The sequence below is a fragment of the Mobula hypostoma genome, chromosome 19 (assembly GCF_963921235.1).
Source record: "Mobula hypostoma chromosome 19, sMobHyp1.1, whole genome shotgun sequence".
Taxonomy (NCBI): domain Eukaryota; kingdom Metazoa; phylum Chordata; class Chondrichthyes; order Myliobatiformes; family Myliobatidae; genus Mobula; species Mobula hypostoma.
The window spans coordinates 35,655,454-35,943,811 of record NC_086115.1 but is presented as its reverse complement, the minus strand read 5'-3'; the positions used below and the strand labels follow the sequence as shown (position 1 = coordinate 35,943,811).

The 288,358-nt window shown below is 41.3% G+C and overlaps 1 protein-coding gene across 3 annotated transcripts; it reads right to left on the bottom strand.

Moving 5' to 3' along the window:
• Positions 1–90,288: 90,288 nt before the first annotated feature.
• Positions 90,289–226,428, bottom strand: hectd2 (HECT domain containing 2). 3 transcript variants are annotated; one of them, XM_063071179.1, is made up of 21 exons: positions 226,251–226,428; positions 214,177–214,300; positions 200,744–200,882; positions 182,314–182,416; positions 174,122–174,211; positions 172,257–172,321; positions 158,267–158,312; positions 157,296–157,405; positions 153,688–153,836; positions 150,416–150,539; positions 139,630–139,726; positions 136,810–136,917; positions 129,263–129,395; positions 121,664–121,752; positions 118,811–118,969; positions 116,293–116,367; positions 114,495–114,582; positions 113,984–114,090; positions 96,112–96,227; positions 92,982–93,125; positions 90,289–92,219 (listed from the first exon to the last, which is right to left on the bottom strand). In XM_063071179.1, exons 1-21 carry the CDS (start codon positions 226,368–226,370, stop codon positions 92,099–92,101), a joined length of 2,307 nt encoding a protein of 768 aa, XP_062927249.1. In that variant the 5' UTR covers positions 226,371–226,428; the 3' UTR covers positions 90,289–92,098. The 3 variants fall into 3 exon arrangements, with proteins under 3 accessions (XP_062927249.1, XP_062927250.1, XP_062927251.1); XM_063071180.1 differs by lacking the exon at positions 214,177–214,300 and having other exon boundaries at positions 226,251–226,351; XM_063071181.1 differs by lacking the exons at positions 200,744–200,882; positions 214,177–214,300; positions 226,251–226,428 and adding an exon at positions 184,308–184,640.
• Between the last annotated feature and the right edge of the window lie 61,930 nt (positions 226,429–288,358).

The following is a 288,358-nucleotide window of genomic DNA, read 5'->3' as shown; positions in this document are numbered from 1 at the left end:
GATTTTTTGATGCCCTTTATCATAAGGACCAAGGTGAGAGTGTTTGCTAGTGACTGCATCATGTTCATTCCCATTTGTGACTCCCTGGTAAATGAAGCAGCCAATCCCTGCTTGCAGATATTCTGAGACCAGACTGAGAGGCATGGGATGACAAGTGGTAGGCAATATTTGTACCAACGGTCTGCTGGGTAATAATTAACTTCAGTGAGAAAGAGTCTAACTAGCTATGCCATTCATTCCTACATTTTTTTGCTTTTATTTCAGATTTCCAGAAACTCTACTTTCTGTGTTCTCAATTTGACCATATTCTCCTGACAATCAGTGGCCAGTGATGACTATCTTCACCATCAATATTTTGGGGAGGGAGGTCATTACTGACCAGAGACTCAATCAGTCTCATTAATATTGTGGCAACAAGATCAGGTGAGCAGCTAGGTATCCTGAAGTGAGTGTTTAACCTTCTGGCACCCTTTTTTTTCCGTGACGTGCAAAAATGTACGATTACATGAGTTAGGAATACACTGGAAAACTCTTGGTTCTGCAGGTGAGCACTATACAAATAAAACCTTGAGGGCAGATGCCACCCTGAAAAGCAAGTCACCTAAATGGCTGTGTATCTACCACCTTAAACAGTTATTCCTTCCACCATGAGGACAACACATGTGCCATTTTGCAGAACACACTGGATTTACTTGCCCAGGATACTCTGATGTCTTTGTAGCTTTATGTCAGGGGAGCAGCATCAGTGCTAGTGATGCAAAAAAAGACTAAATAAACTCATCAGAAAGGCTGGATCTGTCCTTGGCTACAACCTGGACTCTTGAGTTAGTGGTGGAGAGGAGGTCACTAAACAAACTGTTGTCCATTATGGGCAATCTGGCACATCCTCTCTATGACAACCAGAACACCCTTTTGAACAGTCATTCAGCTCTGCTGTCACAGGGATTGTTACAGCAAATATTTCCTGCCAAATGCAATAAGCATATACAACAGTTCATCTCTGTGTGACAGCAGAATGACATATCGTAGTACAATAGTCTCTGTTTTAATATTTCACACATTATTATTGCACATCGGTAAATCATTGTATATTATTATTCTGTACTTTATTATTCGTCAAGTCTACACACTGCTAATGTTGCTGCTGTAATTGCAGAATTTCCCACTCAGGATCAATAAAGTATTATTATTATTAAATCCACAGCTATCTATAGCAAGAAAGACTAAGGCAACAAGTGGTGGGAAACATTCCTGCCCTGGCTTGAAAATATGGTTCTTTACTGTCATTTGGTTTAAACCCTGGAACACCATCCCAACAAAATTGTGAGAATGCTTTCAAAAGAGGGACTGACGCAGTTCAAGAAGGTTGAAAACCAATGCTAAAAAGTGGGCTAAAATGCTTGTTTTGCTAGGAACATTCATATCCTTAAAACATATCATATTATTCACTGCACCTAAGTGGTTCTGTGATTTAGTGCACTGGTGAGGTAGTTGGGAATATGTACTGGGGCTGGTTGAAAGTTCTCCAGCTAAAGTAGAGCATGATTTATTTAATATGCCTCTTGCACACTATGAAAGTGGATCTAAATCTATGAAAATACTGGCGTGGAAACTGGAAAAAAAAAAGATAGCAGAAAATACAATTCATAGAATTAGGGATCCAAGAACAAAAGTGATAAAAAAATAAGCTAAGTGAAATTCAAGAAGCTTTTGAAATGTTTTACAAAACTCTATATTCCAAAGTTCTGGGGGAAGCATAACCTAAGCTGACACCTTCCTGAATTCTTCAGAGTTACCGACTTTAAGTAAAGAACAAAATAGAAAGATGACTGCTGACATAACTGAAGCTGAACTATAAACTGCAATTAGTAGGTTTAAATTAAGCAAGTCACCAGGATCAGATGGATATATGGCAGAGTGGTATAAAGAGTTTAGAAGTGAGTTAATTCCTGTTTTACTCCCCACACTGAACTGGGCCCTAAGAAGGGTGCAAATGCCATCCAGCTGGAAGGAGGTGATAATCTCAGCTATACTGAAAGAAGGCAAGGATAAAATGGAATGTGGGTCATTTAGACCAATATCTGTTCTGAATGTGGATTATAGAATATTTACCTCCATCATGGCCAAATGATTAGAAAAGTTTCTACCCATACTGATACATAATGATCAGACAGGTTTTGTACAACAACGCCAAACACAAGACAATATACGAAGGACACTTCACATTATGGATCATATACAAAATGAAATTGAAGCGATAGTGATAAGTGTGGACATTGAAAAGGCATTTGATTTGGTTAATTGGGATTTGCTTTATAGAGTTTTACATAGATTTGGTCTACATGACACAATTATTAAAACTATACAGGCACTATACGACAATCCTACTGCCAGGATTAAAATCAATGGATATTTATCTAATAGTTTTACTCTAGAAAGGGGCACGAGACAGGGTTGTGCATGGTCACCGCTACTCTTCACATTATATCTGGAACCATTAGCTCAATACATCAGACAAAATGAAGATATCAGGGAAATTACTATTAAAGGGACAGAGCATAAATTGGCCTGTTACGCAGATGACATTTTGATCTATCTAGGGCAACCAACATACTCTTTACCTAAATTGATGCAATCCTTTGAACAATATGTCCAATTGTCAGGATACAAGATCAACATAGATAAAACCCAACTACTTTCATATAACTATAGCCCACCAAGAGAAATTGAAAGTAGATATCCTTGGGCATGGCAAACAGAGCCTGTCAAATATTTGGGTATCATTATGCCAAAAGATTTGGCAAAATTATCAGAACGCAATTATCAGCCTATATATAAAATGATTAAGGAAGATATAACAAGATGGATCCTAATTCCTTTTCATCGTCTCAATTCAAGGATTGAATCTATTAAAATGAATATACTGCCCAGACTACTGTACCTCTTTCAGACCCTATCAGTAGAGATTAACCAAAATCAATTCAATGAATGGAACAAGATGCTATCAAGATATATACGGCAAGGTAAAAGGCCTAGGATTCTCTCAAAACTTTGCAATTAGCCAAGGAAAAGGGGGGATAGGGCCCACCTTCTCTTAGAGATTATTATTTTGCAGCACAGTTGAGAGCCGTGATATGCTGGTGCAACCCATATAGGGCTCAATGGAAAAACATTGAGGAGAGGATACTTTCCATCCCCATACAGGCAATTTTGGCTGATAATAACCTATAAAGTTACATAAATAATATTGACAACCCGTGGGTGAAATGGACTCTTAAAATATGGAAAACTATTATAAAAGAATATAAACTAAAGAGAGACATTGCAATACTTAAATGGTGTGCAAATGACTCAGATTTTATGCTGAATAAACTGGATGCTAGATTTAAGCACCTAAAGGAATAACAGCTATTCGCAATATAATGAAAGAAGGAACATTGTTCAGTTTTGAAGTGCTCAAAGCGAAACACTTATTAGAAAAACAAGACTTTTACCGGTATTTACAGATGCGACAGTATGTTAATAGGATGGTTAAAAATGTAACCAAGGCAAATACATGTCTGATAGAGCTATTTAGAAAAGCATATAATTCAGACGACGGTAGTAGAATAATTTGAAGCGCGTATAAGGGTTTGTCAAATCTTAAAACACATTCGACTTCATACATTCAAACAAAATGGGAGAAGGAAGGAGGGATAATAATATCTGAGGAAGACTGGACAATAATATGGAGGTATCAGTGGAAGTGTACCAGTTCACAGAAATGGAGGGAGTTTGGGTGGAAAAACTTGATAAGATATTTTATTACACCCTCTCAGAAATCCCATTATGATAGTAACCCTCCTGTTTGCTGGAGAAATTGTGGAAATCAAAATGCAAACCATTATCATATTTTCTGGGAATGTCCCGTTATCAAAGACTATTGGTGTGGGATATATAATGCCCTACAAGACATCTTTAAATGTGAAATACCCTTTGAGAGTAAGACCATATATTTTGGGTATATACCTCAAGAATGGTTGAAAAGAGATAAATATTTAATGAATATACTGCTGGTGGCTGGTAAAAAGACCCTTACCAGGAAATGATTATCACAGGAGAGCCCAACTTTGAATGTATGGATGGAAATTACAATGGACATTTACAAAATGAAGAAGATAACAGCATCTGCTAATCATAAGTTGGAACAATTTTATTCATATGGGAAAAATGGTTTAACTACATGACACCTCATAGGCCTGATTTTATTCTCACAAGTCAATGAATATGTTGTAAAAAAAAATCACTCTCTACTCTGTACATAGTTTTCTTCTTTCGATTGTTCTTTCTTTCCTCTCCTTTCTGTAAGTGTATACCTCAGATAAATATTATGTGGAAATTTGTGACAAATGATTATATGATATATATGTTCAGTATCTGAAATACTTGTTATGGAAATGTTTGTTTGATGATGAAATTCAATAAAAAATAAATTACAAAAAAAAGCCTCTTACTTCGCAAACCCTACAGAGTTTGATGCATCCTTAATGATTTTAAATCAGCTAATCCATAAATCAATGAAGCAGTGTGGAATTTTGTATATGCAATTATTTTGATGATTTTTCTCTGGTGGATGCATGAAAATATTATGAAAGAGCTTGGATACATTTCCATTGTTATTTCCGTGTTTAGCAGTGAGTCCCACACACCTAATGCGCCAATGTAAACATACTCATTCCTCATTTTGTGGTGATAAGGACTGTACTTTGAAATTAAATTCTTTTTCTCTGGAGATATGAGAAAAGTTAATGCTGTAACCTATCCAAGACTCTCTTCAGATGAGAAAGGTTGCGGTTGGAGTTCTTCCAACATAAGCTCAACTATAGAGTTTCAGAACAAACTAATGAAATTCAATAAAGATCTCATGTAGTTACAGAGATAACGATGCTGCCTAGTTGTTACATTGGCAAATGCATAGACCCATAATGATTGTCTTCTTCCGTTCGCCTTTTGCCATCGTGGTATTGAGATTCATTTATTGAATAAGATGCATTCTTTCATAACAATGAACTCTTTTTACACACATCTTTTAACACACAATCTAGGTCACAGAAACATTATTGCTGTGTGTGGCCAAACAAGACAGAATTTTCTTTCAGTCCTAAATTAGCACATGTCTGCTTAAAGGGAAGGAAAGTTAAGGCCAAGGGCAAAAATGATATCGTGAGCATTACTGGATTTTTGTCCAAGAATGTTTTCATCTATTCAATGGTGTGAAATAGAGATCCAGAGGAAAGATTAACGTACTGTAGATTAAACATGATTCAGCACTTTAACTAGACTGTGTCTGACTAAATGCCGTACAGATATTCCAAATAAGCGCATGATCAAATGAGCACAGAAGTTCTGTATCCTGCCATGTGCAAGCTCTGCTGTGGACTAGTCTTTAATTTTGATCAGTGCACATAGTTCTGTGATTACAGGGATTGAGCATAACACATGCCCTTTGGAGTAATCAATCTCCTAAGAGGCTTGTCAAAACACATTTGTTTAGCATTTAACCAAAACCAATAATAATTTAAGACACAAATGGAAGGTCAGTGGCTGTAACACAGCACGCATTGCACAATACCCTTATGTCAGAGACTGCATTTGGTAAATTAAAACATTCTCGTGCTCTAATATTATGGTTCCCTATTGTCACTCAGCAAGATTACAAGGTCCATCTACTAAAATAGAAATCAATTATGTGCTGATATTCATAAATTGCATGGAGTCCATCAAGCACCCCAATAAACAAAGCTCACATTTTGTCTTATACCCTTGTAGTTTTCTTTAATACACACACAAAGTCAGCATTATTACCCATTCCTAGCTGCCTTTGAAGATGATGGTGATGTGTCGTTGCAGTCCTGCTATCATGGTCTGGTCCATGAAGTCTGCATTCTGGTTCACGGTCCGGTCTGTGGACTCAGGACTCCGGGTCTTCCAGCTGTCCCTTGTTTGGTTGAGTTAATCATAGGCACCTGATTCCCATCTTGGGGCTTGGAATATAAGTAGCCTTGGGCTTGAGTGTGAGCTGCTGGTTTGTCTTGTCAAGATTCCCTGGGAGCAACCTGCTGGTGGAAGGCTAGAGCAGCCACTTGTCATCTTTAGGATGTGTTGGTGATCCTTCCCCTCATGGAGCCTTGCTGTTGGTAGTTGGAGCTGCCTTTGCGGTATGGATTTGGCCATTTCCCGGGCCAGCTGAGTGGCCATCAGCCACTCCGAGCTAGGTAGGGATCCAGCTGTTTCTGTAGCCAGCCGAGGTTGCTGACCGTAACTGTGACTCGGAGCAACCCCGATGCAGAGATGGAACTGTCTGTCATTCTTCGGTGTTTGTCTCTTTCTTGTCCTTGGCTCCGTGGGGTAAGTCAGGCCATTCTGCTGTTACCCGACGGATGGACCTATCCTACCTTGGTGTGGAGATAAAGTTGAGTCCCGGCTTGTCTAAGGATAAGTCCTGGGTCTATGTCTATGTACTGCCCAGTCTCCTGTTAGTGTCGTGTTAAAGATGAGTCCTGGCTTTTCGAAGGATAAGTCCTGGCTCTATGTTGATGTACAGTTTCCAGTCTGTCTCTGAGCTCCAGCCTCCGCATCTCAAGACCCAAGACCCCAGCCTGTCTTCCAGCTCAAGCCTCAAGACCCCGGCCTGCCTCCAAGCACAAGAGCCAAGACCCCAGCCACGTCCTGTCTTGTAGTCATGTCATGTCCTTGCCTGGTTCTGGGGCCCGAGCCCGAGGCAGGACCCAGGTTCTGGGTCCTTGTCCAGTCTCTGGCTCGGATCCCAAGCCCAGGCTCCTAGTGCATAGTTCCTTGACTGGGTTCCCTGTCCTGTCCATATCCTAGCCCAAGTCTGCCTTCTTGTCCCTGCTCCTTGTCTGTATTCTGCCACTTCCCTACTCTGATCAAGTCCTGTTCCTTGTACTTCAGTGTCTGTGTCTTGCATTTGGGTCCGCCATCAACACCCCCCCATTGTTTCACCTGCCGGTGAGGCTACTCTTGATGTGTGTCTGGGTAGGGAGTTGCACAATTTCGATTGAGTATTGATGAAGGATCAGTAACATATTTCCCTTTGAAATGATGTGTGCCATGGAAGTATGCTTGAAGGTGGTGTCATTCTGATGCGCCTCCAGACTCTTGTCCTTTTTAGTAGCCGAGCTCACAAACTTGGAAAGTTTTGCTTGAGTGCACACTGCAGATGCTGTGCAGCGTTGTTAGGGAGAATGAATGGTTAGGTTACAGCGTTGTCTAGCAATGCAAGCAATATATGATTATAAATGGAAGTAGCGATCACCAGTTTGGCCCCTCAAGCGAGGATGCCTGTCCTGGGGCTGGAGGCCTGTATGTGTGAGTGAGAGCGAGCTGGGTGAGAGGATGGGGAAGGGGGCTTGTTTTACTGTTGTGTGTTGTTTTGGTTTTTTGTTGTTGCTGCTTGTATTGTCTTGCTGAACATTGTGGACATACTATGTTGACACCGAAACATGTGCCAACTCTTGCAGGCTGCCCCCAGCACATCCTCGGCTGTGTTGATTGTTAACACAAATGGTTTTTTCACCCTCTGTTTTGATGTATAAGTGATAAATCTAAACCTGAAGCCTGCTCTATTCTTCAGTGAGCGCTTGGCTGATCGGATTGTAGAAGTGCCTTCTGGAAATCCAGGTATAGATTGGTTTCCCACATGTTTTGTTTCTTCGAAGAAGTGTGATAAATTGGTTAAACCTTGATTTCCCTTTCATTAAACCATGTGTCTTCCTTGACTTAGTCTGGTGAGGAGGGTGTCAGGACACCCAGCAGGAATAAAAAAAACAAGACCTGACAAAGGGTGGATGAGCTCTTTGTGAGCCAACGGCCATCTTCCGTGGAAGAGATTAAAGCCTCACCACGTATCTACGAATCGTATGCTATGCGAGTTAGAAGAGACATGATGAACTTGGGCACTGCACCGTGTGCCTGGACCTGCCCAAGGCCTCCGCCTAAGGAAGGGCTGAGCTCGAAGAAACGGCTGTGGCTGGATGTGAAAGTCTGCAGATGCTGGATATCCGAAGCAACACATACAAAATACTGGAAGAACTCAGTAGGTCAGGTAGCATCCATGGAAAAGAGTAAACTGTCAATGTTTTGGCCGAGACACTTCGTCAGGACTGGAAAAGAAAGATGAGAAGTCAAGGTAAGGTGGGGGAGGGAAGGAAGAAGTACATGGTGGTAGGTGATAGGTGAAACCGGGAGAGGGGGATGTGGTAAAGTAGAGCTAGAAAGTTGATTGGTGAAAGAGATAAAGGGCTGGAGAAGGGGGAATCTGAATCAAGAGGATAGAAGACAAGGAAGGAGGAGAGCATGAGAGGGAGGTGATGGGCAGGGAAGGAGATGAGGTGAGAGACCTTGTTCTGTTTTATTGGGATCATCATTGACTGGAACTTGTGTGACTGTTATTAGTCCTTTTTGGTTTCTATCCAGGTCCAGGAATGAACTGTTGTTAGTGGAGCTGAATATTCAAATATGAGGGAGCATCTCAACTTCTTGTATCTCTTTGTACAAGGTGTAACTCAAACCTCTGAAATATATTTTCCATGATTCTCATTGTTTTAGTTTTGCCAGGGCTCCTTGGTGACACTCTCAGTCAAAAGCTGTTTTACTGTCACAGGCAGACACTCCCATCACCACGCTGTGCTCTTTGGTCCATGTTTTGACAAGGCTATAAAGAGGTCTGGAGTTAATGACGAGGTGCTGGTGGAATCTAAGTTGAACAATGGCAACCAGATTTCTAACACAAAGCACTGCTTGACTGAATGTCAGCGATACCCACCATCACGTTGTTGATGATTGAGAATTGACTATTCTGTCATATTCTTTAGTGGGTGGCAAATAACATTACACCACAGTACAGGTCCTTCACCCTGTGATGTTATGCTGACCTTTTAACTTACATCTTGATAAGTCAAACCTTTGCCTCCTACATTCCCTTCTGGATGATAATGTGGTTAACTGGATCAGTAAACTTGCGGATGACACCGAGAATAGGGCATAGTAGATGGTGAGGAAGGCTATCGTGGCTTGCAGTGGAATCTGGACCAGCCACAAAAATGGGCTGAAAAACAGTAGTTGGAATTTAATGCAGACAAGTGCAATGTGTTGCACTTTGGTAGGAACAACCCAGGGTAATTCTTACCCAGTGAACAGTAGGGCACTGAAGAGCGCAGTAGAACAATGTGATCTGGGAATACAGGTCCATAATTCATTGAGAGTAGCTTCACAAGTAGGTAGGGTTGTAAAGAAAGCTTTTGGCATATTGGCCTTCATAAATTAAAGTACTGAGTACAGGAGATGTGTTATAAGACATTGGTGAGGCCTAGTTTGGAGTATAGTGTACAGTTTTGGTCACCTACCTACAGGAAAGGTGTAAATAAGGTTGAAAGAGTACAGAGAAAGTTTACAAAGATGAATCTGGGACTAGAGGACCTGAGTTGTAAGGATAGATTAAATGGGTTAGGATTTTATTCTTTGGGACATAGATGATTGAGAGGAGATTTGATAGAGGAATGCAAAATTATAAGTGGTATAGATAGGGTAAATGCAAGCAGGCTTTTACCACTGAGATTGGGTGGGACTACAGCTAGAGGTTATTGATTATGGGTGAAAGGTGAAAAGTTTAAGGGGAACATGAGGGGATACTTCACTCAAAGGGTCATGAGAATGTGGAATGAGTTGCCAGTGCAAGTGGTGCATGCAAGCTCGATTTCAACTTATAAAAGAAGTTTGGATAGGTGCATGGATGGTAGGGGTATGGAGGCTATAGTTCTGGTGCAGGTCAATGGGAGAAGGCAGTTTAAACGATTCAGCATAGACTAGATGGGCCAAAGGCCTTTTTCTGTGCTGTACTTTTCTATGATTCTATAACTCTCCATTTTTTCTATCATCCTTCTGCCTATCTAAGTTTTTGGCAGGTCAATCCTTGCACCCACCATTATCTGTGTAAAGAACTCATCTTTGACATACTTTCCTCCAATCAGCTTACAATTATGCTCCCTTATATTAGCCTTTCCTGCCAAATTACCTGGGCAGGTTTCTTCTGAGTGTGTGCTTGCAATGCACTGAAATATCATGACTAGAGAGGCTAGAAGTTCTGGAGCACTGTTACCATTGCCAGTTTGTTGTCTACTCCCAACCCTATGTCATTTTATCTCATGAAGTAAATTAAATGCCTGAAAGCTAGCTTCTGTGAAAGGGGGATACTTTGTTAGTAATTTGACATGATTCATCTGTTGGATACTTCTGGTTGAAAACAGTGCTGAATGCCTTTGGCACTCCTAAATGAGATTCCTCATCTTTTGTGGTGTAACTTGGTGCATTAGTTCCCTAAAATTTGTACATGATAAGTTATGAAAGTACATAAAATATAAGGAGCAGGAATACTTGGCTTCTCAATCCTGCCCCACTATGGTCATAACTGATCTATCCAGGAATAACATGCACAAAATGCTGGAAAAACTCAGCAGGTCAGGCAGCATCAATGGAGTGAAATAAAGAGCCACCATTTTGAGCTGAGACCCCCAAATTAGTCTCCACAATTCTACAGAGATTCACCCCACTCTGTGCAAGAGATGCTCCTGTGCAGCTCACCTTTAAGACCACCTTCTACTCCTGTAACTGCGTGAAAATTCTCCGACACAGTCCTGGGTTTTCAATACAAAGTTTCTTTGCACAATTTAATGCTCTGGAGTGAACAACTCTTTATGTTCAAATTAATTTATCCCTTATCTGTAATGTTTCTTTCTCCTCAGCAAAAAGGGTGTTTCAACAATTGAGAGAAATGTTTAAGATATTGAATTGTTAAGAGTATGTTACAAAACTGCAAACAACCCCATGCTGTATAATTGTAAAGACAACTGGAAAAACAAGTCTTTCTGTTATCTTTTTCATTTGATTAGACCACTAATACCTTGTAAGCGAGTAGGAAACCTGGATATTACTTGAAGTGACCTTGAATGATGACTGAAACTTGATACATATGAAAAGTTCTATTGCAGGCATCGTAAAGCTGGCTGCAATTTCAAGGAGATTATTTTGGTAAAATATTTCACTTTGTAGAGCCAACAAAAATGAATGTGATGGTTTTTGTGACAGTCAAATTGATATGCTGCTAAGAAACTAATCTAATTATAACTTTGGCTTTCTACTGGTAGGATTCTTTCCTATGTTGGGACCTGACCTCAGTGTGGGCAGAAAGTAAATGCAGTCCTGCTAGAATAGTTATGCATCAAGGACAACTAACAAAAACAGCTTTTTAGCTTAATATTTGTTTCTATAATTGCAGTTCATTTTTCATTTTGAGGTCTCTGATGTCAATCAGTAAATATTCACAGCAATACAAATCATTTAGTCTTTAAAAGCATTAGCTCACACATGGTAGCATCCAAACAAAATTTGATAGACATAAGCTATGTTAACAAATCAGGTTTCCCACACAGAACATGATCCATTTCATTCCTAACACAGTAATACATGTTGTAATACTATGCTGACAAATTCTGAAAAACCAGATCTTTAAGAAGCAACTTCAAGATTATGCGGAATAGTCAAAACCTTGGCGTTAAAAGCCTCTCATGAGAATGATGTTTAAAGGTGTCACAGATCTTTTCCAATAATTTTATTCGATGTTGAGGTTATTGTCATACACACAGGTACATCTATGCACAAATATAATGAAAAGCTTACTTGCAACAGTAGCAGAAGCATATAGTGACAGATACACAACGTTCACAAGAAAAGCACAAGTTATACACAATTTTTATAAGAAAGCACACAATTAAGGCAAAGTCATAGTGTGCTATACTTAAGCAATGAGTAGTATCATGTAGGTTATTTCAAGAACTGAATGATTGAAGGAAAGTAGCTATTCTTCAACCCAGTGGTGTGGGACTGCAGGCTTCTGTACCTCCTGCCCGATGGTGGCTGTGGGACAATTGCATAGTCAGGATCTTTAATAACAGACATTGCCTTTATGAGGCAGCACTTCTTGTAGATACTGCCAATAGTAGGCAGGGAACACACATGAGATACTGTCTGTGCAGACTGCACTACTCTCTACAACTACTTTTGTTCCTGTACATTCAAATTGCTGTACCTGGCTACGATGCAACCAGCCAGTATACCAACTATTGAACTCATGGTTTTGTTGAACCAATCACTCCAAATACCTAGGTGGCTTCCATGTGAAATTGAGAGAGGCATGAACACAAGCAGTATGCCTGATGTTGCAGTGTGTGAAGGAAGAGAAGTGGGTACAATTACTGTGACAAAAGAGAAGGTGCTCAAAAAGCAGAAAGACCTAAAGGTACATAAATAACCCAGACCAGATGAACTGCACCCTAGGGTTCTGAAAGAGGTAGTGTTAGAGATTGCAGTGGCATTAGAAAAGATCTTTCAAAAATCATTGGACTCTGGCATGGTGCCAGAAGACTGAAAAGTTGCAAATGTCACTCCAATCTTTAAGAAAGGAGGAAGGCAGCAGGGAGGAAATTATAGACCAGTTAGCCTGACCTCAGTGGTTGGGAAGACGTTGGAGTCAATTGTTAAGGATGAGGTGATGGACACCTTTAAACATCATACTTGGTGACACAGGACAAGATAGTACAAAGTCAACATGGTTTCCTTCAGGGAAAATCGTTCCTGACGAACCTGTTGGAATTCTTTGAGGAGATTACAAGTAGGATAGATAAAGGGGATGCAGTGGATGCTGTATACTTGGACTTTCAGAAGGCCTTTGACAAGGTGCCATGCATGAAGCTGCTTACCAAGTTAAGAGCCCAAGGTATTACAGGAAAGTTAGAACATTGGCTGATTGGTAGGAGGCAGCGAGTGGGAATAAAAGGATCCTTTTCTGTTTGGCTGCCAGTGACTAGTGATGTTCCACAGGGGTCGATGTTGGGACTACTTCTTTTTATGCTGTATATAAATGATTCAGATGATGGAATAGATGGCTTTGTTACCAAGTTTGCAGATGATATGAAGATTGGTGGAGGGGCAGGTAGTGTTGAAGAAACGGATAGGATGCAAAAGGACTTGGATTAGGAGAATAGGCAAGAGAGTGGCAAATGAAATACAATGTTGGAAAATGCATGGTCATGCACTTTGGTAGCAGAAATAAATGTGTGGATTATTTTCTAAATGGGGAGAAAATCCAAAAATCTGAGATGCGAGGGGACTTGGGAGTCCTTGTGCAGAACACCTTAAAGGTAAACTTGCAGGTCAAGTCAGTGGTGAGGAAGACATATGCCATGTTAGAATTCATTTCAAGAGGTCCAGAATACAAGAGCAGGGATGTGATGCTGAGGCTTTATAGGGCACTGGTGAGGCCTCACCTTGAACAGTTTTGGGCCCCTCATCTTAGAAGAGATGTGCTGGCATTGGAGCGGGTCCAGAGGAGGTTCACAAGAATGATTCCAGGAATGAAAGGGTTATCATACAAGGAATGTTTCATGGCTCTGGGACTGTACTCGCTGGAATTCAGAAAGATGAAGAGGGACCTCTTTTGAATGTTGAAAGGCCTAGACAGAGTAGATGTGGAAAGTATATTTTCCATGGTGGGCGAGTCCAGGACAAGAGGGCGCAACCTCACGATAGAGGGTGCCTTTTTAAAACAGAGGTGTGGAGACATTTCTTTAGACAAAGGGTAGTGAATTTGTGGCAGAGATTGATAGGTTCTTAATCGAACATTGTATCAAAGGTTACGAGGAGAAGGCCGGGGACTGCATTGAGGAGAAGGAAAAAAAAAGATCAGTCATGATTGAATGGCGGAGTAGATTCGATGGGCCAAATGGCCTAATTCTGCTCCTATGTCTTATGATCTTATGGTCTTAAGTACAGTATTTTAGTAAAAAATATAAAGGACCCTCTCCTGAAAGGGCCAGAGCTTTATGAGAGTATTTATTCAGGGGAAAGTCTTGTATATCTCTATCTGAACTCTCATTACCAGACAAAATCTGCACAGAACCAATCTGGTAATGAGATAAAAAGCTATTTTTCAATAGGTGTGCTTGATGTGTACCTGCTCTGGTAGGACTGCATTTGTTGCCTACCTCATTGGGGTACCATTCCAACATGGGAAGAAAGCTGACTAAGGGAAAACTAAGGTTATAATTAGTTTTACTTCTTTGAAGCAGACTGTCACAAAGATCATCACATTGACTTGTAGGAATTTCTAACACGTTGGATTTTAGTCATTTTCTTGGTAATGCTTTTTCATGGAGCATTACCCTGATGCTGTATGTGGCATAAATGCTGACTGCCCATTCACGGCGCAGGTACAGTTGTCTAGATATATCCTCATGATTGTAGGTTTTCAGGTTGTACTCCTGACAAAAAATCTTTATCTTTAATTTCATCGGAGACCTCTGCGGCAGCAGGGAAAGAGCCCTTGTGCATTCCTTCCATCCTGTCCTAGACGGAGTCCATGTGGGCCAGATTCTAAGGATTGCACAGTTTTTGTATCTGAGCTGGTGGCAGTAAGTGTGGACTCAAATAGCAATGCCCTCGTCTTTATCATTTTTTCTGTTTTTTTGCCTTTCCTTCACCAATGGCCTCGGCCCAGTTCCAAGTTACCTTATGGGAAAAGAAAGTAGAAGGTGGTTTTTAAGGGAATTGCAGGACACTGGAGCTATTTCAGGGGAGTGACATTACCGTAAAAGATTGACTGTGATCTTAGTGAATAGCAGAGCAGCCATCAAGAGCAGAATGGACTCCTCCTGTTTCTATTTCTTGTTTATTTATTTAGAAATACAGCACAGTAACAGGCCCAAGGAGCCCACAACACCCCATTAGACCCATATGAGCAACTAGCCTACTACCCTACAGGTCTTTGGAATGTGGGAGGAAACCAGAGCTCCCAGAGGAAATCCATGTGGCCACAAGGAGAACATACAGACTCCTTACCGACAGCAGCAAGAATTGAACCTGCAATAGCGTCAAACCAACTGCTGTTCTACCATGCATAATGGTTCGTGTAATACCATTGTGTTTAGATGGAGAAGGTTGTGTGAAGCAGGATCTTCCACTATGGACACCCTCTGCCACTGGTGGTTTCAAACCACCTTGTTTTGCAACGTGAACAGAAGCTTGTTAGTGCAATCAAGCGCTCTGTTTGGTGATGGTCATGTTAGTGTGCATACCTCCCACACCGTCTAAGCTGTAAGATCTGTATAAGAGGCCTGCGACAGTCCACAATGCATGAAACAGAGGAATGTTAAGAGTGAGTGTTGGCTGATGCTGATTCTTTGTGGGGAGTGACAGACGTGTGTAGTACTGATGAAGCTCAGCTGGGATTTAATAGATCAGGGCACTTGCTGATGACTTCACTGACTTTGATGACTGCTATGAAGTCACTGGACTAACTATTATATAAGTTTATCAGGGTTATGCTGCTTCAGGTCTTCTGCTCATACTAACAACTGGGCACCCTGACCCCATGTGGAAACGGGACATCCCTTCTACTTCCCATCTCTCTGTCAACAGCCAGTGCAGTATTCATATCCTCAATACCTACTCCCTCACCAGTGCTGAGCTTTAATTCCAACAATAAGATTTATCCTTGGTTAAATATATATAGAAAAGAGTAAACACAGCATAACCCTCTTTATGTTCTCAGTGTCATTTGGTCAATGCATTCCGTAGAGTTAGCACATTTTTGTTTGTAACACCACTGTCATTTCATCTCATTATTTGATTCTGTCGCGTAAATGTTCAATTGTGGAAGAACCCTAGACTGTGGTCCTTCGCCACAGAGCACCAACCTTCAATGTGTCCCTAGGCATGTACTGCTGAGGCCTAAATATGTTAGACTTAAGCATTCCCTTGCAGGGTTTCCCAACCTTTTTTATACCATGGACCCTTAGAGGGGTCCATGGAGATACCTCACTCTGCTGCAAGACTCACAAGATTCAGGCATCTTTCACCGTGTTGATAATCTTCCAACAGCACTTGAAGTCTGCCTCTGTGCTTTTCCTGGGAATGAATCATAGACTAGAATTTCCTCTTCTGTGCAGCTGCTTGGGATGAACCTTAACAAGGACCCTTGTATCATACTCCCACACCAGTATTGCACCTTGTTGCTGGTTACTTGGCCAGGTTTGCTTGACCTGGTGGCATCTGCTCCAGTCAAATCGCACCTCCCCTTTAAGAAATGCAGAATAACATTAGCCAATGTAAGCTATTTTTAGTTGGTCCCAGCCACTTCTGTAGTCGTTCTCCACTGCTGCTTCTTGCAACTTCCATCACGGCTTGTGTTGGCTGTATACTGGCATTGCTATAATGAGCAAGAGACAAAAAGTTGGCAGGCTATCTGCACGTGATCAACAATGTGGGTTAACTGGACTTGCATACCCCATATCCATTTTTGTACACTTTCCAATTTAGTCCCTTTGAATTTTCAATCTGTTCCCTTCTTGGTCTTTCCTGCATTAGTTTAACATAACAGCATCCCACCATGTCCTGATGAAGGTTCTTGGGCCAAAACTTTGATTGTTTATTCCTTTCTATGGGTGTTGCCTGACGAGAGTTCCTTCAGCGTTTCGCTCAGGATTTCCAGCGTCTGCAGAATCTCTTGTGTTTATGATGTTTGGTTGCCTGCAGAGTTGGACAAAAACTAATGAGGCTCAAGACTTAAAATATCTCAGGATGCCTGTTCCAAGAATCTGTTCACTTCCCCACAAGTATATCATCACTTATGATACTGTGCAAAAAGCCTTTGGCACATGTGAAAAACAAACATGAGAAAGTCTGCAGATGATGGAAGTCCAAAGCAACACAGAAAATGCTGGAGGAACTCAGCAGGTCAGGCAGCATCTATGGAAATGAATAAACAGTCGACATTTCTTCAGCACTGGAAAGGAAGGGGGAAGACGTCAGAGTAAAAAGGTGATCGGAGAGGAGCAAGGGGAGGTGATAGACAGGCTTGAAGAAGTAAGAGGCCAGAATAGAAGAATTTTTTACCAGAAGGAGAAAGTGATATTCATGCCACCAGGTTGGAGGCTACCCAGAAGAAATATAAAGTATTGTAAAAAAAAAAAAAATTCTGTAAAATGAAGATGCTTTCAAAAATAATGAAACAATGTTTTATAGAATTTTTTTACATGTGCCCAAGACTTTTTACGCATACATTATCCCAGCTGGTTCTGACTCCTGTTCCTTCCTCCACCCTCCACCCTTTACCCCCCCCCCCCACCAACTGGAGTTCAAATCATGGCTCTAAATTGCTAGGGCAAAGCTCTTGAGAGTAGTGAAATAATTGTTCTGCTCAAATTGTCTCATGATCCTCAAGTAACGGCGACAACAAACTTATCATATCTGAGTTGAAAAAGTTAAAAAAATTCTTTAATATTCATCTTGAATGATGAATCTTTACTAACTATCTGTCAAGAAGGACTGTTTTTCTCTTTCACTGCTCTGCTCTTTATTCAGAGTACCTGACCTTCTATATGGTAGTGCCTTTCAAAAATGGAATGTTTTCAAGGGTGTTTGAACTACATTGGCTTCAAGCAAGTCTGTAGAACTGTGGCAATGCAACTAGATACAAATGAGCTGTGAGAGCAGCAGAAGTTCCCTTTTAATTTTCTTCTCTAATATGTAGAATGCATATGTAAAATATGTAAAAATAAAATGATTGAAAATTGAAGTTCACTTCAGATATACAGGCACTCATAATATCGGCTCTTACAGAGCACTTACTGAAGGCTCTGAAAATGTTTCAACACACCACTTTGACTCCATGGACTAAAGAAGTATATTTTTATTACTATTTTCGGCGGCAATCGGTTTCTGTTATTTTTCTTAAAGTGGGCTGTTCTTACACATCTAAATAGGTGAAAAAAACTCAAATGGTGAATGGAGAGACATTACCTGAGGTGAAACCAATGCATTTTCAAATGTTTAAGCTGCATGTTTACAGTATGTTCTGTATGTAATGGGGCACAGCATATGAAATGGATCAAATATTCTTCTGCACAGTTTAGCCAGGCATAGATTTGCCAGATGTTTCACTTTCCCCATTTTCTGCATCTTAAACTTTGTTAATCTTTAATTTTCCCATATCTGATGACAGGTGATTGATTTGAAGTGTTAATTCTACTTCTTGCCCCACAGATGCAGCCTGATTTACGGGGTATTTCCAGCAATTTTTGCTTACTTTGTTTCATGTCAATATATGTGAGCACGACTAAATAATAAGTCACAAACACGAGAAGATCTGCAGATGCTGGAAATCCAGAATGCTGGAGGAACCCAGCAGCATCTATGGAAAAGAGTAAACAGCCGACACTCTGGTCTGAGATCCTTCATCAGGACTGGAAAGGACGGGGAGAAGTCAGTTTATGAAGGTTGGGGGGAAGAGGAGAAAGAGGTATAAGGTGGCAGGTGGTGGGTGAAACCGGGAGGGGGAGAGGTTGAAGTAAATGAGAAGTTGATTGATGAAAGAGATAAAGGACTAGAGAAGGGGGAATCTGTTAGAAGAGGACAGAAGACCATGGAAGAAAGGGAAGGGAGAGGAGAACCAGATTGGAAGGTTAGAAGAGAAGGTGTGAGAGGTAAACAAGAATGGGGAATGGTGAAGGGGAGGAGGATGGCAATTATTGGAGGATTGAGAAATTGATGTTCATACCGTCAGGCTACCCAGAAGCTCCTCCAGCCTAGGAGTAGAGGAGGCCATGGGTTGACATCTCAGATTGGGAATGGGAGGTAGGATTGAAATGGGTGGCTATCAGGAAATTCTGTTTTTTGTGGTGGATGGAGCAATAGGTACTTGGTGAAGTGGTCTCCCTATCTATGTCGGGCATCACCACTATACAGGAGGCTTCACCGAGAACACCTGTTACAGTAGATGACCCCAAAAGACTCGCAGGTGAAGTGTTGCCGCACTTGGAAGATGTTCTGAAGGATAATTTTTTTTTTCAATGCTGGCTCGAAAGTAGTATATGTGTCTCTTGCACTGGTGATTAAGTACAGAGCATCTCAAATGGTAGTCTTGCATATCAGAATACATTGGATGTTCCTGGATCACGAGTTGAGCTGTTAATGTTTCCAAAAGTTTGCTTTGAAGTCAGTATAACATTACCCAGTCTTCTAGTGCTGTCTTGTTTGCTTTTCTGTACCAAGTGGCAGCCAGTAAATAGATAAAACATTTGGAGACTAATAGATCAATTTTATCAAGGATCAAGGATTTTATACAGTATTGCAATCTTGCAAAATCATCTGATTTTACGAGGACTTAAATCCAAGGACTTGAAATCAATGCCGATTTCAAAGCAAATATGCTTATATAGGGATGAAACAGAATGTTATCCAGCAGAAGCTCTCAGTGGCAATAAATCAGGTGGTGGATGTCTGTTTCTAGGACTCTGACTCAGCTAGTTATCTGGTTGTGCTGGACTGCACTATGTGCTCACCGTCAATCAACTAAAATTGACAGCATACTGTATTACCTTTGGGAAGAGTACAAAATTATCAACACAAACGATGCATTGACTTTCCTTCTCTGGGAGTCTGTTATTTACGGCACTTAAAATGTGTTTCTGTTTTTTCTCGACAAGACCAAGGATGATGTAGTCTGAAAGGGAGCTTTTCTTCTTTCCAGTGAGTGTGTTATTGATGTTGAAGTGCTGCCAATGTTTCTCAATAAAGCTGTAGTCTATGCTTGTGAACATTGTTTTGTAATAAATATGACAAGTTGCTGCCTTCACACATTGGGCAGCCTCCCAAACCAACACCTTTGAGTTGTATCCACAGCAAAATGGGCAGGTCTTCTAAACAGCTGATTGAACACAAATGTGTGCTCTTATACTTCCTTCTCCATAACCTGCTCGTTAACTATAATGCATAGCATTGGAAACTATGCAGCGTGTTCCGGAACCCCAAATAATTAAGTATCACACCATTTCCTCAATGCACACAATTTAATCATTTACACAGGAGGATATACTGAAGAAAAATTGAACTCCTAGATAAAATCAACATACTAAGTGTGTGCAATATTTGTTTCAAAATGCGGAAATAGACAGTGAGAAGCCATTGTAGTTCCTTTCCACAGTTTATGATGAAGAGTTTGTGCAGCGTCAAAATCAGAATCAGGTTTAATATCACTAGTATATGTTGTGAAATTTGTTAACTTTGTGGCAGCAGTACGATGTAATCCATGATAAATATAGGAAAAAGCTAAATGAAAGTAATTATATATGTATATTAAATAGTTAAGTTAAAATAGCTAGTGAAAAAAACAGAAATAAATATTAAAAAAGAAGAAGTGAGGTAGTATTCATGAGTTTGGTGTCTATTTAGAAATCAGATGTGTCTTCTCTATTAGTACTGTACTTCTGAGTGACTGAAGGAGCATGAGGGAAGGAACCATGTCTATTCATTTATGATATGACTATCTTTGCATAGATGGTAAAGAATATTTTTTTCTGTTCAATAATTTCAGACACTGAAGGGATGAATTCCATCTAACATATCAGAGCTTTTGAGGCCACCTGAAATTTTCACAGCTCAGAAATACTGAGATCAAGTTGATTGATTGTTAAATCTCTGGTGGTTTGTCCAGTTGCCGCAGCCAGAGGAGCAGATGGGAGGAACCAAGCAACACACATCGCAGTTGCTGGTGAACACAGCAGGCCAGGCAGCATCTCTAGGAAGAGGTACAGTCGATGTTTCAGGCCGGGACCCTTCGTCAGGACTAACTGAAGGAAGAGTTAGTAAGAGACTTGAAAGTGGGAGGGGGAGGGGGAGATCCAAAATGATAGGAGAAGACAGGAGGGGGAGGGATGGAGCCAAGAGCTGGACAGGTGATTGGCATAGGGGATACGAGAGGATCATGGGACAGGAGGCCCAGGGAGAAAGAAAAGGGAGGGGGGGGGAACCCAGAGGATGGGCAAGGGGTATAGTCAGAGGGACAGAGGGAGAAAAAGGAGAGAGAGAAAAAGAATGTGTGTATATAAATAAATAAATAATGGATGGGGTACGAGGGGGAGGTGGGGCATTAGCAGAAGTTAGAGAAGTCAATGTTCATGCCATCAGGTTGGAGGCTACCCAGACGGAATATAAGGTGTTGTTCCTCCAACCTGAGTGTGGCTTCATCTTTACAGTAGAGGAGGCCGTGGATAGACATGTCAAAATGGGAATGGGACATGGAATTAAAATTTGTACTTTCAGTTAGTCCTGACGAAGGGTCTCGGCCTGAAACGTCGACTGTACTGCCTCCTAGAGATGCTGCCTGGCCTGCTGCGTTCACCAGCAACTTTGATGTCTGTTGCTTGAATTTCCAGCATCTGCAGAATTCCTCGTGAGATGGGAGGAACCAGCAGCTTTTTGAAAGTTGTTTTTCAGCGAAGAGCTTCTTTGTTTTTTTTCAGCATGTATAAAAAGGGAAGCAGGGTCTGATGGAGTGATAATTTTTGGGAGTGGCTGTGTTTGAGGTGCAAGTGCTATGGTTGAATGTAAGTGCTGAGGCATTGGTTCAGGAAGGTTTCGTGAAAGGAGGCTAGGCACATTGGTATTTTAGAACATTGTTCCTATTAGAGCAGGCTGGGTGCAAGTTAGGGCAGTGGTATGCTCCTCTTGCAGGAATCAGAATCAGAATTAGGTTTATTGTCATTGACATATGTCGAAATATGTGTTGTTTTGTGGCAGTAGTACAAAGCAATATATAAAATGTACTATAAATTACAATAAGAAATATATATAAGACTTAAATAAGTACTGTAAAAAGAGAGCTAAAGTAGTGAGGTAGTGTTCATGGGTTCATTGTCCATTCAGAAATCTGATGGTAGATGGGAAGAAGCTGATCCTAAAACACTGACTACAAGTTTTCAGGCTCCTGCACCTTCTCTCTGATGGTAGTAATGAGAAGAGGGTATGTTCTGGGTGGACAGGGTCCTTAACGGTGAACGCTGCCTTTTAGAGGCATGGCCTTTGGAAGATGCCCTTGATGGTGGGGAGGCTCATGCACAATAGGTGGCTGGCTGAGTTTACAACCTTTCACTTTTTTTTCTGCTCCTGTTGAGTGGCCCCTCCATGCCAGCCAGTGATGTGGGAGGTCAGGGAGACGGCCACTGTCTCTGATGATTTCACCCGTGGGGAATGCACCAAGCTGCAGTTCCTGACTGATTTGTATAAAGGAACTGGAGCTGGACTTGGATGTCCCTAGGATTATCTGGGATGTTGAGATCACCATAGACAAGAGTTTTAGTGAGGTGGTTTGCACTTAAGGTAGGGGATGCTGATAGTTAGGTGACCACCAGAAGATGTAAGGAGAAGAAATCTAAAAGTGTAGGATTCCCCTGTAGCCATTCCTCTCAGAAAACCTGTTATGTTTGGTAACTCCAGAAACTAATCAGAAAGGAAAAACACGAGAGCCATGAAAACCTGTCTACTTAGTTTCACTTTTTCTTTTCTTCAGTAAAGTGTTCTCATATGATGTGGTGGTGTAATGGTGTATGCCATACAGGTGGCACTTACATATAACCCATAAAGGATGAAGTAAACAAAGACTGCATAATCAAACAAAATATTTACAATATTACTCAAATATTACAGAAATATCAATTACACTCCTCCCTGCTTAGGTATAAAGTCCAACTCAACATAGAATACATCTCAGCTCAAATATGTAACATATTGCTCTCTAGTGATCTATATACAGTATATATACACACAGTATACTATATAATAGAACTACTATATAGACGTCCTCAGCATGGTAAATTTTAAATGTTTCCATTCAGGTATAAAGATTTAATCACTATGCAGGATTTCTTACTCTTGTGGGATAACATCTTTCCTGATGGTGGAGGGGAATCACTCTGCTTGGCAGGTGAGACGTCACTGTGAAACCATCTCAGCTTCTAGGGCCTCCTTTGAGGTGGTTGTAGGAATTGACTCTGTGACTGCAGGAAGTGGTTCTGACAGCTCTGGACACCTTTCTTCTCAAATAATTGACTCTGCTGTCCTCAACTGATCAGTGTGCCTTCTCCAGATGATATCAGGTGCAATTTCCAATGTAATTTCCAGTTTCTGGCTTAAGTTGGCAATAGCAAAGATGTGTGACAGCTTACTGGTATATCACAAGGCAAGAGATTTGACTAAATACATTACATTTAACATCTTTCCTGAAGTAAGTTGTGGTGAACTATTGCTGCAGACAGTGAGGAGTTGGGCAGAGGCGAGGCTGTTTGGGGGGGGTGGGGTGGGGGATGAGCTGTGCTAGAGCATTGCGAGGTGCAAAGTGTTCGAGCCAGGGTAGCAGACACAGTTCATATCGCTGGCGGAGATGGGGTGACCGCTTTGCTGAGGAGTCGATGAGGAAGAGTTTAGATGCCCATGTACCCATGTACCTAACCTAGCTGAGCCAATTGGTGAGATCAAGTCAAGGCACTTTTTATTGTCATTTTGACCATAACTGCTGGTACAGTACACAGTAAAAACGAGACATTTTTCAGGACCATGGTGCTACATGAAACAATACAAAAACTACACTGAACTACGTAAAACAGCACAAAAACTACACTAGACTACAGACCTACCCGGGACTGCATAAAATATACAGAACAGTGCAGGCATTACAATAAATAATAAACAAGACAATAGGCACAGCGGAGGTCAGTAGGTTGGTAGTCCGATGGCTTGGGGGGAAAGCTGTTACATAAATAAACAGCTGAATGGAGGCGTCCGGGATCACGTCCGTTTCTGTACTCCCGCCAGGTATTTCGTTGGAGTCGGATGCAGTTCAATTTAACGTCCATTGGAGAGCAGAATAGATGGGAGAACCGGCCGACTGGGATCGAGAACGGCGTCAGGCTAGATGGCCCAAGCGTATCAGGGCGCTGGGATAGAGGTCCTAGAATGTGGCACTACCCAGTGCTAGGACAATTTAAATGTTGGCCGATAGACTGGAAGCTCGAATATTGGGCAGATTTCACTTGCTTTCTCATGAATGTTTATTCCTTTCTGTGCAGCTTTGAGGTTGTGACTGATCCAATTGCCATGCCTTAATACCCCACTGGTGTGATGAACTGGGGACCGAGGCATGGGCCTACTCTGGATCTGGGACTCAGTCTGGTTCAGGATACCATTGACTTGCCTCTTTTGTTTGCATGATGTGTGTGCGTGTGTGTGTTTTCTCTCTCTTTTTCTCCGCGCAGTGGTTTTTGTTTTTTTAATTGTGTTATTCAGGTTTCTTGCTTTGTGGCTGCCTGTAAGCAGACAAATTTCAAAGTGTATGATTTATACATTCTTTTATAATAAATGTGCTTTGAATCTTTGAATTTTTGATGCGTAGGAGAGTCGTCCAGTTCTGTCCTTAAACTTCCCAAGTACCCACTTATGGTCAGTGATTCTGATTGCATTGCATATTTATGGTGCTGCAGAACTAAGCGAACTGCTGCAATAGTGAAGGCCACAGATTCACACAACTGTCTGGCATGCAGGCAACCATTTGGCTCAACACTATCCTTGTGCTGGCTTTACTGAAAGAGCTATTCACCTAGTGCTATTCCATGTCTTTTCTGCAGGAGACATTTTGTTTTTCCTTTCAAATATTTATTCAAGTCATTTTTATGTGTTATTATGGAAAAAACTATTTTACACTATTGTGACATTCTAACAAACCTCCATAAATCCATTTTTTCAATTTCTTTTCTTGCATCAGTTGTGAATATTGCACTAAATTTTCGTTGATTACAATTCAGCCCTAGTAACTTTCCTCAAAATCACTGATAATTATGAAATTTTCTAAAAGATCAATTCTGAAACTTCCTTCTTCCGATGCAAAAGCCCAGTTTATGAGCCATAACAAAAGCATCTCATCCCTGATTTCAATTTTTCTGGAGGATGTTTGCTTTCTTGGTTTTAACATGTTTTCCAGAGTGAGTCATCCAAATCCCAACACAATAATCTCTCTAGTGTATCACTTTGGTGCTTTCTAAATGACATTTCTTTCCCTGGTTATAAAAGAAAGGATCCTTTTTAATTTTTTTAGAGATCTGTCACCTGAACACTTGATCTCCTAATCTATCTGATTGAGGCTCCCACATTTTACTTGTTGACCTGTACTGTACTTTTTCTGCAACTGCAACATTATATTATGATTTATTTTGACTACCTCAATATAATTATGTATGGCATCATTCCATTAAGACAATGAGATTGCAGTGCTACTCCAGTCCATGTAAATATCTGTTTTGCACAGACTGGAGTAGCACACAATCTCGTTGTCTTGAGCAATGACAGTAAATTTCTATTCTATTCTATTCTATGGATTAACCTGTCTGGATGGCATGCAAAACAAAACCTTTTCACTGTATCTTAATATTTAAACCAGTACCAACATCGCCATGCTTTATTATGGAAGAGAAAAGAAAACTTAAACAGTAGGACAGTTATTAAGATACTTGATTGATATGTGGAACTTGTCTATGCTGTTATTTAATTATTTAATAAATAAATTGTGACAATTTTGCCAATTGGAACCACTTACTGCTTTGTTTTTTACATGAATACCCCTGGAAATGTGCTCTGGCATCAAATGGAAATGATTTTCATGATGAGATATTTTACTGTTTTTTTTTAAAATTTCGGACATGTGTTCAAGTCTAGGCCAGCTTTTAACAAATATTTATTTCACTGCTGTAGGGAGCCAATAATGAATGAGTGTCATCCCATTCAGCTCAGTTCCCTTTCCTTCAGCTCACAGTGCAAAGGTGCCGTTTATTGACTTGAGAGTCTGAATCAAGAAATTCTTGACTGGATGAAGTTTCTCAAAATATGATAAATGAGGGAAGTAGAAAAAACTGACTGAATTTATGATTTGCCAATGTACAGAGGAAACCTTTTCTAGGGAGACTGACTTGGGAGAACGAAATATCACACAGGAACATTGATTACAATGCTGTGTTTGGAGGTTAGATCTTGGATTTGGCATCATATGTTTATTTCTGATGCCCAGTTGCTCCTCTCCATAGGGGTGATTGTACTCCATGAAGGTTACTGTGTTCTGTCGTTATTGTTATTGTTGTATTAACAGATTGAAAGAAAACAGACAGATCAATAAAAATATGAAGACCACGTTGAACCAATGGAAGAGAAGGAAAGATTTTAGGTGAACAACTTCTTCCAAGTTATTGTTGATTGTGAATATAACTATCAAAAACTAAACATCCCAAGGAGAAAGAAAACTTGATTCTGTACAAAGCCTCAATCTTCGTGCAGTTTGGCATCTTATATACCATAAAAGTAATGAGAAATCTAAAGAAACCAAGATGTGTTGGTTAAAGTTATGACTTGAAATCATTCATAATTGATGTTTTTTCACCAAGTTGTGAAACTCAGCAAAGTACCTGATAAATATTGGAATGGTTATAAGACAATATTTTATAATACAATATTTTATAATACCTTTTCAGGGAATGACAGGAATGAAACGAGAATTTCATTGGGTGTTTTTATGATTGACTTCATGATTTGCTGTAAAGGGTGCTTTGGGTGCTCTTGATCTTACCTGAACAGGTTACTCCAATATACCAATCTCATACTGCTTACATTCTATGATTGTCATACATGGTTCGCTGTCTTCTTAAGTGATCGTGTAGGTTGTAAGATGTAACAGTCTGCATGTTGCTTCAGCAACTGGTAGTTCAAACTGGTACACCTTGATTGCACCTGTGCTCCATTTGCCACAAAAGGCGGGCTTTCCTGGTGGCCACCTATTTTAACTCTACTTCCTCTTCCCATTCTGACATGTCAGTCCGTGGTCTTCTCTACTACTTTGATGAGGCTACTCTCACGTTGGAGGAGTAACACCTCACATTCTGTCTGAGTAGCCTCAATCTGATGGTTTTGAACATCAATTTCTCTAACTTGAGGTACTTTTTCCTCTCTCCCGTCACTCTTTATCCATCCCCCATGCTGCTTCCCCTCTTAGCCCTTCTGTTCTACTCACCTGCTCATCGCCTTCCTCTGGTGCTGACCCTCCTTCCCTTTCTCCCATGGCCCACTGTTCTCTCCTATCAGATTCCTTCTTCTTCAGCCCTTTACCTCTTCCACCTATCACCTCCCAGCTTCTCAGTTCATAGCCCTCCCCCACCCACCCACTTTCCCCTAACCTGGTTTCACTTATGACTTGCCAGCTTGTTCCTCTTGGTCTCCCCCTATCTTCTTATTCTGGCTTTGGCCTCCTTCCTTTCCAGTCCTGATGAAGAGTTCTGGTATGAAACAAAACTGTTTATTCCTTTCCATAAATGTTGCCTGACCTGCTGAGTACCTCCAGTATTTTGTGTTTGTTTCCCCTTTTTAATTTCTATGTTCTATGCATATGGCCATGTTAAATGTTTTCCCCCAGGATAGTCTCTCTAAGTATTACATAATACTCACCCTAATCAATATAGCAACTCTCCCTCCTCTCTTCCCTCCACCTCTGTCAAACCAGAAGCATTAGTAGCTGGGCAAGCTGAGCTGCCAGTTGTTTCTATCCTCCGTCCATGCTTCAGTAAAAGCTATAACATTACAATCGTTACCTGTAGTTTAGCCGTACCATATTCCCTGTTCTGCCCCTGCCTGCCCTGCCTATTGAACTTTATTGTTTTAATCTTTATATCTGCTTCAGCATTTTATCTGGTACATTCCTTTATGACCCTGTTGCTGGACTAGTTTAAACCCTTCTGAGTAGCACAGGCAAACCTGCCTGCTCAAGAGTATTCCAGTACGGCCACAACCCATCCCTTTTGTCCTGGTTAACTCTGTCTAGAAGAGTTTTGTGGTCCAAATAGCTGAAATCCTTCCACCTCCACCTACACCAACACTACAACCGCGCACCAGTTTGCCTTATCCTCCATTTCCTACCCTCAATAGCACACAACACAACACAGTGAGAAATGCTGAGATTATATGCCCTACATTTGAACCTTGTGCCCATGTTCACTTTCAATGATAAGCAAAAACTGTTGCTGAAATATTTGGTGCAGTGGTATGGAAGTGATGACTGCACAGATATGCATGTGGAAAACCTAATACATCATGGTAGTATGGTGGTTAGCACAACGCTTTACAGTTCCCGCGATCTGGGTTCATTTCCTACTGCTATCCGCAAGTAATGATGTTCTTTCTTCCCGTGACCGCATGGGTTTCCTCCGGGTGCTCCGATTTCCTCCTACATTCTAAAGACATACCAGTTGGTGAGTTAATTGTTCATTGTAAAGTGTCCTGTGATTAGGCTTGGATTAAATTTGGAGTTGCTGGTCAGCCCAGCTTGAAGGACTGTAAGGGTCTATTCTGCGCTATATCACAATGAATAAATAAATATTTTTTGTAGCCTCCTGAATGTGTTCTGCTGCCATATTGAATATGTGCTGCCTGCCAACTTATTTGTCAGCCTATACAGTTAAATGTTTCTGAAGAATGCTCCCAAAATGCTAGGGGAGCTCAGTAGGCCATACAGCATCTATGGAAAGGAATAAAGAGTTGATGTTTTGGGCTGAGACCCTTCTTCAGCACTGGAAAGGAAGAGTGAAGAAGCCAGAATAAAAAGGTGGGAGGAGGGGAAGGAATGCAAACTAGAAGGTGATAGATGAAGCTGGGAGGGGGGGTAGGGGAGGTAGGTGGTTGGGGGGTGGGGAGGGTGGGATGATGTGAGAAGCCAGGAGGTAGTAGGTGGAAAAGCTGAAAGTCTTAGGAGAAGGAAACTAATAGGAGAGGAGAGTGGACAATGAGAGAAAGGGAAGAATGAAGTCACCAGAAGAAGGTGATAGGCAGGTGAGGAGGAGAGAAGAGGTAAGAGGAGAGCTGGAATGCAAAAAGAAGGGGGGGGGTTTGTAAATTTCTGTAATTGTTTTATTAGTAAAGCAGTTTCATACTGTGTACCATTCCATGCCAGACAACTAACGCATCTGCCATGAAATTAATACAAACAGATGTTCTTTTTGCTCTCCATTCTCCCGGTATGTATTAGAGCTTGAACTGTTCTGCACTCATAATTTTATGTAAGTATGTGGAGTCTGCAGATTAAAGATGTACATTCAGATGGGTACATAAAGATTTGCCAGTAAATCTTAAGCTAACTTCTGTGTGGCGTGGTGGTGCAGCATCTGGCTCTGTTGCCTCAGCACCAAGAGCCCAGGTTCGAAACTGGTCTCTGGGCAATCTCTGTGGAATTGACACGTTCCAAAGTACTAATAGGTTAGTTGGCTACTGTAAATTAGCCCCTAGTGTAGGCATGAGGCATAGAAAGCAAAAGGGAGTTGATATGCCCATGAGAGAAAGTCAGGTAGAGTGTGGCAGGGGAAAAGGGAATGGGCCTGGGCCTGAGGGGGCCAGCAGTGATTTGATGGACAGAATGGGCTGCTTCTCTGTTGCAATAAGGAAGCAAATACTCACAACTGTTTGATAGAATCCAAAAAAAAAATCCCTTGGCACTTGTTTGAAGGTTTAGTTTTCTCTGGATATTGTTTACTGCTTAACTCGATTACAACTAATAAACATAATTTAATTCATTATATATCTGTATTTTGATCTTTCTTTGGAAAGTTGAATGACTACCTAAAATTGACTTTCTTCCTGTGTCAAATTAAGTCTTGATTGCACTCAATTGTCACTTTTTTTAAGTACAGGAGGGGTCTAATAAAGTGACCACTGATTGTATTTCTGTAAGTTTGTGGTCTTCTGCTGCCTATCCACTTCAAGGTTCGATGTGATACACATTCAGAGATGCTCTTCTGACCACCACTGTTATAATGTGTGGTTAGGAGTTACTGTCATCTTTCTGTTAGCTTCAACCAGTATGGCCATTCTTCCCTGACCTCTCTCATTAAAAAGGTGTTTTTTTTGCCCACAGACTGCCACTCACTGGATGTTTATTTTGGACCATTCTCTGTAAACTCTAGAGACAGCTGTGTGTGAAAATCCCCTGAGATCAGCAAACCACCCCAACTGACACTAGCAATCACTCAACTGTCAAAGTCAGTTAGATCGCACTTCTTCCCTATCACAATGTTTGGTCTGAACAGCAACTGAACCTCATGACCACATCTGCATGCTTTTATTCATGGAGTTTCTGCCACATGATTGGCTGATTAGATACTTACATTAACGAGCAGGTGTACAGGGGTACCTAATGAAGTGGCCACAGTGTACATTTAGGGTCTCATCTTGGTAAATAACTGTCAAGAAATGGTTGAAAGTCATTGCCCTGAAATACTAACTCTATGTATCTTGCCACATATGTCACTACATTGATGGGATTTTCCAGGTTTTTCTTATTTTACTTCAAATTTCCAATCTCATCTGTGCTTGTATTTTTCTGATAGTATTTTGGTGTTTTGCTGAATTTGTCAGAAATAATTTAACAAATCCTCCACCCAATCTCCCCTCTTTGACAAATCAAATTATGATTTTAATCAAAACATTTCATAATTAATGAGTATTTTAAAATGCAAGAGAAAATAAGAAGCAGCCTTCTCAACATTGATTTTTAATATACTGAAACAGTTAGCTGTGTACATAACTGTAAGCTTACATTTCCAATAGTAACCAAGGACCTTTTTTTAGCTCATCACAGCCCTGCCAGTTGCTACTCTGAGAGACGTGCGCTCTTCACTCTGAGTTATGGAAGATCAGTTTCTAATTGCAAGAGTCATGGGAAACAAATAAGGTGTCTCAGCTCTCTAGCTCTGCTAGATTCTGAGTTGAGGAAATGGGCAGAATGTTTTATACTTTAGATAATCCTGAACAATGTTCAGGCGATGTTTGGCAACAGTGAAAAACATAAGTGGCAAATGACCCTAATATTTGTTGTTAATTGTGGTGAGAGAAATGTACATTTGAATTCTTGGGGAAAAGCTTGCATAATTCTCTCTTATTTTATCATTGCCAGTTGAGGTTCACATCTGCAATTCTCTCTGAATGAAACAAAATCAGGATCTGAACTGAGAGGTTTAATTGGGTTCAAACTGCCCGTTGCTTATTAACTGATGTGCACACAAGAACATGTAAATAATTTATGATCTGTAAATTGTGAAGTTTCAGTCTGTGAACTTTCCCAATGTCACTGAAGCTGAATGTTACATTAAATGATATCGGCTCTAAGACAGCATTCTTCTTGCAGTAAAATAACTTTTCTGAAGTTTAGTAAACTTACATTCAGTATACCATACCCTAGAAAACCCTGAGTGGCTGCCACCTTCTGCCCCTTCAAAGTTTATAATTCAAGTGATAAAGGCTGCAACACAGGCATGTATTGTGGAATGTATCTAAAGTTACAAGAGCAAGGAATAGCCGATGCTAAAAATCAGGAATTAAAAAAAAAAGAAAATGCTGGAAATACTTAGCAAGTTTTGCGTTTTTGAAAAAAAAAACAAGTTGTGCTACAGGTGAATGTTCGTTGATTGGTGCTGATGATATTTGCATTTCACTGAGAGAGGAACAAAATAGTCATAGAAAAATACAGCGCAGAAATGGACCCTTTGGCCCATCTAGTCCATACTGATCCATTCATATTGCCTGCGACCATTGACTTGCACCAGGGCCATAACCCTCTGTAACCCTACCATCTATGTGCCTATCCAAACTTCTCTTAAAAGTTGAAATCGAGCTTGCACCACTTGTGCTGGCAGCTCATCCCACACCCTCACATCCCTCTGAGTGAAGAGGTTTTCCCTCATGTTCTGTTTAAACTTTTCACCTTTCACCCTTAACCCATAACCTCTAGGTGTAGTGCCATCCAACCTAAGAGATAAATGCAAGGAGGCTTTTTCCACTCTATATCTCTCATAATTTTGCATACCCTCTGTCAAATCTCCTTTCAATCTTTTATGTTCCAAGGAGTAAAGTCCTAACCTATTCAATCTTTCCATATAACTCAGGTCCTCCAGACCTGGCAACATCCTTGTAAATTTTCTCTGTACCATTTCAACATTATTTACATCTGTAGGTAGATGACCAAAACTGGACACAATACTCCAAATTAGGTCTCACCAATGGCTTATACCCCTTCAACAGAACATAAAAATACTGCAGATACTGGAAATCTGGAGCTGATGAAAGGTCTCAAACTGGAAAGCTATTAATTTCTCTCCATAGATGCTGCCCGATTCACTAAGTTCCTCCAGCTCCTTTGTGTGGTATTAGTTAGCTACTGATTTGGAAAGAGGAAGAGAGAAAGAAAAAGCAAAAGAAAAATATTATTGAGGGTAGAAGGCAAGAGATGCAAGTGACATAAGCCTAATCATAAGATGAGGTGCTGTTTGTTAATTTTACGTTGAGCTCCAATGCAACAATGTAGGAGTCTGAAGGTAGAAATGTCTGAGTCAAATTGAGAATTTATGGAGAACCATTGGTGTTGCACTTATGGAACGAACTGTGTTACTTTGCAAAGCATTTAGGGTCACTCCATATAAAATATGCCAATCATTAACAATGAATCAGGCTACCTCTTCCGACTCCATGCACACATTTCCACTATCACACCTGATTGTTCCTACTCTCACACGGTTCATCCTCTTGCTCTTCACATACTTGTAGAATGCCTTGGGGTTTTCCTCAATCCTGCTCACCAAGGCCTTCTCATGACTCCTTCTGGCTCTCCTAACTCCATTCTTAAGCTCCTTCCTAGCAACCTTGTAGTTTTCTAGAGCTCTAACAGTACACGGTTTCTTGAATCTTTCGTAAGCTTTTCTTTTGTTCTTAACTAGATTATCCACATCCTTTGTACACCATGGTTCTCTTACCCTACCATTCTTTCCTTGCCTCAATGGAACATGCCCATGCAGAACTCCATGCAAGTCCCCTGAACATTTGCCACATTTCTGCCGCGCATTTCCCTGAGAACATTAGCTCCCAAGTTCCTGCCTAATATTTTCCCCTTCCCCAATTAAATGTTTTCCCAAATTGTCTGCTCCTATCCCTCTCCAGCACTATGGTGAAGCAGACAGAGTTGTAGTCACTACCTTCAAAAATCTCTCCCACTGAGAGATCTGACACCTGTCCGGGTGACTTGGATAGGTTGGGTGAGTGGGCAAATTCATGGCAGATGCAATTTAATGTGGATAAATGTGAAGTTATCCACTTTGGTGGCAAAAATAGGAAAACAGATTATTATCTGAATGGTGGCCGATTAGGAAAAGGGGAGGTGCAACGAGACCTGGGTGTCATTATACACCAGTCATTGAAAGTGGGCATGCAGGTACAGCAGGCGGTGAAAAAGGTGAATGGTATGCTGGCATTTAAAGCAAGAGGATTCGAGTACAGGAGCAGGGAGGTACTACTGCAGTTGTACAAGGCCTTGGTGAGATCACACCTGGAGTATTGCGTGCAGTTTTGGTCCCCTAATCTGAGGAAAGACATCCTTGCCATAGAGGGAGTACAAAGAAGGTTCACCAGATTGATTCCTGGGATGGCAGGACTTTCATATGAAGAAAGACTAGATGAACTGGGCTTGTACTCGTTGGAATTTAGAAGATTGAGGGGGGATCTGATTGAAACGTATAAAATCCTAAAGGGATTGGACAGGCTAGATGCAGGAAGATTGTTCCCGATGTTGGGGAAGTCCAGAACGAGGGGTCACGGTTTGAGGATAAAGGCGAAGCCTTTTAGGACCGAGATTAGGAAAAACTTCTTCACAGAGAGAGTGGTGAATCTGTGGAATTCTCTGCCACAGGAAACAGTTGAGGCCAGTTCATTGGCTATATTTAGGAGGGAGTTAGATATGGCCCTTGTGGCTAGGGAGATCAGAGGGTATGGAGGGAAGGCTGGTGCAGGGTTCTGAGTTGGATGATCAGCCATGATCATAATAAATGGTGGTGCAGGCTCGAAGGGCCGAATGGCCTACTCCTGCACCTATTTTCTATGTTTCTATGTTCATTTCCCAAGACCAGATCAAGTACAGCCTATCCTCTAGTTGGCTTATCTACATATTATGTCAGGAAACCTTCCTGAACACACCTAACGAACTTCACCCCATCTAAACCTCTTGTGCGAAGGAGATGCCAATCAATATTAGGAAAGTTAAAATCTCCCATCACAACAACCCTATTATTGCTCCATTCCAGAATCTGCCTCGCTATCTGCTCCTTGATATCCCTGTTACTAATGGGGGATCTGTAAAAAAACACTCAGTAGAGTTGTTGCCCCTTTCCTGTTCCTGATTTTAACCCACACTGACTCAGTAGACCATCCCTCCATGACCTTCCCCCTTGTCTGCAGCTATAATACTATCCCTAATTAGCAATGTCACACCCCCACTTCTTTTGCATCCCTCTCTGTTCTTTCTGAAACATCTAAAGCCTAGCACATTCAGCAACCATTCCTGCTCCTGAGACATCCAAGTCTCTGTAATGGCCACAACGTCATAGTTCCACGTAGTGATCCACGCACTTAAGTTTATCCGCCTTGTTTATGATGCTTTTTGAATTAAAATAGACACATCTCAGACTATCAGGTTTCTCTGTTTAATAGAATTCCCCAGCACTCTGTCATTTACCATGCAATGCCTGCATCGATTTAACTTCCTAAGATGCATCACTTCGCACTTGTCTGAGTAACCAGACACCTACCATTATTTTGCCCACTTTCCTAGTTAATATCATCCAAATCATTATTATAGACAGTGGACCTAGCACTGATTCCCTGAGCACACACTTCTGGTCACAGAGCTCGAATCTGGAAAAATAACTCTCTATTACCACCACCTGACTGCTTCCATCACACCAATCTGGCTAGCTCGCCCTTGTTCCCATTTGATTTAACCTTCCAGAATCTATCTACCATGCAAGATCTTTCAAAAACTTTGCTAAGGTCCATAAAGACAATGTCTACCGCCTTGACCTTGTTTGTCTTTTTGGTCATTTTTTCAAAAGAAATTGAACTAAATCTGAGGCATAATTTTCCATACACAAAGTCATGCAGACTATTCCTAATCATAACTGCCTTTCCAAATACAGATATATCCTGTCTGTAAGAACTTCCTTCAGTAACTTACCCACCACTGATGTTAAATTCACCAATCTGTAGTTCCCTGGCTTATCCCTACAGCCCTTAAATAAAAGCACAACATTAACCACCTTCCAGTCTTCTGGTACTCACTTGTGACTAAGGAATAATCTTTGCCAGGGCCCCAATAACTTCTTCCCTTGCATCCCACAACATTCTCTGACAAATGGTCACATCTGTAGATTTATCCATCTCTATGCATCTCAAGATTATTAGAACCTTCTCTTTAAAAAAAATATGTTTCATGACCTGTTTTAACCCCTGAGTTCTTTAGGTTTTGGAGGTTTTTTTTCCTGTGGTAAATTACAGACAAAAATTATTTACTTAAGATCTTTCCCATCTTGCAAATCCCCATAAATGGATGATCACACTGATCCTTCAAGTGACATATTCTTTTCTTAGAGGCTTAGAGGATCACATGGGACTGCAGTTGCTGGAATCTGGACCAATAAACAATCTGCTGGAAGAACTTAGTAGGTCCAGCAGTGGCTGTGGGAAGAAATGTCAATGTTTCAGATTCAAGACCTGCATCAGTTTAAGAAGTGGCTGATGCAATACAATGGAGGGAATTGTGGGGAATGCATTTTGGTAAGAAGGAAAAACGTGTTGGGTATTTTCTAAATGGGAAGAAAAATTGAATATTCTTTCCCCAGTTATATGTTTGCTCTTAATATACTTTTAGAACTTGAGTATATTATGAGCAAAAAGGTAAACTATAACAAAAATAATGATCATGCTTGACATAGTTAGGATTTTTAAACAATAATTGAGAAATAGACTTTTGGGTGATAAAAGTAATATTGTAGCAATGGATAAATGAGTAAAATTCCAAAATAAATTATTTGGAAACTCAGTTTTGATTCTTTAAAAAAAAATTCTAAATAGTGGTGATTGTGTGGATCTCCGCATACGTGAAATACGGCTGCTGGCACAGCTTCATCCCGTGACGCTACTGGACAAATTCTTAGCCTCATTCAGCCTAAATAAGAAAACACTTATCAACTCAATTGTGAAAGATACCACACCAATGCAACTCTTTTGCAGAAAAATTGGCCTAATATTTATGGAAGAATGGGGAGGCTGGATGACTAAGGAAATATGAGACCAATGACACTGGAAAATTTAAGCAAAACATCAAGCAGTTTCTGAAATTTACAGTTGCTGAGGTGAAGGCCAACTGCGTCTTCTTTTGGAATGGAGAGAAAAGATTAGATCTTTTACATATCCCTTCGCTAAATTTTTCAACTATAAGATTAATTTCCTTTGTGAAACAGAAGAATGCATTTTTGGACCTATTATATTCTGGCTTCACACATAGATTGCGTTTGTTGTTCCTAATGGACACCACTGTTTCCTTGGTTATATTTTTATTCTAACAGACTTAGACAATGCCTTCAAATTAATTTTAGTGCTGTCTGGTAGTGATATTTTGGAACTATGCTTTGCCTTCCTAATTTCCTTTTTGAGCATATTGTTTCACTTTTTATACTTATTACAGGCCTCCCTTCATCATTAGCTCCTTACACCTATCATATACTTCATTAATAGATAGATAGATAGATATAGTTTATTGATCCCGAGGGAAATTGGGTTTCGTTACAGCCGCACCAACCAAGAATAGAGCGTAAATATAGCAATACAAAAACCACAAACAATCAAACAACAAAAAGCAAACTATGCCAGATGGAAAATAAGTCCAGGACCAGTCTATTGGCTCAGGGTGTCTGACCCTCCACGGGAGGAGCTGCGAGTTCGATGGCCACAGGCAGGAACGACCTCCCGTGCCGCCCAGTTTTGTATCTCAGTGGAATGTGACTGAGGTCCAACAGTAAAAAGTTCAATATCCGGTCTACAAACACGTTCCTCGATCGTAATATGACCCAGATTGCACCATCTGTTGTTAGCCAGAACAGTAAGCACTCAACTCCTTTACGCTTACCGCTCTGTGCACTTCCAGTCAGCTGGAATGGTCTGGAAGCCGTCCATGGAGAAGTTTTGATTGGATATGTCCTCGTGCAGCCCCGTTCCAGTGAAATACATAACACTGCACTCCCGAAATGTTCTCTGACACCTGGCTAGTGCCGTGAACTCGTCCATTTTATTACCCACTGAACTCCTCTTCTCCATAATTCTCTTCATATAACCTTAGATTTGTGATCCCTGGCTTTTACCATTACAGGAACATGCTGGCCCTGAACTCTTGCTGTTTCTCCTTTGATTGCTTCCCGCTGGACAGAGTAGACTTGCCAACAAGTAAATGTTCCCAATCTCTTTTCCAGGTACTCTCCTATATTGATGAAATAGGCCAGGCTCCCAACTTAATGGCTTACTTACTTAAGCCGCTCAGGCAGCACCTCACAACCAGGAACCTCTAGCCCCAAGAAGAACAAGGGCAACAGGTATGCAGAAACAACGGCTGCATATACCCTACCAGTTCCTACATCACATCCTTACTTGATTCTTCAACATTGCTGGGTCAGCTTCCAGAAACTCTGTACTCTACAGCATGTCTTAGAGAATGAGCATTAAATGCAAAGAGTTAAACCCCAGGAAAGAAGACAGGATCAGCACATCTGGGCAACAGAAGCACAAGACCTGAAACCAGATCGAAGGAAAGCCCTGTTGGAGCCAAGGATGACGATACGTGTCTGGATTGGACTTCTGAGCATGCAGCAAGCTGAACCATTGGGATAATAGGTTCAAGTCAAAAGGAAAACTTATGGAGAAATGTAGGATGATCTAGCCTCCACAAGTCTCTGCAGCAGAGATTTCCACGGGTTCTGTGCAAACAACATCTTATATACCTCAGTGTTAAATGTTTTCCCTGCTACACTTGTAACTGTGTCCCCTCAGATTCTCCCATGAGAACAAACATCTGCTGATTACCATACCATTCTTACAAAAGATTTTACATATCGCGATAACATGACCTGTCATTCTTATAAACTCCAGAAAGTATAGATCTGATATCAATGATTTCAAGGACTCTATATGCATGTTTATTTAATTAATCATTTGCTCAGTTTATCTTCTTTTGCCCATTGGTTTGTATAGTTTTTTTTATGAATTCTGTTGTACTTATTTTCTGTAAATGCTTACATGGAAATTAATCTTAAGATTGTATAGTGACATTCACATACTTTGATAATAAATTACTTTGACTTTGCCTTTTGTGTGGAACCAAGAGGGGAAAGAACACACATGAATTCTTTAACTCTTCACCAGTCAGAACACGGGGAGTTGTGTAGATCAGTCATAAAGTTGCTGGATTTGTAGCCAGAGTCCTGGACCATTGATCCATGGACCTATCATTTTAGGCAAAGGAGTTAGCTCAAGTAATTAATTAAATTGAAATTTAGAGATAATCTTTGTAAGGATAACTTTCAAGCTGTTGATTGTCAAAACACTGCCTGGAGAACAGAGTTATGCAAGGAAAGGAAGAGGTACGTTCTAGGCCATGGTATATCTTGGCAGTTGAATTGTCCATACTTGGACGAGAATGTTTGAGAATAACTGAGAATAGTTGCCCCAGTTGTATAAATCCCATTAATTTAACAGAGGATTACTGAGTATTTGTTCACCTAATTCACCTCTGACGAATTCAGGGAGTTTGCATAGCAATACAATCTTATCCCTACTTTCTGAGAAGATACAGTTCAGAGAAACATATTTACCTGGTTGAAACTGTCAATAAATCCTTATCAAGTGCAGAGAGACAAAGAAAGAATGAACCCTAGTTGTAATCTCCTACGGCTGAATGGTGTACAAAATATATACTACATTTCCCACTCAAGACCAGGAAGAACTGAGGCAGCCATCGTATGATGTATAAGTAAAAGGAATTCAACTCTATAAATATTATTAACACCACTACAAACACTTAGCATGCTGGTACTGGTGAACTATAGTGACATGTTGCAGGCTGCTTATAAAACTTCCAGATATAATTCTTCTGAATTACTCTCACTGCAATCTGCAGCCTGTAATTCCTCCTTAAGCAACATACTTTTGAACAATCTTAATAAGTGATTTCACTATCTTCTGAAGGACTCAATGGGCTTAACGCTCAAGTGTATAGGTATGGCACCTTTAAGCGGGTGAAGGTACATCGCCATGGCCAGAAGAGAGGGAGGAGGGAGAAGGGGAGGATTCTGAGCCAGATTGAAACACTGAGGAATGAAACTCCCTCTACCCAGCATCTTGTTAGCAGTTGTACAGTCGTTGAAGAATAAGATTGAGGACCCGAGGGCAAGATGGCTGTATTGGAGGGAAATGAGGAATTGGTGCATTCTGTGTTTCATGGAGACGTGGCTCACTCAGGACATGCGGCATATATTGGTAAGACCTGAGTGCTTCTTGATATGCTGGACCGGACTGCTGATTTGCAGAGGGCAAAGGGTGGGGGTCTGTGCTTCATGATATGCTTTTTGTGGTTTTTGGATGCAACTGTCTTGTTGCGCTATTGATGATTAAGTGTCAACCACTCTATTTACCAAGAAAGTTCTCCTCTATGATCTTGATCGCAATTTACATACCACCAAATGCAGACATTGAAAGAACACTTGATGTATTGTATACCACGATCAGCAAATTAGATTAGATTAGATTCAATTTTATTGTCATTGTGCCAAGTACAGATACAAAGCCAATGGATTTGAAATGCATTTAGCATCTGACCAGAAATGCAAAGAATAGTGTTATTTATAAAATAATTGCGTATAAAAAAAAGTGCTACAGCACACAAATATAAAAGTACTGAGACAGTACAATATGGATGCAATACTGCTTAGCGCTGTGATGAGAGGTTCAGCAGGGTCACAGCCTCAGGGAAGAAGCTCTTCCTGTGCCTGCTGGTGTGGGAGCAGAGGCTCCTGTAGTGCCTACCAGATGGGAGGAGAGTAAAAAGTCCATGGTTAGGGTGAGATGCATCCTTGATAATGCTTTTCACCCTGCCCAGGCAGCATTTATGGTAGACGTTCTCAATGGTGGGCAATTGGGTACAGCCTACCCTGATGCCTTTCAAATCATTGTCAGGGACTTCAGTCAGGTTTGTTTGAAGAAAACTCCACCAGCCCAGTTATTATCAACATATCAACTGCAGTACCAGGGGTTGAAAAACACTCAGCTACTGTTATACCACGATTAGGAATGCCTATCGTTCCGTGCCTGGACTGCATTTCAGGAAATCTGGTCACTTGGCTGTCATACTATTAACTGCAAACAGGCAGATGCTAAAGACCAAGGCTCCAGAGATATGGTCAGCAAAGAGGTGGTCATGGAAGGCTGAGGAGTTGGGATGGAATTGCTTCAAGTCGATAGATTGGGCTGTACTCAAGGACGCATCAGAGATTCTGAACAAATACAGCACGGCTGTCACTGACTTTATAAAAGCAGTTCTAGATGAGTATGTCCCCACAAGATCATTCACCATCTTCCCTAACCAGAAGCCCTGGAGGAACCATGAGATCTGCAATCTGCTAAGGGCCAGATCAGTGACAAAAGGTCCATTTATGATCTCTGGACAGCCATCTCTTGTGCAAAGTGACAATTCCAGACCAAACTTGAATAACTTGATTGATGGCTGTAGCAGCCCTTGAATGCTATTACCTCCTACAAAGTAAAGATCAATGACATACTGTAGGTGACAACAAGGCTTCACTCACTGATGGGCTCAATGCCTTTTATGCTCACTTTGACTATTAAAACATGGAGACACCCTCATGAACTCTCACAGCTCCTGAGGACCCTGCAATTTTGGTCTCTGAGGCTGACATGAAAGCATTCTTCAAGAGGGTGAACCCATGGAAACATCAGGCCCAGGTGGGATACCTGGCCAGGTACTGAAGTCCTGTGCTGGAGTACTAAAACTGGCTGAAGTGTACACCGATATCTTTAACCTCTCGCTCAGCAGTCTGAAGTACCCAGCTGCTTCAAGTGGGCTTCAATTGTACTAGTGCTTAAGAAGATTGTGATAAGCTGCCTCAATGATTATCATTAAATAACACTTACATCCGCTGTGATGAAGTGCTTTGAGAGGCTGGTGTTGAAGCATATTAACTACTGCCTGAGAAGTGACTTGGATCCAATTTGTTTACCAGCACGACAGGTCAACAGCAGGTGCCAATTCCTTGGCTCTTCACTCAACCTGGAACATCTGGGCAATGAAGATGCACACATCAGGGTGCTCTTCCTTGACTACAGCACAGCATTAAATATTATCATTTCCTCAAAACTAATCAGTAAGATTCAAGTCCTAGGTCTCAATACCAACTTATGCAACTGGATCTTCGATTTCCTCCCTTGCACATCCCAGTTGGTTAGGGTTGGAAACAACATCTCCTCCAAAATCTCCCTCAGCACAGCTGCACCACAAGGCTGTGTGCTTAGCCCCCCCGTTCTATTCACTTCATACTTATGGCTGTGTGGCGAAGGACAGCTTCAATGCCATATTCAAGTTTGTTGTAGGCAAAATCAAAAATGGTGATGAATCGGGCGGGAGATTGAAAATCTAGCTGAGTGATGCCTCAACAAGACCTCTTACTCAATGTCAGTAAGACCAAGGAGATGATTGTTGATTTCAGGAGGAGGAAATTGGAGGTGCAGGAGCCAGTCCTCATCAGGGGATCAGAGATGGGGAGGGTCAGCAACTTAAAATTCCTTAGTGTGAAATCCCCTGGTTTCCTCGGTTGCGTAAGTCTAGGGAAGAGACTCTTCGGTCCCACCAAACTCATGAGGTTGAGACGGTTTATCCCACCACAAACCCCAGTTTGTGTGAATGCTGTGTAATTTGCTACCCTCTTACAAATTAGTGCCAGAGAATAACAGACAGTACACTGCATATGATTCGAGGAATTATATTTATAAATTTTAACTTAAGTGTTAGTAAAGAAAACAAAAAAAGTAAAGGAAGCAACACACACAAAGTTGCTGGTGAACGCAGCAGGCCAGGCAGCATCTATAGGAAGAGGTACAGTCGACGTTTTGGGCCGAGACCCTTCGTCAGGACTAACTGAAAGCAGAGATAGTAAGAGATTTGAAAGTGGGAGGGGGAGGGGGAGATCCGAAATGATAGGAGAGGACAGGACAGGAGCTGGAAAGTTGATTGGCAAAAGGGTTACAGAGCTGGAGGAAGGGGAGGATCATAGGACGGGAGGCCTAGGGAGAAAAAAAGGGGGAGGGGAGCACCAGAGGAAGATGGAGAGCAGGCAAGGAGTGATTGTGAGAGGGACAGAGAGTAAAAGGGGGGAAGGGAGAATGCATGAATGAATGAATGAATAAATAAATAAATAAATAGAAGGGATGGGGTAAGAAGGAGAGGAGGGGCATTAACAGAAGTTAGAGAAATCAATGTTCGTGCCATCAGGTTGGAGGCTACCCAGGTGGAATATAAGACATTGTTCCTCCAACCTGGGTGTGGCTTCATCTTGACAGTAGAGGAGGTCATGGATTGACATATCAGAATGGGAGTGGGTCCCAGTGGCCACACATTTTAATTCCACATCCCATTCCCATTCAGCTAGTCCTGACAAAGGCTCTCGGCTCGAAATGTCGACTGTACTTCTTCCTATAGATGCTGCCTGGCCTGCTGCGTTCACCAGCATTTTGTGTGTGTTGCTTCCTTTTCTTTTTTTGTTTTCTTTACTAACACTTAAGTTAAAATTTATAAATATAATTCCTTGAATTTCCAGCATCTGCAGATTTTCTCGTGTTTGTGTTTTTTTTTAAAAAGGCCCATTTTAGTTACACAGTCAAATGTGCACAAATTGGAGCTCATCTTGAACTTCTTGTTCACTCACTCACTGGGCCCTCAGTTTGCATGAAAGCTCACGCCACCTTCCAAATGTCACTCGCAATCCATCTCGAACAAATGGGTCTCCCATTGGGTCGTAGCCTACGACCTGTTCTCCCCAACATCTTCTCTCTTCATCTCCCACCTAAAAAAATCCCCAAGACCAACCTCAGTGTCACTCACCAAAATAAACCTCCCCCCAGTTCTGGCATCCTAATGAGATGGCCCACATTCCTCATCATCCCTTATCTTCAACAGTAACCCAGGTTAAAAGAAAACAGATTGCTCTTACAGAACCACTAAATGAAGTATCCACAGCATACCCGTAAAGATGTGAGCCAGTGCATCCCAAGTGTTATCATTTCAGAGGACCTGTCCATGGTCCTGCACGTATGTGTCATTACAAAGAAAGCATGGCAAAGAGGTTTGTAAAGATTCAGCATGTCATCTAAAACGTTGACAAACTTCTACAGGTGTATAATGGGGAATGCATTGACTAGTTACATCATGGTCTGATATGGAAACACCACTGCTCTTGTATGGAAAATCCTACCATGGTTGGTCCTCCCAAAGTGCAACACCTCACACTTGCTTGCATTAAATTCCATCTGCCATTTTCTGCCCATTTTTCCATTTGGTCCTCACCCCGCCGCAAGCAATGAAAGTCTTCCTCATTGTCCACTACACCCTTAAACTTGATGTCATCTGCAAATTTGTTGATCCATTTAATCACATTCTAATCCAGATCATTGATATAGATGACAAATAACACCGATCCCTGCGGCACTCCACTAGTCACAGGCCTCCAGTCAGAGAGGCAACCACTTCAGGCTTCTCCCTCAAAGCCTGTGTCTCATCCAATTAACTACCTCACCCTGAATGCCAAGTGACTGAACCTTCCTGACCAACCTTTCATGCGGGACTGTGTCAAGTGCTTGCATAAATCTATGTAGACATTATCCACTGCCTTGCCTTCATCAACTTTCCTGGTAACTTCCTCGAAAAACTCGTATAATATTGGTTAGACATGACCTACCACGCATGAAACCATGCTAACTATCCCTAATCAGTCCATATCTATCCAAATGCCTATATATCCAGTCAGTTAGAATGACTTCCAATAACTTTCCCACTACTGATGTCAGGCTCACCGGCCTATAATTTCCTGCAAACACGAGGAAATCTACAGATGCTGGAAATTCAAGCAACACACACAAAAAAATGCTGGTGGAATGCAGCAGGCCAGGCAGCATCTATAGGAAGAGGTACAGTCGACATTTTGGGCTGAGACCCTTTGTCAGGACTAACTGAAAGAAGAGATAGTAAGAGATTTGAAAGTGGAAGGGGGAGGGGGAGATCCAAAATGATAGGAGAATACAGGAGGGGGAGGGATGGAGCCAAGAGCTGGACAGGTGATTGGCAAAAGGGATACCAGGCTGGAGAAGGGAGAGGATCAAGGGATGGGAGGCCTGGGGAGAAAGAAAGGGGGAGGGAAGCCCAGAGGATGGGCAAGGAGTATAGTGAGAGGGACAAAAAAAAGAGAGAAAAAAATTAATATAATTAATAAATAAGTAAGTAAGTAAGTAAGTAAGTAAGTAAGTAAGTAAGGGATGGGGTACGAAGGGGAGGTGGGGCATTAACAGAAGTTAGAGAAGTCAACGTTCATGCCATCAGACAGAATATGAGGTGTTGTTCCTCCAACCTGAGTGTTTTCATCTTGACAGTAGAGGAGGCCGTGGATAGACATATCAGAATGGGAATGGGACATAGAATTAAAATGTGTGGCCACTGGGAGATCTTGCTTTCCCTGGCGGACAGAGTGTAGGTGTTCAGCAAAACGGTCCCCCAGCCTGCGTGGGGTCTCGCCAATATATAGAAAGCCGCAATATATAAAGTTGATGGTGGAGGAAGGGAAGCTCCTTTCTTTAAAAAAGGAGGACATCTCCTTCATCCTGGAATGAAAAGCCTCATCCTGAGAGCAGATGTGGCGCAGACAGAGGAATTGCGAGAAGGGGATGGCATTTTTGCAAGAGACAGGGTGAGAAGAGGAATAGTCCAGATAGCTGTGAGAGTCAGTGGGCTTATAGTAGACATCAGTAGATAAGCTGTCTCCAGAGACAGAGACAGAAAGATCAAGAAAGGGGAGGGAGGTGTTGGAAATGGACCAGGTAAACTTGAGGGCAAGGTAAAAGTTGGAGGCAAAGTTAATGAAGTCAATGAGCTCAGCATGCGTGCAGGAAGCAGCGCCAATACAGTCGTCGATGTAGCGAAGGAAAAGAGGGGGACAGATACCGGTATAGGCTTGGAACATGGATTGTTCCACAAAGCCAATGAAAAGGCAGGCATAGCTGGGACCCATGTGGGTGCCCATGGCTACATCTTTAGTTTGGAGGAAGTGGGAGGAGCCAAAGGAGAAATTATTAAGAGTAAGGACTAATTCTGCTAGATGGAGGAGAGTGGTGGTAGAGGGGAACTGGTTAGGTCTGGAATCCAAAAAGAAGTGGGAGCTTTGAGACCTTCCTGGTGTGGGATGTAGGTATATGGGACTGAACATCAATGATGAAAATAAAGTGGTGGGGGCCAGGGAACGTAAAATCATTGAAAAGATTCAGAGTGTGAGAAGTGCCACGAACATAGGTGGGAAGGGATTGAACAAGGGGGGATAAAACAGTGTCGAGGTATGCAGAAAGAAATTCGGTGGGGCAGGAGCAAGCTGAGACAATGGGTCTACCTGGGCAGGCAGGTTTGTGGATCTTGGGTAGAAGGCCTGTCTCTTACAAAGATGTTACCCCTTCTTTCAATTCCTCCGTCTCCGCCGCATCTGCTCTCAGGATGAGGCTTTTCATTCCAGGACGAAGAAGATGTCCTCCTTTTTTAAAGAAAGGGGCATCCCTTCCTCCACCATCAACTCTGCTCTCAAACGCATCTCCCCCATTTCACGCACATCTGCTCTCACTCCATCCTCCTGCCACCCCACCAGGAATAGGGTTCCCCTTGTCCTCACCTACCAGCCCACCAACCTCCGGGTCCAACATATAATTCGCCGTAACTTCAGCCACCTCCAACAGGATCCCACCACCAAGCACATCTTTCCCTACCCCCCCGCTTCTGCTTTCCGCAGGGATCGCTCCCTAAGCGACTCCCTTGTCCATTCATCCCCCCCATCCCTCCCCACTGATCTCCCTCTTGGCACTTATCCGTGTAAGCAGAACAAGTGCTACACATGCCCTTACACTTCTTCCCTTACCACCATTCAGGGCCCCAGACAGTCCTTCCAGGTGAGGTGACACTTCACCTGTGAGTTGGCCGGGGTGATATACTGCGTCCGGTGCTCCTGATGTGGCCTTCTATATATTGGCGAGACCCAACGCAGGCTGGGAGACTATTTCGCTGAACACCTACGCTCTGTCTGCCAGAGAAAGCAAGATCTCCCAGTGGCCACACATTTTAATTCCACGTCCCATTCCCATTCTGATATGTCTATCCACAGCCTCCTCTACTGTCAAGATGAAGCCACACTCAGGTTGGAGGAACAACACCTTATATTCCTTCTGGGTAGCCTCCAACCTGATGGCATGAACATTGACTTCTCTAACTTCCGTTAATGCCCCACCTCCCCTTCGTACCCCTGATTTATTTATTTATTTATTTATTATTATTATATTAAATTTTTTTTCTCTCTTTTTCTCCCTCTGTCCCTCTCACTATACTCCTTGCCCATCCTCTGGGCTTCCCTCCCCGTTTCTTTCTCCCTAGGCCTCCCGTCCCATGATTCTCCAGGCTCATATCCCTTTTGCCAATCAACATTCCAGTTCTTGGCTCCATCCCTCCCCCTCCTATCTTCTCCTATCATTTCAGATCTCCCCCTCCCCTTCCCACTTTCAAATCTCTTACTATCTCTTCTTTCAATTAGTCCTGATGAAGGGTCTCGGCCCAAAACGTCGACTGTACCTCTTCCTATAGATGCTGCCTGGCCTGCTGCGTTCACCAGCATTTTTTGTGTGTGTTGCTATAATTTCCTGGTTTAGTTTTAGAGCCTTTATTAAAAAGCAATACAACAATGGCTCTTCTCCAATCCTCCAGTACTTCACCTGTTGCTAAGGATGATTTAAATATCTTTGTTAGGGCCCTGACAGTTTCTGCAGTTGCCTCCCACATGGTCCAAGGGACCACTTTGTCAGGCCCTGGGGATTTATCCACCCCAATTTGCCTCAAGACAGCAAACATCTCCTCCTCCGTAATCTGTATAGTGTCCATGAAGTTGATGCCGCCTTGTTTCACTTGTATAGACTCTGTGCCCATCTCCTGAGTAAATACAGATGTAAATATAAAAAAAAATCATTTAAGATCTCCCCCATTTCTTTTGGCTTCACGCATGGATTACCATTCTGATCTTCCACAGGACCAATTTTCTCCCTTGCAATCATTTTGCTCTTAAATTATCTGTTGATCCCCTTAGGGATTTCCTTCACCCTGTCTGTTAGGGCAGCCTCATGCCTTCTATTAACCTTCATGATTTCTTTCTTAGGTGTTCCCTTGCATTTCTTCTACTCCATAAGCACCCCATTTGTTCCTCCACGTCTATACTTGCTATGTACCTCCTTTTTTTCTTAACCAGGGCCTCAATGTCCTTGAAAACCAAGGTTCCCTAAAGCCTGTTATATTTACCTTTTATTCTGACAGGTACATACAAGGTTTGTACTCTCAAAATTTCACTTTTGAAGGCCTTCCACTTAGCAAGTCCACACCTGTGCCAGAAAACAACCTGTCTCAATCCACACTTGCCAGATCCTTTCTGATACCATCAAAATTGGGCTTTCTCCAATTAAGAATCATTGATCATGAACTGGGCTTATCTCTTTGAATATTTACTTTGAACCCAATAGCATGATGATCGCCAGGTGCAAAGTGTTTCCTTACACAAGCTTCTGTCATCTGCCCTGCCTCATTCCTTAATAGCAGATCAAGTATCGCACTCTCTCTCACTGGGACTTCTACGTACTGATTGAAGCAGCCTTCCTGAACACATTTAACAAATTCTATTGCACCTAGTCCTTTTTCAGTATGGGAGTCCCAGTCAATATGTAGAAAGATAATATCACCGACAATAGCAACCTTATGTTTCTTGCAACATTTTGTGCTCTCTCTACAAATTTGTTCCTCTACATCCCTTGACTGATAGGCAGTCTGTAATACGTAGCCATATATTTCTTATTTCTCAGTTCCACCCATAGCACCTCACCAGAAAAGTTCTCCAGTCTGTCCTGGTGAGCATCTCCGTGGTATTTTCCCTAACTAGAAATGCCACCCATCCCCCTTTAATCCCATGTACTTGTGCATGTGACAATATACTCAGCTTTGACTTTGATTATGTTCATGCATTCATGCTAAATCATATCGTAAGTTTAAAAATGATCTAGAGCTTCTAGAAGAAGATGGCAGAGTTGTCTTCGAAATATTCGTTATAATCAATACATGTACCTGGCAAGAGTTTAGTTGTTATATCAGGAGTTGTTGAGAGAAAGTGGTGGATGTTCAGAATCTAATGATGACATTTTGAAATCTTGTTAAAATTATTGTAACCTTGATGTGCACAATGCAATATCAAACCTAAGAGAAGCCAGGAAATGGGATGGAATAAAATCTAGAACTGATCCAAACACTCCAAATTCTTAGTCTGTCCTCTATCCTTTGAGCTGTTTGGCATGGGTGACCCTACCAAGAGTCAAAGCATAAAGTCCTGACCCTAGCCGACGTAGCTGTCTGGGTCATTGAGGTACACAACCCTACAAAGCACAAGAAGGTCCTTTTGCAGGAAGTATACTATTAGAGCTCATTATAAAGCATCACTCATTAGCACATTATATTCTTTGAAGAAAATGCATATAGGATCAGATGTTTCAGGCATTTTCATGCTTTATAAACACTGTCCACATCAGTTCAACAGCTGCACTTAATTTTTACGTTCAGGGAGTTCCCAATGTCTTATCACTGTACTTGCTTTGGGTATTTTGTAAGCTACAGGATGCCACACAAGTGTGATAGAACATACTTTTGTAATGTTTCATTGGCTTTCTGCTAGTTTGTTGTGTTAGAAGATCTTTATACTGATTTTAAATTCTCTGATAATTTGGAGGCATCAATGAATTGCACAAATATATATTAAATGAGTAAAAATGGATTAACAAAAAATTACTGAAATCTTTGAGTGAATGGACCTTTGTTAGATCCACCAGCTCTGCATGTCTTGCTATCTTGCTCTTTTGAACTAGCAGCTTATGGAACAAACTTGGGGTCAAAGATTAGTCACATTGAGGTTAGATACATTGGCAAAGTGCGTTCCCAATTACTCGTTGCAGCATGCATTTGCAGATGTCTAGAACGCACCTTCCACTTGCCTTGTTTCTATAATTCTTCATACTCTTGGCCAACTAAAACCTGTCAGCTGTAGTCCTGAAATTTTCAATTGATGTTCTAAATCAATATTTGAGAGAGGAAGTTCAGTGGTTAGCTTGGTACAACACTGTCAGAGTTTTGAGGTGGAGTTATGAACAATTTCTGTTGTGGATTGATTTTGACAAAAGTTATTGGTTGTGGCCAATATTTATTTTTAAGGTTGTTTTTCAGGGCAGTGATATGAATTTCCATGAACATATTTGGCTTCTTATATAACTTTGCCTTTTCCTCCAAAATACACAAAATGACAATGTCTCTCTCATTGTTTCTGCCTTCCGCGCTTCTCATTTTGTTCCTTATCATTTTCATCTACCTCATTTATTCATAAATAATATGGCTTTTAAATTCCAAAAACATGATAATTTTTATGTTCAAAAGAATAAAAGATTCTGTCTGCACACCAGTTTGCATACGTCATCTTGAAAACTGTGTTGCTGTAACAAATAATGGCTAGACTGCAAAGTGGATCTGAAAACCTGTTCCTTAATCATGTGTTGCTAGGTAACAAGGGAGCTTCATCACAATCAGAGAAAGATTATGATCCAGAATGATTACTGGATCCAGGAATAGCTTTTTAAAACAATTGGATATATTGAAGGAGAGACAAAAAGCTGTGGGGAAAGCAGCCGAGGAGTCAGGTGAATTTAATTTTTCTTGCAAAGATATGGTGCAGGAAGAAGGCCCCAAAGGCCTACTTCTGTGCTGTAATTGCAGAAGAGGATGAATAGTTAAGCAGTAAGAAGACACGACAGCGGCTATATTTCATTAGGAGTTTGAGGAGATTTAGTATTTATCAAAAACATTTGCAAATTTCTACAGAGGTACTATGAAGAGCATTCTAACTGGCGGCGTCACCATCTGGTATGGTGGGGGGGGGGTGTGCGGGGTTGGCGGCTACTGCACAATATCTAAATAAGCTGCAGGGAACTGTAAACTTAGTCAGCTCCATCATGGGCACAAGTGTCCGTACTATCCAGGACATCTTCAAGGAGTGATTCCTCAGAAAGGCAGTGCCCATCATTAAGGACCCCCATCACTTGTGTCATGCCATGTTGTCATTGCTATAGTGCCTTTAAAATGTATTCCCCGCACTTCCTGCCCCCCCTCGCCCCCGGAAGCTTTCATGATTTTTTTGTTTTACAACAATGAATCACAATGGATTTGGCTTGGCTTTTTTTGGACACTGATCAACAGAGAAACAATCTTTAAGGTCAAAGTGAAAACAGATCTCTACAAAGTGATCTAAATTAATTACAAATATAAAACATAAAATAATTGATTGCATAAGTATTCACCCCATTCAAGTCAGTATTTAGTAGATGCACCTTTGGCAGCAATTACAGTCTGTGTAGATAAATCTCTGTCAGCTTTGCACATCTGGACAATGCAAATTTTCCCCATTTTTCTTTACAGAATTGCTCAGGCTCTGTCAGACTGCATGGAGATCGTGAGTGAACAGCACTTTTCAAGCCCAGTCACAAAATCTCAAATGGATTGAGGTCTGGACTTCGACTTGGCTGCTCCAGGACATCAAATTTGTTGTTTTTAAGCCATTCCTGTATAGTTTTGGCTTTATACTTGGAGTCATTGTTGTGCTGGAAAACAAATCTTCTCCCATGTTACAGTTCTCTTGCAGACTGCATCAGGATTTCCCTATATTTTGCTGCACTCATTTTACTCTTTAATTTCACAAGCCTTCCAGGGCCTGCTGCAGTGAAGCAACCCCACAGCATGATGCAGCCACCACCATGCTTCACGGTACAGTTGGTGTGTTTTTGATTAAGTGTGGTGTTTGGCTAACGCCAAACGTAGTATTTAGTTTAAAGGCGAAAAAGTTCGTAAGACCATAGAACCTTCTTCCAGCTGACCTCAGAGTCTCCCACATGCCTTCTGGCAAACTCTAGCCAAGAGTTCATATGTGTTTTTTTCAACAGTGGTTTTCCCTTTACCACTCTCCCGTAAAGCTGTGACTGGTGAAGCAACAGTAGTTGAATGCACAGTTCCCCCATCTCAGCCACTGAAGTTTGTAACTGCTTCAGAATTGTCATAGGTCTCTTAGTGGCCATCCATCTTCTGACTTGTGCTTTTCAATAACCTTTTTGCAGCGTTGCCTGGAGTGTTCTTTTGTCTTCATGGTGTAGTATTTGCCAGGATTCTGACTCACCAGCAGCTGGACCTTCCAGATACAGGTGTATTTTTACTACAGTCAATTGAAATACCTTGACTGCACACAGGTCTCCAAAAACGGATCTCTATTTAACTAATTATATGAATTCTAAAATCAATTGGCTGCACCAGTGATGACTTAATATGTCATATTAAAGGGCAGGGGTGAATACTTATGCAATCAATTATTTTGAGTTTTATGTTTGTAATTAATTTAGATCACATTGTACAGGTGTGTTTTCTCTTTGACACAAGAGTCTTTTTCTGTTGATCAGTGTCAAAAAAGCCAAGCTAAATCCACTGAGATTCAATGTTGAAAAAAAATATGAAAACTTCCAAGGGGATGAATACTTTTTTATAGGCACTGTACTATCAGGAAGGAGGTTCAGAAGCCTAAAGGCACACACTCAACTTTTCAAAAACAGCTTGCCTTGCCATCTGATTTCTGAATGGACATTGATCCCATGTACGCTACCTCACTATTTTTTTTATTTCTGTTTTTGCACGACATATATATTAAATAGTTCAATTAAATATATACTTACTGTAATTTACATTTTTTTCTATTATTATGTATTGCATTATACTGCTGCTGCAAAGACAGCAAATTTCACAACATGTGCCGGTGTTATTAAACCTGAGCAACACACATCAAAGTTGCTGGTGAACGCAGCAGGCCAGGCAGCATCTATAGGAAGAGGTACAGTCGACGTTTCAGGCTGAGACCCTTCGTCAGGACTAACTGAAGGAAGAGCTAGTAAGAGATTTGAAAGTGGGAGGGAGAGGGGGAGATCCAAAATGATAGGAGAAGACAGGAGGGGGAGGGATGGAGCCAAGAGCTGGACAGGTGATTGGCAAAAGGGATATGAGAGGATCATGGGACAGGAGGCCCAAGGAAAAGGAAAAGGGGAGGGGGGAACCCAGAGGATGGGCAAGGGGTATAGTCAGAGGGACAGAGGGAGAAAAAGGAGAGTGAGAGAAAGAATGTGTGTATATAAATAACGGATGGGGTACGAGGGGGAGGTGGGGCATTAGCGGAAGTTAGAGAAATCAATGTTCATGCCATCTGGTTGCAGGCTACCCAGACGGAATATAAGGTATCGTTCCTCCAACCTGAGTGTGGCTTCATCTTTACAGTAGAGGAGGCCATGGATAGACATGGCAGAATGGGAATGGGATGTGGAATTAAAATGTGTGGCCAATGGGAGATCCTGCTTTCTCTGGTGGACAGAGCATAGGTGTTCAGCAAAACGATCTCCCAGTCTGCGTCGGATCTCGCCAATATATAGAAGGCCACATCGGGAGCACCGGACGCAGAATATCACCCCAGCCGACTCACAGGTGAAGTGTCACCTCACCTGGAAGGACTGTCTGGGGCCCTGAATGGTGGTAAGGGAGGAAGTGTAAGGGCATGTGTAGCACTTGTTCCGCTTACAAGGGTAAGTGCCAGGAGGGAGATCAGTGGGGAGGGATGGGGGGGACGAATGGACAAGGGAGTCGCGTAGGGAGCTATCCCTGCGGAAAGCAGAGAGAGAAGGGGAGGGAAAGATGTGCTTAGTGGTGGGATCCCATTGGAGGTGGCAGAAGTTATGGAGAATAATATGTTGGACCCGGAGGCTGGTGGGGTGGTAGGTGAGGACCAGGGGAACCCTATTCCTAGTGGGGTGGCAGGAGGATGGAGTGAGAGCAGATGTGCGTGAAATGGGGGAGATGCGTTTGACAGCAGAGTTGATGGTGGAGGAAGGGAAGCCCCTTTCTTTAAAAAAGGAGGACACCTCCCTCGTCCTGGAATGAAAAGCCTCATCCTGAGAAGAGATCATTTTGCTGAACACCTACGCTCTGTCCGCCAGAGAAAGCAGGATCTTCCAGTGGCCGCACATTTTAATTCCACATCCCATTCCCATTCTGACATGTCTATCCACAGCCTCCTCTACTGTAAAGATGAAGCCACACTCAGGTTAGAGGAACAACACCTTATATTCCGTCTGGGTAGCCTCCAACCTGATGGCATGAACATTGACTTCTCTAACTTCCGCTAATGCCCCACCTCCCCCTTGTACGCCATTCGTTATTTATTTATATACACACATTCTTTCTCTCACTCTCCTTTTTCTCCCTCTGTCCCTCTGACTATACCCCTTGCCCATCCTCTGGGTTCCCCCCCCCCACCCTTTTCCTTCTCCCTGGACCGCCTGTCCCATGATCCTCTCATATTCCTTTTGCCAATCACCTGTCCAGCTCTTGGCTCCATCCCTCCCCCTCCTGTCTTCTCCTATCATTTTGGATCTCCCCCTCTCCCTCCCACTTTCAAATCTCTTACTAGCTCTTCCTTCAGTTAGTCCTGACGAAGGGTCTCGGCCTGAAACGTCGACTGTACCTCTTCCTAGAGATGCTGCCTGGCCTGCTGTGTTCACCAGCAACTTTGATGTGTGTTGCTTGAATTTCCAGCATCTGCAGAATTCCTCGTGTTTGCGTTATTAAACCTGATTCTGGTTCTTTTGTGAGAAAATTGGAAAAACAATGTCTTTGATGAGAAATTAATGAATGTTAACATACAGATGAAACTGATAGATAACTTTATGTGCAGAAGGAAGTGAGAGGTTTATTATAAGGAGAATATATATTGGTGCATATAAATTCTTACAAAAGGCTTTGATAAATTCATTCCTGGTATAGTGTGTAGAGTTTTTAACTTTCACATTTCCTTATTATTGAATCCTTTAATCACAATATTATCCAGGTTAGTTTGCAGGGCACTCTGTCTCCCCAGGGGAAATCTAGCCTTTGTTAAGTATAATACCCCGAACTGAATACATCATTTCAGATAGGGCCCATCTAAAGCCTCACACAACTAGACCATAACTTCTATATCAGTAGACAATAGATGCAGGAGTAGGCCATTCAGCCCTTTGAGACAGCACCGCCATTCACTGTGATCATGGCTGACCATCCACAATCAGTATCCAGTTCCTGCCTTATCCCCATTACCTTTGATTCCACCATCTTTAAGAGCTCTATCCATCTCTTTCTTGAAAGCATCCAGAGACTTGGCCTCCACAGCCTTCTGGGGCAGAGCATTCCACATATCCACCACTCTGGGTGAAAAAGTTTTCCTCAACTCCGTTCTAAATGGCCTACCCCTTATTCTTAAACTGTGGCCTCTGGTTCTGGACTCACCCATCAGCGGGAACATGCTTCCTGCCTCCAGCGTGTCCAATCCCTTAATAATCTTATATGTTTCAATCAGATCCCCTCTCATCTTTCTAAATATCTGCAGTTCAGGACTACAAAAACAAAGGTTAGGTTTTCAGTATCCCCTTAATTCTTTCTTTTGGAGTAGTCCATCAGATGTTGCTGTCAGGAAAACAAAATCAAGTTAACCCTGATATTACTTATGTGATGATGAAGTCAGAGACTTTCGGGTATTTTTTGACCCAGGTTGCAAATGAGATTTTATCCCATTGTTAAAAGACCATCCTTGCTACTTTATGTGGATATAAGAGATTGCAGAAGCTAGATTCTGTTTTTTTTTGTTGCCTAATGTATGTGGCTGAATTTCACATTTCAGGTGTGTTTTCAAGGAAAGTTAATCTGTTGGGTAGCAGAGTTAGCAATTGTTTACTTAAAGGGAAATTGCTGCATGGTGGAGGTGTCACAACCCGGGTATAGTAATCTTTTATTTAACTTTCTTAATGAAACAAATATGTGCTTTTTTTTTTGCAATTTTCGTTGGTGGTTATAATGCTAGCTTTCGAGAATAAATATTTTTATTAGAACAAATACGACTTGCAGAGCTGTGGTCTTCTGCTGCTGTAGCTCATCCACTGCAATGTTCGATGTGTTGTGCCTTTGGAAATTCTCTTCTGCACACGACTGTTGTAACGCGGTTATTTCAGTTACAGTCTCCACTTGCAGCTTGTACCAGTCTGGCCATTCTCCTCATTAACAAGGCATTTTTGACCACAGAACTGCTGCCTATTGAATGTCTTTTGTTCATCTCACCATTCTCTGTAAACTCTAGAGACTGCTGTACGTGAAAATCCTAGGAGATCCGCAGTTTCTGAGATACTTAAACCACCCTGTCTGGCACCAGCAATCATTCCATAGTCAAAGTCACTTTCTTCCCCATTCTGGTGTTTGGTCTGAATAACAACTGAACCTCTTGACCATGTCTGCGTGCTTTTATACATTGAGTTGCTGCCACATGATTGGCTGATTAGCTATTTGCATTAAATGAGTTGGTGCCCCGTGTACCTAAAAAGTGGTCACTGAATGTATATTATGTATAGATTAAAATGACATTTGTCAATTGGGTTGTTTTGTATTTATCATTATCACTGTAGCTGTCTATTTTGAATGTATGTACTGTTTTGGAATGAGTAAAAAAAGGTAAAGCCACAACAGTGGAGTTTTAGGCCTGAAATAATCTCCTTATTTTCCTAGTATCATCACAGTCGCCCACATGAAATGTTAAACATAGCAATTAATTATATTGAGGTTTAAACGAACTGACCTTTAATATCAAAAGCTCATATTAATCTGCTTTTGTTGCCACATTGTCTCTTAGTTTGTACTGTCATCACACTGCAAACATGCTACACAATAACAGTTTGTAATGCAGCAGTGTTTGATAGATTGATAAAGCTAAGGTACAGTATATGGATATATTTAAAAATGTAGACACGAGGAAATCTGCAGATGCTGGAAATTCAAGCAACACACACAAAAATTGCTGGTGAACGCAGCAGGCCAGGCAGCATCTCTAGGAAGAGGTACAATCGACGATTCGGGCCGGGACCCTTCGTCAGGACTAACTGAAAGAAGAGATAGTAAGAGATTTGAAAGTGGGAGGGGGAGGGGGAGATCTGAAATGATAGGAGAAGACAGGAGGGGGAGGGATGGAGCTAAGAGCTGGAAAGTTGATTGGCAAAAGGAATATCAGGCTGGAGAAGGGAGAGGATCATGGGACAGGAAGCCTGGGGAAAAAGAGAAGTGGGGAGAGCAGGCAAGGAGTTACAGTGAGAGGGACAGAGGGAGAAAAAAGAGAGAGAGAAAAAAAAGGGAAAATATATTTAAAAATATAATAAATAAATAAATAAGGGATGGGGTGTGAAGGGGAGGAGGGGCATTAACGGAAGTTAGAGAAGTCGATGTTCATGCCATCAGGTTGGAGGCTACCCAGACGGAATATAAGGGGTTGTTCCTCCAACCTGAGTGTGTTTTCATCTTTACAGTAGAGGAGGCCGTGGATAGACATATCAGAATGGGAATGGGACGTGGAATTAAAATGTGTAGCCACTGGGAGATCTTGCTTTCTCTGGCGGACAGAGCGTAGGTGTTCAACGAAATGGTCTCCCAGCCTGCGTCGGTTCTCGACAATATATAGAAGGCCACACCAGGAGCACCGGACGCAGTATATCACCCCAGCCGACTTGGCCTTCTATATATTGGCGAGACCCGACGCAGGCTGGGAGACCGTTTCGCTGAACACCTACGCTCTGTCAGCCAGAGAAAGCAGGATCTCCCAGTGACCACACATTTTAATTCCACATCCCGTTCCCATTCTGATATGCCTGTCCATGGCCTCCTCTACTGTAAAGATGAAGCCACACTCAGGTTGGAGGAACAACATCTTATATTCCGTCTGGGCAGCCTCCAACCTGATGGCATGAATATTGACTTCTCTAACTTCCATTAATGTCCCTCCTCCCCTTCACACCCCACCCCTTATTTACTTAATATATATTTTATATATTTTTTAATTTCCCCCCCTTTTTTTCTCCCTCTGTCCCTCTCACTATAACTCCTTGCCTGCTCTCCACCCTCCAGGCTCCCCTCCCCCCTTCTCTTTCTCCCCAGGCTTCCCGTCCCATGATCCTCTCCCTTCTCCAGCCTGGTATCCCTTTTGCCAATCAACTTTCCAGCTCTGAGATTCGCCCTTCCCCTCTTGTCTTCTCCTATCATTTCAGATCTCCCCCTCCCTTCCCACTTTCAAATCTCTTACTATCTCTTCTTTCAGTTAGTCCTGACGAAGGGTCCTGGCCCGAAACATCGACCGTACCCCTTTCTAGAGATGCTGCCTGGCCTGCTGCGTTCACCAGCACTTTTTGTGTGTGTTAGATGGATATATTGACTGGTTTGTGGATGGATGGGAACCAGCTGTATTAGCAGCAGCTTTTTCCCTTACTTTCCTATGTGTCTAAGTTAATAGTGCAAGTCTTTTCAACACAGCCAACAAATCACATTGCCTTCATGTATTGTTTAGAATGAATCGTTTTATTGTTCTCTGGTTCAGTCTAACCCACAATTTGCCTTTCATTGCTGCTTTCCTGGCCCGCAGCGCCTTTAGCTCTACTTGATCTAATGACTTTACAGATTACAGTCACGCTGTAGCAAAGGTTTTGCAAAATTTAGAGTATTTATAAAAAATTACATTCACTAAGCCTTTATTGGATGTGTTAACTCAAAATACAGTCAAAATCAAAATCAAGTTTGTCATTGCCCAGGTACATGTATACGTACTGTAGCTGCACTGAAAACCTACTTGCAGTAACATTCAAGATTCAGACTGATTGATCATGCATACATTCAAACATACAGTGAAATGTCTCGTTTGCATTAACAAGCAACACAACCTGGGGTGTGCTAGGGGCAGCCTGCATGTGTTCCAGCATCAACATTACACGCCTACAATGATCAACAGATCAACACAGAAAGCAACAAGCAGCAAAACAACAGCTGAACAAGCACCATCCCACCCACATACATACACAGTCCTCTAACCCCACGACAAGCTGTTTTCCTTTGGCCTCTAGCCTCCCCCGGACTCAGATTTGCAAACTACCGCCAACTGACTTACAGAGATATGCAGATCTGGGGCTCCAGCCAACGGGCCTCAGCTTCTGGAATTTTGATTGGATACACAGCGTTCATAGAACATAAATTACACAGTATAGAATACAATTGGAACAAAAAGAAACAAAGTCCATTGTAGTGCAAAGTGATCATTGTGTTGCATAAACACAAGAACAGTCAGGATGGGAAACATAGACATGAGGACTTCTGCAGAAGCTGGAAATTCAAGCAACACACATCAGATTTGCTGGTGAACGTAGCAGGCCAGGCAGCATCTCTAGGAAGAGGCACAGTCGACATTTCAAGCCGAGACCCAACTTTTATGTGTTAGTTCTGACGAAGGGTGCCGGCCTGAAACATCAACTGCACCTCTCCCTAGAGATGCTGCCTGGCCTGCTGCGTTCACTAGCAAATTGGAGGATGGGAAACAGTTTCTTCCCTCAGGCCATTAGGCTTCTGAACTGCTGCCATTTGAAGTGTCGCTGGTTGGTTTGTTCTGTACCTGACAAAAATTAAATTTATGTACTTTTCACTTTGTTTGTTTATGCATAATTCATTTGTGAGTTTTATTCTTATTTTTCTAAGTTATTGTGTGTTCTGTGTACTGCTGTGCTTTACACCCTGGTGTGGAGAAACATTGTCTCGTTTGATGGTATACATGTAGATAGTTAAATGACAATAAACTTGACTTGATTTGACTTTGCTGAGGCAGTATTTAAGGTTGTGCATGTTTGTCAAGAACTGAATGTCTGAAGGAAAGTAGTTGTTCTTGAACCTTCAAGATGTGCAGCTTCCGGCTTTTAACAATAAAGGCAACTCAGTAAAAAAGTAAGTAAAGTAGTTGAGAGGACAATAGTTTAGTTGGTTGGACTTTTGTTCGGTTACCACTGAAAGCAAGGTCTATATTGATTTAGTTAATCACAGTCCTGGGCGTAATCATAGAACAAATCCCTGAAATATAAACCATTAACCTTTTGACCTTTAAACAGAAACATCACTGAAGAAAGATCATGTAGTTTATTGGAATCGACCAGAAAAACACAACTTAGATACAGATAAGTTAGATGAACAAGCTGTATTCCACAGTTAAAGAATTGTCTAGTGGATTGGGTGAGATTTGTGTTGTGCAGGACAATCCTGGAGCTTCTTCAAATGCAATTATTGTCACAATGGGGGTGTTGGGAACGGACCCAAATGCAAGACACAGACACTGAAGTCCAAGGAACAGGACTTGACCAGAGTAGGGACGTGACAGGATACAGACAAGGAGCAGGGACAAGAACGCAGATTTGGGCTAGGACATGGACAAGACAGGGAACCCAGTCAAGGAACTATGCACTAGGAGCCTGGGCTTGGGTTCCGAGCCAGAGACTGGACAAGTACCCAGAACCTGGGTCTTGCCTCGGGCTCGGGCCCCAGAACCAGGCAAGGACATGACATGACTACAGGACAGGACGTGGCTGGGGTCTAGAGGCTTGAGGCTGTAGGCTGGGGTCTTGAGGCTGTGGGCTGATAACTCAGAGGCTGGAGCTTGGAGACAGACTGGGAACTGTACATCAACATGGAACCGGGACTTATCCTTCGAAAAGCCGGGACTCATCTTTAACACGACACTAACATGAGACGGGACAGTACATAGACATAGACCCGGGACTTATACTTAGACAAACCGGGACTCAACTTTATCTCCACACCAAGGTGGGACAGGACCATTCGTCAGGTAACGGCAGAACAGCCAGACTTACTCAACAGAGGCAAAGACCAGACAAGACAAGACAGGTCCCCCTGCAGGGCAACGGCAGAACAGCCTGACTTACCCCACGGAGGCGAGGACAAGACAAGACAAATCCCCCTGCAGGGTAACAGCGGAACAGCCTGACTTACTCCACAGAGGCAAGGACAAGACAAGATAGATCCCCCCCGCAGGGCAATGGCAGAACGGCCTGACTTACCCCACAGAGGCGAGGACAAGAAGAGACAAATGCCGAAGAACAACAGACAGTTCCATCTCTGCATCGGGGTTGCTCCAAGTCACAGTTACGGCCAGCAACCTCAGCTGGCTACAGAAACAGCTGGATCCCTCCCTAGCTTGGAGTGGCTGACAGCCCCTTAGCTGGCCCAAGAAATAGCCAAATCCATACCCCAAAGTCAGCTCCAACTACCAACAGCAAGGCTCCATGAAGCAATGGTTCTCCAACGCAGCCTAAAGACGGCAAGTGGCCGCTGTAGCCTTCCACCAGCAGGTTGCTCCTAGGGAATCTTGACAGGACAAACCAGCAGCTCACAGTCGTCCCCAAGGCTACTTATATTCCAAGTCCCAAGATGGGAATCAGGTGCCTATGATTAACTCAACCAAAACAAGGGACAGCCGGAAGACCTGGAGCCCTGAGTCCATGGACCTGACCGTGAACCGGAATGCGGACTTCACGGACCGGACCATGACAATTATATAATGTATGACAGTTAACATTTGGGAAGCAGAACAAGTAAAGTTTAGGTCCCATGGTCGTGAAGGTCATTTCTTGAATAGATACCAGTGACCAGTGATGTGCTGCACCTGTCAGTGTTGGGAGTTTTGTTATTCATTATTCATATAAATGATTTGGATGTGAATGCACAATCAGTGGGTTTACGGATGGTACAAAATTAGTGGGTGTTATTGGTACTGAAGAAGGTTATTGTAGATTACAAGCTTGTTGATAAAGTTTGTTTGATTCAACAAATTAGCATTCAAGTCAGTAATGTAAATTTTGGAAGAAGTTGCTCTTTCCTGATGTCCCTTGCAAGTAATGGTTGCCTTTGTTAATGTCAAATCAGTGTTCTGAAGGACACGCTTGGGAATAATTGAAATCAGCTCACATGCCAACAAGTGCAGTGGGATGGACTAACCTTTTGCGATACATAATTCTCATCTGTCTGTTCTGATGAGTGATGCTATTGGTAGCAAATGTTCCAGTGCATAAGTGTCTCCTGAAACAGTAATTTGAGTTTGCAACTGTGAAGAGCCTTGTTCCAAAAACTGAGTCCTGGCTGGAGTCTGCAAACACACAAGGTAAAGTAACTTTATTATAAGAGTAAGCTGCCTTATATTTAACCTCTTGATGAAAGTCATAGTATAGCCTACGAAAATTGAACTTTCCATAAGACAGTAAGACACAGGAGCAGAATTAGGCCATCTGGCCCATCGAGTCTGCTCCAACATTCAATCATGGCTGATCCTTTTTTTTCTCCAGTTCCTGGCCTTCTGCCCGTAACCTTTGATGCCATGTCCAATCAAGAACCTATCAATCTTTGCCTTAAATGCACCCAACAACCTGCCTTCCACAGCTGTATGTGGCAACAAATTCCACAAATTCACCACTCTTTGGCTAAAGGAATTTCTCCGCATCTCTGTTTTGAAAGGGCACCTCTCTATCCTGAGGCTGTGCCCTCTTGTCCTAGATTCTCCCACCATGGGAAATATCCTTTCCACATCTATTCTGTCTAGGCCTTCCAACATTCAGAAGGTTTTAATGAAATCCCTCCTCATCCTTCTGAATTCCAGTGAGTACAGAACCAGAGCCATCAAACGTTCCTCTTATGATAACCCTTTCATTCCTGGAATTATCCTTGTGAACCTCCTCTGGAGCCTCTCCAATACCAGCACATCTTTTCTAAGATGAGGGGCCCAAAAACTATTCATAGTACTCAAGGTGAGGCCTCACCAGTGCCTTATAAAACTTCAGCGTCATATCCTCACGCTTGTATTCTAGACCTCTTGAAATGAATGCTAACATGGCATTTGCCGTCCTCATCACTGACTCAACCTGCAAGTTAACCTTCAGGGTGTTCTGCACAAGGACCCTCAAGTCCCTTTGATTCTCAGATTCCTGGATTTTCTCCCCGTTTATAAAATAGTCCGCACATTTATTTCTGCTACCAAAGTGAATGACTATGCATTTTCCAACATTGTATTTCATTTGCCACTTTCTTGCCCATTCTCCTAATCTGTCTAAGTCCTTCCGCATCCTACCTGTTTCCTTAACACTACCTACCCCTTAGCAATTTTCCAGTCCTCTAGCGCCATGCCAGAGTCCAATGATTTCTGAAAGATCATTTCTAATGCCAGTACAATCTCTGACGCTACCTCTTTCAGAACCCTAGGATGCAGTTCATCTGGTCTGGATGACTTATGTACCTTCAGGTCTTTCAGCTTTTTGAGCACCTTCTCTTTTGTAACAGTAATTGCACGCACCTCTCTTCCTTCACGCACTACAACATCTGGCACACTGCTAGTGTTCTCCACAGTGAAGACTGATGCAAAATACTCATTTAGTTCATTTGCCATCTCTTTGCCCCCTATTATTATTTCTCCTGCTCATTTTCTAGTGGTCCCATATCCACTCCTATTTTTTTTATTTTTAACATACTTGAAAAAAACTTTCACTATTCACTTTGATATTGTTTGCCAGCTTGCTTTCATATTTCATCTTTTCCCTTCTAATGATTTTTTTAGTTGCACTCTGTAGGTTTTTAAAAATTTTCCAATCCTCTACCTTCCAACTAATTTTGCTTTTTTGTATGTCCTTTCTTTTGCTTTTACAATGGCTTTGACTTCCCTTGTCAGCCATGGTTGTACTATTTTACCATTTGAGTATTTCTTCATTTTTGGAATACATGTGTCCTGCACCTTCTTCATTTTTTCCAAGAACGCACACAATTGTTGCTCTGCTGACATCCCTGCCAGCAGCTCCTTCCAATTTACTTTGGCCAATTCCTCTCTCAGACCACTGTAATTTCCCTTACTCCACTGAAATACTGCTACATCAGACTTTACTTTCTCCCTATCAAATTTCAAGTTGAACTCAATCAGATTGTAATCACTTGTTCTTAAGGGTTCTTTTACCTTAAGCTCCCTAATCACCTTTGGTTCATTACATAACACCCAGTCCAGTATAGCTGATCCCCGAGTAGGCTCAATGAGAAACTGCTATAAAAAGCCATCTCTTAGGCATTCAACAAACTCACTCTCTTGAGATCCATTACTAATCTGATTTTACCAATCAACCTGCATGTTAAAATCTCCCATGACTACCATAACATTGCCCTTTTGACTCGCCTTTTCTATTTCCTGTTGTAACCTGTGGTACACCTCCCAGTCACTGTTGGCCGGGGTTGATGGCCTGTATATAACTGCCGTCAATATCCTTTTACTCTTGCTGTTTCTTAACTTAACCCACAAGGATTCAACATCTTCCGATCCTATGTCACATCTTTCTACTGATTTGATGCCATTCTTTACCACACCTCCCCCTCTGCCTACCTTCCTACCCCTCCGATATAATGTGTAACCTTGGATACTCAGCTCCAACTACAACCATCCTTCAGTCACGATTCAGTGATGGCCACAACACCATAGCTGGCAACCTGTAATATTGCAACAAGATCATCCACCTTATTTCTTATACTACGTGCACTTAGATACAACACCTTGAGTACCGTATTTGCTGTCCTTTCTGACTCTGCACCCCTAATGATTTGATACTCAGCCCGTTGGCTGCAACTGTGTCCCATCACCTGCTTGCCCCTTCTGACAGTCTGACTGCACACTATCTTTACTTTTTTACCATCCGTCCTATCTTGGGTTCTTTCACTCCAGCTCCCACCCCGCTGCCAAGTTAGTTTAAACCTTCCCTTCTAACAAACCTGCCCGTGAAAATATTGGTCCCCCTCAGGTTTAGGTGCAACCCATCACTTTCATGTAACAAATGAACCAGATCTACAGAGAGGCACCGAGCTCAGTGATAAGAAGAGCCTGTCTATACTGTCTCAATCTGTAAAATTCAGAGTATAGCCTTCTGTATCCTAATTGCCTCTGGAAATAGTGAAGAGTGAAAAACTGTGAGCAAGATTCTTCCAGGATCCTTCCATAGGTTATAAGTTTCATATTTTTGGGAACTCAAGTTTCCAGGTTTCAAGGTATTTTCCGGGTCTAAGTGTCCCAGCCTAGGTGTTCAAGGTTTTCAAGGTCGTCAAGTTTTTTCAACTCTCCCTTGGCCGTAAAGGCTTGCTAGGATGTCAACGTTTCCAAAGACCTTTCAAGGTTTCCAATTCTTCTCGATGTTTCCACTCTCTCAAGGACTCCCACGTCAGTCTCTCGAGGTTCCCAGGCCCCACTTGAGGTTCCCCTCCAAGTTCCCAGGCCCTGCTTGAGGTTTCCCTTAAGGTGCACAGGCCTCGCTTGAGGTTTTTTGGCCCACTCTAAGTTTCCTGGTATCTCAGTCTCTCAAGATCCTCTGCTTTCTCTGTCTCTCAATGTTCCCAAATCTCTCTCAAGATCCCCAGTTCTCTGGGCCTGTTGAGGTCCCTTTCAATGTTTCACAGGACTCCCTCTTGAGTTCCTCATGCCTTCCTGTCAAGTCCTTCCCGGATCTGGAGTTTTCAGATCTCCCGGGGCCGTCAGGTATCAGTCATAGGGAAGGGGCAACTGCAATGAGCTCTTCAGACCTTTGCGGAGCACCACAGAGGATTAAGTTCTGAGGTTTTTAGAGCACCTCAATTGATTGATTATTGTTTACCAAGAGTCATTGTGTTTTTCCCGTGTGACTGGCTCTTTATAACGCAGACTCCTGGTACTTTCTGCTGAGGTTTGTTTTGATAAACATGTAGACAAGAAAAATGGGCTGGCAGTTCACCAAGAATGATCATCCATCTGAATTCTCTCTCAATTGCTGCAAATTCTTTGCTGCCATTTTCTTGAACCAGCTCTCACAAAAGGCTCAAGTTTACACCAAGCTCGACTACATTGGACTTCAGATTTCTGGAGGTCAGCTCAAAGTTTCTACTGTGCTCAGCATTATGAGCTATACATTTTCATACTGTATTTCTGCTTTGACATCCTGCTATCAGAATGCCCATTATCTCACACTGAAACTTTGACTAAATCTATTTTAAAGCTGATTGATTTTGGATAGATGAATACCTAAAACAACAATCTTGTACTCAACATTAGCCAGTAAGACCAAGGAATTGATTGTGAATTTCAGAGTTATAGAGTGAGGTTTGACAGGATAGGATTTTATTCTTTAGAGTGTAGGAGACTGAGAGGTGATTTTATAGTGGTGCATAAAATTATGTTTAAAATATGAATATCATAAATAAATATTATTTATATATTTATATTTCCTTTTGTAATTTAATTGTAATATATATTTATGTATTGCACTGTACTGCTGCCACAAAACAACAAATGTCATGAAATACATCAGCAATATTAAACCTGATTCTGGGTTTGATTCTAAAATATACTTATCATTAAAATGTTTTGCTATTTTTTAAAGCACTTACAAGTTGTTGTGAAAGCTTGCCCTGCTCGAGTATTATGTATTATGACTGGGAGTAGGTTGTGGGAGGGGATGGCTGGCGTTAGGAGGAGGATGGGTTGACAGAAGAATGTGCTGGGTGGGAGAAGATGGAAGGGAGAATGACTGGAGAATGTGATGGGGAAAGGTGGAAGGTATAGTGGTTGAGTGAACTGAGATCTGGTAGAAATATTTGGTATCTATATTTAGCAGCTTTGCTTGTGGAATGTAAAAGTCACACTGGTGACTCTTACCTTCCACCAGAAATGAAAGTTCATATTTAAGTTTGCTTTATAAGGAAGGATAGTTTTATGTAGGAAACTTGTAGAAAGTTATTGGCCATTTTCTGATTGTGTCTTTTTCTTAAGCAACTGATTAAGCAATTGAATTAATTGAATTAATCAACTTTCCTGCTCTTAGCTTCATCCCTCCCCTCCTGTCTTCCCCTATCATTTTGGATCTCCCCCTCCCCCTCCCACTTTCAAATCTCTTACTATCTCTTTTTTCAGCTAGTCCTGACGAAGGGTCTCAGCCCAAAACGTCAATTGTACTTCTTCCTATAGATGCTTCCTAGCCTGCTGCGTTCCACCAGCATTTTGTGTGTGTTGCTTGAATTAATTGCTAGTTGTTTGGTGACCAGAAGATGATTATAAGCTTCCAGCGGAAAGAAATAACTGCTACTTTTTCTTCTCCCTTTCCTCTATGATTCTGCAGTTTTGAAATATCAGGTCAGGAATGTAATAACTTCTCTCTTTTTAATATATAATTACATTATTCTCTCTCTCTATATATAACATATCATTCCATTATGTATTTATGAAAATTTGATAGAAGTTAATATAATTTTACCTTGTATACATGGAACATTTATATTTGGAAGCCAGTGAGATGATGTTTTGCTCTTGTCTGATTTGGGAGTTTACTTCTTATAGTTGCCGTGTTATGGAAAGGTTAAGCAGGTTAGATTTCCTGATTGGATTTTTAAAGAATGCAAGATAACATTATCAAAACATATCAGACTCTTAAGGGGCTAGCCAAAGTAAATGCTGAGAAAATGTTTTCTGTCAAGTGAGAGTCCAGAACCAGAAGGCTCAGAATAAGGAGGTGCTCAGAGTAAGACAGAGATGAAGAAAACTGTCTTCTCTCAGATGGTTGTGATCTTGCCAAAGAGAGAGAGGTGGGGGGGGGGGGGTGGATTCTTTGCCGTAGAGACCTAATCCCTGAGATAGGTAGATGAATGTTAGTGTTCATTTCAAGTGGACTGCAATATAGAATATAGGTAATGGCAAACTGTGAGGGAATTGATAGTTCTGGGGAAATGGTGAGCAAGTGGACTCCAGACATGTTGGATCAGCGATAATCCTATTGAATGGCAGATCAGGCTTAAAGGGCTGAATTACACTATCTTGTTCCCACCTTGTATGTTTTATCAGTAAATATCTGACCTTATAATGGGAGGAGGTTATTACAGAAATTAGTTGGGCTTTGGACAGTCCCTCTGAGGAACACCTACAGTGATGTTCTGGGGCTGGGGTATTTGATCTCCATAATTACAACCAATTTCATTATTGCACTGTGTGATTCCAGTCACTGGAATGTTTTCCCTTTGATTCAGTTTTACTATGGCTACTTGTACTGCCTTGATGTGAATAGCAGTCACTCTCGCTTATCTCTGAAAGTCAGGTCTTTATCCAAGTTTAGACCAAGGCTGTGATGAAGTCTGGCACTAATATTTTTGGAAAAACACAAACTGGGTATCTCTGAGCCAGTTATTGGTGAGTAAGTACTGCTTGTTAACAGTATTTTCTGTCTCTTTGCTAATGATTGAGAATAGACAGACTGCGTGGTTGTGAGCCAATCAGACCGAGTCAGATTGGAGTTCTCCCTCTTTTTGTGAACAAGGCATATCTGGGCAATTTTCCACATTGTTAGGTTGATGCCAGTGTTGAATTTGTACTGGAGCAGCATGGTTAAATGCATAATTAATTCTGGAGCACAGATATTCACCACTACAGAGGATCTTCTATGATCCCATAGTCTTTGATACATCCATTTGCTCTAAGCTGCTTTTTGATATCATGTGGCTTAAATCACAGTTGATGATGATTGGTTGCCATGATGCCAGGGACTAACAGTGTTCAGCCGGGGCTCTGTGTTCACATTAGATGTTAATGATACAACATGAAAAGTAGCAGATACAACTGTGTAATGATTCTGGATGACAGAAATGATGGCTTTGTTGCCAGGTTTGCAATGATATGAAGATAGGTGAAGATGGGTAGTACTGAGGAAGCAGGGAGTCTGCAGAAGAGCTTGGATAGATTAACAGAATGGCCAAAGAAGTGGCAGATGGAATATAGTGTATGGTCATGCACCTTGGTACAAGGAATAAAAGCATAGTCAATTTTCTAAATGGGTAGCAAATTCCAAAACAAAAGGTACAAAGGGACATGGAAGTCCTAGTATAGGATTCTCTGAAGGTTAAATTGCAGGTTGGACTAGTAATAAGGAAGGAGAATGCAATGTTAGCATTCATTTAAAGTGGACAAGAATATAAAAGCAAGTAATGCTGAGGCTCTGTAAGGTTTTGGTCAGACCATATTTGCAGTATTGTGAGCAGTTTTGGGCTCAATATCAAAGAAAGAATGTGCTGCCATTGGAAATTGTCCAGAGGAGGTGTGCAAGAATGATCCCAGGAATGAAAAAGTTGATGTGTGAGGAGTTTTTGATGGCTTTGGGCCTATACTGTCTGGAATTTAGATGAATGAGTGTGGATCCCATTGAATCCAACCAAATATTGAAAGACCTAGGTAGAATGTGGAAAGGATGTTTCTAGTAGTGGTAGAATCTAGGACCAAGGTGCACAGTTTCAAAATGAAAGGATTTCCCTTTAGAACACAGATGAGGAGGAATTTCTTTAGCCAGAGATGATGAATCTATGGAATTCATTGCCACAGATGGCTGTAAAGGCCACGTAATTAGATATTTTTAAAGCGGAGGTTGCTAGGTTCTTGATTGGTAAGGGTTTCAAGGATTGTATGAAGATGGCAGGAGAATGGGGTTGAGAGGGAAAATAAATCGGCCATGATCAAATGACAGAACAGACTCAGTGGGCTGAGTGGCCTAATTCTGCTCTTATATCTTATGGTCTTAAGATTTCAGAGGGAAGCCAAGATGGACTTTTCTCTCAGCACTTGCAGCTGAACATAATTGTGAATGTGTCAGCCTTGTCTTTAGCTCTCACACGCTGTCCCAAAAATAAGCTTAAAGATATTCATGGGTCCTCTTGCTACAGCTGTTCAATTGTCCTTCACCTTTCACAACTAGATGTGATGAGATTGGAGGGATTTGATTTGATTCACTAGCTGTGAGATGACCTATCTCTGTTACACACATGTAATCCTGTGTGCACCTTCACCAGATAAGCAACTTATTTTTCAATACACCAGGATCTACTGGTGGCATGTACCCCGCCCCCTGAATAATGCCTGAGCTCGATAATAATGGGTGAATGAGGGATATTCTGAGCCATGAGGTTACATATTTTAATGGTGTACATTTCTACTTCTGGTGATGATCTATAGTGCCCTTGTGGTTGCACACCTTTGAGCTTCCTCATCTGTTCTGTTGCAATCTGCACAAGTTTAGTGTTATATATGATGGAGGATATCCTTGGTAGGATTGTATTTCTATGAGGATTGTGTGGAGGTCACTCCTACCAATGAATCCTTCACATATAATGTGGTGAGTATGTGGTCTAGTAATATTATCCCTCATTTTGGTTTGAATGCCAGTTCCACAGACCCAATCTGTCAGCTAAGACCTTCAAGACTCAAACAGCTCAGTTAGTAGCAATGTTAAAAAGCTTCCAAGTCACTTTAGCTGATGGGTTTAGAAGTTCCTCACCCAGAATACATTGTGTGCCATGCACTTTTTAACACACATTCCACGGCTTATCCACTGTCTGCCATTATGTCTGCTAACATTGGAGGTGTGTGCAGTTAAAGTGCATTGGCTTCCTGCTTCCGATGTTTTCAGTTTTAATCAGGGCAGGTTTTTCACACAGTGGTTGCTATATAGAATGAGCTGCCAGAGAATTCAGTGAAGACAGGCACCCTAACCCCAATGCAAGTTTAAAATGTACTTGGGTAGGTACTCACATGGGAAAGAAGTTCATGCAAAATCTGATCAGTGTAGTATTGTGGTCAGCATATCTGAGATGGGCCAAAGGGCCTGTATAACTCAATGACTAGAACCATGGGATCCAGCCCCTATCCACTTATATTATGATTCAGCCTGTTCCTTCTGTTGTATGATTGCGCTATAGCTCATGCAAGGAAGAGCAGGTGATGGTTTAAAATGTTTGCAGAGCTAACGGCTGATCTCATGAAGCATTTTTGATCAGTGACGTTCTGATGCTTGAAGTTAAAAAGCCAAGGGTGTTAATAAAAGCTATGTGACATTTCTCTCCTTTGCCAATTATAATACAGTGGGCTCTGATATATAAATATATACATGGAACTAGTCAACACTAAATGAACTAATAAACTATGCAATCAGTTAGGAAAATCTGGCACTTCAAGGTCGTCTTGACTTTGTTTCCAAAATATGTATTCTTTGTATATTGAACAGTTAATTTTAGTGCTGGTTCTTGGGACCGGATATAAATAAATCAGTACAATGGTCAGGGTCTCTTAAGGATATGAAACAGTTTTGACATTGGAGAACACAGCTACTTTTTATTAGAAAATATTGAATTAGAGTTCAATTAAGCAAACTGTAAAGTGGCAAGAGTACTTTGAGCTCGAGAGAGAGATATCAGATTAACAGACATCTTGTATTGTGATTAAATCAAATGACCACAAACTTTCCCATTTCAGAATAGCTTTTAAATTGTCAAAGCTAATTACAGTTTCAGCAGCCAACACTATGCCGTTGTCATCACTTTCACAATGTTTAGTTACAGAACACAATCAGGAACAGCTTCTTTCCCTCCGCCATACGATTCCTGAATGGACATTGAACCTATGAACACTACCTCATTGTTTAAAAAATCTACTACTTCTGTTTTTAAGTTATTTTTAATCTATTCAATATATATATGCTTACTGTAATTGATTTACTTATTTTTTCTTTCTATATTATCATGTATTGCATTGTACTGCTGTAAAATTAACAAACTTCATGACACATGTCGGTGACAATAAACCTGATTCTGATTCAGTTTCTGACAATGTTGAAAAATGTATTAGTTTCAAGGATTTTTTAATGACTTCATTACGAAATATTTTCCACGTCATTTGCAATCTACTGATCTTAGTTTAATCTACCATACCAGTCTTGTCTGTTATCAAGCTGAAAATCTCTTTTGTATGCTCCATGAAGATTGCAAGTGGGAAATAAAGCATTTTAATTTTTAGTTTTCTCCTCTTTTTTTTTGAAATTTCGAAGGTGGTGAGTTATGCTGGATAAAGCTTCTTAAATGTAAGCAAACCTGATCATCATTAATGATATCAATGATGAGCCTGACTCTAACATCAATTGATGTCCCTGCTCATCTACAATGGAATAAATGCACTGATTTGATTTTCCTGTGTAGTCTGGAAATGTTATAATTTTTGTTACTCCATTGAAGGCCACTTGGTTAATCAGGTTTGTTCTTTCTATAAAAACTAGAGTCCTCAGAAATGTCAGACCATAATCCTACACTAATCTACTATCTGAACAACTGAAGGCCTTTGAAATGGAGGTGTTTCTATGTAAGGAGAAGGATAGGGAAATTAAAGCTAGAATTGCACAAATAACCAAAAAGATGGAGTAAGGTAGAACAGAAAATAAAAGCACCTGATAGGTGCTAGGTTGATAAGACAAGTATGAAGCAGGCTGTCTACAAAGAAAGCTCAGATTTAAAGTGATAAAAATATTAGTTGGGAACGTTAATGGGGATGGGGAGGATGATGTTTGGGTGGTAAATGTGGACATTTAAATGACATTTGATGAAGTGTCACACCATCGGCTTGTGATCAAGGTTGACACCCAAGGAAACAAGAAGGTTGTAGAAAATTGACTAAGGAAGAGAAAACAAAGAACAGGAGTGAATGAGTGGGGAAGAGTGAAGTGGACTTCTCCCAAGGTTGCCACTGGTACTTTGCTTTTCTTCATGGATTAGTAATGACTTGTGCTTCAGTGTACAAGACACAATTTCCACGACCCCCTTAGGAGCTCTTCTCAGGTTTCAAGGCCCCCTTTTCAATTTCTTGGATTGTAATGAACTGACCAATCCCTCTTCAATGATCATTTTGCCAAGGTCAAAATGTCTAATACCAGAAGGCATGCATTTAAGGTGAGAGGGGCTAAGTTTAAAGGAGATATGAGGGGCAAGTTTTTTTTACACAGAGATTGGTGAGTTCTTGGAATGTGCTGCCTGGGGTGGTGGTGGAGGAATAAATGTTTAGATAGACGCATGAATGTGAGGAAAATTGAAGAATATGGATGTTGTATAGGCATAAGGGATTAGTTTGGTCAGTTATTTGGTTCAGCACAACATTGTGGGCCTAAGGGCCTGTTCTGTGTTCTATGAATCTACAGATGAGTGATTTTAAGTCTGTGTGTACGAGAGTGGAGAAGCTTGGGTGTTCTTATTAGAGCAGAAAAAAAGTGTGAGGGGAAGTATTTCAATATCACGAAGGGTATAGATAGAAAAGGTAGAAAGCATCTGCTGCCATTGTCTGAAGGTCAAGAACTAGGAAGCATAAAATGAAGGTGATTGGCAAAAGGATCAGAAGTTGCATGAGGAGTTATTCCTTTGGAAAGTAAGAGATTAGAGATAGTAGAAGAAGATTCCACTGTAGTGTTCAAAGGGGACACTGGATCAGTAACTGGACAGAATGAATTTGCAGGGCTATGGGGAAAGGTGAGGAAATAGATTGGATTGGATTTCTCTCTATGTAGAGTTTGTCTGGACTCAATGGGCAGAATAGTCTTCTTCCATGTTGTAACCATCCTATCATTCTGAGATCCAATTCCAAGATAGCTTTTCAATTGTCAATTACAATCCTATATTACAGTCTTTACTCCAAATTAACATTTTGCAACTGTGCAACTGAGTTGTGCTAAAGTTAAATATCAGCTATTGGTTTGAATTTACATTCTAGTGGCTTCAGAACAGAACAATGACATTATTTTGCAAGTCAAAAATCAACATCTTATGATGAGCTGCCCAAACAAATTACTCAGTTGACCTTCCTATTTCATTTGAAGAATGAGTAGGCACATTGTTCCGAAATATGTTTTTCTAGTTAGCAAGATAACCAGAGCCCACTCCTGCAGCTTTCTTTATATCTGGTTTCTCCCTGTTAACATTCTGATGAATAGTCATAGTCATAGTCATAGTTATACTTTATTGATCCTGAGGGAAGTTGGGTTTCGTTACAGTTGCATCAACCAAGAATAGAGTATAAATATAGCGATATAAAACCATAAATAATTAAATAGTAATATGTAAATTATGCCAGATGGAAATAAATCCAGGACCAGCCTACTGGCTCAGGGTGTCTGACCCTCCAAGGGAGGAGTTGTAAAGTTTGATGGCCACAGGCAGGAAGGACTTTCTATGACGCTCAGTGTTGCATCTCGGTGGAATGAGTCTCTGGCTGAATGTACTCCTGTGCCCAACCAGTACATTCTGTAGTGGATGGGAGATAGTGTCCAAGATGGCATGCAACTTGGACAGCATCCTCTTTTCAGACACCGCCGTCAGAGAGTCCAGTTCCATCCCCACAACATCACTGGCCTTACGAATGAGTTTGTTGATTCTGTTGGTGTCTGCTACCCTCAGCCTGCTGCCCCAGCACACAACAGCAAACATGATAGCACTGGCCACCACAGACTCGTAGAACATCCTCAGCATCGTCCGGCAGATGTTAAAGGACCTCAGTCTCCTCAGGAAATAGAGACAGTTCTGACCCTTCTTGTAGACTGCCTCAGTGTTCTTTGACCACTAATCTAAGATCTAAGATAATCTAAGATGTTCAATTTTATTGCAGACTCATCAATTTTCAAATTTAGAGCAGCTCATCAAAGGTCTCATCTGAATCTCACTGGTGCTGACCATGGGCATTTTACTGCCCTTTTCTCTTTGGACACTGAGAATTAAAGGAAACCTGCTGGAAGATGGCGTGAAGTGTCCTCAGCAAGCATCTAGTTCACCAAGGGCAATTAGTTTATGATTTTCCTACCTGCACTCCCCCTGGGGTTCACTATCCTCCACTAAAACTCATGTACTACATTGGCAGATGCTTGCAAGGTTTGTTTTGTCAGTAAAGGCCACCACAAACATCAGTTTCTTACTCCACGATGGGATGGTCACATAGAGGTAAGTGCAGTGCTTCACAGCGCCAGCCTAATCACGGGACAACTTACAATGAGCAATTAATCTACCAAGCAGTACATCTTTGGACTGTGGGTGGAAACCCGAGTACCTGGAGGAAACCCACATGGTCATGGGGGGAATGTACAAACTCGTTACAGACAGCGGCGGAAATTATGGGCATGGTATATCGGCCTGGAAGCACGTTGATGCTGTGGGTTGTCCCCAGCGCATTCTCAGACTGTGTTGGCCGACGATGCAAATGGTGTATTTCACTCTAATATGTTTCAAAGTACATTTGACAAAATAAAGCTAATCTTAAACTTTAAGATGAAATTGGAAGGAAACACAATATAAGCTTGGTTTTCACAGTAAAGGAGGCTGCAGGCATTCTCCGCGAGAAGAGAACCAAGGCCACATTCACAGTGCAATGCCAGAGAGCAAAGCAGTGGTTAGCACAACGCTTTACAGTACCAGTGAACCAGGTTCAATTCCTGCCGCTGTCCGTAAGGAGTTTGTATGTTCTCCCCGTCACTGCGTGGGTTTCCTCTGCGTGCACCGGTTTCTCCCCATGGCCCAAAGACCAATTGGAAGGTTAATTGGTCATTGTAAATTGTCCCATGGTTAGACTAGGGTTAAAATGGGGTTTGCTGGGCAACACATCTCGAAGGGCAGGAAGGGCCTACTCCATGCTGTATCTCAGTAATACATAAATAAAAGCAGCAGGCAGATGAACTCACAGCATTGCTAGGGCTGGGGGCTGTCATGACTGAGGAGACTATCACTGACGGTGCTCCTTCTATTTTGCAGGGGACCTTATTTGAATCCAGAGATATGTGGCTGCTGGAAGGGATTCCACTCCCTTTTCCATAATCGGTGCATCTTGGAAAGTCAACACCTGCTATTCTTACTGTAGTCACAATGCCTTCACTCTTTCCAAGAGGATTATGCCATCTTGATGTGAATCCCCTTGACAAATAAACAGGGGCATCTGGAAGACAAGAATTATTCACTAATCGTATGGTTCTTGAAAGGAAGTGCAGATGACAGTGTCAAGAGTTCACCTGCAGCCACAGGTGTGTTCGCACAATGATCCCATGGACTGGATTGATCTGGAGGAGCCTGTTTTACCCAGAGGAGTGCATCTCGAAGCTTGTTTTGGCCTGCTGTACTCCCAAACACTTTGCTCAGCCTTTGATGTTGGGAGTAATTATGGAGGAGGAGCAGGAAGGAAGGAGGTTATTTATGTCTCATCTGAGTCTACCACAGCAATCTGCCCTGGGGGCAGAAAATACCTAATATGCTCTTTCCTTCTGCCTTGGCTACAAACAACTCATAGCTGGCCCCTCTTTTTGTATATATTAACTTGTTGAAAGGACAACAAGTTTATATTTTGAGTGGCAATTGCAATTGTGAAATCTAAAGAAAATCTTAATTTTCTATTACACTGTTTTTCAGATTGTAATTTTGGAGTTTTCAGTATCCTCCATTCATCCGTATCGATCTATGTCTTACAGAAATCCACAAAAGCTGATGTACGTCAACATGATACAAGTTTCAGCTGGTGAAACAGGTAGTGTCTGGTACCCTCTAGCAGCAATGGCTAGATAGCATAATTGTACACTCTCCAGTATAAGCAGCTCTTTAGCTTTCGGTTTTCAGATCATGTAAGTCTCTAGCTAACTTAAAAGTTTAGTGTGATTTCTGAAGTTAATGATTAAATAACATTTTGCGTAATGAAATGGCAGATTTTTAACCATTAAACAATCTCTCTGATTTGCTACATTCGGTGGTAATCTATGTGTGGAGCCTGAGGACGTGAGTGAGGTCTTAAATGAATACGATTCATATCTAATCACTAGAGAGAACAACATTATTAGGCAGATTTTTGTAGGTTGGGGGTAGATATTCAAGAGCATGTTGACATTAAAGTAAATGATTATTATCATTATGTAATTACTTGAGTATTAGTGGTATAAAAGTGATTGAATTTCCACAGCCTGATGAATATTAGGCCCCTTTCAGAAGACAAGGGGTGGGGGAGGGGGAGATTGCTGGGCAGAGATAGTTATATCTTTGTTGGCCACAAATGAGGTGCGTGATGACGATAAGACTGCAAATATGGTGCCTTTATCAAGACAGGAAACCAAGATAAACTAGATAATTACATACCTCTCAATAGAATGGAATTATTGGAAAGACAGGGATTGGTTAGGACTAGACAGATTTGTTGGTGGGTCATCCTGTCTGACTAACTTAATTGAGTTTTGTTTGACATTGATGTGGAGTACAGCTATTGTGGTTTTCTGGACTTCAGTAAGATCTTTACTTTACTTTACAGCAAATGGAATTTATTCTTAATAACTATGAGTTAATGCATTTCTAATAAAGATAGAACGTACATCGTAAACAGCGGACTTACTGATGGGCATAGACATAGTGGACCAAAGGGCTTGTTTCTGATTCTTGTGAGTATAACTTTACAATTAGTATAACTTTATAAATTCATCAGCAAAATGGATATTTATACAATTTAATCTGACGCTGTGGCTATGGTGTTGTAGCCAGTGATAACAAACACCATAAACTAATCCAAATGCTAATTGATCCTCGTTTTTGAAGAAAGCAAACCCATATAATAATTTAACATATCATAACAGATTACAAATCAATATTCATTTAAAGAAATAGTTAATACCGGTCCCTAATCACAAAATCTATAACAATGATAGTCTATCACAAAATCCTAAAATATCATGAACAACACTCCGCAGTGCAATATACAATTGTTGCTAACTCTCAGTTAATAGATTTCTTGATTATAACAGACAGACTAGAATCACCAAAGACTCAGTTGATGAAGGTGGGTACCTCAAAGCAAAGACTCTACGGAAAACAGAGTTTGAGAATTCCACCATCATTAAACGCACTGCAGAAAGATTGATTTCATTTATAAAATATGCAACATGAGATGTACTGCATAAATTATCTTTGACAGTTTGGATCACAATTTACAAAAGTGTATAAGAAAGGGAAGATTAGAAAAACCCAGCTTATTTATGTTTATTACAAATCCTTTAGAGAGTAAGTTAATGTACAAAATTCAAAGCCAGGGTTATTAACATCGGTGAAATTAAAACAGCTGCCCTGATTGACTCATTCCAGGGCTATTTCTGTCAACTTCTGCCGAGCTTTGTCAAGCAGCCAAAGTATTTAGTGAACAAATTCTGTAACCTGCTGTACAGATTCCTGAATTTCTGATAAGAAGCTTGGTTACTTCACATAGTTCTTCCTGAGAAAGCAACATAAAGTATGCACTGCATTGATTAACCCAGTGGTTCACAAAGCGGGCAATATTGCTCCCCGTCTCAGGGGCAGTGGAAGTTCCTAAGAGGGCGGTGGGTGTCGCTCAGTAGCAAGGGAGGGAAGCTTAGGGATTACAGGCTTAATTTAAGAAATGAATTACTTATAATCATTTGATCCTCAGCGCCTCATAATTGATTACAATGATCAAGTAATCATCTCTTCACGCGTTAATCCATTGGAAGTTTCGAGAGGAGGGGATTTCACTCAGGTCCACTGCCCGAGTAGAAAAGGGAGCAGTGGGTCACTACGGTGAAAAAGAGCTTTGACCAGCGACCCGTCGGCATTTGGGACTGATTAGCATGAGCATAGCAGAGGAAAGTAGGGCCAGGTACAGTGGCCCTCATTGCAGGGGCTTCCGTCAGACTGGGCAGAGTCAGAGTGGTGAGTTTGAGGCTTTAGTTCTTCGACGCTTCAGCCAAAAGGTGCTTCAATCAGAGGAAGCAAAAGAAAAGAAAAGCTAATGTTAAGTTTTTTTTCTCCTTCCTTTCTTTATAGCTGCTCAGCTAGGACAGTGCCGATGCCAGACTCATCTTGTGGGATATGGGAAGGCAGGGAGACCTCCAGTGTCCCTGATGACTACACCTGCAAAGAGTGCATCCAGCTGCAGCTTCCAGTAATCCACACTAAGAAGTTGGAGCTGGAATTCGAAGAACTCCAGATCATTTGGGAGGCTGAAGTGTGATACAAAAGACACATAGAGAGGAAGTTACACCTAAGGAAAGGGGCACAAGAAACTGGGTGACAGTCAAGAAGGGGAAAGGGGTTAAGGAGCCAGTGCAGAGTACCCCTGTGACCACCCCCCCCCCCCAACAACAGGTATATCACTTTGGATACTGTCGGGGATGGGGGGAGCTGACTGTACAGAGGAAAGTTACAGTGATTGGATCTCTGGCACTGAGACTCAGAAGGGAAGGGGCACACTGTTGTGATAAGGGGTTCATTAGTTAGGGGATTGAACAGGAAGTTCTGTGGGCGAGAAAGAGATTCCCAGCTGGTATGTTATCTCCCGGGTGCCAGGGTCTAGGACATCTTGGATCGAGTCATCAGCATTCTTAAGTGGGAGGGCGAGCAGTCATAAGCCGCTGTCCATGTCGGTATGAAAGGCATGTGCAGGATGAATGACAAGGTTCTGCATAGGGAGTTCAGGGAGTTAGGTGCTAAGTTAAAGAGCAGGAACTCCAGGGTTGTGATCTCAGGATTGCTACCCATGCCACATGCTAGTGAGGCCAGAACTATAAAGATTTTACAATTAAATATGTGGCTAAGGGTTTGGTGTAGGAGAGAGGGCATCAGATTTTTGGATCATTAGGGAAGGTGGGACCTGAACAGAAGAGATGGTTTGGACCTGACCTGGAGGGGGACTAATATCCTAGTGGGAAGGTTTGTTAATGCTGCACAGGGGGGTTTAAACTAGAGTTGCAGGGGGTTGGGAATCAGTGTGCCGGAACAGTTAATGGAGAGACTGTGCAGGCAGATGTTGGTAAGACCTCAGACAAGGTTAGGAATCAAATGTGTGAACATGGTGTGACGAGTGTCTTGAGGGACATATATTCCAATGCAAGAAGTATCACAGGAATAGTGGATGACAGTGCTGAAGATGAGGCAGCTGGTTTACAAACAGAGGCAATGTGTAGTGAGGAGAGGCTGTTGATAGGGCAAAATTTCAGTCATCAGGAAGAGCTGTAATGTAAAAAGTTTACAAAATTGAGAAGGGTGAATACAGGACTGAAGGTGTTATATTTGAATACCATCAGGTAGGAGATACAGAAGCCTGAAGGCACACACTCAGCAGCTCAGGAACAGCTTCTTCCCCTCTGCCATCTGATTCCTAAATGGACATTGAATCTTTGGACACTACCTCACTTTTTTTTAATATACAGTATTTCTGTTTTTGTATGTTTTTAAAATCTATTCAATATATGTCATTGATTTACTTGTTTATTTATTTATTTTTAAAATTTTTTTTTTCTCTCTGCTAGATTATGTATTGCATTGAAGTGCTGCTGCTAAATGAAGAAATTTCACGTCACATGCCGGTGTTAATAAACCTGATTCTGAATGTGCACAGTATATGGAATAAGGGAGATAAACTTGTAGCACAGTTGCAGACTGGCATGTGTGATGTTGTAGGCATCACTGAATCATGGCTGAAAGAAGATCATAGTTGGGAGCTTAACGTCCATGGATACACATTGTATCGAAAGATCAGGTATGAAGGCAAAGGGGTGGCATTCCTCTCTTGGGTATAAAATGTAATCAAATAATCAGAAAGCGGTGACATAGGGTCAGAAGGTGTTGAGTCATTGTGGCTAGAGCTAAGGAACAGCAAGGGTAAAAAGACCCTGATGGGAGTTACATACAGACCCCAAAGAGTAGTAAGGATGTGGTCTACAAATTACAATGGGAGATAGAAAATGCATGCTAAAAGGGCAATGTTACAATTGTCATAGGCATTTCAATATGCAGGTAGATTTGGAAAATCAGGTGGGTGCTGGATTCCAGGAGGGTGAATTTCTAGAGTGCCTACGAGATGGCTTTAAAGAACAGCTCAGGCTGAGCCCACTGTGGGATGAGCAGTTCTGGACTGGCTGTTGTACAATGATCCAGAATTGATTAGAGAGCTTCAGAAGTTTTCTGATGACTCTGCCATAGTTGGATGCATCAGCAAGGGAGATGAGGTTGAGTACAGGGCTACAGTAGGAAACTTTGTCATATGGTGTGAGCAGAATTATCTGCAGCTTAATGTGAAAAAGTCTAAGGAGCTGGTGGTAGACCTGAGGAGAGCTAAGGTACCGGTGACCCCTGTTTCCATCCAGGGGGTCAGTGTGGACATGGTGGAGGATTACAAATACCTGGGGATACGAATTGACAATAAACTGGACTGGTCTAAGAACACTGAGGCTGTCTACGAGACGGGTCAGAGCCGTCTCTATTTCCTGAGGAGACTGAGGTCCTTTAACATCTGCCGGACGATGCTGAAGATGTCCTAAGAGTCTATGGTGGCCAGTGCTATCATGTTTGCTGCTGTGTGCTGGGGCAGCAGGCTGAGGGTAGCAGACACCAACAGAATCAACAAACTCATTTGTAAGGCCAGTGATGTTGTAGGGATGGAACTGGACTCTCTCACGGTGGTGTCTGAAAAGAGGATGCTGTCTAAGTTGCATGCCATCTTGGACAATGTCTCCTATCCACTACATAATGGACTGGTTGGGCACAGGAGTACATTCAGCCAGAGACTCATTCCACCGAGATGCAACACAGAGCGTCATAGGAAGTCATTCCTGCCTGTGGCCATCAAACTTTACAACTTCCTCCCTTGGAGGGTCAGGCACCCTGAGCCGATAGGCTGGTCCTGGACTTATTTCATAATTTACTGGTGTAATTTACATATTACTATTTAACTACTTATGGTTCTATTACTATTTATTATTTATGGTGCAACTGTAATGAAAACCAATTTCCCCCGGGATTAATAAAGTATGACTATGACTATTCAGGTAAAGGAGTCCTTAGGGGAAGTGATCATAACATCATCGAATTCACCCTGAAATTTGAGAAGCTGAAGTCAGGCGCATCAGTATTACAGTGGAGAAAAGGGAATCACAGAGGCATGAGAGTGGAGTTGGCCATGATTGATTGGGAATGAACACTGGATGATGGCAGCGCAGCAATGGCTGGAATCTCTGGAAGCCACTCTGAAGGCACAGGATATATATATATCCAAAAAGGGAAGAAGTATTCTGAAGGCAAGGTGACACAACTGTGGCTAAAAAGTGACATCAAAGCCACCATAAAAGACAAAGAGAGGGCATATAATAGAGCAGAAATTAGTGGGAAGTTAGAGGATTGAGCAGCTTTTAACAGAAGGCAACTAAAAAAGTCATTAAGAAAGCAAAGATGAAATACAAAATTAAGCTAGCCAGTAATATTAAAGAAGAAGAAGAAGAAGAAAGCCCTTAAGCGAGTGGAGTCATCGGGACGCCGTTCATGACGGCGTTTTTTTAGCAGGCATTCTTACTTTTATGAGGCCGTGTTGCTAGCTTGACGCTCAACCCAGCACGGATGGAAAGCGTGCAAGGGAGCTGACTGGATTCGAACTCCAGAGCCTTTGCTCCGAAGTCCGGTGCTGATGCCACTACGTCACCAGCCAGCTAAGTAATATTAAAGAGGATATTAAAAAGTTTCTTCAGATACGTAAAGTGTAAAAGAGGCAGGAGGTGATATTGGACCATTGGAAAACGATGCAGGAGAGGTAGCAATGGCGGAAAAACTGAATAAGTATTTTGCATTAGTCTTCACTGTGGAAGACACTAGCAGTATGGTGGAAGTTCCAGGTGTCAGGGGTCATGAAGTGTGTGACGTTACTGTTATTAGAGAGGCGTTTATTGGAAAACTGAAAGGTCTGAAGGCAGGTAAGTCACCTGGACCAGATGGTGTACACCCCAGGGTTCTGAAAGAGGTGGCTGAAGAGATTGTGGAGGCATTAGAATGATCTTTCAAGAATCACTAAATTCTGGAGTGGTTTCAGAAGACTAGAAAATTGCAAATATCACTCCATTTTTCAAGAAGAGAGAGAGGCAGAAGAAAGGAATTTATAGGCCAGTTAGTCTGACTTCAGTGGTTGGGAAGATGTTGGAGTCAATTATTATGGATGAGGTCTCAGGGTACTTGGAGACACATGATAAAATAGGCTATAGTCAGCATAGTCTCCTCAAGGGAAAATCTTGCCTGACTAATCTGTTGGAATTCTTTGAAGAAATAACAAGCAGAATTGACAGAGGAGAATGGGTTGATGTTGAATACTTGGATTTTCAGAAAGCCTTTGACAAGGTGTCACACATGAGGCTGCTTAAACAAGCCACAAGCCCATGATATTGCAGGAAACTTTCTAGCATAGATAAAGCAGTGGCTGATTGGCAGGAGACAAAGAGTGGGAATAAAGAGAGCCTTTTCTGGTTGGTTACCGCTAACTAGTGGTGTTCTACAGGGGTCTGTGTTGGGACTTATTCTTTTTACGTTATATGTCAATGATTTGATGGCTTTGTGGCAAACTTTACAGATGGTATGAAGATAGGTGAAGGGACAGGTAGTTTTGAGGAAGTGGAGAGGCTACAGAAAGACAGATTGATTAGGAGAGTAGGCAAAGAAATGGCAGATGGAATACAGAATCAGGAAGTGTATGGTCATGCAATTTGGTAGAAGAAATGAAAGGGTTGTCTATTTTCTAAATGGAGAGAAAATGCAAAAAACTGAGGTGCAAAGGCTCCCTCAAGATTAATTTGCAGGATGAGTCTGTGGTGAGGAAAGCAAATGCAATGTTAGCATTCATTTCAAGAGGACTGGAAGATAAAAGCATGGTTGTAATGTTGAGACTTTATAAAGCACTGCTGAGGCCTCACTTGGAGTATTGTGAGCAGTTTTGGGCCCCTTATGTTAGAAAAGATGTTCTGAAACTGGAGAGAGTTCAAAGGAGGTTCATGAAAATGATTCCAGGATTGAATGGCTGTCATATGAAGAGCACTTGATGGCTCTGGGCTTGTATTCACTAGCATTCAGGTGACCTCATTGAAATCTATCGAATGGTGAAAGGCCTTGATAGAGTGGATGTGGAGAGGACGTTTTCTGTGGTGGGAGAGTCTAAGACCGGAGGACACAGACTCAGAATAGAGGAGTGTCCTTTTAGAATGGAGAAGGGGAGGAATTCCTTCAGCCAGAGTGGTGTATCTGTGGAATTCTTTGCCACAGGCAGCTGTGGAGGTCAAGTTTAAGGCAGAGGTTGGTAGATTATCGATTGCTCCAGGCATGAAGGGATATGGGGAGAAGGCAGGAGACTGGGGCTGAAAGAAAATTGGATCAGCCATGATGAAATGGCAGAGCAGACTTGATGGGTCAAATGGCCTAATTCTGCTCCTATATCTTATGGTCTTATGGTTCTCTTAAATTTTACTCTAAGCGTGTTGTAGTTGTTGAAAAGCAATGTGACACTTCTATATTTGGCATATCATGAGAAATCTGGACTAAAATAATAGTGTTATTTAAGGGCTGGGCCCATGTATTATTGCCATTCAGTCTGTGTGGATTGGTGATAACATATCCTCTTCGCTGACGATCAACACTGGTGCACCTCAGGGGTGTGTGCTTAGCCCATTGCTCTACTCTCTGTATACACATGATTGTGTGGTTAGGCATAGCTCAAATACCATCTAGATATTTGCTGATGACACAACTATTGTTGGTAGAATCTCAGGTGGTAACGAGAGGGCGTACAGGAGTGAGATATGCCAACTAGTGGAATGGTGCCACAGCAACAACCTGGCACTCAACGTCAGTAAGATGGAAGAGCTGATTGTGGACTTCAGGAAGAGTAAGACGAAGGAACACATACCGATCCTCATAGAGGGGTCAGAAGTGGAGAGAGTGAGCAGCTTCAAGTTCCTGGGTGTCAAGATCTCTGAGGATCTAATCTGGTCCCTATAAACTGATGTAGTCATAAAGAAGGCAAGACAGCGGATATACTTTATTAGGAGTTTGAAGTGATTTGGCATGTCAACACTTAAAAATTTCAATAGTTGTACTGTAGAGAGCCTTCTGACAGGCTGCATCACTGCCTGGTATGGAGGGGCTACTGCACAGGACCAAAAGAAGCTGCAGAAGGGTGTAAATCTAGTCAGCTCCATCTTGGGCACTAGCCTACAAAGTAACCAGGACATCTTTAGGGAGTGGTGTCTCAGAAATGCAGCATCCGTTATTAAAGACCACCAGCACCCAGGGCATACCCTTTTCTCACTCTTACCATCAGGTAGAAGATACAGAAGCCTGAAGGCACACACTCAGCGATTCATGAACAGCTTCTTCTCCTCTGCCATCTGATTCCTCAATGGATTTTGAAGCTTTGGACACTACCTCACTTTTTTTAATTTACAGTATTTCTGTTTTTGCACATTTTTTAATAATCTATTCAATATACGTAGAATGATATCCTTGTTTATTTATTATTATTTTTCTCTCTCTCTGCTAGAAACATAGAAAACCTACAGCACAATACAGGCCCTTCAGCCCATAAAGTTGTGCCGAACATGTCCCTACCTTAGAAATTACTAGGCTTACCTATAGCCCTCTATTTTATTAAGCTCCATGTACCTCTCTAAATGTCTCTTAAAAGACCCTGTCGTATCCACCTCCACCACCGCTGCCGGCAGCCCATTCCACACACTCACCACTCTCTGAGTAAAAAACTTACCCCTGACATCTCCTCTGTACCTACTCCCCAGCACCTTAAACCTGTGTCCACTTGTGGCAGCCATTTCAGCCCTGGGGAAAATGCCTCTGACTATCCACACGATCAATGCCTCTCATCGTCTCATACACCTCTATCAGGTCACCTCTCATCCTCCGTCGCTCCAAGGAGAAAAGACCGAGTTCACTCAACCTATTCTCATAAGGCATGCTCCCCAATCCAGGCAACATCCTTGTAAATCTCCTCTGCACCCTTTCTATGGCTTCTACATCCTTCCTGTAGTGAGGTGACCAGAACTGAGTACAGTACTCCAAGTGGGGTCTGACCTGGGCCCTATATAGCTGCAACATTACCTCTCGACTCCTAAATTCAGTTCCACAATTGATGAAGGCCAATACACTGTAGACAATACACAATAGACAATAGGTGCAGGAGTAGGCCATTCGGCCCTTCGAGCCAGCACCGCCATCCACTGTGATCATGGCTGATCATCGACAATCAGTATCCAGTTCCTGCCTTATCCCCATAACCTTTGATTCCGCTATCTTTAGAGCTCTATCCATGTCTTTCTTGAAAGCATCCAGAGACTTGGCCTCCACTGCCTTCTGGGGCAGAGCATTTCATATATCCACCACTCTCTGGGTGAAAAAGTTTTTCCTCAACTCCGTTCTAAATGGCCTACCCCTTATTCTTAAACTGTAGCCTCTGGTTCTGGACTCACCCATCAGCGGGAACATGCTTCCTGCCTGCAGCGTGTCCAATCCCTTAATAATCTTATATGTTTCACTAAGATCCCCTCTCAGTCTTTTAAATTCCAGAGTATACAAGCCCAGTTGCTCCAATATTTCGACATATGACAGTCCCGCCATCCCGGGAATTAACCTTGTGAACCTACGCTGCACTCCCTCAATTGCAAGAACGTCCTTCCTCAAATTTGGGAGACCAAAACTGCACACAGTACTCCAGGTGTGGTCTCACCAGGGCCCTGTACAGCTGCAGAAGGACCTCTTTGCTCTTATACTCAATTCCCCTTGTTATGAAGGCCAGCATGCCATTAGTTTTCTTCACAGCCTGCTGTACTTGCAGGCTTGCTTTCAGTGACTGATGTACAAGAACACCTAGATCTCGTTGTACTTCCCCTTTTCCTAACTTGACTCCATTTAGATAATAATCTGCCTTCCTGTTCTTACCACCAAAGTGGATAACCTCACATTTATCCACATTAAACTGCATCTGCCATGCATCTGCCCACTCACCCAGCCTGTCCAAGTCACCCTGCATTCTTAACCACAGAGTCAACCTGCGTAGCTGCTACAGAGTCAACCTCTGATTATGTATTGCATTGACCTGCTGCTAAGTTAACAAATTTCATGTCACATGCTAGTGACTCTGATTCTGTAGTATAGTGTTAGCCAGTACAATTCCCAAACTCTAATCAGACAGTGATGCAACTCCTGTGAATTAGGGTAGGGCATTCCATGGGGTAAAGTTCAGAATCTACCCTTTCAAATGGTCTTGATTGCATTTCTCTTTCCCACAGCTCAACTGTGTTATCGCTACCCCAGTTTATGTACCATCAGGCAGAGAGTCAGGTTTTGCCTGAGCTATGATGATGTCGTAACTTTCCCCTTTATTGATTGCAGCACTTGAAGGTAGACTTAAACAATAGGTGATTGACTGTGGTTACGAATCCATAATGAAAATGGCAGAAGCAGACCAAATAAAAAAGAAGTGCAGACAGTATAGTGTGGAGCATCTGAAATATGGATTTACACCAGCACCTAGCAACCAACACCAGCCAAAGTGTCTGTTGTGTGAAAAGGGTTGTTTCAAATGAGGCAATGAAACCATCCATTCCTGAACACTGCAAATGAGGAAATAACAGAAAGAATGGAGGAAGAATAGACCTCACTACAATGATTTTGAGTTGAAGCCAAGGTTCAAAAAATCTTATCAAGACCTTTGGTTGAGAAAAAATCTCTATCCTAATGTACACTCTAAAATCGTTGATGAAAATTGTTTTTACAGTAATTAAGTAAAAATATCATTTTATTTGTAGCTTTAAATGGATTTGAATCACTTTTGCAATTATTTGTCACTGCTTTAAATTTGGAGTTTCTATTTTCCTTCACTGCATTGTAAATCAAACTTCTTTATCAGAAAGTGAGAAGGGAGCATTGGGGACGTTGTCTAGAAGCCAAGGGAGTGGTAATCCAAAGATGTTTGGGAGCTACTGAATTAAACCGATATCAGTCAATAACTGGAAGTATCAGTTGCGTACTCCTTCTTCTAAAATTCCAAAATCCCAAAACCTCCAAAATCTGAATTTTTGTTTGTGCGCTGACATGAAGTCACAAATGGAAAATTCCACAAGACACTGGGAAGTTTCCCAGGAGGTGTGCAGGTGACTGTGTATGACAGAGAGCTCTGAGAAGTGACCTGACATATGTGAAGAACAGAATTCAAATAAAAATAGAGAAACGCTGTGTAAAGTGGAAAATGAAAATCTCAATCAGATATCAGAGTGAACACATGCCACTTAACAGTATACCGATCATGAAAAAAGTGAACATCTATCATGTTGAACCGAAAATTGAAGGTAATTGTGAATTTTCAGTAGGCTGGTTGCAGAAATTTAAGGAAAGGCATGGCATTAAATTTTTAAAGCATCTGCTGATCACAAAAATCTAGTATTATAACAAATCTACAATGCTGTTTGTTTTTATAAACACGAGCAGATGTGCAGATCCAAAGCAACACACGCAAAATGCTGGAGGAACTCAGCTGGTCAGGCAGCGTCTATGGAAATGAATAAGCAGTTGACGTTTTGGGCTGAGATCCTTCTTCAGGACTGGATAGGAAGGGGGAAGACATCAGAATAAAAAGGTGGGAGAAGGAATAGGAGGATAGGTAGGAGGTGATAGGTGAAGCCAGGTGGAATGGAAAGATAAAGGACTGAAGCAGGAAGAATCTGATCGGAGAGGAGAGTGGACCATAGGAGAAAGGGAAGGAGGAGGGGACCCAGGGGGAGCTGATAGGCAGGTCAGATGAGGTAAGGGACCAGAGTGAGCAATAGAAGAGGAAGGGAGGGGGAGTGATTTTTTTTAACTGGAAGGAGAAATCGATATTCATGCCATCAGGCTGGAGGCTACCCAGATGGAATATAGGTGCTGCTCCTCCTCCCTGAGGGTGGCTTCATTATGGCACAAAAGGAAGCCATGGACTGACATGTTGGAATAGGAGTATACTCTACATAATGGCATTAAATTTTTAAGGTATCACCGATGAAAATATAAAACCAGAACAAGTTTATGTTGCTAATTGTTTTATAACTTACATAAAGCCTAAAGAAAAGTAAAATACAAATATAGTGTTCTGTAATCTTTTATTCAAAACATAGCATTGTAAGTGGAAACTGAAAACCTGCCATTATTTGCTGCTGTTTAACATCTGATTCACATATTCGCCTGATGCTGATATGCTGCTTTTATTACCCTGCACACATTATATTTTCATTATATTAATGGTGTGACATCATCTTCACTGCTTATTGCATGTGTGAGATGAACAAGTGTAAGACAAACAACACATACAAAGTGCTGAAGGAACTCAGCAGGCCAGGCAGCATCTATGGAAAAGAGTACAGTCGACGTTTCGGGCCAAGACCCTTCAGCGGGATGTTGCCTGGCCTGCTGAGTTCCTCCAGCATTTTGCGTGTGTTGTTTGGATTTCCAGCATCTGCAGATTTTCTCTTGGAAGCGTAAGACAAAGACGGCTTACCAATAGCACATGAAATTCAGAGTTGGAAATGATCGCAATTGCAAGCTATCCAAATCCAAATTCCAAAACACTTCTGGCCTCAAGCATTTCAGATAAAGGGTAATCATCCTGTATAAGGAAAATCTGCAGCACATTTAATATTTGAAATCTAAGTCTGTTCAGTAAGTGTCTTTGAAAAAGAAAACACAATAGGAATCTTGATTGAGAATATTTTCATCATCCCAGTAGCTCTAAACATTTTACAGTGGATACCTAATACATCAATAGCCAAGTATAAATTACAAGCAGAGTCTCCTTTTTAATCTACTGGAAAATATCTCAGTATCTCAAATCTTTTTTCTTAACAATAGTTACTCAATCCCATGAATATTCACAGCAGATCTTGCTTTTTTTCTATCACAACTAAGTCCTCTTGTAAGTAGTGTAAGATATTCCAATTTAGTCATGTGCTTTCAATCTTATTTCCTATTTTATTAGACAATTTTTTGGATTATTTGGTCTGTCTTCATTCAAATGTTGTATCCCAAGAACCTAAATGCCAAGGTGGTTATACAAAATCAAAGGTCAGATCAGAATTGGGGTGTCTTGCACTGTTTTGGTCACTTGATATGGAAGTGCTCGTATACTGAAATACTAACAGAGCCATGGAGAAGAGCCGTAGCTAGTCAGTTAATATCAGTAATATGCGACCTCCAGAACTAACGTTTGGAACATCAGAGGTTAATGGTAAAAGGATCTATTGGAAGTGTTCAAAATTGTAGAAGAATTTCAGATGACAATGAAAAAATTGTTTAGCTTCTCATTGAACTCAAAATTAGGACTAAAACAGAATGGAGGATTACAGAACTTTCTTTATCATGAGAATTATTTTGGTGAAATGCATACCAGAAGTGATGATTGAGGGCATCACTTTCAATAGATGACAAAATGAAGAACTGTTATGAAATACTAAAAAAACAGGGAAATAGTGGTGGTAGGGGCGGGGGAGAAACTGGCATTGGCTTGGTGGTCTGAATAAAACTGAAAATTATAACAAAAATGCATTTTTGTCTCATCACACAAGTCACTAAATTGATAAATCATATGCAATAAAATACCAGCATGGTTGGTGCACAAAATTTCAGATTCACAGTTTTCTTACATTGCTGGTCGACCAAATTTTTGATGTAAAATAAAACAGTATTATCTAAACCAATGCTTTCAAATTCATATGATTAAAAGTTGTTTTTTTTTGATAAATGGTTCAGATTACTTTTTTCCACCAGAAGCAAAATACATTATAAGTTATACACCTTAGATTATTTCTATGCATTGCACAGTGGCAGACTGTATTAGAATCTTTCTTCATATTTGTTCACAGGAAGGATAAAGGGAAACAATTATAACCCAACTCTAATTTGCCCTTGAATTCTGTGGCTATTTTTAGAGTGCAGTTAAGAATCAACCATATTTCTGTGATAAGGGTAGTTTGTAGATAAGAATCATATGTGTATGAATGGTTGATTTCCTTCCCTAAAGAATATACCAAGGTATGAACACATACCTCTTGAGATCCTATTCCTGAACTTCCAGTGGAAATCCATTACACCAAGTTATAGAAACAGAAATACACAATTCAATTTCTGTCTTGCATTTTAATTAGACTACGGTTGAAATGTATATTAATTTACCCATCCTAGTTCATAACCCTTGATACACTTGACATATACTCAGTGACTACTTTATTAGCTACACCTATTCATTAATGCAGATATCTAGTCAGCCAATAATGTGGCAGTAACTCAATGCAAAAAAGCATACAGACATGGTGAAGAGGTTAAGTTGTTGTTCAGACCAGACATCAGAATTGGGAAGAAGTCTGATCTAAGTGACTTTGACCATGGAATGATTGTTGGTGTCAGACAGAGTCGTTTGATTATCTCCGAAACTGCTGATCTCCTGGGATTTTCACATACAACATTCTCCAGTGTTTACAGAGAATAGTGCAAAAAGCAAAAACATCCAGTGAGCAGCAGTGCTGTGGGTGAAAATGCCTTGTTAATAAGAGAATAGTCAGAGTGGTTCAAGTTGACAGGAGGACGACAGTAACTCAAATAACCGTGCGTCACAACAGTGATTTGCAGGAGAGCATCTCTGAACGTACAAAAAACACCTTGTTAATGAGAGAAGTTAGAGGAGAAAGGCCAGACTGATTAACAAGCTAACAGGAAGGCAACAGTAACTCAAGTAACCACATGTTACAACAGTGGTGTGCAGCAGAGTATCTCTGAACACACAAGTTAAAACATGAAATGGATGGGCTACAGCAGCAGAACATTACAAATATATACTCAGTGTATGTATGTATATTAAGCATAAACTTTGAATTTTTCAAAATAATTTTTTAGACAATGGCTGAACAGCTGAACTACCACTCTCATCACTGTGACATTAAAGAATTAACCTCATTGTAGCAGCAAGAAATCAATTAATATTGTCACTCTGTTAGGTTATCAAATCTGGTAATAGAACCTCCAAGAAAATGTCTAGCTCTATGTAGAATGGGACATTTACCAATTTATTACAACTGTTGCTTCATATGTGTGAAACTTTGATGGTACATCATCACCTATGTTATGTTCCATTTCTTCAAAGGCTTCTCTGGGTGTTAAATGATTATGAAGTACATTATATTGTAAGAACTGGTGGGTGAAAATTAAAGTAGCACATTACTGAGTTACCTGCGTCAAATTTTAATATTCTGTCATCAGCTTTGTAAATACAATCTATAAAAAGAATTTCAGTTTGCTATCTCCCTCTTAGAGGATTGTTTTGAGGGAATTGGTTGTTATTGCAATTAATTTCAGTTGTTTTACATATCCACCCAGTTGTTCATAGAAAGGAGAAATAGATATAGTTGCAAGGCCAGGCAAGGACAAACGTTCAGCACCATCACAGTGAAAATAAATATTCCTGCTCCTTGTCTGGCTTCTTGTTTCTTTAGTTATTATTAATTTAACAGTGCATTTCTGTTTTAGGTCAGCCAGCAGGATTTTGCTTCTTATACGCACTTTGGTTTGCATTTTGAATGAGAGAGATCACTGTCAATGGGTCGAAGTGGAGAGATTACACTCAGTGGTCACGTCATTAGACACCTCCGGTCTGTTCATAGTCTTCTGCTGCTGTAGATCATCACTTCAGCATTTGATGTGTTGTGCATTTAGAAACGCTCTTCCACACACCACTGTTGTAACTGTTGCACCATTCTCTGTAAACTCTAGAGATGGTTCTGTATGAAAATCCCAAGAGATCCAGTTTCTGAGCTACTTAATCCACCCCACCTGGTACCAACAATCAATCCACAGTCAGAGTAACTTAGATCACATTTCTTCCCCATTCTGATGTTTGGTTTGAATAACAACTGAACCCCCTGACCATGTCTGCAAGCTTTTATACATTGAGTTGCTGCCTTATTGGCTGGAATCATCCATCTCATAAAGACATTACCCAGAAGGCAATGGCAAACCACTTCTGTAGAAAAATTTGCCAAGAATAATCACGGTCATGGAATGACCATGATGGCCCATATCATATAATGATGGTGAATGACTATAATGAAACTAAAAGGGGTACAACTTGGGTCCACTTTAAGTGAGAGTCCATTTTCAACAAGTAAATTATACAAAACTTAGGTTACAATTCTGTATTAAAAGCTCCACTTAAAAAAAAAGTTGTTATTCCAGTCCAAACCCCTCTGCATTTGAAATAGCAATGAGTAGCTTCTGCTTCAGTTCTTTCTTATTCTTGTATGGAGGCAGGCAGAGCTGATTGAAACAGGTGTGGGCGACTGGTAACCTGTAGAACCAGTGACAGGAATTTTAGAAATGCTTTTTCAAGTGGACACATATAATTATTACATGAGAACTTGTGCTGTGTTTATGTAATCAGACATAAAACAAACATATTCCAAAGTGCATTGTCATTTACAATAAACCTCATTTCACGGGTCTATAGATATTGCAGGTTTCGTTAAGGTGTGGCACTGAGGCTGTTGGACATATGTAATGATATCCAAAAGTAAGATGCTGCAGATGCTGAAAACCTGAAGTAAAATAAATTGATATTTAAATAAATTTAAATAGAAGATACAGCCCAGCCCGATGAGCCTGCACCATTGAATTCCACCCACGTGACCGATTAACCTACCAACCTTTGGAATGTGGGATGAAACTGGAGGACCTGGAGGGAAACCCATGGAGTCATGGGGAGAACATACAAACTCCTTACAGACAACGGCAGAGATTGAACTCAGGTCGTTGGTACTGTAATGGTGTTATGCAGACAGCTACGTTACTATGCCACTCCAAGTTAGCAAATGAAAACACTCAACAGGCCAGGTAGCAGCAGTGGAGAAAGATGCAATTAATGTTTCAAATCGATGACCTTTCATCAGTACGCAATGTGGTGGGATATGGTGGAGGAAATTCCACTGGACGCAATGCCTTAGCCGATACAAGAAAATCGTATGCTTTGGCAATCTCGATGCAAACAATGTTGTACGTTAATGCTTCTTTGCTGAGATTAATTGCAACCGCTTAAAAAAAAAAGACATCTTACCAGTCAGTGGGCACATCAAACTTTGTGATTTTAAAACTAAGATCAGCAAGCCCTCCCACTGGAACTCGATCACTTCCAGTAGTAAAATGTAGAAATTGTTTCTGGAGCTCGAGACTGAATCCCCAAACTACGTCCCAGAAGCACCTACCAAAGAATAATCGAGGCACTAAAGTGACAACAAAATTTATACTGGAGCATGTATTCATAATGTCTTAGTTAATGTATGCAATAGTTATACATTTGTTTCAACAATGAGGTTATGTGCTTATATTGGCATTGTAGTTACATTGCCAGTACAAACTCAGCATGGAGCCAGGGCTAATCCATGGATCAGTAAAATGGATGGCTACAATACTGATATATAGGCGTGCTATCTGGGAGCACGTGTTATCTGCAGTCAAAACCATTCTGCGAGTTTTCATGCCAGCACTGGAGGACCCATTTGTCCATTGGACCTGTAGCCCACTGCAGAGTGCAGAGTAAGGAGAGACTGTTCTGCTCCAGTGACAGAAATTTTGCTCATTTATCTTTTTTTTTGAACACTTACTTGGCCAATATGAATGCATGAGGATTGGAAAATTATGCGAGAGTCATTCCTGTTAGATTTATTACCACGCTAAAGGGAAGCCTAATAGTAAGAGCACGGTTTGGGCATTTGCTTCAGTCGCTTCTTTTTTTTTTGAAAGAAGTTTGAATGATGATTTATTTAAAAAAAACAGTAAAAATCGATCTGAATAATTAAAATTAACTAAATTAACTTGAATAATACATATTGTTACTTACCTAAAGCAAATACAGATTAAAAATATAGACATTTATACTGTAAGTGTCAAGACCTTTGACTTTTTTAAAGAACTAAACTTAGCTTTTAAATTTTGAGCTATATCTGGGTTTTGCTGAAGGGTCGGTAATTAAGTGAACTTGGCTCCTCAGCTCACTGATGTCATGAACTTACTCTGGATTCAGCACTGACTGTGCTGGCATGAGACCTGCAGAACACTGTGTCTTCCCACGTGGCAGTGTATCAACAGAGAAGTCTATCACGCGCACTACATGTGGCTGCTAGAGATCCATAAGCTTGCCAAAATCTCTTACTATCTTTTCTTTCAGTTAGTCCCGACGAAGGGTCTCGGCCCGAAACGTCGACTGTACCTCTTCCTATAGATGCTGCCTGGCCTGCTGCGTTCACCAGCAGTTTTTGTGGGTGTTGTTTGAATTTCCAGCAACTGCAGATTTCCTCGTGTCTGAGAAATCCATAAGACCTGACCCGATAGTTCAGGTTGATTTATCATCGGTTTTGGTAGAAGGCATTCAACTTGCTTCTTTTCTCCCGAAATGCTTCTGGTCCTGTTGAGTATTCTGTGTTTTTTTTTCTGTTCCCTTCAGATTGCTAGTAAATGCAGAACTTTGTTTTTGATTAACCATCTGAATGTTGTCCCAGCCATCAACTTTACAGGCGAGTCCTTTCCTATGAAGACTTTATAGAATTTAATAGCTATGAAGGGTGTGTATGGTCATGGTACTTGTTACTTCTCTGTGGAAGAAGGCTTTAGTCTTGGGGAATAATGATCAGTGATACATTTAATACACACTGTAGTTGTTCACTATACCACAGGCTGTTAGAAATGGTCTTAGGCTTGAAAGTACAGGACTGCAGTGACATGGGATATCTCTGAAACAGATGCTGCTGTAGAGGAACCAGTCTGCTGGCCAGATTCCAGCAGATGTAATAACTTATTCTCTGATTCTTGGGTTGACAGGAACGGGAAGATATATGCCTCAGAAATCCCCTAGTAAATGTACCTATTTCTGCAGACAGAGTGGCAGGCACAAACAAGCCCTCTTTTGCAATGTATTTGGTCCACAAATCATAACTCTAGATTACTTGGTGAGATACACTTTTGCAGCAAATGTTCATGAGCAGTAGTGATTTATTTGCACAGGACCTTATAGCTGCCTAGAGTGACTTCCAACCACATTGCCTGACCTGTAATAGAATTTAAATCCCAGAGGCAAAATAATGGATTACAATGGTGGAACATCTATTCATAGTTGTGCCGGGAAACTTCCTGTAAGTAACAGGCCTTGAATGTTAACTCTCTAGCTCTCATTCTCCAGAAACCACTTCCTAGTTTAAAAGTTTTTTTTCCCCTTTTGACTTAATTATCTCTCCAAATTCTTCTGGTGTTGTATTTCATCCATTTTACCCTTGAAATGGAGTTCATGATACTGGCACAAAGAAAATGAAAGCCACATGACACTGCATTACTGGGCCAGATTGCATTTGCCCAATTTGGCCCGATCTGGCCATCGTCTTTGTCCCTCATTCACAGCCACATTAAACTTTTTAAATTCCCTTTCTTACTTTTGTCTGGTTACTCACTGCCACGATTCCAAATACAACATGCTGTCTCAAGAGCAATTGATGATTTATGGAAATCATATGGAAGGACACAGAGACTGAGTGGGAAAATGGAGCTGAGGTCGCAGATCAGCTTTGATCTTATCAAGGTGTAGTCCAGGCTCAAATCCTACTCATGTCCCTATTTCCCATGAGTAAACCACAGAACTAACATTGAGGGTCAACAAACTCTTAGAGAGATGGAAATACTGAGTTACAAACTAACTAGGGTATAAATAAAGACTCCTATAATAATCATGGGAACTGCAAGTCTCCACAAAGCACAATTGATGAAGAGGCTTTGAACTATGGAAATCAGCAAACTGAAACGATGAGATCATCTTTTCTCGTGAAGATGGTAGAGGAAGTTGGTCAGCTAACAGCCAGGTCACCATGAAAGTTTCTTGCTCACTACATCAAAATTGTATCCTAAAGTCTCAGAAAAAGGAAGTAACTCTGATTATGTGGTACTCCCTCAGTAGCGCATAGGTGTCTGTTCCTGATTGCATCTGGAATTCACTAATCTGTCTAAGTGGACAGAATGCTATCAATGATCATAAAATTGCTATATGCCTATCATAAACATGTTTCAACAACATACTTAAACATATTTGCATGTATTAGAGAAGCAATATTGAAAAAAGAAGAAAACCAGCCAAGTTCTATATATAATAGATACCATTACAAAACTGAGCTCCTGAAAGACAACAGAAGCATGGACTTATTCACCGTATTGTGGGGTGCATCTTCGAATAACCCTCATACTGTGTGATCTTCTGTAGTGCATGTATATCCAGCTCAGGGTTTCCACACACGAGAATTTCCACTTCTTCTGGGAGAAGCAACTGTGGAAGAATGAATGAAATATTTCTATTTGATTTGTATACTCAAACTAAAATTAAACTTTCATTCCTGAGTTGGAACGCAAGTCCATCTGATTCATTCTAGCAGAAGAATTTCACTATATTTCTGAGAGCTTCAACAGAAACAGGTCTATATTAAAACAAAAAAAGTGCTGGAAGATCTCAGCTGGTCAGGCAGTATCTGTGGAAAGGGAAACACTTAACGCTTCAGGTCTTAGACTCTTTAAGAAGATTACTTTCTTGGCTAAATTAGTTAATAAATCTGATACATTTTTTTCCATAGATGCCCCCTGTCCTGCTGAATTCTTCCAGCATTTTGTACGCATTGCTTTGGATTTCCAGCATCTGCAGATTCTCTCGTGATGGTAAAAATAATGACACATTTTGCTGCAATTAATATTCCTTTTGGAATGAAGGCACATTTAAAAGGTGCAATATTTGAGCAGAGATAAAGTAGGGTAGGAACTTCAGAGCAATGAATAGGCAAAAGAGTCAGAAGGGTGGGATTTGTGCAAAATTCGGAGGTCAAATTTTTCCAGTGCTCTTTGCCTGTTTGAATTAGTGTCAGGGGATAGGGAATCCCTGCTGAAAAGTTGTTGCTGGGTCTGGTAAAAGATGGAAGTTTCATTTGTCGGAACAGTATTAATGAAATCCTGAGAAAGTGCATCCATTTACATTTATATTACGCTGCTTTACATGAATTACATCATAACAGCAATCTACTCCACCAAGATTAACATCAGTTCTGGTCACCTCACTACAGGAAGAATGTGAAACTATAGAAAGGGTGCAGAGAAGATTTACACAGATGTTGCCTGGATTGGGGAGCATGCCTTATGAGATTAGGTTGAGTGAACTTGGCCTTTTCTCCTTGGAGTGACGGAGGATGAGAGGTGACCTGATAGAGGTATACAAGATGATAAGAGGCATTGATCGTGTGGATAGTCAGAGGCTTTTTTCCAGGGCTGAAATGGCTAACACGAGAGGGCACAGTTTTAAGGTGCTTGGAAGTAGGCACAAAGGAGATGCCAAGGATAAGTTTTTTTACGCAGAGGATGGTGAGTGTGTGGAATGGGCTGCCGGCGACAGTGGTGGAGGCAGATATGATAGGGTCTTTTAAGAGACTCCTGGATAGGTACATGGAGCTTAGAAAACTAGAGGGCTCTGGGTAACCCGAAGTAATTTCTAAAGTAAGTACATGTTCGGCACAGCATTGTGGGCCGAAGGGCCTGTATTGTGCTGTAGGTTTTCTATATCTCTATGTTTCTATCTACTGGGAAACTGGCTTGGATATCCCCACACCAGCTTTCCAAGCATTGCTATTTTTTTGTTCGACATCAGTTACACAGGTAATGATATTGTGCTGTGCATTTCCAGGAACACCAAACTAAAGTGATGCATTAAGCTGATAATCCTGATGAAGGGCCTTGGCCAAAAATGTTGACTATTTATTCCCCTCCATAGATGCTGCCTGGCCTGCCAAGTTCCTCCAGCATTTTGTATGTTGCTCTGATGCATTAAGCTGCAATTTAAAACTATTGATCAAGTATACAATCTTTGAACTAAAACCTATAACAGAATAGCAATGAGATGCAATTAATAGGGTCCCCAAAGTGATACTGATATCTCACTCCTGACTCAGCTTATCTTAAATTGGGCACATGCATCATGATGTATTCCTCTGACAATCACAGACTTCTGTGCTATGCACTTCAATGCGAGTTGCTGCAATATCTGCCAGGAGTTAAGGTAGAGGAGCACTTGATAGCTCCGTGCCTGTATTCGCTGGTGTTTAGAAAAATGAGGATCTTGTTGAAACCTACTGAATATTGAAAGACCTACACAGAGTGGACAAGGAGATGATGTTTCTGATGGTGGGGGAGTCTAGGACCAGAGAGCACAGGCTCAGAATAGGGGGACATCCATTTAGAACAGAGATAAGTCTGAATTTCTTGAGCTAGAAGGTGGTGAATCTGTGTACTTTATTGCCACCAACAGCTCTAGAAGCAAAGTCACTGGGTATACTTAAAGCAGAGGTTGGTAGATTCTTGATTATTGAGGGTGTTAGAATCTTGAAGGTGTCTTGATTATTGGGGAGAGGGTAGGAGAATGGGGTTAAGAAGGATGAAAAATCAGTCATGATGGAATGGCAGAGCAAACTTGGTGAGACAAAGAACCTAATTCTGCTCCTATGTTGTATGGTCTCATGAGACAAGCAGTCCAGTTCATTGTACTGGAGATTTCCATGTACCCCTTCCCAGCTGACTCTGACTCTGACGCCAGCCTTTACCGTGGTAGCCACAGAGAGAAATCACTTAATGGCTGTGCCACTCTGCTGCCTTTTACCCTCATTTCAAGGTGATTGGAATATTAAAGTAGGGAAATCTCACTTCATCTGTGCAAGGCATCAGTGAGGAAACGTCTAGAGTACTGGGAACAATTATGATTCCCTCATTTAAGAAATTATATTTCAAATGGAGGGGATGCACAGAAAGTTGACGAGGGTGATCTTGGTTATAGCATGGTCATCCTTTGAGGATAGGTTCAATAAATTTGAACTATTTTACTGAAAAGGATAGGCTTTGGCTGCAGGATGATATTAGTTAATTGGTGAGATTGGCAAATGAAATCTATTCATCACAAGTGTACAATGCTGGACTTTGTACACTTATGTGTGGATAATAAGTGTAGGTACTACACGATAAATTGTAGGGCCAGGAGGAGTATTGAGGAACAGATGGACATAGACAGAATAAGTATCTCTGAAGGTGGCAGCACAAGTAGAAAAAGTTGTAAAGAAGACACACAGGAAACATGCCTTTATTAGTAAGGCATGGAATTTAAAAGCAGGAAAGGAGTAGTACAATGTTTTAATACATTGACTAGTCCACAGTGGGAGGATGGTGGGCCGTTCCAGTGGCCATCCTGTACAATATGATGGAGAAGTTTGATACTTTATACTTTATTGTTGCCAAACAATTGGTACTAGAACGTACAATCATCACAGCAATATTTGATTCTGCGCTTCACACTCCCTGGATTACAAATATTAAATATTAAAAATAGTTTAAAATAGTAAATATTAAATATTTAAATTATAAATCATAAATAGAAAATAGAAAAATGGGAAGTAAGGTAGTGCAAAAAAAACCGAGAGGCAGGTCTGGATATTTGGAGGGTACGGCCCAGATCCGGGTCAGGATCCGTTCAGCAGTCTTATCACAGTTGGAAAGAAGCTGTTCCCAAATCTGGCCATACGAGATTTGTTTCCCATCAAATGAAGGAGCTGAGAGACACCTGGCAAAGCATGCAAAGTTATGGGAGGAATTGAAAAAGTAGATACTAGGAAATTTCTCCCCATAATCTAGGCATCTATAACAAAGGAGATGGGTTTAGGGAAAGTGGTATGAGATTCACAGGGGATCTGAGGTGGAATTTTTTCATTCAGATGCATTAGGGTTTGTGAAGGCGAGTACTCTCAGAATATGCGAATATCTAGATGACTACTTAAATCTCAATGTGGAGGTGATGCTGTTTCCATGCAGCCTTTACCCTTCCTGGGAAGCTGTGTCCTGGGTGAGATACAAGCACCTCTGAGTGAGGTGAGCAGCAGAGCCTTGCAAAGAGGAGACAAGGAAAGTAAAGACTGCAACTAAATTACAGTGGTAAGGCTTGACTATTTGGTACAATGTTTAATTTCCTTTAAAACAATAAACTGGTATTTGTGGTGATTTAATCAGTGCAAAAGGAAAGATGAGGCATTGCTAATGATAAACATCGAACTTGTCTCAAACATTGATTTCAGTGAAAGACAACAGTTTCAATGATAAAGAAATGTTAAATGTATTAAAACCTGCACCCCAGAGACACAGGAAAATGAGCAGGCTAGTAAAGTGGATAAAATCAGTTGTCAAGGCGCTATTTTTAGCTGCAGCTGATCAATATCAGATGACAAACAGGGGTAGAAGACAAAACACAAGTGCATATAGCAGGAACAACATCATATGATGATGAATATACCTCACTGTTACCCAGCCCAAAATATTTCAATTCCATGATTCCCAAGATTCACCTTGCAAAGCTAAGTTTATATTTTGCTTGAAGTTCAATATTGTATTAGAAAATGCAACTATATTTCAGTCTATAAAATCTTTTGCATCACTAACATGCAATTTGAAAAGCTGGAATTTCATGAGAATATAAGAAATAGGTACAAAAACAGCTATTTGGTCTTAAGCTTGCTCCACTATTCATCCAGATCAATGCTAATTTTCTACTTCTGTGCAACTTTCCAGCACTACATCAATTCTCAGAAATCTAAGAATTTTTGTTCTAAAAGCCCTCAGTAACTGCCTTTCAATAATGCTCCAAGTTAGAGAATTCCAAAGATTCATCACCCAGAGTGTGAAATTCTTCTTCATCTCAATCACTTATTTTGAGACTGTGAGCCTGGGTTTCAATGTCCTCAGACAGGGGAAGATTCTCCCTGCATCCAACCTGTACAGGCTTTAACAATTCTGCAGATTTCAACGAGATCTCACATTCTTCTACGCTTGAAGGAATTCAGGTCCAGTTTAGTCGAATGGAGACACAAGAGAACCTGTAATCGGTAGCATAAAACAAACTGCTGGAGGTACATCAAAGTTGCTGGTGAACACAGCAGGCCAGGCAGCATCTCTAGGAAGAGGTACAGTCGATGTTTCAGGCCAAGACCCTTCGTCAGGACTAACTGAAGGAAGAGTTAGTAAGAGATTTGAAAGTGAGAGGGGGAGGGGGAGATCCAAAATGATAGGAGAAGACAGGAGGGGGAGGGATAGAGCCAAGAGCTCCATCTCCCCCTCGTACCCCATCCGTTATTTATTTATATACACACATTCTTTCTCTCACTCTCCTTTTTCTTCCTCTGACTATACCCCCTGCCCATCCTCTGGTTTTCTCCCCCCCTTGTCTTTCTTCCGGGACCTCCTGTCCCATGATCCTCTCATATCCGCTTTGCCAATCACCTGTCCAGCTCTTGGCTCCATCCCTCCCCCTCCTGTCTTCTCCTATCATTTTGGATCTCCCCCTCCCCCTCCTACTTTCAAATCTCTTACTAGCTCTTCCTTTAGTTAGTCCTGACGAAGGGTCTTGGCCTGAAACGTTGACTGTACCTCTTCCTAGAGATGCTGCTTGGCCTGCTGCGTTCACCAGCAACTTTGATGTGTGTTGCTTGAATTTCCAGCATCTGCAGAATTCCTGTTGTTTGCTGGAGGTACTCAGTGTTTTCTCAGCAGCTTTCCATTGCAGGGTCTTGACCCAAAACATTCTCAGATGTTTTGAGTCGAGATTTTACCTTCACAGATGCTGCCTGACTTGCTGAGTTCCTCCGGCAATTTGTTTATTGCTCTGATATAATTGATTTCTCCTCATATGCAGACTTTCCATCCGTGGTACCAATTGAGTGAACCTTCGCTACACTCCCATTAAGGCAAATATATCTTCTGTAGTTAAGGAGAATAAAAATGTACGTATCACTCCAGGTACAGTATATCCAAGGCCCAATGTAACTGAAGTAAGACATCATTACTCCTGTAATCGACTCCTGCAGCAAAATAGGCCGACATACCAATTGCTTGTCGGACCTGCCTCATGGTTTTCAGTACTTGTTTACCTGAACATTTAGGTCCCATTCAGCAACAACGCTAAGCTATGTCTCACCATTTCACCATACCCTACTGCGCTTTTCAGTGTTGTGCACTAAAGTGAGTGGATAAGATAGAGGCAAGAAAGTTGTTTCCACTGATAGGTGAGACTAGAACTATGGTACAGAGCCTCAGGACTTGGAGGAGTAGATTTAGGATGGAGATGAAGAGGAACTGCTTTTCCCAGAGAGTGGTGAATCTGTGGAATTCTCTACCCAATGAAGCAGTGGAGGGTACCCCAGTAATTATATTTAAGACAAAGTTGGATAGATTTTTGCATAGTAGGGGAATTAAGGGTTATGGGGAAAATGCAGGTAGGTGGAGATGAGTCCATGGCCAGATCAGCCTTGATCTTACTGAATGGCGGAGCAGGCTCGACAGGCCAGCTGGGCTACTCCTGCTCCTATTTCATATGCTCTTATGTAAAACTTAAACTTTTTCATATAATATTGTCTCTGTCATCTTGTTACTCAGTTACTCAACTACTCAGATCCCATTGGTGGTTCTTTACACCCTTGCCCCTATTCACAAGGCCATCATTATCATCACTAAATTTGCAATTAAGACATTTGGTCCTCTTAGCCAAATATTTGATGCTGATTGTGAATGGCTGGGATCCGAGTACAGTACTGATCACTGTCTGCCAAACTGAGAAGGATTTGTTTACTCCCAACTTTTGCATTGTGTCGGATAAGCAATTCCCAATCCAATTAATGCTTTACATCAGTCCAGTGCCAAACTTTCTGATGGGAAAACACCCTGATACTCACAATATCTTTAATGATGATAGCCAAATAATTGAACAATTCATTACAGATTGTTTTTCAATAGAGCATACAACCAACAGAATCAAATGCACCATTTGTTTTTTTTAATGTAAATGCTCACAAAATGTAGGCATTGCTAGCAAGATTGCTATTTATTGACAATTCCCAATTGTCTCCTGAAGTGAATGGTTACCAGGCCATTTTAGAGATAAGAACCAATAATTTTGTTCCATCTGGAGCTGTGATTTGGTCCAAATAGGGAAGCATGGCAAATTGCCTTCCCTACAGTGTCTTAGTGAAACAGATCGATTTTTTAATATTTCCATGCATGAAATAACTTAATGCAGGAATAGGCAAACTTAGGAAAGTAAAACCATTTTGTAAATGCAGACACATGTATCAACTCTTATTTGAACTGAAGCACTTAGGGTTAGACATTCAACATTAAACACCCAGTCAGATGAAACAGGTCAATATGTTTTTGGTATAGAAACATTGAAATACGAGGGTTAATCTCTTTCCAATTCAACAAAATGGATCTTCTAGCCATTAAAGTAAGAAATGCAATCATCCTACGTGATGAAGAGGTTAAATTATTTAAATCTATCATTGGTAATCCAAAGATAGCAGTAATTGGATGAGGTTGTAAGTCTATATTTAAGACCGTTGAAATAATATCAAAAATATCTTTCCAATATTTTTCCAACAAAGGACATGACCAAAACATGTGGGTTAAAGAAGCTATCTCGGAATGACATCTGTCACATATTGGATTAATATAAGAATAATAACGAGATAGTTTATCTTTGGACATATGAGTCCTGTGCACTACTTTAAACTGTATCAACACATGTTTAGCACATATAGAGGATGAATTCACCAACTGAAGAAGTTTTTTCCCATTTTTCAGTCGGTATATTAATCTGTATTTCATTGGTTTTCACAAACTATGGTATGTTTGAATTTGGAGAAAATTAGAAGTGCAGTTTATGACTCTTCCATTAAGTTTGAGAAAACTTGGAGGCCATTCATTCAGCATTTTCATTTGATGTAATTTGATCATTTCCAAACTGTTTTATCTCTCTGTACTGTTGTTGGAGAGGAATGGAGTCGTCGACACTAAGGTTTTCTTCTTTTCCATTTTTAAGTTGTTAGTTTTGCCCAAGTCTTTTAGTTTAGTTGATTAATTCTGCTTTTCTTTGGGGATGGGGTTTGTTTTTTTTTGTTTTGTTTTTTTTCTTTTCCATGGTTTTTTTCCCAGTTTTTTTTTGCTTTGTATTATCCGTTGTTAGTTCTACATGATTGGGAGCTTTGTTAATTTACACTATTTGGTTTTGTAATTACATTTTTAAGTGTAACAATATATCTCCTACTATTTGTATTATTGCTATGTTTTGTTTCTATATTTTGAAATTAATAAAAAGATTGAAAAAAAAAGAAACATTGAAATACAGAAAGCCGACAGCACAATACAGGCTCTTCAGCCAAAAAGCTGAGCTGAACATGTCCTTACTCTAAAAATTACCTAGGGTTACCCATAGCCCTCTATTTTTCTAAGCTCCATGTACCCATCCGGGAATCTCTTAAAATATCCGCCTCCACCACCGTCACCAGCAGCCCATTCCACGCACTCACCACTCTCTGCGTAAAAAAAAACTTATCCCTGACATCTCCTCTATTGCTACGTCCAAGCACCTTAAAACTGTGCCCCCTCGTGTTAGCCATTTTAGCTCTGGGAAAAAGCCTCTAACTATCCACACGATCAATGCCTCTCATCATCTTATACACCTCTATCAGGTCACCTCTCATTGCTCCAAAGAGAAAAGGCCAAGTTCGCTCAACCTATTCTCATGAGGCATGCTCCCCAATCCAGGCCTTGTCAATCTCCTCTGCACCCTATTTATGGTTTCCACATCCTTCCTGTAGTGAGGCGACCAGAATTGAGCACAGTAGTCCAAGTGGGGTCTGACCAGGTTCCTATATAGCTGCAACATTACCTCTCGGCTCCTAAACCCAATCCCACGGTTGATGAAGGCCAATGCACTGTATGCATTCTTAACCACACAGTCAACCTGCACAGCAGCTTTCAGTGTCCTATGGACTCGGACCCCAAGATCCCTCTGATTCTCCACACTGCCAAGAGTCTTACCATTATTACTATATTCTGCCATCATATTTGACCTATCAAAATGAACCACTCACACTTATCTGGGTTGAACTCCATTTTCCACTTCTCAGCCCAGTTTTGCATCCTATCACTATCCCGTTGTAACCTCTGACAGCCCTCCACACTATCCACAACGCCTCCAAACTTTGTGTCATCGGCAAATTTACTAACCCATCGCTCCACGTCCTCATCCAGGTGATTTATAAAAATCAGGAAGGGTAGGAGTACCAGAACAGATCCCTGAACCACACCACTGGTCAACGACCTCAATGCAGAATATCACCCATCTACAACCACTCTTTGCCTTCTGTGGGCAAGCCAATTCTGGATTGACAAAGCAAGGACCCCTTGGATCCCATGCCTCCTTACCTTCTCAATAAGCCTTGCATGGGGTACCTTATCAAATACCTTGCTGAAATCCATATACACTACACCTACTGCTCTGCCTTCATCAATGTGTTTAGTCACATCCTCAAGAAATTCAATCAGGCTCGTAAGGCATGATCTACCTTTTACAAAACCATGTTGACTATTCCTAATCATATTATGCCTCTCCAAATGTTCATAAATCCTGCCTCTCAGGATCTTTTCCACCAACTTACCAACCACTGAAGTAAGACTCACTGGTCTATAATTTCTTGGGCTATCTCTACTCCCTTTCTTGAATAAGGGAACAACATCCGCAACCCTCCAATCCTCCGGAACCTCTCCCATCCCCATTGATGATGCAAAGATCATTGCCAGAGGCTCAGCAATCTCCTCCCTCGCCTCCCACAGTAGCCTGGGGTATATCTCATCCGGTCCTGGTGACTTATCTAACTTAATGCTTTCCAAAATCTCCAGCACATCTTCTTTCTTAATGTCTATATGCTCAATTTTCTCAGTCCGCTGTAAGCCATCCCTACAATCACCAAGATCCTTTTCCGTAGTGAATATTGAAGCGAAGTATTCATAAGTACCTCTGCTATCTCCTCCAGTTCCATACACATATTTCCACTGTCACACTTGATTGGTCCTATTCCCTCACGTTTTAACCTCTTGCTCTTCATATACTTGTAGAATGCCTTGGGGTTTTCCTTAATCCTGCTCGCCAAGGCCTTCTCATGGACCCTTCTGGCTCTCCTAATTTCATTCTTAAGTTCCTCCTGCTAGCCTTATAATCTTCTAGATCTCTATCATTACCTAGTTTTTTGAACCTTTCTTAATATATATGGTATATGGAGGAATTTAAGGTGGGGGGTTATATGGGAGGCAGGGTTTGAGGGTTTGAGGGTCGGCACAACATTGTGGGCCGAAGGGCCTGTAATGTGCTGTACGATTCTATGTTCTATGTTTTTCTTTTCTTCTTGACTAGATTTACAATAGCCTTTGTACACCACGGTTTCTGTACCCTACCATCCTTTCCCTGTCCCATTGGAACGTACCTGTGCAAAACTGCAAGCAAATATCCCCTGAACATTTGCCACATTTCTGCCAAACATTTCCCTGAGAACATCCGTTCCCAATTTATGCTTCCAAGTTCCTGCCTGATAGCCTCATATTTCCCCTCACTCTAATTAAACACTTTCCTAACTTGTCTGTTCCTATCCCTCTCCAATGCTATGGTAAGGGAGATAGAATTGTGATCACTATCTCCAAAATGCTCTCCCACTGAGAGATCTGACACCTGACCAGGTTCATTTCCCAATACCAGATCAAGTACAGCCTCTCCTTTTGTAGGCTTATCTACATATTGTGTCAAGAAACCTTCCTGAACGCACTTAACAAACTCCACCCCATCTAAACCCCTTACTCTAGGGAGATGCCAATCAATATTTGGGAAATTAAAATCTCCCACCACGACAACCTTGTTATTATTACACCTTTCCAGAATCTGTCTCCCTATCTGCTCCTCGAAGTCCCTGTTACTATTGGGTGGTCTATAAAAAACACCCAGTAGAGTTATTGGCTCCTTCCTGTTCCTAACTTCCACCCACAGAGACTCCGTAGACAATCCCTTCATGATTTCCTCCTTTTCTGCAGCCGTGATGCTATCTCTGATCAGCAGTGCCACGCCTCCACCTCTTTTCCCTCCCTCCCTGTCCTTTCTGAAACATCTAAAGCCTGGCATTCTAAGTAACCATTCCTGCCCCTCAGCCATCCAAGTCTCTGTAATGGCCACAACATCATAGCTCCATTCTGCTGATCCACTCTCTTTCTTTCTTTTTAAATCTTTTTATTGAGTAAGTATACAAAAAAGGTAAGCCATATAAACATTAATACAATGTTAAAGTACAATAAAATTCCAAAAGATAACAATACCAAAAAGAAAATACTACAAACAATGTAATTTAAGCATAAGAAACCAAGATAACATAATAGTATACTAGATTTTATATATATCAATGGAAAAAAAAAAGAAAAAAAAACCCCCCAAAAAAAAACCCACCGTGCAACTACCTAAAAGCAAAGCAAAGCAATGGGCTAACTTGAAACCAAACAGAGTTAAACTTAAAATCACGTCCTCAATCCCGACCTCCATTAAAACAGTGAAAAAAAAACAAGAAGGGTAAATATTACATTAAATGAAAATATCGAATAAAAGGTCCCCAAATCTGTTCAAATTTAAATGAAGAATCATAAAGGTTACTTCTAATTTTCTCCAGATTCAAACATAAAATCGTCTGAGAAAACCAAAAAAAGGTAGTTGGAGCATTAAGCTCTTTCCAATGTTGTAAAATACATCTTTTCGCCATTAAAGTAAGAAATGCAATCATTCTACGGGCTGAAGGGGAAAGATTACTAGAAATTTTAGGTAGTCCAAAGATAGCAGTAATAGGGTGAGGAGAGATATCTATATTTAATACCTTAGAAATAATATTGAAAATATCTCTCCAAAAAGTTTCCAAAGTAGGGCAAGACCAAAACATATGAGTTAAAGAGGCTATCTGCCCCGAACATCTATCACAGAAAGGATTAATATGCGAGTAAAAACGCGCTAACTTATCTTTGGACATATGTGCTCTATGAACCACTTTAAATTGAATTAGGGAATGTTTAGCACAAATAGAGGAAGTATTAACTAATTGTAAAATCTGCCCCCAATCATCCACAGAAATGGTAAGCCCCAATTCCTGTTCCCAATCTACCCTAATCTTATCAAATGGAGCTTTCCTAAGTTTCATAATAATATTATAAATCATAGCCGATGCACCTTTCTGACATGGATTAAGGTTAATTATCGAATCTAAAATATATATAGGAGGAAGCATTGGAAAGGAAGAAAGTATAGTACTTAGGAAATTTCTAACTTGTAAATATCTAAAAAAATGTATTCTTGATAAGTTATATTTATTAGATAATTGTTCAAAAGACATAAGGGAACCATCTAAAAATAAATCCAAAAACCGTAAAATACCCTTAGTCTTCCAAGTTTGAAAAGCGCGATCCGTAAAAGAGGGAGGAAAAAATATGTTGCCTAAAATAGGAATCGCTAACCCGAATTGATTAAGATCAAAAAATTTTCTGAATTGAAACCAAATGCGCAAAGCATATTTAACTATCGGGTTAGAGACCTGCTTAAGGCGTTTCGAATCAAAAGGAAGAGAGGAACCTAAAATAGAACCAAGTGTATAACCCTGAACAGATTGTAATTCCAATGCTACCCATTTAGGAATAGATAGTATGTCCCGGTCAAGTAACCAAAATTTCATATGTCGAATATTAATAGCCCAATAATAAAATCTAAAGTTAGGTAATGCTAAACCTCCATCTCTCTTAGCTTTCTGTAAATGTATTTTACCCAGTCTCGGATTCTTATTCTGCCAAATAAATGAAGAAATTTTAGAGTCAACTTTATCAAAAAAAGATTTAGGAACGAAAATTGGTAATGCCTGAAACACATATAAAAATTTTGGCAAAAAAAACATCTTAACTGCATTAATACGACCAATCAAAGTTAAATATAAGGGAAACCATTTAGATGAAAGTTGAGTAATATGGTCTATTAATGGTAAAAAGTTAGTCTTAAATAAATCTTTATGTTTACAAGTAATTTTAATCCCAAGATATGAAAAGTAATTATTAATCAATTTAAATGGAAATTTATAATATAAGGGAAGATGTTTATTAATCGGAAAAAGTTCACTCTTACTAAGATTTAATTTATAACCTGAGAAAAGACCAAATTGTGCTAATAACTCTAAAACAGCAGGAATGGATCTCTCAGGATTAGAAATATATAAAAGTAAATCATCAGCATAGAGTGATAATTTATGGGACTTTAATCCCCGAGTTATCCCAGTAATATTTGAAGATTCTCGAATAGCAATTGCAAGAGGTTCTAATGCAATATCAAATAATAGGGGACTAAGAGGACAGCCTTGTCGAGTACCACGAAAGAGAGGAAAAAAAGGTGAGTTTAAGGAGTTAGTACGAACCGAGGCTACAGGGGAGTGATATAACAGTTTAATCCAGGATATAAATTTCAAGCTAAAATTAAACATTTCAAGCACCTTAAATAAATAAGGCCATTCTACTCTATCAAAAGCTTTCTCGGCATCTAAAGAAATAACACACTCAGGAACATTTTGTGAGGGAGTATAAACGATATTTAACAATGTACGAATATTATAAAAAGAGTAACGACCTTTAATAAAACCCGTTTGGTCTTCCGAAATAATAGAAGGAAGTACTTTTTCTAGTCTATTTGCTAATAACTTAGAAAAAACTTTAGAATCAACATTTAATAAAGATATTGGTCTATAAGATGCACATTGAGCAGGGTCTTTATCCTTCTTTAGTATTAAAGAAATTGATGCTCTATTAAAAGATTCCGGAAGTTTACCAAGTTTCAAAGAAGCCTCAAAAACCTTATAGAGCCAAGGAATCAATAAAGAAGCAAAACATTTATAAAATTCAACGGTAAACCCATCAGGGCCAGGAGCTTTCCCCAGATTCATAGAAAAAATAACATTCTTAATCTCATCCATTGTAATGGAAGTATCTAATAAAGAAGACATATCCTGTGAAATCTGAGGGAAGTCTAACTTATCTAAAAAATCATTCATATATTTAGAATCTCGAGGAGACTCTGATTGATATAAAGAAGAATAAAAATCACAAAAGGTTTGATTAATCCCCACATGATCCAATATCAATCGATCATTTTGGTTATAAATCTGATTGATTTGAGATTTAACATAATTAGATTTCAATTGATTAGCCAGCAGCTTGCCAATTTTATCACTGTGAACATAAAAATCACTTCTTGTTTTCTTTAATTGGTTTACAATCGAGGACGAGAGTAGTAAACTGTGTTCCATTTGAAGTTCAGTTCTTTGTTTGTATAGCTCCTCAGAAGGAGCCATAACATATTTCTTATCAATTTCTTTAATCTTGTCCACAATTGCCATCTCCTCCTGCTTCTGTTTCTTCCTCAAAGCAACGGAATACGAAATAATCTGACCCCGAATATAGGCTTTAAAAGTGTCCCAAAGAGTGTTAACCGAAATATCTTCTGTATGGTTAATTGTAAAAAAAAGCTCAATCTGTTCATTCATAAAATTAACAAAGTCCGAGTCCTGAAGCAACAGCGAATTAAAACGCCATTGTCTATTGTTTGGTATATTGGCCATAATTTTAATAGAAAGCTTAAGTGGAGCATGATCCGAAATGGTTATAGAATCATAATCACATTTAATCACTGAAGGAATGAGACGAGAATCAATGAAAAAATAATCAATTCTTGAATAGGAATGATGAACATGTGAAAAGAAGGAAAAATCTTTTTCCTGAGGATGCAGAAAACGCCAAATGTCCGTCGACCCAGAATCAGAAAGGAAAAAATTAATCAAATTTGCAGATTTATTAGGTAAAGTCCGTAAAGAAGCCGAACGGTCCAAAGCTGGAGATAAACAGGTATTAAGATCTCCGCCCCAAATCAATGAAAACTCGTTCAAATTCGGAAACTGATCAAACAATGATTTATAAAATTCCGGACAATCCATATTAGGAGCATAAACATTAACCAAAACTACTTTTTTATTAAATAGTAAACCACTAACCAGTAAAAATCTACCATTCGGATCAGAGATAATATCCTGTTGTATAAAAGTAACTGAGGAGTCTATAAAAATAGAGACGCCTCGAATCTTAGCATTGGAGTTCGAATGAAATTGTTGTCCCTTCCAGAATTTGAAAAAACGTAGTCTGTCCCCCCTCCGTACATGGGTCTCTTGTAAAAATAAAATTTGTGCTTTAAGTCTCCGGAACACTTTAAAAACTTTTTTCCTTTTAATAGGATGATTAAGACCATTAGTATTCCAGGAGACAAAATTAATAATAGACTCCATAAATCCTAAAGTCAACCCATAACAAGGAGGATTGACAATAGGCGCGACCCACAAACCCGGAGAGGAAACAGAACATACAAAAGATACCGGGGAAAAGGACGCAACCAATACTTCAATAATGTATATAGCCTGATCCACTCTCTAAGCTCATTTGCTTTGTTCATAATAGTCCTTACATTAAAATAGACACACCTCAAACCATCGGTCTGAGCACGTCCCTTCTTTATCACCTGCCTATCCTCCCTCTCGTACTACAAACTTTCTTTATTTGTAAGCCAACCACCTCTTCCTCCTTCTCTTCAGTTTGGTTCCCACCCTCCAGCAATTCGAGATTAAACTCTTCACAACCGCCCTAGCCAACCTCTCCGCCAGGATATTGGTCCCCCTGGGATTCAAGTGCAACCATCCTTTTTGTACAGGTCACACTGCCCCAAACGAGGTCCCAATGATCCAGAAATCTGAATCCCTGCCCCCTGCTCCAATCCCTGAGCCACACATTTATCCTCCACCTCACTCTATTCCTATACTCACTGTCATGTGGCACAGGCAGTAATCCTGAGATTACTACCTTTGTGGTCCTGCTTCTCAACTTCCTTCCTAAATCCCTGTAGTCTGTGTTCAGCACCTCCTCCCTTTTCCTACCTACGTCGTTGGTACAAACATACCGCGACCTCTGGCTGTTCTCCTTTCCACTTCAGGATATCATGGACATGATCAGAAACATCCCGGCACCTGGGAGGCAAACTACCATCCCTGTTTCTTTCCTGCGTCCACAGAATTGCCTGTCTGACCCCCTAACCATAGAGCCCCCTATCACTGCTGCCTTCTCTTCCTTTCCCTACTCTTTTGAGCCAAAGGGCCAGACTCTGTGCCAGAGGGGCGGCCACTGTTGCTTCCGCCAGATAGGTGGCCTCCCCCCCCACCCCCCAACAGTACTCAAACAGGAGTACTTATTGTTAAGGGGGACAGCCACAGGGGTACTCTCTAGTATCTGACTCTTGCCGTTCCCTCTCCTGACTGTTACCCACTTACCTGTCTCCCCAGGCCCCGGTGTGACTACCTGTCTATAGCTCCTCTCCGTCACCTCCTTACTCTCCCTAACCAGATGAAGGTCGTTGAGCTGCATCTCCAGTTCCCTAATTTGGTCCCTGAGGAGCTGCAGTTCAACATACCTGGTGCAGATGTGGCCGTCCAGGAGGCTGGGAGTCTCCAAGACTTCCCACATCTAACACCCAGCACAGAACACCAGCCCCACACACATACTTCCTGTCTCTCTTTTCACAGTCAACCTACCTCGCCTCGACTTGTTATTGCCTGAGCTCCGTTAAGCCAAAGCCCTTCTACTCTGTCTATGTCTCCTCTGTCGCCCGCTCCTCCGCTACCCGCTCTATAAAGCTGTCTTCTTTTTAAACTCTTCTTGCTGTTCTAACTGGCTGACATCCACGCGCTTGGCACAGTCGTGCCTCGATCAAAGGCATGCACCTTCCTCTATAAGACAGAAAATTAGACATCTCTGGAAACTTTCCAAATTTCAAGTTTGAAGTAAGTTTATTATCAAAATACATATATGTCTACTCTGAGATTCACTTTCTTGCAGACATTCATTATAGAAGAAATAAAACAGAATCAATTAAAACGAAACACCAAGACCGACAAACAACCAATGTGCAGAAGAAGACAAACCGCAAATGGGGGTGGGGGGTGGGGGAGAGGAGAGTAAATAAATAAATAAATAAATAATCAATCGCTCAATAAATCAAATAATTGAAACTGAGAGCAGAGTTGTAGAGTTCTTGAGAGTCAGTCCATAGATTCTGGAATCAGATCCGTGTGGGGGTGAGTGAAGTTATCCACACTGGTTCAGGAGCCTGATGGCTGAAGGATAATAACTGTTCCTTTACCTTGTGGTGTGGGACCTAAGGCTTCTATACCTCCTGCCTGATGGCGTTAGTGAGAAGAGAGCATGGCCTGGATGGTGGGGGTCCTAGATGTTGGATGATGCTTTCCTTAGGCAGCACTCCATGTAGAATTGGTGTCCAGGCTCCATTTACCCATACACAGTCTCCCCACTAGTGGCTGTGCAGTGGATGTGACCTTGAATTCCAGATTAGAGCCTTCATGTTACCGCTTTTAAAGAAACTTCCGTTTCATTAGCAATTTCCACTACGTAGCAACACCATGATCATTCTGATCACTTTGTACTACAATGTATTTTGTGATCTAATTGTGTTTTTCTTGTAAAATACATATAACTAAGTGTTTAAATAGTTTTTTGTGAATGCTGCTTATGTGCCTGTAGTGCTGCTTTAAGTAAGTTTTTCATGATACCCTGCCCGTATATGTACTTATGAGAATAAACTCAGCTTTGATTTTGAATGTACATACAATGATGTAAAAAGTAAATGTTCTTAAAGCTTTCTTTTGTATAGAGATTGTATTCAACATAACAAACATATTAACATTTAAAATTAAGTCTTAAAAATAGCATCTGAAGAAAATTGGTTCAATTTGATATATATTCTAGACTTGAAATTCACCTGGAACCAAGAAATATTAACAAATAGATGGCATTGAAAAATGGGATTCAAAGAGAAATAGGGAACATCTTATGCTTTGACAGGACGATAATGTTTAATACAAAGGAAGGTATTAAGATGCATCCCAGTTAAGACTGCCTGTCTCTTGAAATCAATCCCCATGCTACCCCAAACTTAAGTTAATCAAACAAAGCCCAAGCAATAAAAAAGACTTTTGCTTCTAACAAAAATCTGCTTGGAAAGTCATTACTTACCATTAAGGCATTAGAGGCACACACACTGTGAAAACCATAATAAAATGCTGCAAACTGCTGGTATATGGACTTGTTGAGAAGGAAATCCACATAAAGATGTACATATTCTGTAAAATATAAATTAGTATTATGCACGAAACAGAGTTGAATCCTTTTTTTTAATCTTTTATCAACTTTGCATTAGAAAGTTTCTCCAACGGTATTACTACTCAATTGTAAACTTTATGCTTAATTGCACAGCCAAAGCCTTTTTAAAATAACCGTATCAGTTTTTCACACACTATCGACAGCAGAATATTCTGACTGAAAGCAAGGAAACACCAGCAACTCAGATAAGTCATGTTCTTGCAAAGATTGTTGAAAATTAATCATAAGAAAAACTTAAAATAAATTGAGTAAATCAGTATAAAAACTTCCCAATGCTTTAACCCATACAGTGTGTCAGTACATAAACTAGGCAATTATTTACAAGATAATGTAAAACTTAACTGTAGAACAAGAACTCACTTGCCTTGCCTGTTCTGATTCGTTACAAGGATTTTGTCTCCACCTGCTTTTAGGTTGTATGATTTAACTGTTCCAAACTCTTCTTGAAATACCTGAAATCAATAACGGATGAAACAATGAACTAGATGTGTACAAATAAACTGTTTTAATTCGTACTAGTATCTTTTCTGTAATAGCACGGGCTCTTCTCTTGTTAAGCAGCCTCATGTGCGGCAATTTAATGCCTTCTGAAAATCCAAATAAACACCATCCACTGACTCTCTTTTGTCTATCCTGTTTGTTATTTCCTCAAACAATTCCAACAGATTTGCTAGGTAAGATTTCCCCTCAAGAAAGCTATTCTTACTCTGGCTACCTTGTCATGTGTTTCCGATACACAGAAACCTCATTCTTAATAATGGACTCTGGTGCCTTCCCAACCACTGAGGTCAGACTAACTGGCCTATAATTTCCTTCCTTCTGCCTCCCTCTCTTCTTATAGAGTGGAGTGACATTTGAAATTTTCCAGTCCTCTGGAACCATTCCAGAACTTAGTGATTATTGAAAGATCATTACTAATGCCTCCACAATCTCTTCAGCCACCTCTTTCAGAACCCTGTGGTGTAGTCCATCTGGTCCAAGTGACTTACCTACCTTCAGACCTCTCAGCTTCCCAAGCACCTTCTCCTTAGTAATAGCAGTTATCTTTTCTTCCACCTGACACTATGGAATTCCTGACATTCTGCTAGCATCCTCCACAGTGAAGACTGACGCAAAGTACTTATTAATTGTCTGCCATTTCCTTGTAGTCATTTTTCAGCGGTCCAATATCCACTCTCACCTCTCTTTTCTCCTTATATATCTGAAACATGGACAATGTAATGATTGCTCTCAGGGATAGAGGGGTTTATAGCCCTGGTCTGATTAGGAGAGTTGGGGTCGAAAATATAACCATTGAGTGAAGAATGAAGGTAACAAATAAGGATTAGTCTGAAAGTGAGTGGTAGGTAGAAAAGAGGCTGATTGTACAAAATGAATTTGAAAATCACATTATTATGGTAATCCGAAGGAAATGGGGGAATTGGGGACCAGGTCTGATGTGTGGTCAACCGAGCCAAGTAGGGGCAGGATCAGAACTTTCAGTGAGGTTGGGGTGAAGGAAATCATGGGGTCAGGGGTAACAAACCATGGAAATAGTCAGGGTCAGAAGAGAAGAAATGTGGAGACAATGATAAGAAATTTACTTATTGAGCACATATCCTAGCCCAATGATGTCCTGAGAGTGGCCTAATAACACGTGCACCAGATCAATAAGGATCAGTTTCTTCTTCTAAGTAGCAAGAAAATGATGGCTAGGGAGCAATGTCATCCTGCTCACCCCAGCATGGAGAAAGTCAGGGTGGAGTTACTAAAATGACAGTCAGTGCCACAGTTGAATTTCCAAAGTAGTGCAAAACTAGCAATAGATACTACTTTGAAAATTCAAATGTGCATTGACTATCATTTGGAAAATAAACATTAATTTTCTGTTGCACTACATTGAAAAAGGATTATGTAATCTAAATTCAAAACAATTCAGAATGATAAATTCTTAATTGCTGTTGCGCTCAGAATGAAGTCCCAGTTTGCTCTACATTTAATATGAACACATTATGAGTACCAGCAGGATCAATAAAAATACTGATCACAGAACACTGGTTTTCAAATGCAATTAACCAATATCCTCTCATTAGGATTCACACAATTCATGAATTCAAAATTTTCTACAGAATTACCAAATTATTTTGTAATTAAGGTAGAATTTGATCAAATTAGAAACCTACTTGAAATGTGGAGCCAAAGTCTTCCTCAACATTGCCTTCATAATTGATAAGTGCCAGAAGTCCATCAGCTAAAGACTTAAAATGATATATTAAAGTGTTAATTCATTTCAGAATGATTAAACTATACTATTCCCTGTCACTCCACTGTGACACTAGAACACTTTAATCCCCCATTCCCTTTGGATTGCCACGTTATTCTGATTTTCAACATCCTTTCATACAATGTTTTTGTCATTCTATTCCCTAGCTCCCCCTCACTTTCACACAAAGCTTTTTTTAAACTTAAGAAAACTAGGAAGTTATTTCACAATGAGCCAATAAGATACTTTGCCACTTCATTCTGGATCTGAATTACTGTGAATTACCCACTTGCATTCACCTGATCTGGATACTGAGAACTGGCTAAATTGAGCCATCTGGCATAAGAGATCTCCTGTGAATTGGTCAGACTGTTAGCGTCAGCTAGGCCTCAGGGGTCATGTCTTGTGACCCGACCTTGAAAAGGCGTTTAAGTTCTTTTTGAACACCTCTGATGATTAAAAACATTATAAAATGCAGTAACATATCTTTGTTTAATGAAAAAAATAATGAATTTAATAAAAATTAATAAATAAATGCACTTAATGTGTTGTAAGTAAAGATTATCAAGTTGATGTAACATTTAAAGAACTAGGTTTGCCAGTTAACCACACTAGCCATTTCACTGAGGATCAGTAACCCTTCACCAAATGCAAAATGATTGTGGGCCCCTCATCTCTGTATACTAGTATCTTGCTGTTGGAACCACTGGTATGTCAACAATGGAGTCAGAGGTCAGATGCACTGTCTTCCTCTGTATTTCCAGCTTTTCCATTTCAATGTAAAGTCATGGAAGTCGGAGACAAGGACAAGGTGAGTGACTGACAGAACTATCTGTCAGAAGTGAGCGTTTTCTGTTCTTTCCATGATATATGTTCCCATACTAAGTCCATCTGGTGACTTCAGGAGCCATTCCCTTTCAAGTATCAGCCTAACTAGTCATTCAATTTGAAACCCAATGTTTAATGCTCCATTTCTTTGTTCATAGGAACACTCCTGTTCACTTTTGCACTGAATTCACTCATCAATTTTCCATCTTCTTTGCCTCTGCAGTTTCATTTACATTGAGGTCTTTTTATTGGTTAACATCTTTACAAGGAGCTGTTTTATATAAAAAAAATCATCAAACCAAATTGGCCTAAGGTGTACCTGTGTGATTAGACAGTTCTGAAATGAGACAATGAACAAAGAAACTTTGATATATAGTAACCACTGTGTGGAGAGTGGAAGCTCCTGATATCCAGACAACATTTGCTTATATTAAAAAAATGAGGAAAGTATTGATAGCGTCTAGCCCCTGAGAGTCTGAGTCTGTGAATAGTTTGCAATTTAAAGAGATGAGAAGAAGAATAGGTCATGGGGTAGAGAGAATCGAAGGAGAGAAAGAAAATTGATCAAGGGCAATTAGTTACTTTTTCAAAATTAGTTTCCAATATGCACTTTGCATAAATAGTGCAATGCAAGCACCAAGTAATATATATTCCCACTGTTAGTTTAAATTAAATGTCTGATCTGCAAAGAAAATTAAAAGCTAAAAACACAAATGCTGGATATTTGAAGAAGAAACAAGAAATGTTGGAAAGGTTACTGCAAGTCAGGCAGCATCATGGAAAAGGGAAACTGAGTTTCCTTAACACAGAGATTCTGCAGATGCTGGAAATTCAGAGGGACAAACACAAAATGCTGGAGGAACTCAGCAAGTCAGGCAGCATGTGTGGAAGGGAATAAACATCAATATTTCAGGCTGAGACCCTTCTCCTGCATTTCCTCCACCGTCTTGCGTGTGTTGCCTATGTTCCCTTGAACTATTACTGAAACCTTCCTTCTGCCTCGTTCTACAGATGTTGAGGTTTTGCTACGTTCTCTATTATGAGGTTTACAAAATTGTTTCCATGAAAAAATGCTCCCATAATGGGTGGTTATTTTATCACATTATCTTCTTGTTGGTAAAGCTTGATAATGATGCAAATAATTTATCTAAATTCATTGTTCCAATTATGCTCCAAGAAAGCAATCAATGAAATAATTAAAGAATTTCTGTACAGCAGCAGTTCCCAAGCTGGGGTCCATGGACACCTTGGTTAATGGTGGGGTTCATTGCATAAAAAAGGATGGGAACCCCTGCTCGATAGTAATGAGAGAAGGCATAACTTGTTACAATTGTAGAAATGATCATACCTGTTACTGTTTTAGTTACCACAGAACTACACGGCTTTGACACAGACACTTACAGGAAAAACAGACCTCCTTTCTCTGACTGACATGTCTTCTCTGTACATTTGGAGAACTCTTGTGACCCAAAACAGCTCATTATAAAGGATAATGTAGTGAGATAATTAGACATTTAGCAGTAGCTTGTGTGAGTGTCTGACAAAAATAATCTTGAACTTTATGATGTAGTGAGATAAACTTGAACTGTGGATTCCTCAGGGACACTTACAGGCATAAGCTGGTGCAGGTCATCAAGTGTAAGCGTTGCTATGCCAACGGCAGTATTCTGATCACATGGAGCAACAGGAGGGCTCAGTAGTTTTTTATAGCAGCATGGTGGAAACCGAACATCCAACGTAATGCCATTATACAGAGCTAGACCCATCAACTACAGAAATGTTAAGGTAAAAGATAATGTTTTCTCCAAAAGAAGTCAACAAATAAAAAAATTCTAAGAACTATTTATTATCTGAAGGAATGGCACTTTATAATTTTAATCTCTCCCTTTCTGGATTTATTGTAGTTAAATGACTTTGCAAGAACATAAATTTCATTGTTAAAAAAAAGTCCTCAGGTCCTCACATTGTTGAAAATCAGACCCAATTATCTATAGCAAGTCTAACTGGTTTCAGCAGGAGAAATTATAACTTATTGCAATTATATCATACTCTCCTGCTTTTGGGACAGCAAAGAAAAAAGTAAAGAAAAGTCCATGCCAGAAGCTTGGGTGAATCACAGCTGATGCTGTGGCTCTTTGCCACCAATTATTTTTTACTGATATACTCTACCACTGAAATGATGTGTGATTAACTCAGAATATTTTGCAGAAAACTTCTGGACCATTGCACTGAAAAACTAGAACTTGTATTTCATAGTTAACCCCTCCGCAGCTGTGTGTCTAATGATAGGGAGGTCATCAACTACTCTGCTGCAGAGAGTTTAGTTAACAAAGGCCCTTAATTAGTTATAACAGGTTAATTGTTAGAGTGGTTTCTTCTTCCTTCAGTTCACAGACATCGGCACACGTGTTAATAACAGCAGGGGCAACAAGGGCGTATGGTACACTGTAAGCAAATGGAAAAACAGGGTAATTCATCTGCCAATTAGATTAAAGGATTTAGAAGTAACTGGAGGAAAGTGGAAGAGGGAGCGAAAGAATAGATAAAAGGCGGTCATCATCATTAAGTGCTGTATCATAAGACGTGGACGATCGTGGTCTTGATAAAAGTAGGTGGACAAAAAGGCAAAGATGAAAAGGAAGAAACAAATATTAATATTTTATACACAGTTGAACAATTTATAACACTATAAAAAAGGTGACTGGACAATTGATTACTTGACGTCACTTCTTACTGCAAGTTTAATAGAACGATAATGAGAAACTGCATCAAATTCACAAGAAGGATAATACAAGAAGAAAACGACTAAGTGATGAGTCAGCCACTTGCAGAGGTTCAGAAGTAGCAGGCTTTGCTTCCCTGCTACATGAATTAGCTGTAGTTACAGTATGCAACTCTTATCCATTGTTAATTTTCAGAAAATTACGTAACTAGGCTCAAAGTTAGATCTGCAGTAATAGGAAAACTACAAAATGAAGTACCACTCCTGAAGAAAGGAACATTTGAGAACTGTGGCACACTGGAACAGCTAAACGCTGGCAACAAGAAGCATCAGCCTAATTCTCTCCAACTCCAACTAGTTGCATTTGTTCAGGGGAAAAAATATGTTTTTCACATTAAGCTGCAAAGATTTTCTGCAATGCAGCATGTCTCCACCCACAGTTCATTTGTGAAATCTGTCCTCTTCCTAATCTATCCTCCATACCATCACCTTCCTTGTAGTGTCCTTTCCCCATACTGTCCTCCAATATGCCCCTGTCCACTCCATCCCCCTGTATACACTGTCCCAATACCACTTCACCCCCTCTGCAATCTGTCCCATAACTCCATCCCCTTTCCATTCTGTTCCCTCCACAATCTGTCTCCCACTCTTTCCCAGCCATCGTTCATTTCTGGCCTTTCCCCAAGTCCTGCAACCGCCCTTTAAGCTCCCCTCTCAATTCCATTCCCCATCCCTTTCTGTCACCCACCCTGTTCCCTCCCCACTTTGCCCCTCTTCTCACACAGGTGCCACTCCAGCTCCTTGCCCACTCTTTCCCCTCCCTACTTCTATCCCGTGTTTCGTCTGTTCTTAGCACATATCCCATTTATCCTCATGATCTCCACCATCCTATTGTGATTGTGACTCTCACTCACTACAGCAGATCATGGCCTCACCCTTTTCTCCTATAGCCAATTATGGTTTCCTCACATTCTAACCCTATAGATCAGCGAGATCCCAATTTCATCCACGCTGATACACCATCTCTTCCCCTACTAGTTAAAACCCAACCTTTCTCCTCCCACTCCTACCCTTGGACCCCCCCCCCCCCCCATGACTTGCAATCCATGTCTGTTCCCCATTGCACTACAATGGAAGAGAACTGTTTGGAGAAGGGCACAGCAGATGGAGTTTCGTGAGCAGCAGGTTTTCGCAATAGTGGACCCCAGAGAAAGATAGGGTCATCAGGCTGTTGTGGGTCCAGTGTTGGCCTTCCAGACAACAAAGATTACACTTTCTGCACGCAAATGACTGAAATTTCAGAGGTTATAATAGGAATATTTGAAAAAGATTAGTTGCATATTACTAGATCCACAGATGTTTTTGGAAGTAATGAGAGGAACTTCAGGAAGACGTCAGGGCAAACAGCCAGTAACGTTACTCAATGAGCACAACATTTAGCTCCTGGCCTGCAGAGGGTCGTGATACCACATCCTGACAGCAACAGTATGGTTTATTGCTCTGCTCTTTTGGCTGATTTCTATAGCTTTTTGTTCATTTTCAGGTGATTTTGTACTGTGGATTTCAAACTGGAATAAAATTGTTAAACTAAACTGTGCTTCAAGTTCTTTCATAAGAGATTTCTCCCACTTCTCTAAATCTATTTTTTGATAACCTGATGATCTCATTTTAAGGTCTGTTGTTCAAAATGTTTCCTTAGTACTGTCAACAGATTTAAATGAAGTAAATCTGCAAAGGATACAGCTCCAACCAATCGAAATTCAGAGTAGCTTTCACGTTTAAAGTTGCTGAACCAATAAAACCCTGAATCCCGCTGACACTGAAACATACCTGTAAAATAAAGATATCCAAACAGATGGTCAAATATCAGTCCAAATATATTTCAAAGGTTTCAATTGTACTTACCAACACCAACCTCAGGTTCCCTTTAAATATTCCCCCTCTCAATTTAAACCAATGTCCTATTGTTTTAGACTCCCCTCATCATCAGAAAAACACCGTGACCATCCATCTTATCTTTGCTTGTCAGGATTTTATAAACCTTTATAAGTTTCCCCCTTAACATTCCCCACCCCCCCCAACCCCACTCCTCACCTCAGAAAAAAATCCTGAGGTAGTTTTCAGAAATCAGCGAATAATGCAAAGGCTTTGCAAAGTCTGGCATTACTCTCCAACCAACTGTTACCATGTACGGTGTTAATAATTGCAAAGAAGTACACAATCTTCATTTTCCTTTTCCCATGAAATGATTAGCATTAAATTGTAAATTAGGAAGTATTGAATGACGGCGAGTTGCATGAGAGATACAGGGTTAAAACACCAGTACTCCATGTGAAAAAACAAACCAAGCATCTAAATACACAAATCTTTAATTAATCTTCCATCCCCACCAGCTTAAGGACCACACTAACCAAAATATAATCAGTGTAATCCTACTAAAAATCTCCATGGAGATTTTTAGCTATTTTTAAAATGATCGTAAGATATATGAGCAGAATTAGGCCATTTGGCCCATCAAGTCTGTTCTGCCATTTCATCATGGCTGATCCAATTTTCCTCTCAGCCCCAGTTTCCTGCCTTTTCCCAATATTCCTTTATGCCCTGACCAATCAAGAATCTATCAACCTCTGCCTTAAATGTACATAAAGACTTGGCCTCCACAGATGCCTGTGGCAAAGAATTTTCACAGATTTACCACTCTCTGGCTAAAGAGTTTCCTCCTAATTTCCATTCTAAAAGGATGCCCCTCTATTCTGAGTCTGTATCCTCTAGTCTTAGACTCTCCCACCATAGGAAACATCCTCTCCATATTCACTCTATCAAGCTGCTCACCATTCAATAGGTTTCAATGAGGTTACCCCTCATTCCTCTGAAACCTAGTAAATACAGGTTCAGAGCCATCAAACACTCTTCACATGACAATCCATTTAATCCTGGAATCATTTTTGTGAAACTCCTTTGAACGCTCTCCAGTTTTAGCACATCCTTTCTACTTTGTAAGATAAGGGTCCAAAATTGCTCACAATACTCCAAGTGAAGCCTCACCAGTACTTTATAAAGTCTCATCTTTACATCTTTGCTTTTATATTCTGATCCTCTTGAGATGAATGCTATTATTGTATTTGCCAAACTCAGCAGACTTAACCTGCAAATTAATCTTTAGGGAGCCCTTTACGCCTCAGTTCTTTGTATTTTCTCTCCATTTAGAAAATAGTCTACCCTTTCATTTCTTCCACCAAAATGTATGACCATACACTTTCCAACACTATATTCCATCTGATACTTCTTTGCCATTATCCTAATCTGTCTAAGTCCTTCTCTTTACTTCCTCAAAACTACCTGCCCTATCACCTATCTTCATATCATCTGCAAACTTTGCAATAAAGCCATCAATTCCATCATCCAAATCATTGATATAAAACGTATAACGAATCGGTCCCAACACATCCGTCAATGGAACACCACTAGTTACCGGTAGCCAACCCGAAAAGACTCCCTTTAATCCCACTCTTTGCCTCCTGCAATCAGTCACTGCTTTATCCATGCTAGAAACTTTATACCATGGGCTCGTAGCTTGTTTAGCAGCCTCATGTGTGGCACCTTGTCAAAGGCCTTCTGAAAATCCAAGAACACAACATTAACTATTTCTCCTTTGTCTATCTTGCTGGTTATTTCTTCAAAGAATTCCAGCAGATCTGTCTGGCAAAATTTTTCCTTGAGGAAACCATGCTGACTATAGCCTATTTTATCATGTGCCTCCAAGTACCCTGAGAGCTCATCCTTAATAATCAACGCCAACATCTTCCTAACCACTGAGATCAGAGTAACTGTACCATAACTTCCTTTCTTGTGCCTCTTTCCCTTTGTGAAGAGTGGAATGACATTTGCAATTACCCAGTCTTCCAGAACCATTCCAGAATCTAGTGGTCATTACTAATGCCTTCACAATCTCTTCAGCCACTGCTTTCAGAACCCTGGGGTGTACATCATCTGACTTATCTACTTTCAGACCTTTCAGTTTCCCAAGAACCTTCTCTTTAGTAATAATAACTTCACACACCTCATGACCCCGACACCTGGAACTTCACCAAACTGCTAGTGCCTTCCACAGTGAAAATGCAAAATACTTAGTTAGTTCATCCGCCATTTCCTTGTCCCCCATTACTACCTCTCCAGCATCTTTTTCCAGCCGTCCGATATCCACGCTCACCTCTCTTTTACACTTAATGTATCTGAATAAATTTCTAGTATCCTCTTTAATATTATTGTCTAGCTTACCTTTTTATTCCATCTTTACCTTTTTTAGTTGCCTTCTGTTAAAAGCTGCCCAATCCTCTAACTTCCCATTAATTTTTGCTCTATTATATGCCCTCTTTTTGTCTTTTATGTTGGCTTTGATTTCTCTTGTTAGCCTCGGTTGTGTCATCTTGCCTTTAGAAATCTTCTTCGTCTTTGAGATAGGTATATATATCTTGTACCTTTTGAATTGCTTCCTGAAATTCCAGCTGTTGTTGCTCTGCCATCATCCCTGTCAGTGTTTTCTTCCAATTAATTCTGGCCACCTTTTCTCTCATGCCTCAGTAATTCCCTTTACTCCATTGTAACACTGATACATCTGACTTTAGCTTCTCCTCAAATTTCAGGGTGAATTCAATCATATTATGATCACTTTCTCCTAAGGGTTCTTTTAACTTAAGCCCTCTAGTCAATTCTGGTTCATTGCACAACACCCAATCCAAAAAAGCTAATCCAGTAGTGGGCTCAACCACGAGCTGCTCTAAAAAACCATTTCATAGGCACGCTAGACATGCACTCTCCTCGAGTCCAGTGCCAACCTGATTTTTCCAATCTTCCTGCATATTGAAGTCCCCCATGGCTATTATAACATTGCCCTTTTGGCATGTATTTTCTATCTTCCACTGTAATTTTTTAGGCCACATCTTTACTTCTGTTTGGGGGGGGGGGGTCTATATACAACTCCCATCGGGATCTTTTTACCTTTGCAGTCCCTTAGCTCTATCTACAATGATTCAACAACTTCCAACCCTATGTCACCTCTTTCTGACAATTTCATTTTTTACCAGCAGAGCAATGCTGCCCCCTCTGCCTTCCTGCCTGTCCTATTGAAACAATGTGTATCCTTGGACATTAAGCTCCCAGCTACGTATAATCTTTTAGCCATGATTCAGTGATGCCTGCAACATCAAACCTGCTAGTCTGCAACTGTGCTACAAGCTCATCAACCTTATTCCATATACTGCACGCATAACACCTTCACTCCTGTATTCACCCTTTTCAATTTTGTCCACCTTTTACATCACAACTCATCCTTTTGACTGCAATTTTGATTTCTCAACAGCCTCTCCTCACTACTCATAGTTTCAGTTTGTAAACCAGCTACCTCATCTTCAGGACTATCACTCCAGTTCCCATCCTCTGCCAAATTAATTTATACGCTCTCAAACATCTCTAGTCAACCTTCCCGCAAGGATACTGGACCTCCTCTGGTTCAGGTGTAACCTGTCCCTTTTGTACAGGTTGTACCTTCCCCACAAGAGATCCAATGATCCATAAATCTGAACCCCTGTCCCTTGCACCAGTTCCTCAGCCATGCATTCGGCTGCCAAATCATCCTATTCCTATCCTCACAGGGACGTGGCACAGGCAGCAATCTAGAGATTACTGCCCTGGAGGTCCTGTTTCTCAGCTTTCTACCTAGCTCCCTAAAATCCCTCGTCAGGACCTCCTCATCTTGTCTACCTATGTCATTGGAGCCAATATGCACCAAAACTTTTGGCTGCTCACCCTCACCTTTGAGAATGCCGTGGACCTGATCTGAGACATCCCTGATCCTGGCACCAGGGAGGCAACATACAATCCGGGTGTCTCTTTCGCACCCACAGAATCTTGTCTCTGTTCCTCTGACTAAGGTATCTCCCATCAACACTGCAGTCATCTTCACCTCTCTGCTCTTCTGGGCCACAAGCACCAGAGTCAGTGCCAGATCACTGTGGCTCCCCTGGTAGATCATCCACCTCAATAGTATCTAAAGTTGTATACTTATTATTGAGGGGAGCGGTCACAAGTGTACTCTGCACCTGCTGTGGATTTCCCCTTCCTCTCCTGATAATCACCCAGTTACCTGTCTCCTGCAACCTAGGGGTGACTACCTCCCTATGGCTCATGTCTCTCACCTCCCATTCTCCCGTACGAGTTGCGATGCATAATATTACATGGACTCACATCTTCAAATCAATGATTAAGTTGTCAGGTTTCTGTTCTTATGAACTGGATATCAGTCAAGTTCAGATTCTAAATGCTGCCACTCACTTGCCTTTTGCTGGAAGCAAGCATCCAAAATTAGTTCTGCTGTTTTGTAGACCTAGCTAAGGTCATTAAATCTTGTTAAATGAAATTTATTCAACTTTGTAAATCTCTAACTATTTTGGAACTCCAATGCAAGTGGGGCAATTAATCCAACTGAGGCATTTAATGTCACCAGGTTCAGATATGGCCCAAGTGCGGAGTGAGAGTCACTGAAGCAGGTTGATAGATCACAGACTTTAATGCAAACAATGTTAAAAGGAAAGAAAGCAATAAACACTAGCCCAATCAGGGCCATTAAATAAAACTCTCAAATGGAAAACGAAGCCTACACTGCAGCTGAAAAGAACAACTGGATATAAAACAAATACCACTAGTCTTCAGAGTCAGTTGACTCGACAGTCCAATTTCTCAGGCAAGACAGAATGCAAGCAGCGAAGTGTATCTATGTCCAAGTCTCGACAAATACTACGATGGAATGAATGGAGTTAAATACTATCACAAGGAAATAATAATTAGCTGACACACGCATATTCATGAGTGCAATTGCCGTATCTACTTGCTGCCAAATCCGTGGTTGTGACATTTAAAAAGAGTAAAGAATATTCTAAGACAGACATAGAGAGAAATCTCAAAGCAGGCCAAAAACAAGTGAGCAAAGTATAGATAGATGTCGAGTGATCAGGGTGACTTGTGGGCTAGCGGAAGTACGGAGCAATTACACTTCCTTTGGTAGAGACGTATGTTCACCCTGCTGCCCAAAATATATTCTTAATTAAAATACTTAACATACATTTTTCATTTAATTTCCTTAACAATTGGAATCATGGCAAAACTCTGTATGTGTTCAAATTGTCCAATGACTACTTTTAAACTTTAAACACGATTTCTGTAACCACATACATCTGATGCAGCTACTGTTCAACAGTTTATGATACACTGAATATTGTGTAAGGGCAGCAAGCTGGTACATTTCGTAGAACTGCTTCATCATAGCTCTAGTGATGTCTGGTGCTGTCCCTGGAGTTTGCACATTATTCCTCTGACCATGTGGTTTCACCCAGGTTTGCTCCCACATTACAAAGACATGTTGGTTAACTGACCGTGGTAAATTGCCCCAGTGTGTGTGCAAGTGGTAGAATCTGGAGGAACTGTCAGAATTTGTGGAAAATAGGATACTGGAAAAATTAGTGGAAAATGTGATCACTATGAACCAGTTAGGTCTCACGGGATAAACTAGCTCCTTCCTATATCATAAGGAAATATGCCTCATTTGAGTGGTATAGATAGGCTTTTTCCAATGAGATTGGGTGAGACTAGAACTGGAGGTCACGAGTTAAGGGTGAAAGGTGAAATGTCTCAGGGAAACATGAGGGGCAGCTTCTTCACTCAGAGGGTGGTGTGAGTGAGGAACAAGCTGCCAGAGGAAGTAGTGGATACGGGTTCAGTTTCAACATTTAAGCGAAGTTTGGATATATACACAGTGGGAGGGCTGAAATCCAGTTGTGGGTCAATGGGACTAACTAGGCAGGATAACAGTTCAGCAAGGACTGGGTAGGCCAAAGGACCTTTTTCTGTGCTGTAGTGCTCTATTACTCTATAACTAAACTCAACTAGCATTATACAACTAGTTGGAAATAGTTGACGCAGTTATTATTTATATGTTAGGCTCACTTTTTATACTTTGGTCAAAGGAATATATATTAACCTAGCAAATAGAAGTTATACTATTTATGCTTACTGACCTAATTGAGGCACTCTGTTCAAACTTAATCAATCTACTTGCATCATTCTAGTTCAGAAGAGCTTAGCTGATCAGCCCAGCACTGATGTTTCCAAACAGACGTTGATGTTTTGACGTCAGGTGGCCTGTCGTGCAACACTAAAGGGTTACACTCACTGCATAGCAGCTCAGAAGCATCACTACTAAAACATTTCCCTCTATTTTGTACATGCACTTTAAATGAGCAGCAATCACTTGTCCATCATTCAAAATTCCACTGTTCTGAAACCTGCGCTCAATTGGTTTCTGAACAGTGGAGGGATGAAGGGGTACAGGGATGGTGGTTGGGAAAGGTACTGAAGAAGAAGATTGGCATTGATCTTGATGAACGGTAGAACAGACTCCACTGGCCAGAGGTCACCTCTTGTCTTTATTTCTCATTTTCTTAGAAAGAAACAAAAAGAGGATAATAGGACAAGGGTGACTCCTGACCTCACTATCTATCTCGTTATGACCTTGTACCTTATTGCTTACCGCACGGCAGCTGCTACACTTCATTCTGCATTGTTATTTGTTTGCCTCGTTCTGATTCAATGCACTAACGATCTGATCTGTGCGGACAGTATGCAAATCCAAGCTTTTCACTCTATCTCCGTACATGTGACAAGAACAAAGCAATTCCAATCAAATCTACCGGCAGTAAAATAGGGGAAAACAGTGGACAGGTGATATGGAAGGTGATGCGACTGAAGGTAGAACTTCTGGATTGGAAGAATGCCATCTTTAATTGGGTAATCTTGCCAGGGTAAAAAGTGAAACCAATGAAGTCAGGTAAATCTGTAAATAGAAGACTGCTCTTTGAGGTATTTCAAGTATAGATTAGGTGCATTTCTTCAAAGGATAAAGGGAGAGGATTGAAAGCTAGGGCTCCCTGGAGGATGAAAAAAATTGTTTTGTGATTAAAAGAAACAAAGGAGGGAAGCACGAACCATGTCAGATGAATAATTCAATTAAGAACAGGCTGAATATAGCGCAGCGAGTCCTGAAGTGAAACAGAAAGCAAGGCAAGCACAGAGGGAACATGAAAACTGAAGTGTAGTTAATTTATGGGAAGACTGAACATTTCTGTGGATTTGCGAATGGCAAGCAGGAGCAAAGAGAAAGGCTGGGATGAATGAGGGACTCATAGTTAATCAATGCATGGTGCCAGTGGGCAAGGATACTGTAAATACTGAGTGAGTTGTTTCTAATGGCCAGTGCATTCATGTATTAACTTTATCGTTTTTGCCTCACCATAATCCGATTGGAAGATCTGTCGAATAAGTAGGAGAAACCACTCTTTTGTCAGGCCACCCATGTCTAATCCAGCTTCTCCAACAAATGTGACTTTCAATTTTTTTTTCAAATCTGCCCTTTTTCTTGTTAACTGCAAATGTAAAGAGATGGTCATAAAGCAGGTCACATAGAGAATACAAGTACATTTTAAATTTTAAAATAGGATTATGCAAAACGGAAAAAGTAACATGGATTATATAAAGAGCAACATTGTAAAAGTCTATATATTTTATATTAAATAGAAATAAAATTTACTACTTGCACTATTTTAAAGGCAATTTTGACAGCTGAGGAATTACATACAATTACAAGCTGACATTAAAACAAGTTATTATTTGACAAAGTAGTCTGACAGGACATTGCTTGTACTTTGTTTGTATGAACTACTCCTTAGAAGTTCTTTTAGTAAAAATGTTTGCACCTGTTATATGTAAACCACAAATGAAAAAGCATTTTGTGCCTGTTTAGCAAAGCTGGTGCCCATTTCTGGTAAGGCCTTGCCCACCAGGAAGTTGGACTAGAAACTTCCCCTTGTGATTCACCTTCATGCAAGTTTGATTTGCCTCTGTATAAATAATCATGTTACCATGGTGCTTGTTTCTGACTGACAATGGGTCAAAACGCTGCAACCTGTGGTTTATGTTATCCACATACAGTATCAGAGAATCAGAGAGAGAGCCATTGCTAAGTCTTCGAGTCCACTGGGAAAGTTGAATCCCAATCTCTACAAATCCACAAGTAAACTGGAGTCTTAGGCTGGAGACGGCCTGTTCTGGGTGTGGGGGGGGGGTGAGTTGGAGGGAGGAATGGGGCCTGTTTTACTGTTCTTGTTTTGTTGCTTGGTGTATTCTGTTTTGTTGTGTTCTGCTCAGCATTGTGTGTGTGTGCTCTGTTTGCATTGGAATGCATGGCAATGCTTGTGAGCTGCCCCAGCACATCGTGTTGCTTGTTAATGCAAACAACGTTCAAAGTTCAAAGTAAATTTTATTATCAGAGTACATATGTTTATGTCACTATAAACAACCCTGACATTTATTTTCTTGCAAGCATACTCAGCAAATCTATCAAAGAGTAACTACAACAGGATCAATGAAAGATCAACCAGAGTGCAGAAGACAACAAACTGTGCAAATGCAAATAAATATACAGTGGCATGCAAAAGTTTGGGTACCCCGGTCAAAATTTCTATTATGTGAGTAGTTAAGTGAGTAGAAGATGAACTGATCTCCAAAAGTCATAATATTAAAGATGAAACATTCTTTTCAACATTTTAAGCAAGATTTGTGTATTATTTTTGTTTTGTATAATTTTAGCGTGAGAAAAAAAGGAAAGGAGCACCATGCAAAAGTTTGGGCACCCCAAGAAATTTGAGCTCTCAGATAACTTTTACCAAAGTCTCAGACCTTAATTAGCTTGTTAGGGCTATGGCTTGTTCACAATCATCATTAGGAAAGGCCTGGTGATGCAAATTTCAAAGTTTTATAAATACTCTGACTCCTCAAACCTTGTCCCAACAATCAGCAGCCATGGGCTCCTCTTAGCAGCTGCCTAGCACTCTGAAAATTATAAAAAATGATGCCCACAAAGCAGGGAAGGCTATAAGAAGATAGCAAAGTGTTTTCAGATAGCTGTTTCCTCAGTTCGTAATGTAATTAAGAAATGGCAGTTAACAGGAATAGTGGCGATCAAGTTGAGGTCTGGAAGACCAAGAAAACTTTCCGAGAGAACTGCTTGTAGGATTGCTAGAAGGGCAAATCAAAACCCCCGTTTGACTGCAAAAGACCTTCAGGAAGAGTGAGCAGACTCTGGAGTGGTGGTGCACTGTTCTACTGTGCGGCGACACCTGCACAAATATGACTTTCATGGAAGAGTCATCAGAAGAAAACCTTTCCTGAACCCTCACCATAAAATTCAGCGTCAGAAGTTTGCAAAGGAACATCTGAACAAGCCTGATGCATTTTGGAAACAAGTCCTGTGGACTAATAAAAGTTAAAATAGAACTTCTTGGCCGCAATGAGCAAAGGTATGTTTGGAGAAAAAGGGTGCAGAATTTCACCCCCAGCTGTTAAGCACGGGGGTGGATCGATCATGCTTTGGGCTTGTGTTGCAGCCAGTGGCACAGGGGACATTTCACTGGTAGAGGGAAGAATGAATTCAATTAAATACCAGCAAGTTCTGGAAGCAAACATCACACCGTCTGTAAAAAAGCCAAAGGTGAAAAGAGGATGGCTTCTATAACAGGATAATGATCCTAAGCACACCTCAAAATCCACAATGGACTACCTCAAGAGGCACAAGCTGAAAGTTTTGCCATGGCCCTCATAGTCCCCTGACCTAAACATCATCGAAAATCTGTAGATAGACCTCAAAAGAGCAGTGCCTACAAGATGGCCCAAAAATCTCACAGAACTAGAAGGCTTTTGCAAGGAAGAATGGCCAAAAATCCCCCAAACAAGAATTGAAAGACTCTTAGCTGCCTACAGAAAGCGTTTACAAGCTGTGATACTTGCCAAAGGGGGTGTTACTAAGTACTGACCATGCAGGGTGCCCAAACTTTTGCTTTGGGCCCTTTTCCTTTTCTGTTATTTTGAAACTGTAAAAGATGGAAATAAAGAGTAATCTTGTTTAAAATATTAAAGAAATATGTCATCTTTAACTTTATGCCTTTTGGAAATCAGGTCATCTTTTACTCACTAAGCTATCCACAGAAACAGAAATTTTGACCGGGGTGCCCAAACTTTTGCATGCCACTGTAAATAAATAGGAATAAATAATGAAAGCATGAAATAACAAGTGAAAGAGTCGTTAGAGTGAGATAATTGGTTTTGGGAATATCTCAATGGAAGGGCAAGTGAGTGTAGTTATCCTCTTTTGTTCAAGAATCTGATGGTTGAAGGGTAGTAACTGCTCTTGAACCTGGTAGGGTGAGTCCTGAGGCTCTTGTACCTTCTACCTGATGGCAGCAGTGAGAAAAGTGCATAGCCTGGGTAGTGAAGATCTTTGATGATAGATGCTGCTTTCCTACGACAGCGTTTCATGTAGATGTTCTCAATGGTTGGGAGGGATTTACTGGGCTAAATCCACTATCTTTTGTAGGATTTTCCATTCAGAGGTATTTGTGTTCCATACCAGGCCATGGTGCAGCCAATCAATATACTCTCCACTACACATCTATAGAAGTTTGTCAAAGTTTTTGATGTTATACCGATTCTCCCGCAGACTCCTCAGGGAGTAAAGGTGTTGTCGTGCTTTCTTTGCAATTGCAGTTATATGTTGATTCCAAGACAGGTCCACTGAAAATGGTAACACCCAGGAATTTAAAATTGCTAACCTCCACCTCTGATCTTCTGATGAGGACTGGCTCATGGACCTTTGGTTCCCTCCTCCTGAAGATTAGAATCAGTTCCTTGGTCTTGCTGACATTGAGTGAGTGGTTGTTGCTGTGGCACCACTCAGCAAAATTTTCAGTCCCTCTCCTCTACGCTGATTCATCGCCACCAACAGTGGTGCCAACCGCAAAGTTAACTATGGTGTTGGAGCTGTTCTTAGCCACACAGTAATGGGTGTAAAGTAAGTAGAGCAGGGGGCTAAGCACACAGCCCTGTGGAGATTGTGGAGGAGGTGTTTTTGCCAATCCAAACTGACTGGGGTCTCATGTGAGGAAATCCAGGATTGAATTGTATAAGGACGTATTGAGGCCAAGGTCTTGGAGCTTATTGATTAATTTTGATGGGATTATGGTATTAAATGCCGAGCTGTAATCAATAAACAGCATCCTAATGTATGCACGTTTGCTGTCCAGATGTTCCAGGGTTGTGTGAAGAACCAATGAGATGGTATCTGCTGAGGCCCTGTTGCTCCAGTAGGCAAATTGGAGCAGATCCAAGCTGCCTGTCAGGCAGGAGCTGGTATGTTTCATCACCGACATCTCAAAACACTTCATCACTGTGGATGTAAATGCAACTGGGTGATAATCATTGAGGCAGTTCACCATGCTCTTCCTGGGCACCGGTATAATTGAAGCCTGCTTGAAGTACCACATCCTGTTGAAGTGAGAGGTTAAAGATATCAGTGAACACACCAGCCGGTTGTTCTGCACAGGTCTCTAGTGGATGGCAGGTACACCATCTGGTCCGTACGTTTTCCTTGGATTCACACTCCTTGGATTTCACTGTATGTTTTGAAGTACACATGCTAAGTAAATAAATATAAATCTGAAGGAGAAGACCATGCAGAAAATCAGAAATCATAGTGAATTAAAGCACGCAATTGAAGCTCGACTTCCTTTTCATTGACTCCCACAATTGATCTCACGTGTTGCTTTTCTTCGATGGGCACCACATATAAAACTTGCAGCACCTGTGAACCAGGTGCTGTGATCTCTGGACCCAATAGAACCCAATAGACCATAAGGCATATATAAGTGCTCCAAGAGTAGCGTAGGCAATGGAAGGGATTATGGCTAATGTCTATCAAGTGCAAGTCAGCCCAAGGCTTCCAAACACAGAGAAAATGATGACCATGTTGCAGTTTGTTTAGTGGCACCCAGTGTGGCATTAGGGCAAAACCTTGCATCCAACAAATGTACCAAAAATAGGTCAAATCCAAATTTTTACAATTAGCAAGAATTTTTTTTTGTTCCTTTCATGTATCTTTTAAGGCAGACAAGCAAACCAACTGGTTCAGATTGTTTACGATGTGGTTGTGTGTTATTTACAGCTCTCTTCCTATCCCCTTCTTAATCATCTTTGCTTTGTACTGTCTTGTGCATGAAGACTTTGGCTGCAGTTGATAATATTCTCATTCAATTTGTAACCTTTTCTTTTCACTCTGAAAAAAAAGATAATGTACCCTTGGATCATATATAAAATGTGCAAAAATTATTTATTTACTGCACAATGCCTTCAGTCAAACTGGCCAAGGCATAGTTATAATCAGGTTATGGCACCACTATTATGTTCTGTAATGGTGTTCATTTACCTAGAGTTAGGTTCTGTGTAATACAGTTAAATTGCACAGTCATGACTTGATTTCAAGATTTTCCCATCAAAGTTTGAATCTATAAATTAATTCCATATATTGACAAGTTTTCTGTGAAATCCTATTTGTTGGTAGGACTAAATTTCCCTTCTCGTCATTTGAAGCTGTGTTCTGTTTTTCATTTGTCATGTATAATATTTCAATTAGCCTAAATCCACTTGAATATCACATCAGGACATGTTCTACTGAAGTTTCAAGCGTGTTCTGTTTTCATTCCAAATCTACTTCTCCAGAAATATAAAGCCTTTTTGTAGGTTACTATTCTCTCCATCTCCTTTACCTATTCACCTTGTGAGAGCCAGATCATGACAATTTATTGGATATAATGTGTCCTCAACAACCTCTGCGGCTATAATTAGACAGTGTTAGTGTAATCATGAAAGCCTTCAGAATCTTAATGTCAACTTTTGTGATATCCCATCAATAATTAACTGGCTGAATCTACACCATTGGATCTTTAGCTATTTTATTCTCCTTCCTCATATTTGAATCTGGTTGCCCAACACATCGAGCTTTTCTCAAAATAACCAAAAGAATTAGGCTTGGAGCAAGTAAATTAGAATATGAGCAGAAGTACTTAGTTATTCACGTGAGTACTCATTCCACAGGAAAGTTACCTTCTCACAAATAAATATTGGATTTCATTTTGCAACACAATTGGAACAATTATATTTTTCTCATTCCTCCTGGCATTTGTTTCTTTGAGGCAATTTAATTCTGAAGTTACTTTGAACATAATGGATTATTCCTGAAAGTGAACATGATAGACCTTATAATGACAAAAGTCTCATTACTTACATTGAAGCTCCTCCAGTGAGGTTTGTTTGTGTGCATATGCACTCATTCACACCCTTAATAATAAATCACTGTTTAAAAACTGACAAATAAGAGGATAGTATATTTGACATAATACCTTCCACTGCAACCTGATTATCAAAACCTATTCCTGAGGGTGGCTGTATGACTAATGATGTCTACTAATCTGCTCAATCACTCCATACAGTATGTTGACTCCTATCTATTTAATACTATTGGATAATTTCCTACCTATTTTCCTCAAAAATTAGTAATTTTGAACCCTATTTCAATGATTAAGCTGGCAAAATATACTCTACAACAAGGAGTAAAAACAATTATAACTAGAATCATTGCAGCTGCTCATGGTTGAAACATCTTTAGACAACAGTATTTATTTCAAAAAGTGCATTGTACCTTCGTATGTCTGTCTTGTTATGAAAGACATTTAAGTATTGGCATATGAAAATAAGTAGCATGTTCTTGTTGAGCAATTTATAATTAATTCAATTAAAATTAACTGCACCATCACATGACATTTATAATTCAAAAAGAGCTACATTTTGTCATATTCTGAATTATAAAAAGCAGATCAAAGGTGTGAAAGGTCTACATCTTGCTCAGTGGTGGGCAAGGTACATCAGATCAGTCGGGCAGAGCAAATCACTGAATGTTTGGTTGAAGGGTGGTTCCTGCAAACTTCTACAGTGTATGAAACATGAGGAATAGAATACAGGCCTTTCAATTCAATGTGGGAAGAGCCTCTCCTTTGTATGCTCATCATTGTGGAGTGCAGGTAGAACTTCAGTTTTAGGTGGCAGTGTTACCCTGTGGGACTTGTACCCTGTTGTTGAAATGTTGGATGGGGAACGGGTAGGAAATCAGAACTGTGAGTATTCCTTGGAGGCTTAGGAGGGGACAACATGACTGACTGTTGGCAGGGAAGGACTAGAATATGATTGGGTTTGGGCAAAGATCAGGCTGGGAAAACAGGTGTGGGAATCCCAATAGAGGGCTATTACAAGGATATTTTGATTTTTTTTATAGCGGATCTACCTGAAACTGGTAATAGTGCTGAGTCCCATGATAAGTTTTCAGGGTACTTTTTGTTGAAGTTGATAGGAAGGAGGAAAGGCTCAGGATACAGGAAAATATGGATCAGCTGGTGAATTGGGTAGAGCAATGGCAGAGGAAATTTAATCTTGATACTCCAAAGCATCTTTAGAGGTATAGTAGATATGGGTAGAATATACTGTATGCAATGATTGATCTGGCTCCAAGGCATATTAAAGAAGAGGGAGCTTGGTGTACAAGTCTAAAGATACCTGAAGCTGGTAGCACGTGTAGATAGAAATGCATACAGGTTGCTAGTTTTCATTAGCTAGGGCACAAAGTACAAGAGCAGGGAAGTTATGGTTCAGCCAGCAGTCTGGGAAAGCAGATGACATGTAGTTAACATTAAGTCTGGAGTAGACCTTCCACATGGGTTGAATTCTATAGGGATAAGCTTGTTGGCCTTGTAGAAATACCGTTATTAATTCAATGCTATTGTACCACACCTTCACACAAATTTGTTGTTTGCAGTATTAAAAAATTGTAATTCATCTATTATAGTCCTGATAAAGAGGGACTAATAATAATTATTAACAAAAATTAAGAATCCACTTTACCTCATCCAGAGAATCATTAACCAGATGCAATCGTCTCACTTTAATGTTTAGAAAAAGCATGTTCATGTCTGGCCTCTGTCTGCGGGAAACTTTATCAAGCAAGCTTTGCTACGTGGAAAGAAAAGATACAACTACTAACTACAAAGGTTTTTAACATTTGCAAACAACGGAAAATATCTTTGATTCTTTATGAGATGAGAAAGATGAGGCCAGGAAAAAGAACTCCATCACTTTTTGCCCATGCAAAAAGAGGTTTTCAAAGTACCTTTATTTATTCTGATCAACATTTTATTCTATTGCGACCAATAATCAAATTAGATATTGGCGCTTCTCCCTTGAACCTTCAAAGATCGAAGCTCAAAGGCAAACTGGAGTCCAATAGTTGAAGCCTCGTGGCCAATGACTGGAGACTGGAGGCCTGTCATGGAGGTGGAGGAATGTCCGTGTGTGTGGTGGGAGGAGGGAGTACTGCAATTTGTTTGTTGTTGTTGTTCTGTTGCTTGTTGTGTTCTGTGCTGTTCTGCCAAGCAGTGTGGACATGTTATGTTGGCACTGGGCTGCCTCCAGCACATCCCTAGGCCTGTTGATTGTCAGTGCAAATGATGCATTTCACTCAATGTTTCCAGGAACATGTGATAAATAAATATGAATCTGGATATATGGCAGTACTTGGTGTATAAACTGATAACAGTGTGTTCATTTTTACCAGTTGTTATGGAATTAGAATATTGTGTATTTAATATTTCAGTAATATTTGAGTAATATCATAAATATATTTGATTAAGCATTGTTTGTTTGTTTCAATAATTAATTATGGACTTTATGTAAAAGTACGGGAATGGCATACGTCATTATGCCACCACGTCATAAGTGTGTGCTTCACTTAAAAGTAAAGCAATGAAGCCTACAAGTTCTCCTGGCTCCATGTTTTATAGAGTCATAGGAAAGTACAGCTCTGAAACAGGCCCTTTGGCCCAACTAGCCCATGCACCGTGAGCCTTATCCATGTTTCCATACCCTATGATAGGGAGCACAGTGAGCGTAATCCATGTTTACATTCTCTATGATAGGGAGTACAATGAGCGTTATCCATGTTTACATTCTCTATTACTGGCACAGTAAGCTTTATCCGTATTTCCATATGCTCTATTACAGGGAGCCTTATCCATGTTTCTAAACTCTACTACAGGGAGTAAGCTTTATCTGTATTTCTATATGCTCTATTACAGGAAGCACAGTGAGCCTCATCGAGGCTTCCGTATGCTGTACTACAGGGAGCACAGTAAGCCTTATCCATGTTTCCATGCTCTGTTATAGGGAGCACAGTGAGCCTTATCCAAGTTTCCAATCTGTATTACAGGGAGCACAGACCACATACTGTAAACTGCTTTCTCCCATCGACCTGCACCAGGACCATAGCCCTCCATTCACTTACCATCCATGTACCTGTTCAAACTTCTCTCAAACATTGAAATTGAGCTTGTTTGTACCACTTGTGCTGGAAGCTTGGATCACACTCTCACAACTCTCTGAGTGAAGAAGATTCCTTTTCATGTTCCCCTTAAACTTTTCACCTTTCACCCTTAACCCAAGACCTCTGGCTGTTGTCCCACACAATCTCAGAGGAAAAAGCCTGCATGCATTTACCCTATCTGTACCCCTCATAGTTTTGTACAATGCTAACAAATCTCCTCTCAATCTTCTATGATCCAAGAAATAAAATCCTAACCTATTTAATCTTTCCTTACAACACAGGTCCTCTAGACCCAGAAACACCCTTGTAAATTTTCTCTTTCAACCTTACTGATATATTTCCTATAGGTAGGTGACTAAAACTGCACACAATACCCCAAATTAGGCCTCACCAATCTCTTATATAATTTCAACATAACTTTCCATTTCCTGTACTCAATACTTTGATTTATGAAAGCCGATGTGCGAAAAGCTTTCTTTACGACCCTATCTACACATGACGCTACTTTCAATGAATTATAGACCTGAATTCCCAGGTTTCCTTGTTCTACCGCACTCCTCAGTTCCCTACTGTTCACTGTGTAACACATACCCTGGTCAGTCCTACCAAAGTGCAACACCTTGCACGTCTGAATTAAATTGCATCTGACATTTTTCAGCCGCTCCAGATCCCACTGCAAACCACGATAGCCTTCTTCACTACCTACTATACTTGGTGTCATCTGCAAATTTGTTGATCCAGTTAACCACATTATCATCCAGATATAGATGAGAAACAGCAACAGACACAGCCCTGATCCCTGCCGGTCTCTAGTAGTCACAGGTCTTCAGATATTCAGCCATCTACTACCGCCCTCTAGCTTCTCCATGAAGCCAATGCTTAATCTACTTCACTACCTCATCTTGAATGCCGAGTGACAGAAGTTCTTGACCAACCTCCCATGCAGGATCTTGTCAAATGCCTTTCTAAAGCCAGTGTTTTGTAGTTACAAAATACAGCATTGAGCAGTGTTTGTATCTACTTCGTGACACCATTCCAACTTAAATGCAAACTCATTGGAAAGTATTGTAAGGATTCTTTGCATGAGAGACTAATAATTCTGTGGAATGTTGAACAGCAAGTCCTGTCAATAGAGTTTGAAAACTGAATCTTCAACAAGGTAAAATCCTAAAAGTAGCTGAGGCTATAATTTGAATTTCACCTCACACATGAGAGTCCCAGAATATAAAATATATACTGCTATATGCCCAGAATATAAAAATATATACTAAAACATGTTGTCCTTGCAGATATAAATGATCTATCAACAACACTCGGTCAGGATTGATTCCACAAAATCTACTTACTCTGGCTACCGTGATCATCTGCTGTTCAGAATCTCTCTGGATTATAACCTTTTTAGCTGCCAGTGAGAGAATGAAAGGGAACTGGCAAAAGGTAAACCTGTAGTGTAGTGAAAAAAAGGCAAAGTTGACAAAGTCTTCTGTAGCACACCACTGCAACCATTATATTTAAAAAATACCTCAGAGAGTTCATGTTTAACTAGATCTTTTAAAAAAAACACCGCTGCTGAAAGGTTAATATTACAGGGCAGTACACATCCAGCGGCTTACCATTTCAACATATGTTCCACTCAAACGTACGGCCAAGTCAGAGAGACTTTGTGGAACCACACGCACAAGAAATTCTGCGGATGCTGGAAATCCAGAGTAACACACACAAAATGATGGGAAACTCAGCAGGTCAGGCCACGTGCATGAAAAGGAATAAAGGGTTGAGGTTTCGGGCCGAGGCCCTTTATCAAGAGATGTGATTCAGTGCTGATAACCACTGAGACCAAAAAGTACTCAGAAGACAATTACATAGCTGGACCGCAAACACTTCAAAAGTAGGTGAACACAAGGAATTCTGCAGATGCTGGAAATTCAAGAAACACACATCAAAGTTGCTGGTGAACGCAGCAGGCCACCATTCAGGGCCCCAGACAATCCTTTCAGGTGAGGCGACACCTCACCTGTGAGTCGACTGGGGTGATATACTGCGTCTGGTGCTCCCGATGTGCCCTTCTATATATTGGCGAGACCCGACGCAGACTGGAAGATCGTTTCGCTGAACACCTATGCTCTGTCCACCAGAGAAAGCAGGATCTCCCAGTGGCCACACATTTTAATTCCACATCCCATTCCCATTCTGATATGTCTATCCACGGCCTCCCCTACTGTAAAGATGAAGCCACACTCAGGTTGGAGGAACAATACCTTATATTTTGTCTGGGTAGCCTCCAACCTGATGGCATAAACATTGACTTCTCAAGTTTCCGCTAATGCTCCACCTCCCCCTCATACCCCATCCGTTATTTATTTATATACACACATTCTTTTTCTCTCTCTCCTTTTTCTCCCTCTGTCCCTCTCACTATACCCCTTGCCCATCCTCTGGGTTTCCCCCCCTCCCCCTTTTCTTTCTTCCTGGGCCTCCTGTCCCATGATCCTCTCATATCCCTTTTGCCAATCAACTGTCCAGCTTTTGCTCCATCCCTCCCCCTCCTGTCTTCTCCTACCATTTTGGATCTCCCCCTCCCCACCCCCACTTTCAAATCTCTTACTAACTCTTCTTTCAGTTAGTCCTGACGAAGGGTCTCAGCCCGAAACGTCGACTGTACCTCTTCCTAGAGATGCTGCCTGGCCTGCTGCATTCACCAGCAACTTTGATGTGTGTTGCTTAAAAGTAGGTGAGAGGCTTTCAAAGCAGGCATGCTGGAAGACAATAGAGTCTGAGCTAACACTGTCACGGTTGATGGACCTGCAATATTTGAAGTGGATGAAATGCAAGTACAAGTCAGATCAACTAATCGAAAAAGAAGATGCAGGGTGGACAATAGTTGAATGAGCTGCAACCCTTTAGAACTGACTACTCATTTGTGAAATTAAAATTAGGGATTTTCAATAAAAACTTGATTAGCAAAGCTCATACCCTGTAGAAAGATTACTTAAATAGACCACATTTAATTTCAGCTTGCCTGCATATTTATTTTTGAATACAAGTTAACTGCGTTGACAAATATTACAAATACTTACATCATATCAAACAGCAATGTAATCAAAATGTCCTCAGATCAAAACGTCCAAACATAATTTTTAGGTGTAAGTGTTAGAAACACAAGATTTAATGCATTAACTTACATTTATATTCACAATACGATGTCCTGCTGATTGTGCTGAATATATTTTGTTTAAATAATAGTAAATAATAATAGTAGTAGCAGTGGGAGGAGAAGATGGCGGCGCGACGCAGCTCGCAGTGGCCACTCCGGTGAATGATATCTGTTATCTGTCAAGTAGGGTGCCCTGCACAATCCTGATTTGATGGAGACAGATGTGAGAGCACGGAGGAACATCTGGTGAAACTTCTGAAATGCCTGCTTCGCTGCCGCTGCTACAGTGTGATCCAGAATCTCCAGAGGGGAAGGCCCTGGGTCCTCGGCTTTGCTTGTTGCTTGGCGGCCAGGGCTGGGTCGAAGCGCTCGGCAGAGGATGGTGCTCGGTGTCGGAGGGTTGGTCAGAGGCTCGAAGCTTTCGGACGGACTCAGAGTCCGCTGCGGTCGGGTGCTTCCAATGATGCTGCATCGGCAAGTTTGCGGCGCTTGGAGGTTCATGGCAGGGAGAGTTTCTCCCTTCTACCGTCTGCATGAGATGATGGGGCTATCGGGACTTCAGACCTTTTTACCGTGCTCATGGTCTGCCCTTTATCAAATTACGGTATTGCTTTGTACTGTTGTAACTATATGTTATAATTATGTGGTTTTGTCAGTTTTAGTCTTGGTTTGTCCTGTGTTTCTGTGATATCTTTCTGGAGGAACATTGTATCATTTTTTAATACATGCATTTCTAAATGACAATAAACGAGGACTGAGTGTCTTCATAATCTAATCTAATCTATCACAAGTTTTAATAGTATACTATAGAAAGTGCAATGAGATTATAAGGTTTACAATAACCCATTCGATACAGTGGAAATAAAATTTGGGACATCTCCTGTGAAAACACATTTACACCACGGTGCTGCAGAACTGTGTTGTAATGTACCCATTGTGCTTATGGGGGCACTATTGTACTGTATTTGCAAATTGATAGAATTTTATTCTGCTTTGCATTAAACACACACAAGAAAGGGAAAAAGTAATTTGTACTTCCTATCAGTGACACTTTCAAGTGATTGCAAAAACTGCTGATTATAAAACAGTCTAAAAGTACAAAATACAAAATTTCATTTACAAGCTACTAGTTATAGTTTCTCGGCATTTCAACTAAGATGGAACAAAAGAGATGTCATTTGTTTTGATGTACGTGACCTAGAAGACCCAGAAGACAGAAAAACGAAGACAAATAGAATCATTAGTCCACATGTCAGTGTTTAGGTGACTGAAAGTGAACATAGCTGCTCTTGCTACAGTGACATAAAACGTTAAACTGGCAATTGAGTGCGGTATCAAGTGTGTGTTGCTCTGCTGAAGGTGTCATTTCCTGCTGATCATTGAGCCTCAATCTCCTCCCTCGAATGAGTGCAAAGAAATGCAATGGCATTATATTGACCATCATGGAGTTTTCCCCAATCTCATGAGCAGGATCATTCAATATCATTTTACACCATGTAAGCAGGTCCTTATCCAACTATAGTTAATTAGGTCTTGCTCAGTACTATAAGCCGCTCTTTTTCAATATTATAATACTTAAGAAGTAAAACAATAAGTTAGAAATATCCTGAAAGGGATGTAACATGTGCTGTATAGTTTTAAGACCTACTCTATTTTGATCAACATGTCATTTTATTTCAACCAATAACCAGACCAGACCTGTGAATATGAGGTAGCACCTGTGAACACAGAGCATGGGTCTTTTAACCCACGGTGCTGTGCTGACATAAACTCAGTGGCTACTTTACTAGGTACTGGAATGGAGCCTGATGTGGCCTTTGGCTTCTGTAGCCTGTCCACTTCTAGATTTGACGTGTTGTCCCTTCATTTACGCTTTTCTGCACACCACTGTGGAAATACGGTGTTATTTGAGTTACTGTCACCCTCCTAACAGCTTGGGCCCATCTGGCCATTCTCCCCTGACCACTCTCATTAACGGGGCACTCTTACCCACAGAACTGCTGCTCATTGGATGTTTTTTTGTTTATCGTGCCATTCTCTGTAAACTCTAGCGGCTGCTGTGTGTGAAAATCACAGAAGACCTGCAGTCTGTGACATACTTAAACCACCCAATCTATCACCAACAATGATTCCACAGTCAAAGTCATTTAGATCACCTTTCCTCCCCATTCTGATGTTTGGTCTGAACAACAACTGAACCTCTTGACCACATCTGCATGCTTTTTTTTGCAATGAGTTGCTGCCACCTGATTGGCTAATTAGATATTTGCATTAATGAGTAGGTGTACAGGTGTACCTAATAAAGTGGCCACTGGGTGTATATAAACCTACTGCATCCACATCACTCTCTGTTTTTCTACACCTGCCTCTACCAACACTCTCAGGCGTCTATCAGTGTGTAGAAAATTCCTAGGATTATCCCTATTACTTTTTTTGCTCAATGAAACAATGTTTGCCATCTTCCAACCCTTTGGTACTACCCCTGTGGCCTGGGAGGGTGCAAAGATAATTGTTAAAGCTGTAGCGATCTCTTCCACTGTTTTCCATAGTCACCTGGCATATATCAACGTCTAGCCTTGTGGATTTATCTATCTTAACGTTTTTCCGAAGCCCCAACACTGCCTCTTTCTTAAACTTGACACGTTCCAGCGCACTAGCCTGCTCTGACCTCACATTCACCACTGAGCTTGGTCTATAAACTGGAAACAGTGGGTTTGCTGGTGGAAGTTCCTGGATGAGCCTGCAGACTGAGCTCAGACTAAAGAGGGCTACAATTCTGATGACCCCAATTTCAACTGGTGAAATGCAACCACTGTGAAATGGAATCACTTTCACCTCGGGCCTATGAAACGGACAACTAAGATCAAGTGGAAGCCCGAGAGTTCTGAGAAAATTTCTTAAATTAAAAACTGACCTGTCAACATTTGTACTTGGATCATGAAAGCACAGCTCTGTGTTGTGCGAGAAGCAGAACAATGAATCCTAGGAAAGATCTTTAGAGGTGAATCACCAACTGTGAAGCAATTGCACGGGCAGGGAAAAAGATAATAAGCAAACACTTTAAACATCTAACGGTAGGGAGCATCTTTCACCTGAGAGTGTGCAGTAACAATCCATTAAGAAAGGTACCTCCTTCAATGGGCTCAGTGTGTTATCAACGCTGAGCCCAAACTGCACACAAGCAGAGGTTCCAAGCAATAATAAGTCAACAGCAGCGGGAAAACTGAAATTATTTTTTTGTCCGTAATTTCCATTATCAAAAGCATTACGCTAGCCACACAGTATGTTGCTTTTGTTAGCAATTAAGCTTAGTCGCCTTCAGCTGCCTCCCACTGGAAATTGGTGACTGGAATTAAAGTACTGCAGTAAGCCTGAACACTTTCTCCCTTGCTCTGAAAATTACTGACAGGCTCTGGGTTTGCTGTGACAAAGACTAGTGGTGAAATAAGATTGAAATAAGTTCACTATAGCAAGATAAGCTTGTACGTGAAATTTGCCCCTAAACAAAACAACAGTTTTGCCAAATGTTTCTGCCCTTGAAATTCCAGGGCTATTGAGTTTGGGACACGGTATATCTGAATGAGGGGTCCCAACTCCATCACATTCACCACATCAATAATCAACACTAGATTGAAGGAAAATAAGGAAGAGGAGTATGGTGAATGGCTCCTTGGACTGTTGTCAGGATACTTGAACCAACAAATCATATTACACATGCTTCTGTAAGGACAAGGATAGCTCCGTGGAAAGTAAGTCTCCCCTGAAACAGAAATGGCCGATGACATTGCACCAGCTGAAGACAATGCAAAGATTTGATGAAACCCACACAGCTGCCATTATCTTTACCAAATATAATGTTGGTGCTTGGATCTGCATTTTATTTGTGTTGCTAGTTTCAGGCTTCTTTCCAGTAGATTTCTAGCAAATTTCTGTAAATCCGTGTAGTCATGAGGTCAGCGTCCCAATGTTAGCTTTCATTTTGAGAGGACTAGAATATAAAATCAAGGATGTAATGTTGAGGCTTCATATCACAAGGCAATGGTGAGACCTCAGTTGGAGTGTTGTGAGCAGTTTTGTGCCCCTTATCTAAGAAAGGATGTGCTGACATTGGAGCGGGTTCAAAGGAGGTTCATGAAAATGATTTTGGGATTGAAAGGCTTGTGATATGAGGAGTGTCTTTTGGCTCTGGGCTTGTACTCACTGGAATACAGAATAATGAGAGCTGACCAATTTGAAACCCAGTGAATGTTGAAAGGCCATGATAGAGTGGTTGTGGAGTTGATGTTTCCTATGGTGGGGGAGTCTAAGACCAGAGGAGACAATCTCACAGTAGAGGGGTATCCTCTTAGAATGGAGATGAGGAGGACCTTCTTTAGCCAGAGAGTGGTGAATCTGTGGAATTCATTGCCACGTGGCTCTGGAGGCTAAGGCATTGGGTATATTTAAGGTAGAGATTGATAGGTTCTTGATTAGTCAGGGTATTGAAGGAATATGGGGAGAAGGCAGGAGATTGGGGCTGAAAAGGAAAATTGGATCAGCTATGGTGAAATGGTGGAGCAGACTCGATGGGCCAAATGGTTGAATTCTGTTCCTACAGCTATGGTCTTATGGTCTAAAACAGGAGCTGCCATTGGTATTCGTTTATTATTGTCACATGTACCAAGATACAGTGAAAAGCTTGCTTGCATACTATCAATACAGATTAAATCATTACACTGTTTTGAACTAGAATAACAATGCAGAGTAAAATGTGAGACCTACTGAAAGAGTGTACTGCAGATAAACAATAAAGTACAAGTTCGTAATGAGTTAGATTATGAGGCTGAGTCCACCTTATCATCCTTAAAGTCCGTTCAAAAGTCTGATAACAGAGGGATAGAAATTGTCCCTGAGCCTGATGCTACGTGCTTTCAGGCTTTTACATCTTCTGCCCTGTGGAAGAGGGAAGAAAAGAGAATGTTCTGGATGGCTGGGGTCTTCGATAATGCTGACTGCTTTACTCCAGCAGGGAGAGGTATAGACAGACTTCATAGAGGGGAGGCTGGTTCTTGTGGTGTGCTGTGTCCACAACTCCACAGGCACGTGCAGAGCAGTTACTACACCAAGGCCGTGATTGAATGGTGAATCAGGCTCAATGGGCCAAATGGCCTAATTCTGCTCCTATATCTTATGATTATGCAGAATGCTCTCTGGTACATCAATGAAAAAGTGGTAAGAGTCAATGGGGACCTGCCTAATTTCTTTAGCCTCCTCAGGAAGTAAAGGTGTTGGTGAGCTTTCTTAGCCATGATGTCAATGTAGTTGCTCTAGGAGAGGCTATTGGTGATGCACTCAACCGTCTCAACCTCAATACCTTCAATGTAGGCAAAATCATATGCATCACCACCCCCCGCCTTTCGAAGTCAATGACCAGCTCTTTTGTTGACACTGGGGGGAAGGTTGTTATCATAACACTATGTCACCAGGCTCCCTACTTCCCTCCTGTACTCTGACTCTTTGTCATTTGAAATGCTGCCCACTACGATGGTATCATCTGTAAATCTGTAGCTTGAGATGGAGCAGAATATGGCCATGTAGTCAGGAGTTTACATGGAGCAGAGTAGGGGGCTAAGAATGCAACCTTGTGGAGCGCCAGTGTTTAAAGTAATCATAGGATCCAGAGTTTGGTGATGAGCTTGCTTCGAATAATATTGAAGTTATTTAGTTGTAATTATCTTGTTCTGCCTCTAGAGGCACTCTTCATTTTGTATGCAGCTTGTTTTGTCCAAATATCACTTCCTGTTTGTAAGTTGTTTCTTAAGCGGGTTAATTTGGATTTTGACTTAGAGCAAACATAGCAGAAAGGCATTCATCTCCATCCACACTTTGTTTGCCCTTGGCATAACAATATCCGTGAGTCTTAAACTTCCTTAATTTTGGTAAGCATTTGGTAGATGTACTTTGAAAGAAGTATTATGTTTATTGTTAATCACTATTAAGCTATTGTTGCGCCCTGATTACACTCTAGTTAAGGGCATGGTTATAGAATATTGCATGTGTGTATTACCTTCTTTAACGCTGATCATGAGAATAATCAATAAAGTTAGTCTGCAACCATTCTGTATTGAACCTGATATGTATTTTACTTTCTGCAGTTTCACAAAGTTTTCTCATTAAAAACCCTGAAGAAAGCATCTGGTTTGGGTGATTTTTGAGAAAGTATGTAACTCCCTGCCTAGCTTCATACACAATGCAGTGCAAAGGCAGTTGACATCCACTCCCCATTTTAACCCACTCTCAGAATTAATTGTTTACCCTAAATCAGTCTCACAAGGCAGGAGTTTCTGCCTGATTATGCTGAATTTCTTGCTGAATTTGCCTAAAATTGGTACAACTAATACAATTTTTGCCTGGTTTTAAGTTCAGCAGAACTTGAGCATTCACAGTCTTTCTCCCTGAGTCATGTAATGATGGGGGATAGGGGGGCATTCTCTCCAGGGTGACATAACCACCACTGAGAGTTTCCAGCAAGTTTGGTCACTGGGAAAACTTTTAAGAAGATTCTAAAGAATTAACTTTTGATGAAGGAGCCCCAACAGGCCCAATTTAAAGACTTCTAAATGTACTTCATTGTTACTACCACAGTCCATAATAGATAAAACATATTCTGCTTATTTGCCATGTCATTTTCAGTCTTTATAAATTAAGTTATTGGTGGTGGATTCACACCGTGAAATCAGGTATTCTTTGCAACTCTTCTTCATAGGCAGTCACTGGTGTACAATAATAATTTGCTTCCACATCAGTTTGGTGGGTTCGGAGAAGGTTGACTAAGCCAATGTAGGAACCACAGGCTCTTCCACTGATGGGGAAAGGTTAGATGGAGGAGATAGGTGAGTGTTTTGTGAGTAGCTTCCTTCCATCACTTACACAGGGCTTCCATACAAGTTTGAGATTAGATTAGATTATGAGGACACGAAGTCCTCTTTTATTGTCATTTAGTAATGCATGCATTAAGAAATGATAAAATGTTCCTCCAGAATGATATCACAGAAACACAAGACAAACAGACTGAAAAACTGACAAAGACCACATAATTATAACATATAGTTACAACAGTGCAAAGCAATACTGTAATTTGATGAAGAACAGACCATGGGCACGGTAAAAAAAAGTCTCAAAGTCTCTTGAAAGTCCCATCATCTCACGCAGATGGTAGAAGGAAGGAAAAAACTCTTCCTGCCATGAGCTTCTAGCGCCGCAAACTTGCCGATGCAGCATCCTGGAAGCACCCGACCACTGCCAATTATCAATAGCCTCCCAAATGCTCTTCTACACTTTTAGTAGTAAGGGACCAGAAATTATCCAAAGACGACATGGATGCTGCAGATTTGTGCTTATGTGCACATTCAGACTAAACTCCAAGTCATCACTGTGTTTTAAAGATAGAGATGTCACCTTGTTAGATAACCAATTATGACCCATGGCTGGAAGTCCAGTTGTCCAATGAGCTGCAGCAATATTCCTCTGGCAGCAATTCTTCCAGAAAAGCCCTGCCTCAAGCCAGCCAACTTTACCCACCTTCCTGCACATCAGCCACCAGCCTGTGGTAAATATGAACCCAAGAAATCAGAAGCAGCAGTTGGAGACTTACATAGTGAAGATCTTCTTTTCACAGGTTATTACTTAAGAGTGAGGATGACTTGCACCCATTTCAGTTCTAAGGGTTCTAAGCTGGCTTTTAAAACTAAGCTGAGCCCTGCAGGCCCCACTACAAGTGGGGTAGGGCGTTGGGACAGAACGGGCGGCTTGGGAGATGATGTACCACTTCCACACTTTACAGCAGGCTTCCATTGGCTCCCCCAGCACCGGACTAGAAGGCTCTCAGTTCCATTCTGAATACTCCTCCTTCGCTTTGAGAAGTTGTGGGCCAGCAACTCCACAAGTCAGTGGGGTTGCTACATTTCTCCATGAAAGCTTTGAGAAGATCCTTGTATTGTTTCTTCTCTCCTTCACTAACGCTTGCTTGTGACATAGATCTGGAGCGTCATTCGGAAGTTTGGTGTTGGACATACTAGCTTACTTTTTACCTACATTCAACTCAATGACTCCTGCAGAATATTCCTCTCTAGCGGAAAGCTGATTTTTAGCTGAAATTTCAGAAGCATGAGGGCTAAGAAACATAGCAGGAGTAAGCCATTTATATTCTTCATGCTGCTCCATCATTCAATGGGTTCATGGTTACAAATTGGTTCATTCTTTTACGTTTGTTACATAGATTAATCTTTATCTCAGTACAATTTTACTGTACTAAATTCATATCCCTTGATTTCCATCCATTGATCTATTAAATAGGTAAGAAATTTTTCAAAGATTCATTATCACTGGATGAAGAAATTTCTTCTCACTAGAGTCCTGAATGACCCCTTACTTTACAACTGTGACCCCTGGTTCTAGATATCCAAGTCAGGAAAAAATATCATGCCTGCATCTCCTGGTGTAGAGAATTCAACACAAAGTTGCTATAATGGAATACATTGATGGCTAACAACCAGGGCAGATTTCAAGGAATCCCGTAGCACACGTTTTAGAATGCAGACAATATAAACCAAGTAAGCATAGAGTAGGTGAAGAAAGTTTGAGTAACCAAGAACCAGTATTATAGAAAATAAAATTAGTGTTAAGCATTAAATCACAATATTCAACACTTCTCCTTCACAATTACCAGAATGAATTAACTAAATTTTGAATCAATTTGAAGAACTAATCATAGAATTTTTTTTACCTTATTAGTTAATCCCAGACTTGGGGAGATGGTATAAGTCATACGTTGTTACTGATACTTAATTATCAGGCTAGAAAATGTTAAGTAACATCAAACTTAAAAATCGTTAAAATGCATTGACATAGAAATTATGTAAATCAATAATTTGTTAATTCTATAAGAATACATAAACTTCCTTCTAACTTCAGATGTGGATTCCTCCTTTCATTCTCACCTGTGAGAATTTCCACAACACTGCCAGGTATGAAAGTCCTCCATGAGATCAATATGGTCCAAGGTGGAGTTGTAGAAATCCATGAAGGGAATAATTGGAGGATTTTCCAGGCTATTTGCTGCATCTGTATTAATGGTACCGATTAAAACATCACTAAAATTTAACAACTGCCATTATGTTCATCATCAAAACTCCATGGGAATTTACCACCTTGAGTAATAATCATTAAAGCAACACTAAAATTTATTATCTCTAATAACAGCAACCATTACAACACTAGAATTTAACTACTGAATAATGGCACCTATTACACCACCACTAATGTAACCATTGGAATATCACTAAAGTTTAACAAATAAAGTGTTTTTCTCCATATAAATTATATCCAAAAAATTGCATACATGACTAATTCACTTCCTGGAAGAAGAAGCCTCCCAGCTCATTGAGACAGTGTTGGGTAATTTGCCATACCAATCCAAAACCTAATCCACTACTTTGACCTTTAGTGTCTATTAGTGTTCCTTATTTCCTCGCTAATGTGATATTAAGAGATGCAGTTCTTCTTGCTTCAGTCACCAACTCTGCATACAATACTTCCAAAAACCTGCAGCACCTAAAAAAATTCCTAATCTTTTTCCCTCTTTGCCTTGGTGTCTACACTGTAACGATCCTTTCATACTGCTTCCCCAACCACTCACAACACGAAAAAAAAAGATTTTAGAAGCACAAATAAATTTTCTCCTAGCTTTTTTTGATTGAGCGGAAGCAGCTCAAGCAATTCTACTAGCATTCATTTCTCTTTCCTGGTCACTTTAGTGAACCTACAGGAATTATATTACTTTTTTTAATATATTAGTGCACCAAAATTTATTAGTGTTCTAAAATGCCATATAAATGGATCAATGCTTTTTATCTAGTAAAACCTGCTTCTGTTAATAAAGTCCAAAAATGCTATTAGATATTTTCATTTTTTCATGGATTCATTCTTTAGAGAATGGGATCTAAGAACATTTAGTCTGCTTTGACTATGTACATAAATAAACAGCACATCCCTTCGCCATATCAATGCTTCTCACTCTCTACCCCCGCTTTAACTGCTCTGACCATTCACATACTGCACACAACTTTTAATGTGACATCAATCCAAGCTCTAATTTTATACATCTTAATTCTTCGATGCAGCTATGACTCACTTGGTAGCACACTTAGACGAAGGCTCCTCCTTCAATAGCGCAAGTACAAACATCTAGGCTGATGCCCTAATGTAGCACGGTGAAAATATTGCAATTTTGGAGGCTTTCAGAAGAGATATTAGACAGTGACACTCTATCTCACTATGCTTTTGCTTATGTCAAATATCCCATGACAATAACTGAATCTTCCCCAGTCAATACTTATCTCTTAGTTAATATTTACGCTTAATTGACAATAGTGAAATGGATCAGTTCTTTTTAGAAACCCGTTGCATACTAATTCACTGCAGTAAACTGTGTATAAATTGACTACAATGCAAAAATTACTACATTCATAGGAACTTATCTGGCTGAGAAGCCTTTTGTGAAATCCTGAAAGTGATTCAACAGATGTAAGATAAATGCAATTTTATCTGTAACAACTGATTTTTATCCATTCCCTGTCCAGTCTCAGAGATGACGTTTCTTCAACATACATTCTATGTCTATGACTCTTTTTATAAGCTCAGCAAGAACTCGGATCCCAATTCAGCTTGGGTATAGCCTGCCGATTTTTATTATTATAGAATCTGTTAACATTTATGAATAGTTAAAACAATAACAATTACAAAAATTAAAGCACCTGAAAAGAAAAAGAATAACAGGCTTAATGCTAAAACAATTAAGATAAGTAAATTATCAGAAAGTTACCTGGCTGTCTCAGAGCCTTTCTCTCTATTGAAATGAATGGAATCTCACAACTGCTGAATAACTGTAGAGACTTAGGGTTCTGCCATTGAACTCGATGAGGGGTGCACAGTTGGACTACACTTGAGAAATGTTTGGGGCATCTCACAGGAAGTTCTTGGACGCCAACATTTTTATATGCTTGTTTGTGGATCCCTGACTTCTAGGCAGATACAGAGAGAACCACTAACATTCCTCAGAAATATCTGGGTTATTATTCTCCTTACACGTTGGAGAAAATAATTCTTTTATGGGGGTCTTAAGTACAAATGTAATAGTTTTTTCACAAAAATAAATTAAAGGCTTTTGATACTTACTGAGAAGGATTAAAAAATATTGCTTTTGATGGATTTGGACAACTAAGAATTCAAAATATTTTTCTGCTCTGCTGTTTCATAAAAATTACAAACCAATGTCACTTTGTTCAGTTTTCAAAGGGTGTAAAAAATACATTTAAATCCTACATCAGACTCAATTTAGCATTTTCAATTATTGGTAAATAAATAAAAAATGGCAGATGTTGTAAATACTTATCAGGTCAGGCTTTATCTGTGGAGAGAGAAACCATTCATGTTTCAGATTGATGAAGTTTCATCAGAACATAGGAGTTCTGATGACATATCATCAACCTGAAATATTGAATTACAGTCATAGAGTCATAGAAAAGCACAGCACAGAAACAGTCCATTCAGCCCATTTAGACAATGCCAAACCATCTAAACTGCCCACTCCTTCTGACCTAGACCTGGACCATAGCCCCCCCAGCCTGTCCCTATCCAAGCTTCTCTTAAGCACTGAAATCGAGCTTGCATGCATCACTTACACTGGAGGCTCATTCCACACTCTCACAACCTTCTGAGTGAAGAAGTTTCCCCTCATGCTCCCCTTAAACATTTCACCTTTCACCCTTAACCCATGAACCCTAGTTGTAGTCCCACCCAACCTCAGCGGAAACAGCCTGCTTGTATTTACCCTATCTATACCCTTCATAATTTTGTATATATCTATCAAATCTCCCCTCAGTCTTCTATGTTCTAATTCTGATGGAATGTCATTGATCTGAAATACTAACTCAGTTTCTCTATTCTCAGGTGCTGCCTAACCTATTGAGTATTTCCAGTATTTTCTATTTCTACTTCAGATTTCCAGTGTATGGATTTTTTTTTGCATTTTAATTATTTGATTATTGTCTTTAGCAAAGATAAAATTACCAGAAAATCTTACTATTAGTAAAGTAAACAGGAATCATTTTTTTCTAGAGGGGCTTCACTAGAAGTGGCATATTTCAGCTTTTTGTCATTACAGTATCTGTATTTGAAGTATACAAAGAGACAGAAAGCCACTGGTACTCACTTAGCAGAGCTAGGACTTTGGTTGCTGAAGGAATCCACCACGTACATTTTGCCAGGGGTGGCAAGTCCTCTGGCTTTGCTGGGAACAGACGTAGAGATATAAACTGCAGCAATCTTTCGACGAGTTGCTTAAATCTCTTCAAAGGCAATCTGGAGAAAGCACATATCAATATTTCATTTTTCGAAGGATTCAATAATTGTTTTGAGTTTATCTTATGAAAAACAGAGTTACTGTATGAAGGCTAAAAATGTCCAACATTTATTTCCCAGTCGGTGCTTATGTTAGTCACTGTAGCAGGATGATATGTTATTTACGTTTATTCAAAAATTTGGTTGCAGATGGAATAGTAACTAGATTTTTTGCTTCTTTCTGGTAATGAGACTATTCTGTTTTAAATTTGTCCATGATTTTAAAGTTATCATGAAATAAAATATAATTTAACTAACAATATTTTGCAGGGAGAATCACAGGATTATTGGCTTAAATAAATTTGGCACGGACTAGAAGGGCCAAGATGGCCTGTTTCCGTGCTGTAATTGTTATTGTTATATGTTATATACAGTGTAGTACCTTAAAAAACAGGCCTTTTTTAAATAGAATTTGGTGCAAATATAAATACAAGGGGTCATTGATAAGTTCGTGGCCTAAGGTAGAAGGAGTCAATTTTAGAAAACCTAGCACATTTATTTTTCAACACAGTCCCCTCCTACATTTACACACTTAGTCCGGTGGTCGTGGAACATATGGATCTTGGACCTCCAGAAAGTGTCTACAGCAGGGGTGATTGATAAGTTCGTGGGCTAGGGGAGAAGGAGATGACTTATACAGCTCTCAGTACATGCACATGCAGTTCAACTCTTTGTGTGATTATGCAGAAAGTTTGAAGTTAATAACTTATCAGTTAATAACTCATCAGGGGTGATTGATAAGTTTGTGGCCTAAGGTAGATGGCGATGAATTATTAACTTCAAACTCTCAGCATAATCACTCAAAGCATTGAACTGCACGTGCATGTAACAAAAGCTGTATAATTCCTCCTTCTACCTTAGGCCACGAACTTATCAATCACACCGCGTATATAGAATTTAGATACCTGACCCATAGTCCAGTTCAGAAAATGGTGGTAATGGTTTGCCAACTGCCATAAACCTGCAGAATAAGAAATTTATCCTCTTGAATACAGGTCTGGACATATTAGCAAATAAACAGCTGATAATTCATTGGAAACACAATAATGAACTATCCAGGTGAAATTAAGGGGTCTGATCACCTACCTCATAGCATGAAGCTGAGATGTTCAGGGGAGACAGGGCAAAAGAAATTTAGGACTTCAAGAAATGTAATACTTTTGAAGTAAGTGTTTGATAGCATTAGTGAATATTATTGAGGTCTAAGGTTCTCAAAATAATTTCACCAGCTGGGAGTCCAATATGAAGCCAATATAGATATCAGTATTCATAGCCCTAGGTATGTATCATGAGACTTTCTGCGTGGCTTTTAACTCAATTGAGGGGCTACATAAGAATTACATATTATATCTTAACAGGAGGAAAATCTCATGCTTTCTACCAGCTGTACGAAAAAAGAGTTTTTCTGGACAAATGAGAATGTAAAAATTATCAATGACAATCATAATCAGACATTGATGAGCTAAGGGAAATATTACAAACAGTTCATGACTTTAAATTATCATCTCAACTGAGTCATAAGCTTGGGTTAATTGCACATTATTAGTCTCATGACTGATTGGCACGAATCATAGAACTATTTTGGCATGGAAGCAGTGACAGAAATCATAGAATCATTAGAGTGCAAAAGAAGGATATTCAGCTGATTGAGTCTGTGCCAGTTCTTTGCAGAGGGCGTTTTTCCCTAGGCTGAAATGGCTAGCATGAGAGGGCACAGTTGTAAGGTGCTTGGAAGCAGGTGCAGAAGAGATGCTAGGGACAAGTTTTTTACGCAGAGAGTGGTGAGTGCGTGGAATGGGCTGCCGGCGATGGTGGCGGAGGTGGATACGATAGGGTCTTTTAAGATATTCCTGGATAGGTACATGGAGCTTAGAAAAATAGAGGGCTATGGGTAACCCTAGGTAATTTCTAAGGTAAGGACATGTTCAGCACAGCTTTGTGGGCCGAAGGGCCTGTATTGTGCTGTAGGTTTTCTATGTTTTTATGGAACATACTAGTTAGTCCTCTTCTCTTTCTTTGCACACCTGCAGATCTTTTCTTGGATGTCCATTCAGCTCCCTTTTAAAGACTGAAACTGCACCTCCCTTTCAAGCAGTGAAATACAGATCACAACTACCTGCTGCTTTAGAAGTAGTCATTTCTTTACGTCACACCTCGCTCTTTTGTCAATCATTTTTCACTGAGGTCTCTTCCGTAATGGGAACAAATTTGCTTTATTCACATTGTGGAAAGCAATTAGCAATGTCGATGATTGACAGAGATTCCTGGAAAAATTCTGATGTGCCAAGTGTGAAATGGATGAAAAGGATCTAGTGCTTTCCTGGCATATATGATGAAAAACTCTTCTCAGGCTTCCTGCCAGGTAGAGGTTCGATCTTAACCAACGTTTTGATAACAAATTCTGCCATCTTCATTAGAGATGATGCCCAGGCATGTCTAATCCAGTGGTATTTATACACCCGACGTCCATCCTTCCTGATTAATTAGTCCTCATCTAATCACGTTTCCACTGTCCCAACACACATCAAAGTTGTTGGTGAACGCAGCAGGCCAGGCAGCATCTCTAGGAACAGGTGCAGTCGACGTTTCAGGCCGAGACCCTTCGTCAGGACTAACTGAAAGAAGAGCGAGTAAGGGATTTGAAAGCTGGAGGGGGAGGGGGAGATGCAAAATGTCCCACCTTGTTTACAATCAAATTACAGTTCTTACATAGGGCGAGACCTTCGTCTTTGTTAAAATTCTTTTCCTTTAGTTTTATTTCAATGGCTTCCTTCACCAAATGGTCCCAAAATCTATAGGCACAGCACAGTAATTTTGTGCTATCAAAGTCAATCTTATGGCCATTGCAAATGAAAAGTTCTACTACAGCCAATTTCTCTAGATTACCCAAACGGATACACCTCCTGTGCTCCCTGATTTGTGTTTTCACCATGCGTCCTGTCTGGCTGATATATACTGCTCCGCATGCACGGTGGAAACCCGCATCAAGGAGGTATAAATACCACCGGACTAGGCATCCCCTGGTATCATCCCTGATGAAGGCAGAATTTGTCACTGAAATCGATACCCGTACCTGGCTGTAAGGCTGAGAAGAGTCTATTTGTGAAATGGATATTAAGAAATTGGCGATCTCTTTGATACCGCTCCCTTTATTTTACAAAGATGTGAGAAATGGAAGAAAAATGATAAATGTTTTCGGAAAACCAACTGTTCAAAACTTTTATAAACTACTTCCCTAGATAAATTAACTTGAAATGGCCAACACATGCTTAAGTGAAGTTCAGCTGTCATAAAACTCCCCACAGTTAACTGCACTTCCAACAGTCGCACAAAAACACACCAAAGCTATTGTAAATGTGCTAAGAATAAGCCACACCCTTCAGAGTTTCTAGGTGCAGAAAAGAAAAAAAAATGCTGTACTTTTGAAACCAGTGAACCAGAAAATGATGATCCGCTTCGGACAGACTGGCCATCTGCCGTAACAAGTGGGCATAGATAATGTACGTTGACGTGCTCGCAAATTGAGGATTCTGCAGGAAAGTAAAACAGTTCATGGTGAATATCTGATTAGAAACCCAGGACTCAAACAAATTGTACACTCTTTATTTGGTACCCCTATACACCTGCTCGTTAATACAAATATCTAATCAGCCAATCATGTGGCAGCAACTCAAATCATAAACGCATACAGACATGATCAAGGGGTTCGGTTGTTCAGACCAAACATCAGAATGGGGAGGAAATATGATGTAAGTGACTTTGATCTTGGAATGATTGTTGATGCCAGATGGGATGGTTTGAGTCTCTCAGAAACTGCAGATCTCCTGTGATTTTCACGCACAACCGTCCCTAGTGTTTATCGAAAACGGCGTGAAAAATTTAAAAAAACATCCAGTGAGTGGCATCCTTGTGGGTGAAAACACCTTGTTAATGAGAAAGGTCAGAGGAGAACGGCCAGACTGGTTCATGCTGACAGGTAGGTGACAGTAACTCAAATAGCCACGCATTACAACAGTGATATGCAGAGCAGCTTCTCCGAATGCACAACACGTCAAACCTTGAAGTGGATGGGCTAGAGCAGCAGAAGACCATAAACATACACTCAATGGCCGCTTTATTAGGTACAGGAGATACCTAATAAAGTGGACACTGAGTGTATTTGACTGCTTCAGCATGAAACCCAACAACAGATTGTGAAGCAACATATTATATGGCAATCATATCACATACAAATCATGTGTCCCATTTGGCCTCAGTTGCTATCTGTGCTCCGTTCGAACAACTTAAAGGCAGCATGCTTAATAATAGATACAAGATGAATATTTTGTGAGATTTTAGGGATTTTTGATTATATCCAAGAATCAGAAACTAGTAGATTAATAGACCCATACCTGCACAAGTAACAAATAAGCTCGGAGATCATCTTTTGTCTGTGGCCTAGAAAAATTGAAAAATAAATTCAGTATTAATCAGTATCAAAGGAGAAGGATGAAGTTTCTGTATACAATTCCAATTACAAGTTGATACACCGATAACAATAGATGCCAAGTCCAAATGAAGGCACAATTCGACCAAATATTTATCGTAAATGCCTAATGAAAACCATATTGTCACACAGTAACATATTTAGTTAGGAATTTTTACTCTCCTGGAGCCTTCACTATTAATTGCCCGATACAGCTTCTGAGTGATCATTTTGTAATCTATGCATAACCCACATTATGACTGCAGTTTGAAAGGGAGAAGCTAAAATCTAACATCTTAGTATCTTAGTAGAGGGAAGGGTAATACCGGGGGATGAGAGAGGAGCAGGCCGAAGTTGATTGGAAGGAGACACTAGCATGGATGACGGCAAAACGATAATGACTGGGAGCAATTCAGAAGGCACAGGGTAGATTCATCTCAAAGAAGAAGCATTCTAAGGAGAGGATGAGACAACTACGGCTGACAAAGCAATCAAAGACAACATAAAAGCAAGAGAGAGGGTAAATAATACAGCAAAATTTAGCGGGAAACTAGAGGATTGGAAAGCTTTTAAAAGCTCACAGAAGTCAACTAAAAAAGCAATAAGGAGGGAAAAGATGAAATATGAAGGTAAGCTTCCAGATAATATAAAAGAGGCCTAATTCTGTTCCAATGAGTTATGGTCTTATCACACACATTCCAGCTGATATTGTAGATAGTAAATGAAAAATGAATACGTTTGATTTTATTCATTCTGGAGCCACTGCAAGAACCCTCCTGTTACACTAGGTGGAGTTATTTAGCACAAAACCAAATTGTAATTGAAGCTGGTGGGAGTTAATAACAATGTGGGATAAATAAAAAAAAACTCAAATTAATGTAGGATTAGTGTAAATGGGTGGTTGACTGTCAGAACTAGTGGGATGAAGGTCCTATTTCTATGGTATTTCTTTTTGTGATTCTAACCTTGAACCCTGCAAAGAAGTAGGTTTTGGCAATTCCTCTAGAAGCAGCTAATCCTCTGAGAAGCAGTGGTTCTCTCAGTCTGGTGTAACCACTGATAATCAGGATATTTCTGACCCAGCTAAGTTGTCTATAAGCAAACCAGAACTTTGGTTTCTATTGCAGTTTTAAATGTGCATCTTGCTCAGTCATCAAGTGAGCTAATACTAAATGTGAAGTCACTTGAAGTGGTTTCTGTTCTGATGATGTGAAATCCATTTTAGCCAAACTGAGAAGCTTTTGTGCTGGAAGAGCTTCGCTCATCTCATTCAGGAAGATCTCATGAAAAGCATTAATTTTAGAATGATTTCAATTGTGTTCACCTAGTGGGGTTAATTCCACTTACAAAAACATAAGAGTTTTCAACAGTATCATGACAAACAGCCCAACAAAGATGAACAGGTGCTCTCTTCTCAACATATACTGCCACTCTTAACAACGTTGGTGTCTCTGAGTTGGCGGCAACAGTCTAAGTCAGTATGGCAGCAGCACACTGCCTCCAGAGGCAGTAGAACAGGTAGGTAAACCTCTTTCATATCAACATTTTCATAGTCATAGAATCATAGAAAAGTACAGCACAGAAACAGGACCTTTGACCCACCTAGTCCATGTCAAACCATTTAGACTGCCTACTCCCATCGACCTGCACCAGGGCCACAGCACTCCATTTGCCTACCATCCATGTACCTATCCAAACTTCTCTTAAAAATTTAAATCGAGCTTGCATGTACCACTGGTGCCGACAGTTTGTTCTACATTCTCATGGCGCTCTGAGTGAAGAAGTTTCCCCTCATGTTCCACTTAAACTTCTCACCTTTCAGCCTTAACCCATGACCTCTGGTTGTAGTCCCACCAACCTCAGTGGAAAAATTCTGTTTGCACTTACCCTATCTATACCCCTCATAATTTTACATACCTCTACTAAATCTCCTCTCAATCTTCTATGTTCCAAGGAAAAATGTCCTAACCTATTCAATCTTTCCTTATAACTCAGGTCCCCCAGGCCCAGCAATATCCTTATAAATTTTGTCTGTGCTCTTCCAAACTTATTTACCTCTTTCCTGTAGGTAGGTGACCAAAACTCCAAATAATACTCCAAATTAGGCCTCACCAACATCTTACACAACGTCAAGCTATCTTCTGTACAATTCCTTTATAATTTTATATAAATTAGTACAACTTTCAAATTTACTAGGCAATCTTTATTGGCAGCAAAAGCCAATGTGCATTAAGTTAAAGGCATAAAGTAAATTGTTTTGATAAAGGCTTTAAATAACTCCTTTCCATAACTGTGGAATGAATTACAATGATTATACACAGTAAAATTGTATGAGGCTAGCACAGAAAGGAATCCATCTGCTAAGTCTATGGAACGTATTCTGTAAATGTAACCACACTACATCGGGGCAGTTTGTAAATCTGACTCAGTTAATCTTGAAGATTAATCACTTTCTAAATTCCACCTAGTAATTGTCATTTTGAACAGTTGCCCACTGTCCCAATTTCTGGCATAATTAGGGTGATCGGTTGCTCTATACTCTGTCTTCAAATAAGTGCTGGGCTTTGGAGGTTGGATAGAGAGCTGATTATTTATAATGTCACATGGCATGTAGTACCTTTAACAAAGCTTTCAAACAAACAGCTCTATTTATATTTTTCTTTGCGAGTGCAGTCCGTTAATACAGCACGGTGATCAATTCATATCCTGAGTGGCACTGGGCTCCTCTCTGCTAAAGCGCAGTTCTTGGTCTCTGTGTTTGCAAACTTCAGGAATACACTGGTCATTAAAATAGGCTCTGCGGCCTTTATTTTTACAGCACTGAGGTGGTTAGTTTGCATTAATTCTGTGCTTGAATGGTGTGACACACTGTGTGGTGCTATAGGATCTATTCACTATGCACAATGAGTAAGCAGAGTGTGGTACACAGCTCAATGTCACAACTTACATCACCAGATAAATCCAGCTGAGTTTCACTTGAGCTACTCTACATCAAGTAGCATAAGGTTCTTTCATGGCTAAAACTCGAGATGTTGAAAGTAAGAAAGAGAGGAGAGCAAGGTAATCTGTCAGAAAATGAGAGGGAGATTGGCTTAAAGCAAGTGATCATGTTTAAATTGGTAAAATGGTTTATTATTGTCACGTACTGAATTATAGGGAAAATCTTGTCTTGTGTACTGTTCATACACATCAATGAGGCAATGAGGTAATACAAGGAAAGACAATCACAGAATATTGTGTTCTCCTCCGGGATCCTGACAGCAATTTACACACCACTAGCGGCCAAATATAATCAAGCACTTGAGATACTGCATGATGCCGTCACCAGAGCAACAGGTCAACAGCAGATGCTAATTCATTGGCTCTTCACTTAAACCTGGAACATCTGGACAGCAAAGATGCCTACATCAGGATGCTCTTTATTGACTACAGCTAGGTATGTAATACTGTCATTCTCTCAAAGCTAATCGATAAACTTCAACACCTTGGCCTCAATACCACCTTGTGCGATTGGATCCTCAATTTCCTCACTTTCAGACCCCAGTCAGTTTGGATTGGCAACAACATCTCCTCCATGATCTCCATCAGCACAGGTGCACCACAGGCTGTGTGTTAATCCCCCTGTTCTACTCACTTTATACTTGTGACTATGTGGCTAAGCACAGCTCCAATGCCATATTCAAGTTTGCTGATGACACCACTGCCGTAGGCAAAGACAGCGATGAATCAGCATATAGGAGGGAGACTAAAAATCTGGCTGAGTGGTGCCACAGCAACAACCTCTTACCCAATGTCAGCAAGACCAAGGAGCTGATTAATGACTTCAGGAGGAAGAAACCGGAGATCCATGAGCCAGTCCTTATCAAGGAATTAAAGGTGGAGAGGGTCAGCAACTTTAAATTCCTCAGTGTTATCATTTCAGATGACCTGTCCTGGGCCCTGCACATATATGCAATTATGAAAAAAGCACAACAGCTTCCTTAGAAAATTGCAAAGATTCTGCATGACATCTAAAACTTTGCCAAGCTACTACAGATGTGTGATGGAGAGTACTTTGACTGGCTGCATTACAGCCTAGTATGGAAACTCCAATGCCCTTGAATGGAAAATCTTACAAAAAGTAGTGGACACAGGCCAGTCCATCATGGGTATAGCTCTCCCCACCACTGAGAACATCTACACAGAGCGTTCTCACAGAAAAGCAGTATCCATCATCAGGGACCACCACAACCCAGGTCATGTGCTCATCTCACTGTTGCCATCAGAAAGAAGGCACAGGAACCTTAGGACTCACAGCACCGGGTTCTTGAACAAGACGGGATGACTTTACTCAATTTCACTTGCCCATCACTGACCTGTTTTCACAACCTATCGACTCATTTTCAAGGACTCTTCATTCCATGTTCTCAATATTTATTGTTTATTTATTTATTGTTATGATTTTTTTCTTTTTGTATTTGCACAATTTGTTGTCTTTTACACACTGGTTGTCCACCCTGTTGGTGTGGTCTTTCATTGATTCTATTATGGTTATTGGATTTCCTGAGTATGCCTGCAAGAAAATTAATCTCGGGTTGTATATGGTGATATATATATTTACATACATATGTACTTTGATAATAAACTTACTTTAAACTTGGAAGTGTGACAGTTAGAGAATATGCAGTACAAGTACATGATAAGTTGCAAGGTTATAACAAGATAGATTGGAAAGTAATGAGTCCATGTTATTGTGACAGGGGGCAGTTCAGTATTTTTTTAACAGTGGGACAGAAGTTCAGCTTGAACCTAGTGGTGTGTGCTTTCAGGCTTTTGTATCTTTTGCCTGATGGGAAGGAAGAGAAGAGGGAATATCCAGAACTTTCTCAGATCACATTTCCTACAAAATTTGACAAGGATCAGATGTTTGCCAAAGCCTCTGCTGCTCCTTGGGTTGCTGTAGATACAGGCTCACCATTAGGCACACCGCTGGGCCACTTTTGCAGCACTTGACCTTTAAATCAACAGTCACAATGCATTTCCCTGGTTCCATTTCTTGCCAGGATGGCATCAATGATGCAAATCACATTTCCCACAATGCAAGAGGGTCCTTTGCCCTAAAAGTAATGTGTTCACCTCCTCTTTAAGAATATAGTATTAGGCCAAGGGGAAAAGAAGTTTTCTACACTGGTGGGAATAACAGTGATGAAATTGAAAGATTGACTTTACTCATATTACATTGATAGCTTGCAAAGATGTTCTTGGAAAGGCCTCGTGTGAAGCTGCTTCACAAACACGCCCAGATGACACTGAGGAAAAATGCACAACACTTGAGGAGTTACCATGACAACTGTATCCTATGACGATCTACTGTGCCCTTCCTTTCTAGGCACTGCATCTGTTAGTTAGGCATGGCACTCCAAAGCCTGGCTCCACACAGTCCAGGCCCAAGTAGAGAAAGGGAATGTAGTGAGAACCATTCCAACATTATTATGCAGCTGAGCAGAAAATCAGAGCCTTAAACAATAGCTCTGCTCGTTAAATTGCTTGGGTGACGTCCTGCACAAACCATATGTTGGGTCCTATACAACCCGCCAATTATGTGGCCTTGGTTAAATCAGTTTAGATGATCAAGAGATGGTGGAACAGGAGGAAGAGGAGGGTGGATAAGGAGAAGAATGTAGAAACTCTCTATCCTGTCAAGGAAAGGCTGATGGAATTAGGCTTTTGGTGAGATGGATACTGAATGGGATCCTTTTTTTCTCAGCGTGTGTAGCAATTCATGCTCTAACACAGCGAGACCTGGACAAAGTTTAGAAATAGACCAATAAGTGGTAGATAACATCAGTCCTACACAGTGGATGGAAGCCACTATCGTTTGCACGATTTCTTTTTGCGCCATGGTGGAGTGGAGTTTGATGTTTTTCTTTGAACAGGTTGGTTCCGTGATTCTTCTTTGTTTTGCAACAGTCTGTGGGGAAGATGAATTTCAGGTTTGTATACTGCATACATACTGTGATAATAAATGTACTTTGAATCTTAAATCATTGAACCTCCAATTCATAAACCTACCTCTTCATATTCATTACCACTGCCTTCATTGAATACCTGCTGTCAGGATCTTAGAATCTGGGGGGAGAGGGAGGGGTGGTGATGGAGAGAGGACAGATCTGGGGGCATAGCATGAGGGAGATTTATACTGACCAGAAATTTCAGCTACATAGTTGAAGGAGTGAGGCAGAGCTTAGATAATGAGTGGAAAGTGACTCACCTCCTCACTTTTCAAAGGCTTTCTATCATCGAAAAGCCTGAATGAATGCATCTCCAGCAATGCTCAACAGGCTCAACACCATCTAGTGCATGATAAACAGTCTGATTTGTAGCACAGGCATGTCCCTAAAAGTTCAGTCCTTTTCTGACCAACGCACAGTTGTGCTGTTACTTAGTACGAGTGCTTTGCAGTAAATTGCCAAGACTTCTCAGCACTAGCTTCAAACCTGTGACCTCTACTCAGAAGCAAAAGGGCAGCATTTATATGAGAATGTTACTATGCTTTCGCCAATTAACTGGACTCTGTAACCAAGCACTCATACCTCAATCATATTTTATTTAACTTAGACCATAAGACAAAGGAGCAGAGTTAGGCCATTCGTCTCATCGATTCTGCTCCGCCATTCAAACGTGGCTGATCCTTTTATCCCCTCCTCAACCCCATTTCAAGGTCTTCCCTCCGTAACCTTTGATGCAGTGTCCAATCAAGAACCTATCAATCTCTGCCTTAAATACACCGAACAACCTGGCCTCCACAGCTGCCTGTGGTAACAAATTCCACAAATTCACCACCCTTTGGATAAAGAAATTTCCCTGCATCTCTGTTTTATAAGGACGCCCCTCTATCCTGCAGTTGCTCCCTCTTGTCCTACATTCTCCCACCATGGGAAACATCCTTTCCACATCCACACTGTCTTGGCCTTGCAACGTTCAGAAGGTATCAATGAGATCTCCCCTCATCCTTCTAAATTCCAGCGAGTGCAGTTCCAGAGCCATCAAATGTTCCTCATACAATAACCTTTTTATTCCCTGAATCATCCTTTTGAACTGCCTCTAGACCCTCTCCAATGCCAGTACATCTTTTCTTAGATGAGGGGCCCAAAACTGTTCATAATATTCAAAGTGCGGCCTCACTGGTGCCTTATAAAACCTCAGCATCATATCGCTGCTTTTGTATTCAAGTCCTCTTGAAATAAATGCTAATATTACATTTGCTTTCCTCACTCTAACTCATTCTCAAGTTAACCTTTAGGGTGTTCTGCACAAGGACTCCAAAGTCCCTTTGCATCTCAGATTTTTGGATTTTCTCCCCATTTAGGAAATAGTCTGCACATTTATTTCTACTACCAAAGTGCATGACCATGCATTTTCCAACATTGTATTTCATTTGCTACTTTCTTTCCCATTCTCCTAATCCGCCTAGGTCCTTCTGCAGACTACCTGGTTCCTCAACACTACCTGCCTCCCTACCAATCTTCATAACATTTGTAAACTTGGCAACAAAGCCATCTATTCCATCATCTAAATCATTCATATACAGCATAAAAAGAAGCAGCCTCAACACCGACCCCTGCAAAAAACAACTTGTCACTGGCAGAAAACCAGACAAGGATCCTTTTATTCCGACTTGCTGCCTCCTACCAATCAGCCATTTCTCTAACCATATTAGAAACGTTCCTATAATACCATGGGCTCTTAACTTGGTAAGCAGCCTCATGTGTGGCACCTTGACAAAGGCCTACTGAAACTCCAAATATACAACATCCACTGCATCCCCTTTATCTATCCTACTTGTAATCTCCTCAAAGAATTCCAATAGGTTTGTCAGGCAAGATTTTCCCTGAAGGAAACCATGATGACTTTGTTGTATCTTGTCCTGTGTCACCTCCATAACCTCATCCTTAACAATTGACTCTAACATTTTCCCAGCCACTGAGGTCAAGCTAACTGGTCTATAATTTCCTTTTTGTTGCCTTTCTCTTTCTTAAAGAGTGGAGAGACATTTACAATTTTCCAGTTCTCTGGCACCATGCCAGATCATTTTGAAAGATCATTGTTAATGCCTCCATAATCTCTACCACTACCTCTTTCAGAACCCTAGGGTGCAGTTTGGGTCTGGGTGACTTTGTACCTCTAGGTCTTTCAGCTTTTTGAGCACCTTCTCCCTTGTAATAGTAACTGCACTCACTTCTCCTTCACACACTACAATGTCTGGCAGACTGCTAGAATCTTCCACAGTGAGGGCTGATGCAAAATACTCATTTAGTTCATCTGCCATCTCCTTGTCCCCTGTTATTATTTCTCTGGCCTCATTTTCTAGCGGTCCTATATCCACTCTCATCTCTCTTTTATCTTTTACATATTTAAATAAGCTTTTAATATCCACTTTGTTACTGTTTGCTAGCTTGCTCTCATGTTTCATCTTTTCCCTTCTAATGATTCTTTCAGTTGTGCAAAAGGAGCCCAGAATGGCCCCGGTCACCACACTCTTCTGAAGCCAGGCCAGAAAAACGCTATTGTCACATGGAATTGGCTTATCAGTTAGGGATATTGACCATTTGGTAAACTGCATGTTTGAATTCATAAGTTGCAAGATCAATTGCCATTCACAATAGGGGTGTTTAAAGTCAATAAAAATGACAAGCTAACAACAGACATTAAGTGCGGCCTCAGATTCTGCCCTTGCCTCATCAATGTACAGCTTTTTGCTTGCTACAGGAATTTTGTTGCATAAGTATTGAGTCTACGCTATACTATTGCCCTAATTACTGTATGCACACATTTTAATATTTCAATGATTCTGATTCATAACTCAGAATTCAAAGGCTAATTTTATTGTCAAAGTACGCACGTATAATACAACTCCGATATTCGTCTTCTCCAGATAGCCATAAAATGCAGCGAAACCATGGGAGTTGTTGTTGAAAAAAAAAAGACAACACTCCCCCCAACATGAAAAAGAAACAAAACTCTCAAACCCTAAAACTCTCCACCCCCTCCCAAGCAGAAAAAAACTAACAGATTATCCACACCCCCAAAAACGCCAAACCCTGAACCCCCTTCCTCGCAGAAAAAACAGTGTAATAGCATCAAAACCCCCAACCCATGTCACACACACAAAAACTAATAGATTCACCGAAGCAGAATAACATCAATATACACCAGCATCAGACCCCAAATCCCCAACTCCTCCCTGATATGAAAAGTAACATATTGCCCACCCACCAATCGGCAACAAGAAAGATAACACCAAAAACAGAAGGAGACCGATAGAAAGTACAGTCCAATAATCACATAAATCTCAGACCATCTAAATAATCCTTTCACCAGCTTTCGAGGAGAGCGGCTGCATAAACTGAGTCCTTCTGTGAAGTGCGACTGCCATACTGAGTCTGTACGCAAATGCCATCGACCTGGCTACTGACCCCAAGGCCTCCATTGATAGCGATTGTTGACCTCCTCCGTATTCACCTTCATGCTTCAATCTTCCTCATCATTTCAAGATGGATTCGTTCATGAACCCGTGCCCCATCGCTGGTCTTTTCCACGAGGCAGTTCATGTTCTTGGTCCTTCTCAGGATGTCATCTTTGGTCCTCGTTGGATACAGCAGAGCGCAGGATCACTTAATCGATATCCTAACTGCACATCACAGGCTCCAACACAATCAAGACAAAACCAACAAGCAGAAAACATAGAGAAAGTGAAATATTTGAAAATATTGGCTATCTAAAAGATGTCGCCTGAGGAATCATTGTTTCCTGGTGCCATCATTAGCCTGTATCATTGAATTGGAATTATTATTCTGATTATTAATCTGATTCAATGATTCAGAATTTTAGTTCTGAATTTTGGTGCATAATCTATCACGGGATATTCAGAACATCAGCACAGGATCATCATGGGGGTGTGTACTTAGCCCCCTGCTCCACTTGCTTTACTTCCTATGACTGTGTGGCTAAGTACAGCTCTAACACCATATACAAGTTTGTTGTCATGGGCTGTATCAAAGGGAGTGACAAATCAGCATACAGGAGCAAGACTAAAAACTTGGGTAAGTGATCTCATAACAACAACCTCTCACTCTCTGTCAATAAATGAGCACTTGTGAAGATAACACACCTGCCCACTGCTACACCTCCTTCTGCAATGCTTACAAAGCTCTCCTTCGCCCAGCTTTTGGAAAATTGGATCACTCTTCAATCCTGCTTTTGCAGATGTACAGGCAGAAGCTGAAACAGGAGGTGGCCATAGTTAAAACCGTCCACTGTTGGTCCAACCAATCTGCCTCCATGCTACAAGACTGCTTTGATGATGTTGACTGGAATGTCTTCCATGATGTCTCCGAGTTCGTGGATGGAGTCACATGCTTCATCCAGAAGTGCACTGACGATGTTGTCCCCCAGAAGTCGGTCAGGGTCTTCCCGAACCAGAAACCCTGGATCAATAGTTCCGTGCAAGCAGCACTTACCACATGGCACAGAGCTTACATTGCCAGCAATCAGCAGGAGCTCAAAAAAAGCAGCTATGATCTACGCAAAACTATCAATGCTGTGAAATAAAAATACAGGGATAAGATTGAGTCAAGATTCACAACGAATAGCACACATGACACACCCAGGGCTGCATACCATCGCAGACTTCAAAGCCAAATGTAGTGGTGCCGTCAACATCGCGGCCTCTATCGCAGATGAGCTCAATTGCTTTTATGCTGGGTTTGATGTCACTAACTCTGAGCCTCTGAGGAAAGCCATCGCTACAACCTGCAACCTGATCATCTCTGAGGCTGAGGTACACACATGTTTCCAACAAGTGGACAGTCGCAAGGCTGCGGGACTGGACAGCATCCCTGGGTGAGTACTCAGGATGTGCACAGAACAACTGGCAGGTGTGTTTACTGATATTTTAAATCTCTCCCTCTCCCAGTGCCCGCCTGCTTCAAATTATCCACCATTGTCCCTGTACCAAAGAAGACCAAGGTAACATGCCTGAAGGACTGGCGTCCTGTCGCACACACCTCAATAATAAGCAAATGCTTTGAGAGGCTGGTCAAGGATTACATCGGAAGCTTGCTACCACCCAAACTGGACCCCCTACAATTAGCCCACCGACACAACTGATCGACAGACGACGCAATAGCCTCTGCTCTTCATACCATCCTTACACATCTGGAGAAGAAGGTTGATCATGTGAGAATACTGTTCTTGGCCTACAGTTCAGCATTCAACACCATAATTCCACCCAGGAAGCTCAGAGACCTCGGCCTTGACCCCGCCTTATGCAGCTGGATCCTGGACTTCCTGTCAGATTGCCAGCAGATGGCAAGAGTGCTCTCTCACCTCCACTCCTCTGACTCTCAACACAGGAGCCCCTCAGGGCTGTGTAATAAGCCCCTTCCTTGACACTCTGTATACCCATGACTGTGTCGCCACCCACAGCTCTAATCTGCTAATTAAATTTGCTGATGACCCTGCATTGATTGGTCTTATCTCAAACAATAATGAGGTGGCCTACAGGGAAGAAGTCATCACCCTGACACAGTGGTGTCAAGAAAACAACCTCTCCCTCAATATCACAAAAACAAAGGAGCTGGTCGTGGATTACAGGAGGAATGGTGACGGGCTAACCCCTACTGACATCAATGGATCTGGGGTTGAGAGGGTAAACAGCTTTAAATTTCTTGGCATCCACATCACCGAGGACCGCACATGATCTGTACACACCAGCAGTGTGGTGAAAAAAGCACAACAGCACCTCTTTCACCTCAGACAGTTGAGGAAGTTTGGTATGGGCCCCCAAATCCTAAGAACTTTCTACAGGGGACCAACTGAGAGCATCCTGACTGGCTGCATCACTGCCTGGTATGGGAACTGTACCTCCCCTAATTGCAGGATTCTGAAGAGAGTGGTGCGGACAGCCCAGCGGATCTGTAGTTGTGGACTTCCCATGATTCACAATATTTACAAAGACTGGTGTGAGAAAAGGGCCCAAAGGATCATTGGGACCTTAGTCACCCCAACCACAATCTATTCCAGCTGCTACCATCCAGGAAACAGTACCGCAGCATAAACGCCAAGACCAACAGGCTCCGGGACAGCTTCTTCCACCAGGCCATCAGACTAATTAACTCACGTTGATTTGAATGTATTTGTATGTTACACTGACTGTTCTATTTATTATAAATTACTATGATTGCACATTGCACATTTAGACAGAGACATAATGTAAAGAATTTTACTCCTTATGTTTGTAAGAAATAAAGTCAATTCAATTCTAAGACCAAGGAACTGATTGTAGACTTCAGGAGAGGGAAACCAGAGGTCCATGAGCCAGTACTCATCTGAGGATCAGAGGTGGAGAGGGTCAGTAACTTTAAATTCTCAGCGGACCTGTCCTGACCCATCATATAAGCACAATTGCAAAGAAATCATAACAGTGCTCTGCTTCCTCCGGAGTCTCCGGGTATTTGGCATGTCATCAAAAACTTCTATAGATGTGTGGTGGAAAGAGTTCTGACTGACTACATTACGACCCGGTTTGGAAAATCATTCCAAAGTTAGTGGGTTTGGCCCGGTCCATCACGGGTCGTGCCCTCCCAACCATTGAACACATCTACACGAAATGTTGCTGGAGAAAAGCTGCATCCATCATCAGAGATCCTCACCACTCAGGCCATGCTCTTTTCTCGCTGCTGCCATCAGGTAGGAGGTAAAAGCACCTCAGGGCTCACACAACCAGTTTCAATAACAGTTACTACCCCTCAACCATCAGGCTCTTGAACAAATGGTGATAACTACATTCATTCTATTTATGATGTTCGCACAACTGATGGACTCAGTTTAAGGACTCGTTATCTTGTTTGTTCGTACTCGTTACTTATTACTATTCCTTTATATTTGCAGCTGCACAGCTTGTTGTTCATTGATCTTGTTTAACAGTTACTGTTCTATAGATTTGCTGAGTATGCATGCAGGAGAAAGAACCTCAGGGTTGTATCTGGTAACATGTATGTACTCCGATAATAAAATTTACTTTGAATGTTGGTGGAGAAATTCAACATCCCTCATCGGTATTTAGGTAGCTGAGCGGTTAAATAGCTGACAACAGGAATTCTGCAGATGCTGGAAATTCAAGCAACACACATCAAAGTTGCTGGTGAACGCAGCAGGCCAGGCAGCATCTCTAGGAAGTGGTGCAGTCGACGTTTCAGGCCGAGACCCTTCGTCAGGTTAAATAGCTGAACCAGCAACCAGGTCTCTGACAACTGAACCAGGGATATGAGTCTGAATTCCCAAATGGCAGCTGGTGAATTTCAATTCAACTAATGGAATAAATTCTGAATTATTAAAAAAATCTAATTTCAGTAACGATGACAATGAAACCACTGGGTTGCTGTGGAAACATTTCCAACTCAATAATGTCCCTCAGAGAAGAAAGGCTACAACCTTTAACCAGTCTGGCCTGCATGTAACTCCTGCCCCACCAATATGGCTCCTTCAATACCCTTCACAACGCAGGGATAATTAGGAATGAACACTGAATGTTCACATTTCCAGCCACATCACATTCTGTGAATGAAGACATTCTTAAAATGTTTGTTTTTCTTATTCTCTGACTGGAAACGTTTCCTCTTTGGTGAATGCTTGTGTAAAATCGGGCAGAGGTCATAGAACAGTACAGCACAGGAACAGGCCCTTCGGCCCACAATGTTGAAGCTGTACACTGGGAAGCAATAGAATGTTGTCATTAAATCATAGGAAAATACATTGCTCTTTCTTGTACATCGGAAATCAAAATAGAATCTCTTGCTTTAACTTTCTAAGTACCAACATAATCTATCAACAGGACATCAAAACAAGCTTATTTAAAAAATACATGTAACACTTACCCTTTCCATTCTTTCAGGAGACTGTTAATAATGCCTTTCAGTACTGCTTTCTGGATGTCCTGGGGCTAACAATATCAGTCATGTGAGGTTATTATATATATAACCGATTCATTTCAATTACACTTGCTGGAGCAGCAGATCATTCTTTATATATTTTATCAGAATACATAATCTGCTAATGCTGTATATGATTACTGAACGTTTTGCAAAGACTGGCAAAGTCCAAATGCTATAAAGCATAAGCATTCAATTTCAATAGGGCTGTATTTGGTGAACTGATGGATCAGTATTACATGTAGGAGGAGGACAGGAACACCCACATAACCTGCATTCGATTGTTCAGCTGCTGAAGTACAGTTGTGTGTAACTTGGTGTCGTTTAAGATAATCATATAGTTGTACCATCCATCACAATCATTTGATGGTACATTAATGAACGCAATGGTGAGAGCATACTGTAAATTAACATTTTGCAGTACTCCAAATAATTATGAAATAATTCAAAATTACAATATAATTTCATGGTAAATCTGCTGCATATACCCACAACTACCTATCCCCTGGACAGTCAGTGGTATGCAGGAGGAAACATGAGTCACATCTTCATGCAGCTACCAATCTCAAATTGCATATTGCAATACCATAGTACTGTCTTTTAGCTTTGTGCTGTCTCTTTGGATGCTGCATGACCTGTTAAGAATTTCTAGCATTTCTCACTTTGCATTTCCAACTATTTAGATTTACTATGGCAAAGAAGGAGGCTATATCAACAATATACTGGGCTGTTTGTAAAGTTTCCCTGTTATCTTTCAAGTTTGTAAATAATTTTCCTTCCAATACATACTCAAGACTCGACTGAATGCCAGATAGAATTTGTCTCTACCACCCAGCCAAAACTCAAGAACAAGGTTATGCTCACTGCATAGAAAAAAGCTTTCTCTTACATTCTCCTTGAATTCCCAGTACCTTTGAACTATCTGCTATTGGGAATGTTTTCCCTCGATCTGGACTACCAAAAGGTATAATGATCTTGAACACCTTTATTAAATTTTCCTTCATCCATCTTTAATCCAAGGAGTTTAATCCACGTAGGTTAATTCTGCAGATGAAATTCCCAGAATCTTTCAGCTGTTCAAGCAAAGCTTTACAATACCTTGTTTAAGACCTTCACATCCTTCCTACAATGAATGCTACACTCCAGTTAAAGATTCAACATAACCGCTGTGTTCTTTTACCCTGCACTTCCATTTAATTCACTCTGATGTCATGCATTTCACTTAACGTATCCATCCAGCTTCAAAGAAGAATGTGCTCTGCTCTTGTACACTTGTTAGAATTCTGCCAAGTAGTCCACATTGTGTGTCCACCTTCATTTTGCCAAAATGTATCGCATCACACATCTTTTGATTAAATTTTATTTATCCCTTTTCCATCAGACCATGAGACATGGAAGCCGAGTTAGGCCATTCGGCCCATTGAGTCTGCGCTGCCATTCCATCATGGCTGATTTATTCCTCTTAACCTCATTGTTTTGCCTTCTCCCCCATAACACCCTTACTAATCAAGAACCTATCAACACTTAAAATATGCCTGATGACTTTCAGCTTATTCTACTGGCTCATCTTTCTCTTCTTTACTAAACTCCTCACTTTCTACCACAGTCGTGGTATCTTCTGCAATTCCTAAAATTCTATTCTGCAACTCATTAACATTTATCAGTTAGGTTTTAAATATTTTTCTTTTGTATCCACGTAAGAGTGCTTTTATATCTGGCACACTAAAGAATGTAGAATCATCATTATGAAGCAATAAATCTATAAACTTAATTGCTAAAATTTTGTTAAAAGGTGCTAACAACATACTTACTGTGCTCAGCAATGCATCATAGACACTGTTGGTAAATTTAACATTAATGCCTGGATCCTCAATTGTATTAAAAGGTGAACTGACATCTCGCTAAGAATTCATGGAAGACAAAATTCAAAGACAGTTAAGGAAAAAATAAAGAAAGCATTAATGCAAAATTAATGTTAATTTCCTTTACATGGTAAAAAGAAACTCAAGTATTGGAAATGAGCCAACGTATCTCCCATTTACTCTAATGAACATTGACATAAACTGCACAAATAATGCAAACCTTCAGTACAAGTGAATTTTATAAGATAGAGGACCGATGTTACTTTCATTATCATAAACAACTGACTCATTGTACAACTAGAATAGTCCCTATACATGGCCAATCATCAGATTGTCTTCAACTTTTGCACCGAACATAATGATAATCCTGAACATGCCAGAATTCTTATTATTCAATGGAAGTACAAGAAGTGAAAATTGAAACGGTGCACAAGTTTAGAAAGACCTCCCCAGTCTGTTTGTATAAAATTAGAATCATTATATGAAGGGGCAGTACAGTAGCACAGTGGTTAGCACAATGCTTTGCATTCCAGCGACCCGGGTTCAATTCCTGCTGCTGCCTGTAAGGAGTTTGTCGGTTCTCCCTGTGACCACGGGCTTCCTCCAGATGCTCCAGTTTTCTCCCACGTTCCAAAGATGTACCGGTTGGTAGATTAATTGGTCATTGTAAATTGTCCTGTAATTGGGCTTGGATTAAATCGAGAGATTGTTGGATTGCACAGTTCGAAGGGCCAGAAGGGCCTATTCCACGTGCTGTCTCAATAAATTAAATAAATAAAAGAATTGAAGTTACAAAAGATTTGCAAAGCAGAATAGAAGTTCGAGAAATGAATTTCACTTCCTTCACACACATAACTTCATTAATTCACACAAAAATTCCTGAAATTGCTCAAAAGTACATTAAAGATGATATAGGACCTGTGTCATTTCCATCAGGACTTATTTGAAGGTCTCCTGGCTTCCGTTCACTACTAAACTGAAGTCAGAGCTTAAAGAATTCCGTCTGTGGCAGTGGTGCTGCTTAAAATGCTGCCATAAAAAGAGGGGTAACATGACAGAGGGGTGTATGGGGTGTCTAGGGAGGGGTAGCACCTCTGGTGGGGGGGCCTGCCGTGCCCTTTTACAGGGCAGCTCATCCACCTTTGGTCCCAACCTGGCACTCAGCTCTCACCTGTGGCTCCAAGTAACTGTAACATGCGCAGCGGCCACACCCTGGTAAGCCGTCTTGGCAGACGGGCCAAACCAGGTGAGGGTAGCTGATGGGTCTTTGACCCTCGGTGAGGTAGGGGATCTGCCTGTCCCAGTGTGTGAAGTCTGGCCATGGCAGATTGAGTGGAAGAGACCAATTAATGGTCCAACAGTCAGGAAGGCAGGCCAGCAGGCAAGACACTTAGACGTCCTGGTCATCCACTGCAAGAGGTGGCGACCTCTTTAAACTCACCCAGCAGAAGGCAAAGGAAAACCACTGCTGTAACCTGCCATGAACATGATTTCCCAATATGTCAGAGCGGCGTGGAGGAAAGTCGTTCACCAACTGGAAATTCCAGATGCGACCTAACGACGACGAACATGACAGAAAAGCACAAAGTGATCTCTGAATGTTTGACAAACTTCCACTAAGATCCATGATCAACTTCCACTAAGCCCCAAGCCTCAAGTGGTCCCATGCCACTGGGACGAGATGGTGACCAAGAAATCAAGGATTGCTTTTTGTAGCTCAGAAGTGATTTACAAAGAGTCTGTGAACTGTGAAGGGAATTCCTTGGATGCAGTTTCCATTATCCTGGACACTAACAGTTCTTCAAGGCATCAATGTTTTAGAGAAGAATATTTAAGTGTCATAATGCTGATCTCAGCTAAGATCCCAATTTACTTGAGGCTCGACAGTGAAGCTTGTACCTAACAGTTCTAATTGTATTTAGCGATGAACGAAACACACTGCAGTGTCATCAGGTACACAGAGTCAAAGAAGGTACAGTACAGCCCTTCGGCCCATCTAGTCCATGCCCAAAACCATTTAAACTACCTACTACCATCGACCTGCACTGGGACCATAGCCCTCCTTACCTCTTCCATCCATGTACCTATCCAAACTTCTCTTAAATGTTGAAATCAAGCTCGCATGCACCACTTGTGCTGGCAGCTCATTCAACACTCATGTGACCCTCTGAGTGAAGAAGTTTCCCCTTATTTTAATGACTAATGTTGGGAAAATGTCAGCATCTGCCAAGGTGAATTGTGCACGCAAGTATCCAGGCCAATTTTCCAGTGGTCTGGATTTCACCCGGAAGTAAGTGCTTTTGATCTACAATGAGTGAAAATACTTTTACTGCATGATTTACACATCAATAGGCCAAAGTAATTTTAGAAGCACTAATTGACTGAAACCAGGTATGAGCATCTGACAACTGGCAGAAAAAAGATATTAGAAATAAAAGTTCAAAGTGTTTTGTGTCCTGGAAAAAGAGCAAACCAAAGACGGAGTCTCGGCTTCAATTTAATAAAGTTGGGAAGAGAAAAGATGTATTTAGAAATTAGAAATAAAACCTGGACAGGGTCATAGCCAGGATTTCAATGTATCAAAACAATTAAAGATCAATTTTCAAATGTATTTAAAATATTAAGTTGATCCCCAAATAAGTAAGCCCTGTGTATTCCAGAGAAACCTGGATGAATCAATCATCAAGGCATAAAAATTATATGCAAAGTTGTAGAGCCGTGCAGACAGAAGCAGGCCTCTTGGACCTTCACATTCACACTGAACATCACATACTTGTCTCTACTAATCTCATTTACACTTAACCTATGGCCTGGTGTGCCTTGGTGATTCAAATGATGATCATCTAGATGTTTGTTAATAGCTGTGAGAGTATGTGTCTCTGCTATCCCTACAGATAGTGTGTTACACATTCCAACAGTCATCCAGGTGAAAAAGTTCCTCGCAGATCTCCTCTAAGCATCTTATCTTTTAAATTAAACCTGGGTCCTCTACTTTGAGACACTTCAGCTATGAGGAAAAGTTTCCAACAATTTACTCTATTTACCCTCACAATTATGAGGCCCCTCAAAATTGTGTACACCTCTATCAAATCCGGTTTATTGTCGTGTGGTGAAGTACAGTACATCGAAAAGCCTGCTGCTCACAGGCACATAAGTACAGGCAATACATTGGATATAAACTATTCATAAAAGTTATATCACAGAGAAAAAAAGGGGATCTTGCTCCTCACCTTTCCCTCCAACCACAACTCTCCAGCTCCTCCTCTACAAGGAAGACAAATCCAGCCAAATCTCTCTCCCCATAACTGAAACATTCCCTCCTAGGCAACATCTCCCTCATCCTCTCCAATGAACCACAGCTTTCCTCATTGGAATGATCAGAGGTAGGTGAATACTCCAATTGTGGCCCAGCCTGTGTTTTATAACATTGTACCATGGCCATTCTCTGACCTGACTAAATGTGGCCAATACCCCATATGCATTCTTCATCATCTCATCAACCTGTACTGTTGTCTTCAGGGACCCTGGGACTTGCACACTGAGACCCCTCTGTTCTTCAATACTGCCTGGGTCCCCACCATTCATTTTGCATCATCTCACACTTATCAAGATTAAATTCATTGTCCATTGCTCCACCTATCACCAACTGATTGATAAATTAAGTTTCATGGTATCTGCAAACTTACTAATTGCACCTTCTACACATATCCAAATGTTTAACATATCCAAGGATCCAGAACTGGCTTGCCCATAGAAGGCAAAGAGTGGTTGTTGGCAGGACATATTCTGCATGGAGGTCGGTGACCAGTGGTTTGCCTCAGGGATCTGTTCTGGGACCCTTACTCTTCCTGATCTTTATAAATGACCTGGATGAGGAAGTGGAGGGATGAGTTAGTAAATCTGCTGATGACACAAAGGTTGGGGGTGTTGTGGATAGTGTGGAGGGCTGTCAGAGGTTACAGCGGGACATTGATAGGATGCAAAACTGGGCTGAGAAGTGGCAGATGTAGTTCAACCCAGATAAGTGTGAGATGTCAGATATGATGGCAGAAGATAGTAAGTATTAATGGTAAGACCCTTGGTAGTGTGGAGGATCAGAGGGATCTTGGGGTCCGAGTCCACAGGACACTCAAAGTTGCTGCGCAGGTTGACTCTTCGGTTAAGAAGGCATATGGTGCATTGGCCTTCATCAATTGTGGGATTGAGTTTAGGAGTCGAGAGGTAACGTTGTAGCTATATAGGACCCGGGTCAGACCCAACTTGGGAGTATTGTGCTCAGTTCTGGTCACCTCACTACAGGAAGGATGTGGAAACCACAGAAAGGGTGCAGAGGAGATTTACAAGGATGTTACCTTGGTTGGGCAGCATGCCTTATGAGAACAGGTCGAGTGAACTCGGCCTTTTCTCCTTGGGGCGACAGAGGATGAGAGGTGACCTGATAGAGGTGTATAAGATGATGAGAGGGATTGATGGTGTGGATAATCAGAGGCATTTTCCTAGGGCTGAAATGGCTAGCATGAGAGAGCACAGCTTTAAGGTGCTTGGAAGTAGGTACAGAAGAGATGTCAGGAGTAAGTTTTTTACGCAGAGTGGTGAGTGCATGTAACAGGCCGCTGGCGACGGTGGTGGAGGTGGATACGATAGGGTCTTTTAAGAGACTCCTGGACATGTATATGGAGCTTAGAAAAATAGAAGGCTATGTGTAACCCTAGATAATTTCTAAGGTAAGGAAATGTTCAGCATAGCTTTGGGCGGCTGAAGAGCCTGTATTGTGCTGTAGGTTTTCTATGTTTCTATGTTTCTATATGTCACCATCAGTAAAAGTTTAGCACCAATTACTGTGGTACACTACTGGTCACTTCCAATCATAAAAACAATGTTCCATCTTTACTCTATATCTTCTATAACCATCACAATTTCTAGATCCAGTTTGCTAACTTTTGAACTCCATGGATTCTAACCTTTTGACCAATCTCCCATGTGGGACCTTGTCAAAGCTTTACCAAAGTCCACGCAGATTGCATCAACTGCACTGATTTCATCAAGATGTTTCGTTAATATTTTGAAACATTTAATCAATTGACTAAACGGAATATCCCAAAAACTGAACACGTTGATGATCTTAGATGAATACATGCTTTTCTAACTATACAATAATCCTGTTCCTAGAACTTCCCTACTATTGACATTGGGAGGAGAATTAGGGGGAGGAATATGGTGCCTACAAGCATGTTATTATGATTGATAAATAGATAGATAGATAGATAGATGTTTTATTGATCCCAAAGGAAATTACAGTGTCACAGTAGCACTACGAGTGCACAGATATACAAATATATAAATATTAGAAGAGAAGTAAGAAAGAATAAAATATAATTTACCTCAAACAGTCTAACAGGAGAGGGTCATCACTTCCCCAGCTATAGGTTGACTGATTATAGAGTGTAGTGGCCAAGGGTAAGAATGACTTCATATAGCACTCTTTGGAACAGTGGAGTTGTCTTTGTCTTTGTCTATTACTAAAGGTGCTCCTCTGTTCAGCCAAGGTGGCATGCAGAGGGTGAGAAGCATTGTCTAGAATTGCCAGGATTTTCCGTAGGGTCCTTTGTTCTACCGCAGTCTCCAGTGTGTCCAGTTTGACTCCTATAACAGAGCCAGCCTTTCTAATCAGTTCATTGAGTCTGTTGGCATCAATTGTGTTGATGCCATTGCCTCAGCACACTACTGCATAGAAGATTGTACTGGCGACAATAGATTGGTAGACCATGTGAAGGGGAGGCCTGCATACTCCAAAGGACCTCGGTGTCTTCAGGAAGTAGAGGTGACTCTGGCCCTTCTTGTACACAGCCTCTGTGTTGCTGCTCCACCTTGGAAGATTAACGTTATGGTGAAACCTTATCTTTGGAGTCTGCAGACACATTGCGGAGCGCGACGTAAGAGCTTTTGACTTATGTGGTTAACGGTAGTTAACATAAAATAACATCTTGAGAATATGGCAGGTCTGAAGGCACTTACACATAGAATAAAGAGCAGGACAAAATAATGTTCTGATTTTTAGGGTAGGGAGATAGATTTTTCATTCTTGAACTGCCACTCAGTAGTTGTGTCCTGAGCCAAAATAACATGCACCTTAAACCAAGGAGAAAATGCTGGAGATTCTCAGCTAGAACATCTGTTTTAGTATTCAAGTCAATAGCATTTCAAAATGCTGTACAGATGTTACACCTTCTTTACAGATGTTGAGATTACCAATTTCACCAGGTTTCCAGCATCTGCTGCATGGTTATTGTATAGCTTGCTAATCATTCAAACAAGTTTTTCATATATAAGTAAGCATAAAAAATACACTCCTCAAGAAAATACACAATTATAAAGTATTGTAATTTCACAAGATATTCTGAGCTCTAGAGTAATCAGAACAATCTATAGTCTACCCTGACAAGGGCAGTCTGAGCTCTACTCTGAGACCTATTTATAAATTTTAAAAAATCATAACTCATTCTAATAAGAGTTCTCTCAGTTTTCACTGGATTAACCACTCCATAATCAGTTCTAATGAAGATATTGAGTACTATAATTTACACTGATTAGAACTTCCAGTGCTCTGCGATAATGAAAACATCTTATGTTCTATGTTGATCAGGACAATCTATAATCTACCTTGATGTATGACAGCTCTGCGGTGATTACAACATGTTACTTTCTGTCCTTCCCTGATCAATGTCTCCAATCTAATATCACTTATAGTTAGTTGTATTGGAAATGAAGAACATGATGCCAGTGAACAATGTGACCAAAGGCGACGTCCTTCAGTCAGTTCACAAAACTACTTTTACCTCGTCTTTCAATTATCATTTTGCAACTAATGATTTACATTTTGATCTTCTGTTTCTATTTAGCTGAATTTTCACTTTTCCTACAGAAATCAAAGTACATTTTATTATCAAATATAATATATATCCCCATATACAACAGGGGTCCTCAACCTTTTTTGCACCGCGGACTGGTTTAATATTGACAATATTCTTGTGGACCGGCCGACCTGGGGGGGCGGGGGGTGTTCAAGTAGGGTTAAACTCACCTCAACATGTCTTTTACAGTTCAGGTTGCCAACTTTCTCACTCCCAAATAAGGGACAAAAATAGCAGTCAAATCCCGGGACACTTGTGTTTACCCCAGGAAAGACTACCATGACCATGAAGCCTTGCGCGGGCACCTGTGTGCGCATGCGTGACTTGCGTATGTGATGTGCGCATGCGCATAGGTGCCGATTTTTTCCCCCACAGATCGGTTTTGCCTTCATCTTACCGACTACACTGTACATACATTATTTCTACTTTATGTAGAGTGTGTATTTATCATTTCATTCTTGCTTTTACTATATGTTAGTGTTATTTTAGGTTTTATGTGTTATTTGGCATGATTTGGTAGGTTATTTTTTGGGTTTGGGAATGCTCAAAAATTTTTCCCATATAAATTAATGGTAATTGCTTCTTCGCTTTATGTCACTTCGGCACGAAAGGTTTCATTGGAACACTCTACCTTAGCCGGGGAAATATGGGACAAACCAATTTAGCCCAATATACGGGATGTCCCGGCAAATACGGGACAGTTGGCAACCCTATGTTCAAGTTCAACAGTGCGTGACAGGGAATGAGGAAAGGTGCAGCTGACTCATATCGTTTCCACATGGCCCGGTTGCACATGCTTTGCGGCCCGGTACCGGTCCGCGGCCCGGTGGTTGAGGACCGCTGATATACAACACTGAGATCTAAATGAATGACTTTTTCAACTTCTGGAAGTCATAAATGAAGCAGATTTAAAAGCAGACTTCAGAACAGATAAACAATATAGTTTATATTTTATCTGGAAGAGGTGGAATCCAAATTGTATCAGGAAGTTGTGAGTCATAATTGGAGACTAGTAGAAAACAAGTAATTGATACTGCTTGTGTACAGTTTATGGGTAATTTGCATCTCTGTTGGATCACTCCATTTTATGGGAACATGAAATGAGCACTATGCTCTTAAGAGCAGTTACTGAAAATCATTAAAATCAATTAAAGGTCGTTAGATATGCGTGCAATGAATAGGTACAACACAAGCCCCATGTTCCTGAAACAAGATGAAAGATCTGTGTACCTTGAATGCTGCGTTAATTTCCAGAAAAGAATCAAAAGTTGTTGAATAAAAATCATGTACTATTTTCCAGTCTCCTGAAGTCTTGGCCTTTTCTATATCTTCCCTGTAATCAAAACAAAGATGTATTTGTTTATATCTATGTTAATCGAATTAATAATGTTTATCTTCATTAAATTTCTGCCTTGGCGGATGCTGAATATCACTGCACTCATTAATTATAGTTTAACAGTTCAAAAATAGATATGAAGGTTATACACTCCAGTGAATAGTTGGATCCATTTACTTACGAGAGTCGTACAATACAGAAACAGGAATTTCAGTCTACCAAGCCTTTTAAACCACTGAGCAGCACATAAATGATCACCCATCAAACACACTAATCCCATTTTATTCCTGGCACATTCCCCTCACACCTTATCACTCACCTCTACTCTTGAGACAACCCAGAGTGGCCACTTGACCTAACAACCCGCACACCTTTGGGATCTGTGAGTGCAACAACATTGGGTTTGCTGACCATGAAGTTCTAAACTCAAAACCAAGACCTTAAGACCTGTTGGATATACTGTAAATAGCTATGATTACCCTCGCTAAAGGGTGATTAGACTGTAACTACCCAATCCTCAAAGACTAGTTCACTTCACTGTTTATTCTCTATGTCAAGTTTAGCTGCCAATACCCACTATTTGAATGGTGGGACCCCCTTCCCTACAAGGAGGAGACAACCCCAGCTAACAAAGTAGCTTAAACACAGTTTGTTTATTTTTAGTGATACACTTTTAAATCCAGACAAAACTCTTCAAACACATTTAAAGCTCAGAGGATTTTCTATCATAAAAATATTTCCAAATTGCAGACCATTTCTAAAACACAGATGCAACTCCTCTAAGCTATAAAGATGTACCAACGATGAAGATGAACCAGTCATCCAGAAATCGAAGGTAGAGGAATGAACTCTAGTTCATCCTATATTTTTCATGGTTCTTGATGTTGTTTACCCCATTCCTAATGAGCCTGAACTGCCCTCTACATTTATATCCTTTTTCAGCCACTTGAGTGACTTCACACGTATATGATATTCTTTCAGATACTTTTTAATACAAAAGGTCTAAAAGCTTCTTGGAGGCACAGATCCCAGGTGACGTACAATCTATTCTGTGAAGCTGATTCCTTGAGTACATAAACCTTCCAATTTACTAATAGATAAGTTATGTTAAGAATCCGGCCTGAACACTGGGTCGAAGGGTCTCTGCTGGTAGCTCTGGATCACGACAGTCTTTAATTTCTGTTTTCTTTCACCTGGCCATGTGGGTTCTGGCCCAGCCCCTTTCCTTTTTGGACTTCCTCCAATTACCTGCTTGTCTCCTCATTTGCACCCACCTGTTTCTAATTTTCACTCATTACCCTGTCCATTTAAACCCTGACATGACTAGCATTCTCTGCCAGTTTATCCCAGTTCTGACTTCTGTCGTTCTAGCCTGTCATTGCGACTTCTGACAACCGATTTTGCCTGATTCTGTGTTTTGGATTTTGCCCCTTCTTGGACTTGAATTTTGTCTGAGCTTTCTGGAATGTCTGCCCTCGCCTGACTGCCTTTCCTGGTTAAGACCTCTGCCCGCTATTTCAGATTCATGCCTGCCTTCTGTTTTGCAAAGACTGTTGCCTTCGTGCTCCCTAATAAATCCTGGTGAAAAAAGTATTCATTGGTCTGCACTTGAGTCCCACCGAAACCCGACAGAACGAACTGGCCAAGATGGACCCAGCGGACCCCAACCAGGTGCGTGAGGCCCTCTCCGGAGAGGGCGTGTTGTTAGGGAGACATGAAACGCAGTTCGCCTCTATCAACCAGTCGATGGAAGCCTTCTCTGTCACTCTGACCAGCATAGCCTCCTAGCTACATCAGATTCAGCTGACGCTGAGCTCCAACCAGCCTTCTCTTGCTGCGCCATCAGCCCCACAGACTCCAACCCAACCAGCCCGAGAGCCCCGTTTACCTCCACCTGAACATTACAATGGTGAACCAGGCACCTGCAGATCCTTCCTGTCTCAATGCTCGCTGATTTTTGAGCTGCAGCCCACTACCTTTCCCACTGATCGATCCCGTATTGCTTATGCTATCACGCTGCTGTCGGGAAGAGCAAGAGAGTCGGGTACGGCTGTGTGGGACAGCAGAGCCCCTTTTTGCCACACGTTTCAGACTTTTGTGAGGAGATGAGAAGAGTCTTTGACCGTTCTCAGCAGCGGCGAGAGGCAGCAAGGGAGATGTTGCGAGTTCGTCAGGGTAACCGTTCTGTTTCGGACTACGCCATTCAGTTCCGCACACTAGCCGCCACTACCAACTGGAATTCGGCGGCCCAAACTGATGTGTTCCTCTATGGGCTTAGCGAAGATGTTAAGGATGAACTAGCCACCCACGACCTGCCTGCTGGCTTCGAAGAGCTGGTCGATTTGGCCATTAAGATTGACAGCCGCATAAAACAGCGTCTGCAGGAGCGTGATGTCCGGGGTTCACGAAGAACCACCAGGGGGCGTCTGACCTCTTCCCAGCCAGCACCCACATCTCCTTCCCCGAGTCCTCAGTCACCCCCATCCAGCCCAACGGAGCTCATGCAGGTTGATCGTACCCGTCTGTCTCCTTCGGAAAGGAGAGTCAGTACCAACTCCTGTCTGTACTGTGGTCAGGCTGGTCACTGTGTATCTACCTGTCCCGTAAAAGCCAACGCTCGCTCGTAAAGAGGGGACTACGGGCGAGCAGTGCTTCCTTCCCCCGGTTCCCCGTCACTCGAACCCTGCTACCTACTTTTATACTGGCTGAAGGGAGGAGACGCACCGTTTCAGGTTTTATCAACTCTGGGGCTGAGGAAAACTTTATCAGTTCCAGTTTTGCGGCCAGTCTCGGGATGCCACTCTCCCGTCTGAAGCAACCCCGGAGGCCAGCGGCGTAACCCTCTACAGCTCCGTTGAGTCTCCTTATTTCTGGCAATCACCAGGAGAGCATTGCTTTCCATGTAATGGATTCCCCCAAAGCTGAAGTTGTGTTAGGCCACCCATGGCTAGCTCAGCATGGTCCACACATTGATTGGTCTAATAACAGAGTGTTGAGCTGGAGTCCTTCCTGCCTAAATCATTGTCTGCGTGTTGCTCATGCTACTCAAAGTCCAGTTCCTCTGCCTATAGAAGAGTTTCCCGATCTGTCCTCTGTACCCCCTGAATATCTGGACCTAAAGCTGGTATTCAGCAAGACTCGGGCCACCACCTTACCCCGACATCGCCCCTATGACTGCGCTATAGATCTCCTTCTGGGAACCTCGCCACCAAGGGGCCGTCTGTATTCCCTGTCTCCACCTGAAAGGGAAGCGATGGACAAGTATATTCAGGAGGCCTTGGCTGCAGGAATTATCCACCCCTCTTCTTCCCCAGCAGGTGCAGGGTTCTTCTTTGTAGCCAAGAAGGATGTGTCCCTGCGTCCTTGTGTGGACTATAGAGGTGTCAATGAGGTCACCTTTAAGAACTGCTATCCTCTTCCTCTTACATCATCTGCATTTGAATTGATCCAGGGTGTTTCTATCTTCTCCAAGCTCGATCTCTGCAACGCTTACCATCTGGTCCACATAAGAGAGGGGGATGAGTGGAAGACCGTGTTCAATACGCCATCTGGGCACTACGAATATTTGGTAATGCCTTTCGGACTTTCTAATGGTCCTGCTGTGTTCCAGTCCCTGGTGAATGACGTTCTCAGATATGCTGAACCAATTTGTATTTGTGTACTTAGATGACATTCTTGTATTTTCTAGGTCTCTCTGAACACATCCAGCATGTCCGTTGGGTGCTCCAATGACTCCTGGAGAATCCGTTATTTGTGAAGGTGGAAAAGTGTGAATTTCACCGGAGTTTAACTTCGTTTCTGGGATATGTGATCAGCGCTGGAGGAATCCAGATGCACCCTCAGAAGATCAAGGCGGTAGAGGAATGGCCACAACCCGCCTCTCGACGAGATGTCCAACACTTTCTTGGGTTTGCCAACTTCTATCGCCGATTCATTTGAAATTTCAGCATTCTGGCCGCCCCGCTGACTGCTCTAACCTCCTCCAAGTCGAAGTTCGCCTGGAATCCAGCGGCTGAGAAAGCCTTTTCTGATCTAAAGATTCGTTTCACCACGGCACCTATCCTCCTTCAGCCCGATCCTACAAGGCAGTTTATTGTAGAGACTGACACCTCTGATGTAGGAGTAGGGGCTATACTGTCACAGCGTTCAGCAGAGAACAACAAGCCTTTATTTCCCACAAATTTTTGCCCGCAGAACGCAACTATGACATCGGCAATGCAGAGTTATTGGCTGTTAAACTTGCTCTTGAGGAATGGCGGCATTGGCTTGAGGGAACGACTACTCCTTTTCGAGTCTGGACGGATCACAAGAACCTGGAATATATCCGTTCAGCCAAACGCCTCAACTCCCGCCGGTCCCGGTGGTCCCTGTTTTTTTGCCCGTTTTAGATTCACCCTGGCCTACCATCCTGGCTCTAAGAACGGCAAGCCTGACGCGCTCTCCAGGCAGTTTCCAACAGCCAACAAGGTGCCCAAGGTTACGACCATTCTCCCCAAGCAATGTCTGGTTGCTGCAGCACAGTGGGGGATTGAATCTGTGGTCCAGTGTGCCCAGCAGGGTGAGTCTGTTCCTAGTGCCTGCCCTGCTAATCTATTGTATATTCCCCAGTCTGTCCTCTCCCAGGTTCTCCAGTGGGGACACACCTCCAGACTGGCATGTCACCCTGGCATCAGACGCATGATGGCTTTCATCAGTTGAAGATTTTGGTGGCCATCCCTGAGGAAGGATGTTGAGAGCTTCATTTCTGCCTGCCCAGTCTGTGCACAGAACAAGACCTCCAACCAGCCACCAACTGGTCTCCTGCAACCCTTGCCTGTTCCTAGAAGGCCCTGGTCACACATTGCACTGGACTTTGTCACCGGACTCCCTCCGTCCAACAGTAACACTACTGTTCTTACCATAGTGGATCATTTTTCCAAATCGGTCCACTTAGTTCCCCTTCCCAAGCTGCCCTCTGCCAAGGAGGCTGCCAACCTGGTGATTCAGCATGTTTTCCATATTCACGGTCTCCCCGTTGAAGTGGTACCTGATAGAGGTTCGCAATTTACCTCCCACTTTTGGAGGGCCTTTTGCAAACTACTCCGGATCAGGGTTAACCTCTCATCTGGGTTTCATCCACAGAGTAATGGCCAGACCAAGCGGGCTAATCAGCAGATGGAGGTGATGCTCCATTGTGTGACGTCTCAGGAATCTTCCTCTTGGAGTCAGCAACTTCCCTGGGTCGAGTACACCGTTAATTCTTTGCCTTCTGCTTTATCAGGTTTATCACCATTCCAGCGCTGTCTTGGCTATCAACCCCCCTTATTCGCGTCTCAGGAGGAGGAAGTGGGCATTCTCTCAGCCGAAGCATTTGTCCAGAGGTGTTCACGGACCTGGAGACGAGCCCGAAAGGTGCTGCTTCAATCTACAGCCAGAATGAAGCAGCAAGCAGACCGTCACCGCATCGAGGCCCCCTATTACCACCAGGGTCAGAAGGTGTGGTTATCTTCCCGTGACATCCCTTTGAAGGTGGACTCCCGCAAGCTGGCGTCACACTACATTGGACCTTTCCCCATCACCAAGGTGATCAGCCCTTCGGCGGTATGTTTAAAACTACCCCCAACCCTTCGCAGAATCCATCCTACAAAGGATTAAACCCTTTGTCTGCAGCCCCCTCTGTCCCACCCCCAAGCCCCCTCCCCCTCCCCATCTCATCGACGGCTCAGAGACCTTCACTGTGCACCAATTACTGGATGTTCGACGCAGAGGTCGTGGACTGCAATACCTCGTTGATTGGGAGGGCTATGGCCCCAAAGAGAGGTGTTGGGTTCCCGCTCGAGATATCCTGGATACCTCTTTCATTAAGGACTTTCATAGGAGCCATCCCATACCAGCAAGAAGGGCATCTGGAGATGCCCATGGGTGGGGGGGGGGGTGCGCGGTACTGTTAAGTATCCGGCCTGAACATTGGGTCGAAGGGACTCTGCTGGTAGCTCTGGATCACGACAGTCTTTAACTTCTGTTTTCTTTCACCTGGCCATGTGGGTTCTGGCCCAGCCCCTTTCCTTTTTGGACTTCCTCCAATTACCTGCTTGTCTCCTCATTTGCACCCACCTGTTTCTAATTTTCACTCATTACCCCGTCCACTTAAACTCTGCATTGACTGGCATTCTCTGCCAGTTTGTCCCAGTTCTGACTTGTGTCATTCTAGCCCGTCATTGCAACTTCTGCCAACCAATTTTGCCTGATTCTGTGTTTTAGATTTTGCCCGTTCTTGGACCTGATTTTTGCCTGTGCGTTCTGGAATGTCTGCCCTCGCCTGACTGCCTTTCCTGGTTAAGACCTCTGCCTGCCTTCTGTTTTTGAAAGACTGTTGCTTTCGTGCCCCCTAATAAATCCTGGTGAAAAAAATATTCATTGGTCTGCACTTGAGTCCCACCGAAACCCGACAAGTTATTAATGTGCTGAGTGTCTCCACTTCATTTGCAAGCTTCCTTGATGTAAACAACTTAGCCAGCATTGTCTATTTTGAAAAAAGCCCAATTAAAAAATCCACTATCTTATCCTGCATCTCTTGAGCGACAATAAGCTCGGTACACTGACCTACATCCTGTTTTTTTAGACAATGCATCTGTTTGCAAAGCTGCCCTTCGGACTTCAAACTTATTATTGCTTTCCACTTACATTTAAAACAAAAGGCTGGTTCCCATTTACAACCAGAAGCTAAACAAAGAACATAGTTGGAAGTTTAACTTACAACTGTTTAATTTTTAAAAAATGACAGTGGATGTGTATAGAAAGTTGAGTTGGGCAAAAAGAAGCAGCCCCTTGGCCCAGGAAATAAATAACCATTACACGAGAAAACCAGAGCACCCAGAGAAAGCCCACCTGGTCACAGGGAATATGAAAACTCCACACAGACCAACAACAATATAGGAACAGGCCTTTTGGCTCATTCTAATGTATGTGCCAACTCTAAAGTCAAATGAAATGAATCCCATCCTCCTGCACATAATATCCCTCAATTATCTTCATTTTCATGTGTCTGTCTAAATGTCTCTTTAAGGTCATGATAATGTTCAGTTCCCTCTCCAACCCTGGTTGTGCAATCAGGCACCTACTACTGTGTAAAATACTTGCCCTACATACCTCCCTTAAAATTTCTTTGTTTCACCTGAAAGCTATCTCCTCTGTTATGTGACTCTATTTACCCTATCCATACCTCTCATAATTTTATTAGCTTTTATCATCCCCCCCCCTTAGCCTCCTACGCTGCAGAGAGAATATTTCAAGTTTATCCAGCTTCTCCTTATACCCTGATCCACTAATCCAGGTGGCACCCTGGTAGACCTCCTCCGATGTAACATGTTTCCTACACCCCATCTCCACTGCCTGACCTCCCAACTGAAATCAATGACAAAATATTAGTCCACACAATTTCTAACTTTTGAGCGATATTAATGGCAGCCCTTTACAGATGACTGAAATCCTCAAATGCCCTACAAAAATGTACAATTTCACATAACTATCATTTTCGGATCTTACCCTGTTGAGTGCTTAGAACCTGCACATCAGCTCAAATGATTTTCACCAATGTTATTACAAAAACATTGGCGAATGGCCAAGTGGTTAAGGCGTCGGTCTAGTGATCTGAAGTTCGAGCCTTGGCTGAGGCAGCATGTTGTGTCCTTGAGCAAGGCACTTAACCACACATTGCTCTGCGACGACACTGGTGCCAAGCTGTACGGGTCCTAATGCCCTTCCCTTGGACAACATCAGTGGCGTGGAGTGGGGAGACTTGCAGCATAGGCAACTGCTGGTCTTCCATACAACCTTGCCCAAGGCACAAATCCATGGTCTCACGAGACTAACAGATGCCTGTATTACAAAAACATCAGCTGGCCCTTTGGGGATGGCCACTATAGATTCTGGTGTGTGAAGAATGACTTTATTAAAAAATAATGAATACCTGATAAAGTAGATAATCTTCCTTCTGCTATCATTTGGGAATCCCTTATGTACTCTACACGCCTCATTAAAAGAATACAATTTTGGTACAGGGAAAGGCTTAACTAGAACATCCTGTGACTAACACAAATTCCAGGTATCCACCCTACTCCATCTACCAAGGTGAGATTTTTCCTCAAACCATTCAGATGTTGTTAAATCACTATGTAAAAACTTGCCTTATTTAACTTCACAATAGCTAATAATTCAAACTTCAAAAGACATATATGACATCTGAAATACAGCCCTTACATGTTGTGCAAAAGGAGAGCTGACTTGGAATTTTTTGGGAAATTAGAATCTCGAGAATGTTCACATATCCATTCGCCACAGTAAGCAGAGAATATGGTGGTGCTCAGTTGTGGAGGAGAAAGCACCTAATGTTAAGTGGCATAATGGCATAGTACTCATATTGTTGCACTAATGTCAGAACTGATTAAAGGTAATCTAAATTCCTACAAAACATGACTTCATTTCCTGCGGTATACATTTAAGAAATTAATTCACTTGTTGCATTGAATATTGGGCCTCCATTGTAACAATCCTGCTGGTTCACCGAGTTTTCACTAATGACCTGCCAATCATTTACAGGTCCATATATTCACTCCAGAACCACATCACAACCATCTCCCAAATGCTATTTCTGACCTGCCAGGTCATTCAGTTATATAAAAAGCACTGCATCCACGTGATTTAAGGAGGCTGCCAGAATCAACTCCTCATATCCAGTCAAGAATTGCCAATCTTGTCAGCTAAGTTCACATTCTCAAAAACATTTCTAAAAGCTCAGGCAGAACTTCTATTTTTGTATACCAGTTTTTGAGCATGTGGGGCAATGGAAACTGTTTTAATAAAACATAAGGGGCAGCACAGTAGCGTAGCGTTACACGGAACACTATTCCTGCTGTTGCCTGTAAGGATTTTGTATGTTCTGCCCTAACCTGTGTGGGTTTCCTCCAGGTGCTCCAGTTTCCTCCCACAGTCCAAAGATGTAGGTTAGTTGGTGACAGTAAATTGTCCCGTGACTAGGCTAGAATTAAATCAGGGGAATTGCTGGGCAGTGCAGCTCAAAGAACTGAAAGGGCCTGTTCCACACTGTATCTCAATTAATAAGGTCCAGCACCACAGACGTGGGTTCAAGTCCCACTGCTTTCTGTAAACAGATTGTACAATCTCCCCATGATGCTTGGGTTTCCTCTGGGTGCTCCAACTTCCTACATGTCAAAGACTTATGGGTTAGTAGTTAATTGGTCACATGGGTGTAATTGAAAATTATCAGCTCATTGTGGTGGAAGGACCTGTTACCATGCTGAATCTCTACATAATAAAAATAAAACAAAAACTGCTGCTAAAAATATGACTGATCTTTTCAGTAATGAATGGTCCAAGGAGTCAGTGAAAGTTAGCTATTGAAGAACTGGATCCTTAAACAGCAGCTCAAATCTTGAAAGTTAGCAACACACACACACACACACACACACACACACACACACACACGTACACAATGCTGAAGGAACTCAGCAGGCCAGGCAGCATCTATGGAAAAAAGTACAGTCGATGTTTTGGGTTGATACACTTCAGCACGACTGGAGAAGAAAAGATGAGGAGTAGAATTAAAAGGAGGGGGAGGGGAGAGAGAAATAAAGGGGACAGGTGAAAGCGGGAGGAGGATGGATAAAGTAAAGATCTGGGAAGATGATTGGTGAAAGAAGTACAGGGCTGGAGAAGGGGGACTCTGATAGGAGAGAACACAAGGCCATGGAAGAAAGGGGGAAGGAGCACCAGAGGGAGGTGATGGGGAGGCAAGGAGATGAGGTGAGAGAGGGAAAAGCAGATGGGGAATGGTGAAGGGGGGGCGGGGGCATTACCAGAAGTTTGAGAAATCGATGTTCACGCCATCAGGTTGGAGGCTACCCAGATGGAATATAAGGTGTTATTCCTCCAATCTGAGTGTGGCATCATTGCCACAGTAGAGGAGGCCATGGACTGACATATCAGAATGGGAATGGGAAGTGGAATTAAAATGTGTGGCCGCTGGGAGATCCTGCTTCTTCTGGCGGACAGAGTGTAGGTGTTCAGCGAAACGGTCTCCCAATCTATGTCAGGTCTCTTCAATATACAGGAGGTCACACCGGGAGCACTGGACACAGTATATAAACCCAACAGACTCACTGATAAAGTGTCGCCTCACCTGGAAGGACTGTTTGGGGCTCTGAATGGTAGTAGGGGAGGAGGTGTAGGGGCAGGTGTAGCACCTGTTCTGTTTGCAAGGATAAGTGTCAGGAGGCAGATCAGTGCGGAGGGACGAACGGACAAGGGAGTCGCATAGCGAGCGATCCCTGCATACAGCAGAAAGTGGGAGGGAGGGAAGTTAGGCTTAGTTTAATCCATTAGGTGTCTTCTGGGCATGATTCTGAAAACCTTCGTGCTCATGGAAGGTTTTACGACCCTATGTGTAAGCTATTAAAATAATATAGACAAGCACTTCAATGTAAAATAATTCTTCTGTCATATCTTTAACTTTCCCGATTTTACATTGGATTTATGGATTGTAGGTGAAATGTTCCATCAGTGCTTTCATTTGTCAAAGGAAAATACCTTTATCAGCATAAAATCAGTTGGCATAATAGAAATCAGTATTCAGGCCCTAGTCACTGCAAAATTATACATATTTGATATAGCCATAGATTCATTGTTTGTTACTTCAACACTGATTGAACACCAAGGAACAATAAGTGTTCACTAACACAAACAAGAGAAAATCTGCAGATGCTGGAAATCCAAGCAACACCCACAAAATGCTGGAGGAACTCAGCAGGTGACGTTTTGGGCCGAAACCCTTTGGCAGGACTGGAGAAAAAACACTGAGGAGTAGATTTAAAAGGTTGGGGGGGGGTGAGAAACACCAGGTGAGAGGTGAAACCTGGAGGGGGTGGGATGAAGTAAAGGGCTGGGAAATTGATTGGTGAAAGAGACAGAAGGCCATGGAAGAAAGAAAAAGGGGGAAGGAGCACCAGAGGGAGGCAATGGGCGGGCAAGGAGATGAGGTGAGAGAGGGAAAGGGGGCAGGGGTTAGGGGTATTACTGGAAGTTTGAGAAATCAATGTTCATGTCATCAGGCGCCAACATAAATCCTGGTTAAAACTAATCACTGACCACAACCTATTTGCTCTGTCCAAAGTTCTTGTTAACATGCCAGTTAAGCCATGGACACCCACACATTCCAACCATTATTTAAGTGACCCAGAATGATTAATTCCACCAGGCTGGTTCAAGGAGAATGCAGGCCAAGATTCACAGCAGGAAAGAAATCAGCCCCTGCAACAATCATGAGGAAAATGAATCAGATGGAAAACAGAGAAAGTAGAGCAGAGGTTCCCAACACTTTTTATGCCATGGATCCCTACCATTAACCGAGGGGTCCAAGGTTCTCAGGTCAGAAGCCCTTGATGTAGATGAAAAATTAATTTAGGCATTCAAAAGAGTACTACACCCTTCTAGTTTGGAAGAGGACTAAAGAGACTGCACCTGAAATTTGAATGAAATTGATGATGAGAGAGAGGGATCTTCCTTAACATTTGTTCAACCAAACAAATCAAATGAACCTTTGCCAGATATTTAACCTTTGCAAACTCTCAGGAAGATGAGTCGGAGGAAATTTCCTTAAGATTCTCAAGATCAAACAATTTTCCATCTTGTGTAAAAAGGAACTAATGTGCACTTTATGGTGTTTTCCTGCATTTTATTTTGTTACTGGACTAGTTGACCACTATTACTATAAATTAATGGATAATGGCGTAATCGGGGAAAGTCTGGTTGCAAGCAAATCCTTGTGACCCCACTACCACCTCCTGTGGAAGGAGAAAAACAAAGCTTGTGAAATATCCTTTCCTTCATTATAAAGTTCAAACATAAGTGAACATGACCTTGACCTCCTGAAACTGAGGTCACAGAAGGTCAGAGTCCACCCTTTAAATAGCACAGTTTCAGAGGAAAGGTGTTTGCTCTGTACGATGGTTAAGAAGGTGGATGCTGTGTTGGCCTTCATTAATTGGGGGATTGATTTCAAGGACCATACGGTTAAGCTGCAGCTCTATAAAACTCTTGGTTAGATAGAAAGTTAGACCACACTTGAAGTATTGTGTTCAGTTCTGGTTGCATTATTATAGGATGGATGTAGAAGCTTTAGAGAAAGTGCAGAATAGATTTACAAGGATGCCACCTGTATTAGAGAACATGTCTTATGAGGAAAGGCTGACAGAGCTGGAGCTTTTCTGGAAGAAAGTATAGGGCGGGGTGTCAACAGTAGTTTTTTTTATATAGAGAACGAGGTAAGTGCATTGAATGCACTGCCAGGGGTGATGGGAGGGGCAGATATGTATAAGACATTTAGGAGACTCTTAGATAGGCACACGGATGAAGGGCAAATAGAAGGCTATGTGGGGGTGAATGGTTAGATTGTTCTTGGAGTAGTTTAAAAGGCCAGCACAGCATTATGGACCAAAGGGTCTGTACTGTTCTGTGTTCTATGTTCTAAGTTGATTATTATCTCACTCCTGGTAAAGATTCTTATTGGACTCATTTAGAAATTTTCCACAATGAAAAAGGTGCTAGGTAATTGAAGATCCTGCTGCGAAATGAGGAGACTATTTTTCAAAACATGCACAGAATTGCTTTACTTTGAGTTAAGCTGCTTCTTTTTTAACAACATAACATCTTTGTCTATGGAGCTGTGTGAGTCAAGTTCCAGTCAATCTACTTAGTTATAAAACTTGTGAGTTATATTATTAGTTCCCAACTTTCAATAAGAGGCTGTAAAGGATATATAAAGAGGATTCTGAGAAGCAAAATTTGAATTCATTATGCTGATTAAAGTATAATTAGAAACATAGAAACATAGAAAACCTACAGCACAATACAGGCCCTTTGGCCCACAAAGTTGTGCCGAACATGTCCCCACCTTAGAAATTACTAGGCTTACCCATAGCCCTCTATTTTTCTAAGTTCCATGTACCTATCTAAAAGTCTCTTAAAAGACCCTATCGTATCCGCCTCCACTACCATTGCCGGCAGCCCATTCCACGCACTCACCACTCTCTGCATAAAAACCTTACCCCTGACATCACCTCTGTACCTACTCCCTAGCACCTTAAACCTGTGTCCTCTTGTGGCAACCATTCCAGCCCTGGGAAAAAGCCTCTGACTATCCACATGATCAATGCCTCTCATCATCTTATACACCACCATCAGGTCACCTCTCATCCTCCGTTGCTCCAACGAGAAAAGGTCGAATTCACTCAAACTATTCTCATAAGGCATGCTCCCCAATCCAGGCAATATCCTTGTAAATCTCCTCTGCACCCTTTCTATGGCTTCCACATCCTTCCTGTAGTGAGCTGACCAGAACTGATCACAGTACTCCAAGTGGGGTCTGACCAGGGTCCTATATAGCTGCAACATTACCTCTCGGCTCCTAAATTCAATTCCACGATTGATGAAGGCCAACGCACTGTACGCCTTCTTAACCTCAGAGTCAAGCTGCGCAGCTGCTTTGAGCGTCCTATGGACTCGGACCCCAAGATCCCTAAATCTAATTAATTACAAAGGGATTTACGCAGCTCCAAGTGAAAATCTGAATTCACTGTGGAAGTTTATGCAAAATTTTCAGAATATCTGCTTTAAAATTAGGATAATTGACTCAAATTCAAAAAATGTTGACAGCTGCTTGCAAAAATTGTTAGTATGATGATAACTCAAACTGAAACTATTCAGCTTCATCATACTGTGGTCCACTGAAGACAAGAACATCATCCTGGTAGAGGTCACAGTGTCACAGGAGGAAGGATGTGAGAAGACTCACGAGAGGCAGGATGTGAGGAGGCTCATGGGAGGAAGGTTCTGAAGTACTAGTCTTTAGTGCAGGAGTGCAGGGACAGACGTGGCAGGCATGGCTATTGTCCATGGAGATTGCTGTAGATGGTTCCCGGTCGTCATGGACGAAAGGTCGGCATGGAGGTTGCTGTCTGCACTGGGCCTTGATGAAAAGAGCAAGAACCAAGCAGCTCGCAGGATGGGGGAGGAAGCAGGAAGGGCCTCTTGCTGGATATGGAGCAGGTGAGAGGGCTTGAGCTGGAAGTCAGGAGCAGATGGACAGTGACTTGGCCACCACTGCTGACCCGCCAGCTGGAGTATAGAAGTTAAGGGTTGAAACACTCTACGAAGGTTGGGCACGACCTGACGACATCTGCCCCTAGCCAAGGGCCACAGTTATCTCATCAGGTAATGAAAGGGAACACCCCATTGTAGGATGTAAGCGACATCTGGTTCATCAGTGACTTCCAGAAAAGACTGGATGGCAACCGAAAAGATCAGAGACACTGGAAAGACTGCTGACTTCCAGAAAAGGCTGGCAACCTTGTGTGTAGCACTCGCAAGAGGGCACTATACAAGCTACAGACGAACTAAATATGCAATAGCCCCAGAGTCTCCCGAGAGGTGTGGAGGATGACAGACTCAATAGGATGAATATAACTGCAATTACCAGGACTGGAAATATGATAACGGGAAGGTTCAAGCAAACAACACTGACTGGGGAGGCGTTCATTACAAAGTGAAATCTGCAAAACCATCAAAGGCCTCAAGATACAGCCAAGTAGGTCCATTCGTGGATCGAAGGTGACTCAACTGCAACGCACGGACTCAACATCTGGTGAGACAATGGAGAACTCCAGCCAGGAAGCACCCACAGAACTGAAGATCTCTCGGCAGCCTGAGCCACCCTAGTGCCAATGAAGAGACCAAGTGAGTGCCCCCTCTGACACCCTAATCCATTCATTAAGGAAAGAGAGGGGAGGATCAGATGGCCTAGATCATCAGACAATGTATCTTGGAAGCACTTTGATGACGACCTGGATTGCATCTTGGAAGCTACATTGGAAGGACCTGTCTACGGGAAACTCAACTCCCTCACAGCCATTGTGTTCAACTTTGCTAAAGAATGAATCGGCCTAAGGGGATCTAAACCATCATGGCAACAAAACAGGAGGGAAAGGGAGATTCGCCACCCGAGATGTGAGAGAAAGACCCTGAACAAACGATTCAAAAACAGTTCACCTGGCAAAAAAGACGGCATCGAAGATCTAACCAGCAAACTGCGGGAACGGCTGCGCAAGCTCAGAAGGTGGAGCAGCTGCGGAATCGGAGAAGGGAGAAAATGAGAAGGAGAGCGCATTTCATTAAAACCACATTCGGGTTCACCAGGACTCTTCTCAGCCAGCAAAAATCTGGCACCCTAACCGGCTCAAAGCAGAAGGTGGAAGAATTTCTGCGGGGATCACACATCGATCCCTATAGGAATCAGGGACTAGAGTTCAATCCAAAAGTCCCCCAACCAAGATCGCAGCAACTGAGCTGAACATGGCAGATCCCACTTGGCAGGAGGCCAGGCAGAAGAAAGGCAACCTAAAAGTTGTCTGGTTAGAGCCAGCCAATGCCTACTGACCAATTCCACATGTCCTCACCCAGGTTGGCCTGGACTACTACCATATCCCACCAGTAACGCGAGATATGATCACCAGCTACCCAGGAGGATTCAAGCTACGCTTCTCTTCGGCCCTCTTTACAACCAGGTGGCAAGACCTCCAAAAAGGGATTCCAACCAGCTGTACCATCTCCCCCATCTTGTTTGTCATGGGTAACAACCTCCTCATATCAGCAGCAGCAGCTGGAACCCGAGGCCCAGTGTTGGAGCCTGGGATCCCACAGCCTGCAATACAGGGGTTCATAGATGACATCACAGTAATCTCTGTAATCCAAGTCCAAGCAAGATGGGTATTGGAAACCCTGGACAACGTAGCTACCTGGGCTAGGGTGACCTTCAAGGCCAAGGAGCACAGATGCATGGTGATCAAAAAGGGCAAGGTTACTAGCAAGTTCTCCCTGCATTCGAGTGCAGGGAGAAGTCACTCTATCCACAGAGGATAACTCAGTAAAGTGTCTTGGAAATTGTTTTAATGCAGCAATGACAGCACCATTATCATCAACACTGTAAAGAAGACTGAAGAAAGGCTCAACAAAACCAGACTCCCTGATAAACTTAAGGAATGGTTGTACCAATATGGTCTTCTACCAAGGCTGCTCTGGCTTTTCACAGTGTACAAGATCTCTATGACCACTAGGCATAGAGAGGAAAGTTAACAAGCGCCTGCGGGGATGGCTGGGGAACGCCCAAGGCTTTTCTTCAGTGGGGGTCTACATAAGATCAGGCTACTTACAGCTCCCATTGTCATCGGTAGTGGAGGAGTTCAAGTTGGCAAAGTGCAGAGTTGTGTTAACACTGAGGGGCTCCGATGACAAGCTAATAAATCAAGTAGGAGTCACAACAAGATCGTGCTGAAAGTGGGCTGCCAGCTCGGCCATACACCAAGTGGTAAACTCCCTGTAATTGAGAGACATCAGGTACCTGGACAAAATGGGATCTTCCCATGTGCAAGATCACTTGGGCAGAGCTCTGGTGACTGGAACCCCTCCACATTTCTTTCCTTCTGCAATCCGTGTATGACACTCTCTGTACACCATCACAGCTGCACACATGGGGGCTGAGAGAGGACCCTAACTGCAAGCTTTGTGGTCAGCGGAGTTCACTGGAGCACATACTTCCAGGATGCAAAACAGCTTTAACACAAGGACGGTGTAGGTTCTACCGTTCCTTGCTGACACAGTGGAGTGGAGGAAGTGTGAAAAGAGACCATCTGGCAGAGAGGCAAACAGGGCAGTCATTTTCATCAAGGAGAGGGCCACGCCAGTCAATACCAAAGAGGCCTAAATCCAATCTGCTGCAAACTGCCAAATCATGGGAGATGAGGGTTGATGTGGGGAGGAAGCCACAGTTCTCAGAGGTGGTGCAAACTGGACTTCAACCAGATACCATACTATGTGCCACCAAGGACAAGAAAATCATCCTGGTGGAGCTCACAGTATCATGGGAGGAAGGATGTGAGGAGGCTCACGAGAGGAAGGCCCTGAAGTACCAGTCCTTAGTCCAGGAGTGCAGGGACAAAGGATGGCAGACATGGCTAATCCCCGTGGAGATCAGCTGTAGAGGGTTCCCAGAAAGGTCACTATGGAGGTTGCTGTCTGCACTGGGCCTTGATGGAAAGAGCAAGACCCAAGCAGCTTCGGGATGGGGGAGGAAGCAGAAAGTGCCTCCTTCTGGATATGGAGCAGGTGAGGAGTTGAGCAGGAAGTCAGGAGCAGATGGACAGTGACTTGGCCACCACTGCTGACCCGCCAGCTGGGGAGTGTGGAGGTTAAGGATTGAAACACTCTATGAAGGTTGGGCACCACCTAATGACAGCTGCCCCAGGCCAAAGGCTACAGTTACCTCATCAGGTAACTGAAGAGAGCACCCTGGTGTATCATGGAAGCAAGTTATTAGATTTCATTGTTAAACCTTGACTTCAAAAACAATCCTTCTATTTTGTCATGAAATAGATGAACTGTTGTTTAGGTGAGGAACAACTTTCCTTCCACCCCAACCGGATTTAGCAGGTTATCACACGCTTTTGCAACAATTTCACTTCACATTAATGTCCACAATGAAAATCAGTGACTAATTAAAATTGATAAATTATGATCCCCATAGTTAAATATAACTGAAGTTACAGTAACAGCAGGTAATACGAGGAAGTTATTGCCAGAGTCGCAGTGAGGAGCAGTAGCTTGAAGAATGATTGCTGTGGTTACAGTTAGTATATTAATGCTGGTAAGATACAAAAAAGAGTTACAGTATTGGCAGTAATATTGGTAGTCTGGAACTGGAGCAAGTTACGCAAGACTATAGTTGAATATGCAGTGATAATTATAACGGTGGTATAGCAAGAAGAGTAGTGAGGAAAATAATATCAGGAGGATCACACACAAAGTGCTGGAGGAACCCAGCAGGTCAGGCAGCATCTATGGAAAAAAGTACAGTCAACATTTCAAGCCGAAAAACTTCAGCAGGACAGGTTTCGGCCTGAAATGTCGAACATACTTTTTTCCATAGATGCTGCCTGGCCTGCCGAGCTCCTCCAGCATTTTGTGTGTGTTGCTCGGATTCCCAGCATGTGCAGATTTTCTCTGGTTTGTGAATACTGGGAGGCTCTTGTTGATAGTATAGGGAGGCAGTAACAGTGGTAGGTCACAGCTGGAATTACTGTAAAGACAGTAAAATTGAGCTATAGATGAAATTACCATAATAGCAGGAATACTGGTGGACTAGCACTGGGGAAGCAACACTGGGCAAACAAAATGTAAGCAGGCAAATAAAATGTACTTCAAACTATTCTTAATACTTACTGAAATTCCCTCACGGTTTTGGTTCGGATGGGAAATACTGGATCAGGAGGGAAAGGAGCTTTCATTTCGGGAGGCAAGATCTCTATTGAGATGTGTTGCTTCTGACGTACATCTTGGTTAATAGGTGGTAGTTCTCGTACTGGAAGAGGAGAAGAGGAAAGAAGGTCATATAACACCTAATTGATGGTATATTCATTTGATTTAAATATATGCACAAACTCCACTGTCGTTAAGTTGCTCCTATTATCTTTGAGTTTAAGTGTTCCCACTTGTGGAAAGGACCCAGTCTTAATTATGATGATACTGTATTGTGATCAGGAAACTAGCAGTGTATACCTACATCTCTACAAGCTCCAGCAAGTTGTATCTGTATCACTAAATTTACCAGTACCCCAAATCTGTAAAGTCTTCAGATGAGTTCCTGCACCTTTAGTTCCAAGATCACTATTGATATCAGCTTCATAATTCATATTGCATGTTTAGTGAACCAGGGCTCGGCTGTAACAGTAACAGGCAGTCTGAGTAACAAGTCAAATACAATGTATATTCAGTTTGTAGCACAGTGGAGCAAATGGACAAGATTTGATGTGCAAATTTCACACCTAGGAATATACTTCTCATAGATGGAAGACAAACAAAAAAGCAATGCATAGCTCCAAGGTGCTTCTAAATTTAGAGCCATAAGATATAGGAACAGAATTAGTCTATTTGGTCCATTGAGTCTGCTCCCCCATTTCATCATGGATGATCCGATTTTCCTCTCAGCCCAATCTCCTGCGTTCTGCACACATCCTTTCATGCCCGGACCAATCAAGAATCTATCAACCTTCGCCTTAAATATACATAAATACTTGGCCTCTACAGCTGCTGATGGTAAAGAGTTTCATTAATAGTGGGCTTCAAATTCAGCAGGGAGAAAAATTCTCTCTCTCACACACACACACACACCCACCCCTATGTGTGACATGCCATTCTTGAGTCTACTGTGAACTGACGACTTAAGGCAATGTCCAAAGAATATTAGTGGGCATAAACTGCTGAGAATATTGTTCCCTTGTCTGTCTGTCTGGGTACCATATCCGATGCGGACGTTGGTGACCATGGTTTTCCATATAGATCTATCCTTCGTTCTTTGGATGACTTCCATTTCCCCGATGTGTAACCACCTGGCTAGGCTTTTGATGTCTTCCTCTAGGTTTGCTGAGAAATTTATTAAACTTTAGGTGATGGTGACAAGGAATCTTAACTAGATTACCCCTTACAAGCCATTGAGCACATGCAAGTGCAATAAAATCCTGCAATACATTCACTACTTACGCAGTGCTCAATGCATCACCCACCACCTGGATATTGCCTCTTCCTGAATTCAACTGTTTTTGCTGATTCCATCACCACATTCCCCACTCAGCCTCCTCCCTTCCTTCTCAATGTATGCAGCATTCTGACATTATAAATGCAAGGAGATTCAATCCATAAATTTAATTGCTAATGAAAGAACTGAATTGTGTCAAATAAATGAAGATCGTTATCACTTAACATTATCACATGAGAAGTACATTGGGCACAGAGACAAATACATTGAAGCTAATGATTAAAATATTAGTAACAACAAATGAGACTCTGGCATTGATATTTTTGAAAGCTAAATAAAACATATAAGTATCTTTCAGACACTTTCTGAGTGTCTTGATGACAATAATATATCTATCAAAGGAAAAGCAGAGTACTTGGTAACTGCAGATGCCCAAATTGTATAAATAAAACATAAAACTCAGAACATATACCCGACCAATAAAAGGGAATCAAAGTTTGAAGCAGCCTCTTATGGGAGTATTTTCAAATGGCTGACCTAAAATTAATTCAAAACATATTGCTTAAATACATCAGCTGCTTCAGGTTCAGCTCGATTTGGGGCAGTTTAAATAAATAAATCTCAACATTCTCAGGGCAAAAAGAAATGTTCTCAATTTCGTCGCAAACAAAAATATACAGTTCACGATAACTGTAATTTAAAATGCAATCTGAATTTTCAACATTATAAACACAGTTTGAATTTTGCAGCATAATCTTGAAGTACTGTTTTGACACATCACCATAAGTTGCTTAGCAAAGGTAAATACAATAAGACTGGATATGTTCCTTCACTGGAACTGGCTTTAATATTCTGAGATTCTTGTTGCTCTGGTAACAGAGTCATGGATTTTCTGTGGTTTGGTTGCTGAGGGCAGGTTTCAAAACTGAAATATTTTGCAAATGTATTTATAATGAGAATGGCCAAACCTGTGGAAAGAAAGTGCAGTATTAAAAAAAAATGAAGATTGGCATTCATCTCTTGGAAAAAATATCACTGTTACCAGGCAACCGATTCAAATGTATTCAAAATATACAGTCGCCGTTTGACACAAATGTGACCAGAAAATAGTTGAAGCTTATGAATGATGGAATAGTCATTAATTTAATTTCTTGGGCTGCCATTTTTAAGTTGCATTTCATAATTTGTAAATATGTTAAATGTACAATTTAGAAGTTTTGAAAATGGTTACTGCAGCATTATCTGGGCGTGCAGAAAGGCTTGTTTCAGCAGTCTTACCATTATATTTTAAACAATTGCCATTTTAGAAAAGATAACAAGATGTCAGATTAGTGTGGGCACAGGCACCTTTTGCATAATCATGCTTTGAACCCAGCAGTGCAAAGCTGACAGAGGACCCAGCTCATGTGCAATTGTTATACAATGCATGATAGTGCTGTGTGCACACAGCTCCCAATGACACAGACATTGCCCAGAAAAATAATCCTTTAGCGTATTAAGCAGTTCCAACTTCAATCATTTACAATCAGGGTAAGTGAATTTGATGGAGTAGAAAGTTCAAAACACTTGGAAAACAAGAGTTATAGACAAGTTACAGCTGGAAAGCACGTAATTTACATTCATCCTATACCAATAACAAATGTAACTGAAGGTGCTACAAATAACTGTAATAGTTAAACAATATGAAATTGATAAAACTAGTTTTGGGAGGGAAAAAGCTCTAAGTTAGTTCTAATTCAGTTAAAATTATTAATTATTCATTAATTATGGTGTTACAAAGAACAAAAAAGGTCTTTTATTGTTCCTCTCTCTCTGATCATCCACTTTAATAGTTGCTAGCTTGATCACCCTGTTTGCCTTAGTTACCTCCATCTCCCACTTTCTCTTTGCCCACTATACATCTGGGGAGCTCTGAATTGGGAGAGGAAAGGAAATGGAAACCTGCAAAGGAAAAGGAAGCTAAGTGCTTGGAGTGAAGTTGTTAGTCTGGGTCGGAAAACAGGGACAGGTAAACGCAAATGTGAGAACAATCACTTTTGGCAAGTACAGAGAGCTATGAGAAAGGGCCTTTATTCATGCAGATGCCAGACAAATGCCGTTTCATAATTACATCACACTCCATTATCAATTAATAATTTGAACCACTATAAGTGCAGTTCTAGAAGAGAATGGAATAAAACATGTATTAAAATTGGGAATTGGAATGAAGGTGTACTTCAGCTTCCATAGCACATCAAGTTCTATACACAAACCTACATCGTGAAGTTTAAGCTCAAATATACGGTATTCAGATGACAAAATGAGCCAGTATGGTGTGGCAGTTGGAAAGTGGTCAACACAATTGGTGCAAATGATTTAAATCGACAGTGTTGCCATTATTATCACACAGGATAGAAATCCTTGGCCCGAAATATTATTCCTTTCCATCAAATCTACCTGACCTGCTGAGTTCCTCCAACATTCCGCACATGTTAGTCTGGATTTCCAGCATCTGCAGAATCTCTAGTCTTTAGAAATTTAAGTTGCTGTTTGTGAACAGGATGATATTTAGATGGAAGTCTCACAGGGGAATGAGAACAAAGTAGCCAGCTTGAAGTTGTTCTGGGTACAGATGTCCAACTAGGTCAGGAGAATTGAAAAGTAGATTCAACTGATGAAGAACTTTTAGGATATAAGGAAATATGCTTAGCAGGATTACTTCGACAGCTGCGCTGGATGATCTTTTATGTTATAAAGAAATATGAAAAGCAGAAAGTTGAAGAGGAAATAAAATGAGAAGAATATATAAAAATGACAACAAAGGAAGTGAGTAAATATAAACAAATAGAGTCACAGAGTAATACAGCATTGAAAAAGGCCCTTCAGCCCAACTAGTCCATGCCAACCAATATGTCTATTTATTTAGCTGCAGCCCACATCCCTTTAAAATAAAATTCTTTTGGGATTAGGCATTAAATGAGATTACAAAGCTGATTTGGGTATCATATGGTTACCGATCAACAAATTTGGGGGCCCATCCTATTACAGATAGACGTTCTTCTATATGCATAGCGGAAATAGATTTGAATCATGTTTATTTTAATAGACTATACTTGGACCAAAAATGGGAAGTTAGAAATGGACTGAGAAGAAAGTATGGGAGGTCATCATTTGTTCATGATAGCTGTGGGAATATTCCAGTGGTGTGGTCTGCACTTTAAACAACATTGAACTGTCCAAGTATAAATTCGCTTTAACCAACAGAGGAATATTTCTCAACTACTCCCATGTATATTATAAATTAACTTTAGTTCCCCTTAATGTTATAATGATGTGCTTAGTTGTGACAGCTGCACAAAATACCTCCCTCAGCTCTCCATGGGTCTGCCTAACAAATGTCACATAAAATACTTTGGACCTGAAACAGAGTTCAGAGCATGAAGCAAAAATAAAACTCACTTTGTTATGGTGCAATTAAAATGCTACATATTAACTTCACTGCAGATTACAAGAACTAATAAAGGAGTATAAAGAAATTCGTAGAAATCCTAGCATCATCACATAAAGAAAACTGGGATCTAGTCTTTACATTATAACTAAAAGGTTATTACACGAGCACTAAAGTATATCAGCAATAACAACATTCAAACCGTTAAGTATTTTGATTAACTAGTCCTCATATTAAACTGCAAGAAGCATCTTAGAAAAGTGATAATTTTGCAATCACAACAGATCTGAAACAGTCAATTTCCCAATCTCCAAGCTGTGCAGTCCGTATGATACACACCTGCATACCATATTCTCAGCTGTAAATAAAAGGACAATTTGCAGATGGAGCAAATGGAGGGGGGGGGGGGAGAGAGAGAGAGAATGAGAATAGTTTTGCAATCTCTCAGATACCATGTAGATAGTATTCTAACAGATCAAGTCAGAGTAGGAAATACAAAGTTCACCTACTGGATGAGTGGATTTAATACGCCACCACGGACTCTAGCAAATTTCTTTAGATGTACCATAGAGAGCATTCTGAACGGTTGCATTACCATCTGGTATGGAAGATTGGAAAACGCTGCAAGGGTTGTAGCCATCATGGGCGCTAGCCTCCCCAGCATCAAGGTGATCCTCAAAAAGGCAGCATCTATCATGATGTCCCCACCATCCAATTTGGGCCCTCTTCTCATTTCTACCTTCAGGGAGGAGGTACAGAAGTCCTAAGGCATATATGCAGTGTTTTAGAAACAGCTTCTTTCCCTCTGCCATCAGATTTCCAAACAGACCATGAATCTATAAACGTTACCTCAGGATTTTGTTCTCTTTTTGCACTACTTATTTATCTCGTTAATACATTTCTTATTGTAACTTAGTTTTTTTAATGTATTGCACTGTGTTACTGTCACAAAACAACAATTTCACGACATATGTCAGTGATAATAGACCTGATTCTGAACTTTCCTTCTGAGGCTGCAGTATCACAAGATGTACAGCCATACAAATGAACATTTTTGCTGTTCACTTTTATTAAGCCCAGATAACACTGAATCAGATACATTTACCCAGTAATGTATTATGACTGGCCTGATGGCGGGTTTCCCAGTATCATCTTCCTCAAAGATTTTCTCATGTGAAAAGACTGATGGGCCCCTTCATCCACCTCCACTAGAAACCCTTCTCGCTGTGCAAAGTTGCATGAGGCACAACATACTACTACATTCTTCTGGTGGTACTTAAAGCACATCATAAACATCCTTGCTGCTTTTGCTTTGACATATCTGGTAGTTAAGTGCCATCACTTATACCAGGCCAGTGGCTTGTTGGTAGAATTGTGATCGTGCTAAGTTTGAAGCCTCCAAGGGGCCAGACCTTAAAGCTGCTTCTTGAAATGAAAAAGTAGGGATCATTGGACCTCCACTTCATGACACTATTTACAAGTCAATTTCACAGTGTCAGGAAAATACCTTTGGTTCACAGAAGTATCTGGCTACTAGGCCAGTTCTTGGATTTTTATTGCATTTGATGGCACTTTATACTTGGGGCAATCCAGCAACAGAGGTGAATCTGTGTGGTCACTCATACAGAATGATATCACTAGCCAGAATAGGAAGACTATTTATTGTCCAGGTTTGACAAATAATCCATCATCAACACACACAAAATGCTGATGGAACGTAGCAGGCCAGGCAACATCTATAGGGAGAAGTACAGTCGACGTTTCAGGTCGAGACCCTATCCTGACGAAGGGTCTCAACCCGAAACGTCAACTGCACAGGTCCACAATCCCTTATCCGAAATCCTTGGGGCCAGTTGCATTTTGGAATTCAGAATTTTTCGGATTTCAGACCCTCCACCCCCCCCCCCGTTACCAAAAAACACATATGTTCAAGTTCCTTATTTAACCTGTCTCAGTGCAGTAGACTTTAGGACCCGGCGGCGCACCAAACCTACGCACATCCTCCCTTATACTTTAAATCATCTCTAGATTACTTACAATACCGAATACAATGTAAATGCTATGTAAATAGTTGTTATACTGTATTGTTTAGGGAATAATGACAAGAAGAATTTTTATTTCCAACAAAAACATTCAATAAAACATAAAAATATATAGCTTCAAATGAACCAAATCAAACACATGGTAAGTGACTTATTGGAATAAATGTAGAACGTCACTGTCATTATAAAACTTCAGTAACTTGTCTTTCTGTTTATTTAAATCATATACAGTGGTAGTTCCGACACTATTTTCTTCAGTAAGACACCGCACAGACACACCACAATCAAACTTCTGCAATATCTCCACTTTCTGCGTTATTGATAGAGAAGATTCCTTCTCTTTTTCTCATTGTTACCCATAGGGGTATCTGCAGCTCTTTTAGACATCTTCACAGTGAAATTAAACACAAAGTCAACAGTGAACACAAAATATCAGCGAACAGCAAATGCACGTGTAACTAGTACGAGCGCTGAGCCACAACTGACGTCTGGCGGCCTCTGCTAGTGCTGCCACGTCACACCTGAGTGACGTCAGCTGTTGGCGAGAAAAACTTCAGTTTTCGGAGCTTTTTGGATTTCAGAATTTTGGATAAAGGAATGTGCACCTGTACTTCTTCCTATAGATGCTGCCTGGCCTGCTGCGTCCCACCAGCATTTTGTGGGTGTTGCTTGAATTTCCAGCATCTGCAGATTTCCTCGTGTTTGCGTTTTTAAATAATCTATCATGTTCATTTTGTATTTACGGTCATCTAACTGATAGGCCTGCTAAGAGAGACATACGAGCGCTATCTTGGAACAATCGTTGGATATGTTACCAGAGGACTAAACAGAATAAAATGAAAGTAACTATGTTACTTAGCAAAGTACTCAGCAAATATGAGCACAGATTTAAGTTAATTACTAAAAGGAATAGAGGGCAGCTGTGAATGAATTATTTCACTCAGTGAATTCACTGCCTACAAAAGCGCATTTATAATAGATGAAAACATAAAGAACCCTGATCTTTCGAGCTTTAGATTAATAACTACAAAGGAGGTTTAATCTAAAGTCCATTGGCTGCACTGGCTCTTTTTGTCCCATATATGCCTGGGAGATTGGATGATAGGCTTCAATAGCCACTGGGAACGGGGGGACACTCGGCCCAAAAGGTTTTCTTTGGAGGCTGCAGTTGTCAACCAACACCTTCTTTACCAACATCAGCCAAAGATGTCATAGCCAAGTTCCTGTCTGCAAACCCTGTGATACAAGCATTGCTGCTGTGACCTCAGGCCCTCTCATGTCCCACCACCCCAGTGCACGAGCAGGTCTTACCATTGCTGTTGCAGACGTAGATAGCCTTTCTCTTCTGATACGTTAAGTGTATCCAAAATATCCTTCATCAGGTTTTGACAGCTTCAGACCTCTAGCACTTCAAAATGTAGCCAAAAGCACAAGAGCTCACTGCTAAACATTTTTTCCCAGAAGGGGTAAGATATTAATCACAATGCAAGTTTTTGTTCAAATGGGAGTGGTCACATGATTGTCAGCTCTGATTAACTGCTCTAGTCTTCTGAGGTCCAGTCAACTGTTTGACAGAAAGCTGGGCAAAATATTTCTGAGAAAGATCTCAGCAGGACCTCTTGAAACTTATTGAAGCCTCTTAATATTACTGATTTCACTAATAATTCACTTCCTCTCATTAAAGCCCACCATCAATGAATGAGCTAATTGCAGGCATTTAAACATACCTCCCTTAATCTTCAAGAATGCACAATGAAGACAAGTTTTGGTCACTTTGCTTATTTTACCAGATCAACCACCTTCAAAAAATTCTCTTGGTACATTTAAAACTGTCCCAGTCTCTTTCTTCATGCTCAAAGCTCTTGCAGTCTTCGTGGCTCTCCCACCCGCAGTCACCATCCCTGATCCAACATCACTATCTTCAACTCCTTTCAATTTACAATATGGAAATTACCCCACTCCAACCCTATCCACAACCATCTGAAAACTCACCTTTATCAAAATATGACTCACTTTGCACATAATGATTCATTTCCTCTCAGCTTTATATTATTTTCTGACCCTTCACAAAAAACTTCTGGATATCTTCTGATGATAAGGTTCCTTCCAAAAGGCAGCTATAGTTATTGAGTGGTTTTGTGAAGGACTGTAGCTACTGTACATGACAAACACTATAAATTGAACACTTTATTGGAACAATTGGTGGTTTTGAACACTACCAGCCTCAGTTTTTCCACAAAGACGTTTGTTCAATTCTTGAAAAAGCATTCTGCACCTATATGTTGACACCATAAAAATATTCATTCAGTAAAGGGGTTACAGAGGTCTGTAAAAACTCCATCTTTTTGAATGACAGGGTGCAGAATTGTGAGAGTTCAAGACTCTCACATTTTCTTCTTATCAGAAAAAAAGTTAATTTTTACATGAAAATTCTTCAAAGTTTGAAGTAAATTTTATATTCAAAGTACATACGTCTCCATATAAAACCCTGAGACTCATATTCCTGCGGGCATACTCAGCAGATCTGTAGGATAGTAACTATAACAGAATCAATTAAAGATCAACCAGAGTGCAGAGGAGAACACACTGTGCAAATGCAAATATAAATAAACAGCAGTGAGAGCATGGGAAAACACGATAAAGAGTCCTTACAGTGAGGGAGTCCTGACGAAGGGTCTCGGCCTGAAACGTCGACTGTACCTCTTCCTAGAGATGCTGCCTCGCCTGCTGCATTCACCAGCAACTTTGATGTGTGTTGCTTACAGTGAGATCATTGTTTGTGGGAACATCTCAATAGATGGGCAAGGTGGTGTAGTTATTCCCTTTTGTTCAAGAGCCTGATGATTGTGGGTTAGTAACTGTTCCTGAAACTGGTGGTGTGAGTCCTGAGGCTCTTGTTCCTTCTACCTGATGGCAGCAGCGAGAAGAGAGCATGGCCTGGGTGATGCGGTTCTCTGTTGATGGATGCTGCTTTTCTATGACAATGTTTCATGTAGATGTGCTCAATGATTGGGAGGATTTTACCTGTAATGTACTGGGCGGAATCCACTGCCTGTCCTACTTGCAGGTTGTTTTTCTAATGACGATAATGAAGTAATAAATAGGAAAGATTTTACTTAGGGTAACATTTCCTGTAGATCTCTGCAGCTCACCCACACACTTAATGCGTCCTTTGCATTCTTCCTGAGCCATGCGCAAAATTGACTTCTGAGTTTCTACAGCCATCTAAACTAGAAACCATTTAAGTTGGTGTGCACTGCTGTCAGCGAGCACAAGAACATAAGAAATTGAAACAGTGGGCCATTTTGCCCTTCAAGCCTGTCCCACCAATCAATATCATGACTGATCTGCCTGAGTCTCATCTCCTCTTATGCACCAGCTCCCCATTGCCCTCTCTGCTCTAATCTTTCAGAAAATTATCTACTTCCTCTTTAAACCTGGATAATACAAACACCTATGTCAGGATGCTGTTCATAGACTGTAGCTCAACGTTTAACATCATCATTCCTACAGTCCTGATCAAAAAGCTACAGAACGTGGGCCTCTGTACCTTCTCTCTGCAATTGGATACTCGACTTCCTAACCAGAAGACGACAATCTGTGCAGATTGGTAATAATATCTCCTCCTCAGTGACAATCAACACTGTCACACCTCAGAGATACGTGCTTAGCCCACTGCTCTACTCTCTCTACACCAAACACTGTGGGGCTAGGCATAGCTCAAATGCCATCTATAAATTTGCTGATGATACAGCCATCGTTGGCAGAATCTCAGACGGGGACGAGAGGGCGTACAGGAGCGAGATATGCTAGCTAGTTGAGTGGTGTCGCAGTAAAACCTTGCACTCAATGTCAGCAAGAAAAAGAGAGTTGATTGTGGACTTCAGGAAGGGTAAGTCAAGGGAACTCAAACCAATCCTCATACAGGAATCAGAAGTGGGAAGAGTGAACAATTTCAAGTTCCTGGGTGTCAAGTTGTAAAATTAGTCAGCTCCATCATGGGTACTAGCCTCCAAGGTATCCAAGACATCTTCAAGGAGCGGTGCGTCAGAAAGGCGGAGTTCATTATTAATGACCCCCATCACAAAGGACGTGCCCTCTCCTCAATGTTACCGTCAGGACAAAGGTACAGAAGCCGGAAGGCACATACTCAGCGACTCAGGAACAACTTCTTCCCCTCTGCCATATGATTCCTAAATCGACACTAAACGCAAGAACATTACCTCACTGTTTTTTACCATATTTTGCACTATTTTTAATTTAACTATTTAGTATACATAGTTTATTTACTTACTGTAATTGGTTTACTTATTTTTTTCTACAAAATTTATTGCAGTGTACTGTTGCCACTAGGTTAACAAATTTCACGATATATGCCAGTGATATTAAACCTGATTCTGATTCTGAAATTCCACAATTGATCTAGCCTCCAAAACTCTTCAGAGTTGGTAATTCCAGAGATTCACCATTCTCTGCATATATATCCTGTGCACTTCAGTTATAAAGGGCAGTTTCCTAACATAACTATGTTGTTGCATTTGGAATTCTCACACTGGTGTAAACATCTCAACATCTCTCTATGTAACACACGCAAAATGCTGGAGGAGCTCAACAACTCAGGCAGCACCTATAGAGAGGAATAAACGGTCCATGTTTTTTGCCATGACCCTTCATTAGGACCATTCATCACTGTTGAGCTCCTCCTGCATTTTGTGCGTCAGTCGGCATTTGTAGCAGCTGCAGAATCTCTTCCGCTCATCATCTACCTTGCATCTGATATGCTTCAATAAGATGCAGCCCAAGTACTTCATTTTTAAATGTCTGCCTGAACTACTTTCTCTGAATTGCTGAAAATAATTCTATGTTCCCTAGGATCCTACTTCGCCAACCACTGTAGATTTTAAAATTAGTGATAAACAGATCAAAATATTAATATACCAGCTTCTGAGAGCTGTGGATAAGGTGGAAGGATGGCTAATAAAAACAGAAAATACTTAATAGGTCAGGCAAAATCTGTGGAGAAATGCTGCCTAGCCTGCAGAGAGAACAGCCCTGATAAGGGGTACCAGACCTGAATCGTTAGCTATTTTATCTTTTCTACAGATGCTGCTTGACCTGCTGAATGCTTCCAGCACTTCCTTTCAATTTCTTCCTTTATTATAAAGCTCTTGCCCATACTTAGAGTGGACACCAGGCATACTTGATGCCCTTCAAATAGACAGCAGCTTTCCACTATTGGGTAATTTATTCTTTGGGCTGTCAGTGAACCTAATTACATTAAAACATATTTAAGTAATTGTAGTTTAAAGGGATATTAAATCTGATCCATCACAATTTACAATGACTTCTAGAAATATAGGTTTGAAAGTGGGCTATTTAGTCCCTCAAAATCTGTATGTCTATTTAATTAGATCATGAGTAATAAGAATTATTCACTTTTCTGCTTTGGTTTCACAATGCTTAATACTGTTTTTGTTTTAACGACCCAGATAGAGGTCAATATGCCTAGCCTGACTCCCATGGGAGTAATGCTTTCAGTTTCATTCTCCTTCAATCTCTCAGGTAGTTATTATCTCATCTAAATCCGCAAATCCCCTTTGATTCTTTCTTGCCATTAACTTGCACTGGGGTGTAATTTATGGTGGCCTATCTTTGGGAGGTGGAAAAGGCCTGTGGCACACAGAGGAAATGGACAACCCCAGAGAGAATGTGATACTCCACACCTACAGCGCCCAAGGTCAAGGTTGAACCTGGGATTGTGGTGCACCACTTTAAAATCATACCTGGCAAAAATCCCAGTTCCGTAATGTTTACAATCCTCAATAGTATTTTAGGAAAGAGATCACTGAACCTTCCTTAATGCTAAAAACCACTGTCAGGTATTACTGCTGAAAATCTCTTATTTTAATGTACTCAATCCTGCATGCTTCCAACTCTCATTCCCTACACTGTTCCCATGGCTACGCGCTCTTTTGGTCCTTCCAGGTCCAGGGGTTGTGCTCACTCACTAGCATCGCTACCATCCACAAGATCTTGAGGTCCTGTTTCCAAACCATCAGGGTGTTATTCTACAGCTCACTCTTTGAGCTGCTTTCAAATGTCCATGATCATCAGATACATTTAAACTCATATCAAAAGGGTCTATTTTTATTTAATATTTACTTCAACTTCCTTCAAATTCGACAACATTAAAAAATGTACTTGCAGCTATGTTTAAAATTGAGAATAGTGACCTCACTTAGCTGAATGGGATTATTCTACTTTTGCGGACCATGGCTAATGAAAAGTCAAGGAAACAGGTGTGAAATACATCTTGTCCATCAGCTAAAGATGCTTGTGCTTTGCCTTAGGATTCAGCAGCAGAGTGGTTGCTGATTCTGACCAGCAAAAAGCAAGTAGAATTCAGGCCAGTACTTCTGCTGGCAACTTCAAGACTGATATATGCAGATGACAGAGTTCACAGAGTTCATTATCAACTGAACTACCTCTTTGGGGGAGCTAGATGAAGGATAAAAGTGGGTGCCAATTAAGAGGCACAAGAACTATTGAAAAAATTAAACATCATTGCAAAGCATAGCTAATTTATAAAATGGTGCTGATCAGATTAAAACATCGCAGCAGCATTAATCATTGACAAGAGATATTAGATTACCATATTTAGCATTATGTAAGACAGGCTTTGTGGCTGCACTGGTGGCACCGATGGTTTCTTGTTTCGGGTTGATGTTACAGATGTTAAAAGCCGGAAACTGAACTTTGGGTCCCCTTTCACCTCCCTGCAACAAGACAAGCAGAAACAAACTAATTAAACCTAGTTTGAAGGAGCCTTTACAGTGTTTCGTTAATAATTGATTACGTCCGTAGCACACAAAAATTCTTCTGAGTTACTTGATCAACAACTTAAGTTCAAATGTTTTAAATTTTAATCATCTGACAACTGAAGTAAATGAAAGTTAAACTGGAGCAGTTGAATATGAGGAGCAATATGTAATGAAAATGATCAAAGGAAGTATCGGAGTATGGATAGAACTTTGCTTGGCCCAATTTACACATGAAATGAAATTCAAATTACAATATTATTGTTTAATTGGTGATCTATATTGCCAACTGAACCCACTAATCTTGGAGCCACATAACTAATATTTCAAATATTATATCAAATAATATTCACCCAAGTGACATTATAAGTAACAAAACTAAGGGTTCAAAGATGCATCAAAAACTGCAAGAAGTTTTCCCTTCCTGAACCTGCTTCAACCTCAAGTGTGTTGTATTCCTATGAAACTTCTTGAACTTCCACTAAGATGAGTAAATACTTCAATGAAAAGAACATTTTGAAAGGAGAAATAATTCAATTAGAAGCATCTCATGTTCTCAGATTATTTTTATTTATACAATTTGTCTTTTGTGCAGTGATTGTCAGTGTAGCTTCTCATAAATTCTGCTGTATTTTTTTCTAAAAATGCCTACAAGAAAATGAACTTCAAGGTAGCATATAGTGTCATGTATGTACTTTGGAAGTAAATTTACTTTGATTTTGTATAATATACAATAATAGTGGATAATGCTGTCACAGAACTACCAATGCTCTTGGATAGTGTGGATATCCCACAAGGGGTTAATAAGTCTCCCAAGTGTTGCTGGTGGTGACATGGGAAACAAATAATTCCATGTTCCATGTATAGATTCTGCTGATTGATTGAATGATTGTGGATTCAAAATGTAAGATGGTTTATCTGGATGTCGTAAATCACTGCTCAATGTTTTTTGTGGATGTTTAGCACAACTGTTGCTTGATTTACCTTTGAAATTTTCACCTATTTTAGCATCAATTAATCAGACAATACATTAGATCTTTTAAAAATCTTGATCCCTTACTTTCTTAATCATAGTTGGATTGGCAGCTACTAGCCGGAATGAATCCTAATGGTCTTTTGTCAGCCTAACTGTGGTATAAACAGCCACTCACCAGAAGAGATTTACTCCTGTTTAAAACTCAGATTCAACTCCCAGAAGTACACTAGGAAATGCTGTCATTACTGCAAGCACCATGACATAATAAATAGATGGCTCTCCATAATCATACTGTACTGCACTTGGACAATACCCAGTTTGTCATAAACATAAAAGCACCAGGCCATTTCAAAGTGGTCAATGGCTAATTAAGTGATATGATACCTGAAGAGCAATCTTGTTGCTTTAGAATCAAATTACACACAGACAGCTCCCACAAAATGCAGACGTGACAATGACCCTTCAGCCATCAGGTCCCTGAACCAGCACGAATAACTTCACTCACTCCAATACCGAACTGATTCCACAACCTATGGACTAACTTTCAAATACACTAAAACTCATGTTCTCAGTCGTTATGTATGTATTTATTCATTTATTTTGCACAGTTTGTCTTCTTTTGCACATTAGTTGTTTGTCAGTCTTTGTTTCTATGCCGTTTTTCCATGATTCTATTGTATTTCTTTGTTCTACTGTAGATACCTGCAAGGAAATTAATCTTAAGCTAATACATGGTGACACATACATACTTCAACAATAAATTTACTCCGAACTATAATTTATTTAGCTGAAGGACAAATGTGGGCCAGAACATTGGTGATAACTCTTCTGTTCATAAAAACACTGCTTGTATTATGTCTATCTTATGGGCAGATGGCATCTCGCTTTAAGGTCTCAGAGAGGTCACTTGGGCATTTACTATTTCTCATAAAAGATTTTTCTATCAGTCTCCATGTGTTTTATAAATAACAGATTAGCCATTCACCAGGAAATAAACAAAATTACATTTGAAGGGTTAAATAAACTCTTCAAATTCTTCAAGTATGTGGAAGAATTTCAAGCCAAAATCAAATCTCAAGCAAAGATGGCATTCCAGGTTATGCATAGACACAAGAGATCCTGCAGGTGCTGAAAATCCAGAGATTTTACCTTACTGACCATTACACTATTGGCAATTAGGGCAGCAATGAAGGTCCTCCATATCTGATGATGTTTGTGGCTTCCTTCATCATGTCAGTAGTTTCCTTTTGGATTTCGTTACTGTCAGTAATGCAAGTCCTGGGTAGAGACTCAGGAATACCATCACACTCAGATGTAGAAAGGTTCTTTACTGCTGTTTCCATAATGATTTTGTTTTACCAGTCATGGTTGTTAGCCCTGAGCTGAACCCCCAAAACCTGGGGGACTAGTGGACTGCTCTTAGTCTGTCCTCTCCCCTTTGTCCTATTTCACATGGATAGCGCGTGGCCAAGTGGTTAAGGCGTTCGTCTAGTGATCTGAAGGTCGCTAGTTCGAACCTTGGCTGAGGCAGCGTGTGAGTCCTTGAGCAAGGCACTTAACCACACATTGCTCTGCAACGACACTGGTGACAAGCTGTATGGGTTCTAATGTCCTTCTCTTGGACGCATCGGTGGCGTGGAGAGGGGAGACTTGCAGCATGGGCAAATGCCGGTCTTCCATATAACCTTGCCCAGGCCTGCGCCCTGGAAACTTTCCAAGGTGCAAATCTGTGGTCTCATGAGACTAATGGATGCCTATACATGGATGACCCTACCAGAGAAATCTAAAGAAACACACACAATGCTAGAGGAACTCAGCAGGCACCATCTATGGAAATAAATAAACGGTCAATGTTTCAGGCTGAGACCCTTAGACCCGAGTCCTGATGAAAAGTCTCGGCCCAAATTGTTGACTGTTCATTCATTCCCATAAATGTTGCCTGACCTGCTGGATTCCTCCAGCATTTTGTGTGTGTTAATCCAAATTGAGTACTATGTGCATATAATCATTGGAATTAAATATTGAATAAATATTGTCACAATATTAAAGGAACACTTTCAGTAATTGTACATTTTTTCCACAAGCTGTGAGAATTATGAGAGTTCAGGAGAGTTGTCCATTAGGAACAAATGAAATTGGAAAGTGCTTTTAGAAGCAGACAGAAAACCTCTCCCCAGGAGGCTAATTTCACTTTGCTTTGATAATCATCCTGTTTTTCTTAATTATGTGATTTAGCAGATCTGAGAATTACTTTCACATTTGCATTGAAGTAAATCTCCAAAAATGTAAGTGCTCCGTTAGCTACTCAGATCAATATCAATTCTGAGTGAGCAGTAGATTGTTATTGCCTTCTATGAATGTGGTCCATTTGACTCCTGCACATCGTGCCATATACAAGATTTAAATTGTAATGGCAGTCCCAGTGGCTTTTATTATCACTCAAACCTGCCATATGCTTTAATATGGTTGGGTTATGATAATTGGCTGTCAAACTCATAACAAAGAAAACAAATGACACAAAACCCTAAGAAATAGTACAACTAATGAACATAATTATTCCTATGATAATTTCATGCATCTTTAGACACTATAAATCAATTTTTCAACATTGATCTCCCCATTATAGTGGCACAAGTATTCTTACATCCAGGGATACTGCTTTACATTGTCACACATCTTCTGCTTTAGCATGATCTAAGATGAAAGCAGATGTTGTGGTTGTCTTGGATTCCATTTCATTCTACTGTTTTTAAAACAACCCTTAATAGACATGGGTGGCTTAGGAAGCATTTTATCTTTCAGATGCAGCCAAGAACAATCTTGCCACTCTTGAACGATTTGTTAAATGGTAGAAAGGCATAGGTGAGGAGGAATCATAACGAGGGAGATTGATTTTAGAAGGATTCTAGAAAGTTAAATCAACACATTGTGTCATAGCTACGAAGTATATTTATCGAACGGTTCACAAAAGCGACAGCAGTGATGACGCAAGCTACAGTACTTAATGCTGCCAGCTTCTCATATCCCTAAGACAACAGTGGATGAAGCATCTTATTAATGAAGACATATCTCACTTTCAGACAGTCTAACAAAAATATCCCTGCTCTATGTTGTCAGTGCATGCTGTGAGATAGGATGTTTAGAGAGTGCCGCATTTTACTCAGCATTGGTTTAACCCAATCGTATTTATTTTCAAATAAATCTGAAAAAAAATACACATAACAGGTAATGGGCTAGAGATTAAACTGCCTTCTTCCCTTTTTGTTTTATACATGCCACAGGTGATTAAGAACCCATTATGAAGGGCGGCAGAAGTGTGTTGGCTACCATTTAGGGTCAAGATCCCCCACAGGAATTCTGATTTCACACTGAATCAACACTCTTATCAGCTGGCTGCAGGGTTCTCTTGTGCGACAGGCTGGGTACCGCATTAGACCCAAGATAAACGTACCTTGAAACATAGATGCTAAAATTAAATGTTGACTAGATAGCATTTCCCCTTCACAGAAGAGCAGAAAAAACTAATGGGAAAATAATCCCTTGAACCATCCCTTCAACCGCATCACAGCAAATGGCCCATCCTTCAAACTTTCCACTCATCAAATTGACTTCCAGTAAGGCAACCTTAGGATTCATCCTCAAATATCAACAAAAACACTAAATCCAGAAAAAAAACCTTCACCAAACAACTCAATTTTTATTTGCAGAACACCAGTAAACTTCCAGAATTAAGAAAGGCTCTCTGCAAACCTGTGATACAAAGTTCAAAATTGAAAGTACATTTATTATCAAAGTATGTATGCAGTACACAACCTTGAGATTTGTCTTCCAGCAGGCAGCCACAGAACAAAGAAACCAATAGAACCAGTTCAAAGAAAAACCCCACCCAATGTGCAAAAAAAAGAACAACTCGTGCAAACAACTAAAAGAAAACGAATAGCATTAATTGCAGTCCCCAAGAGTGAGTCCTCAGTGTTGTGCTGATGGTCGCAGGCCACAACTGCAGAGTTTGTTCAGCGCTGAAGCATCCCGATCAAATTGCAAAATTGTAAAAAAGAGAAGTAAACAGAAAAAAACACAAGGACCATGAACTGCAGAGCCCCAGAAGTGAGTCCACAGCTGTGGAGCGTGTCCAGAAGCTCGAAGGCTGTCGGGCAGCGACTGCTCCTGAACTCAGTGGTATGGGATCTATGAATCCTGCTCCTTCCACCCACTGGCAGCAGCGGGAGAAACCAGTCAAATGCGGGCAGACTGCACTGAACAACTGTTAATTTTCCATTCTCGTCCTCGACAATTTTAATTGTGCTCTACATTTGAATCAGCGTGTGGAAATGCAGCTGACCGCGGGTTCATGTTACAGCGTTAAGAAATGACACAAGATCTCGCCCACGCTCAATCCCTCAGGAGATCGCAGAAGTGCCAGATCGTTCAGTCAGCTCAAAAATACATTCTTAAAAGTGAAATTATAGGCTGAAATTGACTACAGCTCAGAAGTATATCTAGCAGAAGAAGATTATCCAGTAGTTTTGTAAGCTGCCTGCAACATGTTGCTGTAGGTCACTGGGACCACTTTGTCAGAAGTATTTCAATTCTGTACTGATTTACCTTAATGGCCTCTTTAAGGGCCTTCCTTAATGAGTACAACTTGGGAGGAAGACAGCTGTTTTTCCCCCATTAAGGCCACTTCAGATGACCAGGGTGCTGAGTTTAGTTGGAATTTGATTAACAACACGCATCCAGGTGGTTAAGGGTGTAAGTAAAACAGATAGTGATGGTACTGGTATGCTTCAGTCATCCTCGATGAGAGCACCAGAAACCTCTCCCAAGAAGCTAAACCCATTCAACACAACATCTCCATCATTTTGCATGAGAAGAGCAGAGGGTAAACACTGCAAGTTCCTGACAATCCTGAAACTCTCAGCTGAGGTTGCAGTAGCGAGATCAACCGGCAACACAGTTGCATTTACCTAGGAAAGAGACAATGCCCGCTCTGGTGTAAGTAGTAGGGATGTTCTGTGTGGAAGTGCGGATGAAGAGCGAAACATGATGGGATCATTGTAGAGTGTGTAGGAGAAGGAGGTGTGCAATAACATAGTCAAACAATTGTTGGGTAAGAGAATATTGTGAGGGGGCCTTATTAAGCAGTCCTTGAGGTCAGCTCCATTCTGCTGGTTCTAAGGTGACGATGCGGCCTGTGTGGGATTAATGGACTCTGAGGAGATGTTGCACACTAGGGTCTTGTGTTCTCAAATCTGGCTGTTCACAGAAAAATCCGCCCCCATTTTGCATTTGTTTCTTTTTGGCCTGTATGCCAAGATCTTAGAAGAGACCCAAGCTCCTTCTCCATTTCGAACATTCATGGGCCAGGGATTCCCATGCAGCAGTGGGGATGTTACACTTGTTTCAAGGTAGCTTCTAAGAAAATCCTCAAAATGTTTCTTCTATTCTCCTGGTAATGTTTTGCCATGATGCTGCTCTCTCCATTTCTCTTGGAGTTGTTGTACAGTGAAGTCCATACCCATTGTGGCTCACGAAGGGATCCACAGTGATCTGGGCAGTTGTTTAGCCACTGGGAAAAGACGATTGAAAAATGGTGATAGTGTTCCCCATGACAGAGAGCAGAGAGACCTGCCCCGTTCCCCCCACCCACCCAGTTAGCACAATCATGTCATTTCTCAAAGTTGGCCAGAGTCACAGTGCCTCTCGTGTCCACAGCATCTCCTCTTTCTTCTAGATGTTGGAGATGAAATTATGAATTTGCTTAAGAATGTTTTCCTGCATTCTAACTTCATCAGGCCCTGCTCCCAAGGCCCTGGTGTTTCAGATAGCTTATGGACTTCTGAATTCATGCTAATTGAGAGTGGAAGCAGTCTGTACAGAACGGTTTGTTACAGAGTGGAGTTACTGACTTCATATAAAGGATAGGGACGTGGTTGTGAGATCCTTTGAAATGTTCCTTCCAGCAGGCACAGGTGAGCGCTCTGTCCCTGATAATTGCCTAACTATTTATTGGCAAACAACCTGCAGCCAATCTGAAATTCTCTGAGCGTGGATAGACGAATTGAGATGTCATTTTGGGATCATTAATTCTGAAGAGGTTAGGGCTGTGATTGGTGTAGAGATTAAAGGGCGTGCGGAGGGGTGGGAGAGCTGAGTGGGTCAGGAGGAGCTCTGAAATGGCAGACGCATTGCGCAAGAGTTGCAAATCCCAAGTGCAATGACTAGGTCAGAAGGTGGTGCATTTTAGTTAATAATTGGAATGAATAGAATATACTGAACTTAACAACTTTACTAGGATCATTGTAGTCATGACAGGTGTATTTACCCTCCTTAACTGCCTCTCAGGGAGTTGCGTTGAAAGCTGGCAGTCTGCGAGGTATGAAGCTAACAGCATCCCCTCCTTCTATCAACTGCACTGTAACACTGCACTAGAAAATCACAGGAGCTTCTCTGGACCACTTGTTTACCAGCTTACATGCTTTTTTACCGTCTGAAGCCACAAGCCACCTCCCCTTTAATTGACGCTGATCACTTCCATTTGAAGTTATAAATGTTTATTTGCCAACGAAATAGCGCACATCTTGAAATTATTCATGACTGCAGTCCTGTCTCATGTGTCATTGTTGGGCTGTGTTTCAGCTGTGAAGTTGAGTTATTTTGGATATTTGACTAAGTACATTTATATTTCTATAATTTTAAATTCTAACCACATTAATTTTCTTTAAGTGAAAAAATATAACTATATATTCAAAAACATATAGCCTCAAGGTGATGAAATTAAAGAAAAATACATTAAGCACAGAATTTTTTAAAAAACTTTTTAAATGTTAACCGCACTAGAAAAACAACAGGAGCAGTCCAATCGTGATCTTGTCCTTCTGTTTAATCTCCTGAATGAAATATCTGCATTTTCTTTCTTGGTGAACAACTGGTGAATATCTTCCAGGGTTTTGTGCTCTGAGGCAGTTCTAAAGTGATGATTCATGGAATTGAGGGAACACTTTTTGTTTTTTGAAGTAGCTCTGATCTCCAATCTGAGGAAGCACATGTTGCTTACACCACAGAGTACCTGACAATTATTCTTGGGCTATGATGTAGTTTATTAAAGCAAGACTATCAGTTACTCCTGTGGAAATTCGTTCTTTAATATTGGTATCATAGCCTGTTGTTTTTTTTCCCCTCATTATGATTCATTGGTGATCTCAGTCCAATATTTTCCATAGAGAATTCCTTAGCAAGAATCATTACATCAGTAGAATTCTAAGGAGAATGATTTTTTTTCCTTTCATTAAATCCAAAGGATCTGGTCATTGAAAGTAGAAAGATTATATTTTTTGTACCTAATATCTCAGTGCTATGCCATTGCTGAATAAGGACTCCATTGGCAACATTTTACATCAATTAATTCAAGGACAATACTTGATTATCTGAATCTGTGAGATAAATATAATTTAATCTGGTTTCCCAATCAACCAATCCTCCCCCTACATGCTGATTATGGTCTTCAGAAAGGGTAGGATGAGGTAACACGAACCAATCCTCATAGAGGGATCAGAAGTGGAGAGAGTGAGCAATTTCAAGTTCCTGAGTATCAATATCTCTGACACTCTAACCTGATCCCAATATATCGATGCAGCTATAAAGAAGACAAGACAGCGGCTACATTTCATTTGGAGTTTGTCACCTAAAACACTTGAAAACTTCTACAGTTGTACCATGGACAGCATTCTGACAGGCTGCATCACCGTCTGGTGTGGGGGTGGGGGCTACTGCACAGGATCGAAAGAAGCTACAGGAAGTGGTAAAATTAGTCAGCTCCATCATGCGTACTAGCCTCTGTAGCATCCAAGACACCTTCAAGGAGTGGTGCCTCGGAAAGGCGGCATCCATTATTAAGGACCCCCATCACCCAGGACAAGCCTCTCTTATTGCTACCGACAGGAAGGAGATACAGAAGCCTAAGGCTCACTCTTAGTAATTCAGGAACAGATTCTTACTCTCTGCCATCCAATTTCTATAGGGATGTTGAACCATGAACACTGCCTCACATTTTATTATTTCTGTTTTTGCACTACTCTCTTTAAATTTAACTATTGAATATACATATATACTTACTGTAATTTATTGTTTCTATATTTATCATGTATTGCATTGTACTACTGCCACTACGTTAACAAATTTCACAACATACATCGGTGATATTAAACCTGATTCTGGTTCTGGTTCATAGGTTACCGCGTGATCTGGGGACAATGGTTCCAGATGGAAGTTTCTTTTTCTGGAGTAAGAAACTCTAAGGGCATCAGCTGGTTACTTTCATGAGTAGTTTAAATTACCTATTATTTCCGGTATTTTGGAGAATAAATAATGGAGGTACCGAGACATGGTGCAAGAATTGCAGTACAATGAAATAAAAAGAATGGCATCTGAATCTGAATACTAATTGTGATGGGTGATCTCTCCCAATTAAGATAATGCACGAACATACATTAAGAGAGACCATGCTGTACAATTCAACTGAGGTGGTACACAGTGGAATAAGAACAATACAGAAGCTGCTAGATTTTCAGGGAAGCAACCTGCCAAAAGAACAGAGGCAAAGGAACACACATCAAAGTTGCTGGTGAACGCAGCAGGCCAGGCAGCATCTCTAGGAAGAGGTACAGTCGATGTTTCAGGCCGAGACCCTTCGTCCTTCAGTTAGTCCTGACGAAGGGTCTCGGCCTGAAACGTCAACTGTACCTCTTCCTAGAGATTCTGCCTGGCCTGTTGCGTTTACCAGCAACTTTTATGTGTGTTGCTTGAATTTCCAGCATCTGCAGAATTCCTCATGTTTATGTTTTTAAAGAGGCAAAGGAAGGAATGTTTAATGGCACACTGAGCTGGATTATTGAAGGTGAATTTTGGCAAGATTAAACTAAAGATGCAAAGGTACCCGTTCCATAAACCCTTCAAAGTACAACCCTGGAGAATGCATCAGATACATTACAAACCACCTGGAAATGGAGCAATTAAGTACTGCTTGTTCTTTACTTAACTAGGAGCAGAGAGGGTCTTTGGAGAATTCAGAAAAGTAGTTAAGACTCTAAGCAGATCTTTGCAGTTTTGCAGATTCAGTGTCTTACTCCTCAGAAAATCAGTTTATTTTTGGAATCAGGTCTTCTTGTCAAAGACAATGGCTACTGCATAAGGCACAGTATCTCTAGAAAAGTGAACCGAGGTGTGCAAAGTGCAAAGTTATCCAAAGTCAAGCTAGATGTGTTTGATGGTCAGAAGCAAGTGGAGAAGAGTAAACTGCAGAAAAGGGAAAGTACTATCATGAGTACTTAGATGTCATTTCTATTGTAGACAGCAATGTGAATGGCTGTAAAATAAATGCATAGGAGAGAGTGTGGGTTATAGATTTGAAAATCGCTTCTACAAATATAGCATGATGTAAAGGCAATCAATTTGTCCCATCCATGGACATTTGATCAGTTCAGAGTAGAGCCAAAACTTTCAGTACATTGGATACAAAGAATTCGTTTTGATTTGTAGAGAATTGTCTGGAGAGTCTTTACCTGTTTCAATATGAAATTGATAAATATTATTGGAGAAGAGTACTATTTGAAATCAACAGAGCAGACTGATGCAGGATACTTTAGACCCAGAAGACCTAAAGCTGACAATTATCAATCCCTTGTTATAATTCCTCTATCCTGTAGTTTGATTTGTATCATCCTCAGTACTACAAATCTCCAAGGGTGCTTGGATTTTTCCTATCCTGCACCCATTTTTTTCTGTCCTAATATTGTTTCTCTGGACACAAACTCCTCTCCAAGATTTATCTTGATTGGAACACCACCAACCATCTTCAGCATTTAATCCATGGCCAGTTTGTAATATCAACAAGGTGCACTGCAGCAAACTCTCAAGCAGCAACTCCAAATCTCTGACTTGCATTCCTTACACGAAGCACAGTAGAAAGTCTATAGGGACCTCCTTCAATTTTCTTCCAAGTCACATACTAAATAAACAAACATTTATTTTCCTGCAAATATTTTCTTTCGGCTTTTGGTTCCATGTGCTAGCAACACTTTGGCTTTTGGCTGATTAACCCTTTAGCTTGTTAAAATTGGTGTAAAACACAACTTTTGTTAAGGTGCAGCAGGTAATGACAAAAAAAATTACCAGCATATAGTAACATCCATAACTTGATGGTAATGAACAAATTAAAAGTTACTCTACCTATTGGAGATCAGTAAAAATACTGTTTTCACAAGTTTCATCTGCAGGTCATTTGATTCACTTTAGTCTTGTAATGGAAATGCAGAGATATGGCCCTTCACTGCCAGATGCAGTGTCATGTCATTATAGCATGAAATAACATTTTCTGTACATAATTGTAGATTACTAACTTAATTTGCTAGATACTAGTTTATTAATTCCAAATATGTTACAAGTATATTCGGAGTCGGTTAAAAGGAGACAAATCATAATTGAAACATCAAACTATAATCAAATGAACTGTTTGTGTGCAAAGCATTAAAAACAGGATAACGAAAAAACTTACAGGTACACGAACTATTTCTAAACCGTCTCTCGCAGCTAACAATTTGGATGTGGCAGTTTGAAAGGTTTTATTCTTTCTTTTGAAAGTGCTAAGTTGTTGACGTTCGACTACAGGAGCGAATGATAACTTCAGTTTATATTTGAGGTGCCAATCCTTAACTTAAGACCCTATGTTGTTTCAGTATAGCAACAGTTATATTCAATTGTGACATTTTAAGAAAAAAAATGTATGTGGGATCCAGTTTTCTTCCCCCTTTGGAAGGTTGCTGCCGTTCATTTTTAGCAGTTCTACGCCATCTCTTTAATCTTGTGACAAATTACGACAGCATTTTACAGAGACTACTGATTGCTCTAATCGCGGGCAGGGACTGAGTCACGTACCGCAGGCGCCGCGGAGAACGACTGTGTGTTTGTAGAGGCTGTCTCTATGGCTGGAAGTCTCTCCCTCTTTCTCCCCCTGCCTTCAGCACAGCCCGAGGAAGTCCTGCGCTCTTCATTCATGCTTTCTGGTGAGCAGCGAAGAGCCACAGCCAGCCTCTCGGGCTCGGGGTGACGAGGCGGCCGCCACCACCACACCGCTCCAGTGAAGCTGGCAAAAGTCAGTGGCGCCTTAAATCCCGCAGGTCTCCAGCTCCCTGGGAACGGGGGTGGGAGGGAGGCAAATTCATCACTGCGGTCGCACAGACCGAGGTGCGATTAATCTGAAGCAATGGGGAAAATACTGAAGAGCGCAAGTAGCTCTCCAGCCGAGACAATCTTTGCAACGCGTTGTTATTGTTTTAAAGTTGCTCATAATCTGAGCGTGTGTGATCTGCAGCTGCATCAGCAACGGCAGGCGTAGAGGAAAATTGTGAGCGACTAGACTGATGAGCAGTAACAGCTAGGCAATATGCGAATCTATCACATAGGTATCTGAATTTCCCTTCTGGAAGGACAGATATAAAAGGGGAAAAAATAGATGACACTTGCGGATCGGAGTGATAACCAACTGGATTACATTGAACGCTCTGGTCAGTTGGAGGATTGTCTGTGACTCAGTTCTAAGATGTTCATAATTCTAACGTTCCTAAGCAACCTGCTCATAATCTCACTGAAGGTGCTGCCTCACCCTTGTTAGTGTTTTTTTCCTACGATGTAACATAATCTGATGAAAATGTTAGTTCCTAAACTTAAAGCTAACCCTTTCTTAATTGTCATCGGCATGGAAACAGGCCCTCTGCCTGCAGCGACTATGTCACACACCACTAAGCACCATTTACACTAAACCCATTCATTATATGCTCCCCACATGTCCATTAATTTCCCCAAGTTCTATCAGTCACCCAAAGGTCATGGGGGGAAGGCAGGGGAATGGGTATGAGAGGGATAATAAATCAGCTATGATGGAATGGTGGAGCAGACTCAATGGGCTGAATGGCCTAATTCTGTTCCTGTGTATTATGGTCTACTACACTCAGGGCTATTTTTGCAGTGGTCAGTTAACTTGCCAAGTTCTGGGATGTGAGGGAAAAGCAGAACATCTGGAGGGAATCACACAGCCACAAACTGGATGTGGAAGCTCCAGGTATATGGTGCCCTAGGTGAGGACAGTGGCTCTGCCAGCTGTGTTACTGTGCCACGCTGTACTGCCCTGTGCCACCAAATGTGTATCTCTAACATCAGTTTACACTCTCTTAACTAATGTCGGCAATAAATAAAAACAATTTTGGTCACTGACAAGCATAACAACTTCCTTTTGTTTACCACCTTCAATAAGCAGGTAAGAAATGGAAGAAGGAGTAGCCCCACTCGGTCCTTCGAGCCTGATCTGCCGTTCTGGAAGACCGTGGCAGATCTGCATCCATGCCATGTTGAGTCGATTGCCTCCTCAGCCAAGCATGGACATCTGAACCTCTCGTGTGGAGCTTGATTACTGGTCTCGGGTTTTGTAAAAGATGTATTTTCTCTTTAGTCCTTCTTAGCTCTCCCTTCGTGAATATGCATAAATAACCTTGGTAGTGAGTGCCAGAAGATTCTTGAAATCTCCAGAAAGGGGGAAAAAAAAACCTTTTTAATTGGACCACAAATTTTTCTGTCTTTTAAAACTAAAGAGAGAACTAACAATGAATAAAGAGCCCTGCAATTATGTTAGTAATGACATATCTATGTTTGGGTTATTACTTGTCCAAATATCCTCGAATATATTTTAAAAGATGAGACATGAAGTTAGTCTCAAAGGTTCCATTTAATATTAGAGAATGCATACAATGTACAACCTGAAATTCATACCCCCTACACAAAACAGAAGAACAAATGACGGGAAAATGTTAGAACCCCAAAGTTCCCCCTCCCCGTCCCCGTCCCATATGCAAACAGCAACAAAGCATCAACCCTCCTCCCACTTATCCCAGCAAATAGCATTAGTCTTCCCATCACCTTCCATGCAAGCAATAGCAAAGCTCCCAAAGGCTCCATGATCTAGAATCCATCAAAAATCAGTTCACCCAACAGTGCAACGTGCCACAGGTGCGCTCTCTCTCTCTCTCTCTCTCTCTCTCTCTCTCAACAGCCTGCTCTTTCAATGTTACAGTCTGCAGTGTTACTTTTATTTCAAGTTCCCCAACTCAAGAATCCAAGAATCGGCAGCAAACTCTCTCTCACAATTGAGAGGGGGCGAGAGAGAGAGCGAGAGCAATCGCTTGAGTGTAGAGACCTCTGTCAGCTGCATCCATTGTCTTGATGTTCTGATCCCCTGCGATGCTTCAGTTGGTGACACCAGAGAGGAATCAGGTCCACAGGGCCGCACTCTGAAGGAACACATCTTCCAGGCCCATCCTGGAAATATCAAAAAGGGCTGCTTGCGAGCTCCGGGAGTAGGACCCACCGTCATGAAGAACTGCAGATTGATTGCAGCTGTAGATCACAGACTCTGACAGGAACCCAAACACCTTGAAAAGGAAGGAAGAGACATTAATGAGAAGAAGAATGTAAACTGTTTTGAAGATGGACTGGGAGGTCGCCCTCTGGCGCCATCTTTAACTCCTCCATTTTACTAGTCAGTAGAAGTTTAAAAAAAGACAAATGTCATGTATTCCGTAGTGTAAAACAATATCTTAGTGAAGAGTTAGTAAATATTAATGAGTTTAACACTGAGAAGTTGTGGAATATTGTCTAAGGAAAGGCAATTTGCTAATATTAAGAGCTCAGAAATAATCATTCAACAAAATGATTTATTCAAAAATAATCAATCTTAATAAAAGCAAACTCGAGGAAATCTGCAGATGCTGGAATTTCAAGCAACACACATGAAAGTCCTGACGAAGGGTCTCGGCTCAAAACGTCGACTATACCTCTTCCTAGAGGTGCTGCCTGGCCTGCTGCGTTTACCAGCAACTTTTATGTGTGTCAATTTTAATAAAATCGTTTATATTCTAATACACGGATTAATCTAATCTATATGAATATAGAGTAAGGAGTTCATTAATGTGATTCAATATACTATATCTGGTATTATTATATTTTTTCCTTTGTTTTATAATATGTATTCTTTTGGACTCTGTATTCTTCAATATAGAAATCAATAAAAAATATTGGAAAAGAAAAATAATCAGCTGATGAGAATGTTTCCAGTTTGGATCGTATCAGTTATCCACTCATCCCTAATTATTGTAGAGTTTAAAGTAAATTTATTATCGAAGTATGTACATGTCACTCTATATTACCGTGATTCATTTTTTGTGTGCATTCACAGTAGATACAACGAAATACAATAAAATTAATGAAAAACTACGCACAAAGACAGACTAAACTCTACTGTGCAAACGATGACAAATTGTGCAAATAGAACAAGAAAAACAAACAAACAAATAAATAATATTGAGAACTCGAGTTGTGGAGTCCATGAGGTTGAGTCCTTAGGTTGTGGAATCAGTTCAGTGTTGAGGTGAGCGAAGTTATCCATGCTGGTTCAGGAGCCTGATGGTTGAAGAGTAATAACTGCTCCTGACCCTGGTAGAGAGGAACCTAAGGCTCCAGTACCTCCTTCCCAGTTGTCAGCAGCAAGCAGAAAGCATGGCCTGGCTGGTGGAGTTAGGGTCCTTGATGATGGATGCTGCTTTCCTGCAACAATGCTTCTTGTAGATATGCTCGGTGTTGGGGAGGGCTTTACCTGTGATGGACTGGTTGTATCCATTTCTTTTTATCCAGATCTCAGATTGGACATCAGCATGTTGACCTGACTAATAAAATATTGCTTGGAATAGATTAGACAATGGCAGAACTGATTAAGAAACTCTGATGGAATTAGTTAAGTTCACATCAAAAATTGATCAATACGACAAAATCATCTTCATGAAATCAATGACCTTGCTGGGAAACGCTGCACAGTATTTTAGCCAGCCTTTACAGATGAAACATTAAATTGCTCTCACAGGGATCTCAGAATTGCAAAAAAGTCAATATTATATGAATAAATAATCTGGTCATTAACCTATTGTGTGATCTCGTTATGTGTAAATTATTGGATTTTGCATATGGAAAATCACTTTCAAGGTGCTCCATGGCCCTTGCGGAATTAAGAAGTGCCTTGCCGGCACGACATGGAGCTGAGCCATAAACCAGCCTCGCCTCCATGGACTCTGTCTGCCTACACTTCTTGTTGTCTTGGTAAAGCAGCCAACGTAATCAAAGACTGTATCCATGCCACACATTCTCTCTTCTCCCTCCTCCCATTGGGCAGGTGGTACAACAGACTGAAAGCACGTACTGCAGGCTCAAGAACAGCTTCTATCCTGCTTGCATCAAACGATGGACTCTTGACTTCACAATCCCTGTGCTGCACTTTCTCTGTAACTGTAAAACTCTATTCTGAATTCTGTTATTGGTTTCCACCGAAATACTTCAATGAACAGTTGCAATGCAAGGATCCATATGGATGGCAAACAAAACAAAGTTTTCACTGTCCTGATTTACTAATTTTTCACTCCAGTACAAACCTCTATTAAATGCTGATATTGATCTCTTTAGAGGAGCAAGTACCAATGAATTGTGCTGATGCATACCATATTAAAGTGGCTAGAATAACAGCAGAAGGTTGCCCAGACTCATAAAATAAACAATCTCAGTTTTCTAAAATAATTCATGCAGTTCTGTAATTCTTTTCGTGACTTGGGTAAAAAAAAATTATTTTCTACCGTGAGAAATTTTAGTTGCCAATAGATTGTTCTTCTGGGCCAGTTTACTGCATCAGAGAGATCTGTTCCTGTTCTCAGTCGAGGCATTCTGGGAGTAACTGGACCAAGCCCAGGGAAATACTTCAGACCAGAAAAATTGTCTCCAACATTCTGCACTAATTCAAGAAATAGACTTAGGAATCCAGCAGTTCACAAATCATATTTACTGCCTTTGGAACCTTTTCACAAGCTGTTGGTTAATGTTGCTAGTAATTCTGCCCCATGCATATAACACTACAAGTGCAGTGAGAATCACTCTGTGGAGTTCCTGCCTCACAGCTTCAGTAGTCCATATTCAATCTCACCCTCCGGTGCTTTCCGTGTGGAGTGTGCATGATCTCCCCCTGACCATGAGATTAATTGGACATTGTATATTACCCCAAGTGTGTACGTGAGCAGTAGAATCTGGGGGCATTTTATGTGAATGTGGAGAGGATAAAATGTGTTAGGGTAAGATTGGGGTTAAACCGTTTGGTGGTCAGCATGAGCTAAGTGGAGCAGGTATTTGCTTTTGTGTTGTATCATTCTGCGGCTCAATGAGAATGATTTCTGCTGAATTCCAAAATCCATTGTAGTGAAGATACTAGGGACATTGATGGGAATTTTATTGTACAGAGCAATATGGGGTTTTGAATGGTTGAAAGCAGAAGATAATTACAGGGAAGTTGGCAGGGTATTCGAAAGCGAGCTCCAACTCACTAACATAGATTTGTCAAAGGCAACAAACTCACTCCCAGAGGTTACTAATATTTAATATGCTAATGTGACTGGAAGTCTCTTACTGAAAATAAACATACAGCAAGTCTGGCTGCATCTAGGAGAAACAAACAAGATTAACATTTCAGATTGATGGCCTTTAATCACAACTGAGAAAAGTTGGAGGAAGTTGCAGAGAAGGGGGAGGGATTGGAGGGAACAAAGAACATAGAACATAGAATAGTACAGCACAGTACAGGCCCTTCGGCCCACAATGTTTTGCCGACCCTCAAACCCTGCCTCCCATATAAGCCCCCACCTTAGATTCCTCCATGTACCTGTCTAGTAGTCTCTTAAAGTTCACTAGTGTATCTGCCTCCACCACTGTCTCAGGCACTGCATTCCACGCACCAACCACTCTCTGAGTATAAAACCTTCCTCTAATATCCCCCTTGAACTTCCCACCCCTTACCTTAAAGCCATGTCCTCTTGTATTGAGCAGTGGTGCCCTGGGGAAGAGGCGCTGGCTATCCACTCTATCTATTTCTCTTATTATCTTGTACACCTCTATCATGTCTCCTCTCATCTTCCTTCTCTCCAAAGAGTAAAGCCCTAGCTCCCTTAATCTCTGATCATGATGCATACTTTCTAAACCAGGCAGCATCCTGGTAAATCTCCTCTGTACCCTTTCCAATGCTTCCACATCCTTCCTATAGTGAGGTGACCAAAATTGGACACAGTACTCCAAGTGTGGCCTAACCAGAGTTTTATAGAGCTGCATCATTACATCGCGACTCTTAAACTCTATCCTTCAACTTATGAAAGCTAACACCCCATAAGCTTTCTTAACTACCCTATCCACCTGTGAGGCAACTTTCAGGGATCTGTGGACATGTACCCCCAGATCCCTCTGCTCCTCCACACTACCAAGTATCCTGCCATTTATTTTGTACACTGCCTTGGAGTTTGTCCTTCCAAAGTGGACCACCTCACACTTCTGTGGGTTGAACTCCATCTGCCACTTCTCTAGACTAGGTGGAGAGCAAGAAACTCGATTATTGGCTTCTCATCTTTCTTTCCAGTCCTGTTTAAGGGTCTCAGCTTGAAACGTCAACTGTTTACCTTTTTCTGTACGTGCTACCTGGCCTGCTGAGTTCCTCCAGCATTTTATGTGTGTTACAACGAGATTACTGGGATCATCTGTGAGAGGGCGCGGAAAATGTGTTAATGGGAGATAATCTGGAAGTGACATAAAAAGAGTGAGATGAGTGAGAATGGGGGGGGTGAGGCAAATAAAACATCAGTGGAGATATGTAACCTTGCTGTGGCTAGAAATCTGAAATAACTAGCATGTCAGTCAGCATCTGTGTAAAGAGCAGAAATGAATTAAAGTTAAATCTCTCTACAAATGTTGCTTGACTTGCGAAGTAGCCAACATTTCTTAGTTTTATTATGGATCTCCAGGGTCTATACTTCTTGGTTTTCAAGTGTTTTATTTAGCCTACTCTGCAGATGTGCCAGGGTAAGTGGGATCCCCAGTTCTCGGGACACTCAGCTGCTACAGTGAGGTGTGGGAGTTTTTGGACCTGCTTTGCTTCGGGGCTGGCCTGGATGAACCAGGATGCTTTTCTGATGCATCCCAGATTCTTTCACCAGGAAATACCATTCATGCTGGGGTAAAGGACCTGACCTCAGTCATGGGATGGGATACACCTGAAATGTGAGGTTGGACATTGTGATTCCCTATTACCAGGTTTGGACCATTCTTCTGTAGTTCCAGGTCGGAGCCTGATCTCCCCTTGGGAACAGACCCCACTCCTCTACCTCAGCCCGCTCCATCTAATTGGCAGCCAAGCCTATCAATTGAGTTGAATGCTGTCAAGGAAAGTGGTTGGTGAGAAATCGATCAAGGACAGTAGACAGGCATGCGTACATATAAGGATCAACAGTCTGAAGGGAACCAAAAAAACAACCTGCTTGAGGAACTCAAGAGTTCGTACGTAGCCTACAGGGGGATGGAAATGTAGATGTTTCAGTTTGCTTTTTGCTCCAGATTCTAACATCTGCCATCCCTCAAGTCCCCAGCCTGAGAAGAACATTGCTTTTAGGTTTTCCACATTAAATTCTGCCTCTCAGCCCATGTTATTCTCCCCGTGACTATAGCGACCAACATGTGAGGCATGGGTTCTATTTCATGTGCATCTACCACTCTATTGTTTGACCCCCTCAGACTAATACTCACACACAAAGCTTAACTGCCCAATGCATCACCAGAACCAGACTACCCGCCTTTGAGGATAAACATGCAGAAAGGTGCTGGGAAAAGGCCAGCAATATCATGAAGGATGCTTCCCACCCTGCTCATGGACTGTTTGGTCCACTCCCATCAGGGAAGAGGCTACAAAGCATCCATGCCAGGGCAGCTAGACTCATAAACAGTTGCTTGCCCCAAGCTGTTAGGCTGATCAACACCTCCACCCATCACCCCTCACTACCAATACATACTCATCACCCAGCACCACTTTCTGGTGGTGGCATCCGTTAGTCTCGTGAGACCAGGGATCTGCGCCTAGAACGTCTTGCTTCAGTCTGTGTTAGAGCAGCGTTTGTTCTGGCTGTAGAGGCCCACACGGGAGTGACAGTTTCGGCTGCAGCGACTGCACTTGAAGGCGCTGTTCTCCAGTGTTGTCTTGGTGCTGTTTTTCCAACGAGTGCACTTTTCTTCAGCAGCAAGCCTCAGCTTCTCTTCTCCTCTTTTGAGACCTCTGCGTAGTTCCAGCCTCCAGTGAGAGCGATCGCTTGCGATGTCCTCCCGCCTCTCGACGTTCATTTTCAGTGACTTCATGTCTCTCATGCAAACGTCTTTGAAACGAAGATGGGGCCACCCTTGTGCTCCCTTGCCGGAGGCCAGTTCCCCATACAGCAGGTCTTTCAGGATCCTTCCGTCTGACATGCGGTGTACGTGGCCCAGCACCACTTTACATATATACAATTAGTCTATGTATATAACAGTTACTTGTACATTGTGTTTTACAGGATTATTTTTGTACTTATATTTATTTTTTATTGTATTCTTTACGCTTATTGTGTTTTTTATACTGCACTGGATCAGGACTAACAATAATTTTGTTCTCATTTACATTTGCGTATGGAAGCAACCTTGAATGTGGAATCTTACAGACCAAAGTGTTCCTCAGATAACATATCAATCCCAAGGCTTTTCAGATCACTTCAAATACATAACGTAGCTCAAGATCACAAAAGCGGAGTGCGGACAATCACTGAAATTCTCGTTTTCTTGCTCCTTTTATTGAATCTTGCACCTTGGATTAGCGTTAAAAAAAAATTATTCTTAATCCTATCAGAATGATCTTCCCCTAACAACAATCTAAAGTGCAAGATTGCAGACTAGAAAACACATTAAAAAGTTTACACATTTGAGGAAAACAATCAATAAGTAATTTTAATTTCACACTAATACGACTGAATAATTCACATCATTCGCACTGCTACTATTCTAGTTATTTTATTTGAGGTTATGTTGCCCTCTAATGAAGGCTACATAGCCTCAGTTACACCATCCTATACTCTGTTAATCTGGGATGTTGGAATACTTTATACTTTATACTTTATTGTCGCCAAACAATTGATAATAGAACGTACAATCATCACAGCGATATTTGATTCTGCACTTCCCGCTCCCTGGATTACAAATCAATATTATCGGTTTACATCGATGGTGCGCATCGATGGGATCAATCTACATCAGTGGTGTGCAAGTCGAACAGGTCAAAAGCTTTAAGTTCCTTGGGGTCAATATCACAAATGACCTGACTTGGTCCAACCAAGCAGAGTCCACTGCCAAGAAGGCCCAACAGCGCCTTTACTTCCTGAGGAAACTGAAGAAATTTGGCCTGTCCCCTAAAACCCTCACTAATTTTTATAGATGCACTGTAGAAAGCATTCTTCTAGGGTGTATCACAACCTGGTATGGAAGTTGTCCTGTCCAAGACCGGAAGAAGCTGCAGAAGATCGTGAACACGGCGCAGCACATCACACAAACCAATCTTCCGTCCTTGGACTCACTTTACACCGCACGCTGTCGGAGCAGTGCTGCCAGGATAATCAAGGACACGACCCACCCAGCCAACACACTTTTCGTTCCTCTTCCCTTCGGGAGAAGGCTCAGGAGCTTGAAGACTTGTATGGCCAGATTTGGGAACAGCTTCTTTCCAACTGTGATAAGACTGCTGAACGGATCCTGACCCAGATCTGGGCCGAACCCTCCAAGTATCCGGACCTGCCTCTTGGTTTTTTTGCACTACCTTACTTTCCATTTTTCTATTTTCTATTTATGATTTATAATTTAAAATTTTAATATTGACTATCGATTTGTAATCCAGGGAGCGGGAAGTGCAGAATCAAATATCGCTGTGATGATTGTACGTTCTATTATCAATTGTTTGGCGACAATAAAGTATAAAGTATAAGTATAAATTATAAAGATAGTAAATATTAAAAATTTAAATTGTAAATCATAAATAGAAAATAGAAAAATGGAAGGTAAGCTAGTGCAAAAATACCGAGAGGCAGGCCCGGATATTTGGAGGGTATGGCCCAGATCCGGGTCAGGATCCGTTCAGCAGTCTTATCACAGTTGGAAAGAAGCTGTTCCCAAATCTGGCCGTACGAGTCTTCAAGCTCCTGAGCCTTCACCCTGAGGGAAGAGGGACAAAAAGTGTGTTGGCTGGGTGGGACGTGTCCTTGATTATCCTGGAATTTAGGTGTTGCTGGAATAGCAGAATTTCCAGGCTATTGGATGTAATTCAAAGTCAAAGTAAATTTATTATCAAAGTATGTATCTGTCACCGTATACTGCTTTAAGATTCATTTTCATTTTCATGTAAGCATTTATAGAAAAATAAAGAAATACAAAATTTATGAAAAACTGTACATAAACAAAACTAACATCCAATGTGCAAAAGACAAATTATGCAAATAGAAAAAACATAGCTGAGAACAGAAATTTTCGAGTCTTTGAAAGTGAGTCTGTAGATTGTGAAATCGGTTCAGAGTTGAGGTGAGTGAGGTTATCCACGCCAGTTCAGGAGCCTGATGGTTGTGAGGTAATAACTGTTCCTGAATCCAAACTGTTCCTTGAGCACTCCAGTGAACATTTATTCACCATTTTGGATATATTACACAATAGAATGATCAATGCTCCAGTAAATCTAGCTAGTTTCAAGGAAAATTAGACATAATAAAGCTCCGATAATTTTAAAGACAGCATGGGAACCAGGCCCTAGTGTGTAAAATGGAGCACAGAACTGGATATTCAGTACGTGACAGGGGGTAAACAAACTGGAGCTTCAAATGTGAAAGGGTGCAGAGGAAAAGGAGCTGTAGCATGTGAAAGGAAGCACAGATACTTTGACAATGATGTGTGAAACAGAGTTCAGCAACCAGGGCCTTGCTGTGTGAATGGAAGTGCAGGAATAAAGGTCTGTGTATTTGATTAAGGTACTAACTTTATCAGGGTAATTACACAAAGCTACCCCCTCTTTGCAATTTACTCAATCTACTGTATCTCCACCATCTGCTTATTTTCTACCTTGCAATGTATGTACCACTTTTCCTTGCCATATATTATGTTGCCTTGCCTTCAATGGAGATGCAATTAGTCTTTTTTCTCCTGTCCTGGGCAGCCATTCACCATTTCTGTCTAATCCTCTGAGTCTGCGATTTAAAGCACTGTACAAAATTGTGCAGAGCCCTTCAACCCTTGAAGTCATCATCTGTCCATTCTGGGGATCAGAATGTGATCTGTTTCACACATCATTGTCATAGTATCTGTGCTTCCTTTCACATGCTACAGCTCCTTTTGTCATTTCCTTATGGCACAATGACAATCTCTGAAGTTCTCGGTTTCTTGCTCCTGAATTGAATCTTGCACCTTGGATTAGTGTTAAGAAAGGATCATTCTTAATCCTATCAGAATGATTATCCTTTAACAGCAATCTAAAGTACAAGATTGCAGACTAGAAAGCACATTTTAAAAAAATTACACGTCTGAGGAAAACAATCCACAAGTAATTGTAATTTCACACTGTTCCTGCTGACAGTGACCATGTTCAACACTGACTGCAGCTGCTGTCTGTGTGAAGTTTGCACTCCTCCCCGTGACTGGTTAGATTTCCTCCGGCTTTCTAAAGTCATAGAGACCGGTGGACTGATTGGACCCTGTAAATTTCCTCTCATATGCACGTGAGTGATTGAAACTAGAAGAATAAAATGTAACTCGTGTAAGATTGGAGTAAATAGGCGCTGATGGCTTGCCAGGATTAGTGGACCGAGGGCCCTGTTTCAATGCTGTATGAGTTCGATTTTAACAGTGGAAGTGTATAGGAAGACTGATTTTCACTTGATGTAACAACAATAGCAATCAGAATCGGTTTTGATATCATTGGCGGATGTTGTGAAATTTGTTGACTTCTTGTCAGCAGCACAATGTAATGCATAATAATAGTGAAAAATCTTTGAATTACAGTAAGTACACATATATATTTAAATAGCTACATTAAATAAGTAGTGCAAAAATAGAAATAAAAAATAAGTAGTGAGATGATTAAGAATATGTGAACAAATCTGAATTTGAGCATTTCTTTCCACAATAACAAGGTATTATTACCATCAGGGAGAAGGTACAGCAACCAGAAGACACACACTCAATATTTTAGGATAGCTTCTTCCCTTCTCTGCCGTCAGATTGCTGAACGGTCCACGAACACATGAACACTACCTCATTAATTCTGCTCTCTTTTTGCTCTACTTAGTTATATGTATCTATAAATAAGTAAGAGCAATATCTGTATTTCTTATTGAAACTTATAATATATTTTATGTTTGCAAAACCATAAATTTGACAGTAAACGTTAGTGATGATATAACAAACCTGGTTCTGATTCTGAGGCGATGCAAACAGCCTTTCAAAGTCCCAAAGGATGCTGAGGGTGAAAGATATGGAATCAATATACAGTATAAGGAACAAATGCCTATTGAAGAGAGGTGAGAGGAATTAGAAATAAGAAAATGACTGAGGTTGTGTATGCTGTAACATACACCTGGAAAAAACTTAAAAGCAAAAATATAAAAATGAAGATGCAGGCAGAAATTTTAGCATTAACACCCCAGAGATTCAAAAGAGCTTGAGAAGGGTGAGTAGAAGGGATGGAGATGTGAGTCCCAATGTGGACGATAATGCACATAAGGAATTTACCTACAGATATTAAACAATAGGGAGAGAGGACAGATCATACTCTTCGTTCCTAGCATTTCCCTTGTACTGATACCTTTGTGTAAATGAAATTGTTAATGTGACCAAATTAAGAAACATTGCAGCTATAGATTAAATGGTCTGGTCACTCCTCAATGTAATAAAATTACTTCAAATTAGTGGAGGATTCCAGTTTAGTTTAGATAACTTGTTCTCAAGTTGTTAAATTAATTCCAGTTCTTCTATAAATAAAGATGATTATTAGCCAAGCAATTTTAGATAAGGAATGAACAGTTAAAGTTCAAGACAGTGATTCTAGCTTAGATAATAGAAAAACAGGCAGAAGGACACATTGTGATGAGAGTATTATGGCCATGCAATGAGATATGATAAGCTAAGTGTTTAGACAAAAGCTTGGCAAGTGGAATTTAATATGCAAGAGGAATCAAAAGGAAAATTATTATGTAATTGAAGAAGAGTGGTTCAGAGGATTTAGGTGTTCGATTGCATGAATATCTAAAAGTTAGCAGGCAGATCTCTTGTATTAACATGCTAAATTGCATCCAAATTGCAAAGGCTTTGGAGTTTAAAAATGTGAAGGTTGGTAAGGAGCACTGAACACTGTTCTGGTCCCCGTACCTAAAAAATGATATGCTAGCACTGGAAACTGTCCAAGGGAGATTTACTAGGGTAATTCCTGGGACAGAAGGAATTAAGGGAGGTGAAACAGTTTGGGTTTGAAATCTTTGTACTTCAGAAGAATGAAGGATCACCTTATGGAGTTGAGGGAGTTTGGCGGGCTGAATATCAAGATGATTTCTCCAGTAAATGAGTCTCAAATGAAGAGGCATGGTTACAAGATAAATTGCTGGAAATTTGGAACTGAGATGCAGAAAAATTTGTTTTTGCAGGGGGTGGTGAATTTCTGAAATTCTCTACTCCAGAGTATCATGGAGGATGGATCATTAGAAAAATTTAAGGTGAAGGTAGATATCTTTCCGAAAGATTCAGGAATTGAGAGTGTCTGGGAACTGGTGCAAAAGAAGAGTTGAATCTGACATAAATCAGCAGTAATTATATTGAATGGCAGCACAGATCTGAGAGACCTGTGGCCAAATCCTGCTCCTGTTTTCTTGTATTCTAGATCAGGATCACGGTCCTTGAGAATCTTTGCCACTGAACGCAGTAGATTTTTTAGGTTTGAGATGTTTTTTTTCTAGATTGACTGTTTGCCGAATGGGGGCTGGGAGAGAAATGGGTCGCTTGACACAGTCTCACCACTCGAAATTCTCTTTTACAAAGAGAGCTTCACTGAAGAATATTAAATCTTGGCTCTTTTAGGGAGATTCATTGGGTCAAAGTTGAAAGTGAAAATGGGGTTTATTGTCAAGTGCGCAGGTACATGTATGCACAGGTGCAATGAAAAACTAACTTGCTGTGTGCCTGTGATGCTGTTGCAACATATAAGCAGCATTCACTAGAAAAAAATCATATATTAAACTTAAGTTGTGTTTGAATCATTGAAATATTTGCCAAGTGTAAAACTCTATTTGTTACAATCAAGTTATGGAAAGGAAAGGTACGTTGCATCCAGAGTTTCTCCAGTTAGCGGACGATTTCCCTCCATGCCTCTCTAACGTAGTGGGGAACCGCGTATGAGGCAAGTTACAGCAGTGGTTTGCCATTGCCTTCTGCTGGGTGAGTTTCCAAAGAGATCACCAGCGCACGGATGGAAAGCGTGCAGGGGAGCCAGCTGGATTCGAACTCAGGACCTTTCGTCTTGAAGTCCGACACTGATGCCACTATGCCACCAGCCGGGTCAATCAAGTTATAACTATCCAATTTAATAGCTCATATCTTTATTTATATTTAAAATGACCAGATCCAAGAACCCTTAGCAGAATAAATTTGGATCTCATAATGAGCGAAACCAGTCCTCCCGTCACAACTACAGACTCTGCTGCACATGAGTTTGCACATTCCAGCTATTTAGTATTTTATTATGGTGGTATTTAACTCCCTTCTTTTTGTTCTAGTCTTGTTGAGGCTTGACGAAAAGCACAACAACATTTCTGCTCCCTGCTTACCATCAACCTTGCCTGAGAAAGAAGACTTCCATTTTGATGGACATTGTCAAGGAGCAGTATTCATTTAGTATTAGTTATTGATTCCAGCCACTGTGTTGGCATTAGCTTTCAGTTTGAGAGTTTTAGTTAACAGCCCTGTTGGCCTGGCGTTTATTGTTTTTCTTTTCCTTTAAATTCTGCAACAGTTCTCATTAAAGTCAATGAACTGTTGATCCATTTCAGTGTGTCTCTCTCTGCACTCCTTATCCAAATGCTTTGACACCTCCAATATCTTTGTACCTCAAAAGACACAGCAAATACTCCCACTACTACAAACGAAGCATTAACAATTAGACATTAATTTACACCAGCTTATTTTACAATGAGACACAAAATACATGAAGTACTCAGCAGGTCAGGCAGTATCTGTGGAAAGGGAATGCTTCAGGTGGTAGGATCTTTGACATGAACTGGTGTTTTTATTTCAGATGTATATTATCTGCAGTATTTTGATTTTTTTTAAACCTTACATTGAATGTTGATACCCTTGCTATTTTTAATTTTAAAATGTATTTTTAGTTGTATTTGGAATCTTAGTCAAATAATAGTTGAGTTATTGGGAATTGATAAATGGTACATTTCCAAACAAAAGTCCACAGCCACTATATTTTGCGTCAGGACAATCTGTTGTTTCTATCTAAAAACAATATATTATGCAACATCACTTTAATATGGAATAATATATTTTAGATTTTTCAACACTGTTCTTTTATTCTAATCTGCAGTTTTCAAGAATACACTTATCAAAAGACTTGTTCCTAATAGATCTCCAAATATTCTGACATTCATTGCCAGAATGATATTTATGTTATTTTCTAAGCATATTTCCATGATGTTATATGGTTTCTTCAACAGAAATAAAATTTTAAGCACATAGCATGATGGTGATATAGCAATATACTTAGAAATTTGACTTGCGGGCAGTAAACAAGTTCACAATATAGATGTTTAAGAACGGGTGAAAGGCTTGAAGTAGTTTACCTTCATGGTTAAGTTTTGATTTTGCTCTATTTCGATGGGTAGGTTTTGGGTTGGGAGATGTGATGAATATTGACACTGGCTGAGTATGGATTTGACAAATAGCAAAAGAATAACATTATTTCAGAAGACATGACTAGATAATGTTCTGATGGATAGACAAGTGAGAGATATGATACAATCCCTTGTGATGTGAGATAATGGATTGGGAGTAAAATTGGAGGTGGTGGGAATTTCTTAATGGAATGGTGCTGTTGCAGGTGGAAATAAGGAGATCAACATGAGAGACTTTGTAAGTGCAAGTACAACAGTACTTGTCTAGTTGTATTTAGAACATTCGTCATGGAGGCCAAGAGGACACCAGTTTGCTTAGGAAAAGTGATGTGGCTGAAAGTATGTGTGAAAGTGGTATCAGAATCCCCTGCCAATTTTGTCTGAGGCTGCTGGGCAATAATAAGGCACAAGATCAGAGTGAATCGCTATTTGAAGAGCATATTAAAACTTTTCCTCAACAATTTCCTGCCATTTGGTAGAAATCATGGAAGACTAGATGGTGGAGGGTTTAAGGAATCAGAATGGCTGCTGGCTGGGTGACAGATGTTGTGACAGTGCATAATCTGTAGAGGAAACAGGATGGTTCCTGGTTAGTGAGGGAGTGGGGCAGCACATGTGCTTGGCTGGGTTGGAGAAGGAAGAGCATATGTCAGGAGGTGAGGCATTGATGAACTAGCTCTTCTCTGAGTGAATACTGTTAACCCTCTGGAACTGAGTTCTTACTTGTATTCTGCTCTGGTCATATACAAATGCTATATACTTGGAAGATGAACTGCTTTCCTTTGAGCTTATGCTTGGCTTCATTGGAATTGTGCATGAAATCAAAGACAGAGAAGGTAGACTAGGACAGGGATAGGAAATCCCCAAAGTGATCTTCCAGTCAACATGTGGTTTCTCTAATGTTATAGGGCTACACAGTAATATCTATGTAAATTTCCAGCAAGCTGCAATACTAAACACCACTAGAATAGTCCAAAAGTTCCTAACAATTGACAAATGAGTGTGCTTGGCTATGACCGTAGCTTAGGTTTTACCAGCTTGAGCTGAGAAAAAAATAAATTAAATGTAATAAAAAGTAAATAAGCAATAAGTATCAAGAACATGAGATGAAGAGTCCTTGAAAGTGAGTTTATGAGTTGTGGGAACATTTCAGTGATGGGACAAGTGAAATTGAGTGAAGTTGAACCACGGCTTGACTTACTACTGAATCGTGTACTTCTTACTTCACACACAAGGAGAGCGGTGCAGTAAAATGACGTGAGCACAGCTAGCCAAGCGACATACACAGAGTTGACAACAAGCATTATGGATGAGGGTATGCAAAACACACTACACCATAGGAAAGACAAAGCTCACAAGACAGAGCAATTGAAATTGCACCATGCATTGCAATGGTGCAGATCATCAGTGAGTACTGCAGCAGTACGAGCCAGAGCGAAGACAGAGGCTGCCTATACATATGCTACTCTTGCAGAGAGGGAGATTGCCCTTAAAGCAGGCAGAGGTCAGCTAGAGGCTAATTTGGAAACCATGTATCCTGAAAAAGAGGAGGCAGCTGCTGTTGCCCAGGCAGAGATATTGGAACCAGAAGTAGAACAAGAAGGGCGAGGAACTTTACAGAAAAAGAAAAAAGTCACTCATGAATAATACAGGGCACGCATGAGCATGTCATGTGATTATGTCAGGGATCAAGCCAAACGTGTTAGCCATTCGTCTGAGTCTTCCTGTAACACAACACAAGATCAAAAATGACAACATTCTATTCAATTTACTTCTCAAGCTTTGCATAACCCTTTGGAAAAAGACAGCAATCAGCACATGCCAATGGTCACCCTCCAGTAAGTTTTTTACAGCAAAGCTCAGAAATACTTAATCTTTCATATCTGTTACACAACTCTTACATACCTGTCCAGCACAGAATAAAGAATCCCTCTAATGTTAAAACAGAGGAGATAATGCCAAGATTTGACAATAACAATCCACATCGACAGCCAAGGTTTAACGCACCACAGTACACAGGCAAATTACCAGTAGGCCATCCAGAGTCTTCATTCAAATGGATATGGCAAAGTATCTGGCATGAAGAGAGCTTGTGAGCAACTGTCTATCACACTTTGGTGACCATCTAGGAAGTTGTAGAGCATGGAAATCATCTTATGTTAAAACCATCAAAGACATGGATCTTACTGCTGGTGAGAAAATGGACTTGCTGTCAAAGTGGCTTGGTAAGGAGTCCTCAGACTATGTTAGACGCTTTAGAGCAATTTAAATAGGAAACTCTGCTGCAGCTTTAAGAATGATCTGGGATAGGTTTGACAAATATAATAGTGCGCAGAGGAAATAGAAATCACAATTTTCAAGAAGCTGGACAGTCTACCAATGACTGCAAGTAAGGATACCTGTGGGATAAGAGAACTTGATGATCTGTTCATGGAGCTGCTTTCAGCAAAGGAAAATGGCTACCTGCCTGGCTTAGCTTATTGCGACACTTCTCGCGACATTAGTACGATTGTTGAAAAGCTGCCACATTCCTTGCGAGAGAAATAGATTTCTCAAGGCTCGAGGTATAAAGAGGACTATACAGTCACATATTCCCTTTTCTTTCTTCACTTATTTAGTTTGCCATCAAGCTGAATCAAGAAATAACTCCAGCCTCACTCTTCCGAACCACAGCTCACCTCACAGCGAGAAACCTCCTCTCAAGCCACAATGTTAGGACTCCAGTGTCAGTCTATCAGACCAATGTCTCTCCATCTACAGCTCAGAATGAAACTGTACCTAAAGTTGGGAAGGTATTGCCCCATCCATAATAAATCTGATCCATTGTGAAAGTGCTGTGGATTTAGGTTAAAAACCATTGAAGAACAAAAAGCTTACCTAAAAGAGCAAAGGGTTTGCTTCCGATGCTGTTCTTCATCATCACATCTCATACGATGCTGCAAGGCCACATTAAAGTGTGATGAATGCAACGACAACAGTCATGTTACATCCCTACATCCTGGTCCTCCACTGTGGCATCCAAGGTTTTAGATCACATTTCAGAGCCAAGAGGGCAGGAAGAGGAAGAAACTTTGCCGTCTGTGAATTCTTTATGCACACAGGCTTGTAACAACAGTCTAGCCAGTATATCCTGTTCCAAGGTATGCTGAGTTAACGTGTATCCTAAAGGGCAACGGGAGAATACTTTCTAGATGTACTCTATGCTCAATGACCTGAGCAACAGGTTCTTAGCCTAATCAGAGTTCTTTGATTTGTCTGGCGTCCATCGTGTTTCATCATCCTACATCTTGAAGACCTGTGCTAGTGTATTGGAGAGGTCAGGACAGGTTATCAGATTGAAGCATGGAATGGTGGCGTTACTCTTCCACTTCCAACACTAATTGAGTGTAATGACATTCCTGACAATCAGGAAGAAATACCGACTCCTGAGACTGCTCTCTATCACACCCACCTCAAGTGTCCTCCTGAATAGATGCTGACTCTAAATGGTAAATCCAAAATCCTCCTTCTGCTTGGGGGAGATATCCTCACAGTACATAAGGTCAGGAAGCATATCAATGGTCTTGGTAATGCATCCAAACACACAGAATCTGGATCTAGGATGGGTCCCTGTTGCTGATACGTGTTTAAGGAACATCCACAGGCCTACTGTTCACAGCTTTAAGACCAGCATTCTGGAAAATGGGACGCCTTCGGTGTTTAGTCCTAGCACGAGACATGTTAACCTTAATGAAAAGGTAAACTCCAGTTCACAGCCTCACAATCATCGGTATCAGCAGAATGGATGACCAGGAAATGGTTTCCCTTGTTGCTGGAAATATGTCACCAGATCTATCCAATCAAAATGCTTTGACCAAGCAAATGAGGTATATGAAACAGCTTCTAAAAAGTAGTCACATTATTAAGAGATGAGATAGAGAGAGAAGAACATCCCAGAATGACTTGTCCCCTGGGGTAGATGTGGCAGACACTGGACCTGGGCAGAGAAAAGAATTGGCTAAATGCAGCTACTGCAGCTAACACCCAATTGCTAAGCAAAATTGCAGGGCAAATCCAGGGTATGGTGGGAATTCTCAAGAAACTAATGGAACTGGTCCCAGAAGTGAAGACATATCTGGGCAGCCATCAAAACATAAAAGGTATATAGAAGAACAACTGAGTGATCAGATAACAGTGAATGGAGGGAGTGTCAACACAATGTATTGAGTAGAGTGTGTGGTTCCCCATGACCCAGCAGCCATGCAAAAGACAGTGAAGGATCTATCAAATAAAAAGAAGGAAAGGGATATAACACCTGATGTGAGAAAAGCCAAAGGAGAATCAGAATAAGATTTAATGTCACCACCCACGTTGTGAAATTGGTTAACTTTGCGGCAGCAGTACAATGCAATACATGAAAATACAGAAAAAAACTGAATTATAGTAAGTATATATATGTATATTAAATAGTTAGTTTAAAATAAGTAGTGGAAAAACAGAAATAGATAAAAAAAAGGTAGTGAGGTAGTGTTCATGGGTTCAATGTCCATTTAGAAATAAGATAGCAGAGAGGAAGAAGCCGAATCGTTGAAATGCAAAGGAGAAGACCGATGATTTGGCCCAATTTGATTTTTGATAGGACCATTTCCATTGTCGCCGTTATTGATGATCACTCAGCTGTAGCTGTGGAGGAGCAACAGACGATGTCAACTGTGAATGATGGTTTTACTGAAGTTACCTCAAAAAGCAATCATCGTTTGCTTGAAGAGGAGTGCGAGAAAAAAAAACTTTGCCAGTACCTGGGAAAGCTCAGAATGAGAACTGGATATTTCATCCAAGATTCCTCCTCATTTCGTTAAAAAGCAGGCAGTTTTGAGCAGCTCAGAGAGGAGCCACATTACGTTGCCTGGCAAGCATCACATCTCCATGTTGCTCATACGACACTGTCATGAACAGGTGGAGCATCGATACACACATTCACGGAAGGAGCCATTAGAGCTGCTGGGTTTGGCTGATAGGTAGCAAGCAACACATAAGTTGCATTTTACACGTCTGTGGCACTTGTCGTAAGCTTTGGGGTAAGATAGTCATAGTCATAGTCATAGTCATACTTTATTGATCCCAGGAGAAATTGGAAAATGGAGAGGCAAATGATGTCAGACTTGCTAAAGGAGCGACTATGCACCTCTCCACCCTTCACATACACTGGTCTGGATGCCTTTGGTCCTTGGACTGTGGTTAATAGACATGCAAGAGGAAGTCTAGCCCACAGCAAACAATGGGTGGTGCTTATTAATTGTCTGAGCACTCAAGCTGTTCACGTAGAAGTGATTGAGTCCTTGGACACACCGAGCAGCTTCAAACACAGATTGTTCTTTGCCATCCATGGTCTTTCTGAGAAGTCTGACTGTGGTATGAATTTTGTTTGTGCTTGCCATGAAAGTGATAGAGGATCCTAACGTGCAGAGGTATATCAACAGCCAAGGCTGCACTTGGGATTTTAATCCACCACACTCCTCACATTTGGGCAGTGCATTGGAACACATGATCAGACTATTGAGGAGACTCTTAGACTCTATGCTGATGAGCACAAGCTCTTTCAGCGTGAGTCATGAAGATTTGTGCACTCTCATGGCAGAAGTAATTGCAATCATCAACTCAAGTTCCAGTTCTATCATTAGACTCATCTTTGATTCTCACTCCTGAAATGCTTCTCACACAGAAACACAGTTTCTGTAAACACAGAAATTGGAAACAACAGAAAAGGACTTCTGTGAAGAGCAATGGGGTTGTGCAGAATTTAGCTGATTAATTCTGGAGGTGAGGGAAAGGAGAATATCTGCAGACACTGAAAATTCACCAGAAGTAGCAAGAGTCATGCTCTAACATAGGAGAAAGTGATGTCGTGCTTCTGAAGGATAACAGAGTAGCCCAAAATGACTGGCCCATGGCGTTAATAACACACACCGTTCCAAGTGAAGATGGAAGAGTTCGCAAAGTAGAGTTCATGGTGACAAAGCAAAGGGTCAAGCAAAAAGTTCTTCAGGCCTATGCCTAAGATTGTTCTCCTTCTGAAAAAGTAAGACTGAAATTTATACCAGGGGTGATTGATAAGTTCGTGGCCTAAGGTAGAAGGAGTCAATGGTAGAAAACCTAGCACATTTCAACATAGTCCCCTCCTACATGTACACACTTAGTCCAGTGGTCGTGGAGCATACGGACCCCTTCTTTGTAGGGGTCAACTCTTTGAGTGAAAATGCAGGAAGTTTGAAGTTAATAACTCATCTCCTTCTACCTTAGACCACGAACTTATCAATCACCCCTGCTGTGGACCACTTCTGGAGGTCCAAGATGCTGACTTCTACAAAGAAGGGATCCGTATGCTCCACGATCGTTGGACTAAGTGTGTAAATGTAGGAAAAATAAATGTGCTAGGTTTTCTAAAATTGACTCCTTCTGCCTTAGGCCACAAACTTATCAATCACCCCTCGTAACCTATTTCATTAACTGTTTGTCATGTCTTTATAGATGACAGGTGGGGAGTGTTCAGGCTTTTATTTTGAAATATTGCTCTGCTGACTTTTATTTTAATAGTGCTGCTGACTTTAGTTCCAAAATTCTATTGGACCACATTGAGGGGGGGAGGTGCAGGGGCTGGAAAGCCATATTGATTTTTGATGGAGTTTTTCAGCTGGACTGACGTACACGTACAGAATACTGTGTTGCCTTTCTTTTGTTTGCGCCATTGAAGTCATCGTTATTAAAAATTCAAGTTCAAGTTCAAGTTTAATTATCATTTATCCATACATGAATAGCAGTGAATGAGCCTAATGAAACCGCATTCCTCTGGGGCCAAGGTCTAAGACACAATACCAACAGTCATACACAGCACACGGCACATACAGCACATATGAGATAGCAGTAAAATACAGTCACACACAAAAAATATGTTACAGCCCAAGTCCATGAGTGACATGTCCTGTAAATTGATAGTGCATGGGGATTATCAGCAAGACAAGCAATTCTCAACAGTCCAAACATACGCACGCTCACAAACCAGCTTGTCATTCTACTGATTGAATACTGGAGGGCAGTACAGACAGGAAGGGCCAGCCCCTTGGACGCCATGCTACACCACTTCCTGCATCTCCTCTCCTGGACTACTACAACAGGCAAGCCCGCGGACTGAGGCCTAGAACTCTCTACAACTGGGGCCACGCAGCTCCCCCGCAGCCTGTCTCTCCAATAAACAATGGACTTGCAGCACTTTACATTGTCAATGTCCACCAGGGTCTTGCGATCACAAGGGTAACATCCAAGACAATCACTCGCAGTCAGACCGCACACCGCCTCCGTGCACTGCCTCCAATGCCTTCCAGTAGCAGGCAGTAACATGATCAGCACTAGGTTCAGTTCCTCTGCCAACGAGTAGCTCATTGATGCAGTAGACCTGCAGTACCTGAAGATCTTAACGTCCAGCATTGTTCTGCAATTGTAAAAAAGACATTTAAAAAAGACACAAACAACTTTGCTTGGACTCCCTGAGGCCACTGCGTCTGAACGCACTGCCACCTTATCAGAAGACTTATTCTCACTCAATTGTGTGAGCGCTGCCCAAACAAAGCATCCAGAGCTTGGACACCATATCCTGACTCCCGTGTTCAGTTGAGCGGAGTTTGGTTTACTGCGAAATTGTGTACTTCTGACTTCACACATAAGGAGAGCAATACAGTTGCCTGAGTAGGATCTGAAATAAGGGCTGTTCCACATCTCCCACAAAGCGAAACTCACAGCTTGGTTTCTATAGAAACGTCTTTGACTTGAGTACAGTTAAAGGAAACATTGCTCAAAATATGCACATTTGGGACATTTGCTCTGACTTTTAAATTTTTCTGGTGTTCATGCTAAAGTTCTTACATGAATAGTATAGTAGTATAGTTGGAACAGTTAGGAACATCGACAAATAGTCAATGGTATTTACAGAAACCCAATTCTCAACTGAATCCATCCTCTTTTGGAGAATTCACAACTTCTACAGAAAACTGGTACAGTAGTGTTTGCAGGATAAGTAGCTTGCAAAGTAATAGATGGAACATAAAGTAAAAGAATAGGTTTATTTGTCACAGTGACATGCATTGTTTACGTCAAATCAAATCAGCGAAGACTGTGCTAAGCAGCCAGTAAGTGACATCACGCTTTTGTGTCTAAAAGAGGATGCTCATAACTTTACTAACCCTAACCGTACACCTTTGGAATGTGGGAGGAAACAAGAGTATCCAGAGGAAACCATGTTTTCACGGGGAGAATGTACAAACTCCCTACAGCCTGCATCGGGAATCGAACCCTAATCTTACAGTTGGCTGCTGTAAAGCATTGAACTACCTCTATTTCTACCACGTTGCAATGTTATCTTTGTCATGCTACTTTGCAAACTCTGTAGGAAGTGCACACATCCAGAACATTTGCATTGGTTAATAAGTAATCCTGGTGTTTTATATCTTCTTCATCTCAAAACGCTTGGTACTTAGCTTTCAATTTGATGTGAAAATGCTAATTGGAACAGCAAGATGCCGATGAAATGACATGCTAAAGGTAAGATTGGATGCAATCATTGTAATGTTTTTTCTTTCGTGTTGCCATTTCTTCAACAATCTGGGCCTTCTCTTTAAAATCCCATTAGAAAAATGTGTGCTTTTAAAAAGAAGTAACTGCTCCCTAGCAAACTTATCTGCTGATTCACTTGGTTGGTGGACTCTTCTTTAGTGCATTGAGATATCACTGAAGTTTTTGGCTCCTTGCATGTCAGTTCATCTGCAAAAGACATAATGTTCTCCAAAAAGCTGTTTAAAACACCGTAGATAAGCTCCGCTAAAGAGGGAAACTAGAAGATACAATGTTCATGCAGTCAGGTTGTAGCCAAAGTGGAATGCAAGAGATACTGCAGATGCTGGAAGTCCAGAGCAATGCACATTGAATGCTGGAGGAACTCAGCAGGTCAGGCAGCATCCATGGAGAGGAATGAACAGTCAATGTTTCAGCTCCAGACCCTTCACCAGGACCGGTAAGGAAGGGTGAAGATATCAGAGTAAGAAGTGGAGGAAGGGAAGGAGTACAAGCTGGCAAGTGAAAGGTGAAAAGAAGGTGGGTGGTGGAGAGGGAATGAAGGAATAAGCCGAGATGTGATGTGGAAGAGATAAAGGGCTGAGGAAGAAGGAATCTGATAGTAGGGCAGAGTCGACCATGAGAGAAAGAGGTGGAAGAGGAGCACCAGACAGCCAGTGAATAAACAATTAATGTTGCAGGACTGGAAAGGAAGGGGGAAGATGCCAAAATAACAAGGCAAGGGAAGGGGAAGAAGTACAAGGTAGAAGATGATAGATAAAGCCAGGTAAGTGGGGGAGGGAGGAGGAAGGAAGAAGCTGGTAGGTGATAGATGGAAAAGGTAAAGGCCTGGAGAAGAGGGAATCTAATAGAAGAGAAGAGTGGACCATGGGAGAAAGGGAATGGGGGGATAGACATGTGAGGCAAAGATATAAGAAGGGGGCCAGTGTGGGGAATAGAAGAAGAGGGAAAAAACTGTGAGAGGTTGATGTTCATGCCATCAGGTTGGAGGCCACATAGATAGAATATGAGGTGGTGTTCCTTCCACCTGGGAGTGGCCACATTATGGCAGGAGTCCATAGACTGATATGATGGATTGGGAGTGGGGATTGGAATTAAAATGGTTGGCCACCATAAGAGTCTGCTTTTTGTGGATGGAGCAAAGTTGTTCAATAAAGCGGTCCCCCAATCTACGTCAGAGTGGAGGAGGCACCATCAGGAGCATTGGATACAGTAGACAATTCCAACAGATTTGCAGGTGAAATGGTGCATCACCTAAAAGGACCATTAGGGGCCCTGAATGGAGGTGAGAGAGGGGTGAATAGGCGTAGAGCTTCTTCCACTTGCAGGCATAAGTGCCAGGAGATTAGTGGGAAGGGATGAATGGACAAGGGAATCATGGAGTGAGCGACCCTTGTGAAAGCTGAGGGGGTGAGGTAAAGATGTGTTTTGTGGTCGGGTCCCATTGCAGATGGTGGAAGTTTGCGGAGAATGATGGGCTGGATGTGAAGGTTTGTGGGGTGGTGAATGAGGACAAGAGGAATTCTATCCCTGTTAAGGCAGCGGGTAGTTGGGGTGAATGTGAATGTCCAGGAAATGGAAGAGATGAGGGTGAGGGCAGTATCAATGATGTCCTGAAACAGAATTTCTCACCCTGGGAATAGATGTGGCAATCATTAAGGAGCTGAGAAAAGGGAATATAATTTTTACAGGAGATAGGGTGGGTACAGGCATTGTCAAGATAGCCATAATACTCAGTAAGTTTATAAAAGATGTCGATAGACAGTTTGTCTCCAGAAATGGACCAGTTCTGCCAAATGGAGGAGAGTGATGGTGGAGGGGAATGAGTCAGGTCTGTTGTTGAGAAAGAAACTAAGAGCTTTAAGGCCTTCTTGATGGGGGAATAGATGTGTAGAGGGATTGGACATCCATGGTGACAATAAGGTGATTAGGGCCAGGTTGTTGAGGAGATAGAGAGCTTGAGAAGTGCCACGGATGTAGGTGGGGAAGAGACTAAACCAAGGGGGATAAAATAGAGATGAGTGGGGCAGGAGCATACAGGAACAGTAGGCCTATCTGGATAGTCAGGTTTGTGAATCTTGGGTAGGAGTTAGAAACAAGCAGTGTGGGGAAGGGAGGGCTAAGAGATGTTGTTCTTCTAGTTCGTTTATGTCCATTGTGGCGTGGAGAAGGTTGAGGACAAGTGGGTCAATGTGGGAATGGGAGACAGTGGGAATGGGATAGGGAGTTGAAGTGACATGTGTTACGTACCCCGTAACTGGGTTGCCAAACCAGGAGAAATGGATCACTCAGTTGGAGTCTGGATTACTAGAACTAAGAAAGTTTTATTAAAGAAACAAGCGACACAGTACTCTAATCAAAAGGATAATAAATGCAACAGTTCAGCAGTGATAAACACACATGTACACAGAATTAAGATAACAGGATCAATCAAGCTCTATTGTTGTCTAGGGATAACTGACCAGTTTCAAAGTGACGCAAAGTTCAGTTCAATTTAGTTCAGTTCAGTTCGCAGTAATCGCTGCCGTGGGAGATGGACAGTGTGGGGGGAGGAGAGAGAGAGCAAAATGAATGAATATTCTGACGGCTTCCACACAGACCTTCGCAGTCAGCTTTCGGGCGAGCCCTTTGTGATGTCATCTGAGGTCACCGACCGTGACCCCTCCGTTTCCAGATACGATCGTTTCTCTGCAGTGAACCTGGCACCCAGGCAAGGGTGGACACACACCAGCTTCCCGCCGATCGTGCCTTTCCACCCTGTGCGTCTATGGCCTGGTCCCGCAACTAGCCTTCCAAAACTTCCCACCGGCTTGTGGGAGACGCACCACTTCCAGGGTCTCGTACCTCGGGTGTCGTGTGTGTGTTGCCTTAGTGAACCTGTCCCTTTTTATCCCCCTGCTGGGGTATCGCCTGTCCATCACTTCAAACAGTTCAGGGTTCAAAGGGGGAGCTGATCTTGACAGCTCTCCTTCCTTCATTAACATCTCCAAATGCTGCTCCATTGTTTTCCTTATCTCTCTCTCTCCTGTAGACAGGTGGCAGACCAACTGCTGATCCCACTGGTGCCAGCACAGGACAGCTAACATCTTAATCTATGTGTATTCTCGTCACACATGCAACTGGAAACTTAAAATAGCCACTTCGACAGAGTGTAGCTGGTGTAGAGGAGAACACATTGAGACATTGGTTCAATTACTAACTTTTCCTAGTTCCTCTTTTGCTGTCCGATGTGCTGATTTTTTTCTGAATTTTCTGTTTTATATTTTCAATTTTCCAAATTACATTCAGCAATGGAAAGAGTGAGCATTTTCAAGTTCCTGGGTGGCAACATCTCTGAGGTCTATTCTGGGCCCTACGTATTAATGCAATTATGAAGAATGCCTGCCAGCGGCTATACTTCATTAGGAATTTGAGGAGATATGGTACGTCACCAAAGACATGACAGCATTTCTGCAGATACACCGTAGAGAGCATTTCAACTGGTTGTATCACTGTCTGATATGGAAGGGCCACTGCATGGGATCAGAAAATGCTGTAAAGGGTTGTAAACTCAGCCAGCTCCATCACGGGTACCTCCTCCCCACTATCAAGGACATCTCCAAAAGGTGATGCCTCAAAAAGGCTGCATCCATCATTAAGGACCCTCGACACCCAGGGCATGCCCAGTTCCCTTTACAGCCATCAGAGGGGAGGTGATGAAGCCTGAAGACACACACTCAACATTTTCCAAACAGTTTCTTCCCCTCTACCATCAGATTTTTTTGAATGGACAATGAATATTACCTCACTATTTTGCTGTCTTTTTACACTACTTATTTACATTTTAATATATATTTTATATTGTAATTTATATTATATTTATTTGTATTGCTCTGTTTTGCTTCAGCTAGACAAATTTCATGACATATGCCAGTGAAAATAAATCTGAATCTGATTCTGAGGATGGATTGCCGATTTGGGAGTCAGGTTTCAGACAACTGCCAGCTGTTCCAATTACTACATCAGAATAAAATTGTTAGTAGTGCTTGAAGATGATGAAAATATTATTATTTAACAACAAAGCAAGTGCCCGCATGCAAGCTCCATTCAGAGGATACACAGTGATTACATACAAATTCTAACTTGTATTTTCATTTTAAAGATATGTTCTATCTTCTATTTTGCAAGCTTCTTTTCCTACCAACTCCACATAGAATTTTTCCACAGAATATGTGATTCCTCCACCAGAAGAGTGGGTTGAAAATTCTGTCCACTAGCAATGGGATAACTTTGAGAAGAGTTCTGTTTAACTCATTACCTGATTTATTCCATTTCCATCCGTGCTCCATGGATACTTTGAACGAAATTCCAACCTCTTGCTTTAGGAAGTAATGCTAGATAATGCATCAGTTCAGTAGTACAACAGAGAAATTTGAATCTACTGTGGTGTCATCATCATGAGAATGATACAGATGATCAAGGCAATGAATTATCTACAAACATGAGAAAATCTGCAGATGCTGGAAATCCAAGCAACGCACAGAAAATGCTGGAGGAACTCAGCAGGCCTGGCAGCATCTATGGAAAAGAGTGAGCAGCCGATTTGTTAGGCTGAGACCCTTCAACAGGACTGGGGCAGGGACTCAGACCGAAACGTCGACTGTTTGCTCTTTTCTGTGGATGCTGCCTGGCCCGCTAAGTGGGTTATCTGGCCCGGATGAGATGCTCACCAGCTGAATGTCAAAACTTTTGCTCTGATTAGTTCCATTATTCTTTAAGCCTGTGATAATCAATGAGAAATATATTCAGGAATCACCTTAGAGATGCTCATAGAAGACACTTAGAGTGAACAAGCTCCAAGGAGTGAACATTAGGAATAGCCTGTATTGGTCCAATCACAACCAAGAAAGCTCACCAATGCCTCTTCTTCTTCAGGAGGCTAAAGAAATTTGGCACACCCCTGTTGACACTTAACAATTTTTATCAAAGCTTCATGGAAAACATTATACCTGAATGCATCATGGCTTGGTATGACTTACTGCTCTACCTGTGACAGCAAGAAATTGCAGAGAGTTGTGAACACAGCTCAACACATCACAAGGGCCATCCTTCCTTCCATGGGCTCTGTCTATACTTCTCACTGCCTCAGTAAAGCAGCTAGCATCTCAAATAATAATGAATCATAGTACAGGAAAGAGATAGAGAGCTCAGTGACAACATTCTTTCCTTCAATGTTAACAAAACAAAAGAGCTGTTCAGTTACTTCAGAAAGAGGGTCGGTGCACCTGCTCCTGTCTAGTTCAGCGATGTTGGGAGCATCAAGTTTGCAGGTGTCAACATCACCAATAACCTATTCTGGTCTAACCACATCGATGTCACAGCCAAGAAAGTTCACCAACTCCTTATTTCCTCAGGAGGCATGTCCCTGGCAACTCTTACTAGTTTTAGTCACGTACCACAAGATTCTATCCGAGTGCCTCACAGCTTGGTGTAGCAGCTGCTCGGATCATGACTACAGAAAACTGCAGAGAGTTGTGAACACAGCTCAGCACATAAGAGGAACCAGCCTTCCCTCTATAGACTCAGTCTATACTTCTCGCTGCCTCAGAAAAGCAGGCAGCATAACCAAAGACCCCACCCACCCCAGACGTTCTCCCTTCTCCCCTCTCCCATCATGTAAAATATACAGAAGCCTGAAAGCACATTCCACCAGGCTCAAGGACACGCTTCTAAATTGTTATTAGATTTCTGAATGGACCTGTTAGATTAGGAGTCGTCAACCCGTCGATCGCGATCGACCGGTCGATCTTTGAGACTTCCCCAGTAGATCCCGAAGAAAAATCAAAAATAAATACACAAATACTGTTGTAATGTGAGCATTATAAAAGTAATACTAATCAGGATAATGGTAATTATAGCAATATTTTTACTAAAAAGCTGTTTTTTAAAGAGAGATTGTTTCCGGGTTGCAGGGATTTAGTTCCATTCCTTCTGCCCAGTGCGCATGTGTATAGCTCCCCCGCCAAAAACGGCATCAGAACCGCAATACGTAATATACCGCTTGGCCCTGCAACAGTGACAAGGAGGGTAGAGTCACTGTCAGAGGACGTGGATATTTTTCACTACAGTTCGATGAATCCCTGGATGTAATGCAAACAGCTCAGCTTGTTGTATTTGTCAGAATGGCTTTCCAGGATTTTACAACAATGGAGGACTTCCTCACTCTTTTGCAATTAAAGGAAAGAATGGGAGGTGAGGATATTTACAATAAGTTTAAGAAAATACGTCCATGAAAATGACATCCCCATTCATAAACTGGTGGCAATTACTACTGATGGGGCCGAGCAATGCGTGGTGTGCGCGTTGGTTTTATAGCACTAAAGGTCAGTGCCTACTTCGGGTCATCTTATCTATGTGAAATTGCATTTTCACAGATGAAAATTATTAAATCTAAGTACAGGAGCTGACTTACTGACAGACACCTCACTAGGGTTGCCAACTTTCTCACTCCCAAATAATGGACAAAAGTAGCAGTCAAATCCCGGGACATTTGTGTTTACCCTGAGAAAGACTACCATGACCATGAAGCTTTGCACGGGCACCTGTGTGTGCATGTGCGTATGTGCTGATTTTTTTACCCCAGGAATCGGTTTTGGCTTAATCTTCATTATTTCTACTTTATATAGATTGTGTATTTATCATCTCATTCCTGCTTTTACTATATGTTAGTATTATTTTAGGTTTTATGTGTTATTTGGTATGATTTGGTAGGTTATTTTTTTGGGTCTGGGAACGCTCAAAATTTTTTCCATATAAATTAATGGTAATTGCTTCTTCGCCGTAAAGCATTTTGGCACGAAAGGTTTCATAGGAATGCTCTACCTTAGTGGGGGAAATACGGGACAGTTGGCAACCCTACAACCTCACAGACTGTCTCAGACTGGCTGTCTGTAGCTATGAGCCAAATTTCAGGGAACTAGCAGAAAGTATTCAGCCCCCGTCATCACACTGAGTGCAACAGTCAATTTTAATTCATTTATTTTTCGTGCTGAAATAAAATAAAATAATGAAACTTAGAATTAAAGGTGTGAAGTATTGTAATATTCTTAAAGAAAGACAGCTATGGCCTGTTTGATATGCTAGTTACAGTGTTTTCTTGTTTGAATTAATTTGAAAGTTGGACAAAAGTATTTTGAGTAACTCAAATACAATTCGCCCGAATAAAAGGCCACAAATTGGAAGTACAATCCGAGCTGTTTTTTCTCTAAACGATTTAGTAGTTAGATCTTGCCTTTCACTGAGGTCAAGGTAGGGAATCTTGGGCTTAAAAAGGTTGGTGACCACTATGTTAGATGATAAGATGGACTCTCAGCCTCACAATCTACCTTGTTATAGTCTTGCACTTCATCACTTACCTGCGCTTTTTGGCAGCTTTTATACTTCATTTTGCATTGATATTGTTTTACTTTATTTTAGTTCAATACACTGTGTAATAATTTGATCTGTATAAACAGTATGCAAGATAAGCTTTTCACTGCCTCTTAGTACACATGACAATAATAAACCAATACCAACATAACTGAAGATCCCATCTACTGCAAACATTCTCCTTTCTCCCCTCTTCCATTGGTCTGAAGCTACAAAAGCCTGAAAGCACAAACCACCAGACTCAAGGACTGATTCTATACTGCTGTTATCAGGACAGGGTAACAGCAAGGTATCCTGGTAACAGCAGGGTATGGTGGACCTGTTGGATGATAAGATGGGCTCTTGGCCTCATGAACCACCTCGTTAAGACCTTGCATCTTATTGTTTTCCTGAACTGCATTTTCTCTGTAGCTGTTGCACATTATTCAGTATTCTGTTGTTGCTTTAACTCATGTTGACTTCAATCACCATGTAATGATTTGATCTGTACGTTCAGTATACAAGACCAGCTTTTCACTGTAACTCAGTTCATGTGGCAATGATAAACCTAAAGCAAAGTCAAACAAAGCAAAACTATATTTCAGTAAATTTTGCACTTTATTCAGCATTGTTAATGTTTTACTTTGTTCTACCACAATGCACTGTGTAATGATTTGATCTGTAGGGACAATATGTAAGATAAGCTTTCCATGTGGTACATGAAAAGCGGCTATACTTCATTAGGAGTTTGAGGAGATTTGATGGGTCACCAAAGATATGAGAAGATTTCTGCAAATGCACTGTGGACAGCATTTCAACTGGTTGCAAACTGTCTGGTATGGAAGGACCGCGGGAAAAAGCTGCAGAGAGTTGTAAACTCAGCCAGCTCCATCATGGGTATTAGCCTCCCCACAATCAAGGACATCTCCAAAAGGTGATACCTCAAAAAGTCAGCATCCTTCATTAAGGACCCTCACCACCCAGGGCATGCCCAGTTCTCATTACTAGCTTCAGAGAAGGGGTGCAGAAGCCTGAAGACATCTATTCAATGATTTAGGAACAGTTTCATCCCCTCCACGATCAGATTTCTGAGTTCAGAATTCTGAAAGGACAATGATGCCGATACTAATTCCAATATTTTTAATGCATAGGCTTCTTCCAGGACAATGCCCCTTTGTTTTCATTGCCCCTTTGCCAATTGCCAAGAAATCCAGGTCATTTTTTTGAATGTTTGAGAAGAAAATAGGCATATAATTGACTGTTTGAATTGTATATCACAGGGAATCTCTTAAAATAAATGTTAACCATATTTCCACATCCTCCTGTGGCCATGAAAAGCACTACCGACTGATAACATGCATTACACATTTAATTTGCTTCAGAGTTTTAATTGTAGGACTTAATTCCAATCGAACAGATTCTTAAAACTGACAAGAGACCAGGCAAGATCCCTTTATTTTATGCAAGTTCTTTAAGATTATATATAAATTGGGTGAAATTTGCCATGTTTCTTATATATGCTTATGCGTAGTTCACTCATAAAGAACTGGATGCTAGCTACAATCCACAATTCAGGCTTTGTCCAATCACCTTCAGAACATTCCCAATATCTGTCAATTCAGATTCCACCCATGAAGCTGTTTACTGACATATAGCTCCCCAGGGGAACTAATGCTAGAGCAAGAGGCCACCAGCATGACCTGGGGAATGTCTGTGGACAACTAGCTTTATATGTCCACTAGGGAAGTGACAATGGAGTTGTTTCATCTCCTGGTATGTAATTTGGAGGTAATCTTTAAAACACTGGAAATCACTATAAAAGGACAATTAGAAACTGACATTTTTAAAGAGCTGGGTGCTATTAAAGATGTCCACATAATTAATTTGGCCATGATGTATAAATCCATGGGTTTCAGTATTAATAAGGGCTTGTATTCCGTCACTGATCAGTATATCAACAGAAAGAGACGATAGGTTCCTTCCTATAGTACAATCTAGAGCTATGTCCTTAAAGGATAAGCTTAACAAATGTTCCAAACACCTCCAAGAAACTACCTAAGAATCATGTGAGCAGTATCATAGACATAGGCTCTTGATGATGTTAATTCCTCACTACAGGAAGGACGTGGATACTATAGAGAGAGTGCGGAGGAGTGTAAGGGTGTTGCCTGGATTTGGGAGCATGCCTTATGAGAATAGGTTGAGTGAACTTGGCCTTTTCTCCTTGTAAGAATGAGAGGCGACCTGATAGAGGTGTATAAGATGATGAGAGGCATTGATTGTGTGGATAGTCAGAGGCTTTTTCCCGTGGCTGAAATAGCTAACATGAGGGGGCATAGTTTTAAGGTGCTTGGAAATAGGTACAGAGGGGATATCAGGGTTAAGTTTTTCACACAGAGAGTGATGGGGGCATGGGATGCACTGCCAGCAATAGTGGTAGAGGTGGATACAATAGGGTCTTTAAAGAGACTCTTAGATAGGTACATGGAGCTTAGAAAAATAGATGGCTGTACGGTAGGGAAATTCTAGGCAGTGTCTCGAGTAGGTTACATGGTCGGCACAACTTTGTGGGCCAAAGGGTCTGTAATGTGCTGTAGATTTCTATGTCCTATGTTCCTTCAATTAACATTGCTGCATACTCATAAGAGGATCAAGTATGCATCATTTCGCACAGTATCTTGCAGCAGCACACCACATGATGAGGTATCACCAACAGCAGAAGCAGTGGCCTATGCAGGAGCCAAGAATGTCAAAAAGTTGACATTTGACATGTTGACATATTTACCATAAATTCATTTTGTACTAAATGAACATCATTCCCTGAAATAAAGGACAAGAAAGCGTGCCTGCCTTGCCTCTAAAATAGTAGATTTGCCACAGACTTAGTTCATAGAACTGAATAATATTTTACACTGGAAATAATATGTGGCACAAAAAAATAAGTCAATTGATTTGCCACGGACTTAGTTCATCGAGCTGAATAATAGCTTACACTGGGAAAAATACATGGCACAAAACTGAAGTCAATAATACCTGCTATTTGGTTGCTATAGGAGACATTAACGACAAAACAGCTTATGATGTATGTGGATACACTCCTGCCATGAATTAAGTCAGGTGCCATTTTGATCAAGGCATTAGCACACAGAGCCAATGTCTGTCAGACCCACCCAATGCAGGAGAAATAGAAAATCAATCTGCATGCATTTTGGAGCTCCCCTCTCCAACTTATTACTTCTCTTAATCATATTCAGCTTATGTATGTTGAACAATAGGAAAGGCAGCCCGCCACTGCCTTTTAAAGAATGACTATTTACAAATTTGTTACTTATTGGTGTTTGTTCTCGATGTACAGTAATTCTGCAAGTGTCTGATGGTTTTCACCTGGAAAACTTAACTGTGAGTATAGAAGCCATTACTGAAGATCTCTTGGCTGACTTTGGGCTTCTGCACAAGTGATTTGGTTCTAGATATGGGTGGATTATCAGACTGCCTCTTTAGCAAATACTGTGGCTGGGAAATTACTCAGAGGTCAAACTGCCACGAAAGGAAAGAGGAAGACCAGATTTTCAACAGGAGAATATGGCTTTGATGGAACAACTTCTTCCCTGAATATCAGCAAGGTACGAAGTATTTACCATCTGTTCTCATGATCAGGGCAAGAAATCTGATGGTCATGGTCATTCCCTTTAATACTTCCTTCAGGTTGAAGGTGAAGATATCTACAACATCCCACGGTTTGCTGCGATTTTGTCACTGACAGTCTGTAGTCAAAGAGAGCTATCTACCAACCTTCCCAGAGACCAGCACGTAGTAAGCATGCATAGCCTGTCTGGGATTATTATGTTCCCTATATTGGGGGAACTGAAATTGGAAATGAAATTGATTTATGATTGTCACAAGGACCAAGGTAAAATGAAAAGATTTTCTTGCATACTGTTCATACAGATCAAATTATTATACTGTGCATTTAGGTAGTACAAGACAAAACAATAACAGGATGCATATTAAAGTGAAACAGCTAGTTGCAGTGCAGATAGACAAGAGGGTGCAAGATCATAATGTGGTGGATCTGATCAAGAGTCTATTTTATCATACTAGGGAACCATCCTTATAGCAGCAAGGTAGAAGCTGTCTGTCTGTACAGTGTGTGCTTTTTTGTATCTCCTGCCTGGTTGGAGAGACAAGAAGAGAGAATTTCTGGGGTGATTCCATTGATAAAACTGACTGCTTTACTGAAGAAGCAAGTGGTGTAGTGCATGGAGGGGAGGCTGGTTGAGTCCACCAATTTTCACCTTGTTGTACTTATAGACTGAGCAGTTATCATACTAAGCCAAGATCCGTTTAGATAAGATGCTTTCTATGATGCATCAATAAAAATTAGTAAGTGTCAATGGGGAAATCGCAGATGTCTTTATCCTCCTGAGGAAGTAGAGGCATTGGTGAGCTGCCTTGTTCATAAACTCAACTTGGATAGATGTTCTTAATGTAATTTTCAAGCAGAAATCAGTTTGAAAATCAAAGGGCAACTTTGTAAACAAACAGCATTGTCTACAGAGCACAGGCTACTGAATCACAGTAAGAGGCTGGCTTCTGGTGAACTATGGTTTGTAAAATGAATTGACCATGAGATGTTCATGTATGTATCAGTCAAATGTAAGGAATTGGAGTTATGTTAATTGACTGACATCCAACCAAGTAATACTGACTGAGTGATTGTGCTCGAGGAAACTTGCAACCAGATTGATTTTGTCACATAGCACAAAAAATCTGGTCATAGACATTATTTGCATTATCACTAATTGGGATATTTGTGTAATTAAGCTCAGCCCTCACAGCATTCCTCCAAGAGAACCACAACTATGTCGTAGGGTTTGGAGGCTTGTGTGCCTCAATGACACGGAGAACTATGTTGCCTGGAGCAGGCCCTTTTGCTTTCACTCCTGGTAGGGTCACCCATGCCAAAGAGGTCAAAGTGTAGAGGCCAGACTAAGAGTGGTCCACCAGTGCTCCAGGTTCGGTGGTTCAACTCAGGGCTAACAACCCTGACTGGTCAAAAAAATTTGTTACGGAAACAGCAATGAAGAATCTTTCTACGTCTGTGTGCGACAATATTTCTGAGTCTCCACCTGGAATTTGCATGACTGACAGTAGTGAAAATTGAGAGGAAGCTACTGGCTTGGTGAAGGAAGCACTGAACATTCCCAAGATCATTTGGAATGTACAAACCATGCACAGCTCTGGCAGCTAGCACAAATGACAGTAGAAATGCGTTGTTACGGCCTTCATATAATGGGCGTCAGTGAAAGCAGATGGACAGGGTCTGGCAGGCTGTAGACAGCAAATGGTGAAACAGTTCTACATCCACGAAGGGAAGATGGTCAGCATCACGATGGTGTAGCTGCCATTTTGAAGAAAGGCATTGAGAAGTGTTTGCTGGAGTGGAAACCTATCAAAAGTAGACTGAAAGGAGTCAGACTGAAAGGGAAGCAAGTGAACATGACCGTGATCCAATGCTATGCTCCAACTACTGACAGTGACATTGAGGAAAAGGATGTTTTCTATGCACAGCTGCAAGTGGAAGTAGAATTAACACCACGCCATGACCTAATCTTCGTTGTGGGGGATCTAAACGCCAAAGTGGGAAATAACAAGTCACTAACTCAATAACACCAGGGTCATGGGCACGCTTGGATGTGGAATGATGAATAACAATGGTGAAAGACTGGTGGAATTTTGTGCCATGAACAACCTGTTCATAAGGGGGACCCTTTTCCCACCCCATGAAGTTGACAAATTGACATGGTGCTCACCCAATGGACATGACAAGAAACAGATTGACCATTTGATGGTCAATGGTACTGGGAGATGATCCTTGCAGGATGTAAAGGTGAAGAGAGAAGCAGATACAGGAAGTGATCAACACCTTGTTACTTGAGAGTCCTGATGAAGGGTCTCAGCCCGAAACGTCGATTGCACCCTTTTTCATAGACACTGCCTGGCCTGCTGAGTTCCTCCAGCATTTTGTGTGTGTTGCCTGAATTTCCAGCATCTGCAGATTTCCTCTTGTTTGTGATTGGAGCACCTTGTTGTAGCAGTGATGAAACTCAAACTGAGAAGCGCTAGGACCAGAACACATGGTCAAAGATGTTTTGATGTTGAAAAGTTCAAGGACACCAGTGTGAGATTTGCCTTCACCATTCACCTTAAGAACAGATTCCAGGCCTTGCAAGACCTTGACAAGGATGTTTCAGTAGCTAGGATCAACACAATGTGGAAATGCATTGCCTCAGTCTTCAAGGAGAGCAGCAAGGCTTGTCTAGGATTCAGAGCTGGAAAGAACAATAAAGAATGGATACAGCAGGGAACATGTATAGAAGAAAGATGGAAAATTAAGAAGAAAGTGTTAGATGCAAAGTCAACACGAATTAAGGAGGAACTTCAAATAGTATGTGAAGAACAAGAGGATAAGACGTGAGAGATTAGGGCCAATCAAGTGTGACAGTGGAAAATTGTGAATGGAACTGGAGGAGAGAGCAGAGTACTTTGCTTCAGTATTCACTACGGAAAAGGATTTTGGCAATTGTAGGGATGACTTACAGTGGACTGAAAAGCTTGAGCATATAGATATTAAAAAAGAGGATGTGCTGGAGCTTTCGGAAAGCATCAAGATGGATATGTCACCGGGACCAGATGAGATGTACCCCAGGCTACTGTGGGCAGTGAGGGAGGAGATTGCTGAGTTTCTGGCGATGAACTTTGCATCATCAATGGGGACGGGAGAGGTTCCGGAGGATTGGAGGGTTGCAGACATTGTTCCCTTATTCAAGAAAGGGAGTAGAGATAGCCCAGGAAATTATAGACCTGTGAGTCTTACTTCAGTGGTTGGTAAGTTGATGGAAAAGATCCTGAGAGGCAGAATTTATGAAGATTTGGAGAGGCATAATACGATTAGGAATAGCCAGCATACTTTGTCAAAGGTAGGTCATGCCTTATAAGCCTGATTGAATTTTTTGAGGATGTGACTAAACACATTGATGAAGGTAGAGCAGTAGGTGTAGGGTATATGGATTTCAGCAAGGCATTTGATAAGTACCCCGTGCCAGGCTTATGGAGAAAGTAAGGAGGCATGGGATCCAAGGGAACATTGCTTTGTGGATCCAGAATTGGCTTGCCCACAGAAAGCAAAAAGTGGTTGTAGATGGGTCATTTTCTGCATGGAGGTCGGTGACCAGTGGTGTGCCTCAGGGATCTGTTCTGGGACCCCTACTCTTTGTGATTTCTATAAATGACCTGGATGAAGAAGTGGAGGGATGGGTTAGTAAATTTGCTGATGACACAAAGGTTGGGGGTGTTATGGATAGTGTGGAGGGCTGTCAGAGGTTACAGCGGGACATTGATAGGATGCAAAACTGGGCTGAGAAGCGGCAGATGGAGTTCAACCCAGATAAGTGTGAGGTAGTTCATTTTGGTAGGTCGAATATGATGGCAGAATATAGTATTAATGGCAAGACTCTTGACAGTGTGGAGGATCGGAGGGATCTTGGGGTCCGAGTCCATAGAACACTCAAAGCTGCTTTTCAGGTTGACTCTGTGGTTAAGAAGGCATACAGTACCTTGGCCTTCATCAATTGAGGGATGCTTGGGCTATAAAGGACCCTGGTTAGACCCCACTTGGAGTACTGTACTCAGTTCTGGTCGTCTCACTATAGGAATGAGGTGGAAACGATAGAAAGGGTGCAGAGGAGACTTACAAGGATGTTGCCTGGATTGGGGAGCATGCCTAATGAGAATAGATTGAGTGAACTTGGCCTTTTCTCCTTGGAGCGACGGAGGATGAGAGGTGACCTGATAGAGGTGTATAAGATGATGAGAGGCATTGATTGTGCAGATAATCAGAGGCTTTTTCTCAGGGCTGAAACGGCTAACACGAGAGGGCACGGTTTTAAGGTGCTTGGAAGTAGGTACTGAGGAAATATCAAGGGTACATTTTTTACGCAGAGAGTGATGAGTGCATGGAATGGGCTGCTGGCAATGGTGGTGGAGACAGATACGATAGGGTCTTTTAGGAGACTCCTGGATGGGTACATGGAGCTTAGAAAAAGAGGGCAATGGTAACCCTATGTAATTTCTATAGTAAGTACATGTTTCTATGTATCTAGTATATATTGAAGCTAACAGGAAAGTGAAAGGACTTGTAAGAAAGTCTACATGGAAGAATTTGCAAAAGAGGTCAAAGCAGCAGCTAGTCGAGGTGGTCAGTAAATACACACATGATTTCAAAATTGGTATGCAGGAAGTTCGAGGCCAGATCCAGTGGTCCCTTGAGAGATAAGAACGGTCTGCTTCTGACAATTGGCAGATTCATCTGCCTGGGCAGCATCATTCGGCAGGATGGTGGGACCAAGGATGTCATCTAGTGCAGACACGGCAAAGCTAGAAACACTTTCAGATCAATGAGCAACACATGGGGATCAACCAAGTACAGCGTCCACACCAAGGAGAATCTGTACCAGAGCTGTATTCTGTCCACACTCTTGTACGGATCAGAATGCTGGCACATGACAGAGAACAACCTTGCCAAACTGTCGCCATTCCACACCATGACTCTCCGGAAGATCCTCCGTATCTTCTGGCCAAGGAAGATCTTCAAGCATGCCCTTCTCCTTCAGTGTCACCAAGAAGACACAGCCACAATTATCATGAGGAAATGTTGGAGATGGATTGGCCATGTGATGAGAAGAGAAAGAGACCAACTCGATCATCAAGAGAGCACTTCATTAGACTCCTGAAGGGCAGAGGAAACATGAGAGACCAAAGAAAACTTGGCGCCATACCATAGAAATGAAGAACCTGAACTGCACCGGGGGCACAATAGAGCAGAGTGCAAAGGACAGGCAGAGATGGAGGACCGAACAGGTAGCAATGAAGGTCCTCTGAGCGGCATACCAGGCAGTAACTAAACTCACAGCATTATTTTTGGGTGCCTGGGCTCTCTCAATTCAGAAGCTCTTGGACCATCCTAGTGAATATCCCAACAAAGACATCTGAACATTCAAAGGTGTCTTGTCAGTTACAGTTTGATCCCATTGTAAATATGTAATTCAATATAACTATTTGTCAGGCTCAAAATATCCAAGTAAACATTTTAGCTATTGAAATTTTATCAAATAACCTGCTGTAACCTTTGCTCTTAAGAGTATAAAAACTTGACAAGAGTTTGGAAAGACTCTACTAAGGTCTCCAAGGGAATGCCTACTTGTTGTGATGAAGAAGACCTTTGTCAGGCAGCTTCAATGGCTTTCAAGTAACTTAATTCAGTCATAAAATGTGCGACAGATTACGTAACTCTGTGTGTGTGTGTCTTCCTTCCTCATGTTCTAGATCTCATCTACTACTAGACGCAAATTAAAATAGCCATTTAACTTACCAACCCAAATGGCCCTGGGATGAGTGAAGAAACTGGAATAAGAACATTAGATTATTGGTGCAGGAGTAAGGCCACTCTGAGTTTCAAGACTGCCCCACCGTTCAATAGCCAATCTGTCCCAGATGCATCTTCCCTTCTGTGCCATTTTTCATATTTCTTAATTGCTAGATCTATCAAAAATTTATATACTTCCTAAAATAAAACCATAATCAAGCCTGCACAGTCCTCTGGAGTGGAGAATTTCAGAGATTCGTGCTGCTGGTGAGGAGAAGTCTTTACACACCTTAAATGACCACCTGTAAAATTCTGTAAAACTGTACTCCCCTTCTATTAGTGGAAGCAGCGTGACATGAAACTTGTCAAAGTTGGAGATGTTTCCAGTAGTGGGAGAACCTGAAGTTCTTCCATGTTTCTAGAAGATTGCCCCTTAATGTTCTAAATATCCTTGGCCACAGGAGATAGGACGTCCTGCCATTCAAGGAATTCCATAAATTGTAAATAATTAAAGGTCAAACACTGATTTCTTGATGGATTCTACAAGTTACATCCTTCCAGCCTGAAAAGGGACCTGTTTATGTTGCCTTCTATAAGATAAGCAGTCTAAATCCATTCTATTCACATCCTCTAAGGAAGCCATCTGGAGGAAACCCACATGGTCAAAGGGAGAAGGTGCGATCTCCACACGAATAACATCCAAGGTCGGGATTGAACCTAGATCACTGCAACTGTGAGACAATTCCTTACACTATCCCTCTTGTGACTTCTCACCAGTCTCATTTCATTTCACTGCCCTACTGAGACCGTGGGAACAAGACTTTCCTCTCGGCCTCAGCAACAAGGCTGCCCGGGTCTGCATCAGTAACTCTGTCCCGTTGAACCATCCTTACCATCATTACAGAAGCGTGGTTGGGAAGCACTCCCAACAGGTGTATACTTGCTGGTCTAGTGCACTATCAGAGCCCTGGAATTAGTTCCACATATGTGCAAGATTTAAATATTAACACGTGTTTCAAGGTAATTGACTAAACAACGCGCTAGGCACTGAAATTGCACACATGAATTTGCGTGAGGATTGGCATTAGAAATTTGATGCTAGTGACTCTGGGATAAACATGACAGCACAACAGAGCAGCACAGTTATTTTATAAGACCGTAAGACATAGGAGCAGAATTAGGCCATTCGGTCCGTTGTGTCTACCCCGCCTTTCCATCATAGCTGATTTATTATACCTCTCAACCCCCATTCTCCTGCTTTTATTTGACACCCTTACAAATCAATTTATGATGAGGAATTTGTAGATCCAAATGGGAGGATACAGATTTTGCATGTCTGTGGGAGCCGTCAGGGAGAAATGTTATACGCGAACAAAATCCAGAATTCAGAGTCTAAACAAACCTGTATAATGTACAATCTTGCAACTGAATTTTGAGCATCCACTGATTTTGAATATTAGTGGGAGAAAATCATATTTTAAGGAGAGTTTATTAAGCCCAGTAGTAATTTGAGTCATGTGTTTGAAACTAATTATGGTTGTTAATTGTTCATTAATAGGATTTGCAGAAACTTTATGAGAACTCCCACTGCTCTAGAAATCACAGGATCCATACAAAAATTTCTCATGCAAAATGTTGGCAGTACAGTAACTCTCTAGTGCTGGCTGACTGATTTTATGAGGCATTTTGCCTTTTCACTGATTCTGATGGATCATTCATTTTCCTCACTTAATATCTCTAGCTTTGCTTTTTACTGTTAATTTATATTCATAGAATCATAAAGCTATACAGCAAAGAAACAGGCCCTTCAACCCAACTTGTCCATGCTATTTCCCATTTGGTCCATGCTCATCCACTTTTCCCTGCCATGAACCTGCCCAAATATCTTTTCAATGTTGTGATTGTACTACTAGTATTTGAGAAAATCTGCAGGTCCCCTTCAAACCTTTCCCTCCTCACCTTAAACCTGTGGACTCTAGTTTTAGACTCCTCGGCTATTGAGCAAGTTATGGTGTAGCTTTTCACAGATAAAACAACTTGAGTCGTTTTATGTTGATGATTAAAAATGTACAACTCATTTATTGAACTCCAAAAAACTGAACACAAAGTGCAGTAAATTGCATCAGACCTGCCTCTTAAAGCGAAACCACAACTCAGTGTCAGAGGTTGTGAATTGTGTATACTTCCACCAATTTCGTGACCCCACACAGTCACCCCCCACTCCAAGAATTGTCTAAAACCAACATTGTGGACCTGTCCGGAACTCAGACGAGCTGCCCGGCTCAGGTCCTGTGTTCCATGGGTGGAGGAACAGCGGGTGCCTCTGGCTTATCCAGGGGCTTGTTGACACACTCATGGCCATGTCGTGGTGCCAAGGGCATAGTAGCGGAATCCTCCAAATCTTGGTGGGCCAGTTTGACACGTTTGGGTTTACCTGTCTTATCTATAATAAAAGTATTTGCTCCCCGGAACGAGCCATCATAAGGGGGCCTAAGGAGATGATGGTGTGCATCATGGCGGACAAAAGTGAATGAGGTGGAATGTAGGTCAGCAGGAACCCAAGAGTGCTGTACGCCTTGGTGGGAGGTAGGAATAGATGAAAAGGATTTGAATTTACTGAGGAGGGTGGAACACTGTTGAGAGGCTGTCGAGGTGGTCAGGAATTAAATCACCTGGCAATCACAATGGCTGCACATATACCAGCTCAGCCACGGACGCCTACAAGTCCTCTTTGGGAGCTGTTCTGAGCTGCAGCAGGACCTAGAGTAGACGATCATGCTAATGCTCATCCAAGAGGGAAGCTCTCAGAATAGCCCTCAACGAGCGGTAAAACTGCTCGCGTAGGCCTTTGGACTGTGGGTGATACTCAGTGATGTGATGTAGCCTAATGCCGAGGTTCGGGGCCTTCGGAGCCCAAGGGTCTGATACGAATTGGGGACCGCGATCAACGGAAATATCAGATGTGGTGCCAAACTGAGCAACCCAGGTGCTGATGAACACCTAGGCCATGTCTGTGGCCATCGTTAGTGCTAGAGGGACAACCTCTGGCCACCTGGTGGTGTAGTCAACCATAGTAAGGAGGTGCATGGAATCACAGTAGGGGGAAGAGGAACAACAAGGGTCCACATTGACGTGGTCAAACCATTGCTCAGGGACCTCGAGGCGCTTGGATATGATGGTTAATTTTTGCCTGCTGGCACTCCACACAGGCTGCAGGCCAATCACACAAGTCCCTCCTAAGGCTGAACCACACAAACTTTAGTGCAATCAGTTTCTATGAGGCCTTCCGGTCTGGATGCAAGAGGCCATGTATGGAGTTAAAAACAGTCCACCTCCAGTTTGCAGGCACTATGGACCAGTTGAGGCACCACACAGAAGAGAAATCCCAGCTTGCGCAAACTTTAATGTCAGCCAGCCGCAGACCTGTAATTTCTGTTCAGTAAGCTTGGACCTCTGGATCAGTAGCTTAGTCGGCTGCCATGCCAGCATAGTCAACCCCTACGTATACGGCCTCAAGAGCTGGCCATGACAGGCAGTCAGCCATGGCATTATTCTTCCCCTTGATATGTTGAATATCAGTTGTGAACTCTGATTATCTAGGACAGTTGGCATTGTTGCTTGCAGACCAAGGGCCATCGCGCCCACCTGGGGATTGTGGTCAACCAACGCCGTGAAATGGTGACTACCTAGAAGAAAACAAAAATGATGGACAGCCAGATAGAGACCGAGAAGTTCACGGTCAAACGCGCTGTACTTCCTTTTGGGGGGACGGAGCTGCCGGCTGAAGAAAGGGAGAGGCTGCCACAAGCCTCCGACCAACCGTTCGTGCACAGCACCCAGAGCATAGTCTGAAGTGTCAGAAGTGTCAGAGGCTATGGGGGCATTGGGGAACGGTTGCGCCAGTAGGGTTGCATTTAAAAGAGCTTATCTGCTATCATCAAACACCCTGGTCGTGTCCGCTGACCAGTCAAGCACCTGATTAGGGGTATTGCCTTTAAGCGCACTATACCGGCGGAGCATAAGTTCAGCAAAACGGTCTCCCAGTCTGCGTCGGGTCTCACCAGTATCCCATTCCCATTCTGACATGTCCCACATCCCATGACCAGGGTGTTTGATGATACCAAATGAGCTCTTTTAAATGCGACCCTACAGTTAGTCCTGACAAAGGGTCTTGGCCTGAAACGTCGACTGTACCTCTTCCTAGAGATGCTGTCTGGCCTGCTGCGTTCACCAGCAACTTTGATGTGTGTTGTCTAAAGGTAAATGGTGTTTTTGGATTCCTTCATCAGTTACAGTCGTTTATACCTGAAGAGATCGTAAAGAGGTCATCAAATCTTGTTAAATCATATCCGGAAGATCTGGAAGAAAGTCTTAATGAAGAATTTGTGCAGTTTACTGAACTTTTGAAAACTGATTATCTAGGACAGTTGGCATTGTTGCTTGCAGACCAAGGGCCATCGCGCCCACCTGGGGTTTGTGGTCAACCAACGCTGTGAAATGGTGACTACCTAGAGGGATGGAGCCAAGAGCTGGACAGGTGATTGGCAAAAGGGATATGAGAGGATCATGAGACAGGAGGCCCAGGGAGAAAGAAAAGGGAGAGGGGGGGAAATCCAGAGGATGGGCAAGGGGTATAGTCAGAGGGACAGAGGGAGAAAAAGGAGAGTGTGAGAAAGAATGTGTGTATAAAAATAAATAACGGATGGGGTTCGAGGGGGAGGTGGGGCATTAGCGGAAATTAGAGAAGTCAGTGTTCATGCCATCAGGTTGGAGGCTACCCAGATGAATATAAGGTGTTGTTCCTCCAACCTGAGTGTGGCTTCATCTTTACAGTAGAGGAGGCCGTGGATAGACATGTCAGAATGGGAATGGGACATGGAATTAAAATGTGTGGCCACTGGGAGATCCTGCTTTCTCTGGCGGACAGAGTGTAGGTGTTCATCTGCTCAGAAGATTGATGTCAAATGTAGATTGTTTGCACCAACCATGGAATGGAGCGGTGATAGAAATTCACCATACCTATAAACTCCTGTAGTTTTTAAGTAGTTCGGGGCAGTGAGAAATCCATAATAGCGACTATTTTTGATGGGAGGGCTTTTGCACCTTCTGTGGAGATGCAATGGCTGAGAAAGTCAATGGTTGACAACCCAGATTGACACTTAGCAGGGTTAAGAATCAACCTGTGTTGGCTTAAGCGCTTGAAAAGTGTGCGGAAATGAGATACGTGTTTGGATTTGGATGCACTGGTGATATGTATATCATCCCGGCAAACAAAAATAAAATCTAGGTCTTTTAATACAGAGTCTATCAGCCGTTGGAAAGTCAATGCTGCATTTTTCAGCCCAAATGGCATGTGGAGAAACTCCAAGCGCACAGGCACCTGATGGTAGCCCCTAACTAAACTGACTTTGGAAAAAATTAACTTTCTGGCTAAAAGTCTTGGATGTGTGAGTAATGGTCAGGTGCAGTGGCCTCGTTAAAGCGTTGGTAATCGCCACATGGGCAGCAACCACTATCTTACTTAGGGTTCACACGGAGGGGTGAGTCCCAGAGGCTGTTCGATCAGTGTAGAATGCCAAGTCTATCCACATTGGCAAATTCAGCCTTCGCGGTTGCCAGCCTTTCTGGGTCCAGTCTATACTTGTGGGCATGGACTGTTGGGACAATTGTGGGAATGCGGTGCCCGACCCCATGTTCTGTGACTGTAGTGGAGAATGTGGGTGGAACAGGATAATGACCCAAAGTCCTTGACAACCACCAACTGGCTGTTCTTAAGATCAGCTAGTAGTTCTTGGGCACACAGGACATCTGTATTGAGCAGAGGTCTAGCCACTTTAACCGGGGCGAAGTCCAATGTTTATCATCTCCCATTAAAAACAGAGCATCATCCATCGTGTCCCGTAAGTCTGGACCCTGTTACCATTGGTGGTCTCCAGCAAGGCTTTGTCGCTCTTTAATCATTTCATCCATAGGCGACGCTGGCAGCACACTCACTTGAGCACCCGCGTCACACAGGAAGCGTCACCCTGAAAGGGTGTCTGTAATGAATAGTAGACGACTCTTACAGTTGGAATCCACGGTGTTCACAGACCTCTGATGCCCCGAGGTGCTGGCACTGTCGAAAGGGCAAAGGGATTATCACTTGCTAATGTTGTTGCCAAAGAGAGTGGTGTAAAAACACAGACCAAACATCGAATGTTTCGCAGCTGTATATTGGGGGTCTTGCTGACTGAGCTCATTGAGGTAGAGACAGGAGGAGGAATGATGCACCACTGCCCAGCTGAGTGTAGACAATCGGCCATTTTAGCAAGCTTCCTATAGTCCTTCATGGGTGCATTAAGGAGGGCTATGAGAACTTGATCAGGTATTTGCTGCAGGAAGAGTTGTTTAAAAGTAAAACAAGGATGGTGAATTCCCAGGGGAGACAGTACGTGGGCCATTAGATCCAAAGGCCTAGTGTCTCTGAGGTCGGGCAAAGAGAGCAACTGTTTGGCGTGCTCAGACTCCAACAGTCCAAAAGGTGAGTTTTCAGCGATTGGTATTTATCATGTTCAGGCGGGTGTTCTAGTAGACTCACACTCTCACAGCCGTGGTGTTTCCCAGCGACACTACAACATAGTAGAATTTGGTGTTGTTGACAGAGACCTCACAGCACGAACTGGGCCTTGGCTTGTAAAAACCAAGCAACAGCACTTTGCTCCCAAAACTCGGGCAGTCTCAAAGCAACTGTGTTGGCCGACATGTTCAACAACTCTGGAATCATCCTAGAGAATCAGGGTCACCAATGTAGGGTTTCACAAATAAAATGACATGAGGCATTTTATGTTTAAGAAAAAAACACACAACTCATTTATTGAACTCCAAAAACCTGAAAACAAAGCACGGTAAAAGCCCTTTGTGTAATTACGTCATCACATCAGACCAGCCTCTTAAAGTGAAATCCCAACTCAATCTCGGTGATTGTGAATTCTGTATATTTCCACCAATTACGTTACTTTACAATGCATTAAAACTCTACAGATTCTGGTATTTCTGAAATAAAGAGAAAATTAGAAGGAGGATGAGAGGTGACTTGACAGAGATGTATAAGACGCACAGATAGAGTGGACAGCCTGCGCCTTTTTCCCAGGGTGGTAATGGCCAATACTAGAGAACATCCTTTAAAGGAGAGTGGAGGAAGTTATAGGGGAGATGTCAGACTCTGTGTAAAGTGTTAAGTGTCTGGAATGCACTGCTGTGGGTGCAGAGGCTGGCACAATAAGGACATTTGAGAGACTCTTAGTAGGTGACCTATTTTTTTTTCCTTTGATGTGTTTCAGTTGATATTTGTGGAGAGGTAAATCTCTCCTTCACTTGATTTCTGATCAAAGGATGCATCAACCTAACCAGAATCTGGTGCTGGAAGGTTGCGGGGGGTGGTGGTGTTCAGAGGAAATTAGGTTCCTTGGTTGGTGCAAACAATCTACTTTTGACATCAATCCTCTGAACAGATGTCAGAGCTGCCTTGAGATGTTGCAGTCAGTAAGTGTCATCTTTCTTCTCCTTGCTTTTGATTCTATGGCAGCTGCAGTGATGTTCAACTGCAATCCTGTCCTTAGATTTTAAAGCTGCTGTTTTCATCTGTAGTCTAGCAGTATCTACAACAAGTCAGATGGCAATCCAAAGATGTGTCACATCTGTTCTTGACTGATGTATTCCAGCAGCAGAAAACAGTGATCACTCCTACCAGAATCAGAATCCGGTTTATTATCACCAGCACATGTCGTGAAATTTGTTAACTTAGCAGCAGCAGTTCAATACAATACATAATATAGAAGAAAATAAATAAATAAATAAATAAATTACAACACAGGTATATTGAATAGATTAAAAATCATACAGAAATATTTATATTAAAAAAGTGAGTTAGTGTTCAAGGGTTCAATGTCCATTTAGGAATCGGATGGCAGAGGGGAAGAAGCTGTTCCTTCATGTTCACTGAGTGTGTGCCTTCAGGCTTCTGTACCTCCTACCCGATGGTAACAGTGAGAAAAGGCCATGCCCTGGGTGCGGGAAGTCCTTAATAATGAAAGCTGCCTTTCTGAGACACCACATCCTCTGTAGCTTCAGGAAGATACTAACTCTACCGCATAGAAATGTGAAAGGTTCCTGTGAAATGCAAGAGATTTAATTCCCGGAAGCTGATAACTGCCAATAACTTCACAGATTTCGCTCCCCAGTTCCCTGGCTGCACGCCCTTTAGCTTTCAACAGCCCAGGGAACTTCTTCAGTAAAGTGGCAGAGTGGCCCCTGGGGATATTGGTTGCAATGCATGATATTAGCGTAGGGGAGCTCTTGTACTAAATTACAAAAAATGTCAGCCAGTATGATTCAACTTATAAGAGGGTTCCAATCAAGCTAGATTTAAGAGTGTTGCTTTAAAATAGGCTATACAGTATTTTCTTACCTAGTGATTGCCATTCACTAGCTGCTGGGCTACAGTTTCTTCTAGTGTGATCTCAGGCACAGTCCTTCACTGGGAGCTTGGCTCCCAGCACATAATATTGCCTACTGCAGCTGCCCAAGGTAAATCCCAGCACAAGGGCCGGTGTTGGAAGTTCAAAATTCAAAGTGCAAAGTTCAAATTAAATTTATTATTAAGGTACATAATGTTACCATATACTGCACTGAGATTTATTTTCTTTCAGACATTTACAAAACAAACTACAATAGAAATTTACGGAAAAAAAACTACACATAAGCAGACAAAGTCTGACAAACAACCAACATGCAAAACAAGATAAGCAGTACAAATAAATATAATATGGAGAACATGAGTTGTAAAGCATCCTTGAAAGTGAGTCCGTAGGTCATAGAATCAGTTAGAGTAGTGGTGAGTGAAGTTATCCACACTGCTTTAGGAGCATGATGGTTGTAGGGTAATAACTGTTCCTGAACCTGATGGTGTGGGACCTAATGGTACTCCACCCAACGGTAGCAGAGAAGAGAGGAGATCGTCTGGATGGTGGTGGGGCTTTGCTTTCTTGTGGTAGTGCCCCATGTAAATGCACTCAGTGGTGGTGGGGGGGGGCTTTTTCTGTGATGGTCTGGGCTGTATCCACCATGTTTTGCAGCCTTTTTTTGTCTTGGGCTTTGGTGCTTCCACCATTTAGGATACTCTCCACAGTGCATCTATAGAAGTCTGTCAGGGTTTTAGATTGTATGCTGAATCTATGCAAACGTTGAAGAAAATAGAGCTGCTGTTGTGCTTTCTTTGTGATTCCACTTACCGGCTGGCCTCAGGACCAATCCTCTGATATGCTAACACAAAGGAATTTAAATCCACTGAGCCTCCTCATCCCTGATCCCCTTATATGTGTAGCCTGGGGAAAAGTACACACTCAGGACAACAAAGACTTTTTTGGGTTTTAATTCCTTTTTAGATGTTTAAGTGCTGGAAGAGGGTCGTGAAACAAAACGAACGAATTTACAACCAGTTCTTGCCATTACAATCTCAGTTTAACTTTCAATCCTCACTCTTGTGTACGGACAGAATTGCATAGGCAGTATAAAAAAATACCAGAACTAATACGGTACTAATACGATAGTGGCAATTCTGAAGGAACACAATACAAACAACATTAGAATCCTACCCACCCTGCATCTTAAACATAACAGCAAAAAATGTAAGTGAATACATCTCACCTAAGACGTACACACGTGCTAAACTTCTGAACAGAGACTAAACATTCACATTACGCAGTTGCATGCACAATCAGTCCTGATACAAAAAAGTTAGACAAAAGGTACACTTTGGCACAACGTTTACAAGGTATTGCCTGGTAGTTAAATTACAGGAAGACTAACCTACTTGGATGGTGAGGAACTTTGTATAAGCCACACTACCCAGCGTCGATTCTTTCACTCATGGAAATCTAAAGCATCCACATGTAAAACATGTCAAATTACCGATATTCTCGATTCACCAACAAGAATAAATGAATTCACATGAATGTTGTCAATTAATGCTCACCTTTCCTCACCATGCCCAGCACACTCTGGGAGGAACCTGATTCCAATGCCCCACCAGCGTCTTCAGCAGAAACAAAATGGTTTCTCCACTATCCCGCGCGTGCGTAATGACATCACCGTCTCCCTTAAAGGCACAGACAACTATTCTAGCATTACCCGGATGGATACCTAAATACACTTTTAATGATGCTGAATAAGATCTGACTGTCACCCGGTTACATATGGACTGACCCATGGTCCTCCTGCTTCTTCCTCCTGTGGTTGATAATCAGCTCCTTGGTTTTGCTGATGGTGAGTGAGCAATTGTTGCTGTGGCACCAGACTTTCAATCTCCCGCTTAAATGCTCATTTATCACCATCTTTGAAAGTGGTGTCTCTAAGCAACATATCGTTGAGGACTGATGGCCATTGCCAGGAAAGTATGTAACAGTGTGAAGGATGAAGCAAATATTTCTGATTGAATATGACAACCAAACCAGAAAAGAAATAAGGAGGATGGTGAGAATCATCAAGAAGCAGGGCCGGATTAACCTAGCAGCAAAAGTAGCACATGCTACAGGCCCCGCATTTTCGAGGGCCCTGCCCGCACTAAATGCTTGCAAGCCATATTCTCACTACTGTGAGAGTGAGTTCTGGGTAGACGATTCATTTACACTTAAATAAATGACTTCAGCCATCAGTCTTCTGTTCTTTGACAAAGTACTGTGGATTGAGTTCATAACAATACATTTCCTAAAAGCTGTGAACCCAGTTTCATTTGTAACAATGCATTTCTGGCACCTCTGAGACAAGAATGCTAAGTTTACAGGTAGTTGTGAAGACACCTTATCCATGCTTCATGAATATGAATTGTCCTCTATTTTAGCACATAACATACCAAATAATGTATCATGGATTTTAACTTGCATTCCTAAAGGCTATGAATGCCAGCTTAGACATACTGGCGCTGGCAGAATAAATTTAATCAAAAGATGTGAAAACTTCGAAGAGTTGTCTATACTTGTAACTATGAACTGTTCTTTGTGTTTAGCAAATAAATATCGAGCCTCAATCACAAGGGAGTTAGACCTGTTCTGCCAGGGATCTCTGCCTGCTGTAACCTTGTTTTGTCGAATAAAGAAACTGCCTTGTACCTACCGGTAACGTAACGCTCTGTGATTTCATCCACACCACAACAACGACGAGCTGGCAACACTGTTGTTTTCATGTCAGGGGAGCTGCATGCTGCATGGTACAGTACGTGTGTGCAGGTGTGTGTTGGCTCCTTGCTGTGTTGTAGTATAAATGCTCATGCAAATCAAGGAAAGGGACATAAATCATACCTATCTTAAAAAACATGTGAGGAATTCATCAATCTGATTGGATCCAGCATACTGGAACACATTATCGGTGAAGTGAAGAAATACAAGTATTATTCTGTTTCATTGGATTCTACTCAAGATATATCTAATGGGGACCAGCTGACTTTGACTGTGTGCTATGTTTTGCCGTTCGGACTGGTTGAAAGATTTGTGAAGTTTTTGGATATGGAAGGTCATAGTGCTGAACAGCTCACTGAAAGGTTAGCAATACACATCAAAGTTGCTGGTGAACGCAGCAGGCCAGGCAGCATCTCTAGGAAGAGGTACAGTTGATGTTTCGGGCCGAGACCCTTCGTCAGGCCCGAATCGTCGACTGTACCTCTTCCTAGAGATGCTGCCTGGCCTGCTGCGTTCACCAGCAACTTTGATTTGTGTTGCTTGAATTTCCAGCATCTGCAGAATTCCTCGTGTTTACATCACTCAAAGGTTACTTGACTTTTTAAAGGAAAATGACATTGATATAAAATACTGTAGTGGTTAAAGTTATGACAATGCCAGCAACATGAGTGGCAAGTATAGTGGCTTATAAGCACAAATTAAAGAGCTGAATGAGTTTGTGGATTACATTCCATGTTTTGCACATTCACTAAATTTGGTTGGAAAATGTGCTGCTGAATGTTGTCAAGAAGCATTAATTTTCTTTCAATTTATAGAAAGCCGGTACACATTTTTTTCTGCTTCTACTTATCGGTGGGATCTCCTTTCTGCTGCATTATCTGATGGTGGTGCTCATTTGCCCATTGTGAAAAGAATGTTGGATACCAAGTTGTCAGCTCGTGCTGATGCCACAAAAGCACTTTTACACAGCTTTTCTGCCATAAAACAAGTCCTGGATGACATTTCAAATAACAATGATCAGAAGGCAGAGTGTCGACAACAGGCTCATGGACTACTTTCAACCATGATGAAGTTGGAAACAGGAATAATGGTCATATTGTGGGATCAAGTATTACAGCATTTTCAAATGACCAGTGCTTCTTTGCAATCTTCTGGCCAAGACTTGAACACAGCTTGTGCACTCTGTGAATCCTTGCATGGATATATTCAAGCTATGCGGTCTACCTTTTCAGACATTGAGCAAAAAGCTCGAAGAAAACACAACCAAAATCGAACTTATGATGATTTCAGTGGTTCCAGCACTCTTGATCCACTTACTGAACCTCAAACGCCTTCTCAGAAGTTTAAAAGCCGAACATTTCTTGCCATTATTGACAGCTTGCTTTCAGCCTTGTCAAAAAGGCAGAAAGCTTATCTAAAGGTAAATGGTGTTTTTGGATTCCTTCATCAGTTACAGTCGTTTACACCTGAAGAGATCGTAAAGAGGTGATCAAATCTTATTAAATCATATCCGGAAGATCTGGAAGAAAGTCTTAATGAAGAATTTGTGCAGTTTACTGAACTGTTGAAAATAGAGTTACAGTTGTACCATTTGATAACTGACAATTCTTTGAAGTCATGTTTTCCAAATGTAGAAAATGCCTTGCGCATCTATTTGTCACTCATGGTTACCAACTGCAGTAGAGAATGTTCATTTTCAAAACTGAAAAGGATTAAAAATGAACTAAGAAGCACCATGGGTCAAAACAGATTGAACAATCTCATTCTAACGAGCATTGAACATGAACTTCTACGTGAAATAGACATTTCCAGTATCATCAACAAATTTGCTCATACTAAATCTAGAAAATCTAACTTTCAAATTGTAATTTTGTTACTTTTGACATTTGAAATTGATACCTACATGTAAGTAATACTATTACTGAAGTGTCAGACATTTGTTGTATTATCTGGCTGTATAGCAAATGAAAAAAATGAATTATTTTACTATGCAAGTAAATAATTTATGTTTTAATTCTTATGTGCATTTTTAAGATTTAGGGCCCCTTTATAACATATGCTACAGGCCCCGCACTAGCTTAATCTGGCCCTGTTAAGAAGCAGTAACTTGTGGATACTGGGTGCTAATTCCTTTCTCAATTCTGAGCAAGACACAGCAGTCATTTACAATTTTATAAAATATCTCCTCCTGCAGAAGTTGCTATGAAATATTGGCAGCTCCAGAAATTCCTGCTATTTCTCAGCACGTGCCACCAAGCTCGTGATTCTAATTCAAAAACAATTTATGAGGTTGATGGCCAAACTTTATGGGTATTGCCTGGTTTTCAAATCCAGACCCCTGACAAGAGTCGAAAGACAAAGTGCAAACTGTTGTAATACCCCAGTGGGAATCCTAATCATTGAACCTGCGCTGGAGCTCAGGAGCAGTAAATCAATCACACAAATAGAGAAGAATAGTTGTGATAGCAAAGGATAATTAAAAGATAATTTATTTTCCATCTTAATCAACCATGTTTGATCTTATATAAATTGTTTAAAGGGATTTGTAGTATTTTTAAGTGATTACTCTTTTTAAGTTTTTTGTATATTTTAAAAAATAGAAATTAAAACAGTACAGTTCAGTAACAGACCTTTGGCTCATGATGTTGTACTGACCCTTTAACCTACTCTAAAATCAATCCAACTCTTCCCTCCCACATAGACCTCCATTTTTCTTTCATCCACATGACTGTCTAAGAGTCTCTTAAATGATGCTATTGCATCTGCCACCACCACCATCTTTGGCAATGTGTTCCACAAACCTACCCTTCTATGTGTAAAAAAATCTACCTCTGATATCCCTCTTTCTTCCAAACACCTTAAAGTCATGTCTCCTTGTGTTACCTATTCTGGCAGTCCACTCTATCTATGCCTCTTATCATCTGGTACCACCTCCATCAAGTCACCACTCATCCTCCTTCACCCCAAAAAGAAAAATCCTATCCTGCACCTGACTTTCTGCAGCCACCCAATGGAAGATCTTTCTCATCAATCCTATCTCTGCCTATCCTCATAAAACATGCTCTCTAATCCACACAACATCGTCTCTAAAGCTTCCACACCCTTCCAACTTAACTGGTGCGATTTATAAACTTTAACATTGTGCAAAATTAAGTATAATGCAAGGATGACCAGAATGGAACACAATACTCCAAGTGTGGTCTATCCAGAGTTTAATAGAGCTGCAACATTACTTTGTGGCTCTTGAGCTCATTCCCCTGACTAATGAAGGCCAACACACCACCCTATTAACTTGCGTGGCAACTTTGAGGGATGTATGAACATGGACTCCAAGAGTCCTCTGTTCCTGCATACTGTTAAGAGTCCTGCCATTAATCCTGTATTCTGTCTTCAATTTAACCTTCCAAAGCATGACTTCATACTTTTCTGGATTGATCTCCAGCTGCCACTTATCCACCCAGCTCTACATCCTACCAATGTCCCCTTGTAGCCTATGGCAACATTCTGCACTCTCCACAACACCACCAGCCTTTGTGTCATCTGCAAATTTACAAAACCTCCTCATTTCCTTATCCAAATCACTTACAGTATTTACAAAGAGTAAGGGTCCCAGAACAGATCCATCACTTGTCACCGACCTCCAGGCAGAATATACAGTACTCCATTTACAAACCACCCTCTGTGTTCTGTGGACAAACCAATCCTGAATCTGCGCAGTTAAGTTCCCATTCTTCTGGTTTGCATATTTTTGTATGTTGCTGAAGTATCAGGAATGCAATTTAGCTTCTGACAAAACTGTCTTTGGTCACTTTACATAGATGCACCAGCATCAGGTTGATATCGACAGGCCTGGGAAAGTGAGGCCCGATGATGGCATTATGCCCATTGATGGTATGTACCGGACCAGCATTCCTTACAAGACATCCTGAGTTCTACAACTTACACATCAATCATAGTTTTCAATGCTTTTTGGTTTTAATTCCAAATAACCATTAAATAAGGGCATTTTTGTCAATTACAAGCAACTTTTCCCAACCTAAATTATATTCCTAACATTCAACTATTAGACAATGTCCTTCTCTCTCCAATTCAAACACTGGGCTCCATGAAAACAGGAAATACTTGATGGACGTAGAATGAAGGTGATTGTCCCATACAGTCCCTGAGAGAGACTTCTTTATCTTTAGGGTGCCATGGTAGCGTAGTGGTTAGCGCAGTGCCAGCTGTAGGATCAGGGTTCAATTCCCACCACTGTGTGCAAGGACTTTGTACATTTTCCCCGTGACTACATGGATTTCTTTCAAGTGTTTTTGCTCCTTCCCACATTCTGAAACCATACAGTTTGGGTTAGTAAGTTGTGGCCATACTATGTTGGTATAGAAAGTGTGGCAACAATTTGTGATGCCACAAACAACATATCTAACTGTATGTTTCAACATTTCGATTTACAGGTGATGAATCTTTAAATATATACATTTTCATTTTCTAGTTGTACTATACCTTTCAAACCATTCAGCAAATTGTTGGATGGCTCCTTAATGCACCTTATTTTACCAACACTGTGGGTGGAGGTAATTTTTTATGAAATTATTGGTAGAAACATGACTTTCTGACTTCATTCTCTTGAATCCGTTGAAGTGTACTATGATTGATTGTTACTTTTATACATGAAACTTAATGGATCCCTCTGATTTTCACACAAGGCATTAATTGTACTTAAGCCCACCTGCTTGGTATTGTTACAATCACTTAATTTCATACATTATCAGTTACATATAATAGTGAGGCATTGAGAGCAGAAAATTAGTCGTGCTTTCTCTTCTTGGCACTTGAAAACTTTTCCCTTTATAACAGGAGAGGTGTTGTTCAAGGAACAACAAGAGACATTGATAATTGAATTTTGAAATGTAACCAAGACAATCATGCAAACACATTAGGATGTCCAACAAATAATATGAATTATTCTTCACACCTGATTACCCAACTAGCACCTTAGCAATACTTGCATTATGCAAGATGAACTGAAGCTTACCATTATTTATGATGGAATTTTGTTTCTCCTCTCTATTTTAACATTGATTGGGATAGAAATTGTCATAGGTAGCCAGAAGCAAACATGAAAGCATATATTTATCATTTATTATGATAGGAAGGCCTATTCAATTTAAGTATACATTCAGGACTCCATTGAACTCAAAAAGCTAAAACAATCTAGTCTTTTTTGCATCTTGTTGACAGAAATTTCCATACTTAATAACCACAGGAGTTGCGCCTGACTTTCTGCAGCCACCCAGTGGAAGATCTTTCTCATCAATAATGTTTATCAGGAAATTTTCCTGTGTTGCAGATATTTTCCAATCAGTCTACCACAGTAAATATTCCCCCACTGCTCTTCACCCTATTCATGACCAGTCTAGACACACTGAAATTCTATGTACCAACAGTTCACCCCTGCATCATGCCTAATTTTTGTTCAGCGTTAAAATTTAATTACATATTTGTGAATCGCACCAATTAATTAATTTGTGGCAGTCTTACTTGTCACATTAACTATGTACTTTTTTCAGGTTCACTCTAATTAGATTTAATGTTAATTTAGAAAAAAATCTGAAGACTTAAGTAGAAGCAGAACTGATCCTGAGAGGATCAGTGGCACGTGCAATATCTAGGCATTGTTAACGGTAGCTTGGTGATACTTGGCAAGTCCCAGTGTCGTGGAGCCATAGAGAGATGTACAACACAGAAACATGCCAGCTACTGATTTCACCTCTGGTGAGTTGGTTGGTTGAAACCATGTTTCATGCTGATCTACAATAATCCCACCTGCCTACATTAAGTTCACAGACTTCTACATTTCGCCTATTTAAGTGCCTGTCTAAATGCCTCTTAATGATTGTATCTGATTCCACCACCTCATCTAGCAACTCACTCCAGATATCAATCACTCGCTGTGAGGAAACTTGCTACTCAAATCGCTTTCAAAATTCCTTCCTTCATCTTAAAACTGATGCTTTCCTATCTTTGATACCTCTGCCAAGGGAAAATCAGTATGACTATCTACCTTATATGTGCTTCTTACATTATATATACATTCTTCGGGTTAACTCTAATTAAATTTAATTTTAATTTAGAAAAGAAATCTGAAGGCTTGAGTAGAAGCCTTCAAATTATCCTAAGAAGATCAGTGGCATGTGCAATATATAGACATAGTAAATGGTAGCTTGATGGTGCTTGGAAAGTCCCAGGATCTATCAATATGGCCTTCAACCGCCTCCAATCCAGGGGACACAATCCCAGCCTCTCTAGTGCAGGCAACAATCTATGAATCCCTTCTGAGCTCTTTCCAGCACAATCACATCCTTCTTATATTGTGATGTTCAAAACTGCATGAAATAATCCAAGTGTGTTCTAACCAGGGTTTTGTAAAGTTGCAACATACTGAAACATCCCAACTTTTATATTCTATGTCCCGAGCTTTGACGTCAAGGAAGCCCTGTGACTTCTTCAACACAATATCAACCATATTGCCAACTTTCAGGGATCTGTGGATTTCAACCTGAATCTCCCCCTGTTCATTAATATTCCTTAGCACCATACCATATACAGTATATTGCATTACTTTACTTTATAAAGCTTATATTGTATATATTGATCCTGATGAAGGGTCTCAGCCCAAAACGTCGTCTCCTTATCTTCATATATGCTGCCTGGTCTGCTGAGTTCCTCCAACATTTTGTGTGTGTTAGTGTACCACTATTTGACTTCTCAAAAAAGCATCACCTTGTACTGGTCAGGATCATAATTTATTTGCCAATGCTCTGCCCAACTTTTCATCTGATTTATATCCTGCTGTAGCCTTGCACAACATTTTTCCATATCCACAACAAAGCTGACTTAATAATAAAACTTCCTACATTCACGTCCATTGTGTTAATTCACTGCATATCGTAAACAACAGTTGATCCACAAAGGTGCCAGTGTTGATTAGATTATGAAGACACACACAGTCATCTTTTATTGTCATTTAGTAATGCATGCATTAAGAATATTTCCTCTGGTCTGATATCACAAAACACAGGACAGACCAAGACTGAAAAAAACTAACAAAACCACACAATCATAACATATAGTTACAACAGTGCAACAGTACCATAACATGATGAAGAAGTCCATGATCATAGTAAAAGTTCAAAGTCTCACAAATGTCCCACATCTCACACAGATGGGAGAAGGAAGTAAAACTCTCCCTGCCATACCTGACCACGGTCCGACTCTGAGTCATCCGAAAACTTCGAGTTCTGATCAGTTCTCCGACACCGAGTACTGAGCGCCATCTCTATCCGAATGATTCAACCTCCATCTTGGTCACCAACAGCAGGCAAAGCCGGGGATTTTGAGGCCTTCCCTCCGAAAGATTCCCGACCACGCAGTAACGACAGCAGCGAACGAGCATTTCAGAAATTTTTCCAGATGTTCCTCTGTGCTTTCACGTCCATCTCCATCAAATCAGAATTGTCCACGGCCCCTATTTAACGGATACGATATCATTTTTCACCGGAGGGCTGCGCACACATGGCGCGCTGCTTCTCTCTCCTCCCGTGATTTGTACGGTATACCAAATACCAAAGGTCCAAACACTGATCCTTGCTGTATACTAAAGGAAAGATAATTCAAAAAGGAGCCATGTTCCAAATCTGAAGAAGCCTACAGTATATTGCCTAGACGTGTAATGTGGCAACCAGACTGAACACTATACACCAAGAGTAGCCTAACCAGAGTTTTATAGCAACGTTACCTCATGGGTCATGAACTCAATCCCCTGACTAATGAAGGCTAACACATAATGCACCTTCTTAATTACCCTATCAACTTGCATGGCAACTTTGAGGGTCTATGGATGTGGATTCCAAGATCCCTGTTTTTTCAAATTGTTAAGAATTTTGCCATTAACTCTGGATTATGCCTTCAATTTCAACCTTTCTTGAATTGAACTTCATCTGCCGCTTCTCAGCCCAGCTCTGCATCCTATCAATCTCCCTCTGTAACTTATGACAACCTTCTACACTATTTACAACACCACCTACCTTTGCATCATCTGGAAACTTACTAACCCACCCCTCCATTTCCTCATCCAAGTCATGCACAAAAATTAGATGGAGCAGGGGTCCCAGAACAGATTCCTGCAGAACACCATTGGTCACTGTCCTCCAGGTAAAATATGCTCCATCTACTACCACTTTCTGCCTTCTGTGGGCAGGCCAGTTTTCAATCCACACAACCATGTTCCCTAGATCCCATGCTACATGCATGAGCCTACCATTAGGAACCTTACTAAAATCCATATAGACTACATCCACTCCTCTGCCTTCATCATTATGCTTTGTCACTTCCTCAAAGAATTCAATCAGGCTGGTGAGGCATGGCCTGCCCTTCACAAAGGCATGCTGCGTATCCCTAAAGAGACTATGCTTCTCTAAACGCTTGTAAATCTTGTCTCCAGTAATCCTCTCCAATCCTCTCCAGGTGGCCATCAATTTCAATTTTACTTCCCATTCCTATTCTGTCTTGTCACTCCATGGTCTCCTCTACTGTCAGGATGAGCCCAGACTTGGGTTGGAGGAGCAACACCTTACATTCCATCTGGTTAGCCTCCAACCTGTTGGCATGAACATTGATGTTTTGAACTTCCGGTAATTACCCCACACATCTGCACCATTCCCCGTTTCCATTTCCTTCTCTCACCCTATCTCCTTCCCTGCCCATCACCTCCCTCTGTGCTCCTCCCCTTTTCCTTTCTTTCATGGTGTTCTGTGCTCTCCTGTCAGATTCCCTCTTCTCCAGTCCTTTATCTCTTTCACCAATCAACTTCCCAGCTCTTTACTTCACCTCTTCCCCTCCCCCAGCTTAATCTCTTACCTGTCACCTTGTACTTCTTCCTCCCCTCCTCCCACCTTCTTATTCTAACCTCCCCTTCCAGTCCTGATGAAGGGTCTCAGCCCGAAACATTGACTGTTTACTCTTTTCCTTTGATGGTGCCTGGCCTACTGAGTTCCTCCAGTATTTTGTATGTGTTGCTTTGGATTTCCAGCAGCTGCAGATTTTCTTGTGTTTGAAAATAAAAAATGCCTTAAAGATTTCCTCTCAATCTTCTTGAAAGCATTTAGCATGTTCTTCACCCAAGGGAAACCTAAGTTCATAAGTGGAGAAGGAATATTTGGAAAAGCACTAACAATTCAGGTCTCTCCAAAGGAGAGTGGAAAAAACACAGAGCACACAAAACTGCCCATCCACTCACCTGTGGCTGAGTCTCAGTACACCTTATCAGTCACTTCCAAATCCACAGAAGTGATGTGGAAAGAAGTCTTCCTTTACCCCTTAGAGATGGGCAAAGCTCGAAGTTCAGTAGTACGTACCTACATGTCAACTTATACTTCCTGGAAGAGCATTTTCTTCCAGTTATTTAAAGAAGTAGCAAAAAGAGATTGAATTTGAACTTATTTAAATCTTACATCCATCCCACAATGTGAGGGA

What these genes read in the sequence shown, in the direction of transcription:
- hectd2 (XM_063071179.1), bottom strand. Translation starts at nt 226,370, where the DNA reads ATGAATGAAGAGCGCAGGACTTCCTCGGGCTGTGCTGAAGGCAGGGGG. An exon ending in CTGGTTCACTGGTTTCAAAA is followed by an intron (nt 153,837 to 157,295) that starts GTACAGCATTTT and finishes TGCTTTCTCCAG; the next exon opens with ATTGCCTTTGAAGAGATTTA. An exon ending in AGATGATCACGGTAGCCAGA is followed by an intron (nt 136,918 to 139,629) that starts GTAAGTAGATTT and finishes CTTTCCACGTAG; the next exon opens with CAAAGCTTGCTTGATAAAGT.